The 203464-nt window shown below is 49.7% G+C and overlaps 53 protein-coding genes and 3 non-coding genes across 56 annotated transcripts; 31 read left to right on the forward strand and 25 right to left on the reverse strand.

Moving 5' to 3' along the window:
- The first annotated feature begins 485 nt into the window (after window positions 1-485).
- BCR38DRAFT_386935 (aconitase family-domain-containing protein) lies at window positions 486-3146 on the forward strand. Its single transcript, XM_040857492.1, has 2 exons — window positions 486-587; window positions 640-3146. Exons 1-2 carry the CDS (start codon window positions 543-545, stop codon window positions 2977-2979), a joined length of 2385 nt encoding a protein of 794 aa, XP_040719263.1. The 5' UTR covers window positions 486-542; the 3' UTR covers window positions 2980-3146.
- Window positions 3147-5916: 2770 nt separating this feature from the next.
- BCR38DRAFT_406853 (uncharacterized protein) lies at window positions 5917-8451 on the reverse strand (the record flags this gene model as incomplete). The annotated part of the gene is made up of 1 exon (XM_040858100.1): window positions 5917-8451. The coding sequence occupies one exon, from the start codon at window positions 8449-8451 to the stop codon at window positions 5917-5919; it is 2535 nt and encodes an 844-aa protein (XP_040719264.1).
- Window positions 8452-10922: 2471 nt separating this feature from the next.
- On the forward strand, window positions 10923-11025 carry BCR38DRAFT_t89. Its single transcript has one exon. It is a non-coding gene; the product is annotated as a tRNA-Thr (tRNA).
- A 9879-nt stretch (window positions 11026-20904) lies between these two features.
- On the forward strand, window positions 20905-22022 carry BCR38DRAFT_424932 (uncharacterized protein). The gene is made up of 4 exons (XM_040859690.1): window positions 20905-21068; window positions 21132-21213; window positions 21272-21478; window positions 21533-22022. The coding sequence occupies exons 1-4, from the start codon at window positions 21066-21068 to the stop codon at window positions 21802-21804; spliced, it is 564 nt and encodes a 187-aa protein (XP_040719265.1). The 5' UTR covers window positions 20905-21065; the 3' UTR covers window positions 21805-22022.
- A 541-nt stretch (window positions 22023-22563) lies between these two features.
- BCR38DRAFT_335478 (uncharacterized protein) lies at window positions 22564-23782 on the forward strand (the record flags this gene model as incomplete). Its single annotated transcript, XM_040855388.1, has 4 exons — window positions 22564-22858; window positions 22918-23189; window positions 23248-23433; window positions 23489-23782. 4 exons carry the CDS (start codon window positions 22564-22566, stop codon window positions 23780-23782), a joined length of 1047 nt encoding a protein of 348 aa, XP_040719266.1.
- A 564-nt stretch (window positions 23783-24346) lies between these two features.
- Window positions 24347-26425, reverse strand: BCR38DRAFT_406856 (ferric reductase NAD binding domain-containing protein; the record flags this gene model as incomplete). Its single annotated transcript, XM_040858101.1, has 3 exons — window positions 24347-25737; window positions 25791-26241; window positions 26390-26425. The coding sequence occupies 3 exons, from the start codon at window positions 26423-26425 to the stop codon at window positions 24347-24349; spliced, it is 1878 nt and encodes a 625-aa protein (XP_040719267.1).
- Window positions 26426-28800: 2375 nt separating this feature from the next.
- On the reverse strand, window positions 28801-31449 carry BCR38DRAFT_472400 (uncharacterized protein; the record flags this gene model as incomplete). Its single annotated transcript, XM_040862909.1, has 9 exons — window positions 28801-28828; window positions 28906-29109; window positions 29159-29587; window positions 29754-29932; window positions 30113-30320; window positions 30421-30442; window positions 30502-31156; window positions 31246-31277; window positions 31374-31449. The coding sequence occupies 9 exons, from the start codon at window positions 31447-31449 to the stop codon at window positions 28801-28803; spliced, it is 1833 nt and encodes a 610-aa protein (XP_040719268.1).
- Window positions 31450-32829: 1380 nt separating this feature from the next.
- Window positions 32830-33892, reverse strand: BCR38DRAFT_142195 (uncharacterized protein). Its single transcript, XM_040853638.1, has 3 exons — window positions 33666-33892; window positions 33575-33591; window positions 32830-33469 (listed from the first exon to the last, which is right to left on the reverse strand). The coding sequence occupies exons 1-3, from the start codon at window positions 33782-33784 to the stop codon at window positions 32916-32918; spliced, it is 690 nt and encodes a 229-aa protein (XP_040719269.1). The 5' UTR covers window positions 33785-33892; the 3' UTR covers window positions 32830-32915.
- Window positions 33893-34001: 109 nt separating this feature from the next.
- Window positions 34002-34452, reverse strand: BCR38DRAFT_482459 (uncharacterized protein; the record flags this gene model as incomplete). Its single annotated transcript, XM_040863509.1, has 2 exons — window positions 34002-34358; window positions 34414-34452. 2 exons carry the CDS (start codon window positions 34450-34452, stop codon window positions 34002-34004), a joined length of 396 nt encoding a protein of 131 aa, XP_040719270.1.
- Window positions 34453-44781: 10329 nt separating this feature from the next.
- Window positions 44782-47444, reverse strand: BCR38DRAFT_142274 (snare docking complex subunit). The gene is made up of 3 exons (XM_040853639.1): window positions 47036-47444; window positions 45739-46971; window positions 44782-45551 (listed from the first exon to the last, which is right to left on the reverse strand). Exons 1-3 carry the CDS (start codon window positions 47287-47289, stop codon window positions 44918-44920), a joined length of 2121 nt encoding a protein of 706 aa, XP_040719271.1. The 5' UTR covers window positions 47290-47444; the 3' UTR covers window positions 44782-44917.
- A 2070-nt stretch (window positions 47445-49514) lies between these two features.
- On the forward strand, window positions 49515-55225 carry BCR38DRAFT_142302 (uncharacterized protein). The gene is made up of 4 exons (XM_040853640.1): window positions 49515-49741; window positions 49875-51238; window positions 51477-51601; window positions 51933-55225. Exons 2-4 carry the CDS (start codon window positions 49918-49920, stop codon window positions 55011-55013), a joined length of 4527 nt encoding a protein of 1508 aa, XP_040719272.1. The 5' UTR covers window positions 49515-49741; window positions 49875-49917; the 3' UTR covers window positions 55014-55225.
- A 4500-nt stretch (window positions 55226-59725) lies between these two features.
- Window positions 59726-60313, forward strand: BCR38DRAFT_482464 (uncharacterized protein; the record flags this gene model as incomplete). The annotated part of the gene is made up of 1 exon (XM_040863510.1): window positions 59726-60313. One exon carries the CDS (start codon window positions 59726-59728, stop codon window positions 60311-60313), a length of 588 nt encoding a protein of 195 aa, XP_040719273.1.
- A 2039-nt stretch (window positions 60314-62352) lies between these two features.
- Window positions 62353-63090, forward strand: BCR38DRAFT_335912 (PRELI-like family-domain-containing protein; the record flags this gene model as incomplete). Its single annotated transcript, XM_040855419.1, has 1 exon — window positions 62353-63090. The coding sequence occupies one exon, from the start codon at window positions 62353-62355 to the stop codon at window positions 63088-63090; it is 738 nt and encodes a 245-aa protein (XP_040719274.1).
- Window positions 63091-64480: 1390 nt separating this feature from the next.
- BCR38DRAFT_336011 (uncharacterized protein) lies at window positions 64481-65584 on the reverse strand (the record flags this gene model as incomplete). The annotated part of the gene is made up of 1 exon (XM_040855426.1): window positions 64481-65584. One exon carries the CDS (start codon window positions 65582-65584, stop codon window positions 64481-64483), a length of 1104 nt encoding a protein of 367 aa, XP_040719275.1.
- Window positions 65585-70364: 4780 nt separating this feature from the next.
- Window positions 70365-72145, forward strand: BCR38DRAFT_455779 (carboxypeptidase cpdS precursor; the record flags this gene model as incomplete). The annotated part of the gene is made up of 3 exons (XM_040861833.1): window positions 70365-70545; window positions 70603-70778; window positions 70829-72145. The coding sequence occupies 3 exons, from the start codon at window positions 70365-70367 to the stop codon at window positions 72143-72145; spliced, it is 1674 nt and encodes a 557-aa protein (XP_040719276.1).
- A 475-nt stretch (window positions 72146-72620) lies between these two features.
- On the reverse strand, window positions 72621-74174 carry BCR38DRAFT_455780 (uncharacterized protein; the record flags this gene model as incomplete). Its single annotated transcript, XM_040861834.1, has 3 exons — window positions 72621-72641; window positions 72807-73993; window positions 74087-74174. The coding sequence occupies 3 exons, from the start codon at window positions 74172-74174 to the stop codon at window positions 72621-72623; spliced, it is 1296 nt and encodes a 431-aa protein (XP_040719277.1).
- Window positions 74175-77766: 3592 nt separating this feature from the next.
- Window positions 77767-79371, forward strand: BCR38DRAFT_406866 (uncharacterized protein; the record flags this gene model as incomplete). Its single annotated transcript, XM_040858102.1, has 1 exon — window positions 77767-79371. One exon carries the CDS (start codon window positions 77767-77769, stop codon window positions 79369-79371), a length of 1605 nt encoding a protein of 534 aa, XP_040719278.1.
- Window positions 79372-85150: 5779 nt separating this feature from the next.
- Window positions 85151-86359, reverse strand: BCR38DRAFT_424984 (Alpha/Beta hydrolase protein). The gene has a single exon (XM_040859691.1). The coding sequence runs from the start codon at window positions 86280-86282 to the stop codon at window positions 85374-85376; it is 909 nt and encodes a 302-aa protein (XP_040719279.1). The 5' UTR covers window positions 86283-86359; the 3' UTR covers window positions 85151-85373.
- A 577-nt stretch (window positions 86360-86936) lies between these two features.
- On the reverse strand, window positions 86937-89333 carry BCR38DRAFT_335758 (glycoside hydrolase family 94 protein; the record flags this gene model as incomplete). Its single annotated transcript, XM_040855405.1, has 1 exon — window positions 86937-89333. The coding sequence occupies one exon, from the start codon at window positions 89331-89333 to the stop codon at window positions 86937-86939; it is 2397 nt and encodes a 798-aa protein (XP_040719280.1).
- Window positions 89334-91136: 1803 nt separating this feature from the next.
- On the reverse strand, window positions 91137-92476 carry BCR38DRAFT_424987 (uncharacterized protein; the record flags this gene model as incomplete). Its single annotated transcript, XM_040859692.1, has 1 exon — window positions 91137-92476. A coding segment is annotated over exon 1 (1184 nt), but the record flags the coding sequence as incomplete, so codon positions are not given.
- An 8441-nt stretch (window positions 92477-100917) lies between these two features.
- Window positions 100918-101848, reverse strand: BCR38DRAFT_482473 (P-loop containing nucleoside triphosphate hydrolase protein; the record flags this gene model as incomplete). Its single annotated transcript, XM_040863511.1, has 3 exons — window positions 100918-101534; window positions 101587-101616; window positions 101773-101848. 3 exons carry the CDS (start codon window positions 101846-101848, stop codon window positions 100918-100920), a joined length of 723 nt encoding a protein of 240 aa, XP_040719282.1.
- A 226-nt stretch (window positions 101849-102074) lies between these two features.
- BCR38DRAFT_425008 (uncharacterized protein) lies at window positions 102075-102764 on the forward strand. The gene is made up of 2 exons (XM_040859693.1): window positions 102075-102398; window positions 102481-102764. Exons 1-2 carry the CDS (start codon window positions 102216-102218, stop codon window positions 102754-102756), a joined length of 459 nt encoding a protein of 152 aa, XP_040719283.1. The 5' UTR covers window positions 102075-102215; the 3' UTR covers window positions 102757-102764.
- Window positions 102765-102767: 3 nt separating this feature from the next.
- Window positions 102768-103998, reverse strand: BCR38DRAFT_425010 (MSF1 protein). Its single transcript, XM_040859694.1, has one exon. It carries the CDS (start codon window positions 103646-103648, stop codon window positions 103091-103093), a length of 558 nt encoding a protein of 185 aa, XP_040719284.1. The 5' UTR covers window positions 103649-103998; the 3' UTR covers window positions 102768-103090.
- Window positions 103999-104248: 250 nt separating this feature from the next.
- Window positions 104249-105413, forward strand: BCR38DRAFT_425013 (uncharacterized protein). Its single transcript, XM_040859695.1, has 2 exons — window positions 104249-104366; window positions 104438-105413. The coding sequence occupies exon 2, from the start codon at window positions 104730-104732 to the stop codon at window positions 105132-105134; it is 405 nt and encodes a 134-aa protein (XP_040719285.1). The 5' UTR covers window positions 104249-104366; window positions 104438-104729; the 3' UTR covers window positions 105135-105413.
- Window positions 105414-108078: 2665 nt separating this feature from the next.
- Window positions 108079-109166, reverse strand: BCR38DRAFT_425015 (uncharacterized protein). The gene has a single exon (XM_040859696.1). The coding sequence runs from the start codon at window positions 108882-108884 to the stop codon at window positions 108387-108389; it is 498 nt and encodes a 165-aa protein (XP_040719286.1). The 5' UTR covers window positions 108885-109166; the 3' UTR covers window positions 108079-108386.
- Window positions 109167-111716: 2550 nt separating this feature from the next.
- On the reverse strand, window positions 111717-112631 carry BCR38DRAFT_455786 (endonuclease/Exonuclease/phosphatase; the record flags this gene model as incomplete). Its single annotated transcript, XM_040861835.1, has 1 exon — window positions 111717-112631. The coding sequence occupies one exon, from the start codon at window positions 112629-112631 to the stop codon at window positions 111717-111719; it is 915 nt and encodes a 304-aa protein (XP_040719287.1).
- Window positions 112632-115509: 2878 nt separating this feature from the next.
- Window positions 115510-116555, forward strand: BCR38DRAFT_336210 (glucose 1-dehydrogenase; the record flags this gene model as incomplete). Its single annotated transcript, XM_040855434.1, has 3 exons — window positions 115510-115565; window positions 115632-116185; window positions 116251-116555. The coding sequence occupies 3 exons, from the start codon at window positions 115510-115512 to the stop codon at window positions 116553-116555; spliced, it is 915 nt and encodes a 304-aa protein (XP_040719288.1).
- Window positions 116556-116733: 178 nt separating this feature from the next.
- On the reverse strand, window positions 116734-118566 carry BCR38DRAFT_455788 (putative gibberellin 20 oxidase; the record flags this gene model as incomplete). Its single annotated transcript, XM_040861836.1, has 2 exons — window positions 116734-117639; window positions 118564-118566. The coding sequence occupies 2 exons, from the start codon at window positions 118564-118566 to the stop codon at window positions 116734-116736; spliced, it is 909 nt and encodes a 302-aa protein (XP_040719289.1).
- Window positions 118430-120362, forward strand: BCR38DRAFT_363860 (uncharacterized protein). The gene is made up of 5 exons (XM_040857208.1): window positions 118430-118576; window positions 118639-118716; window positions 118771-119348; window positions 119510-119934; window positions 119987-120362. The coding sequence occupies exons 1-5, from the start codon at window positions 118488-118490 to the stop codon at window positions 120245-120247; spliced, it is 1431 nt and encodes a 476-aa protein (XP_040719290.1). The 5' UTR covers window positions 118430-118487; the 3' UTR covers window positions 120248-120362.
- An 86-nt stretch (window positions 120363-120448) lies between these two features.
- Window positions 120449-122198, forward strand: BCR38DRAFT_142466 (peptidase M24, structural domain-containing protein). The gene is made up of 4 exons (XM_040853641.1): window positions 120449-120627; window positions 120688-121838; window positions 121896-121982; window positions 122035-122198. Exons 1-4 carry the CDS (start codon window positions 120585-120587, stop codon window positions 122089-122091), a joined length of 1338 nt encoding a protein of 445 aa, XP_040719291.1. The 5' UTR covers window positions 120449-120584; the 3' UTR covers window positions 122092-122198.
- Window positions 122199-129227: 7029 nt separating this feature from the next.
- BCR38DRAFT_508452 (heterokaryon incompatibility protein-domain-containing protein) lies at window positions 129228-132044 on the forward strand. The gene is made up of 4 exons (XM_040864973.1): window positions 129228-129264; window positions 130128-130418; window positions 130475-131264; window positions 131316-132044. The coding sequence occupies exons 1-4, from the start codon at window positions 129252-129254 to the stop codon at window positions 132025-132027; spliced, it is 1806 nt and encodes a 601-aa protein (XP_040719292.1). The 5' UTR covers window positions 129228-129251; the 3' UTR covers window positions 132028-132044.
- On the forward strand, window positions 129440-129542 carry BCR38DRAFT_t90. The gene has a single exon. It is a non-coding gene; the product is annotated as a tRNA-Thr (tRNA).
- Window positions 132045-133589: 1545 nt separating the features above from the next.
- BCR38DRAFT_521927 (macro domain-containing protein) lies at window positions 133590-135064 on the reverse strand. The gene is made up of 2 exons (XM_040865208.1): window positions 134282-135064; window positions 133590-134134 (listed from the first exon to the last, which is right to left on the reverse strand). Exons 1-2 carry the CDS (start codon window positions 134890-134892, stop codon window positions 133966-133968), a joined length of 780 nt encoding a protein of 259 aa, XP_040719293.1. The 5' UTR covers window positions 134893-135064; the 3' UTR covers window positions 133590-133965.
- A 712-nt stretch (window positions 135065-135776) lies between these two features.
- BCR38DRAFT_t95 lies at window positions 135777-135879 on the reverse strand. The gene has a single exon. It is a non-coding gene; the product is annotated as a tRNA-Thr (tRNA).
- A 534-nt stretch (window positions 135880-136413) lies between these two features.
- On the forward strand, window positions 136414-137301 carry BCR38DRAFT_142559 (uncharacterized protein). The gene is made up of 2 exons (XM_040853643.1): window positions 136414-136979; window positions 137041-137301. Exons 1-2 carry the CDS (start codon window positions 136645-136647, stop codon window positions 137117-137119), a joined length of 414 nt encoding a protein of 137 aa, XP_040719294.1. The 5' UTR covers window positions 136414-136644; the 3' UTR covers window positions 137120-137301.
- BCR38DRAFT_142554 (uncharacterized protein) lies at window positions 136950-138999 on the forward strand. Its single transcript, XM_040853642.1, has 6 exons — window positions 136950-136979; window positions 137041-137422; window positions 137483-137500; window positions 137564-137623; window positions 137673-138045; window positions 138177-138999. Exons 2-6 carry the CDS (start codon window positions 137141-137143, stop codon window positions 138812-138814), a joined length of 1371 nt encoding a protein of 456 aa, XP_040719295.1. The 5' UTR covers window positions 136950-136979; window positions 137041-137140; the 3' UTR covers window positions 138815-138999.
- A 964-nt stretch (window positions 139000-139963) lies between these two features.
- On the reverse strand, window positions 139964-141409 carry BCR38DRAFT_335935 (uncharacterized protein; the record flags this gene model as incomplete). Its single annotated transcript, XM_040855422.1, has 3 exons — window positions 139964-141044; window positions 141105-141186; window positions 141241-141409. The coding sequence occupies 3 exons, from the start codon at window positions 141407-141409 to the stop codon at window positions 139964-139966; spliced, it is 1332 nt and encodes a 443-aa protein (XP_040719296.1).
- A 5956-nt stretch (window positions 141410-147365) lies between these two features.
- On the forward strand, window positions 147366-149232 carry BCR38DRAFT_406885 (uncharacterized protein; the record flags this gene model as incomplete). The annotated part of the gene is made up of 9 exons (XM_040858103.1): window positions 147366-147454; window positions 147515-147652; window positions 147709-147871; window positions 147933-148019; window positions 148084-148153; window positions 148321-148441; window positions 148549-148819; window positions 148950-148979; window positions 149029-149232. 9 exons carry the CDS (start codon window positions 147366-147368, stop codon window positions 149230-149232), a joined length of 1173 nt encoding a protein of 390 aa, XP_040719297.1.
- Window positions 149233-149484: 252 nt separating this feature from the next.
- BCR38DRAFT_425053 (permease of the major facilitator superfamily) lies at window positions 149485-151672 on the reverse strand. The gene is made up of 6 exons (XM_040859697.1): window positions 151314-151672; window positions 151094-151263; window positions 150182-151030; window positions 149977-150133; window positions 149832-149927; window positions 149485-149768 (listed from the first exon to the last, which is right to left on the reverse strand). The coding sequence occupies exons 1-6, from the start codon at window positions 151540-151542 to the stop codon at window positions 149737-149739; spliced, it is 1533 nt and encodes a 510-aa protein (XP_040719298.1). The 5' UTR covers window positions 151543-151672; the 3' UTR covers window positions 149485-149736.
- A 1221-nt stretch (window positions 151673-152893) lies between these two features.
- BCR38DRAFT_425061 (Tubulin/FtsZ, GTPase domain-containing protein) lies at window positions 152894-155068 on the reverse strand. Its single transcript, XM_040859698.1, has 5 exons — window positions 154858-155068; window positions 154764-154804; window positions 154317-154666; window positions 153507-154265; window positions 152894-153446 (listed from the first exon to the last, which is right to left on the reverse strand). Exons 1-5 carry the CDS (start codon window positions 154863-154865, stop codon window positions 153219-153221), a joined length of 1386 nt encoding a protein of 461 aa, XP_040719299.1. The 5' UTR covers window positions 154866-155068; the 3' UTR covers window positions 152894-153218.
- Window positions 155069-156481: 1413 nt separating this feature from the next.
- On the forward strand, window positions 156482-158567 carry BCR38DRAFT_455797 (uncharacterized protein; the record flags this gene model as incomplete). The annotated part of the gene is made up of 3 exons (XM_040861837.1): window positions 156482-156645; window positions 156724-157435; window positions 158496-158567. The coding sequence occupies 3 exons, from the start codon at window positions 156482-156484 to the stop codon at window positions 158565-158567; spliced, it is 948 nt and encodes a 315-aa protein (XP_040719300.1).
- Window positions 158568-158648: 81 nt separating this feature from the next.
- BCR38DRAFT_521932 (WD40-repeat-containing domain protein) lies at window positions 158649-160471 on the forward strand. Its single transcript, XM_040865209.1, has 2 exons — window positions 158649-159235; window positions 159296-160471. Exons 1-2 carry the CDS (start codon window positions 158975-158977, stop codon window positions 160109-160111), a joined length of 1077 nt encoding a protein of 358 aa, XP_040719301.1. The 5' UTR covers window positions 158649-158974; the 3' UTR covers window positions 160112-160471.
- A 636-nt stretch (window positions 160472-161107) lies between these two features.
- BCR38DRAFT_482491 (uncharacterized protein) lies at window positions 161108-162940 on the forward strand (the record flags this gene model as incomplete). Its single annotated transcript, XM_040863512.1, has 4 exons — window positions 161108-161839; window positions 161913-162028; window positions 162113-162822; window positions 162900-162940. The coding sequence occupies 4 exons, from the start codon at window positions 161108-161110 to the stop codon at window positions 162938-162940; spliced, it is 1599 nt and encodes a 532-aa protein (XP_040719302.1).
- Window positions 162941-164512: 1572 nt separating this feature from the next.
- Window positions 164513-165643, forward strand: BCR38DRAFT_482492 (alpha/beta hydrolase fold-3 domain-containing protein; the record flags this gene model as incomplete). Its single annotated transcript, XM_040863513.1, has 1 exon — window positions 164513-165643. One exon carries the CDS (start codon window positions 164513-164515, stop codon window positions 165641-165643), a length of 1131 nt encoding a protein of 376 aa, XP_040719303.1.
- A 644-nt stretch (window positions 165644-166287) lies between these two features.
- On the reverse strand, window positions 166288-167174 carry BCR38DRAFT_336007 (ribosomal protein S19e; the record flags this gene model as incomplete). The annotated part of the gene is made up of 5 exons (XM_040855425.1): window positions 166288-166340; window positions 166396-166587; window positions 166647-166760; window positions 166848-166911; window positions 167145-167174. The coding sequence occupies 5 exons, from the start codon at window positions 167172-167174 to the stop codon at window positions 166288-166290; spliced, it is 453 nt and encodes a 150-aa protein (XP_040719304.1).
- Window positions 167175-169628: 2454 nt separating this feature from the next.
- BCR38DRAFT_425087 (uncharacterized protein) lies at window positions 169629-170616 on the forward strand. The gene is made up of 2 exons (XM_040859699.1): window positions 169629-169927; window positions 170051-170616. Exon 2 carries the CDS (start codon window positions 170053-170055, stop codon window positions 170320-170322), a length of 270 nt encoding a protein of 89 aa, XP_040719305.1. The 5' UTR covers window positions 169629-169927; window positions 170051-170052; the 3' UTR covers window positions 170323-170616.
- A 4676-nt stretch (window positions 170617-175292) lies between these two features.
- BCR38DRAFT_482495 (uncharacterized protein) lies at window positions 175293-178974 on the forward strand (the record flags this gene model as incomplete). The annotated part of the gene is made up of 4 exons (XM_040863514.1): window positions 175293-175319; window positions 175371-175518; window positions 175567-175813; window positions 175869-178974. 4 exons carry the CDS (start codon window positions 175293-175295, stop codon window positions 178972-178974), a joined length of 3528 nt encoding a protein of 1175 aa, XP_040719306.1.
- A 3394-nt stretch (window positions 178975-182368) lies between these two features.
- On the forward strand, window positions 182369-183188 carry BCR38DRAFT_326381 (uncharacterized protein; the record flags this gene model as incomplete). The annotated part of the gene is made up of 2 exons (XM_040854813.1): window positions 182369-182815; window positions 182871-183188. Coding segments are annotated over 2 exons (765 nt in total), but the record flags the coding sequence as incomplete, so codon positions are not given.
- A 965-nt stretch (window positions 183189-184153) lies between these two features.
- BCR38DRAFT_334460 (EthD domain-containing protein) lies at window positions 184154-184731 on the forward strand (the record flags this gene model as incomplete). The annotated part of the gene is made up of 2 exons (XM_040855318.1): window positions 184154-184366; window positions 184459-184731. 2 exons carry the CDS (start codon window positions 184154-184156, stop codon window positions 184729-184731), a joined length of 486 nt encoding a protein of 161 aa, XP_040719308.1.
- Window positions 184732-184959: 228 nt separating this feature from the next.
- Window positions 184960-186350, reverse strand: BCR38DRAFT_142746 (uncharacterized protein). Its single transcript, XM_040853644.1, has 3 exons — window positions 185952-186350; window positions 185660-185841; window positions 184960-185554 (listed from the first exon to the last, which is right to left on the reverse strand). Exons 1-3 carry the CDS (start codon window positions 186269-186271, stop codon window positions 185127-185129), a joined length of 930 nt encoding a protein of 309 aa, XP_040719309.1. The 5' UTR covers window positions 186272-186350; the 3' UTR covers window positions 184960-185126.
- A 494-nt stretch (window positions 186351-186844) lies between these two features.
- On the reverse strand, window positions 186845-187942 carry BCR38DRAFT_482499 (uncharacterized protein; the record flags this gene model as incomplete). The annotated part of the gene is made up of 1 exon (XM_040863515.1): window positions 186845-187942. The coding sequence occupies one exon, from the start codon at window positions 187940-187942 to the stop codon at window positions 186845-186847; it is 1098 nt and encodes a 365-aa protein (XP_040719310.1).
- A 351-nt stretch (window positions 187943-188293) lies between these two features.
- BCR38DRAFT_425101 (general substrate transporter) lies at window positions 188294-190885 on the forward strand. The gene is made up of 9 exons (XM_040859700.1): window positions 188294-188743; window positions 188804-188881; window positions 188949-189155; window positions 189224-189238; window positions 189298-189459; window positions 189530-189848; window positions 189899-190227; window positions 190288-190470; window positions 190539-190885. Exons 1-9 carry the CDS (start codon window positions 188681-188683, stop codon window positions 190680-190682), a joined length of 1500 nt encoding a protein of 499 aa, XP_040719311.1. The 5' UTR covers window positions 188294-188680; the 3' UTR covers window positions 190683-190885.
- A 63-nt stretch (window positions 190886-190948) lies between these two features.
- Window positions 190949-193434, reverse strand: BCR38DRAFT_363903 (uncharacterized protein). The gene is made up of 5 exons (XM_040857209.1): window positions 193053-193434; window positions 192935-192993; window positions 192784-192878; window positions 191816-192731; window positions 190949-191758 (listed from the first exon to the last, which is right to left on the reverse strand). Exons 1-5 carry the CDS (start codon window positions 193146-193148, stop codon window positions 191284-191286), a joined length of 1641 nt encoding a protein of 546 aa, XP_040719312.1. The 5' UTR covers window positions 193149-193434; the 3' UTR covers window positions 190949-191283.
- A 1008-nt stretch (window positions 193435-194442) lies between these two features.
- On the forward strand, window positions 194443-197926 carry BCR38DRAFT_142836 (fungal-specific transcription factor domain-containing protein). The gene is made up of 6 exons (XM_040853646.1): window positions 194443-194935; window positions 194982-195880; window positions 195930-196129; window positions 196189-196321; window positions 196373-196759; window positions 196809-197926. Exons 1-6 carry the CDS (start codon window positions 194858-194860, stop codon window positions 197560-197562), a joined length of 2451 nt encoding a protein of 816 aa, XP_040719313.1. The 5' UTR covers window positions 194443-194857; the 3' UTR covers window positions 197563-197926.
- A 700-nt stretch (window positions 197927-198626) lies between these two features.
- Window positions 198627-199229, forward strand: BCR38DRAFT_455811 (HotDog domain-containing protein; the record flags this gene model as incomplete). Its single annotated transcript, XM_040861838.1, has 3 exons — window positions 198627-198700; window positions 198766-198816; window positions 198884-199229. The coding sequence occupies 3 exons, from the start codon at window positions 198627-198629 to the stop codon at window positions 199227-199229; spliced, it is 471 nt and encodes a 156-aa protein (XP_040719314.1).
- A 259-nt stretch (window positions 199230-199488) lies between these two features.
- Window positions 199489-202409, forward strand: BCR38DRAFT_472437 (uncharacterized protein; the record flags this gene model as incomplete). Its single annotated transcript, XM_040862910.1, has 6 exons — window positions 199489-199683; window positions 199745-199836; window positions 199888-200410; window positions 200538-200618; window positions 200679-201343; window positions 201404-202409. The coding sequence occupies exons 1-6, from the start codon at window positions 199510-199512 to the stop codon at window positions 202407-202409; spliced, it is 2541 nt and encodes an 846-aa protein (XP_040719315.1). The 5' UTR covers window positions 199489-199509.
- Between the last annotated feature and the right edge of the window lie 1055 nt (window positions 202410-203464).

The raw sequence follows: 203464 nt of genomic DNA on the forward strand, positions 1-203464 counted from the left end.
AGATGGATGGAAGGCAACGAATTCCAAAAAATACTAAAATTGCATATTTCGCAATCTCCACACTCCATTCAGAAACCCCATAATAAACATCATTAGTCAGTTTATTCATATTATTATAGTGAATAATTCCCACATTTGGCTGTACTTTGTCCACAATCATGAGTATGGATAACACTATAGAACAAAAGCTACTAGACGACACCCTATTGTGAGCTAAGTAAACAGTTAGCTGTTACAGGTATACTTAGACAACCAATGCTTGTTATTGAATCACGTATGATATGAGGGGCAAATGGTATGGTAAGGAGAGGTTGCGTTGAGGACTTGAAGTTGAGAAACATGGCATGACCTACTTAACCGGATTTGTGGGGATGCTGTGCACGAACCTTCCCCAGATTTTGGATTGGCACCGGCATCGGCCCCCCAGACACACAAGCCGCCAATCAGAGGGAAGGCTTTTCAAGCATTCTGAAATTTTTCGATCCAGCAAGTTTGCGCCTTCCATTGCTGCATTGTGAACGATCAAGGGTCAATTGGGCAAGATGAGAGCAGTCGAACTTGCGTGCCGTAGGGGACCGGCTTTCAGCGTAAGCATATGATGGATTGGTCTTGAGAGCAGGATTGATTGACCTTGAACAGCGCCTCTTGGCCAGAAAACGACTCACGACCCGATCATTCGCAACACCCTCCTTCGACAGCTCGAACCCGCGGATCCCGCCGTATATGAACACGCTTCAGAAGTATGAGAAGGTTCGAGAGATTCTGGGTCAGGCTAGAGCCCTCACCCTCGCCGAAAAGATCTTGTATAGCCACTTGGACAATCCCGAGGAGTCACTCATGACGAACACGGACGGCGGGCGCAACATTAGAGGCCAAGCGAATCTGAAGCTCAAGCCCGATCGGGTAGCTATGCAGGATGCTTCGGCGCAGATGGCACTGCTCCAATTCATGACTTGTAACCTGCCATCCACTGTCATTCCGGCAAGCATCCACTGCGACCACCTGATTGTGGGAGAGCGGGGTGCTCAGGCTGATCTGGAGGCCGGCATCCAGGTGAACCAGGAGGTTTTCGACTTCTTGGAGTCCGCGTCTAAGAAATATGGAATCGAGTTCTGGCCCCCCGGAGCTGGTATCATCCACCAGAGTGTCCTAGAGAACTACGCCGCTCCGGGTCTGATGATGCTGGGTACCGACAGTCACACGCCAAATGCAGGAGGATTGTCCACTATTGCTATTGGTGTCGGCGGTGCCGACGCTGTTGAGGCTCTGGTAGGCGCGCCATGGGAGCTCAAGGCGCCTCGCATACTTGGTGTCGAGTTGAAGGGCCAGCTTAGTGGCTGGGCTTCGCCCAAGGACGTTATCCTGAACCTGGCCGGTCAACTCACTGTCCGAGGCGGCACGGGCTTCATCATCGAGTACTTTGGATCCGGCGTCGAGACCCTCAGTTGCACGGGCATGGCAACTATGTGTAATATGGGAGCTGAAGTCGGTGCCACAACCTCCATTTTCCCATTCAGCCCAGCACACGTACGATACCTCGAGGCAACCCACCGCCACGATGTAGCAGCAGAGGCTAAGAAGTTTTCTGATATCGTCAAGCTGAGGGCTGATGATGGAGCCAAGTTTGACGAGGTGATCACTATTGACCTCTCGACGTTGGAACCCCACATTAACGGACCATTTACTCCCGACTTGTCGACACCATTGTCTCAATTTAAGGACACCATCAAGGAGCAGGAGTGGCCTGAGAAGCTGTCTGCCGGTCTCATTGGTAGCTGCACAAACAGTTCATATGAGGACATGACGCGAGTCGAGAGCATGGTCCGGGAAGCAATGGCAGCAGGTCTGAAGCCCGTATCAGATTTCTACATCACACCTGGAAGCGACCAGATCAGAGAGACCCTAGCTCGCGATGGACCTCTAGCAACTTTCAAGGAAGCCGGTGGCACAGTGCTCTCTAATGCGTGCGGTCCTTGCATTGGACAGTGGAAACGCCAGGACGGGGTCGAGAAGGGCACTCCTAATGCCATTCTGACCTCTTACAACCGAAACTTCCGCGGTCGCAACGACGGAAACCCTGATACCATGAACTTCCTCGCTTCTCCCGAAGTCGTCACCGCAATGGCCTTCGCAGGCACCACCACCTTCAACCCCATGACCGACGCCCTCACCACCTCTTCCGGCAAGGAATTCCGCTTCACACCTCCTTCCGGTCTCGAAATCCCGCCCCAACCCTTCGCTGCCGCCCGCGAACCATTCCGCGCCGTCATAGCAGCTCCCGACGCCTCGGCCAGCGTGGCCATCGCACCGACCTCCGAGCGCCTCGCCCTCCTCGAACCCTTCGATCCCTTCCCTGCTTCCGACCTCACAGGACTGCGTGTTTTGGTAAAGATTACAGGAAAATGCACAACGGATACCATCTCGGCTGCCGGCCCATGGTTGAAATACAAGGGCCATCTGCCCAACATCAGCGCTAATACGCTGAACACGGCATTCAATGCCGAGACGGGCGAGGTCAACGCAGCATACGATCTTGATGGCAGCAAGCACACCATCCCAGAATTAGGACAGAGGTGGAAGGAAGCCAAACAGCCTTGGCTGGTGGTAGCAGAGCACAACTACGGCGAAGGCAGCGCACGAGAGCATGCTGCCTTGCAACCGCGATATCTTGGGGCGCGCATCGTGCTAACCAAGAGTTTTGCACGCATCCACGAGACGAACCTGAAGAAGCAGGGTGTAGTTCCTTTGACCTTCGCCGACGAGACGGACTACGACCGGATAGGAGCCTGCGACGAAGTCGCCACAGAAGGGCTCTATGATATGCTCCACAATGGGGGCAAAGGTGAGGTGCGGCTGCGAGTTACCAAGCATAAGACTGGCGAGGTAGTCATCATCAAGACTAAGCACGCCATTAGCGTAGACCAAGCCGGGTTTATTCTGGCGGGGAGCGCGTTGAACTTGTTAAGCAAGGGCGCGTAAGGCGTTTTCGTTATACGATTGGGATAGAAGTGATCAAAAATCGGGTGTCAGGCGAAAATAAAGGTATATACCACACATGCACGGCAAGAGCACAGTTTCAAGGTCTGTCACAATTTGGAACGGATAAGGTAACATAAAAATAAATAAAAAATGAATCAATCGAGTGCCTGAGCATTCAAGCCTTGTATACAATAGTGACTGACTGCTACCTGCCTAGCTCAGCCTATGGTGTAAACTACTCGTCACATTTCTATAAACAAATTTCCTTCGAGCCCGGCTGTCTCGTGGTGTTATCTTTCATGAACATTGTATATATATATATATATATAGGTGGGTTGGGTTGCGTGTCTATCTGGTCTGCTCCACTTTCTTCCCATGTATGCATGCAGGCGCGCAGCACTGCCAAACCTGCAAGTCGTAAATGCACAAACTCCGACGCCCTTTCTGTTTTCAAAATACATCGCTCGGTATAGTGTATGGTGATGGATGGCGGGAACATATCGATTGTCCTGGAAGGCGTCGGCGGTTAACCAGGGTTTCTCCCCGAGATGTGATGTTGAGACTGGGAGATGCGAGTTTGGCGGGGTAGTGGACTGACTAAGTCGTGCTAGAGCCACTCCCGAACCTGGCGACAAAGATCCTGCTCAGCTCGCGAAAAGAACGGGATTGTCCTCGACCGCCGTCAGCTGGTGATTATTATCATCGTTCTATGCGTCTTCAGTGACGTCGTGCAGATGACGCGAGGTAGCCAGACTGAAGTGCAGCCAAAGTGCGAGTCTAATAACGTAATCCACCCATAAGCGGGCCACCATTTTTAGCAGAATAAGAGGATGATCAGTAACAGCATAACAAGCAAAGTTGAAGCTATTCACAACGCTATTTTCAACTAAATACATCAGAATCGAGCGGTAATTCCTTCCAAACGCGTTTAGCAAAGGTAACAACGCCCCTAAGGGCTTATCTGCGCTCATTTTTACTCATTGTGAAGGTCAACCCTCGCAGACTCACTACAACCAGGTGACTTACAGCTGGAACACCTGCCATGGCAGTGTCAGATGGGAAGCCAATCATAACCCTTGTAGGAGCCCCGCCAAGCGTGGACGACTTAGTCGCGCTCCCTCAAACCTAAGTTGTCATCTTCTTTCCTTCGCTCCTTAGAGTAGAATCTTCGTCGATAGCACCTAATCGAGGTCTCTACCAATGCGATGCAACCCAGGTCGTGACACTCATTACCTGAGCCTCTCTGTAACGAAACCTCTAATAGTCTACCTGCGTAAACCACTAAAGAGTCTGTAAGGGTTTGTGCTAGTAAGTAAGTCCTGCTGCGGAGTCCTCAAGCAATAATATCGGGGTTTGACGTATGGAGTAGAGTGCTTTGGGTAACTGAAGTATTCAAGTAGGGTAATCGGGAATAGAGTCGTCAAGGCAGTTTGCCTCACCAATGGGTTAGATTGATGCTTAGATTGATCACTGAAGTAGAGACTGTCTATCTATGAAATGCCTGGGAGTCCTGTCCCTTATATACCCATCTCTCCTTCACTGATCCCCACTTGGATATGTTGGTTGTCCAACATATCCAACATATCCACCCCTGTAGGTCACGTGACCTATCGGTCCTTTCCTTCCTCCGATGCGGGGTCCCGTGATCCTAGCGTCTGTATCCACCTGGCCTGCCGACGGGCCTGTAATGTTGGTTCAGGGCCAACGGTTCGTAACACTCTCGCTCCTCTCTCCGGCGCTATTAATCTCGAATCTCTTTAAAAGTTAACACACGTGCAGTACCACAGGCCTTCTTCGTCCTTCTATTTCTACTCTCCTATTGTTTCTTGACGAGGCCCTCGTTAATCTTTTGTAAGGCTAGATTATCTGCTAGAGCTGTTAGGCAAGTCTCTTTAATAAAAGAAACCTTACGCTGTAAGGGGCTATCACAAACAGTGACAAGTTTAGCTACAATCTTATTGATCTGCTGAGCTGTATCCCTATCAACTTGAATATCAACGCGTATACTATTCTCGTCGGGAAGGCTTACAAATGGAGGGGTCTTTGGCCGATACTTGGCGAGGATCTTCGACGGATCTAGTCTCTCCAAGCGCCTGGGATATTGTGGTAGATAGTAGATCTAGCTTGTTGATATAATAATAAGAACTGCGGGTTGTCGACTCGTACGGCACCGAAGATAGACCGTTCAGTGATTAGTGATTTGTACGCCTTTGCCAGAGGGCCGAAGATACCCTTGTCAAGGGGTTGAAGCTCGTAGGTCGAATGGGGGGGTAGGCAGAGAGGAATAATTTGATTTGCCTCGTAGTATTCGACGAATTCAAGGGATACGTGGCTTGTGTGGCCATCTAGAATAAGAAGGCGGTATTGACCACGACACTGCTAACGTGTATACGTATCAAAATGGCGTAGCCAGGTCAAGGCAATCTGTCGATCGGTCTAGCCATTTGGGCTGACGGTCTAGAAAGCTAGTGTACCAGTTGACCCCTAGAGGGTCTATATCTCCTTTAGCTTCTAGTAGGTTTACTGCTAGCCCTTCTACTGCTTTGATAGTTAAGGGCTATCCCCACGCAGCTAACTGAAGCAAGGCTCGTTCGATCGTAGCTTCTTCGGCAGGTAATAATCGCTGTCAGTGTTGGTGGGCGGTGGTCCGGCTCTGGCGGCCTTGAATTCGGGCTTGGAGGGTTGTTCTAGGGACCCTAAAGAGCTCGGCTGCTTTACGTATACTAGGGACTTCCCCAGAACGAATAGGATAGCTTTCTTGATCTGGTCTTCCTGATCCATTTGACGAAAGAATAAAGATGTGGCGATAAAAATCGACGTAGAAATTGATGATGTGGTTGTTCAGTTGAGCCAATTCGACAGAGCCGAAATGGGTGGCCCGCTAATGGGTGTAGCCCGCTTATAGGTGGATTACGTTAACCAAGATCCAGCTCAGCCTCAAGCATCCACCATTTCTACGTCACCCTGGTCATCATCACCGTTTGCATCGATCATCTCCTTCTCCTTGTCCTTGACCTTCTTACGCAGCTCGGCTTCCACGCGCAGCCTCTCCTTGTTCTGCTGCCGCTTTTCTCGGTGATAGTCGGCCGCCATCTCGTCCATCTCGGCCACCGCCGCCATCCACGCCGGGTTGCTACGTACGCGCTCCGGCAGTTCCGTCCTTGGTGGCCCGCCCCTCTCGGCCTCTTCGGCTTTGAGTCGTGCTCTTCGTTCAGCAGGTTTGGCAAAGTGTATCCGCGATTTCCTACTTCCACGGGCTGATATCTCATCCTGCTTGCGGTCGTACCAATCCTCAGTCCGCGCATTTGTCCAATGCACGCGCGGGTCAAAATGCGCGAAGTATCTTGAGGGGCGTACGTCATGCTGAGGTTGGAGGTGATGTGGGAGGTCATAGAGAGCTGTGCCAGAACGTCTCGCCTCGTTCAACGGACCGTAGATCGCCTTATCAAATAGTGCCTCGTCGTGCGTATCGATGAGAAGTTGCTGCCGCTGCTGGGGTGTGAGGGTCTTCCACCCAGGTTCCCGCAAGGCCTGCCGGCGCCTCTCTCGAAGCGGTATGAGAGGCGTGGCCAAGTCAGTGGAGACGCTACCTGCTTTTTTGTTGCCAATTCCCAATCCGCGCCTTGGTTGAGATGTCGAAGTTCGACGACGCACCTCCGAGATACTCTCCTGAGGTTGTAATGTGAGAGGACCACTGCGAGCCCGATTTGTCGTGTCTGAAGAACGGAACAGTTGTGCTAGAGTTGAACCTTTTGTGGCTTCTGGACCAGCTGGCTTCGAGGCATCTCTGGGCTGGTCACCAGCACCATGTTCCACTGATTTGGAATTGCTACCAGTAGTGCTTGCTTCCATTGTCGCCAAATACCACTTATTCATTACCGCCTTGGGAACACGCGGAATTATTCGCCGCGCCTGGGATCCTTGTCGCACATCCGGCAACGTGGCGGATGACTCTAGTGGCGCCATGTCTTTGGAACCTGAAGACCATGTTGAAGCAGGACGAGATGGTTCGGGTTCAACTAAAGTATCGGCTTGCACGCCATTTGCGACAGGACCCGGTTTCGAACGGGCCTGTCCCGGTTGGCCCTGCTCAGTAATTTCACCATTCAAGCTACCGGTCACTCCTACACCACTCCGGTTACCTTTCACTGAGCTCGATGGGGGCCTCGACGTCGGCGGAGGTGAGAGGTTAAACCGTTGGTAAACTTGAGCTGGGGCGCGGGCAGATTGTAGCGCTTTATTTGGCTGTGAAGGAGACCGAGTCCCGCGATGGCTGGTCATCGCTTTAGTGTTGGAATCTCGCTGGCTCTCAACCGGATGACTGCGACTGGAACTGCCCAGGGCTCCGTTCGCAATATTTCTGCCGTTTCCAGCTACGTCGCCATGCGTATGATTTTTCAGTCTGTCGACGGGGTCCCGACCCCTTTCGACCGACGGGCTACTGGTATAGGTTGGTCTTTCTCCATTCATCGATTTCTGACTGCTGTTGACTGGGCGGATGGGAGCATTGTTTTGCAATCCCACGCTGCCGGTATATCGATTACTTGCAGACTCAGGTGAATGGGATGGGGGCCGTCCTTCTGAGCCATTCTCGTCGTCTTCACGGCTCAGATCAATTAAAGTCGGCCCCCTCACATGACCTGCTGCCGCGCCAAGCATCTGCGTACTATCCCCTTGCCTAGCTGACTCGGTCTCCGCTGGTGTTGAATCTTGCTTTAAACTTGGGGTTTTAAGCTGCTTGTCTGGCTTCTGGCCTTGCCGCAGCGCGAACCCAGGCTCGGCACGCAAACCCGACCCATTAGTCACTGGCTGTCCGTTGATTGGCTTTGTCCGGCTCCCATGAGGATCAGCGGACAACCGTTGCTTCTTCATAGGAGGCTGTGTAGGTAGAGCGGCCGAGCCAGTAGCTTTGGTGCTGGAGCCATATGATGTACCTGGCTGTGCCACCGTGATGGACTCTAGTGGAACGAAGCTCGAGCTTGAAGGAAGAGCCTTGGCCGTCTTTCGGGCTGTGGCCTTAGCATTCAACACTTTTGTATTCTGGGGATTCAATGTTGCGTTCGCATGCGATGATGGCGCTTTGGCCGGCCATCCTATAGATGGCTCCTTGTCCGTTCTCTGATCACCATAGGTCACTGGGGCAGCTGTTGAGGCCGAGGTTGATCTTCGCGTGATATGATTTGTGGTCTTTGAGGCAAACTCATTCCGAACCGGGCTTGCTGTCACCGAGGTGATGAAACTAGCAGGAGACTTGACTGGAGAAGAACCATTACCCTTATCTCGGTCCGTGTGCTCTTTGTGACAGGTGCAGATACTGCAGAGAGAAGAGCCAGTGAGAGTAGTCTTTGCACATCCTCTGGAACTGCACTGCTGCCCCATATAGTTAATGCTATTTGTCGTGGACGACGAGCCAGGACGAGTGATGGGAGACTCCTGACCAGAGGCTTGAGAAGATGAAGCTCTACTGGACATTGTCGTGAGCGAAGGAGATGATGCCTTCGCAAACATTGAAGAAGCACTGCGATGAGATCCTTGTGAGGTGGCGAATGTAATGTCATGTTTTTTGTGCTTGTCAGGATAGACACATCTTGCACATACCCAGGTCCTTTTATATACTCGTCAGCAAGTTACAGATGATTGTTGTACATTATGAAATGCGGGGAAGGTGTGGCTTTCCTATTGCCAAGAAATCGTTATTTGGAAGCTCTGATGCAGTAACGAGAAAAAGGTTAGACGTGACTGCGGCGAGAGAACTTACGGGGAATTGTGAGGGGCCGGTGTGTGGCAAGCCGTGTGGTATGAGCATTTGCAACTTGCACAGCGAATAAGCGGTTGGCCTATACCTTCTGGTTTAGCGCACGTTCGACAGGTTCGCGGCATCTAGAAAATTGTTGTGAATCCCATATCATAAATATGAAACCTGCGTAAAACAGCTTAGTAAGAAAAGTCCAAAGCCAAGTGTCGTAGCTTCGAATAGAATGGTAAATGTATGTTCGTCTCAGATCTTTTCAGTTTCTGTTAATCGTCAACCTGCTCACCACAGCGGCTTCAAATCCTTACACCTCGCGGGTAAAAATGGGGATACTGTTCGCCGCAGCCTTTGGCCCAGCCCTATAGAGGTAATGTAGAGCCAGACTCCAAAATCGCGGTAATTGAGTCGATACGACCTAAGTTCTCTGAGTGCACATCGTTTTGAGCCTAGCTGTGCTATAGACGCTGTTGCGGGACAACCAGGTGAATGGAAGCACGAGGACGCGCTTTCCTTGCGGGGTGCGCAGTTGCCAGCGGATATAGAACTCGAAACCAGAAGCGGCCTAATAGCAGTCCGACCTTTTACCAAGATCTCATCATTGACGAAGGGCTAATAAATAGATGAAAATGCAGAGGGCACCCAAACGAGTGGACAAAATATGAAGAATCAGACTTACCAATGCTGTTCGAAGTGGGAATGATATATAAAGTATTGCAATTCGTTGCCCAAGAACTCGCTCGTCGCGCCTTCCTTCCTGATGCCAAACTCACCAGCCGGCGTGGGGTTCTTCGCCTCGCACGCTCATTCAGGCCACCCAGTGACCGTGTCCTGCGACGGCGAGACCGGAATCCAAAGAACGTTAAGGCAAGGTGATATCTCAACAAGTCATCAATTCGAGATCACCACCCATCGTCGGCCTTGCCTGAGGTCGCACGTCGCGCAAGTATTGACAGATATCGTCAACGAAAGCTGGTTGTGGGATTCAGCGCGTAAGGATACATTGATTCATTGATTCACTTGGGAAAGTAATTCGATACAGTGCCAGATTGGCCGATCACATGGCCCGTGCAGAGGACCGGAGCTTATTCGGGCCGTCCTGCCTCTCTTGGATTGATCGAATTAATTTCTTTAACCGAGCTAAACAGCCTGTCAAACCAAGATTTGAAATCTCTCAAGACAGTCCAGTTACCATCATGTTGGGTTATCGCAACTCTCACAATAAAGTGGGCATCGTGCTTCCTCACCATAGCTTCAGAGATGGATTTGGGTCCGTTCAAAGCAAATCTGCCCTATTGATTGGACAACGGTGAGCCTGCCAGAGAGGGACAAAATCCTATCGCTTACCCCGACCCTAGGCCTCTCCCATTCAGCTGAAACCGATAATAGCGAACGCACTTGAATCCGACAGGCTCCCATGTCGATCATGTCGGCGACCCTGTCGAGTAATCACGAGTCCTGGACACAAACGAAAAAGAAGCCGTGGTGCCGGCTTCTCACATATGACAGCTCCGGAGCCACCTGCCTGAGGTCCACCTAAGCTTGCCTAGCACCGGCTGCAATAATGGTCAACAATACGAAGGGGCGGGGCCGATTCCACTATCATCATAATATCATTGCGCTATATGCACACGATTGCTCTTAGTGAGATCACAGACCAAGGTTTCGACAAGGAGTTTCTAGGACGATCCACCTACTATTTCAAGTGCGATAATTGGCCGCTGACGACTTTCGCAATTTTTGTATCTTACTTCGCTATAATCCAGATCCCAGACTCGATGGCCCTCGGAACGTTTTTAATCCTGATGCGGTAAGTTGATATATCCTAACGTATAAAAGCTCGGCAAAGTCTATCCCTCTGGACCAATTTTGTTAGAGAACGCCTGCGGTAGAGAACATAACCTTTTTTCGGCTGTAGGTATATTTGTCACAGGTGGTGTGTGCGTAGCCACCATTTCGTTCTAGCCCACTAGCACTAGCCTAGATTTCCTAACACACAGATAGGTGTGCCCTAACAGGTTATATGCCCTGGCGCTAACGCACATTACGAAGAATCGTTATTCTGAAGCGATAATTTGTATTTATTATCTTTCCGATTAGGTACCGATCTTTTCGTCTTCTAATTCGGTCTTATTTTCGCGAATTTTAGCCTTCGAATGTCCGTTACGTAAGGTACATGAAATTACTATAACCCGTCGGCTGGTGTAGTTGGTCACTTCGCTGGTAGATAAGTCCCGATTTGAGCCTCGCCCACTTGGGTCGGTGACGAGTCGCGGGTTCGAATCCCGCAGCTGACACACAAGGGGGTTTAGTCAACCCTTACGGCGCGCTGCCCACCTTGTTGACTTCGCCTACCTAGCAATAATAGGGAGATTGGTGCAGTTTAGGATTACGAGCATCCTAGCCAGTCGACCGTCAAGCACTACGTCGGCGGAATATAACTCGACAGCCGGTCCAGAATTCGAATCGTTAATCCGACCCCTTATCGGACCTCGCCTTTCCGATAACGCTCGTCGGCGAACCCGTCCCCTCCCGATAGAAGGCGCGCAGCACGCCCTCTCGCCGCGATTCTTGCGAGCGTCTGACCACGTTACGGTCTATCCACTTGAGCGTATGGTTGAGATGTATACGCTCGACGAGAACCCCAATTAGCAGATACTACGACTTGTCGCGACAAAAAAATAGTCGAGCATCTTCTGCACATCAGCAGCATCCCACCCCTGAGGACGAATTTAAGTGTCACATTACCACACTTATCGGTAGTTCAGGCAAGGGTTGTAGCACAGACTTAGGGAGGGACAGGAGGTTTAGTAGTCGTTTGGCTACAAGTTTACCTGTATAACCGCCCGACGCGGCTTAAGGGCCCGCTATATCATCTATAGCCCCTTAAGGGAGTACTTGTAGAGGTACCGAGGGTTAACACCTACGGCGTATTTAATATTATTTATTTTACTATAACCTACAACGCGAACATTACTACACTTTTAGTAAATAGTGACGACGGGCAGTGAAGCCACCCGCAGGTTCAAGGTGTTGTGATGATGGCAACGGACAACAAGATCCTTAACAAGACCTTACTGTCCGGGAGGTGGAAAGAATAACAAGATCGAGAGCTTTCTTGCTCCGATCAGAACAACAAGTACCTCAACAGGTCCCTTGAACAATCACCTCAACAGGTGAAAGATGGGAACAATGGCCTCAGCAGGCACAATCAGATCTATAGGGGCAACAGAAGAAGTACCTCAACAGGTACGTCAGACAATAAATGCCTCCACAAGTGAAGAGAAATGGTTCAGATTACTGTGGAAAGGGCCGTGTAGCGGGGATACCACACGTCTCACAATATAATAGTCAGGTAGTGCAAAGGGTAGCTAGAAGTAGGCCAGTGTATGGGTGCGTGTATTGCAAGACTGATTCTTGAGTGTAAGGGTCAAGGGTAATGTCGATGCAATTAGCCTAGCCTACTCTACGAGTACTATCCATCTATGAAGAGAAAAACATTAGATACATTCAGTGTGGTGAACCCTTCTCCCTTTTATACTTCTGTCCTCCCGTCTCGTCATTTCAGGAATCTTCGAGAAGTGAAGCTATTCGGAGACTTCTGTGGGTCTTTCTGGCCGAAGGCGTCGCAGAGGCCACATACCGGTCATAGACCGTGACAATTATCCCCCTCCTTTTCCAGCATGAGCATCTAACAGTTGACGTAAGTCGTTGGTTTTCAAGAGGTATTCATCTAGGGCCGTTGTCTCGTCGAATTCCTCCAGCGGTTCCCAAGTTGGCTTGGTATACCCTTTCCATTTGACTAACACTGTGATCTTCTTCGTCCTGCGGTTCTGCTTGTGCTTTAACATATTCTCGACGTAATAGACCTCCTCGTTGTCTTCGTGTCGAATAGCCAGGGGCTGCGGTTCCAGGACTTGTTGAGATGTCAAGGGGTCGTTGCCAGCTCGTTTGATTTGCACAACGTGAAATACGTCATGGATGCCCCTGGGAGTGTTAAGTCGGACGGCATGCGACCCAACGAGTTCTGTTACCATATATTTGGCATTCTTCAAGTCCAGTTTCTTCGAAGGTCGATCTGTCTTGATGTTCTGAAGATTAAGCCAAACTTTGTCTCCGATCTTATATTGCTCCGAGGTTTGTCGATGATTGTTCGCATATTCCTCGTACTGATCCTGAGCACTGGCTATCATAGCTTGTGCCATCTCCGAGGCTTCTTGAAGCCTGGCTACGAAAGCTTCTCCCTTGGCGACGGGGGATTGTCCTGTCGTTCGTAGTTTCTCCTTGGTTTCGATGAGGTCGACATGATAGCCATGTGTTGCAAAGAAGGGACTCATTCCAGTTGACCGTGCCGTTCGGTTGTTAATGGCTAGCATAGCAACAGCTAGTATTTCTGCCCAGTCTTCTTGGAAATAAGATGTAAAACATCTTAGGTACGCTTCGAGCTCCTGGTTCATCCTCTCAGTAGCACCATCAGTCTCGGGATGATATGCTGTCGACAGCCGCCTTTTGATCTTTATAAGCTTGCAAATACGCCGCCACATGTAGGAGACGAATTGTGGCCCTCTATCAGACACAATAGCTTTAGGGAATCCATGATGCCGAATTAAGCAGTCCTTTAAGGCTCGGGCTACTGCTTCTGTTGTGATCTCATTCATTGGCTCAAAGATGACACTTTTGAACAGTCTATCTGTGATGACCATCACGAAGGTGTTATTGTCCGAATCCGGTAGGTCTGTGATGAAGTCGATAGAAATTTCGCTCCATTGTCGGTCTGGGATTGGTAAAGGTTTGAGAAGCCCTCGACGTTTCTCTCGCCATACTGCTCTTCTCCCACATACATCGCAATTCCGCACGAACTGACGCATGTCGTTCGATAATCCTGGCCAGGTGACCTGTCGACTAATGATTGCTTTGAGTAAATCCCGTCCAGGGTGCCCGGTAACTGCTGAGTCGTGTGACTGCTGGATAATTCGCGTGCGGAGGGGCTCAAAATAGGGAATCCATATCCTATCCCTCCAGCATAGTCGTCTGCCCTCATCGATAGAGCACTCCGAAATAGAGATAGGGGAGCCCCCATTGGCTAGGGAACTGTCGATCGCCCCTTATCACTGCACCTCGGATAAGCCAATACCGGTTGTTTCGTTCAAGGCCTTGGTCCCAGAGCCGTCGGATGTCGTCTTCCAGAAATGGGTTCTCAGGGGGGTCTGACTTGTCCGATTCTTCGTCGTTTTCTTGGTCTCTGTCACCTCCTAAAACCCACCCGGCTGCAACCCTGACATGGCGGAGTCCAGGTGTTGTAACTAGTGAGGGCACGTGGGCTTTGTTCAGGCGAACAGAGTCCCCCATACTTCCTTGTAGCATTTGCTGATGACGGGCTCGGAGTCTTTCATCGGTAATGTCCTTCGGTAAGTCCTGGTCACGTCGGGAGAGTGCGTCAGGGACAACAGCTTCGGCGCCTGGTCGACGAATTATCCGGAAGTTATACTTCGATAGCTCCAGTGCCCATCTCATCTGTCGTTCGGACAGTTGCTGTTTCTTCATGAAAAACTCCAGATTTTTATGGTCTGAGAGGATTCCAAATTCCTTCACACTGCGTAACATGCTTGACCACTCGTCGAGACACTTCACTATGGCTAGAAGCTCCTTGTCATGGATCGGGTAATTGACTTCTGCTGGGGTGCTCCTCCTTGAACAAAAGCAGACAGGGCGCCATTTCTTGTCCTCGCATCGCTGAGAGAGCTCCCCTCCAATAATATAGCCGGACGAGTCTGGTTGTACACAGGTTTCCCTTTCGGGGTCGAATTTTGTCAAAACAGGGGTACAAACTAGCATTTCCTTCAGTGTCTCGAATGCCTGCTGGCACTTGCTCGTCCAATTGAATACCACGTCCTTTTTTGTCAGATGAGTGAGAGGCATGGCAACCGTTGAGAAGTGAGGAATGAAGTCTCTGTAGTAGTTGGCAAACCCAATGAATCCTCGAACTCCTCGAACTGTGGTAGGGGGTTCCCATTCTCGAATTGCTTCAACTTTGTCGGGGTCGACACTGATCCCAGAGTTCACATCAACAATGTAACCTAGGTATTTGACTCTTGTCTGTTCGAATTCGCATTTGTCGATATCGAGCTGGAGTCCTGCGGCGTGAAGTCTTTTCATAACCTGCATCACCTTGTCTCTATGGTCGTCGAGGGTGCCGTCTGTAAAAATCAGGACATCGTCGATGTAGGCAGAGACGAAGTCATCCAACCACTCCCTCAGAACATGGTTGATATATCGTTGGAATGTTGCAGGCGCACCGGTGAGGCCAAAAGGAGTGACCAGCCATTCAAATAGTCCATATCTTGTGCGGAATGCTGTCTTCCATTCATCTCCCTCCTTGATCCTGATCTTCCAGAAGGCGGAAGAGACGTCTAGCTTCGTGAACCATCTCGCCTTGGCCAACTGGCGAAGGGTCTCCGAAATCAGGGGTAATGGGTAGCGGTCTTTTCGTGTGATCTCGGTGAGTTTCCGGTAGTCAACGCAGAACCTTAACCCTCCCCCTAGCTTCTTGACAAAAAGCACGGGTGCCGCTGCCGGAGAGTTGCTGACCTCGAATGAACCCTTTGTCTAAGAGGTCGGTGAGGGTCTAGCGTAGGACCAGTAGCTCCTCTTTTGACATGCTGTATAAGGGCCCCCATGGAACTTCTTTCTCGCGTCCTTGTTCGTCCTTTTCCAGTTCGATGGCATGATCAACTCCTGGTCGGTGTGGTGGTAGTCTGTCGCCAACTTCCTTCTTAAAAAGATCAATGATTTGGTGGTAACATTCTGGGAGTTTGATCGCAGAGTCTTCGGGTTTCTTCTGGAATTTGGCAAGGGCCTTCTCGATATCCTTCATGCTGACGGCGAATATTTGTACTGGTTGTTTGTTCTTTTGACCAGTTCGGATGATGGAGGTAAGGGAGTTGGCCGATACTTCCCAGTTGGTACGGTCAGGGTCCCAGCTTCTTGAATCGCGTATTCGAACACTCGTGCCACTCGTTCCGATGCGAAATTCGTTTCTTGCAGGTCTCAGGGTAACATCTTGTGACCTGGCCCATGGCAGGCCGAGGATAACTTCGTCCAGTTGTCTTGGTACCACGTACGCAAACACTCGTCGCTGCTTGTGTCTGTCAATGTCGATGTCGAAGTAGGTAGCTTGAGTGATAGCATTTTCCTGCACGTCCGCTACCTGGGCCAGATTTCTGGGCACGATGTCGATGCTTGGGAGTCGTAGCCTTTGAAACAGTTTCTGTGAAAACGTTGCATAGCAGTGACAGCCATCGTCGTATAGGGCTCTGGTATAATGTATCCTATTGATTCCTATGTTGACATAGATGCCGTCTTGATCCATTTGTCCCTGCTTTTGAAACTGTCTCCACGCGGCCACGGCTCCCGCGTATCCCTAATCAGAGTCCTCCTCAGTCTGAGTGTCGACTTCTTCAACCACCGCCTCGGTCACTCGGGGTCGTGGCTCGACTCGTGAGACGTTAGTTCGTTTCCGAACTTCGGGGGGTATTGCTGCTGCTAAGGGGCAACGCTCAATGCGGCAGTTGTCTCTCCCACACCGCAAGCATCTTCGTTCATTCATTCGGGCTCGCATCTCGGAATTGTCGACCCATTTGGCACGTTTGCCGAGTAGGGGTTGGTCTTCCGGCCGTTTTGATGGGAAGCCGTAGATGTTTTTTCTTAGCCGTGTGGAAGCAACCTGGACCTGGTCCGGCGGGGTTGGTTCCCACTCCATCATGTCTTCCCTCCGTGTCTCCTTGCTTTTTGTTGGGTTGCGACGGTCCTGACTTCCATCCTCTGGAGCTTTCTTGTTGTTCTTCCACTGTCCGAAGAGCTCCTTTGGTTGCTGACCGCCTCGCATTTGGTTGCGGAAGAGAGATAGCTTTTCAACTCTGCATCAGAACTTCCCGCCGGGTTGGACTTCAATTTCGGATTGAGCGCGTTCCGAAGGTACGAAGTTTTGGAGTCGTCATTCCAAGGCTCCGCTTCTGCGTTTGCGATTTCTTTTTCAAATCGCGGGTAAAATTCCGTAAAGGGCTTGTCGTCTCTTTGTCGGATTGTATGGAGCGACTGAATGGCTTTCGCCTTGCGGTTGCGCTCACCGTACAATATGTCCAGCCGGTCGATTAAGGCCTGGGGGTTCGGTTGATGCTTCTTCAGTTCCAGCTCATGGAAGGTGGTGACGTTCGTCTTCGCCACCCCCCTAGCCGGGAGTAAATGTACCGTAGTTGCGACTTGGTGTTGCTGATAGCCTCAGCGTCGTCCTCGATCTTGCCCTCCATTTCCAGTTTCCAGCCGCGCCATTCTGATTTGACTCCGATAAACATCGGTGGGTGGGGAAGACTGTGTCGCGGCTTGTTTGCTGGGGAGCTGGCGTTGTTCACTTGTGGCTTATCCTGGTCGTCCATGGTTGGTCGGTCTCCTGATTGATCTCCGGTTTGGTCTGCTGGTGGATGGTCTGCTGGATGTTCTGCTGGTTGTTCTGCTGGTTATTCTGCTGGTTGTTCTGCTGGTTGTTCTGCTGGTTGTTCTGCTGGTTGGTCTGCTGGTTGGTCTGCTGGTTGTTCTGCTGGTTGTTCTGCTGGTTGGTCTGCTGGTTGTTCTGCTGGTTGGTCTGCTGGTTGTTCTGCTAGTTGTTCTCCTGGTTGGTCTCCTGATTTGGAAAACAAATCATCAAATTTGATAGATGGATGGTAATGTAAGGGTCAAGGGTAATGTTGATGCAATTAGCCTAGCCTACTCTACGAGTACCATCCATCTATGAAGAAAAACATTAGATACATTCAGTGTGGTGAACCCTTCTCCCTTTTATCCTTCTGTCCTCCCGTCTCGTCATTTCAGGGATCTTCGAGAAGTGAAGCTATTCGGAGATTTCTGTGAGTCCAAGTGCTGTCGAGAATCTTCTGTGGGTCTTTCTGGCCGAAGGCGTCGCAGAGGCCACAATACCGGTCATAGACCGTGACAGTCCTGGGCTGTTCGGATCGCTGATAAGTTAACGAATACTTTATTCGGGTCTGGCTCGACGGGCTGGCGTATATCTGGAGCGTATTTATCGAGTTCTTTATATCGTTGCTCGTTTTCGATACGTAATTTGGCATTCTCGGCGGCCTGGAGTGTAAGGGCCTTGCCAGCCTTGCCTACTAGGGTACGAATCTTACGAGATACCCCGCCCTCGGCTTTCTCTATCGACTGCAGTTGGCTAGATAGTTGCTGCGCTTTCTGAGGAGTAAAAGCAACTAAAGGTGGTGATATATGAGGCGGAGGATCTGGTGTATGAGGCTCCGGAGGATCACAAGATACGTCGACTAGTCCTTCGGAGCCTAGGGGCCATATACCAGTCTTCCGCCAGCCAGAAAGTCTCGGATCTTGGTCGAATCGGACGCTCTAACTCGGCTAGCATCTACGACGCGCCCAATTTTGGTACGTATCTGTGGATGGCGGCTAACGAAGTGATCCACCCAGTGTTGGCCGAGTGTATTGTTATCCCCTTGAGCAAGGAGGATTTCGGCAGCGAAGTCGGCCACATAACGCTTGCTAGGAGCCCGTCCACACACTTCTTCGTGTAGGATCCAGTTCACGATAGCCTCCTCTTGCTCTGGAGTCAACTTTTGTTGCCTGGAGGCTGCGTCACGATGCGAATTACCGTGACGAATACGGTAGGACAGTGCAGTCCCCTTGATACCGTACCGATGAGCTGCTACGGCCTGGGAAGAGCCCTGACGGACAAGCTCTTTAGCGCGTTCGATTCGCTGCTCAAAATCGTCCAGACTATTCTCCACTGGATTAGCCATTTTGTACGTAGATAGGGAGCAATTGCGAGGTAAATTGAGAGACGTCGTGTTGTTGAGGCGTAGAAATTCCCTGCAAAATGGGGGTGCATGCAAAAAGGTGGTCAATGCGGTTAGTTTGTGGACACTTTCGGACCGGGTCCACTGGAATAGCCGGAGTGGAGTCGTGTGTCGGAGTGCCGGTTGGTATTCAATACACTTATCCTATTTGGTCCCAGCTCGCGACATACTCAACTTCATTGTCTATCTGGAATTTATGAAAACTCTCAAACTTCTAGATTTTCAACATCCATTGAAGTTGAGGCCGTGTGATTACAGTCTTCCAACATGAGCGAAGAAGCAAGGTCTCGAACGAGTCAGGAGTCTCTCCTTTCTTCTGACGTCGATGTTGATTTCAATGAGAAATTTAGCCTCCTGTCAGACCTTATAACTACCAAAAATACCTCATTCTACAGCGAGTGGGTCCCTCGTCTTTTGACGGTCAATTTGGTCCAACAGTATGCTTGTTTGCAACGAAGAAGGCCGCATTGCCAATGAACAGAATCAGATGCAATAAAAGCGGGAAAAAAGACCGACGGCGACGCGCAGGTGGAGGGAGGTGTTGGACCAAACCGACCGTCAAAAGGCGGGACCCACTCGTTGTAGAATGAGGTATTTTTGGTAGTTACAAGGTCTGACACACCCCCTCAGCTTGGAGAGATATCGTCAAGTTGTAGTAGCATCTGGCTTATGTCGTTGGTTGGCCTCATTGGCCGTCATACATCTTTTCATCTACGGTGTCTGCAGGGTCTTGAACATCTTTTTTATTGTCCGGCCCTCTACCTTGAGTATGAATTCGGTAATAAAACTCTTATTTTTTGACGCGGTTTGGCAACGTCTCGAACCATTGCCGATGATCTTATGCGGAATTGGAGGACTGATAATACCCGAGAAAATCTTGCAGTCTAAGACGCAAACCCGGGCTCATAACTGTTGGACCAAATTGACCGTCAAAAGACGAGGGACCCACTCGCTGTAGAATGAGGTATTTTTGGTAACGTAGTCCACGGTCCAATTGCACACTTTGGCAGACCTTATACGACAATGTATAAGTTAATTCAACCACAACGCCTATCATCAATTGAAACTACTCAGAATCGTTATCTTCAGACGTCTCTACATCATTTCCACAAGTGCGCGCATTATGTCCGGGCTCGCCGCAGACTCTACAGCGTCGTACACGCGCAATTCGCCGCCTCGTACGACCACCAATTTGACGAAATTCGTCATGTAACTGCCCATCAACCTCTCGTTGAGACTGTAGGTCCTGTCCAGCTTGTATACGAAGTGACCCTCCACTCTGTAGCTGTTTTTTCTTCGCACGGCGACGTCGACTTAAGGTCTCATTTGCCTTTCGAAGTGATTCGACCTCGCCTTCTAAAAGGGCAAGCCGATGCATAACCTTCGTTGTACCTCGCGCAATCTGATCTATTCCAGCAAAAATTGACGTTGGTGAGCTATTTTGATGTCGTACAATCCTATTTTTCACATAATCGGTCGAGTGATGGCTTTCGTGACCGTCGAGGATCAATAGGCGATGAGTACCTTTCGTATGAAACTTGGTGTGATGATCGAAGTGTTTTATTCAATCTTCGCCTCTCTCGTTCGTAGTCCAGCCATTTTTAGTAATTGCGATAACCCAATCAGGCGGTAATGGGCTGTTTTCGTACCATGACGAGAGGTGGGTTTTGCCGGCGAAAATGATGTACGGAGGGAGGGCATAACCGGACGACCCAACGCCTTGAATAACTGTAACCCATTCCCGATTTCCTTTCTGGGCTGCTCTAGGCCTTCCGCGCCGATCAGAGGTCGTCACGACCATTTCGGACGAGATTTGGCCTATTACAAAACCGGTCTCGTCGAAGTTGTAGATATCCTCCTCCTGGATCGCGTATTTCGCAATTGTATTCCGTACCAGGTCAAACCACGCACGATACGCGTCGGGGTCTTCGCAGAGGACTCTCTGATAGTCGATCCTTCGATTTAAACACGTCCGGAGGTCTGGTTATCGTCTTACGAAGCTCGAGGCCCAGTTGACGCCGACGCGTCCCGCGTCGCGACTTCGAAGTAATCGGTTGGCCATATCTTCAACACCACTCAATCGGGGAGGAAATGCTCGCGAATCTAGGTCGGTTATATGTCGTACGATTGCCTCTTCTTCGGAAGGAGTCAACTTTTGCGTTGGCGATCGCGTAATCGCTCGAGCGGTTTTACCGTCGCGTCGATACGCAAGGGTTCTAAAAGGTACGTTATAGATCTGACCAGCGCGACGTACACTTAATTTTGAATCAGATTGAAGCGGATGTAATGCTAGAATCATATCACTTTCATTCCAAGAACCAACCATAGTTATGTGGTGAAAAACCGCAGGTCAAAGTGGTAGCGTACGAAAATCTGCCGAAGTGTGCAATTGGACCGTGGACTACGTTAGTCATAAGGTCTGACACATACAGTTGCTTGTGAACTGACTATGACCCCGAGCCTTTATGGTATGACGCTCTATCAACTGCCCAAGTGAGAAACCATCTAATGCCGTCCGATGGAACCTCAAGCTGGGTTCGAAGTCGCCATTCACGAGCCTTGACCCCGAGATTGCAGATGCTGCATGGGACACTATTGAAGTCTCCGGAACCCGTATGTAGCTCTTCCGACGTAAACTGCTGAATTTTGAAACTTCTAACGCTTCGTTAAGTTGGGTGGCTGAAGATGCCCAATGAGGATATGGATGCCATGGGAGCCAAATCGGTGGAATTCAAAGATGGCTCGGGACAGCTTGTCGCCTTGGACGTTTTCCACCAGCTGCACTGTCTCAACTATTTGAGGAAGAAGACTAGTCTTTACTCCCCTCTCTACCATGACATGGCACACGAAGAGGAGATCCCGGCGCAGTACCACATCCGTGCGTTTGATCCCCCAGAACTTGTTTAGGCGCATATGACTAATTCTCTTCTAGCGCATTGCATCGATTCTATCAGAATGCCTCTTCAGTGTCATGCAGACCTGAGCGTCATCTCACAAAGGTGGGCAGATGGATGGATGGAACCTTGGGCGACCTGGGAGAACAATCATCGCTGCCGCAACTTTGACAAGATCAAGGAATGGGCCATTGAGAAGTATCCCGTACTAGCTTGGCAGATGGTGCACCCGCAGCTAGGCTACGTGATGAGTGGCCAGAACAATATCTCAGCTCTCCCTCTTCTGGACGAGCTGAAGGATGAAGAATAGAATAGCTGCTACCGGCAATACAAGACCTAAAAGTGCTTGAGTCTAGGAGAAGAAAACCGTGTATCGAGACCACAATGAAGGCAATACTTTCAATTAAACACTAACACGGGAAACCAGGCCTGATCATGGAAATGGCTGCTGTTGTTGGCATTGAAATCTAGATACTTGGATCGCGGCGCAAAAAGGCGGCCACCGCGAAGAGACCCACTAAGTCCTCACATCCCTGGGTGTAGGTTGATGTTCCGACTTCGGGGCGATTTACATGTTATGTAACGAGACGTGTCAAGCCAGATCCGAACGTGGAGTATTGTTGAGTAATTGTGGTAACCCAGGCGGTCAATTCCACGGTAAGCATATCTTAGTGGGGAAACACTTCAGCAGACATGGGGCCGTTCACTCTGTGACGTTAAGGGTCCTGCTTGCCAAGTAAAGTGAATCAAGTGGCCGTTCGCTCTGTGACGTTAAGGTCCTGCTTGCCAAGTACAGTGAATAAAGTGGCCGTTCACTCTGTGAAGTTAAGGGTTCTGCTTGCCAAGTAAAGTGAATAAAGTGACTGTTCACTCTGTGAAGTTAAGGGTCCTGCTTGCCAAGTAAAGCGAATCAAGTGGATGCTCCGCAACGGACCGGATGCCGACCCCGAGTCCATGGGCGGACCGACTATATGTACGTTCGAGTCATGAATCCGATATCTCTACGTAAGTTGCCCCAAACTAGATGTTGAATGTTGTTCTTTGGTTCATTTTCACCATGCTTGTGAAAATGGAAAAGCCGTCGAAACTGAGCATTTTCGCTCGGCATCGGTCTTCTCTGTTCGTCCTAGGTTCCCAAGTCGTGGCTGCTTTATTGCATGCACTCGCAAGACTTCTCGAAACGGGATCCGAGAGAGTGCATCCCTTCACCGTCCTCCAAATCCGGCTCTTCATAACTGTCATAGGAAGCAGCTTGTACCTATGGCGGACCCAATCGCCTGGTTTCCCTTTGGGGCCACCTGAACTGAGGCCCCTATTAGCCCTCCGAGCAGCCGGAGGTGTTCTCGGTGCTTGCGGGTTCTATGGTAGAAATACACCCGGCTACTAGCCGTAAGCTCGCCTCGCGACTGACAATTATTCCTAGTGTCGATATCCTATCTGTCCCTCGGCGAAGCAACTGCACTCAACTTCTTGGCACCGCTTGGTGCCTTGATCTTGACCAGGTTCGTGGACAATGGCACCTTTACCCTACCAGACCGAGCCGCATGCGGATTCGCTCTCGTCGGCGTCGTCTTCGTTCTACAGCCCGAGTCCATCTTTGGGACAACGGCGGCGGCCGCTAAGGACCCTACTATCAACCCTACCAATTATTTGACCGGCATAGCGTCTGGAATTATTGGAGTGACTGGCGGAATCGTAGGTTCAATTCAATTCAGGTCTCCATGTTCGCAGCTGATTGATCTGTTGTAAACAGGTTGCGCTGTCAGCAATCAGCCGGATAGGGCCCCGTGTGCACCCGCTTCTCAGCGTCAACTGGTTCGGCATCTGTGTTTGCATATTAACGACGGTGTGCTCCTTTTTCATACCCGAAATCGTCTTACCAACCAGTGCTCTGTCTTGGTGTTTGCTTGTGCTTTTGGGATTCCTTGGCCTTGCCATGGTAGGTAACCCTTGCCATATTTGTGTCGGTTCATCAGCGCTTATCAAGAACGCAGGAATACCTTCTTACGGCTGGATTATCAACCGATGCATCGTCGGGCGCGACTGTCATGATATACTCGCAGGTTCTATGGGCACTCTTGTTCGATTGGATCATCTGGCACGTGCATGTAAACTCTTTGACTTTACTGGGATGTGTGGGTGTTATCGTTAGCCTGTCAGTTGTAACCATGTCCAAGGAGTTCTGGCCGCCGAGCGCCCCTTCGGACACCCTGAACTCTTACGAAGAGGAATCAAGGCTCGACCCTGCGTTTGAAGAAGCATACTCTGCGCAGATCAGTCTTGGCTAGCACCATTTACGCTGTACACGAAGCAAGATAGCGAGCATATGTTATATCAACCAATTATAGAGTAGACACTAGCTGATACTAGACCAAAGAAAGCCACCGAGAGCAAATTTTCCCTCTGACTGAGATTCAGCTCGAAGAAACCAATCCTTTGCTACCTGTCTTTCTGATTCCGCCTCCCACAGTTAGGCAGTCATTTTGAAGCTGCGCCCCCCCTTCTCCCCTTAAATTCTCAACATTTTATCTACAAAAGACCTAACACCTTCCACTCATTCACAGCTGAGCAACCAGCAACCGATAAACCCCTGAGTCGAAATTTCATTCCGAAAACGGCATACCTAGAAAGCTGGGTCATCAGCAACCAATGAACCCCTGAGTCGAAATTTCATTCCGAAACCGGCGTACCTAGAATGCTGGGCCATTACGCCATTTAACATACGGTTGCCCGCCGGAAAGATCAGATGATGAGCGTGACATTTATCCGAAAAAACATGATGCATGTTGCGACTCTTAACATAACTATGTCAACTCATTTGCAGAATGCGTACTGATCGCTATGGTGAACGACTAGCTAAACCCTTCCTCGTACCATTCGATGTCCGCCCCTCGCCGTACCCAAGGGGCACAGGCACTGCGGACTGCCTCCTGCAACATTTCCGGGCCGCAGGATACAACGGCTGTCGTCGATCCTTGAATATCACCGCCATCGAAGAAGACATCCACGACTTCTTCCCAGTTAGGCCGACCAGTTGCTATGTTCTTGTATTCCCCAGGCGCCACTGTAATCAAGTCATCGGCATCCTCGTCTTGTACAAGATCCCCCAACTCGACATCTTCACCTCGAGTCGAATTTTGCGAAGGTTGGGTCAGGAAAATCTTCATGAAGTTGTGGAGAGAGGCCTCGAGCGTTGGGACTTCTCTAGTCAGCTTCTCGTCGCAAAAGAGCCGTAGTACGGTATCCAGCTCAGTACGAGTTTTAACTACTAGTATCAACTGGATTCGACATCTCGGCGTCTCTGCGGGTGCAGCTTCATATTCCGTCACGATTTTTGAGAAAATGGGCATGATGAATGAAGCTCCCGACCCGGCAGCGACCAGGAACAAGTTGTCATAGGAAGCACGGAGGTGAGATGGGAGGGAGGGAGCGGAATGGACCGCTGGGCCGTATGGTCCTTCTACCACAAGCTCGAATTCTTGTCCGACGTCACAAGTCTTAGCCATCGACCGAAGGACCGATGTTTGTCCTTTTTGCGGTCGAATGAGCAAGAGCATGTCCTTATCCGCGGGACCCCTGAATACGGTGAATGGATTCCTCCGCAGGTAGTTTTTGAAGAATGCAAGGAGGAAGTTGCCTCCAGAGGTCTTCCCGATATAGACGTGTGAAGCGTCCGGCAGATAGTGAGAGTCACCATCGAGCTGCAGAGTAACTACGACGTCCGACGAGGGAGTCATCTCTAGTTTGGCCGCCAAAGTCTTTGTGCACCTGATCCGTGCCACGATGCTGACAAGATATATGATGAGAGACTCGGAAGCGAATAATCGAGCATGGTTGGTGTGAAAGAAGATGAATATCAGCGCCAGAGTGACACCGGCAACGTGGTTCAGGAAGAAAAAGCGGTAGTTCCAGGACCGCACGAAGCGCGCGCTGGTGACAGCGATAACCGCCAATGAGAAGGTGCCTGCCAGCCCAAGGAGGACATCCGAATCGCGAATTCGTTTCGACACAAGGCCGGATTTGACGTAGAAGTTGAGATAGAGCATGACGTGGCACAATGCCAAGGCAATGGCGATTCGAGCCAGTATGCGATGATAGATGTTCAGATGTCTTTCCGAGATGCCTAGCAGCTTCTGGACTGGGGAATGACTGGACTTTACCGCCAGTAAAACGGTCATTGGGAGTTGCGAGCTTGCCACAGCGCCGATGCGTTTTGTCAGGTGAAGATAGTCTATGGATAGGGCTGGATGTCAGCCATTTACCCAGAAGCACGAACATTGATCATCTTTGACCTACCAGAACTTGTGTTACAGAGACAGATAATAGACAGCCAAACGGCCCAGGAGAGACCCATGAACCATTGAAACACCGTCCCATCCAGCCGACCAGCACGGCATCCAAGCCACCACAATACCGTGTGCATTATACGGCGTGGTAACGAGGAAGATGAATACCCATGTTTTGGCACTGTTTGATATTTGCATTTGGGACTCAAGTTGAACATGTCATGGAGATTGCGACGCCGAGACCATGCAGCCAGCAATATGAGAGGCACACAGCTGCTAACTTGTGCAATGAGTGCATATTGACTGATGACATCCGGGCTGGCGGGATTGGCGGGCTGGAAGTGAAATGGCCATTCCATCATTGCGACTGGCTTGAGAATGAAATGGGCTTGTGGTGTTGTCAAATCTTGGTATGGATAGGTAGAAGACCTGACTTGAGATTGGAGATTACACAACCATACCTAGGGTATGGTATTGCATCAGGAAGACTATTTCAACCGAAGCTGTCAATCAACTTTGGTCGCAAGAGGCGATGGCGATGTTGACATACTCGCATGGCAAAGGGTAAATAGCACCGAAGCAGCTCTGCTAGGCCCGAGGGTATCTTACCGTTGCAATTTCAGTGCATTGCTTGACTTGTAGCATTCCGGTCCGAGTCACTTCAAATGTTTTCCGGATAGTGGGTCGTCCGGACCGTGATGGAGACGAACGATACTGTGGCTGATCGAGTCCCGGATAACCGAGTCGGTGAAGAACAATAGATTTGAGTCATTTGGTAATATTTGACAATATCTGTGGCCCAAAAGTTGGTAGAACCACGATTTTTTTTTACAGGAGTGTCTCTCCTCATTGCAGTCAGCGCAAATTCGGTGGCATAACGTAAAACCCCACCTTTCCGGCCACCTAATCTGCCAACTACAACAACCTTCGGCACAACAGATTATCGTCGGTATTGGCTATTATTATACAATGCCTCGATATTCAGAAAATTCGATTCAAGGCGCTCTCAACGATATCAATCAAGGGATATCCCAGCGCCAGGCTTCCCTCCGATGGGGCGTTCCACGCTCTACCCTCCAATTACGACTCGGCGATGGCCTCGGCCATTCTGACGCGTCAATCGCGTCGATGAAGCTATCTAGAGATCAGGAAGACGCGCTGATTGGATGGAGCCTCGAAATGGATCGCGACGGTCGTAGCCCGTCGGCGCTATTCATCGCTAAGATGGCGTTGATTCTGTTACCTCAGGATCGTCGATCATCAGGCCTCGGTCGCCATTGGGTTCATCGCTTTATTCAACGCCATCCAGAGGTCGGAAGTATCCAATCTCGACGCCTCGACCGTCAGCGATTTGATGGCCTATCGACGCAGAGTATCGACGATTTCTTCGAGACGTACGAAGCCTTGATGTCAGCTCACGACTACTTTCCACATAACGTCTGGAATATGGACGAAACAGGCATCGCGATTGGCGAAGGGATCGAGGGTATAGTGTACGGATCGTCAGAGAAACATGCAACATTCGTTCGGAGTGACGAAAGCCGCGAATGGGTCACTATATTACATGCTATATCGGCGATGGGTAACTCGTTGACCCCAGCAGTAATATATACTAGCAAGAGCCTCCAAGCCCAATGGTTTAACGATTGCGACGATATACCTGATTGGCAATATACTTATTCGTCTAACGGTTAGATCAGTACAGATATCGCCGTTCGATGGCTTCGTGATATCTTTATACCTCGTACACAACCAGTTGATCCCGACGAGCAGCGGCTCTTGATATTAGATGGTCATATCGCTCACGACAACGTCGAGTTTATGTGGTTAGCCTATTGTAACAAGATGTCGTTACTATTTTTGCCAGCACACTGTTCTCACGGGCTCCAACCTCTCGACGTCGCCGTATTTGCTCCATTAAAGCGGTACTATCGCTCGTTAGCGACCTCTCTCTCGATCGAGTACTGTTCTATTCCATTTAAAAAGTCGACGTTCCTCTCCGCTATACATCGAGGCATGCGAAATCGTTCACGATCAGTAATATACAATCAGGCTTCTCTGCAACTGGAATATACCCATTAGATCCTTCGCGACCTCAGCCGACGATAGCCCCCCTATCAGAACGACCAACTACGCCACCAACAGCTGGTAATTGGCTTGATCCGACAATAATAGCGACGCCAGTGATTAGCTTAGTAGCTAGGGAGAGTCTGGCAGCGATTACGCCATTGCGATCGTCGCAACGGCTATTGTTTCGGAAGCTGACTCCTCGGCTAGATGTACAGAGCGTCGAGGTCGCTACTTTGACCCAACGTGTACACGCATTAGAAGCCGAGATAACTTCGTTACGCCCCAAACCACGTAATAAGGTACGATTAGGGCCTAATGAACGATTTGGTAACATTGTACAGATTAAGGAAGCGATGGATCGAGCCCTTGAAGTAGAACGGCAACGAGACCAGGTACAGCGTCGGAATTAGGTAATACTGGACCTAGCTAAGGCGTCATAATCTATCAGATCTATACCTCAGGAAGCCCTAGAGCACAGCTTTCTATTAGAGCTGGTTATACCTGAATAGCTATAATAGTACGTTGAATACACTGTTTCGAATACCTTCAATTGGATTGCAATGTGGCCAGAAAGGTGGGTGGCCGGAAAGGTGGGGTTATACGTTATGTACATGGTTGATGACGGATTGCTGGAGGCGCGAGGAAAGCTAAAGCGAAAATATGCAACAGCAAAAGCACCACGTAGCTTGTTGTACGTTCGATGCTAATGTTGAAGTGGAAGGCTTGAAGAACGAGGGAGGAAATTCGGCTGCCGGCATGATCCCGTAGGATTATAAGAAGGCCGCCTATAAAAGTTCTGCTATGACTCGCTATATAATCTTGGTGTCGACCAGTTCAACGGACTTACGATCCAATCCAATCAGGTCGGACTCTAGTTTGTATTCGTAAATATATGGGCACGGCGGTATGTTTGCTTTGCTTTGGTTTAATTTATTTTATATGGATCTGCTTTACGTTATTTGCTGGCCATATTGTATTCTGATTGGGTTAGTAACCAAGGCGGTTCTTCCAGTGCTTTTGGCAGGGAAATCTGGTTGGTAGGTTGAGGTACTTACGAAGATGTTGCCATCATGACCAAATCTGTCACAGATTCGAAAAATCCTTCCTTTGGCAGCGTATGGGACAGTCTCCCAAATGTACCGAATATCATAGCCAGGCTGGCCTGGTTGGCCTGCCTTTCTCTCAATCCCTGACGAGTCCCATTTTGGCACTCCAAGACGAGATTACAAAGTCCAAGGGTTGCGACGTGTAAATATGTGCTGATAACTCATCAGCTCAGTCTCTTTGCCTAAGGAGGATATTACGTACACTCTGTTGGAAAAGCTAGGAATACTATTGGTCGCCGCGATGATTTCGCGGACGGAAGTTGCGCGGTCTAGTCGATGGGCTGGGGCCTGCCAGCAGTCGACAGACTTCATTCCGTTATCAGAAACTTGTTCCAGGTTTCTGTCTGCAATATTACAAATTGCAAGAGCAGCCTCGTGGTATTTCAGAAACATTAACATGTTGTAATGATAATCGGGAGCATGCGTTGCTGCCGCTATTTCACTCGACTTCCGAACAATCGTTGGTGCCGAGCTGAACCAGGCCACAAGGTCATCTGCAAGTTTGGAAACCGTTGAAAAGCCCGCCTTATCGCCATCTCGTCCTCTAGGATGGGAATTTCGACATATCTGCGCACACACCTGCGCGTACTGCAGTTCCGACTTAAGACGACAAGCTGACATATGCCTCGCACTATCCGAGATATTTTTGTCATTACACCCCGCATCAGGGGGAGCATAGGTGATGACGTGTTCCGGGAAAGTCTTTACAGCTCAACGTCGTTAGTTCACCACTCCTTCAGGACGATATTGTTAGGATGGATATATTTACGGAAAATGATTGCCAACGCATTGCGTACATCTGATCGATGTGTTGAAGCACCCAGACGGCGCATTTGGTCATGACGACCTCATCTGGACCGGAGGCAATGGCTAAAATGCCTGATTCCGTATGGAGCGACAAGGAGTGGGCAACTCCAACACTGTAGCCCAAAAGCGTGGACACGCAGTCAAGACCAGTGTCAAATGCAAATTGCAGCTGTAAAATTATAGTTAGTGACCTGTTAACGTCTTGATGGGACGACCTGTGGGCTGCGATGGATAAAGAAAAAAGAGCTGCAAGGGCTCAAGGACTAACGAACCAGAGTCACGAACGCCTATATCCGCAACGTTAGCTAATTCCCGAACCTCCCATGGCGGCGTCAGGTGATGTACATACCAAGAACTTCGGTATGCTGTCCTCATCCACAGTAACTGAGGTGCTGAGCTTCAAGCAGTTACGAACCATCTGTTTTGAAAATGTCGTCCATTCGTTCGAGCTGACCAACTCACCCCGAGCCATCAGAACTTGAAGTAGGAGGAGTCTAGCATTGGAATGGGGACTGGAAATTGCTTTGATTTGTTCATCGATCGCCGTCTCAATGTAGCTAGTACTTAAAAAAAGTTCGGGACTGCAAACATAACGATTAGCTGAATTCGGCGAGAAAGTAGACCACCCGCGTGATATAGATTACGGAATGTGCTTACCCTCCTGGTTCATTCATACAATCTATCGACACAGTAATTAGAAGGGGGTTTCTATGATCTGCGATGCGTTCACTAACTCACCTCGAATAGATACCAGGTGCTGCTCCTCGACACAAAAGCCATGAGGTGTGAAGTCCAGTGCTTCGTCTGTCGCGCCCCACCTTCCCACACTGCGTAATTGGAACCTTCTTGACACCAAACGACTCGATATACTGGGATACCTAGTGGCAGGCGGCGTAGATGGTGAAGAAAACCTAAACTCTTGCATGGAGAAGTTGTTTTTTTCATCCATAGCATGAACGACGTCTTGTAGGCTGCGATCGCTACATCCTTCTTGCGGAAGTAAGAAAGGCTCCAGAGACGCTTGATCATAGAAATCCATGAAATTTATCATGTTATCGCCAACGCTCATAGGTTCCATATTGTTCCCTGCTTCGTCCAAAGACATGCGCAGAAAATTATCCATCGATTCATCGTGCTGTATTGCAACGGGCTGAGTACGAGGAGAGACCATGTTTTCCGTAGATCGTGCTCCATGGCTCTGGAACGCCGAAAAATCAATCCCGTCAAGATTAGGCAGAGATGCTGACACTCCATGGCTTTGCGGTTCTGGAGAGCGTTGCGGACAAGGCAATGAGCTCGAGTGTACGGGCGAGACCATGGACGAAAGAGGGGGACATATTGGCACGGATAACTGTCTTATTGGCGCAGAGTAGTCACACGCTACACCATGTTTCTACATGTTTGCCAGTCAGTATCAACTTGGATATTGTGAGAGGATTCCTTGTCGAGCTGAAGGCGCCGTCATGGAGGAGGATAACATACCTCACAGAGTTTGCACGGTTTCTGACCATTGCCTGTAGCATGATATACATGATTAGCAAATCAAAATCGGCGCCATTCCGAAGAAACGGTTGACATTCCGTCGAAATACTGAGATGACGGGCACGTACATCGAATCTTTTTTTGGCGGCACAGTTGGCACGCCCCACGGCGCCGGGTACATCTTCTTTGCTCCACGAACGTCATTTTTGAATACGGTTATACAACACTCAAAGTTTTGCATACTAATAGATCTATATATTTGCAAAAAGGATACCTGGTATATCACCGGATTCCAAGAAGTCGATCACGAATCGTTGCCAAGAAGTCTATGAGCGAATTGGTGCTTCTTTGAAAAATAAGGTTTCGTGCTACTATCTAGTGACATCAACGCATATCCCCGAACTATTATCAAGTGACTTCCTGACGTTGCAATCGCCTCCCCACACGGCGATAAGAGGGACCCTGAGTTTGTTGAGCAGTAGTTTCGATCCACAGTCTAAAACACTTCACTCTTTGTCGAACGACCTCCGTGGCAACGAGTGGGATGATCGGAGATAGTCATTGGACAGGACGTGCCTGTTGCATTCTGAAATCTCTAAAGTCGCAACACATGTTCCCTGGCAAACCGCCTTGAGACCGCGGGTATGCCAACACCATCCCCGTTATGGGGTTTATACAGGGTTTACGGACCCCTTATCCTCTTCATCTTTCCAATTCCGCGATCCATATCATTACAAGCACTAGAGTGCTAGAATACCACCTTGCTGGGTCCTTATCGACTCCGCCTGATGCGACTAATGTCGTAATCTCGAGGTTGGCGGCTTACCGCCATTGTTCAGCGCGGCCAAGGCTATAACCTGGTGAAGGCGGTGCATCGTGACCGAACTCGCTCTGTATGATTATGACTCGTGGTCTTGGTAGGGCGGGACCAATCGTTGCAGACAAGTACGGTTCAGATGAGTATCTGACTCGTGGCATTGTAACAGATTGGGCCATACCCCAGTAGAAGGAAAAGGTCCTGCTCTGGAACTTTCTGCGCTAATTAACAGTCTCAGATCAAATACGACATGTGTTAGAGACCTTGCGGTGATTCTACTCCATAGCCAGGGCTAGCTGGAGCGTAGGATCTGTGAAGCCAAATTAGAAAGAGTTGTAGCGAAAATTAGGGGTCCTATGCTCCGTGCTTAACCTTCTATAGCTAAGGAGTGGGTCCCCGCATACGACTATATTAAAGTTACCATGGCACAGGTTCTTGACGTAATGTGGAAATAGTGGCGTCTGACGTGCCTGACCGGAGTATCGGAGTTGGTTGGTGTGCGGTGCCCGGTCATCAACTCATGCAGGTGCATGGGGGCCCAAGACTGACCAAGTCGGGCCAGCGCGCGCTGTCTTGGCACGAGTCAGGGGCACGTATGTTCGTTATCGGTAATTCGGACAACGATCGTACCAATAATCGTAGCGGAATATGGTCCCCTGTTGACTACACCGCGGATCCTTGACTCGTGTGTTCCTTGCAAAACATCCGGCACGACCAGGGTAAGGTACATCTGTTCAAGTTGGTATGGTATTTGGAGGTATATGTTGCCACTCAACATACCACGATGGCAGCTAACAAAACGGGGATTCCGGGAAGGAATGACCACGCCACGCTACCGTCGGACCCTGCAGCTTCAAGTATTCGAAAAATGACAGCCCCAAAAATACCAGATTTTTTGCGGAGCCATGAGAGCGATGTTGTGAATCGCCAAGATTGTCCCGGTCTGCTCCCGTTCCTTCCCCGCGCTGTCACCAGGGGTTCTGCCCAGTTCCATGGACAAAACGTGTTCTACACGTATCGTGGAGATTTCCTGAGCGATCATGGTGTGGGGGATCCAAATGTTCATAGTGCTGACTACTCCGAAGCCGCAAGTCAATATCGAGGCAATGTCAAAGAAATCCTGCATCAAGAACGCGGAAAGAAGCAACAACGCTAGGACACCGAAAGACGCACGCCAAGGGCGTTTAAGCTCCGTGGTGTCCAGATGCAATTCACGTCGTAGCCGAGCCATTTTGGACCGAGTGTCGCCCGTGAGAGGCGTGCGTTCGGGTTGCCAAAGATGGCTGATCAGAACTACAATTAGCAGGCCGGCGCACTGCGAGACAAGCAAGACGCGAGCACTCAGGATGCGAGCTAGCCCCTGAGCTTCCGCCAGGTCTTTCCCAACGTGAGGATATGACTTCGTATCTGGATATCACCATGGTTAGTATTATTCCAAGCCGGCCGAGCTGTTGCAAGCGGTCGAGACGCCCTTGATAGGGACGGAAGGATCGGAAAGGATGAAAAACGCACAGCTTTGAGAAAGATATCTACGTCGCGGACGCAATCTGGTTAGCTTGTGTACACAGGATTGAGACTCTTCAGCGCTTGACGGGTAACCTACAGGTTCAGATAGTGGAACACAGAACATGCAAACCAATTGAACATCTGTGTCTTACAGACACGACGGGTGATTGGGGGCAAGTTGATTATGGAACGTCGCAGGTTACGTGTAAGGGACATAACCCCACTTCCACGTCGTACGTGTTTGGGGCGTACTCTCAAGTGCACAGCACATGTGACACAAACTGTTGCCGCCACGAGAAATGCAACGACACTGTAGAGCAGCTTGAATGGCGGATCGAACTAGGTTTCCACCAGCAAAATGAATACCGTGCCAATTCCCGTGAAACAGGAGGCCCAAGAATTGATGGTACCTTGCTGGTGACTCGCACATTCATCAATCGTCAGAGCACGCAGGCCCGCCATTGAGTGCTTGGAGGGCGAAGTTGGTGCCATAGACACAGATAGTGGCAACAACCTGGGCCAAGCGCAAGGCATGCCATCCATTCCCATCGACGTTGAAGACCGCCATTACGGCCCCGGCGAACTTTCTGGCGAAAGCCAGCGGAGGGAGAAGGCCAATAAGAACGAGAGCCCCTCCGACAATGAAGGGAACGCGTTTCCCAAAACGACTGACATGTTGATCGCGGAGAACGCCGAAGACAGGGAAAGCGACTAGTCCCGCCAGTGGCCCGGCGAGGAGAACCATGGAAACAAGCGACTCGGAGAATTCAAGTTCTTCGAGAAGATATTCCTTGTGATAATGTTAGCGGCTGTGGGTAAATGCGGAGATGTTATGCGTGGCTTACTGCTGTGAATGCCTGAATGAGGGTCGAGTAGGCGTGCATACTTGATCGTTCGATGCAATTAGCGGTCGGCTCATACCCCAGGGTGTGGGCGTATCAGACCCAAAGAACGATATCGTAAGTGTGAACGTTTTTAACCCATCGACATGTTTTGGGCAGCTCACCCCCTCGACCGATTCTACTTCAGTAGAGTCGTTAAAATCAGAGGGTGGGCGGTAGACTCAAGGCTTGGCTGCTTGCCATCGCTTCAAGCTGACTGTATACTCGTTGGTCATCTAGCATAGTTGCAGAATGAAAAAATAGAAACGTAGTATAATCAGAGCAGTGCCGCGGGAAAATTGGAAGACTTGTCCAGTATTCAATTGATGTCAAAGTAGAAGATTCGTCACCCGAAACGTCAACACCCTGCGGCAGCCTTGCTCACGGGGGATTTCCGAGTCCGACCTCGAACATGCGCAGTCACAATCAATCGTCACCGGACCGACGCGACTCGGACCATCTTGCATCCAGTCCGACAACGCCTATGACGTATAAATCCAGAGTAAATCCAGAGTACAGCCAGAAAATGCTAAGACCGTATCGAGCTAGCACGGCAAGCTAGCATTCATTTTCTGTTGTCTGTTTTCCATTTAATATGATTATATTTCATAGCGGTTTTGATCTATTAGGGATCCACGACTATGTGGTGCATGCGTATTGGTCATCGTCATACACCACCCAACCACTTTAATAACAAGGCCTCGTGCCATACGGACTAATATCCATACCGCTAATAGTACTAGCCTCTTAACATGATTCGTATTTTATGTCCACTTCCATGAATCGTGAAGCGGCGGATGGGACTCCACGGCGACCCAGTCATCTACTGGGCTAACGAGTATAGCGGGTATCAGTGCCGACATAGCGGTGAGCGGTCCGGCCTCTGTGGTGGAATAGCTTAAGTAGCCATTGTCTGAGTAATCACTGCACGTGTTTATACTATGTAACGTCCCACGCCCACATCCGGGACACCCCCACATGTGGGACAGCCAAAAATGCCTCATCAACACCGCTAGCCTCCAACTTCAATCTCTTTTATCTTTACTAATATCGATTCAATCGTTACGAAATTTTACGTACGTCTTCTTTACACTAATATGAGTCAATATACCGAAGATGATATTTATCGAGCTCTTCAAGCAATAGCTACCGGTCAAAGCCTCCGAAAAGCAGCATATGAGCATGGTGTCCCAAGGTCCTACTCTTTCACGACGGATTCAGGGAGCCCAGTCAAGAGATATAGCCTTCGCTGACTACCAGAGGCTCTCTCCAGCCCAGGAATCCCATCTGGCTGAATAGGTTCGAATCCAGGCTGCCCTAGGCCTCCCACCAACCCATCAACAGCTCAAAGACTTCGCCGAGCGTATCCTACAGATCCACGGAGACACCGAACCACTTGGAAAGAACTGGGTGTAACGAGGATACCACACGTCTCACAATATATTAGTCAGGTAGTGCAAAGGGTAGCTAGAAGTAGGCCAGTGTATGGGTGCGTATATTGCAAGACTGATTCTTGGAAGAATCTAAACTAGGTGTGAGCGTCTCGAGTTCTCCTCTTAAGCTGGGCGGTTCCGGGGTTCTACCGGATCGGGGGCGAATCCCTCCCGACTCAGCTTGTCAGCTGAGACCGGCCCGCCACAACGGCTCTTTCCTTACACTGGGTCCAGGCTTTTATCAAGAGGAACCCTTCAGTCAAGGTCCAGAGAATCAGAGCTATCGATTCCCAGCGTATTAATGGAGCCTCAGCTAATATAATCAGGCAATAGTTTAAATGCCTCGCTATCCCTGAGATCAAGGCTATTAAGGCCTCTAATCGATACAATATGGATGAGACAGGTATTCTAGAAGGTAGAGGATCAAATGGTCTTATTCTAGGATCATATGAGACTCGTTCTATACGGAAGAAACAGCCTGGATCTCGAGCTTGGACATCTCTTATAGAGTGTAACGTACAACCTCACCTTTATGGCCACATATTGCAATCCAATTGAAGGTATTCGAAACAGTGTATTCAACGTACTATTATAGCTATTCAGGTATAACCAGCTCTAATAGACGTTATGTGGAAAGTAGTCGTGAGCTGACATCAAGGCTTCGTACGTCTCGAAGAAATCGTCGATATTCTGCGTCGATAGGCCATCAAATCGCTGACGGTCGAGGCGTCGAGATTGGATACTTCCGACCTCTGGATGGCGTTGAATAAAGCGATGAACCCAATGGCGACCGAGGCCTGATGATCGACGATCCTGAGGTAACAGAATCAACGCCATCTTAGCGATGAATAGCGCCGACGGGCTACGACCGTCGCGATCCATTTCGAGGCTCCATCCAATCAGCGCGTCTTCCTGATCCCTAGATAGCTTCATCGACGCGATTGACGCGTCAGAATGGCTGAGGCCATCGCCGAGTCGTAATTGGAGGGTAGAGCGTGGAACGCCCTACCGGAGGGAAGCCTGGCGCTGGGATATCCCTTGATTGATATCGTTGAGAGCGCCTTGAATCTAATTTTCTGAATATCGAGGCATTGTATAATAATAGCCAATACCGACGATAATCTGTTGTGCCGAAGGTTGTTGTAGTTGGCAGATTAGGTGGCCGGAAAGGTGGGGTTGTACGTTAGCTCCTTCACGTCGTCGGCAGATTGGCCTATACCGAAGTCCCTTGAGAACTAGGATTATCATTGATCCGACCAACACTCAAGCATATATATATGTAACACAATGAATTATTTTCCAATATCCCAAACAGCTTGTGAAGCAATCGAGTCGGTGCGTTGACAACCAAGTCCGGCGGCTCGTAGTCTTGCATCCCCCGGTTAAATTAGCCCGGTGTTTACCGTAAGGCTGAGTGTGTGTTCCAACTTCGCTTTCATGATATTCATGGAGTATCTTTACTTTGCAAAAGGACCGCTTGCCAAACAACCATCTCGTTTTCCTCACAGTAGTGCACAAGATGACAAAGCTAGTCAAATATACCGTCACAGTTGCCAAGTCGTGATGATACTGATAAGAATGATAAGAATAAACCCTGCGTCGATGTGTTCAGCTGGTATATCTCCTTCCGGATTAAGTTTAATTCCTGAAGCTTTTTTTCTCCATGGTCAGCAGCTTCTGAGCCTTGACATAAAGCGCCGCGCCGAATGCAATTATGCAGCATATCTGTCCATATTCCTAAAATGATCGTCCATACGGGTAGTCCCACTCCGGATCGCATGGGTGATTTCTTCTGTTGTGCCATTGCCAAGATCCGCTAAAGAGGGTGGTACCGGTGTCTTGGGTCGAAGAGTTTTCGTCATCCCTAGAAGGGGATTTCGAGGTTAATGTGGTCCCAAAGACGATTTATGGAAATAAACGAGAAAGAGGATACGAACTACTGTGTTTGTTAACGAAACAGACAGTTCTACTCAAGTCTGCATCAGAGAGAAAATATATTGGGGACCACCTGAACACCGCCATGAAGATTGCCGCGTATCTATGCGTGGCGTTGAACTCCACTAAAGTTGACCGACTGAAAAATGATCTATATCCTTTCTGCTACTCCTGAGAAGGATCAGCTAGCTCTCAACTGCTTCCAGGCAACTGGGCCGTGCATGTTCCACCGGGTGCGGGGGAGAAGAGAGCTACGAGCTGAGGAATGGAACACCTAATGGAAATACGAGAAATCACAACTAATTTTCAACAGTACCCGTGATCAACACCAGCTTGGGTCTTATCACAATCTTGAATGGCCTGTCGACCGTCAAGTATCAGCAAGTAGCTGTTGTCAGAACGCCGGGGGCATTGCACCGGTGGGGAGCCGCAGTGGGGCCTGTGGGTCACGGGAAATTGTGGGAGGTTGTGGAAGATCGTAGAACCCGAGGAATCGGGACGTTGTACACGTAGCTCGGCATAGGGGTCTTGACTATCTAATAAGGAAAATGTCTTGGCGGAGGAAAGAGAGAAGGTAAGAGATCAACAACGTGTTCTGGGCATACCCACCTATGACCACCAATGACCACCCGGAGATCAACAGGGGGAACGTCTGCTTCTCCCCTTCACTCTGTGCTATTGCCTCGCGGCCTAGCCGTTTCTGACAGCTGTATCCGCCGGTCATAGCCGCATACTGAGAGCTAGAATAAGTTTTGGCGAAAAGTTCATGAGCAACTCGGTAGTTTCCAAATCCTGAAAGAACATGCTGAGCAAGTCTTGATAGGGATATATATATATATATCTCAGAAACCCAGTGACAGGTCATACTGCGAATGGACAAGCCGCTTGCGTAGGGAATCCGGCCATGACACCAGCCCCCTCTCCTACACCTACACTTAAGGGAAATATGCGAGAACTGCTGGCCACAATCGGACTTCAGATTCAGATGCAATGGTCGCATAACACGACGTTCCACATAGAAATGAAAACAACTTCGTATGGCTGCAGTGACTGTTGCCATCGCAGAAATAGTTCGGCATGGTGAGTTGGGATTTCTTTGACACGTTTAACACAACAAATCGGCATTATTCAGCTTCGCAAGATGGGCACAGCCAGTGACGCTCTGCACCGGTCGTTCTCGTTCATGTCTAACCTAGTATATTAATGGCAAGGTCGGCATCTGGTGTAGTGTGGATCCCTGGAAACGTTTTCTGGTTGGAAGCCTGAAGTTTACTGTCACTGTGGGTTATGAGGTGACGTGGATGTAAATGGTCCAGGGTGTTCGCGGAAGATTCTGACTGCATATATGGTTCTGATGCCTTTGCTAGAACGTACGAATTAGATACCTACGTAAATATGAGCCTTGGCTTGGGAAGGCTTAATGCGAGTCGGAGAATGATCCACCCAACGAATGATGACACTGAACGGAACTCGACGTCAGCCTAAAAGAGACTAATGAAGTTGGTACCGACGGGAGGAATACAGCACTTAAGTCAAGTCGTGAAGTGAAGCGGTACCGATGCCAGTAGAAGAGGACGATGGATTTGCATTGCGTCTCTTGGTGCATAATGAATTTATGCGCTGTGTGTCGACAGTTAAATCCTAGAGTTTACCCAACACAGTCTACCGAGCACACTTGCTGGTGGTACTGGATCAAACTCAAAACCCTGATGTCGTTCTTTTTTTTGGAGATATGGAAAATTATCTTATCAAAATAATCCCAAGTACTTCCCGATACCACACCTGGGGGTAGTCTGCCAGACTTCCAATGCCTCAGTTGGTAAGATTTTGCCAGAGGAGGCAGCGACAACAATGGCGTAAGACGAGTTTGAATCGAATCAAATGATCTGCTACCATTCATACCAACTAACTATTACTTCGAAGCAACCCAGCCATATCTATGACTGTTCGGAATGTTCAGTTCTACTCGTATCCTCGACGGGGCCACATAGGGCGACGGGTACCCGTCGCTCTTCCTAAATAGGTAAAGCCCTTCCGCTATCGGAAACGCATCAACTTCGAGACTTGGAGAGTCTTTATTTTATTTTTTCTTCAGGCGTAGATAGGATGAATTAGGGAATAACTAGCTACCTTACTAGGAGAATATAATACTATAAATTGTCACAAGAATTAGGCTCGGTGTGACAGGCTGTGCCTGATATTGTCGAATATCACGTGTGTCCAATCGAGTAGTCAGAAGTGCGTAAGATTGTATATGAATGAGGTGTATTGTTCCCTGTCCTCTCGAACTCCCGTTGCTCTGTCTTTTATAGATTCTTTTAGAAAATATCAGAGGTACATTGTTCAGGTATCTGACCCCTAAGTGGACAGTAACTTTGGTGTTACTTTTGACAAAAGGGGTTCCTTTCGCCTTCTGAACTTTAAGTGACAATAGTCTTCTCCAGTGCCATATCATTTCTGAACCTAGGAACCAGGTGCCCTATCTGACAGATATGGGATCCGGAGCTGCAAGGACTGTGCGTCCGGATCCACCAAAGGAACCATCGAGGGCATACAAAACATAGTCCGTGTTCCCGGGAGAGCTCGCATATTTTACTTTCCTCCTCAGTTAGATAATTAACAGTATTTGGCCATGTTGAGCTGCATAGTTTCGCAGTGAACCCGTCATACTCGGGGAGCTTGGCCACGCTCGGCGGGCAGCGAACGAATCTATGACGTATCATTGGTTTCAGATCTGTCCGCCCTACAAGGGGAGCTGAAGCTCAGAGGACAGGTGAGGGGCTAAGTTTCCTTCTCTGTACATATCTGCCCTAGCATTCGAATTACCTGACTATGCCTGGCCTCAACTGCTATCGTGATTATGTTGTTACATAAATCAACTACAGTATAATCCTCTTCTTATTTTGAATACAAAGTTTCCTGTTCTTCCATATCCTGCTCAATCCTTCTCCAAATTTCACCTGTACCTCTCCTGTTTGATAGACCATTTCCGAATTCTCGAGATACTTGAGCGTCAATACGATCATTTTCTGACTTATCCCAGTCCAAATAGGCCATCATTTCTTCTTTTGTCCAGTCTCTTGAGCCTGTTGAAGTAGTACAACGTTTGGTCATTCGGTTATAATTAAGACACCATTTGTAGCTTGTCTTGTCATATCGTAATGGTAAACCTATCGCTTTTCGGTATCGTTGATTGTTCACATAGGTTCCAAGAGGTTGGACTTTATATCAAGACTCTCTTGCTGTGATATATCTCTGGTATATCGCCCTTGGACTATCGTATTTTACAGGCTGAGATGAACCTGAATTTGGCAAAGGCGACGAAGGAATAGCTTCGGTAGGAGGCTGAATAGGTGGCTGGATTGATGGTTCTATGTCTGTGGCTGCTTGAGGGGCCGGATCTGAAGTGATAGCTGATGGTACCTGTAACTGTTCTAAAGCGGTACCTGGCCGTGCTCTAAGTTCCGAGTATCCCAAAGGACAGTCTTTCGAGCTCCTTGTATGACCTAGCATATGGCATTTGCTGCATGTTGGCGGTGCTCTTAATACTGTTGCCGCTTTAACTATTTTGAACCCGCTTGGCTCTCGCCTGATACTTGACCGTGGCAAAGATAAGGTCGTAACTATCGGATCGATACACTGATGAGGCTCTAGAAGTACCTGCGGAGTACCATTTCGGATTAGGTGCCAATGTGGGTGGACGTCTTTAAGTTGTAGAGCCTGGTCTTCTGCTAGTAAAACTTCGAGTTTGTGAACACACGGTAGCCCTTGGGACAAAGAAAAGGAGCCCGTGCAGTTTGGCGAATAAGGTAAACAAATTTTCGTTAATAGCTTCCGTTGTTCTTCGACCTTTCTTAAAGCTTCGTGCGATACCCAACCACGTACTATACTGTATAGTACTCCAGAGAGTTCGATGGGTATCCGGATTTGTTGTTTCGCTTGGTTAGATTTTAACTCTGTAAGTTGGTTTAATAGTGCTTGTTTGATAGCTTTCCAGGCTTCGAATAGATCTAACGTAGATCTTTTAAGGTGGCTTTTAAGTAGCCCGTGAATGCCTTCGACTCGTGAAGTCACAACGTTGTCGAAATGAGGATGTTGATCGACCCAAGCCTTTACAAGCTTCTCTTTATATAGATCGAGCCAAGTTGTCTTAACGTATCCGACTTCTTCGATATAGTATGGAAGATCTTTTTGTTCGAACTTGGAAACTCGCTCGTAGAAGACCTCCTCGCTTGGCGATTTCATAATCGAATGCCAATAGTCGTAGAACTCGTTCCAGGATTGAAGCCCTTGCCCTTTCTGTTGCCCTCGCTGTTCTTGCTGTTGCCCTTGCCGTTCTTGCCGTTCTTGCCGTTGATGTGTAAAAGTTGGCTGGCAGTGACGAAGGAATGCTTTATTCGCATGCCAAAAACATAAAAGCGATGTAGAAGATGGAAAGCAGGTAGCAACAGCGTTGATACAAGCAATACAGCGGTCTGTCAAGATAACCGATGGGAACCGAGTATTTCATACCTTGTATATCGACTTTAGGCGGTCTAAGGCCCAGAAGTAGTCCTGCTCTGTCTCGCCACTGAGAAATGCGAACGCAATACAGAAGGATCGCTGGCAGGCATCGACTCCGATTATATCAAGAAGAGGCATTCCGTACTTGTTCGTCTAATACGTACAGTCTAATATCAAGGTATCTGGGTAGGCCTGGAGGTATGCCAGTGATTCTGGATGAGCAAATAAGATAGCTTTTACCCGGTTATCTGGGCCTAGTTGCATTCGGTTCCAAAATCCTTCTCGATCTAGCTGGTTGGCAAGTGCGTTGATACTACTCTGCCCTTCGCAAATATCTCGCCTTGCATCTGCAATACGATTATAGATATCTTGCTGAGTTGCGATAGAAGTGGTGTTTTGCCGCATATACGTTCTGATATCCTTAGGAGCTATACCAGCATTTGTAAGGCTCGTAAGCTGGGACATATCTTGTTCAGAAAGCCCTCGATGAACTGGATGAGCAGATGGATGATCACTTGGCTCGTGATTATGTATAGAGAAATGTTGATCGAAACGATGTCGCAAGGTCCAAGTACTCTTATCTAAGGATTACTTAGCTAAGACAGAGAACTGACAGCCAGCCCCTCGAGTAGTTGTCTTCCGTTGTCGCTCCTTTGAGGTATCGGGAGGGTTAGCACGCCGATCACATAAGTACGTAATTGTTTGTTTGCCGGTTTTCTCTTTCGTTGACTTCCCATTTATAAACGCATAACCTCTTGAAGCTGCCCACGCATTAATCGCTTTAAATACAGCATCTCGAGATTCGTATTCGCCTTAAGGGGAGAGGCAGTCGTCAGGAAACCCGGTATTTCGATTTAGAGATAAATCCATGCTTATTTATAACAAGAAGTAGCTGCACCAAAAGAATAACTACTTAAAAAAGCAAAAGACGTTATTTACAAGTATAGAAACGCAGAGAATGTCTCGAAGTTGATGCGTTTCCGATAGCGGAAGGGCTTTACCTATTTAGGAAGAGCGACGGGTACCCGTCGCCCTATGTGGCCCCATCCTCGACGGCGTGTTGACTAAGTACAGTGAGGGAAAGCTATATCTACTGTGTATGAAACTAATCCAAGTCCTAAACAATCAAGAGCATAGCAACCTAGACATCTCACGACAAGACAGGCCTTACAGAAATAAGCCTTCCGCGTTGAGTTTGCCGAATTTAATCCTGCATCGTCTGTTTTTTCTGCCTTTCCTCCTTTCAATCCACAGCAGACGGCATATCTGGTGCAATATCAAAATTTTACCAAGCACCAGGGAAATAGGAGCACCTCATCTCTCGACGTCTTCACGGTCAAAGAGAACCCATATAGCTCTTCTTGGGTCGAGTACATTTATAACAAAATAATGGTTTGCTCTGGTGCCAATAGCACTGTAAGAAGTCCTCCACACCGGTGGCCGCGCAGTACTCACTCCTCGGGCAATGCTGTTGGAGTTCGCTAAGTCGGAAGACATGTTCGGGAAAAGCAGCATCTGAGTGTAAGAAAACACGGAAGCGCGTCGTTGTCTTTGGCGTCGTCTCGTATTCGACGCCGATGCAGGCACCGGGAAGTAAAAGTAGTTTTCCGGAGTCATTACTAGACAAGACGATTGCTCATGCGCGACGTGACGTAAAGCAACTATAGTACCCCATTTTTTTGATGACTTGAAAAGCGACAGCGTTAACTAGCCCTGCAGTGGCCTCTGGTGACACCCTTAGACGATGCATGAAGCATTCACCCAAAAACGCTGTAGGCTGTAGAAGATAGTCTGGTCGGTTCGGGCTGTTCCAAAAGATCGCATATGCCTAGGTGCTTGAATTGTTGCAGTAAAGCGTCGAGTCTTGCGTATAGGCCGTGGTGTTGGCGCCAATTTCCCGTACTCTGAACGCATTGTGGCTGTTTATGCTGTCGGATAGTTTTGATTTGGTAGTGGGAAATGCGAACCCATTGCGAGTATATTGTGCGTATGAGAAAATGGCGTATTTGGTGATGAATTTCAAACTGATAACGCGTAGCTTAAGAAGTCGGTTGTGGTATGCTGGGTAGAGAACCCGCGATCTTCAACAGGTGCATGCTCTTAGAAGTATGATAACAACTGTTGTTAGAATCTAGAATTAACTTAGAATACTAAAGCCGTGCATCTATAATGTTTATTACAGCCAGGAATGATTATCTTCTTATACTAACAAGCAACAGCTCCGAGCTAGCGCCAGAGTCACATGCCAGATACCTAGGACCCTGGCAAGGCCCTGGCGTGACTAGTGCTGGTGAAAAAGACAATGCCGTTGTTATAGAGGCGTAAATGGTGATCTTCGCCAATGCTGTGGCAATGGGGCATGTGTTTCTAGCACAGTGGCGGTGCAGCGCCTTGTAGCATCGATATCACCGACCACCGCGCAAAGGAGGTTGTTCGTACCACAAACAACCTTGTAACGGTCCCACTAGCCAAAACCCTATCGATTCCTACATTGGACGGTTAGGGTCCATCATGGGATGACCTGACTACACCGTTGAGTCAAACGGATCATATCACGGTGTAACACTCATGATGCCATTGGAATAACCCCTATTTACTTAACTACCCATCTCGCGCCCAAGACTTTCAAGGGGACCCTTGACGAATTCAGTTGCGTTCATAATTTCTGTAGCACCGTAGATGGCCCTTTTCTTGCTGGCTCTTTCCCCACTGGTCCGCGATATCCACTCTTGCAGATTGCCGTATTCATCCATGCTGCCACCCCCAACAACGAACACGATGGAATCGGTGTAGCCCTGCCTTCTCTGGCCAAAACTGGCCGCCCCAGGTCCCTGGGTGCCCGGCAGGCTGCCCGGTGTGGTACCTGTGCCTGCTCGGAGGGCGCTGGGAGGCGGCATCGTGCCCCTGGCATTGGCGCTGCGCGGGTCGAAGAACATATAGCCCTCCGTCTTGCCAAGGGCCGACTGCGACGCCGTCTGAGGGTCCATGATGGACTCAACGATTTGGGTTATTGTAAGGTCCTTGTTCTGCGGTATCAGATTCTTGAAAGCGCCGGTGACAGAGTCAAGGTTGAAGCCGCTGGGGATGGTGACGCCGGCATCTTTGACTCTGTCGGCAAAGCGGTTGGACAGGCTGGAAAAACGTCCGAAGAGATCACTGCCTTGCTGGGCTGTGGGCTGGGATGGATTGTTGGTTGCTGTGAGTTGAGACATCTTTGTCGTTGCGCGAACCCTAAGACTTGGTCAGCAATCATGCTCAAGGGAGCAAACTCGATTTTCCATGGGATAATCTGAAATAGCCACCAGGTTATCTCAAGTTACTTCACTGGAATAAAGACTCTCGGAGCTAGTCATACCAGTGGAATAATGTGGGATAAGTAACGCGATAATGCGGGGACGGCCAGAGCCGGAGGACTTACTGTCTGATATATGCTAAAGATGTGATGTCGATATCGGCAGCTTTGAGAGCCTCTTCGAATTGCGTCCATTCTGCCCGGCTGATTTCCTGTTCTGTGCTCAGGAACCAAATGATGAATAAACGCAACTTATCGAGAGGTTGGTTCCCCTTGGCCTCGTCCTTGATGACTTCGAGAATTTGTGCCTTGGTCTGCTTCATAACGTTTTCCTCCATCTGGTAGTAATTGTCGAGCTGGCGGTTCTTGATGCCCGTCAGCAGAGCGGCTAAGATGTTCATGTGCATGTCGAGAGTTGCCTTCCTCTCGCGTAACTCAGGAAGAAGAGTGATTGCTGCCTTCAGATGTTGCGCACTCGCACTTGTGTCGTTTTGCAGATCTTCAATAGATGAAGCCCCGGTCTTCTTGGTTATGTCAGCGGCATCTTGGGTATACCGCGTCAGCTCGGCATCGATAGCTTCGGCAGCCTGTGGGAAGCCCAGTCCAGCATTCTTCTCCCAGAAGAAGTCCGTCGCAGCCAAGTCATATGCCTTCTTCGTCACCCCCTTGGCGGGATTCTCCTCGTCTACCGGAGTTTCAATGGTGATACGGTTCAACTTCATGTTGAGGACGTCGTGCACGAGGGATTGGTATGTCCATGAATGAGAAAGCATGGGGTTAAGATCGACGTTGCGGTCGAGAATGATCAGCACTGGACGGGAGGCGGTCGACCCGGCGGAGGAAGCTGATTTCGTGCCCGAAGAGAAGAGGTTGTCCTTGGAGTTGAGGATGTGGTCGCGCAGCTTTCTGTCTAGCTTTCCGGCGATCATCTCGGCGGCAGCACCCTTCGGACAACGTATGATGGGAATGACACCCATGGTCACCACAACGCTGAAGAGACCGCTCACAATCTTGTCCACAACATGATCCAGTTCCTCGTCCTTGGTCTTGGCGCTGTTCAGGGCCCAGTATGTGTTCTCCTTCTGCATCCCCAAGCTGAACAAATCGGGCTCGGCGACGATGAAGTTCAGGTACTGATCAAAGAGCTGGGCGATGTGCTCAGACGTGCCAGCTGTAGCTGTTTGCGCCGCAAAGTCCTCGAGGAGAGGTCGGGGTATCGACGATGTGAAGTTGATATACGCTGGAGAGTAGAGACTCTTCTGGAGGTCGCTTGTAATACCCTCGAGGTTCTTTGGCGTGGGTTCGAGCAAGTATATGACTGGCACATCAGGTATGGGGTGCCTCGAGGCCGAGAGGTGCCTAGTCGAAGTGGTGTTAGCAAGCGTTGCGGCTTGACTGGGACGATGACAGGCTGGAAGCGTACATGTGCATGGTAACTCCCATGGATCGCAGGTCGCTCACTCGAAGGACACTGCTGATGACGTCGCGACCGAGATCGTCGAAAACGAGGACCTTCCATATTGGCTCGCCCTCTGCCGTCAAGATTGGGCCTGCCGGAGCAAGTCCATTGGCGACGGAATCCTCATCTTCTCGTTGTTCGACCGATTCGTTCAGGTTGAGGATCTTTTTCAGGGAGGAGATCTGGCGATCGCGAAGCGAATACCCTCTGACGGCCATGGCTGGCCTATGCTGTGACTTCAAGCTCGAGAGAGCTGCTTTGAGCGATTCGTCTATCGTCTTTTCGTGTGTAGTGGAATCGCGTGCAGTAGGTAGTCGTGGTGGGGCTGCAAAGGGAAGCTACAGCATTGGCGAATCGTGTTTGCGGAAAGGCTCCAAACATCAATGACATCCAGCCGCCGCAAGACAGTATGGAGTGCAGCAGGTTAAGCTGACAACACAGATTGATTCACTCTGGCTGACGTGATATTCCTAGTTACCTGGGATAGTTGAATGCGATATTGCTGGAGGCTTCGTGGAATAATTGGGAGTTACGAAGTAGAGGTACGTATGACGGTTTGATGTACTGCCTTCAAATTACAAAGTCCAAATACGTGGTCCAAATACGTGGTCAAGTCAGCAGGCAATGAAATTAAGGCTGGGACCGAATACAATTTACTTGTCAACATCGGACTGGATGTGCAAATTGAAGCCTCGTTGTTATCAAGAGGTCCGAGGTGCGTGTAAGCTGGCTTAAAGCTTCAATTGTACACCTGACAACAACCTGAATTGCGGGAAACACTGTCTGGACCGGGCAGAGTTGATCCCCACAATAGTCGGAATATCGGAGCCTGAATTGACCCAGAGCTGCCTAGAGCCGCCTTTGAATTCCAGTTGTGTCTCTACCGCTAGGACGCATCTGGCTAGCAGCCGTGACCGTCCGCCACACGCATTTTTCGCTTGCGACAAGTGCTGGGTCGGCTGGCACGGCTCATTTTGAAAGTGAGACAGGGAAAGTGTGATAAGTCTGGGCCAAGCCTGCTGCAAGTGCCTGGGACTTGACTGCTGGCTGCGCGCGCTTGAGTTTTCTCCTTCGCACCCACGAGTCCTTTAACTCCCATCTTTTCTCCCATTCCCCAACGCTTTTCAACCATCGTCTGCATCCATCGCCCACCACTCTCAAGGCTCACCATCATAGTTCGGATCCTGAATTATTGTCATCTAATTGAATCTCTGAATAACTGATTCCGCTGGACGTCTGAATTGCCTTGTCTTTCAATCTCTCAATCTCTCGCAGGTTCTCGGACAGGACGATTCTCAAATCCTCAATTACAATCATTGAGATAGACAGACCACACAACCTAAACATGTCGTAATTGTGCGCACCTCTCAACTAAAGAGAGCTTGGCGATGCCCCAATATCTTCTGAGTAGGAAGAAGATTCAACAGCAGCAGCAGTGGGCAGGAAGAACTTTGGAAATTGGATGATTGAAGGGTATGAAAATAACATCAATTCCCTTCCCTTTTTTTGCGAAACCCAAACACCGCAACGCACCCCAATCCCTCAACACCTGAAATGCGAGCATTTTTGCAGCTCTGCCTGTCATGATTCATCCCAGCTCCGCCTCTTGCAGCAGTGAATTGCAAGATGGCAGGGGGTGGACCAGACAGAAAGATGCCCGCCCAGACGCACACATTGGACCTGCAGAATGTGTTCCGAGTTGGGCCTTCAGCGCAAGACTTCAACTGTCAGAGCCTGCAAAGTAGCTCCTAAATTCCCACCGCAATGGAGGGAGAGTGAAAACAGGGCAAAAGATTCAGGCAAAGAGAATCAACTTGAATTGGAAGACTCGACCGACATCAATCTCGTGCACGGTATTGGTGTTGATGGCCCTGTCCGTCAACTTAATTGTTCAAAAGTGTCCAGAAGCAGAAATCCCAGCGCATCAGCAAAAGCACTTGCAGATGGCAGTGTTCAGATTCCGACTCGGCCAGACTGAATGGACTGATTGACAGCGCTGCTACTTGGCGCTTGCGTACAGCCTTGGCTGCACCAAACATTGCTATCTGTTGTCATTTAAGACTCACGAGAACTGATGCGCATTGGGACGGGTCCGTCTGGAGGCAACCAAAGCCGAATTGGTTCACTCGCATCGTCTCGGATTCCCTCCAGCAGCACGTCAACTCTAAGGACTTGAGACAGCCAGTACCAGAATCTCAATGCCGACAGTATAGCCGACGGTGTCTAGCCCAGACCAAGAAACACCAAGTCTGTGTTTTGAAAGACTCTCGCTACCCTGCGCAAAAGCCACAGGCTTGGTGCCTAGGTGCCTTTCAAGGACTTGGTAGCATGTCGCCGCGCATCAGCTCTCTCCAAACCACTGCCCCCCAGCCTACTCACCTACTGCACCATTTCGTGTTCTCATGTTCCTCGCAGCTGATTGACCTTTCTTCGGTTTAGATCTCCGGCCTAATCCCAATTCGGCCTGCCACTCTTTTGTCCATCCCCGTCGACTTTTGCTTTTCGACGCCACACCCCTCAACATTTCTTTCGCACACGCCCTTCCTTCACGTCCACCACCCACATTCAACTTCGAGAGGCAGTTTGCAGTCGGTTCTTTGAGTACTCTTTGCCTGATTCACAGGCCAGAAGCAACAGATTCGACTATCACTCTGCCAACAAGCCATTTTGGTAAGTGGTTCTATATTTTGATGGCAATCTGCCCATCGAGCATTCCTCTTGGCACCCCACAGGGCCCCACTCTCCAGATGCGCAAATGGATAAGCACACGCCCCCACCCCAACTTCACTGACATGTAGATCAGATCACGTGCTCTCACCCCCTTTTTGCCGTGGCCTTGTAGCACGATGGCCCAAGGAGGCCACAGTTGGCCTTCTGGGCACTACGATCCAAATATCGTCAATCATGCCGATGATGTAGCCGCATACGATACTTCAAACTTTGACTTTCAGCACTTTGCGCCCACGCAATCAAACAACGCATACGGAGGGTATTTGCCGGGCTTGTCAATATCCGCCTTTGGACAGGACAACAGCCATGGCTATCCAACCGGCAACTTTGCTGAAAACGATCACTCCAATGCTGAGATGGGACAGGAAAGAAGTGTTGGATTTATGCCAAACAGCTTCTCTGGCCATGAACATCCGATTTCTGAGTATACCACGACTGGACATAGCCAAGAGTATCCAAATGTCCCCGGAAGCATTGGCGAATCGTGGCATAACCAGGCAAGCCACCATCAGACCAACTTCGGCCAGCCGCAGATGCCCTATGATCACCAGAGTGCCCAGCAACAGTACCATCAGCAGCAATTCCAGGCACCATCTCATGTCCCCATCGCCACGCCACCTCCTGGTCAGAGAACCGGGGCTCACTTCGGGGTCGAGAATGGAAGCAAGCCCAGCTTCCAGCAAGTTCACTTGAACTCTCAGCCTTCTCAGATTGGAGAGCCACAGTATGCCTTCCAGGGACATCAAGGCCAGTTTATGGCTGCCCAATTCGCACAATCACAGCCACAGTCCCCCGTCGGCCTCCAAAATCAAAACCCAACTCGTGGACAGTCCTTTCGGATGCCTGGACCGGTGACAACCCCAACTGGGTCTCCCTACCCAGGTCCACAGCCGCCCGCACCTCAAGTCAAGCGGACGAAACCAACAACGTCGGTGGCCACAGCAAGGACGGATAGTCCAGCAGCAATGTCAAACGCATTATCTTCCGCTCCCCCCCCTGTTGCACCACATCACGCCAACTCCCAACCTCCGATTACACATGCCGGTGCTGTACAGCCATCGCTAGCTCACTATGCGTCTCAACCCTCGGGAAACTCTGGTGATGCCACTGCGACTGCTTGGGGCAGCACAGACATCAATGATGGGATGAAGCAGGTCAACGGCTGCAAAAATCTCTTCTTTTCGGATATACCGCTGAATGATAATATACCTGAAGTGCGAAGGACTGCCGAGAAGCCTTGGCTTGCCGGCTGGAATGCCAGCACGAAGCCTCTGTTACCGAAACTTGGCCGTCCGCTACCTGCCGAGATTGTTCGAGATTATGTTGGTCGCACTCAGCTGTTGCAGGACCCAAATCTAGGAGCGAAAGACCGGCAAACGACGATGGAGGAGGTTAAAAAGTTGGAACAGCAGTTCGTGGTTGTGACTGGTAAAGCAGGTACGTGGTTGTGCACTATGTCGCGTTGTTCCCCTCGGATTTCCTGGTATCGATTCCTTTGAGCTCGGTCATAGCGCTTTCCTAAGCTTGGTCGCGTCGGTCTCAAGTTCGGTATCATTGCTTCCCTTAAACTCGGTCATGCTGATTACCCTACACTTGATCTCGCCGACTCCCTCGGATTCAGTCACTTCTGGATTCTGGCGTTGTTTCTTCAATGACTCACTGACACTGCGTCTAGTTCAAGAATTGGCCAAAGAGGCGAATTCAAAAAAGCTGTCCACTGTGCGCAAAACCAAGGCATCCAACAATTCCGACAGTGACTCTGATGACCCGACAAAAGAGACTGACAGGAAGGCACGTCAGGTGAGTCTTCAACATCTTTCTCCGTTGTCCTGCAACTCCCCGAAGTTATCATCACTGCCGCCCACCATTGGTATTTTCGTCCCATTGCAGACCGACAGGAATGTCAGATTGTCAATTCCATTTGGGACTGGCTTATTCTGCCTTACATGCGGCTGGAGTGGTGGTGATTGGTGGCTTTATCATTCACTGTAGTTCAAGTGGACCCGGCGACTTCCTTGAATTCCTTCCTTGGATTCTTTCATAAACTCGCACTTGCCAAACCCATCCTTTATCATATTGCATATAAGTGCATTTAACAGAACCCTCTACTAAAAACCACATCTCACTCTAGATCAAGATGGCAGAGCGACCTAGCGACCCTGTTCGTGCTGTCGAGCAGGAAATTGTCAAGATACTATGGCATGATCCTGACGAGGCTCACAATTCCAAGAAAACTGCAATTGCTATTGATGCCTTCGGCAACCAAGTAGATAAACTCTGGCGTGAGGTCAAGAGGGTCAGAGAAGAGGCTAAAGTCGCCAAAGACAAGACGGCATTGCAGCAAGAGTTTCAGGTGAAGGCAAACTGTATGCATGCAGCTATCCAAACAGCGCTTGACTATGGTGACGCTTGGACGGTCAGGTACCTGGGTGACAACACCAAGATGCTTACCCAGCTGATCAATGCCCTGAAGTACTCTTACAAATTGGGTGACTTTGATGGAGTTTTGCCCAAGTCCATCCTGCATCTCATGTCGCAATTCACCACTGTGCGCAGCAGCTTACTTAACGACACTTTCAAGCTGAAGAAAACACGCGAGAAGTATGAAGATGACATCGACAAGGAGTGTCGTGACTACTTTGATCGCATCTTCTCCAACGCCGAAGAGGCAGACAGAAAGGCTCGCGATGAGGCAGCCAAAAAAGCTAAAGAAAGTGGTGGTGCTGATGAACCTAAAGGAGTTTCTAGCATTTCCAAGAGACCACCCTCTATTATGGCTAGGGACTTGCAATCGGCGTCCAAAATGAAGAACAAGGCCCAACCAACGGGATCTTCTTCCTCAGAGATCCGCCACACTAGCAATGACGATTCCAACACGGCATCACCATTGAAGAGAGCCAGGGAAAACGATGTTGACTCGAGAGTCTCGAAGAAACCGATGGTTGAGAGCTCTGCAAAGAGACCCAGAGATGAAGATGGGGAGTCTAGAGCAACGAAGAAAATGGCACTGGATAGTTCTAGTACTCAATCAACTGCAAAGACGACTTCGGCCATGCCTTCCAGTACAACGGCGACCATTGCTCAACCTCGTGTGAGACCACCTGGATCTATCCTTCCCGGGCGAGCTCGACCCACACCGAAGCCTACCCCGAAAAAACCGGAGGCTCAGCAGTCATCTATCTCGTCTACGATTAGCGGTCTATTGGCGGAGATTGCGAAGCCGACACCGGTAGCGAAAGCTCGTGAAGAGCCAGCCAGAGCTCCAGAGACACCCGAGGAAAAAGCAAAGCGACTTCGCAAAGAGGCCCGACGGGGACGCACAGTGACATGGAAGCCCGACCACGAATTAACCGAAGTTCGAATCTTTCAACATGACTCGGCCGAGGATGAGGGACGTGCCAGCAACATGATTCGCGACGCCAGAGATAACCGCTCTGAAGGTCAAATGCTGAAGCGGGGCATTCAAAACGAAGAGGAGGAGGACGGTGACGCTGATGGGCAGGGAGACGCGACAAAGGAAGTATCAATTCATCCTTGGGTGGAACCTTCCGCTATTGACATGAGTGTCATCGATCGTCAACAACGCGACAAAAGCTTTGTGACGCGTGGGGGTGCTCGTACGTTTCATACAGACCAGCAAACGTTCATGGGGGAGTACGAGAGGACTGAACTCATGGCCGTTTACACGTCGGGCTCGGATATCCCAGAAACCCCCAAGTCACCAACCCGCAAGACTACCGATTCCAAATCCGCGTCTCCCAAGATTGGCTACCTCCCATCCGACCAACCAAAATTGCAAGAGTTCCATCGCCGCGCACTTGAAAGCAGGCAATTCGGACGCGACGCTTCCCTCCAGCTTGTAACCCAACGCCTTCGTACCCCAGACACAACCGCTCCTTCCGAATTGGACAAGGTGTTGGGTTTGCTGAGGAATGCTTCAGGCGTGAATCAAGCACAACCCTCTGCTAGCTCTTACTCACTCTCCGCCAATATGTCGCATTCGAATTCGCCTTCTGCTTCCTATCCGTCGCAATCGCCGCAGTCTTGCGAGGCACGCGATGCTGAAGTCTACCGACTGTTGACTTTGGATGTCGTCAAGAACTGGAAGGATCCCAACCCTTACGATCCAGCCCATCCCAAGACGACTCGTCGATCCGATTATGCCGATCCCAAGGTTCAAGCCGACGCTGATGCTTTTGAGAATATCTGCGAAGCCTTCAAAGGCAAGCACTTCCCGGCTAACGAGCCTCCTGAGTACATGAGGGAAAACCCCACCCAGGTCAAAGAATGGCAAGATGGCTACGACAAGGACATGGCTGCCAATGCGTCTAAGGAAGCTACGCAGCGTGCCCAGAAGCTTCATGAGCAGAATCCCAACCGAAGTGCCACCATAGGCCAGCTGCCTGTCGCGTTGAGCACAACCCAATCACTTCAGGACCCCAATGCTGCTGCTACTGCTGCCGCCGCTGCGTGGTATGCTCAGTTTGCTCAAGCCCAGTCTCAGGCTCAAGCTCCTGCTCCTTCTTCAGCTTCGATTTCCGCCCCAGCGCAAGCTCAGCAGTCCGACTACAGCCAATATGCATTGATCCTCCAGCAGGTTCAAGCACTGCAGGCCGCCCAAGCTAATCAGGGCACCCAAGCCTATCAAGGTTACCAGGGCTACCCCGGGTACCAGGGTTACCTGGCTCAACCTTCCCAAACAACACAGGCGCCTGCTGCTCCCCAGGACAGCAATCCTCAACTGCAAGCAGTTCTGGCAGCCCTCAGCGGCCAGTCCACACAGCAGCAGGCACCGGCCATTCAACCCTCTCTGCAGGACAATGATCCGACCAATGCTTACTGGCGCTCCTGGCAGCAATCCACGCAGAACTACGGGCAATCTCAGTTCCAGCCTCCATCTTCCCAAAGCCAGCAGCATCGTGATCGAGATCGTGAGCGTGGCAATCGTAGCTCCACCTTTGGCAGCGGTGCTGACGCTTCGCTGGACTACGGACCTTCGGAGTACGAATCCCGAGACAAGGGCTCCCGAGGTCGCAAGGACAAGGAGAAGTCCAACTTCCACGGCCGGGGTGGGAAGGAGCACAACAAGGGCATCAATCGTGCTCTGATTGGCACCAAAGCTTGTTCCTTTTGGGCAGAGGGCAAATGCGCTAAGGGCGATCAATGCACCTTCCGACATGACCCGGACGATCTTAAGAAAGCTAAGCGCTGAAGACGGCTGGACATACCCACACTAAAAGGTGTACAATTTGCCATCCTCTCTGCTATCAACACTTGACATGCTACAAGCCAGCAAAGCTCCCAACATTTATGCACGACCGACCTCGACCACTCGCGCAAACTATAATACGACTTTTCTTTGTTTCGTCTGCTAGACAGCAGATCTTCCATTTCTCGCCAAGAGCCATTTTCACTTGGACGAGGTGTTGCTATCGCATACGACACCTCCTTCCCCCATCCAGTATACATTCTGTTTCTGCATCGACCGGAGTTTGAGTGAAGGGCACAAGATAGGCCCAAGCATGAGGTCTCGACGCTTTTCCCCATTTACATACTAATGCCATATGCCGGTATTCTGAGTTTTGTGGAGGAAATGCACGGCTGTGGCATCGAGGGACCGAGTTGGCACCTGTGATTTAATGTGGATAGAGTCCTTCTTTCGCCCTGCTTAACTGAAAGGACTGCAAGATGGAAGCTGTCATTGGAATCTGATGGCCACGGAATGAGCCGGCTTGGAAGGATGCCTGTCCATTGGCTTTCAGGAGAAAGTCAACTGCAAGCATGATGTAGATTATGTAAAGAGTACTAAAAGGGCAGAGATCCCATATTGCTATGACTCAATGACCTGAGCTTGTTTCCTCGTGATTTGGAGGTTAAGCGCGGACCAAACAGCAAAGATGTTCCACCCTCGATACCTGAGTCCGGTGCCTGAGTAGTTATTTCGCCATCACGGCGTTCAGTCTGTGGTGCATTCAAGGAGCACATCCATAAACAGAGAAACTTGGAAGAGAAAGCTAGACTTCAGGTGGAGATTGAGGCACGTAGTCTTTTAGAGAAGAGGAGGAAGAAGAATGTTTGGAGGTATCTGCCGGGAAGGAAGGAGGGACACACTTGAACGGGGAGCAAATTGATGGTGAGCGTATCAACATCTAAGAAATAAGATGACCAAATTAAACCTCATTGCAGAGGACTTAGCAAGTTAGGTAATCACATAATGGCAGGATAGCCTGGCTATTCTCAATGCTTATCCTCTGCTCAGAACCAGCCCCGTTTGATCACGCATGCGGGCTACTAGGTACAGCTGGGACTGTTTAAGCAATTCCCAGAATTTGCCGCATAAGTTAACAAACACCCTCATTTCACAATGGCTGTTCGGGTCCCTGTAAACTTGATTATGCCCCTCAAGAGCTAGCAACTAGTTCAGAGAACTCAATGTCAGCAGTCTCATCTTCAAATCCAACGATGACATCAGCGTAAAGGGTCTTTGTCTTGTGCGTCGTCTAACGTCTCGTTAAAACGAACATCTCGCACTCGCATAACACGGTGCTTCACTGGAACCCAGATCTTGTAGAGTTCTTGCGAGTAATCTCCTCCTTCATCTTCTTCTACGTCAGAATTCCTTCCTCAAATGATCTGCTTAGAAAGCCATGAACTAGTGGATAACGTCGTTGAAGTGCTTTGAGCGATCAGTGTGAGAGCTTTCTCAGGCGTACCACACTCTAGAGCTCTAAGGTGGTTGTTGAGTTAGTTGAGTCGAGAAGACCATTTTCGAGCTTCTGGCCTTTGGGAATCTTCATCGGGCCGACGAGCTTATACAACATTGCTGGTAGACTATGCTCGGACTCTTTAGGGATGGTTTTGAGGAGCAGACTGTAGATGGTAGGTGGATCTGTCTCAGTAAGCATGTCCTCCAGCTTTTCGTGAATTTTGATGACGCTTGAAGTTAAAACGACATAGCGTGAATCTGCATTTGCTTATATTTAAGCTTCTCTTCAGGGGTTGTAGTAGCCTGTAGATGTGCCATTAAGGAAAGGTTCCAGGCCAAAGTACTTAGTGTGCTGTTTTATCAGAATTTGCCAGATTCTGAGATTCCTCTCGCCCTCCAGCTGAGGGATTGGCTGCAGCCGTGCAGGCCCTTCAAACGCCATAATGTGATCGTGAAGTCTGTGATACTGGACTGCTGTCCAAGGTCAAGGCAGTGACAGACGGCAGAATTGCACACACATTTTCAATCCGTTAGTGTGTCAATCGGTCTGAATTTGACTTGACTGTGTGGTGTTCAATCCTAAGGCAGGTAGGAGGTTTTTCGTAGACCTACTTCAGAGTGATAACCTCGGATCCGCGCTCCTTCCAATAGAATGGAAAAACTTGCAGGAATCAACGGATCCGACGAGAAATTGGTGAAATCTTGAGCTGCTACTTGGCCAGAATAGACGATTCCAGGCTCAAAGCAGTCGTTTTGATATTGGCGATGAAGCTGTGAAATCGCGTCACGGGCTAGTGCTCGTAGGCTGGAACCAAGTAGTAGCGGTGGATAGGATATGCACGGATCACCTCTGAAAACCATGAAGATTGTGGAATTGGTGGCCTAAGGTCAGTGAAACACTTTGGTGCCCTTGTGCGACTTGGACACCCCCTTCCCCCTCCCTCCCCAACCTCCACCTGCACTTCCCTTCTTGACCTTCATACGTAGCTGGAATGCCAGTACCAGTGCGATCCCACAAAGACCGTGTAAACAAGACGTGACTTTGTCTATGGTTTTCTCAAGATCCTCTACAGTGGTGTACAAACCTATTCCCTTTGATCTCCAAATCAGGTGCCACCCTAATAGGAAGGATCATTGATGGTTTTATTTGCAAGAGTTTCGATTAAATACGCTAATCGTGAACAGGTGCGGCAATCTCTGGCTTACGATATATAGGAAATAAAGCAGTGTGGCAAACAAAACAATGAGAGAAGCTTGGTATCTCATTCCCACTCGCAATCACGGTAATAATTAAAGAAACTCAAGCCTTCCAATATCTAGGGTACCTCACTAAGAATAGAACTTTATACATTTGCTGTTATTCCAAGCACGCTGCATCGCTCTGTTGTAAACCGTAGACTGAGGTATATTCCCATCTCATCCATCATAACATGCTTGGGATATCTGAGGCAGCGTGGGCTTTTGGGGACGAACATGCAAATAACCTCACTACAAGCCACTGCCACATTACCGAGTTAAGTTTGTCTTATAATATGAGCTGGTGTTGGACCTTCAAGGCTACTACACCAAGACTGCCAGTCTTGGAAAGAACATATGGCCACGTACCATAATTTATGGGCCAACATGACCACCACCCATCAAACCATTTAAGTCCTGCCTGTGGGACAGGCATCGTTTATTCCTGTCTATGTAAGGCCCTTATGGCCGCTGCTGACTTCTCTCTGGACCCTCCAGAGATCATGACATCTTCAGTCCAAGACCATTTGCCCACAATCCAACAGCTGGCCTCTAGCATTTCAACTCCTAACATATACTTGGGCAGCTTCAGCATAGGCTTCTTCTATGAGACTAAATATGCGTCCATCCGTATACGGGCAATGATCCTTTGTTTCTACGAACCGACTACAAATAATATTGAAGTCTCTCCATTAATCAAAACTTTGATGTGCCAAATTTCCTCTTAAGATATGAAAACTTTTCCATTGATGACTATTGCATTCGTGAATACTGTGTCCAAATGTGAATACTATGACCCAATGTGAAAAATAAATTTTGATTACTCGTTTTTTTAGAACTGGTCTCACTTTTCTATTCACGGGGATAGGACACGTTATTGAATATTGACCCTGGTTTCCAGAAACTATTTATTCTACTAAATTCCGGCGACACACTTCCTCCCTTGTCCTCTTATCACCTAAAAAGCTAAATCACAAGGAAAAGAGTGAATCACTAACCATTGACTCCATCAATTACATATCACCACGATCAAGACCACCTCCTAAACCAACAAGTCGCCACCATGTCTACATCGTATGATTTCCTTAATTCACTATGTACCTGCAGGAGTCTTTCTAACAGTTAACAGGACCAACAGCAAGTTATTCTCGTTTGAGAGAGGTAGAATCCCATAACGTACCCCGTTCCAAAATATCATGACTAACCTATCGACGCCAGATTACTTGCGCTCTGAGTCCATTGCTGACCAGGTCTGCGAACTCGTCGGTGCAAAGACGAACTCGGGAACTACGCTTGAGAGCTGGAGGAGGCGAAGGCCAGCACAACTTCCACTGAGGCGTCCTCAGAGGAGTGGCTGTTTTACAATGCAGTCATCCGTGAGATTGAGGAGCGAATGTGAGTTGTTCCAAATTTCTAACGCTTTAGATTAGTACTGACACGATACTGTGTAGTGAGGCTAAGAATAAGGCAACCACGGGTTAACCACGTAGGACATTACAGATTAGGATGGGACTGGACATGACTATTGCATTAATCAGGCAGCCTAATAAGCCCTGAATAATGGAAAGGGGGACCTAGCCAAATTACAGGATTGAGACCTTGGTTCCAGTGACACAGATCACTGCAGATAAATCAAAGCAGCGTCACCACACACCAAATACCAATTGAATGCATCATTTTTCCTGTGTCAGAACAAAATAGTCTTGCTATGCCACTTTGTTAACAAGACTCTATGATCTTCAACTAGTGCAGCATCGCTGACGTCATCACTTTGAAATCGGTCTTGAAGCAATCCAAAATCTCAACCCAGCTGGTTCCATACATGGGAAGGGCCTGCATCTACCCACCTCAAAATGCCAGGTTATTGCCGGCGACTTCTACATCAACCAAGGAAGGCCGCCAAATCAAAAACTGTTCTATGGTCTCAACTCAACATTGCTGGAAGAATATTCGTCACTTCCATTATAACACAACCCTACTCAATGACTACTTATCAACGCCGCGATGACCACAAACCACGAACTGCCTACGAAGATGAAGATCATTACGTCTTGACCTTGAAAACGGACCCTGAGTTGCAAACCGCCATGTCTGCCCTGAGGACCAAATACTTCCCGCCTAAACTCCTCAAGGTCAATGCACACGTATCACTATTCCACGCACTGCCTGGATCTATGCTACCCAAGATGAAGTCAGATATCTCATCTCTGGCTTCGAGAACTACACTATTCCATATAAAAGCCGGCAAGCCGTTCCGGATGGCTCGCGGCGTGGGAATATCTGTGGACGGTCTAGAGCCAGCAGCGCATATACACAAAGACTTGCAGGAGCTGTGGCGCGAAACATTGAGTATACAAGATAGAGGGAAGTTTAGGGGTCATTATACAATTATGAACAAGGTCACTGAGGCGGAGGAGGTGGATGCGTGTCTAGCCGAGGTGAAGAATAATTTTCATGGCTGCTCAGGAACGGTGACAGGTTTGAGTCTTTGGAAGTATGATCGCGGGTGGTGGGTGTCGAAGGAGGATTTTGGCTTTGGAATCCAGCACGGCGGCCAAGCCGATAGATGAGGAAGTAGATGCAACCGATGGATGCCATTTGTTTGTTCCGTCACACTTTACCACACAACTTAGTATACAATGTTATGGATTTTATAGAGTTCTGACAACTAGAATTTTCAGATCTTCCAGGTCGTGACTGCGAGTGCACCTGTCAAGCCGGGCTGTGTTACGTTGTACTCGAGAAGCGATCAATTTGAAGAAACTTTGCACATCAACCCACTAGGCCAGATCCTGCGTAGGATATGTGAACGAGCAAATCTGGGATGTGAGGCACTGATCAAAAGAAAAACAAATAAGAAAACAGATTTATCTTGGATTCCACTCACAGTGGATTTCTAATCAATTAAGAGATACAGGTAGTAGTGTCTCTATTTATCTACGCTCCCAATGCTAGCTTTCCACCATACGTCTCAAGCAAGTTGCACACCACTTATATACCATCAATGCAGAAGGTGCAGCAACTGCCTCAATGGTCTATGTGCTCAGAGCAAGAACCTCGGGTCTTTGGGCCATTTTATGAGGTTAATTACACCATGCAACATCTAACATAACTATATTTACTGGACCAGGGAGGTAAGTTCTACGGGACATGATTCCCCATATCAATCTGCGCTTGAGGCAGTCGGATTCTGGGTGGAGGTCTTATTGACCGCTATGCCTGCTCTACGCATTGTGCTAGGTAGGTTGGTGTTGAAAGGCTCTGTTAAGTGCTCTCGCTGAGAAGTTCCTGACCCACTATCTACACTAGCAACCATACCGCTTTCGGCCTAGGGTATAACTGTGGCGCTCATTGCCACAGCGCTGATATACTATAATGTGTCGGATCCAGAGTATTGGGGGCTGTATTGGTACTATCAAGGTGCGCATGAGGTCAATCCAGAATTGGACCCGGGGATACCTAAATAAGACAATCTGCGCTTGCCTGCTTTGTATTTATCAGAGTTATTGCAAGCTACTTGAAACATTGCGCTGAATAAGTCTGTTTCTCCCAAGTCAAAAGAGTGACAGTAGCCACAAGAGCCTACTTAGTAACAGGCCGCATGCTTAATAAGAAGCGTCCGACCATCTTATCCGAATGTGTGACGTCAACTATGTCAGGATGCAGAGCTTTCTGGTTGGCCTCAGGATATACAGAGTGGCTTTGATTGACATATTAGACCATGAGAATGGAAGAGCAGTCAACTCTATATCGGACGAAGTGGCTGGCTGGCTTGATGGCATACCTGCCATAATGGGAGAGATTTGAGAGAGTGTTGCTTGAGCTGTCTGTACCTAGGTCAACACAGGTACGCAACTGTAGATGCCGAGTCGTTGATTATTCCGAGCTTGCTGTACTGGGCCGAGAAGACAACAATACTACTGTGCAGTCTCCTGTTGTCAACCTGAGACCGAGTCAGTTCCCTGGTGGCATCAATTGACGTTGGTGGTAGGCGGGGCGTTCACGAGTTGCACTTGTACCGGCTGGAGGCGATGTGTGAACTTGGGACTTTCATCGCAACCGGAAGCTCTCATCGTACTATAAATTCGATGCCTTGCAGTGAGCTGACGTCAAACTTTGTAGTCACGCCTTGAGGGTTAACTGCCATTCCACATACGACGTATTGCATCAGGGTGCTCGAATTACCTGGGGAAGTTGCCACCGTGCCAAGCTTCGAGCTTCCCCGCATTCGGATGGTATTATCAACCAATCAGCTTGCCTCGGATCGAGCCCAGCGCTTTCAGCCAATCGGAGACCACGGATTAAATGGCAAAATTGCGTTCCAGGTCGGGCGACAAGGAATGACAGCCACACTTTCAACTCGCACTCGTATGTTGTCTACCTGAGGAGTCGCCCGATATCATCCAACCGCTATAGCATTGACACGACGCACGACTTGACACGACGTCGTGCGTGTGAGTGGTGATACGCTCTTTCCCCCCTCTTCGACCTGACTGCATCAACTGTGATGTCTTGATCTCTATCAAACCGAACATTTCTTTGCGACAGCATCGAACATCAAGCTACATTCAACCCGCCACTCCGCCACTGCAACTGCCATAACGTCACCATGGTCCTCACTCACACTACCAACCACAGCTACGCTCATCCGTTCCCGACCGTCACCCTCGCCTTCTTCCTTCGATACTATTCTCCACAGCTCAACCCCTTCTCCAGCCATGTCCTCTCCACCGACACCATCTCGTCGCACGTCGACCCGGCCACAGGTCGACTCCACACCACCCGCATCCACCTCAAGAAGTCGCGAATGCCGTCCGCTGTCATAAAGCTGCTGCCGACGAGCGTGACCGGTGGAGCGGGAGACAAGTCAACCTACGTCGTCGAGACGAGCACCGTCGATATCCGAGAGGGCTGGATGAAGACGGAAAGTCGCAATCTGAACTTCACCGGAGTGCTGAGCGTCACCGAACAGCAGCACTACTCGGTTACGCCGCCTGACCAGAGCCCAGACACGAAACCAAGCCTCTCACCCGCTACATCGTCCAATACCTACGTCAGCACCACATTCAGCTACCGCTCCAGCCTTGGCAATCGCAAGGTTGACAAGGCTGTGGCCACCTCGGACGATCCCAACCGGAGCCGCTTCGGTGGCTGGATATCAGGCTGGGGCGCCAAGCGCATTCAGAGCAGCATCGAGTCAATCGCTTCCAACAAGACTGATGACCAAATGGTCAAATCTCGGGACGGCATGGGCATGGTACTGGAGAGATTACGCAGCAATGGTGTCGTTGCCGTTTTAAGGGAACTGAGGCGGCGGGAAGGCAACGTCTTCGAGCAGAGTGGGTAATGCACCCCTGCATATGACACTGGATTGACACACCACCATTCCCTGCATTCCATGGCATCCCATGGTATTGTTTTATTGGATTTCGTCACTCACTTGGGCGGGCGTGACATTGAAAGCGCCCGAGACTTCTACGAGTTGGGCGTCATTGCGACGGCAGCAACAATTGTTGTATCATCATTGTTATATTGTTATGTTATTATACCAGCAAGGCGTTGGGGAAGCCGGCAAGCGTCTTCGATGCACCGGAGGAAAACCAGAATCCTGGGAAACGGATGGAAGAAACCGGCAAGTTGAAAGTTTGTTGAGAGGGTGGAGTGGAGTGCCCATCGTTGAACTCTCCACTCATGTAACAACGTCACACCTTCTCCTGATCATGTACTCATTATATCACGTATCGTGGATGACAAAAAGTCTCCAATGGCAAACAAACCTTCCTCATCCCTACACCCATTGGGGCGTTCCCCAGCGGTCCCTGGGTGTACCTTCAGCTGCAGACTTTCCAATGTGCCGTGCTCGTTATTTTGCCTATTAACCTGGTCAAACTGCCTTCTCCTGAGACAGTATTCGTGGCCAGGACTTGTTTCCTCCACACACTAGTGATAGCTGCGCTTCTGACGAATTTCTCAGACTGGTCTCCGGGAGTGGAGTGTCGTTCCGCTCCTCAACACCATCAACGAGCTGGATTTGTTTGAGCTGTGCGGCGGGTTGAGGCCGAGAAACGGGAGGCAGAATTTCCTTGTGCGGAAAGAATGGAAGTCGATATATGGTATATGTGTGTAAAGGGATGACCAAAGGAAAAATTCAAATGCGGTAAACAGGGAGAGGGGGATGACAATGTAATGCCCTTGAGCCGGCGTATTGAAAATGATGAGGAACTGGGAGGAGCAGAAGGAGAGGCGGGAGTGGACCGCATGTTAGAGAATTACGCAGTCATGATGGTTGGCCAGGGGCTGGAAGTCTTCAAGTTAGACGGAAGGAATAGCTTGAAATTTCTGCACAGTGGTGTAATGAAACATTGATATTTGGTTCGATTTTCAGCTGGCTGGAGGAAAGATATTTTACCAACGAGCACTACGGTGCACTCAGGACGCTGATAAGATCTCTTTGATTGGGATGGCTGTCATTGAGCTTATCGTGTTAGAAAACAGTGAATATAAGACTGAGTGACACTGGAAAGATGTTTGCAGACTTTCTTACAGACAGTATGTCTGTGCTCTTACCGTTCAGATTGTGTCCGTAACAAGTAATAATGTTGGATATTTTTCCAACCACTATTCCAGCGACCGGAAGTGAAGATTCCATGATTGAATAGGGGGCAGGAGTGTTCGTCCATAAGCTGTGTTTTCCTCGTGGGTCTCCCTGGCAGCTAATAGTGAACAGAATCTTTTACCTACTGAACCTTACCCCTAGAATCCACCGGCCAAATCTCCTCAATGACCCCCTTTCGATGCGCATAATACACATCATGCAAATTAATCGTCGGATCAATATGACTCGGTACCATCTCGACCCTATCCCCAACCTGCAGCGCGGGCTCGTCATGCTCCCAGCTCAGCGACCCATGCTCATCCCCTAGAACCCCATACGTATACCGCGCATCCTTGCATTCAGCTAGTCCACTATCCGTCGTCAATGATTTAAGCCCACTGTCGATTGTCACAATCTTGGGCCCTTGCTTGCTGAGCACCGTCGATAGGATGGTCAGACTATTCGAGTAGAAGCTGCCGACGGCGTTGCGGTAGTCCGTGTCCATAAAGATGAAGGATCCTGGTTGGACCTCAGTGACACCTGGTACCGTGACACAGAACTCGGCTGTGCCGGTGCCGCCCGTTGTTACGACTTGGATGTCAAACCCTGCGTCGCGCAGTGAGGCTGCTGTATCTGTCAACGTCTTCATCGATGCAAGACATTGCTTCTCCCTGTCGGCCTTGTCGTGCAAGTGCTGCAGATGGCCTTCGTAGCCCTGCACGCCGATGAGCTTCAGGTGCCTCAGCTCTCCGATGTGCCGTGCCAAGGCGAGGGCTGGTTCGCCTGCAGCAACACCGGTGCGGTGCAGTCCAACGTCGAGGTCGATCAGTACGGCGATGGGCTCTTCAATCCCCGAGGCGGCCAGTGCAGAGTTGATGGTGGTGGCACCATGTTCACTGTCGATCACGATGCGGATGGTACGAAATTTGCGGTACAGCTCGACTAGTCGTTGAACCTTGACGGGGCCAATTATCTCACACGTGATTAGCAAGTCGTCGAAGCCCGCGGCGCAGATGACTTCGGCCTCGCTGAGTTTGGCAACACAGCCTCCTTTCGCACCCGCTGCGGCGAGCTTCTTGGCTAAGATAGCGCTTTTGGTGGTCTTGAGATGAGGGCGGATGTTGACGCCCGTTGGCAGCAGGCGGTCCATGAGCTTCTGTATGTTGGACTCCATGAGGTCGAGGTCGACAACCATGGAGGGCGTGTCGAGGGTGTCTAGCCTGTCGCCGACTTTGGGGGCGTACATATTGGGTGATTGGTGGCTCTACTTAGAGTAGCTAAGTGTCTTGGGTTGGTATTTATTGATTGCGATGGTGTTAGATATATCCTCGGAGGTTCAGTGGTACTTTATTTTTTGAAATGTTTTGTGAAAAATAAGTTCCAGACCTTGAAGATTGAAATGCCTGTATTCGTTCACCGTGGTGTTGACTAATAAATGGTGAGGGGTTGGATTAAGCACGCACTCCGAATCAGGCTCCGAGGTGCTCTTTCCGAAGCCGGAGCCGAGTGTTCGGAGTCGCGCCTTCCGTCCCCAGGTGACCCGAACTATTCCCAGAAATATGGGGAAGCCGGCATCGAGTTGTCTTGAAGATTCGGACTATAAGCATAACTACCTATACCAGAGCTCTTACGTCCTCAAACTCTCGTCTTCAAATGCATAGTTGAGGCATGAAACCCGGTTCTCGAGCATCTTCTGGAATAGCTCAGTCCCTTTATGAAAACACACCACTTGGCTTAACTAGGCTACAAAAGCCAATGGTCAAGGACTTTTGATGATGGTGATCCCCCGTGGTCAGAGTTGCCCCCATATGCTTGCATGCACTGTCTCGGCGAGTCCTCCTCAGGACATGCCGATGATAACCATGACCAAGCATCGGGCTCATGAAAGTGGATGTCATATTTGACGACGGCATGTTCCAGTCACCGTATTTTGTTAGACACGCCAACATTGGGCGCCTTGGAGACCCTTCATATCCATTGCTTGTACGGTGCATCGTGTTCATCTGCAGGCCCCTGCATTTTGTTTCGTGATCGGCGGCCACAAAATAAGGCCAGGCAATGATACTGATGTAGTCGCATGGCAAATTGGATGGTGTGACTCCGGCGCGCGATTTTCCGCTATTATCAATTGCGCGGACTTCGGTTCGGCTCTGGGTCATCGTAGGATTGTGTTACAGTGCCTTGAAAGCAGCGATGTTGATAAGAATACAAAGCAGACTAGAAAGAAGTTCTTGTGTTGACTTCACCTAGACAGAATGCGTTGCTCGTTGAGGCACGGGTTACGGTCACTAGAGGAGGTTTCGGTGGCCGTCCAGAGGTTCATCTTTCCGCTGTCTGATTTCGGCATCTTATTGGCCTAATTGTGAAAATTGGATTGCATTGAATGTTTGTTGATCTCTGTAGATCCTCTTCTTCCAAAAGTGTACTGTGGCCATAAGGGTGTTGTATAGGTAGAAATGAACGATGCCTGCCCCATAGACAAAAGTGATGTGGTACGATGGATGGCGGTCATATAGGCCCATAACGTACGGTAGATGACCATATGACCTCACAACCTGGCAATTCGGTGCAATGGCCTTGAAGGTCCAACATATCTGTACCTGTGGTCATGACCCCGTCGACTAAGTTACTTAGCACCTATCTTATGGTAGTCTCGACGTTGAAGGTGAATAGATAATTAGCAAACGGCCTGATTAGAAGCTATATGAGTTAATATATCTGATATACCACAGGATTCGGGATACAGGGTCCACCATCCTGTCCACCGGCTGTTGTAGCCGGAAGTGGAAAAACAGCCGTTAGGGTTTGAAAGCTGGTGCGGTCCGACACACCTCCTTAGGGAACTCCTAATTCGGGCTTCTATGCAGAAAGGAAGTGTAACAGCAGGTACTGATTTGGGGGAGGCCAGGCACAATCATTAATTCCTAACGCCAGTAGTAATTAGATACAAAGAGGGAAACTTACATCTCCAAGTTTACATGGTGCCTTGAGCACTATTTGAGGGGCCTAGAAGGTTTTCCTGAAACGCCATCGGACCGTCATGATTCCGCCCGCCTATACAGGGTGACTCGATCTCAATCTTCTAGTCCGTCCTACTTATAACTTTTGTGACATGAAGCGTAATATGCCTGCACTCTCGGTAACTATTTCTCCATTTCCCTATAAGTTAACTATACATGAAATATTAATAAGTAGTGTGGGCAGAAATGGCAGTGTTCGGCCCCGCACGGACCACCCAGTGTGGCCACTGTAGATTAGCCAGAGCTTACGGCAAGTAACGATAGTCATAAGAACAACAACAATGAACGGTGGGCTGCGATTGCCCACAAGTAGAAATAAGAGCAAAAGTCGTACGAATATGCATAAATAATACCCAGTGCCGGGGTCAAACCCGCGAACCCCCCGAGTCATCCTTTATATAGGTAGGACCTTATATATTATTACGTATCTAATCGCTGGTTTTTTCAGTGGTTGGAAACCGTAGGAGGATCCCAACTAAATGAGACGTCTCTCAATATGGCGTCTGTTATTGGGCTAATCTAGCTGTCATTAAGGAAATACACTAGTACCCAGGATTGTTACGGCGCCTCTAGTTAAATACAAGGTAAGCGCGGTAAGGAGCTAGTGGTTATAGATCTATATGTGACGTAGCTATATCTATAGCTTCGTAGTATCCTTAATGATTAGACTGCTCGTTTATTTGCTATTAACATACATAGTAAGCCCCTTATCTAAGTTGATAGAAAGTTAATAGAGTCTGCGCTAGAGCGCTATAGCTTCTGTAACGAGGCAGAGGCACATAGGTACGAATCAAGGTTGCATATCAGTGCATCTCTATTGTTGAATACTAAACTAGGGAAGAAAGAGAAGGAAAGGGTTACAAGTATGTCTGGCCGTTCTCCTATTATAAGGGGAACGCGCTCGTCCAGATCAGGGCAGGCCATGTCAGGATGTCCCTGCTTATCGTCCATGTGTCAGTCGTCACAGCTTCCCTTATAGTAAACAATATCCGCTTGGTCTCTACATTAGTGCCATACGTATCTTTCAAGCTCTTTGAGCACCTTCCTTAAGTTTGTCCTATGAAAATGACGGTGCTCAGGCTATGGTAGGCCCTCGGGATTATCCATAGTGGGGGACGCGTGAGAGCCCCGGCATAAATAGGTAGAGCGGGGTACCGTGACGATATGACGTCGACTTGGATACTCGGCTGCTGTGTCCCCTAATCTTCATATTAATTTCTACCTGCAGCACAGCATTTTGCAGTTTATAAGGGCGTTATAGCCACAGTAAAATCTTAAGACGTGAGTATAGATACATTCAATCCTATGCTTTGTTAACTATTCTAAAAATAATCAATAATATTCACCTCTTTACTATACAAGAGAGTAGTCTTTCAAGAAAACTACACAGATCACTATATAAATTAATAAACCGTCTAATCCTAAGTATATCAGCACACCGTGATACGCGGTAGGAATCTTTGGTTAATTGAGTATATGTTTTAGGAATAGTTGTGTCCTAGTAGTGGAAATATAGGCCGTACCCAGACTTATTGAAGGTCGCAGTAGCAAACAGCTGTGGCCTCAATAGCAGTGCAACTTACTTCTCAGTACAGGATATAGCTCTTAATTAGGGAGTTCTGGCTATACGATTCAATGCGCGGTAGTAGTTCCACTCCGAGCAGAGCTGAAACAGCCCTGGAGAATGTGCTCCACGTCGGGAGCAAACCAGGCCTGTCTTCGACTTCTCAACACCTCAAGCCAGATTGGTCGGCATTAATTCACCGGAGGTAACTAACGCAAGCAAACGAGGTTCAAACCATCCTTTCCTTTTTTGTTTCAAACACAGGACACGAAGTTGCACTAGATCACCGCCGGCCAGTCCCGACTTGGCAGGTGCGCCGACCCGGTCACGAAAGGATTTCCATTTTCGACGAGGGCTGCGATGCAGTTATCTTCGTTCCGACTTCGAGAACACATGTGTCGGCGGCTACATCAGGTAGATCTTCTGCAATGCTACGATAGAAGCATACCTACGCTACCGTTAGGTGTCTCGGAATGGGGTGCATGCCTGCCCAGCCTGCTCAAGCTTGTGTGTAGGTCAAGACGAGACAGGGCGAGCCAAGAAATGCGGGGACGAGCCAACGCGTCGGAGCCACAGGTTCCATGCGGGCGTTATGAAGATGGCACGCTCGTGCCCGCCACGTCTATTTGAAGTGTGCGCATCTTTACTATACGGCGAGGCTAATTCTCAGCCACCGACTTTACTTGCAATCCGAAAGAGTTGCTTTGGATGCTATGCTTCCGCGGCCCGAAGGTTGGGAGAGCAGCTCACAAGACGGGCAGTAGACGGGCAGTGGTCAAGCAACTTCTCCATGGCAATGGTTCAGAAGACATCACCAACCAGGCCTGTGGAAGCTTAATCATGATTCCTCGGCGCTTGAGAACGAGATCAGTGCTAATAATGCTTGACGGCCGCAGAACGCCCGATTCGAGCCTCAACCCCGCTCCCCACCCACTAGCGGCTTCTTGACTCGACCAGTAATCCACTGCAATCAAGACCAAATTGTCCTATCACAAAGACCCTTGGTGGAAGCAGCTGCCTAGATAGGTAGGTCGCGGTGCGCCCGTTATTCCCAGCCAGGTAGTTCCCCCGGGGCCAGCTATGGTGTCAATCAGCGCAATGCGCCTGTTTCCATGTGCATTGCGGCATCGACCCGCTAGTAATGCTGCAGATCAATACCGATATGGGGCACGCTGATACGACCTGCCGCCCTGCAGCTGGTTTGTCCCCAGATAGCCGGGATGTCCGTCCGGCTCACCTACTGCAGTCCAACATGCCGCTGCTTATCGGTAGTGCCACCGTCGTGTCACTATTTAATGTCATGGGCTTCCTGCTCTGGGAAGCTCATTTTCTGTCTTGAAAGATCTCTTGGAACAGCTTTCCGTGAGCTCGAGGAAGGTGAACCATCTGATATCTTCATTTGATATTCAGGGACCAATTGAGAGGGATCCAACTCTTGCAACATGCATTGGTCCACGGTCGTCGCCAGCCTGGTCACTGTGGCAGCTGTGACAGAGGCACGAAGCTGGCAGCATGTAGGGAGAAAGCCACCGGTTTCTTCCCCCAATGCAGGCGACTACCTCACACACTTCCTTGAGACGAGGGAAACGGCAGACTCCAAATTTGCCAACGCCAATACCACTGGTATGTATGTACTCCGCCGTTTTGGCCCCTGCTCAATCCACTCATACGCGTGTGCAGACTTTGCTGTGAATGGAACTGGCATCCCGGACGTGGACTTTGATATCGGAGAGTCGTACTCCGGACTCCTCTCCATCACCGATGACCCAGATGGCGACCAGAAGCTGTTCTTTTGGTTCTTCCCGTCGCCCAACGATGCGGCCGACAAGGAGATCTTGCTTTGGCTTAACGGCGGTGTAAGTTCCCTCCCACCCGCATTTTGAGTCAACACTCATCTTTTCTTCAGCCGGGGTGCTCTTCCTTTGAGGGACTTATCCAAGAAAACGGCCCATTCATCTGGCAGTACGGCACATACAAGCCAGTTCCCAACCCCTGGAGCTGGCATCGCCTAACGAACATCGTGTATGTAGAGCAGCCGGTAGGCACCGGTTTCTCCCAGGGAACAGTCACTGCCACCAGCGAAGAAGACGTCGCCGAGCAGTTCATGGGCTTCTGGAAGAACTTTGTCGATACCTTCTCAATGCAAGGCTACAAGGTCTACATCGCAGGCGAGTCCTACGCCGGCAAGTACTGCCCGTACATTGCCTCGGCCATGCTGGACGCCGATGATGCGACGTACTACAACGTCAGCGGCATGATGATCTACGATCCTGTCCTCATGGACGACACGCTGCAGACATCGTACAGCGTCGTCCCCTTCGTGGACTACAACAAGAATCTCATGCCGTTCAACGACTCCTTCAGCGCTTACCTCCAAGAGAAGCACGAATCCTGTGGCTTCGCCGAGTACAGCGCGACTTACCTCCAGTACCCACCCCCTGGTCCGCAGCCTGGCGTCAACGTCAGCGACGAGTGTGCCAACCTTTGGTACTCGGTCTATAGCGAGGTCTTTTCCCTCAACCCTTGCTTCGACGTATACCAAGTCGCAACAACTTGCCCCTTGCTGTGGGACGTCCTCGGGTTCCCCGGGTCGTTGTACTACATCCCCGAAGGCGCCAATGTCTATTTTGATCGCGAGGACGTTAAGCAGGCCATCCACGCCCCTAACATAACATGGGAGGAGTGCGCATCCAACGACGTATTCATCAATAACCACGACAAATCCGACCCGAGCGGCTATAAGGTCCTGCCGCACGTCATCGAAGCCACGCAGAACGTCATCATCGGCCACGGCATCCTCGACATGATCCTCCTGGCCAACGGCTCCCTCCTCTCCATCCAAAATATGACGTGGGGCGGCAAGCTCGGCTTCGAATCCGTCCCCATCGAGCCATTTTACGTGCCCTACCACGAGCTGTCGACCGGCGATGCTATTGGCGAGTCGGACGACATGCTGGCGTTGTCTACCCTGGCCGGCGCGGGCGTAATGGGTATCGCTCATACCGAGCGCGGATTGACGTATGTCACCGTTAACATCGCTGGGCACATGATCCCGCAATACGCCCCCTCCGCCGCGTTCAGACAGCTGGAATTCTTGCTGGGACGGGTGGAAGGGCTGAGCTCCACGCAGGCTTTCACCACCGATAAGGACACCCCACAACCATCGGCCGATTCGTTGGGCAATGGAACCGGGCCGTGGACATGGTCTTCTACGGGGCATTAATACTACGACGTCGAGTGGTGCCTAACGCTTAGGTGCCAGCGCTTGGGCCGTTGCTGGGTTGGGGGCATGGTTGGTATGGCCAACTTTGGGCTGTGAGCTTGCTAAGCTTTAAAGAGATCTAATAAGTGTATGCATATTATTTAACACTCATGTAATGAATAAATGGTAATGTCTTCCCATGATTATCATTGTGGCGTCACTTTAAACCTGGCTCGAGGGTATGACCCCCGGGTCTCTGTTGATTGCAGGCCGTGTCAAAGTCAAGTACTAGTCAACCATGTCCATCCACTACAGCCTGCCTACCTCTTTTCTCGTTTTTATCATCTACGCACTCATGTCGACCCGGCTTGAGGCAGGGTCTATACCCCTCCAGCGTGATATCTTCATTATGAATCATGAGCATCATAGAGTGTTGCGTTCCTACATGAAGCATGGCAACAGATGTCGTCAGTTGCTTCACAGCCGGGCGTCTCAATCATGGTCTATTCCACACGAACTGGATAATATCGTCTATGAGTTTCATAATACATCGTCATTGATACATGATACATCAGCAGAGATGTCTCCTCCATAACTCAGAAGCCCAGGTTTCTGCCTTGCATATAACACAGCTCTACTTCTTCCCCTTCTTCCCACCCCCACCCCCACCCCCACCATTCACCTCCCTCTCCCTCTCCGCAGCAGCCACCTCCTCCTCCTCAATGAGCGCCTTCACATCCCTTCCAACCAACCACTCTTTCGCACTCTGCATCAACCGATCGAGCGTCTCCCCCCCCTCAAGCACATTTGGCAGATTATGCACATCGCACCCGCTCCGATGGTCTGTACACCGATCCTGCTGATAATTATACGTGCGTATCTTATCCCCCCTCGTGATCCTCTCCCGACTGAGCACACTATTCCTCAACGCCCAAGCCTGCTCTTCTTTTTCCTCGCGCCGCTGCATCGCCACGCGCGACCTGAGAAGCTTCCACGCGTCCTCCCGATTGCGGTGCTGAGACCGCGAGTCCTGCATTGAAACGACAGTCCCGGTCGGTATATGCGTGAGGCGGATCGCCGACTCAGTCTTGTTCACGTGTTGTCCTCCCGCACCACCAGCGCGCATCTTCTCCGACCGCACTTCCTTGGGGTCGATGTAGAAGTCCGAAGTAGGATCATTGAAATCGGCCTCCTGCTCCGCCGTCGCGTTCTCGGGAAATGAAGGGAGCACCCATACTGCCACGGCGCTGGTGTGTGTACGTCCACTTCTCTCCGTAGACGGGATGCGTTGAACGCGGTGCATGCCCGCCTCGCTGCGGAACAGGTCGTACGCCCCTGGCTCGGTGACTTCGAAAACCGCTTCCGCTAAGGGCGACTCGTTGGCCGCGCCGCCGGAATCGCCCGCGTCTACGGTCTCGTACTTTACGGTATTAGAGCGCAGCCCCACGCGCGCACAGTACTGTCTATACATCTTGTATATCGTATCCGCGAAGTAGCGACCCTCCAGTCCTCCGGGGCCAGGCCGCACTTCGACGAGGCAGGGCATGTGGGCGAAGGGGTCGCGGGGAGTTAGGGAGGCGGAGAGCGCGGTCGAGAGGGACGTGAGTTGGTCCTGGGTGGAGGCCAGCTCGTCCGAGGCGAGTTGGCGGAGCTCGGCATCGGGGGAGGAGAGGAGGGATTTAAGTTCGGTGAGGGAGGATTGCGCAGATTCGAAGGCGTGGAGGGCGGTTGCGACGCGGGAGAGCTCGCCTAGGCGTTTGGCGGCTTTGGGGTCGAAGGAGGTGGCTAACGAGGCGGAGAGGGCGCTGTGCTCCTCTGCTATGCTGCGGGCGCGTTGGAGGAGAACGGGTGGGAGGGCGGAATGGGCGTCTGTTTGCGGTACGGGGGCGCTGTTAGTTGGTTGCTTCCATGTTGGTTGGTTCGTTGCTAGTTGGTGATGTTTGGAGCAGAGAGTTTGCTTACCGGTGCTAACTTGTCGGAGGAATTGGGGCCGCAGAGGCTGTGCCAGGGCATTTGCGCATCGCCGGCACACCCATTGAGATCTGAACATGATCGGACATGAAGTATTGGTTACTTCAATTCCAACTGCCTAGGTGGATGGACTTCGAAGGCGCCAAGAGTGGTTCCGAGTAGCTAAAGTGGCGCAAAGATTTCGAGATTCGCGATTGTGACGTCTTGACACATCCCTACAAGGTGGCGCCCGGGAGCTAGCTTAGCGTGCATGCAATCTTGGCATCCAACATTGCTTCTAGCTCGAAACTTGTGAGGTTCGTCCAGTCTTCATCTTGGGCTCAGCTTTATTCACAAAAAGATATCGAATCACTCGTCGGTTCAGCAAAATAGAGGTAAATCTTCCGTTTATTACCTCGTTGCTTACTACCGAAGCTGGGGGCACTGGCCGTTCCTCGATATAGAATTAGTATGCGAGGTATTCCGCCACCCATGTGCTGAAATCCCTATCTGAACTTACTAACGGAGTTTGTGATGTTTTACTTCTAGTTCCTATATGTGTGGTTTGTCCCATCAAACCAGTCGGGAGTATCACTATCTATACTGGAGCGAGGCGGACTTGGGTTAAAGGGGTCAAATGGGTAGTACCAAAAACAGAACCAATGCGAGAAATGTAATCGAGGTCGATCATACAGACCATTTAGGCTCATATATAAGCGGAACCCTACGCTATTAGTTGGATATGTCGGATATTGACATGTCAGAATGAAGAACTGGACTTGGAATTCACCCATATGATGTTACATACACAGTGTTCACACGGTAATAATACCCCTCCGCAAGTTTACTTAGGCCATCTTCCACCCCTTTCACAGTTTGGAAGTCGCATTAAACTTCGTAACGAGTTGACAGAATAAGGAACATAATGATGCGCAGGACTCGAAGGTCAACAATGGTTAACAAAGGATAGAAAACAGGGCATCACAATGTTCAATGACATCGTTTACGAAAGCCTAGAATATTGTTAATTAGTACACTGTTCTATGACTACTTTTGCTCTTATATAGTGTCAAATGGATGCCCTTATCACAAGTAATATATCCAGAAAACATTTGGTGTCTATTTGTCCGGACGGAAACTTGAAGTCTCACAATATAGCGGGGCCTAGATATTCACCACAAGTCCATATGGTTGATATGTTAGTAGGTTAGGAAAAGGCAAAACAAAGAAAAGGTCGGCGCATGATCACAAAAAAAAATACAAGAGCTCTCAAGATGACCCTTTCAATGGGGTGTGGGAGATCTTCAAAAAGGGTTTTAGGTCACGAGTTAGTCAAGAAACCAAGGCTGGGATCCTGTAGGGGTTGTGACTCGAGATAAAATGAGCATGATCGCCACAATACCGCATCAATGGAGATATTTTTATTCGATCGCATTGTCATCAAGACTCGAGCTTTCTCTAGTGTGATAAATTAGCTAACAAGATGGCCTCCGAAGAATCTTATACGCCACTCCAATCACATGATGCCCCTTGCTTTGGGTTCTGGGGTTGGGATCATCTCTAACAAACACCCTGGTCATCATACATTTGCCATCGCTGCTTTGTAACTTACGCCCGTGAAGACCCGGCGAAATGTACAGATCGAACAGTTGTCCACATAAAAGATCGCCCATAATGAGCTCGTGAACGAGGAAAGCACACCTCGGACTGAACTAGGCGCTTCACAAGACCAATAGTGGTCATCTGATGGTCCTATATTCTGCCTTATCGATTCTAGTGCTTGATAGAAGCCGCATGAGGTTGGATTAAGTGTGCCGATTCCTTCAAAAGCTGGGACCCTAATAAGCAGGTAGAGGACATACGACCCAGGTACTCCAGGCATATGAGAAAAATGGCCAGGAACATCTGCGAGTTGCTTGAAGAACTACCTCGCATCGTCCGGTCGACTTAATCCCGCGACAAAGGAATTTCTAGATGCTGAAATTGAGCAAGATCTAGTAAGGGATAAATTTTGGAGTGTTCGTGTGCATGAGCATGGATAAGACCGACACAAACGAACTAGGTGTGCATATAGTGCATGGGGTTCAGTAGGAAGAGGAATATCGCTGCAGCCAGATGGAAGAACTAGTCCAGGTTGACAAAGACATGAAAATAACGGGCTTGCTGGACGTTGAAGAGAAGAGGTTGTTCAGGGCTGTATTTAATTTCAGGGTTCCCTGGCCACTGTCGGAAGTCATAGCATCCCAAGGATCAGTGTTAAGTGAGGAAAATTCCTCGAGAAAACAGAAGTACCCCCAGTGGGTAATAAGCAGGACCAATTATAGAAGCCATGCGTGTTTGTCTGTCTGATGGAAGGCCTATCCATTTGTTGATTGTAATCCGTGACCTTGAGAAACTGATCCGCGCCCAGATTATAGAACCTCTCTTGTTGTGATTGACTGTTAAATGTGCCCGGATATTGCAATGCATGGAATTTAGCTGTGGGGGCGAGCAGTTGGCAGCGGTTTATTAGGGGAATCGCCGGAAACGGAAATACTGGGATTCGAGACGCATGTTGGTTGATCAGGGGTGTACCGTGCCCGGTTCTCTTGCGTCTCGTATGGTACGCACCATATCCAAGCACTCACTAAATCTTCTTCCAGTTCTCCATGCCACATAAAACGATAGCTTACCCGCATGCCAACTCCTAGGCGTCAGCTCTTTTCGTCTATAATGACACGCCTACGTTGTGCTATAACAAGCTGCGATTAAAATATCGTCAAGATTATGATTTAAGAGCCAAACCTGAGGTCTTAATTGAAGTCTGATTGTAATACATTGAAAATTATCATTGCTGAAGATCTAATTGGGGCTAATATATCAAAGGCTTCGAGAGTCGACCCTCAAGATCACTCTGACCGTCCATATAAGGTTGGTTTTCTCCCTTCAATAGTATTAATAGTATTAACAGTATTAATATATCAAGCATATATTCCTTATTTCAAACATACATGTGACCACGGATATTTATATGGTGAAACGGGGTCAGGCGGTCAGTAGGATATACCTACCACCTAACACACTGAACAGACGGCTCCAGTACCAACAGATCCCATCTGTTGGTCTTATCAGACGAAGATCGTGGTACTGGTTATAAAAGCGAAGCTCTTATACGTCTGGTGCGCGAGTTGGTCGGATGTGCCTCTGATACTCGTATCGTGATAATAGGATCTCGAACGTAAAGATAAGCTGAATAACTAAAATAACTAAATAACTGACTGAAAAGCGAAGGTGAAGATATAGATAAGAAGGAGATGATGATATGAAGATGAGGATGATGATGCGTGAAGATGGGGGACTCGTGTCCTACTCTGCCTCTGTGCCTCTTAAAGAAGAGAAAATAAACTTTCTCCTAGCCCCGTAACCTATTTCCCTGATGTCCGGCCTTACCCCGTTACAATGGCCGATTTGTTGGTTGGTTGGTTCGTGCAGTACGCCTCGACTGTGACAAAGAAAAAGCCAATACTTACTATCGGGCTTCTACCAACATCAATCACACGATCAAGAATTCATCATGAGTGACAGTTGATTGTAAAACATGGCGCTTTTACAAAGGTAGCACTCGTCGTCTGCAGACGGGCATCCTTATATGGTCTCCCAGTCTAAGACTACATCGGATTCGAAGACTCACGACTGCAATACCATAGAGAAACATGGGGTGCTTTTGCTCTCGTCCGACCATTTACAAGTCTATTCGAGGATTCGAACCGGGCTTTGAAATGAAACATTCCGATTCTTTATGTTTGACACCGGAAAAAAGCCCACCGTCGATCTGCTCGTCAACAAGTTGGTTAGGGTCCTACACAAGCACGAAACACGATCTCAAAGATGGCCATAACAAAAAGATCGATGTCGCCTGTTTGAACACTGGTTATAAAGCGAAATCTTCGCTGGACGGACCTGCACAAAATAAAGGTCGGCGAAATAAAACCGAGATAACAAGAAGGCCTCTCCCAGTTGGTGCCATACTAACGAGTTATGCTACACAAATGGTTTCCCTGAACGAACATATCGCAACGAACGCCGCTCCAAAGAGCGACCTCCTAAAGAACGATTGTCCTGAGACCGCCACCCCAGAGACCATTAGCGCAAAGAACATCATTCCAAGTGGTGCTATCCGAGAGAGTATCACTACAGATAGCGCCGTCCACGGGAAAGTTATACCAACGAATGCTACTTCAGAGAATGCGATCCTAGCAACGGTCACTTCAAAATGCGCCAGACCAGAGAATGATATCGCGGGGAGACATATCACTAAAAGCGCAACCTCCGAGAGTAATTCCGAACCTCCACGTATTCCAACTATAACGTTAACCAAAGAAATATCATCGTCGTTTATCCCGTCATCTCCCACACAATCATTTCACACTCCATTGTCGTCTCCTTCGTCGTCTATTTATTTTTCTCCAGTGAACTCTACTCTTGCCTACTCTTCGCCTGTCAAAATTTGTCCTACCTACTCGTCTTCTGGCCCCTTATCGCGCACCAGTTCAGCGCCAGCTCTTTTCTCTAACTCTTTGCCTTTAGCCGCCGCAACTTTTCCCGCAAAATTCAAATTCTGGGGCCCTCTCGGGGACCCGATGCTCTACGAACCCATGGAAACAGGACGACGTAAAGACACTGTCACAGAATTTCCAAGTCCGGATGAGGCTATTTGGACCCCAGCCCATGGCGACAAAGTCGAGCAGTATCGAAAATTCTACAGGTTGAACAATAATGTTTACAAAGACTTGGCCGCCTACTATAGGGCGTTTTTGGAGAACTACAGGAAACTGAAGGAAGTTCCAACGAGAATGGGAGGGTGTATAGCTTTCTTCAAGGACCACATTCTGATAATCTGTCTATGGATTCGCGTGGCCGAAATAGAAGGAGTGCTGAACGGGAGAAAATGCGTTGATAATGCATGGAAAACGAAAACTACCTTGCGAAGTATAACTGAGAAATCCGAGGTTGACGGATTAAACGAACTGGTCGATCAACTGATCGAGTGTGTGCGGTCAGGCCTACTCATACAAGAGACACTGCTTTGGGTTAACATCGCGGTGAAATCTCTTCAACGCCTGGGGATGGATGAAAAGGCAGATGGGTTATCCAGAGCAATCCGGTGTATACCAGGGTTTCAGCTAAAATACTACTACTCCTGTTGGCAAAACCAGCGCGCAATCGAAACGGTGGGGGAAGTGGCGTCAGAGTGGAAAAGGGGAAGTTCTTGCACTCTTGGAAAAAGAAGGTCGGTGGCAGTTTCAATTCTCGAATAGGAATAGATAATCAATAATTGACGTTGACTGAATAAATAAACAAGTTCCCAGCTGAAATTATGCCTTATTATGAGAAAGCACTGTCTATATTCATTTTTCATTTGAACGAAGAGTATGCCTGCAACCTAGTTTCATGGCCCAATTAGTCGCAGAGAAGTGAGATTATCCGTTTCCGATGACGATATGTCTTATTAGCCAGTATTTTGCGTAGTACGTACATGAAAAACTACAATAACGTTTAAAAAGCTGGCTCATTGCCATCGTCAAGTCAAATAATACATATAGATACTCCCCCGAGCACCATGTAAAAAGATTGTATTATCAAAATATCGGTTCCAGGACTATACATGTCAGACCCTTATGCCACAATCACCAATCTATCGAAGGAATGGAGGACACGTGAATTCCATAAATGATGGCTGAATGTCGTTTTAGGAAAGGGTGGTGACATAGAGAAGCTTGTGCTTGACACCTTGTACCGGACAAGCACCCCTTAACACTAACCTGGGTACCGGGTATATTAGGCTGTGTGCTAGAAGAAAACGCGAGTATTAATCTATTCACTGTATGTATTTTAAATAGATTATGCCTTTGAAAGAGATTTCTGACTTTCATCGATAACTTCTTCGAACAGCGTCAAATCATCAAACCGATTGCGGCATTCGATTCCTAACGACCGTTTACGTCGGACAGTGACCTCGCATCGCACGCGAAGCGAGGACGCAAGCGATGGCGGCGCCGATGGTGATCGACGGGGGACGGGCGGGACTCGAACAGAGTTTTCACCACCCCCACGCCAACGAAAGTGCCCACGCACCGAACGTGGAGCGCACCAGCAGAAAGAACGCAGAGAGGGAAGGGATCGGAAGAGAACTACAAAAGGTAGAACAAGAGATTGCCGACTTGGTCCCACGTGAGAAGATTGAGGTCATGGGGGGTTTGATGGAGCGTTGGCTGGGGTTGAAACTAGCCGGCAGGACGCTGGAGGAGGGGGGCGACAGACCCGCCACACATGCCGACGTACTGGCAGTGACTCTGGCCCTTGCCGAAATTCCTGCGGCGATCCAGACGATGGTTGAGAAGACCATGCAGGATACGGTGAAGAACGTGGCCTTGCCTACAACTCGATCCTGGGCCTCAATCGCCTCAGGATCGGCCCAGGGACGGGGACCCGGTGAAGCCCCAGTGTGGCAGCAGCGGGTTGTAGTGCCCCAGCGAAGGGAGAGAGAGGTAGTGATCCGGGGGACAGAGGACCCTAATATGAAGAACAGATCGGCGGCTGAGGTCGTAAAAGCGGTGAACAGTGCACGCGGCAGCACCGATGCAGTGGCGGCCCGCAGGCTGCGCAGTGGCGATACCGTAGTGACGTTTAAGCAGTCGGCCTCAGCGGCGACCACGGACAGCAGGTGGGTGCGTAGTGCCTTCGGCGATAAGGCACTTCTCAACCGCAGAGAAGTTGCAGTGATCGCGAAGGGGCTGCCTGCGAAACGGCTGCGAGAGGTCCACGACGAGAGCCAGCTACTTAAAGACCTGAAGCGGGACAATACAAAGCACCTCTCTAAGGCTAAAAGAAACCTCCCCCGGGCGCCGCAAGCACCGTATGCGGCCCTGATACTACACGTGGATAGCGTGGAGGCGGCGATGGAACTATGCTCCGAAGGGCTTATTTGGGAGGCCCAGATATTCGATTGCGAGCCGTACGACGGCAATCTTCGGGTTCGGCAGTGCTACCAGTGCTACGAATACGGCCATATCGCGAAACACTGCAAGAAGACGGCGCGTTGCGGCGTCTGCGCTGCAACGGCACACCCAGGGGGTGAAAAAGACTGCCCCGAGAAGGCACCTAGCGGCAAAAAACGTTGTGTGAACTGCAAAGGGAAGCACACGGCGTGGGACAGGGACTGCCCTACGGCAGAACAGCAGCGGCTACGCGTACGCGAGGCGTACGCTCACCGCCCCCGACAATTTGAGGTCCGCAGCTACTCGGACGGGTTATCTAGTGAGGGCAGGCTCACACCACCTAGCTCGTTGACCAGCGACGGGTTTACAGTTGTACGACCCCGGGGCCGCCCCCTGGGCGGATCGCGAGTGGAGCAGGAGCGAACCGAACGGTCTGCGTCAGCAATGCGTAGCTTCCTCACTAAGGGACGTACGAACGAAGATATACCATCGACAGCTTAATGGTAGTCTCTATTCTCTACTGGAATATCGCAGATTCAAAGGCGAACGCAACGCTAGCGCTGGATAAGGGGGGTGACTATGATATAATAGCGGTTCAAGAGCCATGGATCAACCGGCGGACGAAGGCGATTTATTGCCCGAAGTCGTCCAGGTACGAAGTAGTGTACAGCAGCGGCAGAGCTGCGCTATACGTCCATAAACGATACGACGTGGCTACGTTGCGACCCCGTACCGGGATGGACTGGAGCAGTATTACGTTCGGGGCAGGCCCGGACGCCCTTACAATCTGGTCTATCTATTCACCAAACCAGACCGGGAGCCGCTGGGTCAGCCCGCTCCAAGACCTCCCTAATGGGGCGCCGGAGGGGACACAGGTCCTCGTAGGGGACTTCAATACACATCACCCGCTGTGGGACGTCCACGGACGGTCGTCACGGGGCAGCGACAACGTAGTGGAGTTTGCGCGACGCTGGCGATTAGAGCTCGTTACGCCGTTCGGGGAAATCACACGGCAAAGGCACAAACAACGAGACTCAACTATCGACCTAGCCTGGGTGACGAAAGGGGCTAGGATTGATTACGATGGGGACCCGGGCCTAGAGGGCTCAGACCACAGAGCGCAAGTGATTAGGGTAATATCCAACGGGGAAGCAGTCAAGGAGGGCCGCCGCAGTGTCGAAGGGTGGAACTGGGCGATGGCGGATAAGTGGCTCATCGTAGCCGAATCAAGCCAGAGATTTATGAATTATTTGCCGGTTGAGACGATAACGGAGTTGGACCAGGCTGTTGACTGGGTTATCCGGAACCTCCAAGAGATCGCCGACGTGGCGGTCCCGAGACGCACCGTTGGCCGAGGCGCTGGGGTCCCGTGGTGGTGCCCGCAGGTTAGCAAGGCTTGCGCTGAGACGAAGAGACGACGGCGGGACTACCTCCAGGCAAGGTCGCAGACCAACTGGGACGAATATACAAGAGCCGGCCAAAAACAACGGCTCGAAATCAGCGAAGCGCAGACGCGTAGCTGGCACGAGAAGCTCGAGGGGACGGCGAAGGATCACAAAAGCCTGTGGGCACTGCAGAGGTGGGCTAGGCTACGGAGCTGGGCCCCCCCTGAGGCCCACGGCTTGCCAGATCTCCGGAGGGACGCCGGCGACACGCTTACAGCACGTACACATGATGAGAAGGCAAAATTACTAGCTGAGAGGTTCTTCCCAGACCCGTATATAGATCTATCGGACCTCGATCGCGGCCTATTACAGACGAGACCAGAGCTGAACGTCCCTAGGGAGGTGACCACAATGGATATCGAGTCTATCATCAAAGGAACGGCTGCTCGGAAGGCTCCCGGCGACGACCTGATCCCCACTGGCCTGCTAAAGGCCTGCGGTGAACCCCTATGGGAGATCCTAGCGGATCTGGCAACAGCTAGCTTTAGGCTGGGGTACTACCCGGAGCGCTTCCGCTCAGCGAGGGTGGTTATTATCCCTAAGCCTAATAAAACGACAGCTCAGAAGCAGACCCCTGGCGGCTGGCGCCCCATTGCCCTGCTTAGCACGGTAGGGAAGGTAATAGAGACGGCGATGAGCCAGCGTATCACCAAAGTAGCTGAGGCGGCCGGCCTACTACCAAACGGCCAAATGGGTAACCGCGCTGGGAGGTCCACCGAACTGGCAATACGTATAGTTGAGGACGTGGTCTATACGGCGTGGAGACGCGGGGGCATCGCCTCGCTGCTACAGCTAGACATCAAGGGGGCATTCGATACGGTCAATTACAGACGGCTGATTTCCATATTAGCCCGGAAAGGCTACCCGGAGTGGGTTCAGGAGTGGGTACGCAGCTTCGTGGAGGATAGAACGGTACGCCTCCGGTTCGATGGCAAGGAGTCAGAGCCAATCCCCCTACGAGCTGGCGTCCCCCAGGGGTCACCGCTATCCCCGATACTGTTTATATTATACATTTCAACGCTGTACGAGGAGCTAGCGGAGCAGCATCCACTACTTTTAGTAGTCGGGTTCGCGGACGACACGAACCTGCTAAGCGTCGGCACCGATCCAGACACGACCTGCCGCCGGTTGGAGAGCGCATGGGCTACGTGTCAGCGGTGGGCAGTGAGGCACGGGATGGAGTTCGCTCCTGACAAGAGTGAGCTAATGCACTTTACTAGGGCCCGAGAGCCCTTGCCGCAAAGTATTCGCCTTGGGGACGCCACAGTGTCGCCGGTAGTCTCAGCCAGGTTCCTAGGAGTCTGGTTCGACCGCAAACTGACGTGGCACGCCCATGTTGAGCGTGTTAAAACAAAAATGGCAACTCAAAAGCTAGCCCTGACAAAGCTAGTCAATATGTCGTGGGGCTGCGATCTTATACGGGCGAGGCTGTTATATACGGTGGTTATCCGTAGCGCGATTGCCTTCGGGGCGACTGCGTGGCATACTATAAGTGAGGAACCGGCAGGGCCAGCTAAGAGCCTGATGGGGATACAGAACGAGTGCCTCCGGGTAGTCTGTGGTGCCCACAAAGCGACGCCGGTTCGCCACCTGGAAGCAGAAGCAGCAATCCCGCCACTAGACCTCTATCTTAGTGCCCGGGCTGCTAAGTTTGAAGAACGGCTACGGCTTAGCGGGAAGAGAAATCTGCTTCGCAGCGCGAGCGCTAAAGCGTCACATATACTCCGGCAGGATAGGCCGGCGAAGAGGAAGCAGGCGTCGCAGCTACTCCGACCGGCAGGGTACACTATGGAGAAGGAGGCCCGGGGCTCCGAGTGGATGAGTGAGGAAAAGGAGGTCCCGGCTGCCCTCCTCGACCACTGGAGGAAGAGATGGCTCACCGGAGCAGAGCATCACGATCGCCAGCGACGCGCTATCGCTGAGGAACCGGAGGGCCCTTCGATGCAGATACCGAAAGGGGGCAAGTATTTCGGCCTGAACCGACTGGAGGCGTCTACGCTGTGCCAGATCAGGACGGAAAAAATAGGACTAGCAGCCTTCTTATTCAAGACAGGGGCTTTTGGCGTGTACTCGCCGCTATGCCGCTGTGGCGATGCCCCTGAGACGGCAGAGCACGTAATCCTCTTTTGCGGGCTGTTGGAAGGACCGAGGGAACGATTACGGGCCGCCATCGCACCACGGCCACTATACTCTCGCAGAGACCTCGCAACGGCAACAGGAGAACCAGTAGTTAGTGGGACTATTGTAAGATGGCTGCTAGGGACGGGTCGGACAGCTTCAAGGCCCAGATAGCATCGATCTTCTCAGGGGGGACTTTGTTGGTAGGTTGAGAACCAACGTAGTATGGTAGTGAACGCAACGCAGTCGCCAATAGGGCGAACCGACGACGCAGCGTATGTATTTAGTCCAGCCATTAGGGCACGGTTTGACATACGGGAGTACTAGTAGAGGTACCGGGGGCTTCGAGCCTACGGCGTATTTAATAATAATAATAAATAGATTATTTGCTCTTTATACTTATTCTGCGTGGCATCATTGTAGTGTAACAGGCCTAAGAAAGCTGTTACGTATTGCTGGGAGATATAGAAAAGTAGAACCCAAAATTTACGCAGGACACTATATAAGCAGTAGATGTTGATGATATTTCTAGTACACTAAAGTTAGGAGTGGTTGCAGGCAACTCAGTTGAGTTAGTAGACTTATTCCCACTCCGAGCCTCATTCTCAACCCTCAAACAGGAATTATTACAGCTATTCTAAATAAAGAGACCTTCGCAAAAGAGCAAAGGGATATTTATACCCGAGCTGAAGACAATCTTTTGAATTCGTGCTCGACCCTATGCGTCACTGCTTGTGTACTGGTTATCGTGCCTGTAACTCATTGATGACATGCCCACTGGTGGATCTTCAACACCGCCTCAGCGAATACTCCTGGCGCTTCCATTGGAAATGCATGTCCTACATCTCTTTCCCACCTCTCATACCGCCCCGTAAACATACTATTGTGCGAAGCCGTTCCACCCGGCTTCAGCGGATCTTTCGTCCCATCCAGCGTTATACATGGTACCCGAATCTTCGGTCTTTTCGCCAGCCTCTCCTCTAGCTCCTGCAATTTCGGATCTCCCTCTTCTGACCCGAGAACATGACGATAGCAATGTATCACCACATCGACAAAATCCGGATTATCAAACGAAGCAGCAGTTTTCTCGAACACCTCATCACTAAACTCCCATGTCGGCGACCACTGCTCCCACAATATCCGACACAACTCCTTCCGATTCCCCTGGAGACATTCCCTCCCTCTCTCGCTTTGAAACAGATGCTGGTACCACATCACGCACTCCAACCCCGGCCCAGCAGCCCTCCGCTGCGCAGGCCGATCAATGATATCATACCCGGCATAAGACACTAACCCTTCCACTCTGTCCGGCCATAGCGCAGCCACAACGCAGGACGCTAGACCACCCCAGTCGAATCCCGCGATGATGGCTTTCTCGATACCTAGTGCATGGATAAGCGCAAGCAAATCCGTACCTAGTGCTGCTTGTTGACCTGATCGCATGGTTGAAGGAGAGAGAAAACGCGTCGGGCCATAGCCGCGTAGGTAAGGGATGACGACGCGGGCGCCTTGGGCGAAGAGGAGGGGGGCCACTTCTTCGTAGGCGTGGATGGAGTAGGGGAAGCCGTGGGAGAGTATCACGGGCCAGCCGGTTGAGGCACCGTGGTCGTGATAGGCTATTTCCAGGGTCGGGGTGCGGATAGTTTTGAGTTCGGGCATGGTGTTCATTTTTGGGAAATCTGCGGGGTTGAGTAGTTGAGGTTATCTACCTTACCCAGAGTAGTTATAATCGAAATCGAGGGATCAGAAACCTGAATAACATGGAAGTATTCGAATTAGATGACCAGCGCTAGTATTTTTTAGTGCTATACACTACGGCTTGGCGGATCCACACCACCAGCACGATTTGGGGCATGGTTGGGTGATCAGCTGGGGCGACGGTTATGTTATTCGACCCTTCCTCTAGTGCTGACAGAAGGAGCAAGGAATCATTTAATGGGAGGCGAGATCAAACTGTCAACCTTGATACCTTGTAGGAAACGTACTAGCTAGCTACATTTTATGAGGTTAAATCTACGACTAACGTCTTTTTTTGTCTCAGTTACAAGGGCATACAGCATAGATGGACGGTAGAGATGTTCTGTAGACTTATCCCCCAGCAACTGCCCCCTAGCGCAGAGACCTATGAGGATTTTCCGCAGGGCAAGGTGATCAGAGGCTGTAGATAATTATATTGGCATGACTTGTTCCGGAAATCTTCACCATGTCCTTTCATCCGCAAGGAAAATAAGATATGCGATAAATGCTGGAGTTTGTACTTCTTCGAATCCATGCATCCAACTCACACACATACTAAAATGAGCTTTTTACATAAGAATCTACCTACCCTCTCCTTGGCACGACTACTTCCACCTTATACGTCTCCCCTTTTTGTACTCCCTTCACAAGCCCTTCTGGCACAATCTTCCCATCAACTTTCACCTCGACCCTCTCGACATCCCCCCTCTTCACATCGACCTCAAACCTCGCCCCCCTAAATAACCTAGTAACCCTCATCCCCTCCCAATCCCCCGGCAACTGTGGCCACACTCTCAAACCCTCCTTCACACCCCTCAACCCACACAATCCCTCCACCAAACACCTATACGCCCACCCCACCGTCCCCGTATTAAACAACTGACTAGATCTCCCCGCCGTCCTCGGAAACTCCTTCCAACCCCCACGATAGTAATTCGGTATATACACTGGCAACTGCCCCCTCTGCACATAATCCTCCTCCTGCGGGCCAGGCACCATCTGTCTCAACAACCCATACGCCCTATCCGCTTCTGCTTCCCCGCCAACGCTGTACAGCGCCCAGATGTAAAATACGACCGCGTGGTTATACACACTCCCGTTCTCGCCTTGACCAGGGAACTTCTGCGTTACCCGACCGATATCCTCGCGCATCCCTGAGAAAGGAGGCGCGAACATAAGCACGCCGTAGGGGGTGCTCAGGTGTTCGTCAACTTGCTTCATCACCTTTTTCCTCTGCTCCGGACTAACCGCTCCACCGAGGATAGACCACGCTTGTGGATTCAACCAAATGCGTCCCTCGGGATCATCTTTAATCCCGAATTTCACCCCGTCGTCCGTGATGCCGCGCGCGAACCAGTCGCCGTCCCAGAGATGTCTGTTAGCCGCTTCGTTGACCTGCTTCGCGCCATCGCGGTAATTTGTTGCTAGGTCGAACTTGCTGCTTTGTTCGCAGATGGAGGACCAGACATTGAGGGCGTACCCCGTTGCGACGGTCAACCAACCTGATATACCGCGCCCTTTTGGGCCGACCATGTTCATGGGGTCGCACCAGTCGCCTGAGGCAATGTAGCTTAGCCCCCTTTCGTCACGGGAATTAGAAGAGAGAAGCCAATCCATTGCGCGGCTGAAGCGCTCCAGCACCGTGTACTCATCTCCATTTTTACTGGGGACTTTCTCCTCCAGGAGCGCGTAGTCGGCCGTTTCGGAAAGGTAGATATCCAACGCTACAGGCAACCAAACACAATGATCCGTGTGCGGAATCTGATTAATATATTTCAGCTCCGCGCCCTCGATGAGCAGGATCCCGTCTGGCATGGCGCCGGTGGGTTCCTGTTGGGAGAGGGCGCGGACGAGCGCTTGCCGAGTTACGGAGGGTTTGATGTAGCTCATACCCATGTTGTCCTGCATGTAGTTGCGCGTTTGAGGGTCGGTTGTCAGGCGGTTCACGTCGCCGTGGTAGTAGACTTGGCGTGGGAGCCAGCTGTTGACCAAATTATTTAGTTCTTTGTCCGGGGATTCGATCTGGAGACAACCGCGGCCTTGGGACATGTACTCTGCGTACTCAGAGGCGGTTTTTGCGAAGGCTTCCTTGCTTAGGTATTTACTTCGCATCGTGAGAATTTCTGCGTCATCGAAAGCTGGGCCGAAGAGGAAGCGGTATTCCCGTTCTTCATTCGCTTTCAAAGAGACGCGATATTGCACTACAGCCGTGGGTGTCTCGTACCGTGCGTCGCCCCTTTTCAGCTCTAGCTCCAGTATTGCAGACGGTGCATGCAACCCACCCTCTCCTTCAAATGCGTCCTGATTTGTCTCCCATGAATCCGGCAGTGTTTCGCAGAGGAGGTACGTCTTGTCCTTTAGATACTTGTTCTTGTAATAATCGTCAGCTTTCTGGTAGGGAGTTATGCTGCTCCCAACCACACCACCCAGGTCTTCCCTGTAGTCTGCACCCTGATTCATCCACGACATGTAGCCAATAGTGAAATAGGGATACATGCTGATCTTCCTCGGCTCTCCCGACACATTCGTAACTTTGACCGTCCACAACTCCGACACATCATCCGTAGGCAACCCCAAAATCATCTCCACTCTAATTCCTAGATGCTCCGCCGTCCAAGAAATATTGCTCTTGCCCACCGAGAAGACGAACTTCTCCAACGGTGCGCGAACCGGTTCATACGGCGCCGAGAAAAACTCTCCGGTCTCCTCATCCTTGACATAGACGAATCGCCCCGGATGGTGTGCATAATAGTTCTGCTCAGGCTGCATGAAAGTCCTAGCCTCGATGTTGGGCGCGTGCGAGTACTTGGCCGGCTCAGGCTGCATGAACTGCGCTGTCGCGTAACCCCGACACGTCGCCTGGATCATCATCTTCTGATTCCAGAGGAAGCCACCTGCTTTCGGCAAAGCCGTGGGGCTGGTGAGTTCGTAGCGTTCGCCATTTTGCGTTGGGCCTAGGATTTTTCCGTCCTCGTATGACATTTCTGGCTCAATCAGCATGTGAGGTTGCTCAGTACACTTCAATGAAGAAAGGTTGAGATCGGATTGTGGTAGGACGTGAGTCTGGTCACGTCACAGCATCGGAACCCCCGCCGGTGCGGCGTTGTCCATTAAAAAGGGGTGCCAAGCTGCGAAATCGCAAAATCTGCCTGTACTACCCCGTGGGGGTAATGCAACGGAGAAGTTGAGGCTAAAGTCTTCAAAAGGCTCGGCTGACCGGCCCGGCTAACTAGGCAGATGAGGACCGCTGCGGCACTGTATATTACCGCCCTTGTTCGGCGCCGGTCGTTTCCTTTCTTGGCCCGAGGTGCCTTAGCCGGCAGTCTTGACATGGGGGTAAGCACGTAAGACTCGTGTGATTATTTGAGCAGGTTTAACATTCGAGTATTGAGGGAAGTTGACCACATGATTGGCCCTTACGTCAATGTCTCCCGCGGCCTCATCCCTTCCCCCCAAGGCATAAAGGCCTGCCAGAGAGAAGTGAAAGAATCCCGCAGTTTCTGTGGTGTAGATGATTGCATTAGATGGGATGATCTGTAGGGAATGACATTCTGGATAAGAGCCCTGCATGAAAATATCATCCATTTCAGGGATGAACTGAGGCATGGCATGGGGTTGTGTCTTCTCGCGCTATTCTCTACTAAGAGGTGTCTTTGGTATGTAGATGGCTCAGATAATGGACCGTTAGGCCAGTAAGGATCCAATAACTCTGCTGTCGACCAACGATTCGTCTTCAGGGCTCCTCAGAGAAATAATGTCAGTGACTCGAGAGGTAATGTATACGCAGGGCTCGGCCTCGCATGTGAATACTCCAATATGAGCACAATAGGTGTCCAAGGTCTTTCAAGACCCAATAGACTCTTCCAGAGGACCACAGTCGATATAGGCCTGCAACTTCATGAATTTAAATGAGGGCTGTCTTCTATGGGGAGCTAAGGAGGACGATCCCTTTTGAAGGACCAAAGGATACGACAATGCGAGGATTCATGTTGAGCCGCTCCCCAGATTGTTTAAGAATTTTTGCAGCCAAAGAATACCTTCGAAGACGTCCTCAGAGCTGCTACGGCGATGCGAAAGATTGTGAAACTCTCTCCGACTCCAAATATGCTGATACTAGCCACGCAACAGATCTAGCCTTTAGCAAAACTGGGAGATGTTGCGTGTCGAGAAGCGGCTGCAGTGTCATCAGGTAAAGAGTTTCCAACGAGGTTGCTTGCTAGTACGATACAAAGAAACATTATTGGCCGAGCAATGACCGCGTCATCACGAGGACTGTTGGGGCTGGTACCGCAGACTTATCAACTAGGCGATTCCAGCGGCGTACTTTCTGGGACCGAGACGATTATTCTTCTCCGTTCTCGACACAGACGTTGTGAAAATGATAGCAACCAAACTAAAAACAGTCAGGCGTTGCAACAAATCAACTGAATCCCACCACGCAGCTTGCATAGGCGGATTGGCCATTGATCGCACTTGTCATTGGATAACTTCGACACCCTCATGCTCTCATCATCGTACGTATAAAGCATTAGCCGATTTGAAAACAAGTAGGAGAAAAATGATTCAGGGCAATTCCCATGCCCCATTGGCTAAAAGGCTTACTCCTAGGTTGTTGCACCACTACTTGTGATATAGTTGGATAATTTCCACTACTGTTCACAGTACCCTGATTCTTTCGCTTGAAGAGATTTAAGAAAGACAGGATGAGCAGAGACGAGAGCTATGTATCTCACCTCTTCCAAGCTGGAGTCAAATACCAATGTCGACAAATAAACGTTAGTTACCAGCAAATTAAGTAAGATCATGAATCCTCATTTCTAGTATTAGACTATGCAGGGCATAGGTTCAGCCACGGACAAGTCACGCTAATCAAAAGTGACCTTCTTGCCCTCCGGCTTAACCAGACCACCCGTGAGATACGACTTGACGCCTTCATCACCATACCCCTTCGGCTTCGGTGGCGGCGCCGCTCTCCGAGGAGGCGCAGCTCGTGGTGTCGTATTCTCTTTCCCCTCAGCACCATTCTCGGTCTGTTCCCTCGGCGGCCGGTCCTTTCCAAACCGTTTCTTGTACCGCGTCTGGTCGTCTTCCGCATACTCAATCTTCAGCTCTCTGCCTCTAAGCCGGTTAACCCACCACTTCCTCGTTGTGAACTTCTTTCCCTGCGGCTCTTTCGTCTCGGCAGCTTCAGCTTCGCTATCCTTGAAATCATCCTCCGTCTCCACGGCTTCCTTAATCCTCACGAACCCCTTCTTCGCCCACTCCGCCGCTTCCGCCTCCCGGAACTTAACCCAACCGTATCCCTTGCACTTCCCCGTATCTTCAAACGTAGCTACTTTCACCCAGTAAATCTCGCCACACTTATCAAACAGCGTCCACAGATCATCCTCCGTAGTCTGGAAAGAGAGATTCCCCACGTAGATCTTCCTACACTCATTCTTCTTCTCTGTCGACACCGCGGCAACAGCATCTGCCACCCCCTCCGCCTGCGGCGCCGGCCGACCCTCAAACGAACTCGAGTTTTTAATGAGCACCTTCCTCCCGTTGAGCTCCGTTTCCGTGAGCGCCATGGCGGCAACCGCTACGGCCTCGGTGTCGAAATCAACGTACGCGAAGCCCTTGTTCTGGAACCTGGGCCTGTCCTCGCCGGGTATTACTTCCCGCTTCAGCTTGCTCGGCGGTAGGTTGACGCGTGTAATGTTCTCTTCTGTTATGGCGCCGCCGGAGCTTTCGACGAACCATTTGAATAGCTCTGTCCGCGTCATGGTCCACGGCAGGTTGCCGATCCAGACGCCGAATTCGGAGCGCTTCGACTTGGCCTTGCCGCCTTTGCCGGATTTGGTCGGGTCATCGTCGTCGGCGTCATCATCGCTGGTGGGCTTGATGGGCAGCGCCTTGCCTTTCTTGAGGAGACGCTTCGCTTTTTTGGAAGGAGGCTCGGGAAGGTTGAGGTCGACTTCGATTTCGTCGACTTGGGTCTTGCGCTTCTTGGATGTGAAAGTCGCGGCCGCAGGATCCGGGGATGCGGAGCGTGACTCGTCTGAGGACGACATGTTACAGGATTCAATCGCTAGGCAATTGAACGTATTTCCTCGTGGAATTGCACACTTAAGTTCAATAAGACGGATGGGTTCATTGCCAAAATTTTTCTGGGGCTGATAAGATAAGATATTATCACGTATGCATTTACCGGTGCATAGCTTCAGCAGATACAACTTAGTAGCCCAGCTTCAATTATGTTTGAAGTTAACGTTATCCACAAGCAGTTTTCGCACCTAAGCAGCTTATCGTAACTGTTACAACCTTAAATTTTATATGTCATAGTTGTTTTGCTACTATTGAACTCGATTTAATCAGAATCTTCTTTATCAGAGAAGGAAGTCCCGGCCGCCCTCCTAGATCACTGGGAGAAGAGATGGCTCTCCGGGGCAGCACAACACGACCGCCAGCGACGCGCTATCGCCGAGGAGCAGGAGGGCCCCTCGATGCGAATGCCGAAACAGGGCAAGTACTCAGACCTAAACCGACCGGAGGCGTCTACCCTATGCCAGATCAGGACCGGAAAAATAGGACTATCAGCTTTCTTATTTAAGATAGGAGCCTTCGGTGTGTACTCGCCGTTATGCCGCTGTGGAGAGGCCCCCGAGACGGCAGAGCACGTAATCCTCTTTTGCGGCCTGCTGGAAGAATCGAGAGAGCGCCTACGGGCCACTATCGCACCATGGCCGCTGCATACACGTAGAGACCTGGCAACGGCGACGGGGAAACCAGTAGTCAGCGGGACTATCACAAGGTGGCTACTCAGGACTGGCTGGATAGCGCTTAGGCCCGGATAATATCGATCTTCTCAGGGGGACTTTGTTAGTAGGGTGAGAACTCACATAGTATTGTGGTGGACGTAACGCAGTCGCTAATAGAGCGAACCTACGTAGCAGCGTATGTATTTAGTCCAGCCATTAGGGCACGGTTTGACATACGGGAGCACTTGTAGAGGTACCGGGGGCTTCGAGCCTACGGCGTATTTAATAATAATAATCTTTATCAGATATCTCTACTTCAGCTTGAAAGGTTCGTGCATTATTTATACGAAAAGGTAGGGGGACCCACTGGTTAGGTGAATCCCATTCAATTAGATACTATAACGTTGCGCACTGCTGCATTATAGCATCCTCCCCCCTAGGTGCACGCATCAATTATATCCTGTCTCGCTGTAAATACTGTCAGATAGGGCACCTGGTTCCTAGGTTCAGAAATGATATGGCACTGGAGAAGACTATTGTCACTTAAAGTTCAGAAGGCGAAGGGACCCCCTTTTCTCAAAAGTAACACCAAAGTTACTGTCCACTTAGGGGTCAGATACCTGAACAATGTACCTCCGATATGTTCTAAAGAATCTATAAAAGACAGAGCAACGGGAGTTCGAGAGGACAGAGAACAAATACACCTCATTCATATACAATCTTACGCACTTCTGACTATTCGATTGGACACACGTGATATTCGACAAATACCATAACGTATTAGATACAAGGGGTCACGTGCCAGACCAAGAGTCGCGTGCTTACCAGCCACTGGGACTCGTAGCTTGGTGGCTTAAATCGGTTCGTACCTTCAAGTGCCGGTTTACATAACTAGTTCTCCATTGAGGTTTTATTCCAGACTTTATGCACAATATAATATATGACTGTCGGCTGGTGTAGTTGGTCACTTCGCTGGTAGATAAGTCCCGATTTCAGCCTCGCCCACTTGGGTCGGTGACGAGTCGCGGGTTCGAATCCTGCAGCTGACACACAAGGGGGTTTAGTCAACCCTTATGGCGCGCTGCCCACCTTGTTGACTTCGCCTACCTAGCGATAATAGGGAGATTGGTGCAGTTTAGGATTACGAGCATCCTAGCCAGTCGACCGTCAAGCACTACGTCGGCGGAATATAACTCGACAGCCGGTCCAGAATTCGAATCGTTAATCCGGCCCCTTATCGGACCTCGCCTATCCGATAACGCTCGTCGGCGAACCCGTCCCCTCACGATAGAAGGCGCGCAGCACGCCCTCTCGCCGCGATTCTTGCGAGCGTCTAGACCACGTTACGGTCTATCCACTTGAGCGTATGGTTGAGATGTATACGCTCGACGAGAACCCCAATTAGCAGATACTACGACTTGTCGCGACAAAAAAAATAGTCGAGCATCTTCTGCACATCAGCAGCATCCCACCCCTGAGGACGAATTTAAGTGCCACATTACCACACTTATCGGTAGTTCAGGCAGGGGTTGTAGCACAGACTTAGGGAGGGACAGGAGGTTTAGTAGTCGTTTGGCTACAAGTTTACCTGTATAACCGCCCGACGCGGCTTAAGGGCCCGCTATATCATCTATAGCCCCTTAAGGGAGTACTTGTAGAGGTACCGAGGGTTAACACCTACGGCGTATTTAATATTATTTAATATATGACTCTTTGGTGTTGTTGATGACTGCCAAGTGGTACATCACATGAAGTAAGCAATTTTCTACGTACTGCACTACATAAAATCAGGCTTCCAGCGAATATCTTTGACGCTGACAGTACTATGCTGTACGGTTCCAAATTATTACTGTAATGCTTTTGTAGCCGTCCGCTCAAAAACGCGTTCTGGATGACGAACTCATATGTCTCTTTCGCATCTTGGCCTTGATCTTTCCACCTCAAGACCAGATCATGTATAATAAATGTCGCGCGTGTTAGGATGATCTGTTACGAGTTTGTTCCTATGAATCTCTGTCACTTGCAGCTCCAACTCTTCTGCGTTCAATTGTCTTTGATTCCTCTGAACATACTGTACGCTCAATCAAGCTTCATTATTCTGTCTACAAATGATGTATCATCCAATACCGCGTTATTTCAGAAATCCCCCTGACGTCGCAATCTTGTTAAAGAGCTTGGCTGCATAAACGAGAGTTCCTCCTTAACAAAGAACTGATTTGACATCTGAATATGGACATGTACCATCATTCTAATATGTCAAAGATATCCCTTTGCACTTAATTCGCTCAAACGCGCCTCTCTCTCTCGCGGTTTTTTTAACTTAAGCCATTAACTATAGTCATGGGCTAACCCCTGATCAAGTCCTTTTTCCCCGTGTGTGGAGAACTGCATAGTACGTTCCATTCTTTTCGCTGCCGGTATAGAGCCTTGTTCGACATCTATTTGCTTCTCTCCACCAACAAGCCAGGCCAACCGACGTTCGAGTACTCCTTCAAGCTAATCCACATCAGCGAAGGCCTGACAGGTATGCCATATCGTAAATATGACTTACCGTGTTGAATCGCTTGAAAATCCACCAAACAGTCAGAGTCGAGATAACGTCCCACACCTACATCCGGGACACCCCCACATGTGGGACGCCCTAAAAATGATGCTGTATATTATAACCATTAACTTCAACCTTTTTTTACACTTATTCTAATGCGACTACAATACAGCTTTGACCGTCACTAGGGTTTTCAGACTCGCTAGACTCATCTGTACTATCCTCAATTTCACCAGCCTCGATTTGAGCCTTCCGAATAGCCTTGATATTAGTAAACTTCGAATTTGGGCTCATCTTGACCTTCCTCCGCTTTCTAGCCCTACTAGCCTCAAGCTCTGCCTCTATTACCTCAATCTTTCGCTGTGCGACAGCTAATTGGTAGTCCTTCTCATCAAAGCCCTTTTGAACTTTCCGAAAGAGTAGCCGCTGGGTATTTGGATCACTATCAAGCTTGCTGAATAAGCTGAGTTGATCTTGGAGCTCATCTCTCCTCTTAGGCGTTGACCAGGCTACTGCTGATGTCTCTAACGCCCAGTCCTGCCTACCCTTACTATCAGAGTACCCTTTGAAATTCTGACTAGGCTGTCTGATTGGTGCTGACGTGTTCTCAAGGAGCAGGGGCTCATAAGGGGTCTAGCTATGCTCGAAGGCCAGAGACAAGTATATTTCCATCCACTGATAATGTTCTTAGCGGTCAATGCTGCTAGACGTGCCTTTCTATAGCAGAGGAGAAAGTTTCCCTTCCCTACGACAGTAGTAGTATCCCATCGGTCAAGGTAACCAAGCTCCTTCTTATAGGCTGCCTTGAGGGGTCCAAAGACTGACTGATCAAGAGGCTGGAGAACGTGGGATGTGTATGGCGGCAAGAAAAGCAAGTGTATCTTGTTTATGAAGCAGAGGTACATAAACTCTGTCGTTTCGTGGCTACTATGCCCATCTATGATAAGTAACCTAGTCTCTTCAGGGTCCTCTGGTTGAGTCAAAGGAATAAAGATCTTTTGTAGCCACTCAATAGCCGTAGAGTCTGACGTCCACCCATTCTCTGTTGCTGTAAACCTCCAGGCTTCGTATGGAGTCAAGTTCAGAGGAAACCACTGCTGCTGGACAGACTTCCCCTTGTATATCACAAGTGGGGGTAGTGCAGTACCAGTCGTAGAGATACACTCTATAAGAGATGTCCAAGCTCGAGATCCAGGCTGTTTCTTCCGTATAGAACGAGTCTCAGATGATCCTAGAACAAGACCATTTGATCCTCTACCTTATAGAATACCTGTCTCATCCATATTGTATCGATTCGAGGCCTTAATAGCTTTGATCTCAGGGATAGCGAGGTATTTGAACCATTGCCTGATCACATTAGCTGAGTGATACGAAAAGGTAGGGGGACCCACTGGTTAGGTGAATCCCATTCAATTAGATACTATAACGTTGCGCACTACTGCATTATAGCATCCTCCCCCCTAGGTGCACGCATCACTGAGGCTCCATTAATACGCTGGGAATCGATAGCTCTGCTTCTCTGGACCTTGACTGAAGAGTTCCTCTTGATAAAAGCCTGGACCCAGTTCTTTCCAAGTGGTTCGGTGTCTCTGTGGATCTGTAGGATACGCTCGGCGAAGTCTTTGAGCTGTTGATGGGTTGGTGGGAGGCCTAGGGCAGCCTGGATTCGAACCCATTCAGCCAGATGAGATTCCTGCGCTGGAGAGAGCCTCTGGTAGTCAGCGAAGGCTATATCTCTTGACTGGGCTCCCTGAATCCGTCGTGAAAGAGTAGACCTTGGGACACCATGCTCATATGCTGCTTTTCGGAGGCTTTGACCGGTAGCTATTGCTTGAAGAGCTCGATAAATATCATCTTCGGTAACGTACCCCACAAGCAAGTTGGCCACTTTTTCTTGGCACCGTATGAATAACTTCAATAACTTAACTAAACTAAAAAATAATAATTCGAACTAATCTGAATCCTCTTCCTCGTACGTATCTTTATCATTCCTACAAGTACGAGCATTATGCCAGGGCTCTCCGCAGATCCTACAGCGCCATCGGCGTGGTTCGGTGTAACAATAAGTGAGGTGTGAGTAGAGGCCAGGCACAATCGTCAATTCCTAACGCCAGTATCAATTAGGTACAAAGAAGGAAACTTGCCCCTCCAAGAGTCCTTGGTGCTTCGAGCACTATTTGAATGTCCTAGAAGGTTTTGTTGAAACGCCATCGGATCGTCATGATCTCGCCCGCTTCTCCAGGCGGGCCCGATCGCGACCTTCTAGCCCATTCGAATTCTAGCTTGTGACATTCGGCCGGTCTCGTACGACGACGACTTACACGTATATTATCCTGTAGCTGCTGTTCAATATCCCATTGAGACTGTAAGTCCTGAGCGTCTCGTAAACTAAGAGATCCTCCATCTTGTAGCTGTCGATTTTTAGTCCTTCGACGACGGCTTAGCTCTTGATTGGCCTTCCGAAGTGTAGTAACCTCATCCTCAAGTAAAACTAACCGATGTATAACAGCCGTCGCACCACGTGAAAATTGGTCAATAGCCGTAAGTATTGTCGTCGGGGAACTACTCTGATGCTGTACGATTCTGTTTTCAACGTATTCAGACTGGGATTACGCCTCGGTTGGGTTATTTGGAGTCTTTGATTCCCAGATTAAGGGGGCGCCAGACGAGCTCCCAGGAGGTGTAGGCGTATGTAGCTTAATATCCAGCTGTGAAATCACATATTCCGGGTCGTACGGAATAAGTCCTGTCCCCCTGAAACCTGCCTGGATATTCGACTTAGTTATAGTCGTACAATACGCCCTATAGAATGCCGAAAAGAAATCCTCCTTCGAGATATGGGTTATATGCGCCCGTATTAGGTCTTCAATTTCTTTGCCGTACGACCTTTTCAAAGCCCTAAAACAGCCTACATCGAGAGGCTGGAGCTTATGTGACGAATGAGCAGGCATACTAAGTGTAATAATAGTATGCTCTTTGCAATATAGCTCGAAGTCAGTCGAGTGGTGGCTCTTATGCCCGTCGAGGATAAGAAGACGATAAACACCCTTCGTACGATCCTTCGTATAGCGATCAAAGTGCTGAATCCAGTCTACGCCTCGCTCATTTGTTGTCCAACCGTTTTTGGTTACAGCGATTACCCAATCGGACGGGAATGGGCTATTCTCGTACCAGGATAAGAGGTGGTTTTGACCCGCGACAATAATATACGGCGGGATAGCCCAGCCGGACGAATTAATACCCTGGATTACTGTAGCCCATTCTCGATTGCCTTGTTGGACTGTACGAGGCCTTCCGCGTCGTTCGGCACTTGTAACTACCATCTCGGATGAGATTAAGCCCATCGCGAACCCTGTCTCGTCGAAGTTATAGATATCCGCCTCTTGGATACCATATTTCGCAATTGTATTTCGTACGAGCGTAAACCACGCGCGATATGCGTCAGGATCTTCGCAATAGGCTCGTTGGTAGTCGATTCTTCGATTAAAACGCGTCCGAAGGTCTGGTTGTCGTCGTACGAAGTTCGAGGCCCAGTTGACGCCGACGCGTCCAGCGCCACGGTCACGGAGCAGTCGGTTAGCCATAGCTTCAACACCATGGAGCCAGGGAGGAAATGATCGCGAATCTAGGTCAAGTATATATTGTACGACCGCTAACTCTTCTGATTCCGTAAGCTTATGACTAGATTGTCGAGTATCGCGTCGAGATAGTAGTCCGCGTTTTCGGTTAGCTAGAGTTGTACGAGGGACATTGTAGAGTTGGGCAGCGCGTCGGATGCTTAATTCGGGTTTCGATTGAAGCGCCTGACACGCTAGAATCATGTCGCTTTCTTTCCAATTCGATCCCATCTTGGTATGTGTAAAGATGTTAATTAAAAGGTTGTTCGTACGGTGCCAAGAAAAAGTGGCCAACTTGCTTGTGGGGTACGTTAGTCATTCATTCACATTCTTGAGTCATTACGAAGCCATCTGTCGGAAAGCCCTACTATGAATGTGTGCACCCCGCATGTCCATCCCATTTTCCCCCTTGCCTTCCCTTTCATGCATCTAAGCTAGATGCTTTACCCCGGCCACCAATACCATCATGGCGCCATTCTGCCATACTGGAAGTTGCAAAAAATGAATTGGTAAAAAACCATAGCGCTGTGCTCCAGCGCTGAAAGCATAACGTTACGGCCCCACTGGGCAGCCCACTCGCCCACTGACCCATTGCTACAGTGGTTACGCCGTCCATCTATCGCAAAACAGAGCGAGGTATCTTGGTCGTTCTCGATCACGCAACGTCAAATTATGGCACACATTAGGAACATTGTCACTGTAATTGATTCAATCAGAGTAGAATGTCACGAGAAGCGCGCAGTGGAATGGTCCTTTTCTTGTAGCTTGCTGCCGTAGTCGCCGCCTTGAATGTCGACGTCTGCTCCTCGCTCGATCAGGAGTTCGACTATTCTGAGGTTGTCTTCGAGTGATGCTGTTACAAGATCTCGATTACCACCTATCTGTGGTATACAATCAAACTTGGTCCGTCCTACCACATCCAGAAGTAAATATACAGAACCTGGGTTTCTTTGGTGCCAGAGCATTATATAGAGTTGATGGATTCTGGCCGCCGCGTTGAGGTATCGCCTTTGAGTTGTACCCAAACGGATAGAAATGCTTACATACCACCGCCAGGCATTTGTGGCTCGTGCATAAGTGAGCCTCATTTTGGGAACCAGTTATGCAAGGTGATACTTGAAGGTACGAGGCGGTGGAACCGCTGGATCTTAGAGTTATCTAACCAAATTAGCGACACTCAATTCGCCTTCCACTGAATTGCAAAACTGCTTCTTAAGGAGTATAAATTAGATGAGAGCGTTCGAGATCAAGGCGGGTGAATGGATCGGGCTCTTTGGCTAGGGCGCTCGACACAGCCTTCTAACTGAGACCGACCCCCTATGACGGCTCTTCCTTACACCTTAAAATGGCGTTTGTTATACCGTTGTTTATTGTATAATATATTTGATAATCAATGTACCTTATTATCCGACATTCAGGTGTACCTTTATAGTGTTCAACTACCTAGCTAATCTACCTTATAAAATATGTTATCCACTCCTGCTATTAGAAGACGAGACTGTCACGATATGAAACCGATCCGCCACACGTCCGCCATCCCATATCGATCTGTCAAATGAAGCTTGTGCAAGCATTCGGATTATCATCCTCGTTCCAGTTTTCTCATGCATAAAGATACTGTCGTAAATATCCGATGCCATGTGCAGTTCCCTCATAAATCCCCATTACAGCTCCCCCCACTCCCCATCCTCCCGACTAATAACCACCTCATCAACCTCCATCATCTCGTCCACAATCTGCTGCCCGTTAATCAAATCGTTTTCATCTGCCCTCTTCCCCGCCTCCTCCTCATCCTTCGCAATGCCCGCCAACACATGCCTCCTTACCAACCTCCGCTTCGCCACATCAAAACCGACCTGGACAAACCACATCTCATCCATCAGCCCCGCCGCCGTACTCCACGGCTTCCGATCCAACGTCAGGTAATTCCCCTCAAACACCACGATCCTGTGCCCTGGCAAGATCGGGATATCGTTATCCTTGGGGTCCTTGACGGCATGGTCGAAGGAGGGCGCGTACATGGGCTTTGTGGAGGATGAGAGGGGTACACGGAGAGATTCGATGAGTGCCAGGTATGAGGCCCCATCAAAGGTAAATTCGGCGCCGCGGCGGGCGTGGGCATTTACCGGGTCTTCCATGGCGGAGAGTTGGGCCCGGGTTAGATGGTAGCCGTCCATAGGGACAAAGACGGCTACGGGCACTGACTCAAGGAGCTCGGGGTGCAGGGTGGCGTGGCGTGCGTTGAGGGCGGACGTTACTTTTTGGGAGAGGGTTGTTTTGCCTATGGAAATTGAGTTAGTAAGAGAATCTGACATAGGAGTAGGAGAATGTACCTGAGCCTGGGATGCCTGCGATTGCGATCACTGCTACATGTTAGTTATGCCTCTCATGGAAACCTAACACGTATGTCCGTTATGATCAGGGGAGACCTCATGACGGGGACGCCCCTTTATGTTTGATAAAACGCCCATGAAAGTATGGGCTCTGAGCCCTTGCAAACTGATGTAAAATTGACTTACTAAAACGACGATCCTCCGGTATCTGCTGGAATCGCTCCCAGACTTTGTCGGCGAGTCTGGACACCTGCGCTTCCATATTGAATGAGTTTTCCAGGGATAAGCCAATGTCTATCAGGCGGCTGTGCAAGAAAGACGGAACTTGATTTGCAGTCAGATCTCAAATATGATACTGCAAATTAAACAATCATAAATGTTGTTGCTTGGTTGGTTGGCTCGACCTTGAGGATCTCGAGCCGAAGCTCAAGTGCCAGTGAATGATGCCCCTCAATTGCCCCACAAACAGCATAAATGCACACTGATGTCAATCTTCGCTAATCTGCCAACCCCATTATCTACGAGAAACTGCATACCCTCGATCGTTTAAGGTCATTCACAGCCCACCCTACAAACTCAAGCTGCCTGACTAATCCATACTCCCTGTAAATTCATCCCTCTTGTATAGAATGGACGCTTCAGATCTCGACTCGGGCCTCTTCGGCATCTCCCTGTCTGACTCATCCGACGGGGAGGAAACCCTGAACAGCCAAAAGCCCAATGGGAGGAACAAAGCAGACCGAACGGGGCAGTCGGAAGCCGAATTCCAGGCCGTGAGGAAAGCCTATGCGGTCAAAGTCGAGAACGGAGAGGTGAGTTGTTCGCATGAATTCTTGTTGTTCACCTTGGCAGCCGTAAATCGTCGCGAGGCATTACTCACTGGAATTTTTGCAGATATGGAAAACCGTTGAGTTGCCCTTAGATGGTGATGGCGCTAAGATCGCGAAGCCGCAGGCTCAGGCGCTACTGCATGCTGTCGAGGAGTTGTATTTCTTCAGACGGTATGAGGAAGCGGCGAAGTTCGTAGGCAGAGTCCTGGGCGGGGATGGGAAGAGTGGTAGCGATGATGGGCTTGATGAAGATACCAGGAAGCTGTTAAGACACTACGAGACCAAGTGTGCTGAAAAGGTTCGAATCGTGACGGCCATAGAAAATAAAAATAGTCAATGACGCAGCATGTTGTACAGTGAAGTGTGTATTCAATTGTCTTCATCGGAGAAGGGTGGATTGATCTATATCGTATTCTATCCATCTATCAAGTCTAATGCCAACTTCTAAATGATCCTTCAGGACCCAACCAACAATCCCCACCCTCGTTCGAAGGTCATGTATAGGTGGGTATCACCGGAACTCCATACGTATTGTGTTAAATCAAAAATACCCTACCATTGTCGAACGCCAATGGAATTGCCTCGGTCGTCTAATTGCGCTCTCTCGTACAATCAATCCGTGAGATCGATCGAAATAATTTGATGCGATGCGATGCGATGCGGTTAGTCCGTGCTCACACAGCCATCTGGACTTTCAGTCGTTCCTCCGCGAATGCTCTCCGGCTCATATGCAGCACGCTTTCAAATCCCTCGCGGCCCTTGTGGGCATTCTCCTTGAATCGCGTGACCAACGAGTCCTCGATGCTGTTCTTTATCCGTTGCCAGCCACCGCACAGGGCAGTTATCCGCGCATCTTGGACGAATTGTGTTTGGTGGGCATTGAGGGGCTTGTAGACGACAGTTTCTTGGACGTTGACAAGATTCGCCAGCGTGAGGTTTTGGGAGACCATGGTGACGGTCTTTGCGGCGGGATTGACATAGCTAACCTCGTACACTTGACTTGTGTCCATGTGGCCCAGAAGCGATTTGAGCCACTCGGGTGCTGATTGTTTGCAGGTGATGAGACGTTCTGTTCGCAGAATGCCGGTGGTGGGATCGATGCGGCGGTTCAGAGTGTCGACGGCGATGACGTGCGATGCCTTATCATTCCAGGGACCGTATTTTTGCCAGTTCGCCGTTGATACCTCCTCCCAGGAGTAGTCAAAGGTTATTGCTGTGGAAAAGACCTTCATTGTGATTTCGAGGAGTTGGTAATTAAGAGTCGGGTCGAGGACGATGTCCTGAGCACTTTTGTGGCTGCCAAATTTTGAAGTTTTTTTTGTCGAGTTTGCTGAGGGATGATGAGTCCGGAAGTTAAAATCTCTCGTCTATGGCCAAAGGCGACGTGGGAGAGGGGGAGTCTATCGTAATGTACAAGACAGCCAGTTCGTGGTCTATCGTCAATAGTAAAAAAGGTTCGTCGCCGTCGTTGGTATAATGAAGGAATTATTGGCGGTTCGTCGTAAATGCAAAAGAAGACGCAAAGACAGAACTGGGATACGGCGCTCTTTTAGGGGACTTGGTGCTTGTGCAGAAAAATTTCGCGGCCAACGGGGAATCAGAAGCCATCCAAACAGTCAAAGCTTATCGGCATTGGGGGGGAGGTGCGAGCACGGCCCGGCGATAAATCGGATTGCCACCCGACCTCGCTTATGATACCGGTTAAGGAAGTGACGAAGAAAATGCACCGGAACCGCTCTTTTTGAGGCGTCCGATTGGCCGGAATGACTTCCCCAAGCTTTGTCTAGACGCGCCTATGACGGACACCTGGAGAACATTCGGGGCCGGAAGAATGGAGAACTTTGAACACAGAGAAATTGATCCTCTTTTGCGGGCATCATAAATCCAAGGCCTCGATAACGGCTCTCGACCATTCGTTTTATTAGGGAAGCAATTGGCCAATCCGAGCGTGTAGGTTATTTTGCATTTGTTTTGATCTAATCCGCTCTTTGACATCTGTCGATTTGCTGATTTATTTGCAGTTAAGCAGTGTCACCCTGATAAGAAAGCCTCGCTTCCAGTTGGTTCTCAGCTCGTCATCGAATGCCGACATCACGTAGATCAAATTCGATAGATTATTACCAAGGCCTTTGAGCATTCCCCCACACATGGTCTATGTATGTCGTTGAATTGGAATTTTCAACAGCGAACTAGGTCCTGACCAGTCATGCTAGATCGGACCAACAACCGCTCTCGCCGTTGACGTTAGCCTGTGGTTGTCGATCTCACCCTTGGGCTGAACCTACTCGACACGCTAAGAGCGGCTTCACCTGAATGAGATTCCGCATAATGAACCGCCCACCAAGTTTGGGATCGGCACAACACCGGTCCAAACTCGTCGGCTTCATGGCGAGTTTTGGCTTGTTTGGTCTCATGGCACCTGCATGCTGTACATTGGCCCTTTGGCGAAGTGGCCAGGTTCTTCCCCTGTTTACCTACGGCTTCTTCAGTGCTCTATCGTTTTTCCTCTATGCCTATGATAAATATCGAGCAACGACCCGTGGCTGGAGAGTCCGAGAAGTGCTTCTTCATACACTCGATTCCCTTGGTGGCTGGCCTGGGGGCATGCTCGCTCAAAGTCTCTTCTATCATAAGACGAGAAAGTCGTCTTTCCAACTCGTGTTTTGGGCTACCGTTGTCGTGCATGAGGCGTTTTGGCTCCGTTGGCTGCTGTCTTAACCGACATACCTCAGAATCCCCTGAGCAATGCACAACACTCTAGTTAAGGCTTGCTCAATCATGACATGTCACTTTCATGTGTCAACAAATGACACATGAAGCCGCCACATTATCCAATGCGATAATCGAAGCATTGCTCGGGACAAGTCCCCAGTTGATGCCCAGAAATGCAAGCAGAAAACCTGTATACTTTGACCAAGTCCGTGACGTTTCTGTCTCAATTAAGGATAGTGTTGCTGGTGGTTGAAAACTAGACCCTTTGATATTCGCAATCGAACTATTGCTGTATCTACATGACTTGGCCCTACTACCGTGAGTGGATTGAAGGCCAATGCAACATGTGGTGAGGGTATTGCGCGAGCTCATTTCGTACACGAAGTAAATCTTTCGTAACTACAACTAACGTTGCGGGTGCGCCATTCCAGAGTTTCGAGTTGATCCAGTGCTGCCAGCAAGTGGAGCCTACTCTGTTTTAGGCTTCTCAATGTTAGAATCTTGAACTCCCCTGTCTGGCCACCATACTCAAGACTGTTTCTTGCCGCATCTGTAGCAGCTATTTCCATAGCTTCCGCTGTTGTCTCTGCGTCACCTGGTACTTCGTTAGCCTCGAATCTAACTTATTAAGTCTGGCCCTGCCGACCTATAAGGATTGGCAGCACAATGCCAAGAGCCAATGCTCTACGTAGCGCGTCTCTGGTCCAGGTTCTGCAGGTTAACTTCAGCTGGTCGATTGGAACGTCCTTGAGGGCTGTATCTTTTAAAAACACGGCAGTATCCTGGGGCCCGAGATCACAAAGAACGAGAGTTTGATGGAGGTTGGCTGCATTCTCGGCCCTGCCCCGATACTCCCATACGTTTGCGGTTTCGTTGGAAACTTGATGGAACATGAAATCGTCTTTGTTACCATAGAAGAAAAAGCCCCAATGCTAGACCGACTTAGCCTCAATATTTCTATGCTAGTCAAATGAGAATATATGTACAAATGACGTGTTCGTGATCTTGAAAGTAATCAAGTAAAGGTGACGTTTCCACTTGAGGCGTGGCCCTGGTAAGCGTTAGCTACATAGAACAGCTGAACTTATTCATGGAAACTAACCTGATATCGAAGCATCATCAGCTTTCTGGTTAGACATAGTACGATGTGGAAAACTCGCACGAGATCGGTGAGCTCGAAACGATGACCGACGTGTCAAAGAGCTTTCAACTTACTGGGAAGTAGCCAGATAGATATTCTTGAAGACAGTAAAATTCGAATTCATAAAGGAATAGAAGCGTAGATATTTTCATGCCCTCGATGAAGATATACGTGTAAACACATTGGAGGTAGGAGTTAGGGAAGAGGACAAAGAAAATAATTAGTCCGCTAACAATTCCTGCGTTTAACGAGAAAACCGAAAACGGACGGTTCTCGCCTACTTCAAATAGTTGTTGGGTCTGTATAGTTCTCGTGTGACGGAAAGTTTTACCGACTTGTCTTGCACCGATGTGATCATCCGGGTACAGCTACATAGTGTCCGTCTCAACATGCCTCGCTTACCAAGGAGCAATGTCATCTCCTAGTATTTCCGTTTTTCGACCATGTTTTCCTTTGTTATTCAAGATTTATTAGTTGCAAAAGATGATGTGGTGTTGGTTATGGCGGTACTTGCTAGAGTGGAAAGGAGTTCCCTGTCTATGCGTTCTAGAGTTGTGAGTACATCACTTGCAACTAACAACCAACCCAGAATTTCACGTCAAGGCAAGCAAGAGTTGCACAATGCATTAATCAAATGAGTTCGTCAGCCCAGGTGAGCTGTTTCCGGCTTTGGGGTGGTCACACAAATATGAGCGTTGCAGTCGCCAATAGTGCTTTCGAGTGGACACGAGGCAGGGTATTCCAAATTGAGATCGTTCATTGGATAATGGCTCAACCCATGCAATATTATTCCCACACAGGCAAAGAATGTCGAATACCGCGTGGCTCTATCATCTGTCACTGGATAGTTTCACACGTACGACGGAGGCCCGCATCTGGGACAGATGGAACAGCTCAGAAGTACAGGCACAAATGGCAGCTGCTGAGGTCCAACAAAAGCGACAATATAAACTGCCACCCGAGGAGAAGCTCGGGGAAGACCGAGAAAGCAGATTGCGACGATATCATAAAGCAACTGCACATTGCTTCTGGTACAGCCTGCCCCTAGCATATCCACGGGCAAAGCTTCAAGACCCAACGGAGGGCTCTGGATTGCATTGCTTACCAGTGACGGAGATCTCCGCCGTAGAGGGATCAGAGGTGACTACCGTATCAGCAACGACAGTAATTAGATTACAGTCAATACGACTCAGTACCACATCCCAGGTATGAAGTGGATGGTTGACCTGGGGCAGTTGCTAGACACTGGAAAGTACAGAATGAACTTGTATGCGCATACGTGGAACAACGGCCGGGAATAGCATTGGAGCCTCATTTTCGGAAAGTGTTTTGAACGTAAGGGCTGTTTTGAACTGGAAAAGATCATGTTATTCGTGGATGAGTACGAGAAGTAGGAGGATCAGGTCAGTGAGCCAGAAGAGATTGCCCTGGTGACTCTACGAAAAATGTGGCCATGGTCCAGGGCTGGTAGGACGTCGCTCAAGGACTTTATAGCTAGTAATAGGGAAAGCTGCAGTATTTCGGATAGCATAGGGAACAGGTACCGGGAGAAGCTGTGCGATTTCTTTGGTGGTGTTAACCCAGAGCTGGAAGCCGAAGACGATGAACATATGATATGCACACGTAGTCAGGGGACGCATGCAAACTTCCAAATGTATCTACACAAGGAGGGTCATTTGAAGTATAATCCATGGCGTTGATTGGTCAAATCTCGACTTGTCTGTTGCACATACTTGAGCATTTCTTTGAACCTGGGCCGAATGAACTCGGATGACACGCACACCAGGCTCAACATGTAATAGTTTAGAGTGGTTATGATGGAGTGAGATTGTTTCAAGTGTTCTGATACCACCGTATTCAAACTCAAACATGTGCATGTGCATATCCGGAACTCCTACAGCTCCAGCCGTATGTATATCCAGGCCTAGCGGCCGAGCCGCCTAAAGTTTCCCTTTCACCTAACGCCATCACAACTTCAAAGTAAACCACTCGTAGGATGCAACACTACTCACATCCTCTTCTCACCACTCATAATTCATTCATAGTGCTCATTCCCATGCTTCCGAGTACACTCGATAACCCCTTCCAACAACAAAAACCCCTCCCCCCGATGTTCCCTATTTTCCCCCAATCTGCACATTCTGCCCGTTCAGCAGTTGCGTCCGAATGGTCCCCAAATTGGGCGCCGAAACCGCCGGACACCCGTCCCCCGTCCTCCCCGTCTTATCAAAATTAAAGTTCTGCAGTGTATTAATCATGGCATTCACACGCGCCAAATTCGTGACGGCGGACTGGTCGGTGAAATTGGTCGAGAATTCGATGGCCGAGGCGCCCGCCACGCCACGCGAGACGAAGGTGCTTAGGGTCTGGGCGAACGCTTCTTTGCTGGGGGGGCATTCACAGGGGATGTTCTTGTTATCGACGCCGACGCAGCTGCCCGACTGGTCGGCGCTTTGGATGCCGGCGGTGACACCAAAGTCAGGGATGATAGAGGCCGTTATGGCACCGTTTGAGCCGTTATTTGAGCCGCCGCTTGTGCCGTTGTTGGAATTTGAGGGAGCGGGGAGTGCGAGTGCAGTGGCTGCTAGGCAGGTGAGGAATATGGCGAACTTCATCTTGGTGATGGTATGTTCGTGTTGATATGTTAAATTACACGAGTCAAGTGAAGTCAAAATTGAATAGAAAAGGGATCAACCCTAAGTAACTGCACTGCAGTGAAATGGTCGCACAGCGTGAAGGTGGAATGAGGAGAGACGGACGTTCCTAAATAACGAACATGAATCAGAATGCACCACTCCATCTGAGGGATACCGTCTTTTATCATGACCTCGCTTACGCTTACCTCCACACTCAGTCCATGCATTGCCTTAGTAACGACCCTTCCCTTACTAAATCCCCTTTCCCGTTTCGCAAACAAAGTAAAGCTGATTGGAAGCGCCCAGCGGCTTAAGCGTTTGAGATGTTTATGGAACCCGGCCGAACGAGGCAGCGGGCACCCACGCAGATCGGGTCTTGGGGGATCCTCTCGCGGAGGAGCATTTGGGAACAGACACGATAGCGATGTCTTGGGACGACACACATGGCAAACGCTCTGACACGCTTTGTTCCCCACTGCAAGATTTGGGGCCAAGCATCTTCGCTGCGCAAGGCATGGATGCAGACTGGCGAGACCGTCTTAATTCGTCATGATGACTCGCATCTTGTAACGGGCGCTTGTTTGGTTTCGCGCCTGCAGCGGCCAATCAGGGGTCGTGGGGACGTTGAAACAGTCCCGATTGAGACGTGAGGAATCCCCCCACCCAAGCGTTTAGTGGGAGAGAACGGAAACAAATCAAGTCAGTGCGGAACGCTGAAACTATTCATAGCATTTTCATGTGGAGTCAAATGTGAACACCCGCTGCCCCGTTCATAACTAGTTAACTCTGTCTTATGCGGCTTAATAAGCGACTGATTATAGAGAGTTTGGAGAGTTCGGAATAGAAAAGGCTCATCCTGTAAGACTCGTGAACTTATCTTAAGTATTCATTAGCGGTTGTTAGGTCTCGGATAGCTGAAACTGTATCAGGCAGTAGCGGTTTTACCAACTTCGAGGTCTGCTCAGGATCTATGTACGTTAATCCTACAGACCTGCGGCTTTCGGCCCTTGAGAGCGCAACCAGCATCCTGAATCCTAGCACAATAGACGCGTGAATCTGGTTCGGTTAGTTGTGTTTTTCAGACAAAACAGAGTCAATGTCAGAATGGGGTTCAAATTTATTTAGGCATCAATCATTATTGTGAAGGACTTTATTCGTGCTTATGCCTTTTTCAGTTGTCTCTTTATTGTCACCAGCCCCGTTACGTTGGGCTCATAATTTTGTTTTCTCAGTTGTGTGCACGATTTGACTTCATAAAGGTAACGAAGGTACTTCATGACATGGCATTTTCCGATAGAAGCTCGTTGAATGTGGCGTACTCTTGTGCCATGGTGCTGTGTAGAAATTTCAAAGGGTGTATATATTGCGTGCTTCTTGTGGTTTAGAACTTGATCTTGATCTATTGTCTGGCGAATGCTGGTCCTAGCGTGGTAATATCACAGAAAAGGGTCTTATAAGCCAACAGCAGGCAGGAACCAATGATTGCTGATTGGAAGTCCGGAACCTTAGAGAAGGATTTGCAGCGACGTACAAAGTTCTTGGAACACATTGCGCAACTGGCCATGGCTGATGGTCCCGAATTGGCTTTGTGTCATGGAAACAGTCGTAGTCATGGAAGATTACGAAGGCAAGCTGACCGTGTCTTTGTCATTCTCTATAGTAGCCCATCCAATGGTTACGGATATTCTTGTTCACCGCTGGCGACTAACCTCAATGTCTCCGGAGATACTGATTCACGTGATCTCCAGAAGTTTGTTTATCATGCTTTCCGCCAACCAGATGTATGGGCCCGCGAAAGACAGGAGATAGATGCTGCCCCGAAGGAAGGCCACCGCCGAGGTCAAGTTATTACGTATGAGGATGCAGCCCAGCTACACTACCTTGAGGCTTGCGTCAAGGAATCTCTTCGAATATTCACGCCTATTCCTACCAAAACTTCCGTAGTCTATTTTAGGGGTATGGGATGTGCTGACAACTCTGTTCAATGGGTCTCCGCGGATTGCACCGAAAGGCGGTATCACTATTGGAGAAACAACATTTCCAGAGGGCACGACGTGACTGCCATAGTGATTCAACATTAATCCAAAGAGCTCTGGGGTCCTGATGCTCGGGGTTTCACACCCAATCACTGCTTTCATCCGATATCGCGAGCTGAGAGAAGCATTTCATGCCAGTAAGCTCATACCATCACCCTCCTCCAGCAACTCCATTTACTGACAATTCGTAGTTGTGGGGAACGGGATGGGCATCCTATTCAGGACAGCACCTCGTCAGGATCGACATCTTTAAGATTCTTGCTACACTAGCATCAATTAACTCTGTCCTCGAGCTTTCGAGACCAGCCAATGGTATTTGGTAGAATTAAATTTATCCACAGAATAGGCGCGACTATGACATGTCGATGCAATGAAGCAGTGGAATAGGCTGCATATTTCATGTTGGTTCCGTATGATTGGCCAGTCTATGACACGAAACGTGTTGGACCAAATTGACCGTCAAAAGACGAGGGGCCCACTCGCTATAGAATGAGGTATTTTTGGTAGTTATAAGGTCTGACAAAACGCACTGCCGCTTGATAGCGACTACCGCCCACTCTTATCTGTTGTGTTGTTGTTTCCTAAGAAGAAACGTTCTTCCGTATAAAATAATTCGAGCTTGTTGATGACATCAGGGGTTATACAATCCAATATCATCTGGTAATCAACCCGTGCGGCTGGGCGGGATATATGCTCCGTTGCAGTTTGATTAGGTAGGGTTTTGGCGGTCATAGCCATGAGATTAGATCCACACTGTCAATAGCTAATCCGATAGTTAAAGAAGAGTTATATCTCCCACCACAGGCCTGTGGTCACTGATAAACATCTCATCCACATTATTGTTCAAAATCTCCACCTGTTGCGTCGAGTATAGATTGCTGCCTTTCGGGCCGAGCCAGATGAAATCAATGCGACTAATCCCTGTAGCTGTAAACCCCGTATACGTCAACTGGTTCGCGCCGACATGCGTGGCAATATTCCACAGGTCCTCCACGTACGCAAGGCCGGTCAGGGTGCTATAAGCATCTCCGTTGGGGTCCGAGTTGAAGTCGCCCGTTAACGTGACACCTAGGGGACCCCAGCTAGACTGCACGGCCTGGATCCTCGCCACCACGACCTTGATTCCCTCGCTGCGAGCTTCTGAACTGACGTTGTCGAGATGGGTATTCGCATGGATGAACCGTTTTCCAGTGGCGATATGCTCAAAGACGCCAATCGTGACAATCCTCCGGCTACCAGCACCCCAACCGTATGAGACAGTGTCTGGCGTCGGAGAAAGCCACTTTGTTTCAGAGTACAGCAACTTCAGGACGTCGGTGCGGTACAGAATAGGGCTGTACTCTCCGCTGTCTTCCCCATCATCCCGAGCTACGCCGATGTGCGCCCATGAAGACCCTAATCCGCTCTTGATGTCGCTCAGTTGGTTGTCCAAGACCTCCTGCATGGCAATGATCGTGGCAGCGCCGGTGGGAGCGTTCGCTGCTGTTTCGCTCAGGAGGTCGATAACATGGGGTTGGCGACATTGGTCATCCCAAATGAAGCAGAAGAGCGTCCACCATGGCTTCTCGTTTGTTTCGAGCGAAGTTGCCGCGTAGCGGATGTTGAAGGTGATTATGCGGATTGGAAGACTTGCAGAGAGGACGGCATTTGTGGCGAGCGCCAACAGCGCTGTCCAGTGGCTCAGCTGCATTTTGAGGGTATAATTGATTTGATGTTCACGAACGAGGACCCTGATGAAGCATGCGGACCCAAAGTCGTCTTGGCATTTAGCTGACATGAACCGCTTTATAGTGCGCAGGAGAGGGCGACAGTCAATATCCAGCAGTATTTTCAGGTGACTATTGGTGGGATCTGAGCTCTTCCGTGGTGTCGCAATTTGCCGGACCAGAGGAAGTTGGGCGAGTCAGTATCCTTGTGAGTCTATAAACCAACACGTGGGTAGCGTCAACCTCCTGAAAGCGGGTGTAGATCCGTGCCAAGACACGGCTTGCAACACCTGAACTGGTCCCTAGTCCGGTATATATCGGCATCCAGGTAATAATGCACGCAATGCGATAACAATGTCCCATTTCGAAATGATTTCCAAGGTGGAGTATCTACGGAAGGAGAGTGACTCGCTTATATTAATTCGGATTCAGTCTTAATTCTAGTATGAGATTGGGTCCAAGCGAAGAGATCCGAACTACTCAGCAAGGCTGTCATATCCCAGTGTTATAAGCTTAGCTTTATCATAATGTCGTAGAAGCGGATATCCGTCTTATCTGCTTGTCTCCCGGTGAAACTGTTCGCATCCTGTAAGACCGTAGTCGCAAGGTAGGGCTCGATATTTTATCTTCGTCTTCGTATAATACCGCCTTGAATACTGCGGGACTTGCTTGATATTTTGTTGGACGAATGTTTTCAGGGTAGCTAAATCATGCTTTCCGTGGCTTATCCCATTGTTCATCCAATAGGAAGACACCTTATGGTTGATCCAAATCTTCCTAACCTTTGCATTGCCTTCTATGGCTATGTTTTATGGCAGAAGCTTCGAATATTCAACTTGGGCTGTTCTGTCCTTCGGCTACTGCGCGTAACTTATATGGTAGACTTCAGGTCAAAGTCTTGGGTGAAGTGCTTTGTAGATCATAATCTCGATATCTCTTGAGGATGGAGTTGATAGTTCATGATAAGACGAATTTTCCACAGGGCGTATTATCCCCGACGGCAACTGTACGGATCCTTGCTTTATCTGGGAGCTGTTTACTGCTGGTGATACTATCGAGTTTTCTTGATGCTGTGATTTCTCTAGACATATTCTCTTACATGTAACGTGAATGTACACCGAGCTGGCCGCCCTTACATAACCTCGCATAGAAATTTTACGATAGTAAAACCACAACGCCGTAAATCAATTGAAACTACTCTGAATCTTCCTCTCCAGAAGATGGCAATGCGATGTTACAAGTTCGCGCATTATGCCCAGTCCCGTTGCAAATACCACAGCGCCTCGGGCGCGTTTCAACACGCTTTGCGCGACCACCATTTCGGCGCTCTTCTTGCTGTATCTGCGTCGCCAACTCCCTAGAGTCCCGTAGGTCCTGTCCTTCTTGGAAAATAAGTGATTCTCCTTCCCGTAATTGCATTTTTTTAGTCCTCCGGCGCCGGCTTAGCATCTTATTTGCCTCTCGAAGCTCAGCGCACTCGGCCCGTACGAGGGCGAGCCGCCGTTTTTACGCGTTTGGAGGGTGCTTCGGGGGACTTGGTACGTTTTTGCCGCTTGTCGGAGACTAAGTTTTTGGTCATTTTTGAGAGCTTGAAGGGCTAGCATTAAGTCTGCTTCGTTGTATGACTTTGCCATAATTGGTTGTTGAGAAAATCAAACATTAAGTTGGCCGGTCGCGTTGGCGCATGAAAGTGGCCAGCTCGGTGTCATGGCCAGCTCGGTGTACATTCACGTTATGTATATATCCGGGCGGCAAACCTTATAACATCACTACAAGGCCTTTTTCATATGTAATTAATGGCAGTGATAGGTTGTATAATATCTCTTTTGCTAAGTGTCTAAGCATGGCTACTTTAACTCCCTGAGTTTTGTAATAGCAACGATTGAATATTCCAAGTCTACAAGTCATCATCCCGGTGGAAACCAAAAGCTTCGAACGGGAAACACGCTGTGGGGGTTGAGGAGTCACGCAAACAGACATTGTATGAAATACCAAAGTATGGTTTTCGCTTGGTAGATCTAGTGGCAAAGGTTTCTACATTCTGCCAGTGTTAGTGACATCGTGAAGTTTGCTATTTCTTTTGATTATCTAAGTGGGACGTGAGTTATGCTTTGACCCAAATTAACATAGTACTCGCAGTATATATTTACTTTGAGTAGCAACCCATTGCTTCTACCCACCTCCAGCTGAACGTATCGTGATATATATGCATCGCATCACACCGGAAGTTGTCTAAATGCTTTTGCTTATTCTAACCAATAGCCCACAACTTCACAACAATTTGGATAAACTTTCGGTTCTTACGTTACCAAACAGATCATTTTGTTGCCAAAAGAATATCATCACTGGAACAAACTCAACATTAATCGTGCCAAGACTCTTGGAGAGCATTAAGTATAACTTCGCATGGTTGGCCGACGACGGAACCTACCCCACAACGGCGAAAGAAGATAGTCGACCCCCCTCCCCACGTATGATACCTTTCCAAGATGTGCCACATCGCCCTCCTGATCAGCTGAGTTCGTGTTGATCTTTCGACGCAGCCTGATGGAACACAGTCCGGATCCTGTTATCTGACGACAGAAGCTTGAGCTGACAAATATAGCTTTGGCACAACGCGGGGTCCGCCAATAATCATGCATCAGATCCGATGATGCCATCCAAATTGAAAACCACTTTTTCTGGCTGCTTGCAGCTTTCAGGACAGTTCCATAAGATATATATACCAACCTGCTGGTATGCGTTACGGGTAATGGTCGCAGTTGATCGATAAGTTTGAATCTCCAGGAGTACTTTTTAACACTAAGTAATACTCATTACCCGTTGCCCGGGTACCCAATAGTCCCTAACGGCAACTTCAACATGCCTAAACGCGTTCTCGTCGGCTACGGTGTCGACGTCGATGCCGTAAGCGGCTGGTAAGCTTCCAACTCTTATCACCATCCTAACCCTCGTCGTCTGCATTGCCCCTAACTGTCTCCCAGGATCAACACTGAAGATGGTACCCCCGCAAACCCAACCGACATCTCCCGCGGCATCTTCGGCGCCACAGTAGGGATCGATCGCCTTTTGACTCTCTTTGCCAAATCCCACATCAAAGCAACCTTCTTCGTGCCCGCGCACACCCTAGAGTCGTTTCCCTCCCAACTCGCCAAAGTCCGCGACAGCGGACATGAACTTGGTCTGCACGGATACACACACGAATATGTGTCTTCCCTCTCCATCACACAACAAGCCGCCGTACTGGACAAGTCGATCCAGGTGCTAAGTGAGTTCTGCGGGGGAAAAAAGCCCCGGGGCTGGACGGCGCCGGCATGGATGCCATCTAGGGAGGCTGTGAGGTTGTTAGAGGAGACGGGGATTGAGTATGATCATTCGTTTATGCACCATGATTGTCAGATGTTTAGGCTGCCGGACCCGGCGGGGACGGAGGTCAAGGTGACGGATTTGAAAGGGGAGGCGAGGGAGTGGATGAGGCCTATGGGCGAGTTGAAGAGGTCCGAGGTGGTGGAAGTGCCAGCGAACTGGCATTTGGATGGTATGGATTCAGTGGCACTGTCAGACAAACAAGAACTTGTTTCTTCTAACTGACGAGACGTGCAGATTGGCCGCCTTTTCAATTTCGGCTCCAGGGCTCTAGCCACGGCTACGTTGATACGCAAGTCATTGAACGTCTGTGGAAAGAGCAATTTGATTTCTTTTATCGCGAGTACGACACTTTCGTCTTCCCAATTTCGATTCACCCACAGGTCAGTGGAAAGCCACAGGTCATCCTGATGCACGAGCGCATCATCCAGTACATCAATAGTTATGAGGGAGTGGAATGGGTTACGATGGAGCAGATGGTGGATGAATTCAAGGCGGGTAGGATGCCTGGTGTTGAGGTGACAGGGGGTGTCGATTTGTAACCCGGCATATTTCTATAGAAGTTATGACGTTAGGGTACTCACTTTCAGCATTGTATTCTCCATGCTTATGATGAGGAATGTTCGGTGCTTAAGAAACAGTAATGGAAACATCGCTGTGTTCTGCCATCAATCTCGGAGCTTCAATCACCGTCCCACCAGCGGCATAGCTCTGCTGGTATCACTTGATCTGATGATCCTCAACTCTAATCGGACCATGCTTCGGCTTCTCGCCGTATGGCACACAGCCCGGCAAGGCCTCGACAACCTTATCCCGCATACCTTCATTGAAGAACGCGCACGAGTACCTGTCCTTGCTCGACAGCGGCGATATGACACGGTGCATAGTGCTGCGATATCGATCATTCGTCCACCGCTGCATCAGGTCGCCAATATTGCACACATAGGAACCTTCGAGAGGGGGTACCGAATGCCAAGTGCCCGTTGGCTTGTGTAGTACCTCAAGCCCGCCCACATTGTCCTGTAGAAGCAGCGTCAAGGCCCCGAAGTCCGTATGCGCGCCGATACCGCGGGTGCGGTCTGTGGAATCAGGCGGTGTAGGAGGATAGTGATGCGAGCGGCAGAGACAGATGCCGTCCGGATCCGCAGCGAATTCGTCGAAGTAACCCTCGTCAAGGTTGAGACTGAGCGCGATGAGTCGGAACATGTCCTTACTGAGAGCATGCACGGCATCGAAGTACTCCATGTAAGTCGATTTGAACGAGTTCATGCCGGGTAAATTTGGGCCTGGCCATTGATTCGGGCCTGCCAAAAAGCGGCCCAGAGGACGTTCGGGTCGGATGGAGAAACCTTCCTTTTGATCTACCGAGGCATCGTTGTCGAGTTCATCAAGCTTCTGTCCACCGACGCGTTCGTAGCCGCGATAGCAGGGCGAGAGTTCTTGGGAGATCTTCTGCTTCTCTTCTAGTGGAAGAGCAAAGAAACTCGCGATGGCTTCAAGAAAGCGTGCTTGGAGATCCTTTGACACGCTATGCCCAACAATCTGAAGAAAGCCTTGGTTCTCATACGCATCGCAGACTTCTAGAGCACATGCCTTCTTAGCATTCGTGTCTCCAGCTGAAAGCCGCTGATGTCGACGATGGGTATCTTAACCAGTGGTGGATCCATTGTCATGATGGGAGTTGTGCATTAGATATCAGCATGAAGTAATACGATCCAACGTCGTGTTGGCTAAGGTCTCTGTCCGTCCGATATCAAACTACTTATTACCAATAAGAGCACTCGACGAGGAGGGGCGCGCATATCCGTCACAGATCGGCAACTTGATATCATAGGGAGTGATGCGCAATATGCTAGCTTCGTATGAGCCTTAGCGCTGCATCTGATGTCCCTTGGTATTGGTAAGTCGGAAAATGTCCACCCCCTCTATACCACCACGCTCAATGGCTTTGCCATTGGATGCATGAAGCAGACCGCTCTTGTAGGATGAGGCTGGCATTCTGAAAGTATACGAGAGCAGTCGTCCAATGGGGGATCCAACTTGACGCGGAGTAGTAATGGATTTAACAGTAAGAGCTGAGAAACATCCCGCAGCAAAGCATAATTGATAGCTGCAATGATTAACCCTTTCGGCATAGAAGACTTCGACCGCATCTCGAGTGGTCAGGTGTGTTACATTGCAGAGTAGCACTAGGAGCAGTGAATACTTGCCAATGCCGGCCCACATACTGAGTGTTGCAACCGATAAGTAATGATAGGCATGTAGGCCACCTGGGCTTACAATGTCATCACTGCTGCGCCCATAGAGTGGATAGCAGGGACGTGCAAGCGAGACTTGCATACACTATACCGGCCGGGAGTTGAACATGTCGACTTATTCATAAATACTACCTCCGCCCTATGAGATTGCAAAACCGCCCATTTTCAAGGTAGAGGCAAACCTCACTTGAGTAAAGCGATCCTCATGTTGTCATCATGTCGGAACTTTCGGAGCAGAAAAAGAAGAAACACATCAAGATCTGGGGCATCCCAATGCTCAGGTTGCATTCACCATTTTGGCAAAAGTAGGTTGAAAGACCCAAGAAGGGCAAAGCAACGTCGAAATTAACTAATCGCGTACCTACAGTGTGATAATTGGTATTCTCATCGGCTTGACAGCTGGCTTGTACGTGGCACTGAACTTGCTTGGTGCAGGCGGTGGAAAGTGAGTTGCGGCCCGAATTTCCATCCGCCGTCCACGTCGCACTGACAGTGGAAGACCCAATTCAGCGCAAACAGTCCAGGTTGTGAACGCGCTGCTGTGCGCGGTCTGGTTCTTCAGCGCTTGCTTTGGTGGGACTATGCTCAACCTCGTTGGTCCTGCGATCACGGCATGCCTCGGCGTCATTGGATACATCATCTATGTCGGTTCGCTGTGGTACTTCGACGCGACAGGCAAACAAGGGTTTCCAATCTTTGCCGGAGTGTGTATCGGCATCTCGGCAGGCCTGATCTTCGTCACAATGGGCTACATCGCCATGTCGTACTCAGAGGAGCAAGATCGCGGGGCCTTCATCACCATGTCCACTAATCTGCAAGCCGTGGGCTCCGTAGTTGGCGGTATCATTCCTTTGATAATCAATAGGAATGCAACGACAACGGCGGGTGTTCCAGCTGCTGTGTACATTGTGTTCATTGTGATGATGTGCATCGGCGCTGTCATGGCATTTCTGTTAATGCCACCTTCTAAGATCATCCGAGCTGATGGGACCAAGGTCGGCAGGGTAGTGGCGCGCTCTTTCATCGAGGAGCTCAAGGCCAATTTGGAGATATTCCGTGACTGGAAGCTCCTCATCAGTGAGTGGCCACAACTAGAACTACCTGTCCCAGCGGAGTCAGCTGTCGTATGAGTCGACCTTGCCTGGCCCTACCCCCAAAATTTCGACTGAAAAGCCTACCCGCGCCTCTCCTTCGCCGATGATGCATATGAAGGCAGTTGCTAACGCCAAATGCTACAGTGATCCCTGCCTTCCTGCCGGCGGAGTGTTTCCTTGTTTATGGCGGCTCCGTCAATGCCCATCACAACAACCTGCGCGCCCGTTCACTCTTTTCCTTCATGTCGGTCGTGCTTCAGATTCCGTGTGGCTACGGGCTGCAGAGGATCCTGGACCACAAGGCGTGGAAGCGTCGCACGAGGGCATTGCTCGGGTTGGCCATTGTGGGCACTCCCCTGATGGCCGCGTGGGTTTGGGAGATGGTTCGAGTACGCGACTACGATCGCTTAAATCCGCCCAACACGCCTTTGGATTGGAGCGATCCGGACTTTGGACCGATTTTCGTGCTTTTCATGTTGAATTGGATCTCAGGCTCGCTGTGGCAGTACATCATCCTGTACTATCTCGGATGCCTTACGAATTCACCGCGAAAGAGCGCAAACTATGCAGTAAGTTGCTTCCCATTGGCCGGGAAATAGGATCAAGCTTACTCCAACGCAGGGTGTCTTCCGTGGCATCCTTGGTGCGGGTGAGGCCATCTGCTTCGGACTTGACTCAATCCAAGTCCCCTACATCAAGGAAGCTGCCGTCATCTTCGCGTTTTATGCCACTGGCGTTCTCGTTTTCTTGTACTTGGGTCTATATCACATCCGAGAGACGGAATACTTTGCTGGCGAAGAGGATGTTGTCATTCCGAAACATGTGCTAGAGGAACGCGACATGAAGGTGGAAACAGGGAGTGACGAGGGAAAGGCTGCTTAAAGTATCTCAATCAAATTTTGAATATGAAGGGTCCTCAGCGCCCTGTTCATGTCAATAGAAAATACAGAGAGCCGGCCTAAAACTTAGAGATTGACATACTTGTAGCGAATTCAGGAACAAGCCGAAGTTGTTTGGCAGTTTGACGAAGACATAGTGGCCCAGTAATGGCTTTCCTTCGCTAAGTGATTACCCCGCGCCCGCGCCCTCCGCTCGACATCTCATAATTGCATATAAAATTATTGGTGGGGTGACACCATCACAAATTCCAATTGTTGCCGTGGACTGCGATTCTTTATTGCGAGGCTACGACAACAGCCTCGCCAGTATCAGAGATAAAATGGCCATCGAAGCGCCAGCAGACGAGCTCCAGAAGCTCAGCGGTGAGTTTGTGACCTTTTCAATTCATCCTACCAGCCGTGAAGCTAAGTCAGGGCTGCAAGTCAAGGACAGTGGCGCTTCCAACGGAAAGTCCGCCACAAATGGAACAACCGACGCCAATGTAGCCGAGCAATCGGGCGAAGACTCAGACGACGACGCCGATGTCCAAGCCCCTGAGGCTGCAGGCGCTGCAAAAAAGAAGAAGAACAAGAAGAGAAAGCCAAAGAAGAAGAAGAAGGCGCCCACCGAGCAGACTGATCCGCCCAGCGTCTTGATATCCCAGCTCTTTCCCAACAACACTTACCCCAAGGGCGAGGAAGTTGAGTACAAGGACGAGAACCGCTACCGTACCACCAGCGAAGAGAAGCGTCACCTGGACAATATCAACAATGAGTTCCTCGCCGACTACCGCCACGCCGCCGAGACGCACCGTCAAGTCCGCCAGTGGGCCCAGAAGAACATAAAGCCCGGCCAGAGCCTGACCGAGATCGCGAACGGAATCGAGGACAGCGTGCGTCGTCTGGTCGGCCATGATGGCCTTGCAGAGGGAGATGCACTCAAAGCTGGCATGGGATTCCCCACTGGTCTCAACCTTGACAACATTGCGGCCCACTACAGCCCGAACTTGGGCAACAAGACTATTCTGCAACAAAGCAACGTCATGAAGGTCGACATCGGTGTCCATGTAAACGGCAACATCGTCGACAGTGCCTTCACCTTAGCATTCGATCCCATGTACGATAACCTGCTAGCTGCCGTCAAGGATGCCACCAACACTGGCGTCAAGGAAGCTGGCATCGATGTCCGTCTTGGTGAGCTGGGAGGTCTGATCCAGGAGACCATGGAGAGCTACGAGTGCGAGATAAATGGTACCACCTACCCGATCAAATCCATTAGGAATCTGACGGGCCATACCATTTTGCCTTACAGCATCCACGGCACCAAGAGTGTGCCCATTGTGAAGTCGCCAGATACGACGAAGATGGAGGAGGGCGATGTATTCGCCATCGAAACCTTCGGCAGTACCGGAAACGGATACGTGCATGAGCAGGGCGAGGTTTCGCATTACGCCATCAACAAGGAGGCCCCGAAGGTGGACTTGCGTTTGTCCTCCGCCAAGTCGCTGTTGAGTGTCATTAAGAAGAACTTCGGCACCATTCCGTTCTGTCGACGGTACATTGACAGACTCGGCCAGGAGAAGTACTTGTTGGGCGTAAGTTCTCCCTAGTCACAATCGACTTAAACATCCCGAAGACTTATGATCGGATAGTTGAACAACCTCGTCCAAAACAATATTGTCGAAGATTACCCACCTCTGGTGGACAAGAAGGGCTCCTACACAGCCCAATTTGAGCATGTGAGTACATCGAATGACTTAACCAGAGCATTACACTGACTTTGCGATGTAGACTATCTTGCTCCGACCTACCGTAAAGGAGGTCATCAGCCGCGGTGACGACTACTAGACTGTCGGGGATGAAACCCATCGGCGGCTTGTGGATAGAAAGGCTACCAATCATGCTGATACCTGAACTTGTTGTGTTTCGGGACACCCAACACCACACTCTATAGCACAGAACGGGTATTGACTTACGATTACGAACCAGAAATTCATTTACATGAGCACCAATAATGCCCTAATGATATAGTAACATTTCTCTAGGACATGAACTATTCAGATGGCCTCACTGATTCCTGGGTGGCAAGATTTCATCGTTGGCCGAATTGCCCCACCATATAGGCATTGCCTGGTCGTCGTTACAGCTCGATGCATCTCTCTAAGATATCATAGGATCACTTTCTTCTCACAATCTTCCGCCTTTATCGTAAATCCCGCCTTCTTGGTTGGCCCACCCTCGTCCTGGCGTTCTGAGTCTTCATCGTCTCCATCATCGTCGTCGTAGTCATCGTAGACATAATCATCGCCCGCATATCATCTTTCTCGAGCTGATTCTGCCACGCCTCGAGCTTGGTCTTGTCATGGGCCAATAGCATGGCCCATTCAGCAAATTGAACCGAATATTGGCGTAATACACGTTTGCGTCGGGCAACGAGTTCACCCTCAGAATCATCTATCTCACATCGCTTTCGCCCCACTAATCAGAGACGCCGGGGCATCGGATCATGTAGACTCCACTCAGGAAGCCGTGGCTCCGACCTTTGTTTCCGAACCTCTCCACGCATACCTAGTGCTTGCCATCTGGTTGACGTATCCCGGTCTCTTCTTCCGCGAAGGCTTACAAATGTTCCCAAGACCTCAGATCCTAGACATCGCTGTATGACCACAGCAAGCACATGACCCTGTTACTCCGGCCGCTGTCAAAGTCGTGGCTCTTTATATGGAACCCAAGAATGCTCCCTGCTCCTCCACGGACGGTGGCAGGCACAGCCATGGCTTTGGGAACTATGAATGGATCCGATCTCAACTATGCAAGAATTCAAAATGTTGGGAAGTTGAGAGTAGTATAACAAGGTGTGGTCTGTGGGACCAATGAACGGCCTTAGTTGCCGTTACAGCTGTTATTCGTTGAGTTATCAACGGAGAAAAACATTGTCCCATTACCATAACATTCAGTTGATCTAATAGCACGTTATGAAGACTACTAAAAGCCGGGCGTCAGACTCCATTTGAAACTTGTAGGATCATATACAGTAGTAAAACCTGTAGCTTTTATACTCCCGAATCGGCAGTTCAGGTTGGTGTCTTCGCGATTTCTAATAGATCTGGATATTCGGCACTCGTGAACGTTCAAGTGGCCAGTTTCTATAGTTAACTTGAATGAAGACATAAAAACCTAGAATGTGATCGAGTATGCACTCTGGCGCATTATCATGTCTAAAATAGTCACTTTTACATGATAATCCATACTTACAACTCATAGACAACAGTGTAGTCTCAAAGCTTACATTCAGCATACTAGCGTCTGCTTAGTGTTTACGTCATCTAAAAGTCATAGAGTAACAGCCAATATCTCATCGAAATATATATTTATATTATTAAATACGCCGTAGGCTCGAAGCCCCCGGTACCTCTACTAGTACTCCCGTATGTCAAACCGTGCCCTAATGGCTGGACTAAATACATACGCTGCGTCGTCGGTTCGCCCTATGGGCTACTGCGTTGCGTTCACTACCATACTACGTTGGTTCTCAACCTACCAACTAAGTCCCCCCTGAGAAGATCGATGCTATCTGGGCCTTGAAGCTGTCCGACCCGTCCCTAGCAGCCACCTTACAATAGTCCCACTAACTACTGGTTCTCCTGTTGCCGTTGCGAGGTCTCTGCGAGAGTATAGTGGCCGTGGTGCGATAGCGGCCCGTAATCGTTCCCTCGGTCCTTCCAACAGCCCGCAAAAGAGGATTACGTGCTCTGCCGTCTCAGGGGCGTCGCCACAGCGGCATAGCGGCGAGTACACGCCAAAAGCCCCTGTCTTGAATAAGAAGGCTGCTAGTCCTATTTTTTCCGTCCTGATCTGGCACAGCGTAGACGCCTCCAGTCGGTTCAGGCCGAAATACTTGCCCCCTTTCGGTATCTGCATCGAAGGGCCCTCCGGTTCCTCAGCGATAGCGCGTCGCTGGCGATCGTGATGCTCTGCTCCGGTGAGACATCTCTTCCTCCAGTGGCCGAGGAGGGCAGTGGAACTGGTAAAGAGTATGTTTTTGGCTAAAATAACTGTAATGTAACTGAGGATCGACAGCGAAAATGATGCTTGTGTGCAAGTATTACCCTAATTTAGGACACGATGCAGTTTCCATCTTCAATACGACCGCTACGTTGTTGGAAATTTTGCTGACTTACTTCTTTGTAAACAGTAATTTGGGTGCGAGTGGATGAGACGAGACGAGACCACACGAGTTGAGCGTTTGACGACTGAGCCGGCCAGGCTCCAAAGCTCTTTGGGTAGACAGAGGTGTACACTCGAGAATGTGGTGAGAAAGTACATGGATCAAAATAATAACGAAGTAGCAAGTGGTTGTTCAAACAATAGAATTTGCCCTCCCTGTCGGCACAATTCCATTCTTGCTGTAAACAATTGCCCAGCAATGACAGCCGGTCCAATATCTCGTTTCATGCAGAGAGAAATATCTGCTTTGCATCCATATCAATAATTTAAACGCCCACAATAATCATCAATCTTCTCACAATATCACTCACATCTCATCTCACCTTATTTCACACAATGGCATCTTTCCTCCTCAGTCTTCCTCAATCTTAAATCACTCATGACCACATCCTCCCCGCCCCAATGAGTCTCCTTCTTCACAGACCCCAGAAACCGCCCCCTCATCACTTCATCCAGCATAACCGCCTCAAAATGCGGCACCTTCCTCATAAAACACACCCAGGCCACCGTCTCATTTAATGCCAAGGCACTGTTGCGGACTTGCAAGTGGCCCATGGAAGCGCAACACTCCTTATCCTTAATTATAGTCTTAACCAGGGTTAGCCATCGATCGAGCGCTCGCCGAGGGGATCGGCGAGCCTTGGCGCCAAGAACGAGCGTATCGCCGAGTGGGTCTGGCATACTCAAGATCTCGACGAGTGATAAGGGCTTTGCAAATTCTCGCGGCGAGAGGTCTTGACCTGGATCGCTCGCTAAGTCTCGGCGAGAGTAGGGTGCCCCTGGAAGTTACTAGGGGTCGGGCCCTGTTGATAGGGGTTGAAGCTAAGAAAGTGGAGCTAGAGTGGTATCGTGACCCTATTTTGGTGTTTAGGACCGTTAGAGTCCCCTAACTAATTGCCAATAAAGCCAATGCCTCGCAATCTCCAATTCCGACCGATTTACAGGATGACGTTGACCTGTTCTTCGATGACAATGTTAGCCTGATTAGATCCTCAAGTATGGCCTTACTACCAATGATTGGCGCGTGATCCGGGCTATTCAGCTCGTATTAAGGGACTTCGCAGTTATCTCAAAAAGCCTGCAATCGCGCGCTGTTGTCAACGATGACGAGGAGGGCAAGGCCGGCGGCATATGGGATTACTTCCCTTCATTCGAGATCTTGCTTGACCATCTCAAGCGCTCTGCCAATGAGGGCGTTGTCTATATAGAAAAGAGGTCTCACAATGGTCAGCTAAATGGTGAAGATATCCCAATCTTTGAATGTATGGCGCTTAAATTTTCCCTTAGCTAGTACTAATACGCGATTTCTTTACAGGACTTGACCTTAAAACGCGCCGCACACTCCAGGTTTTTTTGCGTCTTGGTTGGAAAAAGCTCGACGAGTTCTATACCAAGATGACGGGGCTCGCGTACTATGCTGCCGTAATCTTCCATCCTTGCCGAAAGATGAAGCATCTCGACGACGCCTGGTCGTCGATACCTTGTCGGCAGCAAGATACGTGGAGGGCTGACGTAATGGGCAAGCTAAGGATGGAGTGGGTTAATAACTATAGTACCAAGTAAGTTAGCGTGCTCTTGTGCGATAATGACTAATTAGAGATGTGCCATAGGGACGTAATTACCAGCGAGCGTCCAACTGAGCAGAGCGTGGCCTCGATGAGCTTTGCTCAAAGACGTCTATTCTTTAGGCAACGTAGTAACAACTCCACGATACCCGACCCCGGTACGCAAAGCATACAGAATACCCAGGCGACAAGAAGGACGAAGATATACAAGTCTAGGGCGAAGCGTCCGGCCCAAGTTACCCAACCGCTGCCGCCAATCGAAGATGAGCTCGATCTATACCTCGCCGAGCCAGTCTGCGACATCGCAGTATACAAGGATAACCCAATACGATGGTGGAGGGATGTTGGTCAGCGACGTTTTCCTCGGCTTAGCTATATGGCTATAGATTACCTTACTATACCTCCGTCAACATGCGAGACTGAGCGTCAATTCAACAGCGCAGGGCGTATGTTGAGTCCGTTGAGGAATCGCCTAAGCCGATGGATCGTATCACAGGCCCAGAGCATACGGTCTTGGAGTCTGAATGGCGTGTACACACCACAAATTCCCCTCCATTTGGTGGATACAATGATTGGCGGCTTGTTGTAAGAGCAGCTGGCCTCTCAGGGCTGGACGACGAGGTTATGTAGTAATACCAAAACACCAAAAACTATCACCATTCTCGCCGAGCGACCCACCTAGCGATACGTCAACGCTCGACGAGCGTCCTTAAGGCCGCTCGCTGGTCAGCGAGCGAGAGTGGGTCAAAATGCCAGCAATACGATCGATGGCTAACCCTGGTCTTAACCTTAGGCTTTACAGCCCCGAAAAAGAGAAGGACATACTTCCGGGAAAGCGAAAGTACGGAGGGTTTTTTTTTGTGGGGGGGAATAATCTCAATCGGGGCTCCGGTGAGGAAGTCTCGGCCGACGGCGAAGTTGGCGAAGTTGAATACAGAGACGGTTGAGGAAACGGCGGGCTCCCAGGAGGTTATATGGAGGGTGTTTGTCGCTTCTGAATAGGAGACGAGCTAGCAAGATGCGACGATCTCCAGAGACTCTCATGCTGCCCGAAAATGCCTAACCATGCTTGGTATCCGCAACGTACATTACCGTCATATCCGCCTTGGCCGACCACCAAGGATGCCGCGCTCGCCAGGGCTCAGGGTTATGCACTGCCATCCTCACACACTGGTGGAGAGCAGCAGATCAAGCCGAAAAGCCGTGATACAACCCCTCGACTAGCCCGTCAGCCCCTGCAAGCACCGGCTCCCTCTGCGTGTTCCCCAACGGCGTACGAAGGAGACTCGACAGAGCCTGGCTCTTATCCTTGGATATTTCCCGCTTCCACCCTTTATAGAAGAAGGAACTTTGTGCAGTACAACACATACGTAAGCTAGTGCGAGATCGACTGATTCGCCCCTCCTGCATCTGCCTGGCAATCTAGGTGTTGGATTGTGGGTAAATGGTCTTGTATTCAAAGTGTCATGATGTCTGGAGAGTCCTGAACGAATTGAACGGCGGCCATAAGGGCCTTATATAGACAGGAATGACTGATGCCTGTCCCACAGGCAGGACTTGTGTCGTTCGATGGGTGGTGGTCATATTGGCCCATAAAGTACGGTGCGTGGCCATATGTCCTTCGAAGACTGGTAGTCTTGGTGTAGTAGCCTTGACGGTCCAACACTAGGATGTCCACCCATTATAACATTACCTACATTTCCAAGCAGGGCCGATTGTGTATCCATGAGATAGCCAGTCGCAAACTTACAGTTTCTACGTGTAGGCGCTAAATTTTTATAAGGATATCTTCTTCTCCTCTCAAGAAAAGGGTATATTATGAGAAATATGTGGTTATATATCCCGATCCATCCGGTAACCCCACCCCAGCTTATGAAGCCACATCAATTCTTTTCTTTATTAATTTTCAGTCACCTTCGGCGCTGAAAGATGACATAACTCAAGTTCTTGGCCTTGCATCGCATTTGGTCGAGGCGTGACGTATTCGGCAATTATTTTGTTCTTTCACAATCCGATCCACCTGATGATACATAAGTGTGGGTTCTGATTTCAACTCTTGTATTCTTCCATTATTTACGGCTCGAGGTATAGTGACTTGCAAAATCGGCTTCCTGTTTCAAACGAAAACGGTTCAAAGCAGAAACCCTCTTGGCCATTTACAGAACTTACATCGTGCGCGTTGCTGTCACATATATCCCATCAAGTTTCAACCTGAAAGGCACGAGCGCCCCTTCCTAGTAGGGGCGCGGCCCGGCCAAACAGCAGTAACGTTGCAGTGATAGACGAATATATTATTCAATCTACTACACACATAGGCAGTTACGTTACTCCAATGGTCCGTCCCCTGCCTCGTGTAGCACATACAGCTGTTCCTGAACGGATCGTATGACGATGTCTACGTAGTCGTGGTCGATATCTTACGCTAACATTAGCCTGCTTTTCCATACCATGCAGTGGAATAATTAAATTATTGAGGAGGCTTCCACATTGCTGTAATAGTAGGAGCATTTACAGTCATTATATACTACTCGAGATAATCTTATATAACTCTTAATAGAACACTTGGGGATGAACATCAGCTCCACCAGACCATCCCTGTGTCAGGTAATGAAATGTAATTGCACTCTGCATAGGTGCCTCAGGTAGTTGAAGGCTCGTCCAATGATAATAGTTATGGTTGGATATGACGTGATATGTCTTGGCGTGATTTACCCCGCTTCTCTTCATCCTTAATAGAAAATATCTCGATAGTTTTACATTATTCCGTAGTTAACTTGTAAGATCAAAATATCTGGGCTCTCGACAGAACATATCTTTGAAAATTTACACAATTTTGCGGTTAACTTGTAGGATCAAAAAACCTGAGGACTCGATAACATGGCACTAAACCAGGTCGGAGCCTATATAGTATGTTCTCTAATTTAATAGGATATATAATATCTAAGCTGACAAGAGTATCCTAGAATGTATAATATACGTAACTACAATGAAATAGCTCTTTAACTAAATCTAGTAATCAGGAAGTTAGTTATCCGATGCTCGTTAAGTGGTTTATACTAATATACTCCTGTCTGATGGAAATAGCTCGTAAGTAACTGCCTGGACGTCGCGAGCTGTGGGATATGGACTGACGCCCGCCTGTCTGATGGGAATAGCCCGTAAGTAACTGCCTGGACGTCGCGAGGTGTGGGATATGGACTGACGCCCGCCTGTCTGATGGGAATAGCGCGTAAGTAACTGCCTGGACATCGCGAGCTGTGGGATATGGGATATGGACTGACGCCCGCCTGTCTGATGGGAATAGAACGTAAGTAACTGCCTGGACGTCGCGAGCTGTGGGATATGGACTGACTTATGCCTGTCTAATAGGAGGTGGACAATTTATGGGTTTATTATTTTGATGAGTCGGCTGGTGTAGTTGGTCACTTCGCTGGTAGATAAGTCCCGATTTGAGCCTCGCCCACTTGGGTCGGTGACGAGTCGCGGGTTCGAATCCCGCAGCTGACACACAAGGGGGTTTAGTCAACCCTTACGGCGCGCTGCCCACCTTGTTGACTTCGCCTACCTAGCGATAATAGGGAGATTGGTGCAGTTTAGGATTACGAGCATCCTAGCCAGTCGACCGTCAAGCACTACGTCGGCGGAATATAACTCGACAGCCGGTCCAGAATTCGAATCGTTAATCCGACCCCTTATCGGACCCCCTCTCGCCGCGATTCTTGCGAGCGTCTAGACCACGTTACGGTCTATCCACTTGAGCGTATGGTTGAGATGTATACGCTCGACGAGAACCCCAATTAGCAGATACTACGACTTGTCGCGACAAAAAATAGTCGAGCATCTTCTGCACATCAGCAGCATCCCACCCCTGAGGACGAATTTAAGTGCCACATTACCACACTTATCGGTAGTTCAGGCAAGGGTTGTAGCACAGACTTAGGGAGGGACAGGAGGTTTAGTAGTCGTTTGGCTACAAGTTTACCTGTATAACCGCCCGCCGCGGCTTAAGGGCCCGCTATATCATCTATAGCCCCTTAAGGGAGTACTTGTAGAGGTACCGAGGGTTAACACCTACGGCGTATTTAATATTATTTTTTTATTTTGATGATAAATTCTGTCGCAGGTCTTTGGAGCAAAGTCATTCTCCGACGATTAGGCCATGCGGTGATTGCAGTCCAATTCTAATCTCTAATGGACTGGTCAAACTTTCGAACCTAGGCAATAACACATATGCCTGTCCTTTCTGCGCTTTTATACTCGAACAAGTTAGAAATATTAGCGAATCCCACGCGTCGGACACGTTCGTTAAGAACACAGATTCGTTAATAGAATTACATATTACTGGAGCGTCAGGGACTATACCTGTCTTCCGATTATATCCTGGTAGAGCCTTCTCCCCTGCCTTTTATATATTCACTTGAACTTACTGGCTAATTTAGGTTCCGCGTCAGGCTCGGAAAGACCTCGAACCCCCCCCACCCGTATCCTAAATACCTCCTCCGTTCAACCACTGCACAATTGGCTTGTCCAATGCGATCAGAACCATCAATGTAGGAAGCCCGAGATTATGAATCAGCACGCCGAATACGTACCGACCCGCCTTCTCAACGTTACTGCATATAGTAACCCGGATGACCTACGTCTTGACAATTTTACCGCACGATCTGCCAACGAAATACCACAATACGTTGCTTTGTCTCATTGCTGGGGTCAATCGAATCCCAATTTGCATCTGCCCTATCTCACAAAGAAAGATAACCTTGAAACTCGTCAAAAGGGATTCAAATTAAGCGAACTTCCAAAGACCTTCCAAGACGCTATTACGGTCACACGCCAGCTTGGTGTACGATACCTTTGGATTGACTCATTATGTATTATCCAAGGTCCAGATGGCGACTGGACAGAACAGTCCCAACTAATGGAAAAGGTTTTCGCCTCAGCATACTGCACGATAGCTGCAACATCGGCCAAAAACTCTGACGCTGGGTTTTCAATTAAATCTGTGGATAACCAAAGCATATTTATTCAACAAGGATCAGGACAGCACATCTGCGTCTCGACAAATATAGCAGACTTTGAGACGGAAGTTAATAAGGCTAATCTGAACAAACGGGCCTGGGTTATGCAAGAGAGACTCCTTTCATCACGAACAATCCACTTTTGTGAAAATCAAGTATATGGGGAATGTGGGGAAGGGATCTATGCGGGACACAACCTCTTCTTAAAATGGTAAGAAGCATAATATACCGATAAAGTGTAACCACGTTAACTATTCTACAGCGACCGATTCACTACGAATTACTACAGGCTTGACCCGAAGTTTCCCGATCGACTTAATAGCTCGGGTTTCGCTGAGACCTTAAGATTCCTTCAGTCCTTGTTAGAGGATTACACGCAGCGTGGTATTTCCAAACCAACCGATAGAGCTATTGCTATTTCGGGGTTACTAAATCGTATCGGACGCGCGTTGCCATGCCCAATACATTATGGCATTATTGAGTGGTACTTTCACAGAACCCTTCTTTGGAAACGATCGTCGGGGCCGAAAACGAAGCGGATTGATTACAAGGCCTTCATGCCGTCATGGTCTTGGATGGCTTATGAAGGGGCTATTGAATTTGTGCCCGATAAATTTGGTGATCTGGATCTGGATCTGGATCTTACGCTCAACGAGGGAGCTGTGACCGCCACTATTTGGGAGTTCACAGACAATGGTATGAAGATAGAGAAAGATAGGGATGATGTGCGATACCAGCTTGTAGATTTGCAGGGGATGAAGAAAGGATGGATAAGTTTTGACGAGACTGACCTTCCCAAGGTACAGTACATGGTTGTCGTTGCGAAGCGTCGGTGGGTCCAAATGGATAACTGCCTGTATTTTGTTTTGTTTGTCAGGCCTTTGGAAAATCAGGATGGATATGAACGACTCGGGATGGGGATGCTTCAAGAAGACTGTGGTTTAAGGATGAAGGCGAAAGGCCGCGTACTCTGATAGTTTCAGTTTGTTTGCACTGCTGTCATCTTCACACAATACTGTCATTATCACTATGCTATAGGTGCCATCGCTGCCTGGACAGTACATACGTTTAAGGTCCAATCCGTAATAATTGCATATAACAGCAACTCGCATAGTGTAGGCACCGTAAATGGCTTAAAGGATCTGTGCTTTGAAACTCAATATTACTTGAAATGAAAAGCCGATTATGCAAATCATTGTAATCAAGAAGGAGAGCCTAGACTATCTTGTTTACTATCTCTCACACCCTAATATGGACGAGGAGGGAATGCCAGTTTAGGAAGTCTGACAGGATGAACTGGCGGTTGTTAAACTGGCAGATAAATTTCCAATTAGATGGCCATTTGAAAAGGAGATACCGATGCGACCTTACCTGGTTACTGGATATATTTCCGTAAAATATCCCAAAGTATGGTCTACCCCGGCAAAGTATATAGATTATTTTTGGTCACAATATCCAAGCTTGGCTGAAGATCTAATGCCTGCTTGCAGACCAATGAATCTACTTTTATCCCGGATACAAAATTTGTCCTCGCGAGAGACAGAGCCGAGAGGCTGACGGCGACGAGAGAGGGGTGGAACCAGTGGAAGGACATTATGGAATAGGTGCTGCTTACAGAGGGGGTTCATCATACGGTACCGCATATGGCATTCACGGCCTTGCGACGTGGACCACGGCCCAAGAAGCCTTGTTTGATTTCGGATGGATGTCACACCCGACATGATAAGAACTTCATATTTTGATGGCAGCACCGCAAGACTTCACCGAGGCGCGATGGAGATACATAATCCTCCGATTTTGGCAAACCGTCTTTTTCAACTCTGGAACCATCCACTTCGTCTTACGTCCCGCCAACCAGAAAAACCTTGCACCGGGTGGACATATCACCTTACTCTGCGAGAAAAGCCGGTAGGAGGTGGATGCTGGACGCCTGGCGAAGGAGAAAGACGCGCGACTTGAGCAAGCGGGTAGGAAGCGTTTTTGTGGGCACCGATCTGAGACTGGACAGTCGATCAGTGAGTCCGGCCCGTGATAGTGGGATGCTGGTTCGTATTCTGGGCAGCTGAGCTTACATCACCGTGGGACGAACACAGCTATGATGACCACTGTATGCTAAGGCAGGGCCAGAGAGACTGTACCCTTGGGCTGTCGCGAAGGGGATCGTTCGATTATTGTTGCTTCGGCATGAATGCAGCATGTCCTTCGACATTGACTTTCGTTTGCGCTTGTATGTTCATGTTGTTGATGTTCGCTTCAAGCTGGCAGCGAGTCTCATGGTGATGTCAGCTCAGCTGCCCAGAATACGAACCAGCTATTTAACTGGCAATGTTTTGAGTTGAAGTGCTCCAATCGACGAGTCTCTTTTTGAATTTGATTCTGAGGATTTGCAACTGGAGTTTGGAAGGGCCAATTTCCATGTTTGACGAGGGAGATTGGGTGTAGTTGTGGATGAGTCCTGTAGTCGAATCGATGTTATAAGTTGGTTGGTGTTGTGATTGACCAGAAGACCACTCATCGAAGGAAGGACCAAATACAAAATGCATATGTATTTCAATGCCCGATCTCCGCGTACTCATTCAAACTAGCTCAATTGAATTCTCGGAAGAGGGTAGAAGCTTTGGCCTCGTTGAGAGCGCTCAAGGAAATCAAGCCCCCTTTGCCACCTGTACCCACTGTACCTGTTCATTAGTAGTACGAAAATATTAATGACCTTTCGCAAGGCAAAACCAGTTGCATCCCCAGTATCAAAAGTATCTCATTAGTTTACTATCTCCCTTCTTTTCCCTGATAGCCTAGTGGGTGTATCCTTTACCAGAACTCCAAGATCCGTGGGAACGGTGTGTCGTTCATTGCCATTCCTCGTGTTATCATGTTTTCATGTCTTCATAAGTCCTCGATCAAGAGGTTATCCATCATTTGTTATTTTCATGCTTTTGCTTCTTTTGGGCGTAGTCGGCATCCGCAGGATCCGTCGTCGGTACGTCGGGAAGTTGGCCGACTTTGGCCTCTGCTTCAGCCTTCTGCTCCTCTGCTGCTTTCTCTTGCTCGGTCGAAGTTTTTGTATTGGGCGGGAAGAAGCGACTGAAAAGCATTCTGTTAATAACAATCCACATCAAGATATGTACATGAATATCCCAAAGCAACCAATGACAATCCAAATTATTCTAGTCTCACTCTGCGCGCGTCTTAAGAACGCCTTAGTCTCTGAAGGGGGAAATAGGCACTTACGGCAAGACTTGATTATAGGCTCGAACATCCTTCTCCTCAAACGTCACAAAGACAACCTTGTCGATAGTCTTGTCTCTATCCAAGAAATTCTTGACTGTCTCGCAAGCTACCATCGCGGCGTCCAAGCTGGGATAGCCATAGATGCCAGTGCTGATTCCACTGAAAGCAATGGTCTTGAGGCCATTCTTCACAGCTAAGTTCAAGCTCGAAGTGTAGCACCCCTTCAGGGCGCGTTCGCTGTTGTCGGGGCGGATGTCGTCGTAAATGGGGCCAACGGTATGGATGACCTTCTTGCAAGGCAAACTGTAAGCGCTAGTGATTTTAGACGAGCCCGTTTGACAGCCATTGAGGGTGCGACACTCGGCTAGCAGGCTGGGGCCAGCGGCACGGTGGATGGCGCCGTCCACGCCCCCTCCTCCCAGCAGGCTGTTGTTGGCAGCATTGACGATGGCGCCTACTTGGAGGGATGTGATGTCGCCACGGATGAGGCCGATTCGGTCGTTGTGGGTGGGCGTGGCCCCTTGGACGGGCGCTAGGCGCGACGCGTTGAGCTTCTTGAGCTTGTATAGCAAGCTGAGGGTGGGAATGTCAGCGGCGGATATGGGAGCCATTCTCGCGACAGTGCGGAACACACGACAGGTTCAGAGGGTGGTGGTGTAATTGCTTAAGAAAGAAAATGGGCGACGCGATTGCGTACAACAACTGAATTGCAGTTATGAGTTGAAGAGTCGCAACCTCAGAACCTGAGATTCGGTTTCCATGTAGTGTAGTGCGAGGGTGACGTATTTGGGAGCTTTATCGATTAGACCACCTCAGCTTGTGTGGGGCATTCTTTTACTAGGAACTTCTCAGTAGGTGATGACCTGCAGAAGTCACGACAATTTCATCCTGAGGTCGAGTCAATTTAAAAATAATATTAAATACGCCGTAGGTGTTAACCCTCGGTACCTCTACAAGTACTCCCTTAAGGGGCTATAGATGATATAGCGGGCCCTTAAGCCGCGGCGGGCGGTTATACAGGTAAACTTGTAGCCAAACGACTACTAAACCTCCTGTCCCTCCCTAAGTCTGTGCTACAACCCTTGCCTGAACTACCGATAAGTGTGGTAATGTGGCACTTAAATTCGTCCTCAGGGGTGGGATGCTGCTGATGTGCAGAAGATGCTCGACTATTTTTTGTCGCGACAAGTCGTAGTATCTGCTAATTGGGGTTCTCGTCGAGCGTATACATCTCAACCATACGCTCAAGTGGATAGACCGTAACGTGGTCTAGACGCTCGCAAGAATCGCGGCGAGAGGGGGTCCGATAAGGGGTCGGATTAACGATTCGAATTCTGGACCGGCTGTCGAGTTATATTCCGCCGACGTAGTGCTTGACGGTCGACTGGCTAGGATGCTCGTAATCCTAAACTGCACCAATCTCCCTATTATCGCTAGGTAGGCGAAGTCAACAAGGTGGGCAGCGCGCCGTAAGGGTTGACTAAACCCCCTTGTGTGTCAGCTGCGGGATTCGAACCCGCGACTCGTCACCGACCCAAGTGGGCGAGGCTCAAATCGGGACTTATCTACCAGCGAAGTGACCAACTACACCAGCCGACAGTCAATTTATCGCTATAGTTACAAGTTCTTTGGGAAAAATTTTCTTACTTCCCTGAAAATGCCAAAGTTTTGGAGTAATAACTGGGAAGATGACGAACGCAGTGCTTGTGACCTAACGGCCTTCCTCCAGTTTTCCATTGCCGTGCCCAAGCATCACCAGATGACGGCAATGAATAAAGCACACTTTGCATCAAGCCTCCAAGCCCTGAATATTGTGACCGACTTGGTCTGAATTTGGAATCGCGTATCATACACTCGAGCACGAACGGGAGGCAGTGTCTTCGAAAACATGCCGCAAACATCACATTCCAGGGTCAAGTGGCCCGAGACTGCATTCTTAATCCGATGGCCGCCATTGTTTACATCCCAGGGCCAGGGACGTGACCTTTGTCTTCTTCCTGTCCCGCGTGTCTAGGCGGGAATAGGTACTGTTCGTCCTCCTTATTTTCTTCGTGCAAACTTGTTCGGCCTTGTGCGCATCTCCTGTCTGTGTCCTGTCTGTGTCCTGTTTGGAGAAGAGTGATGCCGCATCTTTTTCAACATGGCGGTATCAACACCTGCTGCATTGTTCAGCCCACCATCACATCCACCACAACCACATGCAGCGTCAAAATCCGACGCCAATCCTCATCCTTCAGACTATTATCGCCCGTGGTCCCCATGGGCAGAACACTTTTACGTGTCGACTCATCCATTCTGGCATCGCCTCGATGGTCAATATCATTCCGCTCTTGCACCAGAGTTCCCACCACTAGATATTGAATATGAGTCTTTTGGCCCTGAACCTCCCCCAACCGAAATGGCAGGGAGTTCCTCAGTGGGGAGGAGATAAGCGGTGGCATGACTTTATCCAAGGGAGAATCACCGTCAACGAAAATTCCTGGCTCAATCTTTTTGCAAAGCCCAGGTGGTATGATCTGAGGCCTGCAAAGGCGCATGCTCGTGCCACTGATACTATTCGATACCCTTTTCCACAAATGGAGGAGCACGACACGCCATGGTGGACCGTTGACAACCCAATCATATGGGAGCAGGTCAGCATATCTATTGAATTGGCCAACAGGATCCTCCTGCGCCTCTGCCAAGAAAGAAATCCTTGGTGCGGAAGACTACCTCCTAATAAGATGAGCATGAAATATGAGGTGCTGATTTAATGACAGGATCAATACGCTTCTATTCGCAAAAAGTCTCACCTGGGCGGGGTTTGACATGGACGTCTGTAATATATGGTCAACATAACCAGATTACAATCCAAGGCTAATGGACGCCGCCCAAACACCTCTTCGCTCAGCGGAGGAGATCGTCGAGCGGCTGGTTGACCTTAACATTCCGACTGTTTGGGGCTTCTGTGACGAAGCTGGAACTTTTACCCCATTCCAAACTTTGGGTGTGACAGGCTCGATGAGAGCGCCTAATACGAGAGGTGATCCGACTATGTCCTGGATCACCTCGATGATCCATGTTGGCCATCTTCGGGCGTTATGCGACGAGCAGACACCACTGGCGGAAAGATGCAATATACAAGCCTCCCTCGCGGTAGTGGTATGACTGTTCAAGCGCAGGTTGACCTGTTCCAGCCGACTGACACACTCTTGGCAACAGATGCTACACGAAATCATGGTACGCACCCACTCCCCGTACAGCAGAAGACATAACGAATGGATGGCTTAACACGACGAATAGCATGCGACATATCGTTCAAGGGTTTCACGGGAACCAGATATTCCCGGGGGAGAAGAGCCTGTAAGTCGAATGTTCACGATGTGGACGAAGTTTTAATCATCATGACTAGTACATGTACCCTGAAGTGAACAACGAGATTGGCGATTCATTTGAAACGGCTATTTTTGGCGGGTTGATCCGCCCAAACCCAACCGCCCGTGGGGAGGAGATCTTTCGAGGGGTCAATACTCACCTGTCAGTTCTCGAATGGCCACACTTTTTAGATTTGGGGAACTTATCCGCTGCCACGATCGCCCATGTCGCATCAACTCAGGTATCTATGGACTACTTGATTCCTGTGGCATGGGCATCGGCCCTCCAGACGCAGCACTTTTGGGACGCGGTAGTACCGGTCCACGGAAGTGCGGCCTTCAAGGCCTCCAGAATCCTCCGTAACGAGTTGGTAAAACGAGACTGGTACATTGGGTATAGAATACACTCAAGTAGGCGCATGCAAATAGAAAACACCCCCCCCCCCCCCCCCCCCCCGAGATGCAAGAGTACTACAAACAGGCCTTGATCAATTGGCAGAACAGGAAACAGTACTGGGAACTGATACGGCCGTGGCACGCAGCCGAGTACAGGCTTTGGTCGTTGAGCCCGTGGAGCTGGGTTGAAGCGCGGAGGCTCATCGCTCAATTCAAGGACGCGCATGCAAACAAGAGGCTTAGCGACTGCCTAGATACCGCAAGGGAGTTGTCATCGTACTCCCCAGACAGAAGCCAGCCCACCACCTGCGCCTTACACCATACCACTTGGCTATTTCTTTCCATCAGCAGCTTGATGTTTGCATCCATCCCGCTTCTGACACAAGATGTGTGGCATTATGGACCACACAAGTTTCAAGACTTGTATCCAAGTCAAATGCGGAGTCAAGCAATGCAATACATCGAAATAACATACAAGAGCAACAGCGATTCTTTACTAATCATCAACCCATCCCCTTCCCCGTCCACTGTCTCACTCCTCCTCATCATCCCCAACAAGTCGATCGACTTTATACGCCAACGTCCGATGCGGCATCGGCGTCCACCCCCAAGCCAACATCTCCAAATGCTCTACCGTCGGCCTCCCCTCGGCATCCCACAAATCGCCCACATCATACCCGTCCATCGTCTCTTTGCCCTCCGGTACAATCTCATAAAGCGCCTCGTACCGTTCCTGCTCCCAATCAAGTCCTTTGGGATCATTATCTACAAGCTGGTTTCCTAATCTAGCATTCTTCTGCAATTCGACGTAGAAATCCGCGAAGCGCATCTCGTGAGGCTCCAAACCGGCATCGAGCATCTCGTCTCGCAGCTTGGAGACAATGTCTTTACTTACGATAGGTCGGAAGCCCCGGTTGCCGCGTAGCGATTCCACAGCCGCTGGGTAGGTCACTTCGAGCCATTCATGGAAGAGAGCCGCAGCGGCTTTGATACCCGGGGTGGGGTGTAGGTGTGAGTTGGCGCGGTTGTGCAACGTGTTGACCAGGCTCGCCTGGTAGCTCAGGCTGCGGTGCTTGATTACTTCGAGGGTGTAAAGGGCTGTCTTGGAGTCCTTGAATCCGGTGCCTTTGAGGGGCGTGGGGAATGTATCCTCGTCAACGGAGGGTTGGGGAAATGCTTTGGGCTTCTTGGGAAAATTGGACAAGCCGGCGGCGTCCTTGGTTCTGGTTGTCCTCGTTGCTCTGGTGGAGGCGGCAGCTCTCTGTGCTTTCGGCATGGTGGTCGATAGGGAATTGGTGTTGAGAATGTTGACTGATTGATTTGGCACGATAACGCTCTGGGTCTGCATCCAGTAATACTTCATAAGGGAGCATTATATATGTTGCGGAAGCTGGGCAGGAATATTATATGATGACTCCATAAGTGAATGAGGGCTAATTATGGTTACTGCCCCTTTGTTGTGGTTGGAATGGTGGTGTCCTTACAATCTGGCTTGTCTGAACCCCGAGTTCGTCGATAGGGGCATAATTATGACGCATGCGGAAATCTTGACACAAGGAGACATCCCACAACACCCTAAAAGGATCGTCTGAAATTTCTGAAACTCATGTGGCGTCAAAGTATATGAGCGTTATACAGTTGGCGACTGCATGTCATCTGAAACATGTCTTGCCAGTCAACGCCCGATCAGCGCCTGCGGGAAATGTCGCCACAATTCGTTTCTAAATACGATCAATTTATCTAATTGATTTATTGATGGCATATCAGTTGTTTTGGAGTGATGTGTACCTCGGAGTATTTGACTCAAGAGTATACAAACTCTGAAAATGGAGTCACAAGTACTACTGCCTATAAGCTAGAACTATACAACATACCTATACTGCACTCCACCGAACCAGAATAACAATCGATCGATTTCACCCTTCATGTCCAATCACCTCCCCACAGTCTGTTTCCAAACCGGCAAGAACACAAACAATAAAACCCCCAAACTTGCAAACACGGCGCCCCCAACCAAACTCTGCACTACAATATTGGTCTGCAACCTCCTCAAATGCACATCCTTAACCCTGATCTTACGATCCAAAATCATCAATCTCGACACCGCCCTCCTGAGTCCCGATGTTTTCGAAACGACACTGGCCCCATCATCGAACCTCTCCCATGGCAACGGCTGCCGTCGCGAAAACAACAAAAGGAAAAAACAACTCCCTCTCGCCCCCGACAGAATCAAACTCATTCCCAACCACCACATCGGCCAGGCCGCGAAAGACTCCCAGCGGCTGTGTGCGCCCCGAGAGGGGACGAAACACCGTAGGAACATGAGTAAGAACCCTGCGAGCACGAGAACTATGCCCAGGCCGGTCGCCATGCAAATTGTTTCCATGGTGCCGTTGCATATACCGAGGCGCACGAAATTCCGGTGCGAGCAATTGCACAGAAGCTGGTAGACATGTTCGGCGATGGGCTGTAAATGCGCCGGGTCGGAGGAGTTTGCGAGGCCGGCGAGGGCTTGGGATCGGAGTGAGGGCGGGATGTTGAGTTCCTTCGGGGCGGAGGGGACGAGGTAGGTCTGCACTATGGCCTTGAGCTCGGCGCGTTGGCCTAAGGCGGGTTTGGGGAGGGTAGATTGAGTTGCGGTTGGACGGGTCGTCGTGGTCAGGTGTGTATTCTTCTCGGCGTTGGGGGTGTTGGTTATGGCGGTGGTGGGATCGAAGACCACTTTGTTGGCGGTGCAGCTTGGGTTGCAGAAGCCATCTGGGACGCAGATGGCCTGTGGACTAAGGAGTTCGGCTATGTGGTCGAGGGTTTCTCTGGCTGTTTGCATTGGTGAGTACAATGTTACTAGCTGATTGAAGGGGCAAATACCGATTTCGGGGTCTGGAATGAAGTCCATAGATGAGTTGGACTCCTCTAGCTTCGATTCCGAGATCTGTAATGAACCATCATCGTCTGTGTCTCCGAAGTCTCTGACGCTACCTGTCTTCGAGTATGTTTTCTCATAGTTCTTGAGCCTGAAAAACATTTCAAGAGTCAGTAATAAGCATAAGTCTCATGTGCAAGCCATTGCGCACCAAATATAGAACTCCAAGTTTTCCGACGAGAACTCAATGTACTTCAGGTACATATAGAAGTCATAGAGTGACATGGGACTGCCTGCGCACTTGTCAGTAACTCTTCCTGACGAATGAACGAAGGTGCTTTGTATACAAGTCTTGTTATCCAAAATCCGCTTCAACTGCAGCCGTCTAGGAATAGCACTCTTATTCTTTCTATCCGAGCTCGTGGGTCGCTTGCCACTCTTGGCCTCAGCCGAGTACTGCTTGATGTCGCGATACTCCGGCTTCTTGTACCAGACGAGCCATGGTGGCAACTGCATGATTGCGACTGTATGATAATTTCACCAAGACAACACCTAACTCCCCCGAAAGAAAAAGAAAATTAATATATAGTGTATAGAAAAATTTCCGTGTTCCAAATGAAGATTGAGGTCAGAAGAGCTGAAACAAAATCGAACGGGGTGTTGTGTAAACGATCGCCCTTGGTTGGGGGGTCAGCCATACATAAAAGACGGTGTCTGCATGGTTCGGTCGGTACGTTGGTCGTGCGCGATGCCCCAACAACGCCACGACCGAGTAGCGCCGACAGGAACGGATGATTGGTGTTTGGTGTTTCCCCTTGCGTGCTCACAAACATATATCGTTTGTACCGTAATTCCCCAGGTGGCTGACCGTGACGAGAACATATACAATAGAACATCTCATCTCGGGAGCCCATGGCGATCCATGAAAGACGTGTGTCAATTTGTGAGTAGAGAGAAGATTGAAAATGCCGTCCGCAGTGCGGAAAGTAGTGCGCCATGGTGAGATCCAAACCCGCAAAACGCCATGAAAAAAAAGCCACAGGATCACCATCCGAGCTGAACCCACCAGAACTATTCCACGTGGCGAAGTTCCGAGTTTAATGATTAATATTGCTTCTTTCCCGTCCGGATCTAAGCTGCGCTTTTCGGTGCTAAGCTGTTAAATATCTTCCAGAATATTTGGAGAATGAGTGCCTCTGTGTGGTTGGACAAATTTCAGGTTTTTATACTGAAGACCGTGATGGATTGGGGATACAGCCAACCAGCCAGCCATAAAATTTATTATTATTATTATTATTATTAAATATGCCGTAGGCTCGAAGCCCCCGGTACCTCTACTAGTACTCCCGTATGTCAAACCGTGCCCTAATGGCTGGACTAAATACATACGCTGCGTCGTCGGTTCGCCCTATTGGCGACTGCGTTGCGTTCACTACCATACTACGTTGGTTCTCAACCTACCAACAAAGTCCCCCCTGAGAAGATCGATGCTATCTGGGCCTTGAAGCTGTCCGACCCGTCCCTAGCAGCCACCTTACAATAGTCCCACTAACTACTGGTTCTCCTGTTGCCGTTGCGAGGTCTCTGCGAGAGTATAGTGGCCGTGGTGCGATAGCGGCCCGTAATCGTTCCCTCGGTCCTTCCAACAGCCCGCAAAAGAGGATTACGTGCTCTGCCGTCTCGGGGGCGTCGCCACAGCGGCATAGCGGCGAGTACACGCCAAAATCCCCTGTCTTGAATAAGAAGGCTGCTAGTCCTATTTTTTCCGTCCTGATCTGGCACAGAGTTGGACAATATGGGCCCTGTGGGCCATGTGGGTCCTATACTTGCCACTATCGCCACCTAGAACGGCGACCATCCCCACATACCTCTATTACGAGAAATGTGGCGAGGATAGAACATTCCCTACTTATCTATATGCTTCTACAACTTGTCTGAATTAATCAGCAAGTCTACCATTCATTGACTATATAAGAACCCTTTTGTTTCCATACATAGACCCTCGAAGAGAGGACCAGAGTTAGCTACAATACATACAGGTTAGGCATATGTGCCCTCCTTTTGCTCCTTCAACGGGAACATAAAATCCAAGTGGATGTTACGCGGCAAAGCGATTTCTTAGTTGGCCATCTTGTTGATGTAGTCGAATGAGGTATGTACCAGGCTTTCATGTTCTCAAGTGCAACCAATATGACGACTTGACCGACCTCTAACTGTTCATACTCCCACCTGGTCACTTTCGATAGTAAGTTATTGGTATTTATGTAGGATTCGCTGGATAGCTTATCCCCGAGTGCCGTGAAAGCTCTTGGCTTGACCCAGCCCAGCAAGGGTCGGATAAACCAAACCAGGTCAGTTGGGATGTCGTGCACGAACAATCCGATCCCAAAAATTCTCCGGATTTTGGTTGCCAAGGCTAACCATTCTGGAGGCCTGGTTGGATGAATTGGTTGTCTTGGACTGTACCTCTGTAGGACTTATTACTAGCTTGAAAAATCTCTGAAATATATTGATGTTCTTCTAGCGCTCCAATCGCTGCCTTTATACTATAGAGCGTCTATCACCCCTACAACGCCGACCCCGGTGGCATCGATATCTCGCTAGACCTTGCCTATAGCTACCCTAGTGCCCCGGAGCGCTAATAGTACCTTTTTCAGTACTTCTGAAGCTACACCTTCTCTACCCGCTGTAGGCTTGTGGACGTGGACCTGTAGCTATAATATCCAGAATAACGATAAACGGCGATGGGTATGTAAACGCTGTATTAATTGACAGGATTCCTAGCTTAGTAACTATAAGATGAATACGGATATACGTGACCCTACTAGCTACTATTATGACCGCCAGCTAAATTTCCTACGGCTTTCGTTAAGAGCGCTAGATGTCCTTACAATGCAGGCCATGTTAGCTGAACGTGAGCGGTTATTTTGATCTACCGGTAGAATAGTCATTTCACAGCGGCCATGTCTTAATGCCAGCATCAAGACACTACGAATTTGGTACAGAGTCGCCTTACAGGATAGTTATATACTCTGCCTAGGACTCTAATTTATGTTCCGGCTACAGAGGAAGCTATAGCTATCTCCGCTAAGAGGTTTCTCGGGGATAGCGGCGGCGAGATTAGCGATAGCTTCATTTCTTAGCACAAATAATCAAACCCAAAAGAATTAACCACAACTAACCCAAATTAGTTGACTGCTTGTCCAACCACACGGCAATCTTTTTTACTAATTGGACAACCAACCGATTAGGGGGGGATGGGTGATTGGTTGGGTTTCTCCGACCTTGCAGCCCATGGTGCAATGGCGCCATGGCAATATTCAATCGAGTTTTCGTCGCATATCCAACGAGACAAAAACACATCGCTGCCTTTTTTCCATGGCTTAATGTGTGATCCATATCATCGTCACACATATCGCTACTCTAGCTCCTCTAGCTCAGTTGGCAGAGCTGAATATGAGTATCAGGCTAGGTCCTTAGGATACAGGAGGTCTATTGGTCATCTACTTCATTGCCTCAATGGGTGCGTGTGACATGGTGCGTTCTTGCGGCAATTAATTTCAGTTGCAGCTTGGAAACCCTGCTCTCGAACTTTCACGACGGCCATAGCGTCACCGTCAGGAAGCCATTCATCGCATTGTCAGGTGCCCCCTTTCTACCACTCAACGATAACAGGTCATCCAAAATTAATAACAATGAGGACTATTATCATCATTAATTTTCTTTTCAGTTTGGTGAGCACGAGTGATCATATGAGTCAACACAACTGGAAAGCTAAAAAAGAAAAGATACACAATTTGCAACAATCAAGGTCTACTCGGACCAGCAAAGCGATGGACCCTCTCTATTAGTCCAAGAAGGCCTAAGTGTGTCTGAAGCCTTGATATGTTGGAATCAAAATCATCAATCAACCGATACCAAATTGCAGTAGAAGTACCTGTAGTTACCCCTATTACATACGGAACCCCTGTGTCCTCGGTGCCTAACACTGTACGGTATTCGATACAATATTCACACAACACGCGGTTCTCAGAGATAAATACATCGTCACTATGATGATAGTATTCATTCCAGGACATGAGTAGTAAAAGTAACTTCATAAAACCATTGAAATTTCATTTTGATCATTTATTCCCCCTCGGACATCTATGCGTCCATCTCTTTTGACCCAATTCCTTTTCACTCTCGCATCGACGATCGAACCTCAAGTTTCTGTCATGTCTCTTATCTTTGACAGGAACAGGAATACCCGCCTCCTCCGTCTTCACCAACTTGGTCTCACTCTGGGCCCAACCAACCCGCCACCACAAGTTGAATAGCTGGTCCATAGTCTGCATACTACGATCCTTGCGCTCGGGGAAACGCGAGGAAGGCTTAGATAAAACCGACGGCCATGTACCCTGAAAGCAGGCAAAGGTACTAGAAGCGCCCATGCAGGGAAGCCCTGCGTGATGCCGAAGCTGAGCAAATTTGGATAGGTGAAAGCGATGATGACAATAGCGTCGCAAGTACGAGTGGGGTATATTTCCGACGTGCCCAGACTGGAGGAGGAACATCCAATGCCATATCCCACGGCGAAGATATAGACGAAGACAAGAACGAGCCAGACGGTAGCTCCAGGGTCGTTACCCAAGTTGAGTTCCATTGTGTTCAGGAATTAGGCGAGGTAGAGAAGTGGCACAAGTTTTATGACGGTGCCAATGAGCAACAAGGTGCGGCGGCAAAAGCGGTCCTTCATGAAGAAGGTGCACACCGCGAAGGTGGCTACCTTGACCGTGCCATAGATGGCGGTGAAGAGGAGCTCCTGCTACTTTTTGAGCCCCATGGTCTCGATTATGGTGCGCGCGAAGTAGGTTATTCTGTTGCCGCCGCTCGTGATGAAGCATTTTTAGATTAAATAACAAAATAAAAAAATCAAAGCACTTGCGGGTCGACTCGTCCGTCATGTAGTAGTGGATCAGCGTCTTGGGCGCCTTGAACCCCTTTTCTGCTTCGGCCTCAGCGTAGATCTTACCTTGCAGTTCCTTTCACTCATAGTAGACCACTTCAGCTCGTTCCATGCCGCCATTCAGGATAAGGTAGTGGGGCGACTCTGGGCAGAAGGGGAGGCGGATGAAAAGCGCAATAGCAGCGATCAGCTGCAGGATCAAGGGAACAATCCACTGCCGGCTCGACGTGCTAGTACTTTCTTTTAATTGAGGAGATGACACGCGTTCTTCTAATCATACCCATGCATGACCAGATTTGACCCGGCAAAGATCTACTTTCATCCAGCCATTGGGTAAAAGACAAAATCTTGGCACTGGGGCCATTTCGAGGGGTCCTTCAGGTCTCTTAGAGTGGCATTTGGGACTAGTAAAGTGGCAGATAACGGACTAAGAAAACGGCTGTAACTTTTAGGATCTGTGGGGGTCCCCTTGTTGCAGTTTTGTCGACGCACCCACGTATCGTGCTAATTCGGTGTCGTATACAGATATCAGCTTTTTCAAGAACACCCCTAACTTCAACAAGCTCTAATAAGAATATTTCCGCCATCAAGTCAGTCAAAATCGGCTCTTCGTGCCGCTTGACCCCTTGGCCCTGTGTTCCTAGTACGTGAATCTTTTACTACACATCAAATATTAGGATATTGCCATGCCATCCGATGATAGGGTTTTCTACCGTCTCGACATAATGACGATGACATCGCCATTTATCAACCACTTTACAATATCATGTATACGGAGACAGGAATGCAGTCTCAGACATCTGTTTGAAGTCCCTTGATTAATTATTTCCTTCACGATATAGCACATTTACAATATTGCAATATGTGTATTACTCTATAATTATGTCCCGAGTGACCGCTCGCCTCACCGAGAAGATATTTGAGTCGTCAAGGCATATTCAGCATTGAGACTGCGTATTCATAGTAACTTGTACAATGCGGGCTAAAATCATATCTCTTAGCGGACATATGAATGATATTTGATGTTCGGCATCAGTCACGCAGACAATATCTACTGCCGCATTTCAGGTGTAGTACATCAAGCAGATCGTAAATAACCGTGGCATGCGTTGCTGGATGGATATGAAATCTGGGGTACATTTATCTTCTCGTCTATTGGCCTAGATGACGTGAGCCTATGACTGTCACTTCAAAGTTTATAAAGGCCATCTGCCGTTCTGAAGTACCCCGCGTTCTGGAAAACTTCCATACCAATATGGCAATACAGTATTGCTCTTCATTGGATAACCGGTCTACATCCACCCAAAATGATTCATTTCTAGCTGTTTTCCCAGATTGGTGATCGACAACGCCTATAGCGATGGCGGCAGTTTTCGATCTTGGTACTCACCGCGATGATATGCATGGCTTTCTTGCTACATATAAGGTAGACACTCAAGATTCCATGCGTTAAAAATCCGAATCTGGCTGAGAGTGCGCATTTTTTCATTGCAGCGTTCTTGGGCTATTCTTGACACTGCCAAGATGTTTTTCCCCTTGTGGTTTCTTGCGGCTTCTTCCGCGCTCAGTGTGGTGGAGGCAGGTCCAGTCGGGAAGAAATCCAATATCAGAGAGTAAGGCCCATCTTCCTGGTCTCATGAGATGCTGTTCATTTGGCTAACTGGGCTACCCAGGAGGATAAACGGCTTTTACGCTCTCGATGAGGTCGACTTGCTGCAGGAGGACAAACTGAAGAACTTTGATGCCTATCTCGCTGCCAACCCAGCCAAGTCAGGATGCACACTCGAGAACGCCGCAAGGCGTCTCGAATGGTACGTCTCATCATCTCAATATTATAAGGCGCTGTCCACTGACTTCCGTGATTCAGGGGCGACCTCACGGTTTCACAAAGGGAAGAATACATCGCCGCCGTCCTTTGCCTACAATCCAAACCGCCAATTTCGCCAAGGGACAAGTACCCCGGTGCGCTCAGTCGCTATGATGACTTCGTGGCGAACCACATGACATTTGCGATGCAGCTGCATTCAACAGTAAGTCACATTTCCTTCCCGATAACATCAGTTGAACCCAAGCTTACATCTATTCTCGTAGCCACACTTGCTCCCAGCGCATCGTTTGTTTATCCATCAATATGAAAAGGCTCTTCGCGAGGAATGTGGATACACAGGATACCAACCAGTATGTTTCAGATCTTTGGAGGCATACACATAACGAACACCAGCATTGACAACGGATATTTTAGTACTGGAACTGGGCGCGCTACGCAGACGACCCGGTGAACTCGGCCATCTTCAACGGCAATATGTCCAGCAGTACGCAACTTCAAGAGTTATTCTTTCCCCGTTCTCGTCTGTCTCAGGAGTAAAAATTGCCCAATCATATTGTGTTGGGAATTATTGCTGCTGAGATACGACTTAGAACTCCTACATTATTCGCTTACATCCCCGTGACGAGTATATATTAACTCACGTTGTTGTAGTGGGCGGCCAAGGTCTCCCTATTGAGTACGACGGCGTTCCCTCCATGGGTTTCGAGCCACCCTACGACATGATCCCACCCGGCGGTGGGGGAGGCTGCGTAACTGAAGGTCCATTCAAAAAGTAATTATACCTCCCATTGTCTCTGTCTCTTTTTCTCTTTCCTCATCTGCCCTAAATCACCCCAACCACCTTAAACCCCAAACTCAAGCTAACCCCCACACCTAAAGAATGAACGTCAGCCTCGGCCCCATCGGTACCGTCCTCCCTGACGTCCCGCCCAACCCACAAGCCGACGGTTTCGGCTCCAACCCACGGTGTCTCCGCCGCGACGTGAACAAGTATTCTGCCGCGGTCACCAAAGCCAACTACACGTATGCTCTCATCACCGAGAATGATGACCCAGACAAGTTCGAGCGGGTCATGCTGGGTACGCCTGAGAATAACGATTGGGGTGTCCATATGGGGGGTCATTACACCATTGGTGGGGATCCCGGAGGTGTGAGTAAACCCGTTCTCTTTGCTCTTTTTCCCGGTTTTCCTTTTTTGCCCTATCTCTCCCGCAATTTGAATAATTGTTGAAGGTGTGACAAGAGTAGAATTTATGCTGACATGACTAATTTTTTGATAGGACTTTTTCGCCTCCCCAGGCGACCCCATGGTAAGTTCACTTGTTTTGTATGCAGCAGAGTTATAAGCTAATCAAGTAGTTCTGGTTTCACCACGGCATGATAGACCGCATTTGGTGGATTTGGCAGATGCAGGATCCGGAGAACCGTATGCATGTCGTCCCTGGAAGCCCGCCTGCCGACGACATTGTGGATCTGGCTTGGGTGGCACCACCAACGCTTCTTTCGGATCTTCTGACTAATATTGGCGGTAACGATGGGGACTTCTGTTATATCTATGACTAGGGTGTGCGTGGTTGTCATATTGCATTTATCGAGATGTACGGTGTTAAATACCATCATTTCAATCTGTAATACTCTACCTTCTATAGCATGCTTTCATATAAATACTCCGTCTTACCTGTTAATTCTTACCTGTTAACATGGTCTACTGTATTTACTTATCGGCATAAAAGTTTACAAATTTCTATGTAGTATGTCTTCCCCATGATACTCAAGTTCATGATATTGATCAGTTGCGGTATTCGAAGACCAGGAGATTTATACGAAGGCCAAAAAAAAGATGTTTTGTTTTTCTTTTCTTTCTGATGTCTACTTCTGGCTTGATGCGGGGTTTTGTAGGCATTCGGCCCTGCGCTTGGCCGTACCTTACCATCTCCAGGCTACTTCAGATGCAACGACGTCTTCTGGAACTCTTCATAGTAAAGAAGTGCCTCCCTTGCAGTACTGCATGAAGAGATATAATATCTAAATCCTCGGGCACCTCCCAGATTTCAGGCGTCAATGGAATTATTCGTGCTCGGCATTTGGTTGAAGCAATGCTACAGGGCACGAGTACTTAGTACTTTCCTAAAAGCTCTAGATTGCGTGGGGTGCGGACTCACGTTGCCTCTCCGAATCTCCCTTGTTTTGCTCTTTTCCGGTTTTGTCAATGCCGAAGAGCTCTACCATTTCCTCCAGTGAACGACCCCTCGTTTCGACTGTTTCTGGTCAGGAAATACTCAGGAGTAAAATTACGGGGTAACTTACCGAGGGCATAACGAACAAAGACGAAAGCCACGATGCAGAACATGATGAAGATTACGTAAAGCCCGTAACCAGTTGCACGTTCGATAGGGGGAGACACTTGAGCCACCGCAAAGTTTGAAATCCACAGGGAGGCGGTACACAATGCATTTCCTTTCGCCTGGAGGAGAGTTAGCGAAGACACATATTCAGAGTGATGGCGACTTACGCGTAATGAAATAGGAAATATCTCAGCTGCATATGTCCAAGAGCCCGAGCTCCAACTCATGTTGAAGAAGGTAAAGAAAAGGTAGGGAAATGCGACAATGGCATAATTTGCTGGATCATGGGGATAATCCGCTGCATGCTGCTGGAGTGCACAAATTCCAACAAGGGCACCCACCATGCCGACAAGGCCTATCTGAAGCCAGGTTTTGCGTCCCAGCCGATCAAAATAGAAGATAGGTATCCAGGCACTGAAAAAAAGGACGACACCGATGCCTCCAGTGGCAAGATTGGCCATGTCGGGGTTCGTGATGCCGCCCTTTTTGAACAAAGTAGGTGCGTAGTAGAATATGCCATTCGTGCCCGTGACTTGTTGTAGGATCTGAATACCGGTGCCAAGCAGCGTAATTCTCAGGACTGGCCCCTTGAACATGTCAGCCCAGGACGACTTCGCCACGGCTTCCTGTTCAGACAAAGTCTCGCGTATCTCGCTCATCTCGAGGTCGGCAGCTTCCGAGCCATGTAATCTCGAGAGCACTTCAAGTGCGCAGTCATATCGTTCTTCAGCCACGAGCCAGCGAGGGCTTGGTGGTACCCAGATCCAGCAGCCGACTGCGAGAACCAAGGCTGGCACGACCTGAATTGCGAGCGGCATCCGCCACCAATGGTCCGAGTTGAGGAAGTAGAAGCCGTAGACGATCCAGAAAACGACCATTTCTCCAAAACAGAGGATCATCAAGTTGATGCCGACGATGCGGCCGCGGAGATTGGCGGGGGATATCTCGGAGATGTAGAGCGGGACACCAGCAGAGTAGGCACCCACGCCGAGTCCCAATATGAGGCGACCAATGCTCTACTTCCGTGTTTAGCACGTAATCACACAGCAAAACGACACATTATTCATGGGAAAACTTACGATCTGTGGGATGCTATAAGATGCGGACTGAATCAAGGCACCGGTGATGAACACGGAGCTTGCCAACGAAATGGTTCGCTCCCGACCGCACGAGTCTGCGATGAGGCCGATGGTCAGGGCTCCCACGACACAGCCGATGTTGTAGATGCTCACAACGAAGCCAACGCTCCCTATTAAACAAGTGAGCATTTGGAACACGGTGGATACACAGGGTACTTGCAGTCATTGGCCGGTTGCATGAGCCTTAACCACCGCTCGTCAGCAATTATCATGGCCATGACCCCTTGATCCCAGCCAAAAAGAAAGCCACCAAGAGAAACAAAGGTGGTGAGCTTATAGACATATCGAAGGTTCGGCGGCCGTTTATGACCGGGTTGGGAATCTATCGGTGGCTCAATGGGGGCAGTTTGCTTGATGAGGTTGATCACGTATACTTTAGTGGCCCCCATTATGCATCTATAAATCTAGTCGACAAGAAATAGAAAGATTCAGAGCAGGTGGTATCGCGGTCCTGTGGGCAATTAGAAAGATGCAATTGGTGACGAGTCACCTTGTTTCTGGAAGCGCTGCGACGATGGATGCAGGATGACGTTGAATTACAAGCAACTTTGAAATGCGGGCTATTCTAATGTCGCGTTAACGTAGTCCACAAGCGAACGGGTCACCCAACCGAACGGGTCACGCCAACTAGCAAAACATGGAATTCAACACGATTTCGCAACCACAACGCCGTAAATCAATTAAAACTACTCAGAATACTCTTGCCCAGATGATTCTATCTCTACCTGACAGGTTCGCGCATTATGCCCGGTCTTCCCGCATACGCCACAGCGCCGTTGCCGTGGCTGGCCACGATTTGATCCAGCGCTATTTCCACGTATTTCCTGCTGTACTTGCTGCGCAACGTCCTTTTGATCTTGAAGATCTTGTACGTCTTGTGAATTAAGTGATCCTCTAAGCCGTACTCATGTTTTTTTGGCCCTGCGCCGCGTGCTAATTAGAGCATTTGCCTCTCGAAGTTCGGCGACCTCAGCTTGGAGTAAAGCCATCTTATGCATAATACTCCGCGCTCCTTTCGAAAACTGATCGATAGCATCGTAAATTGACGTCGGGGAGCTATTTTGATGCCTAGCAATTCGAGATTTAATAAATTCGGATTGCGAAGTAGCCTCGGTTGGGTTGTTTGGCGTCCGAGAAGCCTAAGGAAGGGTTTCCCGCGTAGGGGGCCGGGAGGACGTTGGAGTCTGTAATTTCACATCCAGCTTCTCAATAACAATATCTGGACTTAAAGGCACAAGCCCAGCCCCTTGAAAGCCTGCACGAATATTGCTTTCGGTCAGGCTCTTCTTGAACGCGTCGCAAAATGCCGGAAGAAAGTCCTCCTTTGTGATATGCGAGTCGCGTAGCAGTCGGTTTGCCATATCTTCAACACCACTTAGCCGGGGAGGAAATGCTTGCGAATCTAGCTCAATTCTCCTTTGAATAATCGTATTTTCTTCTAGTTTTGTTGAATTCCAACCGTTGGCTTCGCTATTGCGACGTGATTGACGTTTTTAAGACGCGCCTGGAGAGTAGTATTCGAGACTTTGTAGATTGTTGCAGCACGTCGGATACTGAGTGTTGAGTCATGTCTGATAGCCTGAGTTGCAAGGAGTAATTGAGATTCTTTTTGAGCAGAATCCATCGAGAATTAGTTGCGTGGTAAAGTTAGGAAGTTTAGTTCTATTTTTTGCTATGGGCGTGACCCGTTCGGTTGGGTGACCCGTTCGCTTGTGGGCTACGTTATATAAATAATATGGACGAAGTATTTAGGTTGATTCAGTTAGACCCTGCAAAATGGGGGCGCATGCAAAAAGGTGGTCAATGCGGTTAGGTATTTCTGGGCAGAGTGAGAGGGGCGGAAATAGAAGTTTACATCCAGCAACCAGGCTGGCCTGCAACGTTGGTTTCGTCAAAGTCGGGTGACCTATACCGTACTATGTGGTACATGCCGGCGTAACCTCACTAACCTAGCTGATATCGCGCCCTCCTTGACGCCAGAAACGCCCTATGTAGCCTCAAAAATGTAACTTTGCAGCTCAGCCCATCGCCTTGTAATAGTATCACTATCAAACAACCAAAGCTATTATCCCATTCTCTTGTCTGTCTCTGCAGATGTGGGCTTGTCCTCATCGGGGTTCAAGTAGTTTGCATCCTCCGCAGCCTCATACTCGGCAATCAGATCCGTGACCACTTCCCTCGCCTCGTCAAACTCGTTGAGATTCTCTGAAAATGGCGCCGTTTTCTTATAACCTTCCATGAAAGCATTGCGTTTTCGCATGCCGTCGTACTGCCGCACAATGCGCTTGAACAACTGTGAAACCCAAAGTCAGCGTGGCTCCTCGGCTTTGCAGATGGAAGAAGATATACTTACAGTCCCAATACTTGTGTGATTTGCGAGCATAAGACCACTGACCCGATGGCTCATGGGTACGTATGGGCTGCGCTTCGTCAGAGCAACTTGGATACTGGCTGGACCCCATGGGATGAAGGTGGCCAGTCTCCTTTCACGGATACGCAAGAGACTCTTGTGAACATCCGTGGGGTCTACCTCGCCTTGGATGACATTTAGGATGGAAATGTAGCAGCTCTTCTTGCCGGGTACCGTAGACACCATGCGATTCTTGGGCTGCAGCAGTCTTCTCATAACATCCAATACCGTAGTTTTCCGCACCGTCTTTGCCTGCTCGACCTGGTCTCCAGTAAAGGGGGTATAGGCCGTCATCAAGAAGTGACATCTTGGAGTTGGGATCAGCGAAGCCAGAATGCTGACGAGATCGTTGTGCATGTAGCCTGGGTATCGCAACGTTGTTGTGCTTGCCGACATGACGGTTGAAACAAGCTGGTTCGTCTGCTGGAATGAAGGTTCTTGGACGTGCAGCCGGTCCGCAGCAATGGATGACAATGCGCCGTTGTCGAGCACCACTACCGCATCGGCATTCTGAGTTAATCGTCGCATAGATAGCAAACTGTTGTATGGGTGGACCACGACGTCGCCGGAGTTTGTTGTGTCAGGGAATACCGAGTACGTTTGTATGATCTTCTTGGGGAATCTGTCGTTCATCCTTTCAAGCAGAAAGGAACCAAGACCCGAACCGGTTCCTCCTGCTATCGAATGCAGCAACATGAACCCCTGTCAAGACCGTCAGCCGCAAGGAGCAATAGTCGAGATAAGTCAACATACCTCTAGAGAGTCACTTCCATCTGCCTCTCGGTCAATCATCTCCATGATCTCCTCATGGACAGACTCGCCCGTCTGGTACCCATCACCCCAGTTGTTGCCGGCTCCTATGCCGCTCTTCCCTATGAAAAAATTCTCCGGGTTGTAGATATTTTTGTACGGGCCCGTCTGTATGCCATTGATGACTCTTGGCTCGAGATCTATCAGGACTGCTCTCGGGATATACCTCGTGTCGTCACTCTGGTAGTAGAAGACGTCCTTGCGATCACCGCCTTCTGTGGCAAGGTCCTCGAGGTTGCCATCTTGGTTGATGCCGTGCTCCTGGCACAGCTGCTGCCAGAACTGACTGCCAACTTCAACCTGTCAGCTTTTTCCCGGCCCATGAGACAGCCTCCTCAATTACGCATCGACGTTCGAAGTTGGTGTGTAGAGGTGGGGCGGAAGACTAACTGCTGTTGCCGCATTGGCCGGCTTGAATCGTGATGATTTCCCTATACGTCTGTCAGGGAAGTCTTTCGCCATATCTCTCTATTCTGCAGCCTACCTTGGCATTATGACGGCGGCTGTCGGGCCTTTGGGGGGTTCTAAGATCAACTCGAGGCCCGTCGGATACTCGATTCTCGAACGCGAATGTTTAATATTGATGCCTTTACGCGTAACGCGTTTGATTGAAACTGCCTGGCGGGGTCGACCCGTTTAATGCAATAATGTGTGCGAACCCTGCAAGAACTGTAGAAAGCAAGGATCAAACCGTGGAATGTTTGGCACACAATCAGCCGAGCCTCAACTCGTCTTTTAGTTTCCCTTGGAAATTCAATCCGTGAGGTTGACTCATGAAGTTGTGAAGCAAGTGGTTGGAGAAGTTGTAATAATCGGCCCTCTCATTAGGAGCTTATTCCCACATCTTCAACTGCCGACCAGACTCTGCCCAGCTCATTGGACCTCCAAGAGGACGAAATCAAGAACACAACTGAAAGCTTTCCATTAGACTGTTTTCAGGAAGTACAAGGTCCGCACCGCAGTTCCAAAATGTCGGGTCAACATCTAGAACAGTGTCAAAGCCTTTGATTTGACTCGTGGTACTCGTGTGTTTGTCAAGGGTATCCCACTGAGCTGGGCGTCGGAACTGCTGTCACATTGTGAACTGAAGTGTGGTTTCATTGGCCACAATCTGGTCTAGTTGCATACTTGCTAAACGCAGCACAAAAAAGACCCCATGGCTGTATGCGACAGCGAGCCTCAGCTGTCACATTAAACGCCATGATAATGTCTCATCACAGTGACGAGATGTGGACATGCGTCGGGAATCAGGAGCGGATTGATTAAATGGAACATGCCGAACTCGACGACATAGGCAGCCTGCCCGTCCACCCGTGCCCACCCCGTCGCTTCTCCCGATTGCTAATCTTGGAAAGACGGCGTCCATCAGGACCCTCGTTGCTCAACTAGCTTATTAGCCATCACCCACCCGTCTCACCGCAACCGATGTAAGTAATGTTTTCTTCGTCTCGTCAAAGTCTGTTCCGGGATCATGAACTTCAATACGATCTGATATGCGTATTCTTCCCGTCTCTCCTACGCGATAAACGCAAAGCTTCACACCTGCAAACTTGCCGTCCTCCACACCCACGCCAATCAAACTTTCGCCAGGATAGGGAATGCGCTAGCACTGCATCGGGTGCAAGTGCCTGTAATAACCAGTTCAGCTCGGAGCCAAGGTCATGCGCAAATCCGGGGCGCCGTCGTCCCAAAATGCGGCACCTTTCTTCAAGACCAATATCTGGGGAAGCAGCAGTACCAACGTCAGTACCTACGACGGCAGCAGTTCGAACATCGCATCAGGAAGGCGATCACGACCAGGAACTAGTTCAGGCGATCGCATCGACGAGGAGCCATTCCAGCCGCCGCAGTACCAACAGCCACCACTACAAGCGCACAATCAGCCGAGCATCCTGTTGAAAGAGCGCAAGGTCTCCCTCAGCCGCAAGCCGTCCTTCTCATCGCCCATTAAGAGCCGACGGCGAACCAGCTCGTCAAATGGAGGCGGGACCCAGTTCATGACTGACGCCACCGCTCCTCCTGCGCTTCCGGAATTTGCGCTCGCCGCCGCTGCGAAGCTGTCGAGGGAATCCGAAGGGTCGCCCGCATCCGTCGATTCGTTCTCCAAGATGCTCGGGCGCGTGGCGACGTCGAATGGCAAGGATGGCATCACACCACCCCTGCCCCAGGGTATTGGTCCGACGAGCCAGCCCAACGAGTTTTTGATCGTGTATCAGCACATTCAGGAGATTGCGAACAAGAGGATTTCGACGTTGGATTATCTGCGCAGGGCGTAAGTACATGTGGTCGCATTGCCGAACCAATATATCCGTAGGTGGATATGAAGTCGTTAACATGGATTCATTATCAGCCACGAAGGGCGTGTCTACTGGTTCAGCACGCTTCTTTTCGATAAGCCAGACGTGACGAAGATGCCATACTTTGATCCTCGAAAACTCGCTCGACGCGCAACGAATTATCTTCTGCTCGGCCTTTCCCTCCCCGCCGTGATCGATCTCAATTCATCCACACCTCTCGAGTTCCTCCGATCCCTGAACATCCTGCTCGGCGAGTTCGACTCCTTTCAACAAATCCATACCGAGAATGGCACGAATTCCAGCTCCCTATCCCGAGCCCGATTGCCCCAAATGTTTCGTCGAGCGCCCGGGGGCAAGGCACGGAGGACGTCGGGGGCAGACTTAGGATATCAGGACGGTGCCAGTGGGGCGATGGCCAGCAACTCGGTTGTTAACCAGACGCCAACAAACGTCATGACGTTTGGACTGGGGGGCGAGGGCAACGATCTACTGCCCGGTGAAGAGTACACACATCTCTTGACACCGAGTCTGCCGTTCGATCCGGATTTCTTCGAGACTTTCGCGACGCTCTGTGACGTCTTAATTGACTGCTACACAAGGCTACTGAGCCTGCTATCCAACCCGAAGGATTGCACGTCACCTGTGGCCGAGCTGTTCTCCAAGGCCGATTCGAAGGTGCGGAAGATCATTATCCAAGGGGTTGTGAAAGAGTTCGAGGACGCAAGCAGGGCAGGCTTGAAACAGGAAGTTGGCAGTGTTGGCAAGGTGGTTCTTGGCGGATTGATGTAAGAACGACCAAACTTGGGCATGATGGATGATATAGACTTTGGAGATACCTCGTGTTCTAGGCGACCAGTGATATTCGGGGTCGGCAATGCATTTTTGCGAAAGCTTCATATATATTCAAGAGCATTCGCACCAGGTCACATGGCCAAAAGAGTTGACTTATGCAATCATGATATAACGCTATAGAAGGACAAGGTCTAGTGTTTGGAATACCACGAACGCGTGCCGGGTGCTTACCCGATTTCGTAGTTGTAGAAATCAGTGCAGAAGCTTTAATGTTCATCAGATACCATAACGCATTTTGGTCATCATCGGGCTTACCCGTAGGTTCGCCTCAGTGCTTGACTCTATTGTTATATCATCACCTGAACTGCTCCCGCAAGGTCCCTCAGAGACCCCACCTCACAAACCTCCAGGCCAGACGAAGACAAGGGGAGGGGAACTTCCAGCGAAGTCCAGAGTGTGAAAGTGTCTTGTCTGACCTTTTGGGTCATGGACAAACCTCCCTCGCACCAAGAATAAGCCCCATCGAGTAAACCGAGCCACCAAAGCAGCGTCAGGTAATCGCATAACTATCCATCTCGACTAAGAAACTCCAACCCAGCCCTTCCCATCAAAGAGAGCCAAGCCACCATCCGCACTCCGCGGCCAACAGCCATCAACGAGCCACCACACCGTCACGGATCCCAGAACCGGAAAAGCAGCGCGGACTCATATCTTCGTCCGTGGGGTCTGCTGATTCAGCGCCAGGGCGGATAACTGTGGGTGGCTTGGAGATGTAACGACTGGAGGGGCAGAATGGAAGGAGATGACGGGCTGGGAGGAACGCAGTGCTTCTATGGCGGCGCGTTTCCGCGTGTTGCTTCGGAACGAAGCGTGTCCGGGGACTTTCTCCCAAAGCAAGAAGATCTGGAGACGACGGAAAATACGTTGTCTCTGTATGTAGCTTCGATAGCGATTTGTTGGGCGAGGGGGGTCTGTGAAGGGAAAAGCAAGGGAGAAGCGTGCGGATAAAATTTCTCGACGAGAATTTAAAGAGCTTGCAAGCTTGAGAGTGGATACCACTAGCGCAGGTCGGTGGCAGGGGTGGACCCAGATTTCCCAGCACTGAGGATTCATTGGCAGGCTGCACTGACTGCTCGCATCAGCCGAATTAATTCCGAACTTGTTTGAAAGCTGCCCAGTGACAAACATCCAAGGCTCCAGATTCAAAGAAAGTTCCATCGCGAAAAGGGAGCAGCAGGCCAGACACCCGACCGCGCTCAATCGGCCACTGTGATCGTGTTTCGACTCCAAACGTCAGGCGGAAAGTGCGCGACCGTGTACGGAAGGGCAGGCAGATCGTCTGCCATTTACGAGACTCGAAGTGCCATCCGAACCGCCATGTTGAGCTCGTGATTCGAGAGCAAAGCAGCAACTCCGTCGTTTGCATTCCCTCTACATATCGCATCGCCGAATTGTACCCCTCGCATCACGACCGAATCCTCCTTCCTTCCTCAACACCAGAATACCTTCATCATGTCTCTATTCGGGAGCGCAGCTTCCTCGGCAGCGACCAACTCAGCAAACACGGCAGGCGACCTCTCCAAGGATGTCACCGTCTCTGATCCACCCGAGGATACCGTCTCTGATCTAGCCTTCTCACCCACACAGGACTTTCTGGCTGTGTCAAGTTGGGACAAGAAGGTTCGGGTGTACGAAATCAACAGCCAAGGCCAGAGCCAAGGAAAGCTCCTCTACGAGCATGCTGCTCCGGTATTCAGCGTCGATTTCTCTGCAGTAAGTGACGGTCATATTGGTTGAACCTCGGTTCTTAGTTCAAAGCTAACGGGCTTTCAGGATGGCACGAAGTTGGTCTCAGCCGGTGCCGACAAGATGGCAAAACTGTGCGATCTCGCGACTGGCCAACAGCAACAAGTCGCGGCCCACGATAACGCGATTAAGTGCGCCAAGTTCTTCACTCCCCCCAATTCTAACGAAGCACTGCTGGTGACGGGATCATGGGACAAGACTGTCAAGTACTGGGACTTGAGACAAAGCACGCCTGTTGGAAGTGTCACCGTCCAGGAGCGGGTGTACTCGATGGACGTTTGCAAGAATCTCTTGGTCGTGGGCACGGCAGACAGATACATCAACGTCATCGGCCTCAACGAACCCTCCAAATTTTATAAGACGTTGCAGAGCCCGCTTAAGTGGCAGACACGAGTCGTAAGCTGCTTCACTGACGCTTCGGGCTTTGCCGTAGGAAGTATCGAGGGTCGCTGCGCCATCCAGTATGTCGAGGAGAAGGACGCCTCTCTGAATTTCTCGTTCAAGTGCCACCGAGATCCTCCCCAGGGCAACGTCACAAACGTCTACGCTGTGAATGACATAAGCTTCCACCCGCAGCACGGCACTTTCAGCACAGCCGGCTCGGACGGCACCTTCCACTTCTGGGACAAGGACGCCAAGCACCGTCTCAAGGGCTATCCGACAGTGGGCGGCAGCATCACGGCCACGACCTTCAACGCATCGGGCAACATCTTCGCCTATGCCGTTGGGTACGACTGGAGCAAGGGCCACCAGGGTAACAATCAGCAATATCCCAATAAAGTCATGCTGCACCCCATCCAGGGCGACGAATGCAAGCCTCGACCCAATGTCAAGAAGCGATAGGTGAAGCCTACACTGGGCGTCAAAGATGGCTTTAGCCAGGACAAAGGTGATGACAAGGGGAAGGATAATACGGCTCTGCCCACTAAAAGTAATGGCATGAAGTACTGAGACAGGATCATCACAATCAGTAGACGGTTGCTTCGGAAAGAAAAGTTCATGTCCCGAGGGGCAGGCAGTAATATTCTGTCAATTGGCTTAGGCATTTCGGGTTTCAGGGACGAGGCGTTTTGTGTGTGCTGAATGGGACTTGCGATGCGCGACGCAGACCGACAGAGAAGGGGGCTGATACCAATCAAGCTGATGCCATAAATACTTACATAGTTTAGAGTTCAAAAAATGAGAACCCAATGTTAGTGCTCCTTTCCGAGTGATATGTCAGGGTGCTTCTGGCTGTGTCGACTTAATACACCTGGGACTCCGCGAGCCATTCCGTTGATATACTCGTCGCCCACCCGGGGTTTTCCTTCTCTGGAAAACGCTCTCGAAGATTGAAAGGAGTTTCAAAATAATTTCAAGATCATCGTGTTATTTCAAACAGATGAGAACTGTGCTAATGCCACAGGGGGACGTCTAGTTTCCAGTGAGATGTTCTTGTATTTGATGTCATTTTCGATCTATTTATTAAAGATCTGGAATAATTCCGTGTGCGGAGTGCCTCCATAACGCATCATTTCATTAGATCCAGACTATCTGCCATTGGGGTATGATGTCTTTCCCCTGGAATAGCGGGCCGTCTTAGCGTGAACTCAACTGCTCGAAGTTAGTTGCGCTAGGATGGAGGCAATCTTCGAAGTGCCGCCAGGTCTATTACTAGATTAGTATAGTAAGTTTCAGGCTTGCTATGATAAGTGTACTAGCAGACCGAACTAGCTGGTGGCGGCGAACCTCAGCGTATTCATCTACATAAATACATCCAGCCTTCTACTGCTCCAACTCCTGTTTTGCTCACAACTTCAATACACAATCACAAAACTAGGGTGACCCATACCAGTCACAATGGAGCCTTTCAATATAACGGTTATGACGGTCGAGGACGGTGCCTTGGTATCAACCAGGAAAGGTATCCGGGTTAAGAAAGAAAAACACGGCAAACTCGCCTTTATTAACACTTCGACCAACAATATCTGCCCGCCCAGGACACCAATTGCCAAGTCCAAGATCACACAATCTTCCGATCTTATCGTTATGCCAATATCAGGTCCAAGACGGACAAGGCCCAAATCGCCGCGTGCGAAAGCAAACAAGACCAAGGACAACAGTTCCGGACCAGAGAAGGAACCAGAGGTGGATCGAATCTCTCGCATCATCAAACAACTTGCCCTGCCCCCAAGATTACTCCAACGACTCGAAACCCTACCCGCCTCGTCAAAATACCAGGTACCCGCTCACCTCTCCCCAGTGGGCCAGCGACATCTCCTCTGGTCCATGGTCATGTGTCCCGAGCTTAGCTACCCCCTGGACAAATATGGCATCATGACCCATAATCCCATGTTGGCCTCGGATCGGTCTGAGTGGATGACGGCATCTCATTTCATTCTGACCACGAATTTACTCCTGGGAGCTGCGTTTGAAGCCCGTCGGGAGGGGAAAAGAGAGTCGAGGGCGTTGAGGGAGTTGCATGCCAAGACGTATCGGTATGTTAGCCATCAGCTGAAGGAGCCGGGGGAAAGGAGCGATATTGAGTATGGTTTTCTGGTCATGTCTGTGGCTGGCTTGGCATTTACAGCAGTGAGAAATTCTAAGCCCCTCTTGTGTTCTTTTCGAAAGATCTGGTTGACAGCAGCTGATTGACGCGCTATAGAGCCTAGTCGGCAACGATGCTCAGTGGAAGATCCACGCCAAAGGCATGCAGGTTCTTATCAGTGCTAGCGGAGGATTGGGCAAGCTGGATCCCATCACACTCAACTGCGTGCGTGGGTAGGTCATAGTCCTACTCGCTGAATCATCTTCTTATGGTCCGTCGTTAAAATGTTTTGCGGCAAGTATCTGACCAATGTGCAGTGTCGACATTGATTGCGCAATTCCGGCAGGGGCACAGCCGCATATTCCCTTCTTCAGGAGGCATTACCCTTTCACCCACGTGCTACCTGCCGCTGAAATCGACGCGATGTTTTCGCGGCTCAGGACCCGACTTTCTGTTTGTAGCGTTGATCCAAACGTCATTGAAACTCTGATCTCGGTCTTCACCCTTAAGCAGAGTACCTACTACGCACGTACAGCAACTCCCGCCATCAAATTCGGCCCCGAGGAGTTGATGGAAGAAATCTGGTTCTTGAAGTTTCAACTCCAGTCATCCCCCAAACCACTGTTTAAGCAACCAAAAGACCAAAGCACGTCAGTTACAGAATCACTGGAGTCGGCGTTACGCATTGCAGCGCTGATGTACTTCGACAAAAGACTCCTAGACTCTCCGATTGGTTGGAGATATTACTCAAAGCTGCTTTATCTAATTGTCAAGCCTATGGAAACACTTCTGGATGCGGTCCACGCAGGAAATATGCGTAGGTTGCCCATAGACCAGGTCATTGCGTCTGCGCGGCCGTTTCTGCTGTGGATTTGCATGTTGGGACATCTATTTTCGGTACGGACTGGTGTGTATCCTTCTGGGGCGAGCTACCGGGATTTTGGAAGTTCTATTTATCGTCGGATGGTAAGGAAGTTGGTGGGGACCCAGCTGGAGAGTGCTGATGCGGGGGATTTAGCGTTGGCGGGTGAGCTGAGTTATATTGGCGGCCAGCGGATGGATATAAGGCGTGTTCTTCTGAGCATACTGCAAAATAAGTAATAGCAATGACTGCCGACACATGTCCCGGTGGCAAGGCGCGGTAATGTATGGGGCTAACTTGGTCCCTGGATACAGGCCTGGTATGTCTGACGGGCAATAAAATGGCAGAAAATATATCAGACAAACTAAGAAACGGCCTGTCAGATCTCATCAAACTCCAACGCCCGTATCAAGCATATCCGAATGTGTACCCTCCCGCCTGCAGTCCCAAAATCGAAGCCACCAGGCAAATTATGGTCAATTCACCGTCTGTCTTGGGCCATTCTTGACTGCGCAAACGACTGCACAAACGGTAAACGGTATATCGATCCTCACTCAATGTGGAAACTGAGTCCCGTGGCTGACGGGCTGACGTACGTGCAAGAGAGACGAGGCGGAGAGGCAATGCAGATGCGCATGATTCTGCTGAATTTTTGATTGGGGGACGAGATAGTGAGGATTGCGCTCGAGGTGGTGTACCCGAATTCACAGGAATCGGTTCCAGGGGTGGCCTCTACTGTGTTCTTAATCCCGGTTTGTTTGATCTAGGATACCTCTAGGTTAGCAATCTTAGAGCTGCCCATGCTATTAATGATAAAACATCCCAAGCGCGTCTTTTCCCCAAGACAGACTGCCGGAGGGGGCCCTTTTGGGATGTCCTTTACTCAAGGCCATACATATGAAACCATTAGATCTTGGTCCGGACGCTTCAGGATGGCCGAACTCGCCCCCAACCCCCAAACCCCCAGCCCGTTGAGCAACATTGCTTCAGATATGCCGGCTCAGGTAAGCTCATAGCGATCTTCCCGTCGTCCCTTCCTGGATGGGCACGGCGGGACAGCTCCATGACTACAAGGTCTCTGAGATAGACGGCATTTATACTCAGAACCTTTGGACGCCGCACCACCGGTGCCAGTTGCTCGATGGGTAGCGCTAATGATGCTGATCAGCAGACGGGTTTCTCTACTCACCGAGATAACCACTTGAACCTCGCCCATACTGAACGGGAACAATAAATAGCAAGGACTCGTGTGATGAATTAGCAACGTTGCATGTTCCTCATTCTGGGCACGACGTCAGCAGCTGTGAAGCCTCAGTGCATCCACTTCCCCTGGAAAGATCGTGCCCGGATATGAAACTCGTTACCATGCCGGATACTATGTACGAGACCGAGATATGATGTATTGGTCTCATGCCCCGGTCCCACGCGCATCGAGGAGTCAGCCATAGGGCCACTTCTGGTACAGAACGGTTCACTGCGAAGTGGTAAATAGATTGACCCAAGAGACAGTCTGCGATAGGCTGGGCCTGCTGATGGTGTGCACACTACTGGTTTTCATCAAATATGAACCCTTGGTATGGCTAAGGTATGTAATCATAAGTGCCGACCAGAAGCCCTTGGTAACCCGAGTCTGATCTGAGACTTGCAAGCGAACACTACCCCACTATCTTGACGATCTACCCCGCTTAACGACATAGCTGGGCTCAGCAAGATCCCGACATGCATCCTCCACCCGTCGGCACTATGATTGTAGCAGTAGAGCAATCATGTATCCGGGAGAAGCGTCTGCCAATATAGCTTCTCCGGGGCCTCTGGTCCAGTAGCCGAGCCACTCGAGGTACGCCTTCACATAACCATGGCTTCAACCTCCAGAAGACGACTGATCTCATACCAGCCATTGAGCTTCCTCTACAAGCTATTCCACATCTGCTCCGTCATTGCGAGAATTCCGTCATGGCTGCTGCAATATGCCCTTTTCCGGCCTCACCCAAAATGGACTCTCCGCCAGAGCCTCCTGGTCCGGATCCTTCACGAGCTGGTGTACATGGACAGTATGACGGAAACGGCACAACCGCTTTCTCTGCATCCCGGAAAAGAAAAGAACAGGTTCCTGGTGATAGAGCCAGCCTCGGCAGCCTTCTACAAAGGGCCACTGGAAGTTGAAGGCATACACCCCGCCGCTGTCGGCACAACCTGGTACCCACGCACCGACCTCCACCCGCGCGATCGCTACTCCATCACGTCCGTGATCCTCCACCTCCACGGCGGGGCTTTCATCCAAGGCGACGGGCGAACCTCGCAACTCTCTTTCCTGGCCTCCACGCTACTCGTTCATGCCGACGTGTCCTGCATCTTCGCCCCGCAGTACCGGCTTTCCTGCCGTCCGGGAAGCCACCCGTTTCCCGCTGCGCTCCAGGATGCGCTGACGAGCTACCTGTATTTGATCCACGACCTCGGCATTCCCGCGTCCCACATCACCCTGTCCGGCGACAGCGCAGGTGGTAACCTCGCCATCGCCCTCGTGCGCTATCTCACTTTCTTCGGCGCCGAACTGTCTATTCCTCTCCCCGACAACGTGGTCCTCCTCTCCCCCTGGGTCTCCCTCGTAAACAGCCTCGCTTCCGATGCCCGACAACAGCTCAACCCCCACTTCAAAACCGATATCCTGCCCCCTTCTTTCGTCCGCTGGGGCGCCGAGGCCTATTCCCGCCTCGTCCCGGCTTCGGATCCGTATATTTCCTCGCTAGGCCACCCCTTCGCTACTTCTGTGCCTATCTTCGTCAACTTCGGTTCTGCAGAATTGCTGCAGGTTGATGGCAAGCGCTGGGTCGAGGAGATGAGGGGCGTGCAGGGGGGTGAGGTAGTGATTGAGTATGAGGAGGCCGCGCCTCATGATACTTTGCTAGTGGGGGATATGATAGACTGGAAGCACAGCGCTGAAGGGGTGGCTGCCAAGATTGGGGTGTTTATTCGGGTTGCAAGATAGCTCCATCGTTAGTTAGCTTAAGTTCCGTATCTTATTCACCTGACGAAGCATTACGGGGGAAGTAAATCATGGGGAAAAGGTATCAGCATTAATTCAACATAAATCGCAGGCGGGCGTCTGTACAAATTTGGGGACTACAGGGCAACCATTTCGTTTCATGAATAATTGAGTGAGTTGGGAGGGAGGGGGGTGTGGTTGGTGGCTTCAGGAGGCTTTGATTAGAGAGAAGAGCGCGAACGCATAAACCAGCAACGAGAATACGGACAGCAATATCACACAATGTGCTTCAAGGACGGCAATATTTCTCAAAGGGTATCCAGGCTGCATGAGCCGTCATTTAATACAGTCAAGTTGTAGCTCTTGCCACCTCTCCGATCAAAATACTGCGTTTTTCGCTCATCCCGCGGCGGGGGAAGAGGTGATTGCGTCAGACAGCTTGGGGAGCTACCCATGACGGATAGCAAAGGAGGCTTACGTGCGTTGACCATAGCCCATCGAGCACCAAGAAAAACAGTCGTGATGTGTTGATGCAGCTGCCATTGATGCTATCGCAATCTCATTATCATGTCGGTGTTGTTCGTCATGCGGGGGATGCACATCTAGCTAGTGCAGTGCGTTTCAGTCCGGACCACGGGAGGACAAATTTATTCCTCGTCGGACTCCTCCTCGTCAGCCTCAGCGACAGTCTGAGCGATACCTATAACAGCAGAGTTAGCAATTAACAAACATGTGGTGTGAAGGGGAAAACATACGGTCAAGATCACGCTGTCCCTGCTGAGTAATGCGGCGTCCACCCTTCTCCTCATCCTGCTCGAGGATCTGCAGCTTCTCGAGAGCCTGCATGGCCTTGCGGTTCACGCTGCCGCTGGCATCGACGTGGTGCGAGGGGCGGACACCGCGGTTCTTGGCGGAACCGTACATCTTGGAGACGCGGCCAACACCGACTGCGAAGAATGTTAGAGCTCGCGGGGATTTCAAGGTCGTGAAACGGGATAGTATTTACCAGTCTTGCGGAGGTAGACCTGGCGGGCGACCGAGGCGCAGCGGGTGTAGAACCAGTCTGGGTCGGATGGGGGAAGCTCGTTGCCGTGGCCAGTCTTGACGGTATCGACCCAACCTAACCATCAAACGCCATGTCAGCCAACCTTTGCTGCAAATAATTTTGCACCGAGGCAAGGGTTTAGGGGAAGGAAATTTTATTTACCAGGGACAGGCAGCTTGCCCTGACGCTTCAAGAATGCGGCGTACGCATTAATGAAGAGACGCGCCTGCAATCATTTGACACCCCATTAGCATGGATTCCGTTATCAGAAGCCTTGCGGCCCCCTCACACTGCTGCCTCTCATGGTATCGTCGTCTCGAAGACTGAGGAATGCACAATCATTTCGAGCGAACTGTTGAACGGCCGTAGTTGCTGCTTGTTGCAGTTGCGATTCCAAATTGCGGATCGAGAGCTTTGCGCGCAGCAGGACCCTCAGAGGGCGGAGAAGTGTATACTCACGTCGACGTCACGAACTCCAACTCCAGTCATCTTGGCGGTTTTTGTCGGTAAGGCGGTAAGAGATGGGATTTGAAGTTGTTCGTGGGAAAGATGACCCTTTGATTAGTTGGTTGCTCGCAAGAAGATGGCTTAGATTGTCGAAAAGTTCGCAAAGTAGCGCTTGCCTTTTTCGAAATTGTTTTTTTGTGCGGCTGGCTTGTGCGTCTGATATGTCACATGATTCGTCCAGAAAACCCTGGTAGTAGGCCCCACACATGAAGTGGGGCCTGCCCGTGCTCTCGCTTGGAATCTCCGTACTAGTGAACTGCAACTGCAACTTCATGTGCTACAGCTACGGCATATCATGCATCCAATCCCATCCCCATTGGATGCCATCGCAAGCAACTTTTATTGCTACAAGCCTTTCGTCATCCGGGACTTTCCGATGCTGCTTGCCCTTCTGCGACAGTTTGTACCCCTCCGTGAATGACACGCACCACAAGCCAGCATGGACTACGCCGCATATTTCTCGGGCCGGCTTTCAAGTTATCGATATTCTGTGGGATCGCACTGGTACTGGCATGCCGGCTACATAAGAAGCTGAAGTAGGGAAGTACAGGTAGGGGTGTCCAAGCCGCACAAGGCTTGAAAGTATCTCAGGTGTACCTCACCATGACCTCAGGCCACCAATTCCACAAATACTATATAAAACTATTACAGTTGTCTATTATTCTTATATGACGTGTTAATTATACATTTTATAATTACTAAATATAATATATATTGACGACGAGCACTGTATGCTCGCAGCTTTTTAAGTGAAGATAGTGGAGACGGACAGCAAGGTCCTTAACAAGATCAGCTGTCCGGGAAGGTAACAGAAACAAAAATCAAGAGCCTTGTCCCCCTGATCAGATCAACAAAGGTACCTCAGCAGGTACTAACAATCGACTGGACCTCAACACGTTCTTGAGAACAGAACCACCTCAACAGGGAAAGAAAAAAAATAAGACCTCAGCAGGTCATCAAACAATTAGCGACTCAACAGACAAAAGGTATGCACATTCAATTCTTTTCTGCTTGTCGTCTCTTGCTCTTCTTGCAAGACTTCTAGATATCTACCTAAATTATCCAGGCCTTTTATATATCCATGAACAGTACACTTATTGCATAAATCATCCGAAAAACAAGGCCCGACAACCCTCTATATATGTATATCTTTAGGGAATAAACTAACCGCATTGACCACCTTTTTGCATGCACCCCCATTTTGCAGGGTCTAATTGAATCAGCCTAAATACTTCGTCCATATTATTTATATACAGAACATACTTAATTTAAGTGTCCGAAGACTTAGATATATTCTTTCGAGCCCTCTTTTCAGGAGGGACCCTTCCTTCGAGAAAAGTATCAATTTCTAACTGCTTATCCGGTAAAATAGGCCGTATTCGCTTATTTCTGTCACGGTCTATGACCGGTATTACCCTTGACCCTTACAATTTCGCTTGTCCTGGGCTGTTCGGATCGCTGATAAGTTAACGAATACTTTATTCGGGTCTGGCTCGACGGGCTGGCGTATATCTGGAGCGTATTTATCGAGTTCTTTATACCGTTGCTCGTTTTCGATACGTAATTTGGCATTCTCGGCGGCCTGGAGTGTAAGGGCCTTGCCCGCCTTGCCTACTCGGGTACGAATCTTACGAGATACCCCGCCCTCGGCTTTCTCTATCGACTGTAGTTGGCTAGATAGTTGCTGCGCTTTCTGAGGAGTAAAAGCAACTAAAGGTGGTGATATATGAGGCGGAGGATCTGGTGTATGAGGCTCCGGAGGATCACAAGATACGTCGACTGGTCCTTCGGAGCCTAGGGGCCATATACCAGTCTTCCGCCAGCCAGAAAGTCTCGGATCTTGGTCGAATCGGACGCTCTAACTCGGCTAGCATCTACGACGCGCCAAATTTTGGTACGTATCTGTGGATGGCGGCTAACGAAGTGATCCACCCAGTGTTGGCCGAGTGTATTGTTATCCCCTTGAGCAAGGAGGATTTCGGCAGCGAAGTCGGCCACATAACGCTTGCTAGGAGCCCGTCCACACATTTCTTCGTGTAGGATCCAGTTCACGATAACCTCCTCTTGCTCTGGAGTCAACTTTTGTTGCCTGGAGGCTGCGTCACGATGCGAATTACCGTGACGAATACGGTAGGACAGTGCAGTCCCCTTGATACCGTACCGATTCGCTGCTACGGCCTGGGAAGAGCTCTGACGGACAAGCTCTTTAGCGCGTTCGATTCGCTGCTCAAAATCGTCCAGACTATTCTCCACTGGATTAGCCATTTTGTACGTAGATAGGGAGCAATTGCGAGGTAAATTGAGAGACGTCGTGTTGTTGAGGCGTAGAAATTCCCTGCAAAATGGGGGTGCATGCAAAAAGGTGGTCAATGCGGTTAGTAGATATGTCGATGGATCGATGATCCTGCCCTGCGTCGCAGCTTAATCGACAGTTGTGCCTGAATGCGAGTCCAGCCGTGGAGTTGAATTTGGTAACAATCCCCTATGTTTGACGTCAGACCAGGCTGCCCCTCCAAGTGACGTCAATCCAAATGCAGTCCGGACAGAACGCTCCAGCAAGCCGCCCTCGACTTTCGGATTAAAGCATTTGAACACTTCGTGGCATCTTAAATGACCTTGTTGTAGGTTTTTCAGTCTCAAACTCACTTTTCACAACACGAAGGACAACAACTGGCATCTACGATAAAATCAAAATCACACACTCAAGTTCATTACCTCAACCTTCACACGGACCAGTAAGACACCCCTCCAACCTCGCCTTTTGCGCCTGTCTACGTTCTACTCTTCAAGGAACTTTTCGATAGCATTGTCCTTCCTCATGTTGTTGACTAGTTCACAAGCTAACATCCCTTCGCCAGAAATGACTCAATCCAAGGCCGACAAGATCGAGGAGGTCCGCTCCAACCTCCCCCTCCCCGAGCAACCCCCCGTTGCCTCGGACTGGCAATCCGCCGACGCCAGCAAGGTCAACGTTGGATCCGGCCGCGACGTCACAAGCGATGTCTCTACGGGCGCTGGTGCGTCTTCGGGTCTCCAGGAGCCCGCTTCTGTCAAGGATGCCGATCTGAGTGGTGTTGGTCGTCAGGGAAAGGATGACCTGGAGGGTCCGCCGAAGGATGCTGCGAAATAAGGGAACTTACGTTTCACGGCTGGGGAGACATTGATATGACAATGGCGTTGGATTAGAACCAAGGAATTGGTTGTAATCATCATAGGTCATATAAATTGCATTAAAAGCATGCCTGGCATGCGGCTCGCCAGTATAGCTAAATTCGAGGATGTGAGATAATCGGATGAACTGCCCAGACAACTCACCCATACACATTCAACCTTAATAAATGTTGCACTATTTTCCGCAGAGAAATTGTGTTCTCTCACAATCCGCCTGTATAAGTATTCATGCGTATCGAATGGATGACGTGCTGACCACTGATATTCCCAGAGGCGTGCGTGTCTGCAGTTTCAACGCAATAAACCACGAACGTCCCAAAGTAGTTTAAAATCAAGACGCATCCTATTCTTGATAGAATGCAAGATATCCAAAGCTCGTGACATCAAAATTTCGTCTAAGCATGCTGGGTCAACGGTCAAATATTTTCATTATGGACAGGTACAGCACATGTCTCGAATCGAAGACTGGATGCCGTCCGTTTTGCTGCTGATGTAACAGGTCAAACAATGGAAAATTTGGTCGTCATACCCTAGTGGAATTACTTCTTATCTATACATTACGAAATTCTTCTTGCAACTTGCAATGTACTTTGTGTCATCATGAACAGAGCGGGAGCCAGTTGGTTATTCTTCTATTCCACTCGGAACATTTTATTTTTGACAGAAACTATACCAAAGAGCTTTTGAGCCTCTCGCTACGAAGGCGTTATATATATTAAGGCTAAAACATGCCATGTTATTCACTTACACAGAGTCCTTCTTCTATTGTTCCAAGTTCCAACCTGCAATTCGCCTAATCATCAGGAATATACGATCCCGAAGGATCCTGGAATAATACTAGATTGTTCATAGTGGAAGACAGTATCCACAACGAAAGGACATACACGGAATGCATACTCTGGGTTGGGTAACATTGGCCTTGAGAATCTGGAGCAGGACATATTACATCAATCTTCAACAACGGTCGGATAAACCAACTAACCAACCATCCCCGCTAATACGCAAAATAACCGTATATTTAGATAAGTATTAAACTAATCTACGTTACTTATGATTAGTTCTTCTAGGGTTGATTATTTGTAACAGTAGATGCTGTATAAGGGGAGGCCAGGCACAATCGTCAATTCCCAACGCCAGTAGCAATTAGATACAAAGAAGAAAACTTGCCCCTCCAAGTTTTTTTGGTGCCTTGAGCACTATTTGAGGGTCCCAGAAGGTTTCGTTGAAACGCCGTCGGATCGTCATGATTTTGCCCGCTTATCCAGGCGGGCCCGATCGCGACCTTCCAGCCCATTCTAATTCTAGCTTGTGACATTATTACTGCTAAGAAATGAAGCGATCGTTAACCTCGGCGGCGCTAACCCCTAGAAACCTCTTAGCGGAGCTAAAGCTTCCTCTGTAGCCTCGTCCGGTTGATATAGCCACTTATTCTCTATAGACGGATCAACCGTCAGAGCCCTAAGCAGAGTATCTAACTAGCCTATGAAGCCGAATCTATACTAATTTCGTAGTATCTAGTATATGTCTATAATACTAACGTTAAGGCCTAGCCGCTATAAAGCAACTATTCTACCGGTAGATAAAATAACCGCTTGTTGGAAAAGACGGTAGTGACCTCCATGGTTAACAGGTCCGGCAGGAGGTTGTTGCTGCGGTTAAGATGGAAGGGCACGACGCAGTTAAAACGGGAAGACTCTGACTTCGCTTTAAAAAGGTAATTTTTCGTAGAACTCCTTCTAAGCTAACTAATTCACAATTTAGTGATGGCTTCTAGTTAATTGGACCTCAGTGCCCCAACCGGCACTATATCACTTCCACACTGCTTATGCTGCCTGTTACGAACCGTTGGTTCCTAACCCACTAAACTGTCAGAGAACAGAATGCCATAGGCACCAGTGGGTGTCAGGACACTGAACGCAGGACACCGGTGGGCCGCCGGAGGGGTGTTTCGGACAAAAGACTCCCGAGTCATGATTACAATCTATGTGAAGCTTTGGGATGACGAGAGTCAAGATCCTTGGCATCGCCGACCCTGCTGTTATGCCGGGTCCAAGCGGCGGCCTAGCTATCTATATAAGGACCATCTCGAAGTAGGATAGGGAAGGAGTTGTCAGGCCACAAGTGTCATCCGAGGCGGGCCGGCTTCCACCAGGTAGGAAGCCGTTTGTGGCGGCTAGAGAGCCGCTTGTGGCGAATGAGAGCCGTTGAAGCCGTTTGCAACGGATAGGGAATCGCTTGGTTGCAGATAAGGAGCCGCTGTCCAAGATATTGGCCGAAGTCGGAGGAACACAGACATACGGAAGCAAACATCCAGAATCCAAGAGAGAACCTCGGCTGGCTATAAGTAAGGAGTCGAGACGGAGGAAGATAGAGAGGGCAGAGATCAATGCATCACCGTGGGCACCCCTACCTGAGACCGCCAGTGACCACCCGGTATTACGTAGGAGGGACGCCCGTTACTCCCCATCACTCTGTACTATTGCCTTCGGCCTAGCTGTACCCTGACAACCCACTAAACCAACCAGGCCCGATGGCAGGCCGCAGGAACCCCGACACGGGAAGGAAGAACTATTACCAGAAAGACAGGAACGGTCACGTGACCTGGATCACCACCAGATCAGTGAGCCAGGCGTGAGCCGCGAGTGAGCCATAAGTTGGGCTCACCAAAGGATCACCAATGGATCACCTTCTGAGCTGTGAGCCGGAAGTGATCCAAGGAATCAGTGAAGGAGAGGTTGGCTATATAAGGGACAGGACTCCCAGGCATTTCATAGATAGACAGTCTCTACTTCAGTGATCAATCTAAGCATCAATCTAACCCATTGGTGAGGCAAACTGCCTTGACGACTCTATTCCCAGTTACCCTACTTGAATACTTCAGTTACCCCAAAGCACTATACTCCATACGTCAGACCCCGATATTATTGCTAAAGGACTCCGCAGCAGGACTTACTTACTAGCACAAACCCTTACAGACTCTTTAGTGGTTTACGCAGCTAGACTATTAGAGGTTTCGTTACACTGCCTTAGTTTCTGATATCGTTTATATTCAGCTAATATCGCCTATATTATAAGCAAATCCAGTGCTATTAACAAAAGCTAGGTAATTTAGCCGGCGATTATACTAAAAGCTAATAAGGTTACGTATATCCGTACTTATCTTGTAGTTACTAGGCTAGGGGTCCCGTCGATTAATGTAGCGTTTATATACTTACCGCATTTTATCGTTATTCTAGCTACAGGCCTAAGCCTACGATAAGATAAACCCATAAAGCTTAGAGGATGTGTAACCCCGGAAGCACTAAAAAGGTACTATTAGGGCTCCGGGGGTACTAGAGTAACCTTAGGCGAGTGCTAGTAAGGACATCCAACGCTGCTAAAATACTTAAAATAGCCGGTTGGGATCGGGTTGTTCGTGCATGACAACAACCCAACCTACCCGGTTGGCCTGGTTTGGTTTATCCGATTATTGATCTTCAAGGACTTGATTACTGGTACGAGTAGAGTGCTGACATTAAATCTTTCAACTCTACATCTCTGGCACTAGACTGCAAGAGCAGATGATATAAAGTAAGAGATCATGTCCTATAATATGGCACTCTTCCGCGCTTTCTTTTCTGGGGTAATTTGTTCCCGGTGCATCGAAGGTCAAGGGCACACCAGTTTACAATGAGATCTGCAAAGATGGGCCCTAGAGCCAACAACTGGAGCATATTGACCCATACAATGTATAAAGGGCTGTCACTTTATACCCGTAAGGAAACGAGGGCATCAAGGAGCAACAGCTAAATATATATAACTTCATGAAGTAAGGTCATAGGCTACTGGCTGCTGTCAGCCGGTTGTCTCAGAGCCCTATGGCTACGATGTTTTGACTTCTAGAAGGCCCAGGATGTCTTGTTATATCGGTCAAATAGAAGACTAGTGATATTCGATGCCACTGCAAAATCGACACATGTCTGAGTTAAATGAAAATGAACTGAATGTCTTCATCAATAGGCACATAGATGATTGTACATCAAAGAATATTCTCGATAGATCAGTATATTGCTCAAAGGTAACTGGACAGTATACGTGAGGCGCATATACCTCCCTGTACCTGTAGGCCTATCATTGCACGAAAGAAAACATCGTGGCTTGGACACTTTGACCGCCACCTGTTTATTCCGCTACCTGGGGCAGTCACGTTTCTCACCACTCAGTTGTTTATTCCGCCCCAAAATTTAGTTGTGCATCAGAGAGGAAGGCGCAGTTGAATTGCTACTGCCAAATTTGGTCCCTAAGGCATCGGACTAGGACTTCCTCGAGCGAAGCGCAACTGATACCTTGCAAAAGTTCCCCTCCTGCCCAAATGATTCTTCTCCTGCCTCATCCCCAAATTCCGAATTTCATAATACCCACCGGCAAGCACCAGCATTGAAGGCCTTCGCAGTCATCTGAATGGCTCTGATCCAGCTCTCTGCAGGGCTCTCTTTATTGGCATTCGATCTCGACGTCACCACGTTACTCCTAAGTAAGCTTGACTACGCTTTTCTCCCCAGCCATCCTGCAAAGGCTGACTTGATTCTTCAGCCAAGACGGCATTCTTCAGCTCTGGTTCACTAACTCGATTCGAGCACAGAAAAAACGAACTCGGGCAGATAGACCAGATAGCGTGATAACAGCCGCGTTAGAAGACGGAGCTTCGGCGGCCAATCTCAATCGCCGCCAGCACTATTCCTTTGTTCAGGTACAAAGGGACACACTCCAATCGCAACTCAATTTTGACTTCCGCCGAATACTCTGCCGAACACTTTGCCTAATACTTTCACCTAATACTTCCACCTAACTTCTGTGCTTTCTTCAATGAGAACTCATTCTCTCCCTCTCTTGCTTCTACCTTACCACAAATAAGGAATCAAGGAACACCAAGCGAAAGCTTTCGTCACCATGGCGACCATACTCGATGCCATGATGGTAATACACTTCCTGGCCAAATCCACCGACTTTGACTAACATCATTAACAGGATGATCTTGGCGATGGTCGGATGGAAGATCTTGCCAGAGATAACCGAAGAGACCGACATTTCGACCCGATCCTCAAGTCAACCACAAAGTCAGTCGCATCAAATGGCGGTCCCAAAACCGAGAACTTGGGGGCTCAAATGTGGCAAAGTAAGTTGCGACGCTCGTTGACCTTGGATGACACTAATCATGCTACAGATGCCGTGGCCGAGAATTTATTCCACGACGATGATGCCTTGGGCGTTCAAGGACTCGACAGCATCGCTGACGGTAATCTGCACCGTCTGAGACGTGAACAAAGTGGTCCAGCCCGAGGAGGGTTTGGAGCTGGTAGCAGCCGCGGCGGTTTCCACGGATCCGGCTCCCTGCCTGGATTTGGACGCGGAAGGGGCGAGTTACGGCACCAAATTGACCGTATGTTAAAGAATACAGTCTATGATCCGGCGTAAGTATCAAGTATAATTCAGTTCTATCTATGCCATCTCGCTAAATACGCTCAGTAATCCCAATGCCGGCCGCGGTCGTGCTCCTCGACTTTGCCCAAACTCAGAACGGAGCAATGAGCCGTCATTCGGAGTCACCAGCCTTGGCGGGCTACCGCCACCTGGGGCAATGGTAAAGCGATGGAAACCTGGCAGAGGCGTCTCAAATAATGCTGCTGGTCACTCAACTCCTACTGGAGTTGGACGCGGTCCGCCTTTTCCACTGCCGGCCCGGCCTACTACTCCCCGATTGTCCAGCATCGGTCGAGGAACACCAGGACTGCAAAAATCTCGTCACGCACCTCCGACTACAAATCCTGTCAGAACTGCACCTACCTCAAGACGTGAGACTTCTATGGCAAGCACGACCTCCATGCTATCGCAGAAACGTCAGAATGGTGCTTTTTCAGTGCGCCAGGCTGCGGTTACCGAGCCTGGCCGGGCAGCTGTGGTGTCACCTCGTCTACGAGAACCCTCAGAAGCTCCCACTGTTAGTCTATCTGACCTTCAATGTCCATCTACACCTGCTCCCATAACGCCTCCTATCTCTACAGCGACGGGTCAAAACACCAATGACCTGCCTCAGAGGCAGTCATCCCCAGCAGCTTCGTCCTCAAGTGAAATAGACAAGGTAGCGCAAAAGCTTTCTGCGTTATCTCACTCGCGAACTAGTTCCCTAGCTCCAGAATTTGCTGTTACAAATCAAGTAGCAGTAGAATTTCCACATGACTTGCGACCTACTTCGTGTATCCCCCAGCGGGCTCCAGCAAGTCGCGAAGTACCAGTCAAGTCGCCTGCAGCTTCAACTGTGCCCACTACTGCATCTTCGCCTCGACTGTGCATTGCTGCAACCATTGCTTCAACATCTATGGAAAGGCAGCAAAGCACCGACGCTGGAGCTATACTACAGAAGCCGCAAGTACTCTCCGCAGCCCCAACTCAAATCACTGCAACCCAGGGAGGCTGTACGGCCCCTTCGATTTCACCAAGCATACACATGTCTACCGAAGCTCGGTCGTCCTGCAATCAGAGCAAGGAGAACCCCACCAAAGCTTCCACGCCCGTGAAAGCTGAGTCACCTGCTGGGGCTTCTCCAGTCACCGAAAGTGCTAACGCGGCCCAACAACTCAGAATTCACTACGAAAGCGATGTTGGGATGGCTCGGATGACTGCTGATGGACCGGATTGGCCTATCTTTCACTTATCTCTATACGATCTTCCCGGCAAGGACGTCGTTATCATGAGGCTTAGGCGCGATGAAATGATCATGCAAGAAGATGTTCGCTCTATCATCCAACCAATGTGGTTGCAAGGAAGCTGCCTAGCTTTTCGCAGAAGTGACGGACCAGACACCTGTAACATGAGAATCTCTAATCTTCAATTCGATAGTATCTCCGCCGTCAATCGATTTAAGAACGAGGTACTTCGTCAGCAGGAACGCCTCAAGGAGTCAAAGGAGCCGTTATTCCAGGCAGTATCGTCTTCGCCAACCGCGGCGAAGAGTGTTCCCCTTCCCCTGCCTCAAACAAGTTCGACTGCTCCTGTATATTCTGCCAATAAAAAGGCGAAATCTCCAGTTGAAGTACCGCCGGCGTCGATAACTCTGTCTCTTGAGGATAAGACTCGGGTGGCTGCTGCTGGGTCAATCGCATCCGAGGTTGTTGAGAATGAGGCAATTGTTCCTGGGGTAACTTCTGCTGAACCCGCCGCGCCTAAGTCAAATAAGTATCAGGCAACAGAGACTAGCAAAGAATCACCAGATCAGGATCTCCTAGTTGAAACTGGAGAGCCATCGACCTCAACTAGTGAAACTATTTCCGTTATGTTTACTCCAGCTCCTCAGGCAGTCAATCTCTCGCAGTCGGCGCAAGGAGGTGGCGCAATATTCAATCACGCCAGGACGAAGCTTGCATACTCTCCGGACAATTTGATCAGCCTCGGTGCTTCGGATTCCGACACTGAGCCCGAAATTTTGGTACCAAGTCGCAGTCAATATGCCGATGATCTTTGGGACTTCGATAATTCAGTTACTCCTGTCAGCGAAGCTACACCGAAGGAAGACCCTGTTACTATCACAAACGCAGTAGGCAACGCTACCAAGCCTGATGACCTTATCCAGCTTGAAGACGAAGCCGACAACATAAAACCTACTGATGCGGTGAGAGCAACACCTACAAGCGCCAGTCGTGTCCTTGACCTGGACGTTATTGGATCTGTTCCCGTTGGCATCGACTTGTCGCAAAGTTCTATGATCATTCTGTCCAAGCTTTCTCCTGAAGACTACGCCCTCATGCTTATTGCAGTAAAGAACCTGATGGCTATATTCAAGGGCGCCGTTGTGCCGGTCAACACGAATAGGGACCGGGCACAGAGAGAAGTACTTCTACAGATCAGTGCATATCACTTCCTGCGGGATGATGCCTTCAAGATTCTCAGCGATGAAGACCAGGAAAGCATCGTTGCGGTTGTATATGCTAACTTGTGCCAACTGTGGACTCACGGGAATGTGAGCTACACTTGCGAGCAGCTCTTCCGTCTGAGAAAGTACACTGGCCCGCGCCCCAAGGAGATGGATGAGCTGGCAGAGCTCGTATCCCTAGCAAGACAAATCAATGGCCCAGCTTTGCCTGAACTAAAGCCTGCACTGACTCCCACGTTGAACCCTCGTATATCCAAAGAAGCTGACCAAAAGGCCACCTTTTGGTCAGCGTCGAAGGGCGGATGGGTGAACGGATCACCTATCACCCCCTCCTCCGACAGCATGCAGGGCTCGCCGCCGAAGATATCTGAGAAAAAGCCGCCCCTTTCAGAGGAGGTGAAGATGATCAGTGATTCTGCTGGTCATGTATCTGTTGGTTCTCCTGTCAGCCGCCAACTGAAAAGAGAGTTGCCAATGCTGATTCTACAGAAGCGAGATGCCGAGAAAGAACCAACCTCGGCACCATCTGAGAAGAAATACCAAAACAGGGCTACATTTGAGACCACCGAAGAAACGGAAGATGTCATCAAAACGGAGGGGCCAACCTTCATTCTTGAGGACCACACCAACCCAATTGCGTCGCACCTCCAAGGAATCTGCCACAGCCTTGGCGACAAAGGACTTCAAGGGTCGCGACATGCCTAGATCTTCCCCTGCCCGGCATCTTGCTATCATTGCCTCGGAACCATCTAGAGCGAAGTGAAGCGGAGTCAGGTTATGACTTCGTTACTTCGTCTTAGTCCCCTATATACAATCATACAAAACAGTTGCCGGTTGTATGTCGACTCAGCGATTACATTTTTTCTTTCATCCTTTCCCGCGTTGTGACGCAGCAAAATATCCAGAGGCCACAAAAGCACAACACCTTGTATGATTCATGATTTCCGAAACGTGAACTCTGGACGGAGATACTGTCTGGTAGCGACGTAAGTCCTTATCCTCACTATCACATTTTGCTGTCTAGTTCTCGCGCAGACAGCTTAGGAGTTAAAGCTAAGTCACTAACGGAATTAAAGGTACAGAAATCGCCCTACTACACGACGCATTGTCTTGTTTGGTTGTTTCCTCAATCCCAAAATTCCTCGGCCATCCACCCTTCTCCCACAAGCAACCTTTGGGAGCTCGCTCAGATCAGCTGTTCGACACCCAGGACTAAATTGTCTTGACAAATTTTCTCTTCTTCCCGGTAGATACTTCGCGCGAACTGAGAGGGCGATGTGGGTATCTCCTCAGACCTCCACTAATCATTCACACATCTATACTTCCAACAGGCAATTCGACGTGGAAATTGGACGAGTATCTCTAGCTGGAGAACCGATCACCGGAGGACCGAAAGCAACAAGAGGAAGATTTATTTTCGACTTGGAACTACTTCCTGGTTAGTTCAATGAGGCGATCAGTGGTTTAGTGTACGAGATTTCGATGACAGTTGGGAGGACTTGGTGACCTTTAACAGATGGAGGCACAAGAATGTAAGAGTACTTGTAATTACATAGCACAACATTAACAATTTTGCTTAGAGATGAGGCAATGATATCTTGTGACAAAATTCAACGCGAAACGTCTGAGAGAACATGTATTGATGCAAAGGATACATTGCAACAGGAGAGGAGTCGAGGCCTACAATGAGATGCATGAAGCCTCACCTACGACTACCCATGGGTCTTCAGGTACACAATTTGCTAGAGTATGATAGTGCTGGTTGGAGACTAATCGTCTTTGGTTGATCAACAAATAACTCACCACGTCAGTTTCGTGGCACAGACTTAGGTACTTGCCAGCTATGTCGGGGAAGTAGAGGATGAAGTTCTGGGAACTGCTGAAAGAAGACAAAGTAAGAGAAAACTACAAACAGGAGTAGAGGAGGAGACAGGGACATGCATTCACTCTTGATAGCTGGGGAATTAATTACATGCACTACTCGTTGAACCCAGCATGTCGTGTTTCCTTCTGCTGTCTCAAGTCGTAAGGTATCGTCCATTCTCCCGCCGATACATTCCAACAGTGAAGCAGGCGACCTGTTCCAACTAGCATTTATAGAAGTGAGACTGATTCATCCTTCTCGATCTGTTATATTTGCCCGCCAGGCTTCGATAATGCTCGTCCGCCTAGTCTTGATCAGCCTCTGTAAGTTGGTAAATACCTAATAACATATTTCTATAGGTTTCTATATAGACACAGACGGCAGTACTAAAAGTACCACCCAGGACGGCTTCGTTTACTCACGAGTTTTTATTTCATACGCGTCATTTAAATAGCTGCAAATATTACCTTTCAGTCTATTCGTAATTCGGGTGGGCAATACAGGCAAGAGAACGGTATTGTTGATGATATTTATGGAAGAACTCACTGGGATCTGCAGCTACGAAGAGCTATCTATGGGCAGTTTGCCTAAGCGCTGCACGCAGCAGTTGTTCATGAGCGAGATGTATTGTGAGGGCCAAGTCTCTTCTCCCTTATAAATAGCGATCATACGAAGCTTATTACCTAAGTCCCTGAGATACCAGAATGCCGATTGAACCAGCCTAATGGAGTTAAAGAGTTCATATCCCGACTTTAAGTAGCTTAGGAGTTTACTCAAGTATCCATAGCCTGGGTATAAAGGCTCTATCAATATAAAGTGGAAAGCAGCTGGAGAATTGAAAGTCCGTGATCTTAGACAGCTTCACTTCAATAATAGAAGGCTCCATAAACATAAATATAACTTAGCTAAGAAATTCACAATAAATTATAATTATAGCGTAGATCTAGGTATATGCTCAGACTTGAAATATCGCAGACAAACCTACGAGACCATTCGATAAGGCTGGGAACACTTTGTTAAGACGCTTCCTTTGTTTAGGAACATCACCAGACTAACCAAAGCTCTAACCACCAGCAGGGAGTACACGCAATCATAATGTCAGCCAGTACCGAAAATCGCTAGTATATCGCTGCAACAACTGTAGCATGCCTAAGCCAGTACTATTCGTATATACATATATATATATGTGTGTATATAGTTTACAGGGTCTGCAGATAGCTTAGATGGAACTGAGGCCATCTAATTAAAACTGAATCAGTATCATAGTCGTGCTTTGACTTCCCAAGCTTGTTCTTGTGAACCTGTTCACGTACGAACTTCCAGTAAATCAAAGATCAAGTTAGTAGAAAGGGAAGTAAAGGTGGAGATTGAGGCGGAGGCACAGGCACAGGAACAGGCAGAGATTGATATGGAGAACTTCATTACTTGCATTACCATTCAATTTCAGTGTAGAACGGGAACAAGAAACTGCCGCCATAAAAGTCTCGGTAACCCGAATGCGGGATCGAGTTCCCTCGAAACCTGCGTTCACTTTTTAGATTCTTCAACATTACGCTTGGATAATCTCTTTTAAGTTGGATACTACCTTCATATTACTTGAAATGTTCGCTGTATTCTGTCAGTAATGTCTACTTACACTAGTTCCGTTTTTGATAGCAAATAGACTACCACAATAATTATATCCAGCTTCGATATCAAGTGCCTTTTTTCTTTCCTGGTAATTTTGTCATGAATAGCTCCGAGAGAATGACTCTATCCTGCTCGAAAATCTGATTTGTTTTGTTAGCAAGGCGCTATTAGACACGCCAAGCTCGACGTCTTCGAGGTAGAATTGCTTCCTGTATTATCCTAGTGGGGTGACATGGTGTCCACTTAAGTCACAACGAATGGGCTCGGCATATTATTCATCGAGAATGGTATCAACTGGTCTTGTGTTTCAATGCAATAGCAGCAGATGGGCGGATTCTATTTCCGGGGCTAGCCACCCCAAGGCTGTGGCAGGAGACCATCCCCGCGGGGGGGCGGTTAACCCAAAATTGACCCGGGGAAATGTAGATAGCTCACTTGGGCTACACCAAGAAGGGGTCATGTGTGGAGATGAGTAAGATTAAAAACATAAGGTATCCCATTTCACCACAGGGTTATCTAGACAAAAGGCTCATATCATCTTCAGTGTATTGTTCGTGAAAAGAATCAAGGTTTCACAAAAGACTGGGTACTCTGAATCCTTGCACAATGTCTTCCCCAAAAGTAGCAATCATCACCGGCGGGGCATCAGGAATGGGGCTTGCTGTCGCAAAGGCTCTTTCTGCCAAGGGTTGGGAGGTGAACATCTTCGACCTGAACGCCGCAGCTGGAGAACTGGCGGTACGCGAGGAGAAGAACCTGAAGTTTACCCAGGTAGATGTCAGCTCCTGGGGGTCGTTGTCTGGCGCATTTGATGCCGTGTTCAGAACCCGTGGCAAGCTGGACTTTGTGTTTGCCAACGCCGGAATCCTCCAGTTGCAGAACTTTTACGAGCGGACGGACACACTGCCACCAAAGGAGCCACCGCAAACCAGCATCGACATCAATCTGAAGGCCGTCATCAACACGAGCTACCTGGCGCAGCATTACTTTCGAGCCAACAGGCATGCAAACCAGGACCCGGTTCTGATCATGACAGCAAGCATTGCAGGATTCGTACGTATCAACCCACGGGCAGCGCGCAGATTGGGTTTACTAACGACAGGCCCAGTATCCTCAAGAATTCAATCCTCTTTACTCAGCATCCAAAGCCGGTGTGGTCAATTTCCTGCGCTCCATCGGCAAGCCATTCTACAATGATGGTATTCGTACATACGCCATTTGCCCAGGAACCGCGCGAACCAACTTGCTCTCCAGTGCTGCTTGGGATAAGTTCCCAGAAGAGTACTTGACGCCAATTAGCACCATCGTCTCGACCGTGGAGACGCTTAATGCGGGTGGGCCCTTTACGGATGCTAACGGAAGGCACATAGCCAAGGGTTCAGACTATGGACTAGCCGTGGAGGTATTTGGCAATGCCTTCTATTTCAGAGATCATTTGGAGTACATCAATGACGGCATGAGGCAGATATGTGAAGCTGCAAGTTTGGAGAACCAGCAGTCAAACTTACAAACCGCCCGGGCCTAGAACTCAATCACTTGCACTGGCTAAATTTGATTTGTCATAATGTAGGCCTCCATACTCAGGATGCCGTTGATTGCCATGAATAGCTACAGAGAGCTGATACAAGGCGCTACGTACATGAATATCTCATTTGTCGAGAGACACCGTCACGCGATGCATGAGACCTCGAAGCATATACTATGGGCATGTACAATAGCCACCAGACATGAAATCTGATGTAAACGGGCCAGATGATTGTGTCTTGAATTTGTTCTGACTGACTAGAACATAGCAAAGAGCTTGATTGTACAAGCCACACACACTCGTGGACAAGGTAAAGGTGTGTTGAAGCAAGTGCATGTTTCACACTGTACCCGTTCCCACTTACCCTTGTAACTTCTAAATATCGTTGTGGGCTTTCCCCGAGGTTCGGTCCGGTCCCACTTGCACGAAGAGAGCAAGACTTGCTGCCTTGGATTGGCTAGAAAACTTACGTAGGAGTCCACTTGATGACATAGGAAAGGTGTGCCTCGTCTTCCCAACGAGCGCCAACGCGAGCTAGTGGCTTGCAGATCTATCCCGCGGGTTTTATTTCCGCGGGTTCGGACCCGGATTCTCGTGAATTTGTGTTATGCAGATCGAGTTGTGGACTAAGTGATCTATACGCCTAATGTGTCTCGCTCATCATGGGTACCGCGCCGAGCAATGCAGAAAATCCCTCAACGGATTCGCTCCTCAGGTTCCTATTGGTTGATTGTCGACGTATAGGTTTTGCGGGTGGATTGCTGAGGTGTTGAGAACAACCGGCCAAGTTGAGGTTCAATATATCCAAGAACATTGTATGCGTATTGTTGTTGCCAAAGTGCCAGTTCTGAATCCCAGTACAGAAGATGCCGTGGACAAAGGTCGAACATGAGTTCAAGCACCCCCAGCTGAACTACGATTCCCAGCCCAACTACCAACCATACATCAAAGTGTCTGTCTTCTTCAAGAAGATTGACTCCATCGACTACGACACCTTCTTCGGCCACTGGCGGACGGTTCACGCCGACCTGGCCGTCGCAACCCAGGCCTTCCGAAAGAACATTGTGCGATATGCTCAGGTAGGTCAACCATACATTGCCTGGGTCACGCTCGCCGGTCACTTTGGCGTGAATCTTCACCTTCCATTCAACGAATGCTGACTATTTCACAGCACCATCAAACACCTGAAATGAAGGAGCGGGCCCGAAGCCTGGGCGAGAATTTTCTCGACTATGACGGGTGCGCTCAGCTTTGGGTCAAGACGTGGGATGACTGGCTAGGATTCTACAACAGCGCCGAATACGCTGCGGCGTTGGGCGATGATTGCAATCGGTTCATGAAGTTGCCAATGACTTATATGGTTGGTTATGAAAATCTGGTCGTCGGTGATGCTTCCAAGGCTATGGGTGGAAGTGATGGCTTGGATATTAGCAAGCTAAATTAATTAGTTTTCAATGCAGCCCGACAACTCCCGGCATATTTCGCCCAGTTGATCGTATAGCTGTCCATCAAGATCGTTCTTACTTTGCAGGTTTCATTCATATGCATCATGTTAGTTTGGCCTGCGAACGTGGCCGTTGCGTTTTTTTTTTTGCATTGTAGGAATGAATGCGTGGGCCACTGTAGTTGGATTGAATGTGTGTACCATTTCAAGGTGTGAATTATATGTAGCCTTGTAGATTGTTTCAACGAGGATGCATTCTTACATTGTGGTCTTGTAACTTACGTGCACCATGAAGAAAGGCTTTGGAATGACCGCGCCGGTAGCCAATGTAGCCGAAGATTTCACTCGCATGATTTCCAGACTCGTGGGAAGACGCTGCCTCTAATATTATACTCCTATCTATAGTACCCAGGCACTGCTATCTTATCCGGATAGTCAGTGCTGGAAGCAAAATCGGCCCATTTGTCAAGGAGGGTTAGGGTATCCTGGCATTTGTTTCTCATAACGCTCACAGCATCAGACCCAATGGGTATCCGCAGAGGCAAATTATCAACGTGCTCGTGTGCGATGTTCTCCAGTACTCCAAGATCCACGATTCTTTCGACGGCTAGCGAGGGGTCTCCCGGCTGCGCACCTTGGGTGACGGCATGGATGTCAGCCATCTGTTTCTTGATGGCGGCGTACTCTACTATGCCCTCGTCGGCGTCCAGTTTCCCTTTCTTGTTCTTGGCATCGAGGATATTGGTGCGGAACTGGCCTATGACCAAAATGTGAACCCGGATGCCGATAGCCTTCACCTCCTTGGCCAGACACTCTACAGCACCTGGGGCGATGAAAACTATGAGTCAGCATAATGCTCAGGGACTAGCAGACAACGTGGAGACAGACACGAGCTACGACTCGACGGAGATCGGAGAAAGCAACGAACCTTCAAGTGCGAATTTCGAGGCGCTATATGCTCCACCTGCGGCCACCCCGTGCCATCCAGATATGCTCCCCATGAAAAGGATGACACCCGCTCCCTTGGAACGCATATGGGGGAGCACAACCCGAGTCAAATTCAGGGCACCGAAGAAGTTGGTCTCAAACTGCCACTTCGTATCTTCTGGTCTGTCAAATGTCAGTAACAGAAACACACGAGTGGTTGACTTGGGCACACGGGGCACTCATGCAGCAGCAGAGAGAGGCAAGGGAATTTCTTTCCCTCTCGACGCGCTCACCTCAATTCTTCCCACACACCCGACAAAACGTATCCCGCGTTGTTCACAAGGACGTCAATACCGCCAAATGCAGAGATGGCCGCTTCTACCTTCTCGCTGAGGACATGGTCCGGCGAGGTGACATCCAGTTGGAGGAGCTTGACGTTTTCAAAATGTTGCAAATAGTCTAAATCGGAGACTCGACGGGCTGTGGCGACCACTCTGTCGCCGCGCGCAAGTATGGCCGGCACAAGACTGCGACCAAACCCGCTCGAGCATCCCGTGACCAACCATACTTTGCTCTGCCGAGCGTCCTGTGGCTTGTGGTTGCTGTTTTGCATGGTTGCCGACGAGGACACGACTATAGACTTCCAAGATGCTAAATCTGCCAAAGGGGAAGGAAGGGCGGACTGGAATCGATTTGGAGTAGAAGCAACTACCTTGTCGAATGTACAATATAATACTAGATATGGTGCGGGGGAGAGGGAGGGGTAACTAATCAGTAGACCAGGCTACTTCCACACTCTCTTCCCCGCCAGATTCTTAGGCCACGTGATGCGGGGATGTCAAGGTATGTTAGGGCAAAGCAGCGGCTGCGAACTCGGCTCTGGCTCGAATTTTGCATCCTTGGCCGGATTTGGCAGGCCGCAAGATTACACCGCATGCCCCAAGTAACATACAAACTGGGGGGACCCTTGCAGCTGCAAGATACAATCAATTATGCGTGTTCATGTGGGAAGCCAGGAGAGGACGCGAGAAATCATATCGTTCTTTTTGCTCTATTAAAGTGTGCTAGACGCCACTCCTCGCTGGAAGACACAACCTCTGAACATGGCACATTGCCAGCCAGGTTTGTGGGCGAATGGAGCGGAGGGCATGAAGTGTTGCATTTTCTACATCGTTCGCCTGTATATTCATGGCTTTTGCTCGAGAAATTCTTTGCTAAAAGGGTAGTCTAGGTAGCCAACCACTTCCTTGGGCGTATAAAACGTGTCGCGGTTGTATGCGTTGAGGTCCAGGCCCTTCTGAACCCTGAATGGCAGGTCTGGCGTGGAGATAAAATAGCGTCCAAACATGACGATTATGTCCTTTTCGGGATGTTCTTCGTCTACGAGGCGCCGTGCGGAATCCGGTCTAAAGCCGCCGGCAACCAGCAGAGGCCCATTCCAAAGATCGAAGGCGAATGTCAGCTTATCCGAGGCTTCCACATCGGCGTTGCCGGCAATTCTGGATTCGACAAGGTGCAGATAGGCAAGGTTGAACTTGGCCAACTTCCGAATGACGTCCGAGAACTGCGGGATGGGATCGTCCATTCGCATGCCGTTATAGGTGCTCCATGGGCTGAAGCGAATACCTGTTCTCTCCGGCCCGACGGCTTCACTAACGGCCTTGACAACCTCGACGGCAAAGCGGGATCGGTTCTCGATGCTGCCGCCGTACTGATCGTCGCGCTGGTTGCAGCGGTCTTGAATAAACTGATCGATGAGATATCCGTTGGCGCCGTGGAGCTCAACGCCGTCAAATCCGGCCGCAATGGCGTTCTTGGCGGCGTTCACGTAGTTGGCAATCTTGGCCTGGATGTCGTCGAGGCTTAGTTGCTGGGGCTGCGCGGCGTGAGAGTCCACGGGAAACGTGCCAGAGCTGACAATGGTGATGCCCTCACGCTTGGCCACCTCTGCGTCGGCAGCGCGGCCAAGAGCCCACAGTTGGCAGAAGATGTAGCTGCCCTTGGCGTGGACTGCATCCGTGACTTTGCGCCACGCGTCAATCTGCTCCTGATTGTATATGCCGGGAACATTGGCATAGCCGCCGTCGGCTGGTGAGATGAAGACGCCCTCGCTAATAAGCAGAGTGCCGGGCACGGAACCACGCTGGCTGTAGTAATCCGTCACAATATCGAGGGGCACATGCTCGTCGGACGCGCGGAACCGTGTAAGAGGGCACAATCCCATGCGATGGCCGAGCTTGAGATTCCCAAGGGTGAAGGGCTGGAATAACCGAGAGTTGCTCATTGTGTCTGGTTTTGGGGTTGGTGCGGGGATTTTGGTGGGGGGTATAAAGACGGCACTGAGGGCGAGGGGTTGAGAATGACCAGTCAATTGCAAAATTTCAATTAGATAAGTGTAGGTAGATCATGTAGTCATGCTTCACAACCAGTTCGCGCACGTCATTTACCGAGGAATTTCCGACCGCACAAGAGAAGCTACCATGCTACGCAATAGGAGCGTATTCGGGGTATTCTTATGTAAGTTCCTGCTCGTGCTGATTACAAACCTTGGAAGCAACGAGAATGCCGAGAGAAATCCATGCGTGGATATAATCCACCAGGGCCCCATGCAAGTTGGGCGGTTAGCCCCTGCAGTATTTTATAGTCCCCACTCGAGGGATTTCCGTGAGCTCCACACACCCTGGTCCCAAACCGGTATCAGATAACGGAAGTAAAATCCGCGTGCTGGGGATGTCGTCAGGGATCGGCAACTTGGCATGGCCAGTCGAGCTAGGCCACCAGTTGGCTATACTTGATACCCCAGATTTAGCACTCTGTGGGGAAGAGTCTGGGGAAAAAGTCCATGCCTTGTTCTGGCACGCAGCATGACTCTTGTGACATGACTCTTGGAACATAAGACCAGAGGTCCCTTGGTGCTTGATTTTATTCTTCTGGATCATTCATCATTCTATTTCGTCGGGCTTGACTACTGCTCCTCTGCGTTCTGCCTTGCCTGCCCACCCGTTTTTTTCCAAACGCCATCATGTTCAAGACCAAGGTTAGGGGGAAGACCATTAAGCGGATATTGTCCGCGAGCTGCGCTATTGTGAGGCTCGATCCATGAACCCGCCGCAACACCACCGGCTGACTAATGGGCTCTTGCTAGTCCTTTTGCATGTACGGATACGATGCGGGAGTGCTGGGGGGCATCCAGGAGACAAAGCCGTTCCTGCATGCCATGGGCGTGAGTCCCGAGCCCCTGATGGAAGAGACCAGACACCAGAGCCGCAACTGATGATGGATCGATCCAGAACCCCACCGGTACCTACGTGGTCCCCATGATTGCATCCGCCTACACGCTCGCGGCCGCAGTCTGCTCGCTCGCCGTGACCGTCATCGGGTTGCCTCTGGGTCGACGGATGTGTATCCTCCTCGGCAATGGGTTCGTCATCATTGGGGGCAGTTTGCAAGCCTCCGCTTGGTCTGTGCCTCACATGATCATTGGTCGAATCATGTGTGTAAGTTGCCTCAACGCTCCAGTTGCTTCTCACGCTATAGACTTGCTAATTGCGGATGGTGTATGCAGGGCATTGGTATTGGCGTGCGCAAAACCTTCCTTCTTAGCCGTTGGCCGGCTGCCCGTTGCTGACCAGCGTCCAGTTCATCTCCTGCTCGATCCCGACTTACCAGGCCGAAATGGCAATGGACGATGCACAGCGAGGACCAGACGTGGCCGTCACCTGTGTATACCTTGCCTCCGGTGCCCCCCTTGCTTACTGGGTTGATTTTGGCTTCACGCGCATGGACAACCAGATCTCATGGGTACGTGTTTCTATCCAATCCTGAGAAGCCGTAATCGCTCCGGACTGACCAGGCCTCTCCTATCCTCCAGCGATTCCCTATTGCATTACAGGTGGTTTTTGCGGTGTGTGCTGGCGGCCTTACCCTGATGCTTCCCGACACGCCAAGATGGTACTATGCCAAGGGGTACGAGGCGGACGGGGACGAGACCCTCTGTCGCCTGTTCGATACCCACGTCGACGATCCCAGAGTCCAAAACGTGAAGCAGTCCATCCTGGCCAGCATTCGCCTCGAGTCGTCGGACGAACGTGGCTTCCAGCTTCTGGATCTCATCTGGGACCGGACCAGTCTCCGCGTGGGCCGCCGAATCCGCATCTCGTTCCTCATTCTCGCCATTCAGCAGATGATGGGTCAGTACTCTCTCGGAAAAGGGGTGATAGAAAACTAACGCTCTTCTCAGGCATCAACCTCTCCGTGTACTACAGCACTGTCATCTTCTCACAAGTCGGCTTGTCCCAATTCCTGTCCCAGCTCCTAGCCGCCGTCATGAACACCGTCTTCACTCTGGGAACCATCCCACTGGTCTACACCCTTGAGAGGGTAGGCCGTCGCAATGTCTTGATGTACTCGGCCGCAGCCCTTACCGTATGCCTGGCAGTTTTTGTAGCCATGATTGGCCAGCCGAATCCGACCATGGCCACCCAGTGGGTCGGCGTCGGCGCCATCTTTGTCTACAATTTCATCTTCGGCTACGGATGGATGGGGGTTACCTGGCTGTACGGCCCAGAGGTACCAACCCACCCGGCTTAACCCCTGGTCCTAAGGTTTTGCTGACGTTCGGCCTCTTAGATTGCTCCTCTTCGCCTTCGCCACGCAGGTGCTGCCGCTGGTGCGTTCGGGGAGTGGGTTTTCGCTTTCATCACCGTCTTCGCCGGCGGTATTGCCTTGCAGAACGTAGGATGGAAGATCTGGCTTTGGATGACCCTATCCTGCTTCTTCGCCGTCTTTTTCGTCTACTTCATGTGCCCCGAGGTGAGCCCGAGTTCCCACTTGATTGAGTCCTGTCGCTTTTAGTTGCATCCCACTGACACTTGGCCCAGACCACGGGGAAATCATTGGAGGAAATTGACTTGATCTTCGCCAAAGACGAGGTCAAGGATAGTATCCTGGCCGCCCGTGTCATCAGACACCGTGGGGATAGCGAGAAGTCGGGGGCCAGTTTAGAGTGCATTGAAAATGCTTAAGGACATAACCCTGGTCTTGATGAACTAGAGTTAGTGTGAATGTCCATCACGCTTCGGCATAGACTTGAGGTCCTGTCACGATACCCAGGATATTGCAAAAATGACCGCGTGTCATTCGACGCTTTCGGAGGAATTATAGTTATTTACGCTTGACGACATTTTCTTCAATGGCTTTTGCTTCGTGCGAATCAATTATATTTGACGTGGAACCATACACTATTTTGTTTATCTGCTACTTGAGTGCTATCCAAAGATAATTTCTATGGCGTCCTTGTTATCTGGTTTTCTCAAGCCCAGCCATCTGCAGCTGCCTGGTTCTGTCAACGCCTGTATATAGGAAGCTTGGCAACGAACGTTTTTGTCTTCTGAACATCGTCAAAGTACCAGGAGTTGAAGAATGCAGAGGTGCAATGAATCTAAGCTTCGCTTGGGACGCCCAGGGCTTCGTCAATCAACATCAACATTGGGCCAGGTAAAAAGTCAAAATGAGGTTTCGGGACAGAAATACAAGAGAGCTCAAATGTTCAGTGATAGGTATAAAGCCATGTATGTGATTTACACAGGTGCGTAAGCCTCGATCCAAAACTCCGATAAAAATACATCATGCTTTCAACCGACCAATAAACGCCGTCGCATACTGGGGAACTGACATGGGACCATTATGAGTCGCCCGGGCGGCCACGCCGAGAAGAAGGAGCCAGACCGCCGGGGGCGTGGTTGCGAGATTCCTCCAGGCTCTACGGAAGACCCAAAGGCTCGAACCGCCCGTCATGGTGAAATCCGCCCACTTGGGAAACATTGTGGCCCTCCAGAAGGTCCAAGCCAGCCCGGGCCATGCGGCCGAGTTGCGGCCGGCATTGTTGATGTACCAGTTGCTGCAGCCCGCAGAGAAGACCGTCTCCTCTAAGACCCCATCTAGATCCTGGACGAACTTCTCCTCTGCCTCCTCCTTGACCTCGATAACGTCCGCGTATCCATCCAGGACTGGTTTGATCAATGTGGACGCGACGTAAGCGACTTGGACTTCCACGGCGTAGATGACGGAGTTAAATGCTGGGAACGTATTTGGCCCAAATCTAGAAATGACAGCGTTAGTGGATGAAGTGGGCTTAGTATAAGGGTGTGATGCTCACAAGATGGCGAAGTTGGGAAGGTTGCGCACGAAGGTGCCCATGTACGCTTGGGCGCCTCGGCGCTTGTCCCACTGGTCTTGGAGGCTCTCGCCCGTCTTGCCGATGACTTTCATCGGAGCGAGGAACGATTGCACATCAAAGCCCGTGGCCAGGATTACAGCATCGAAATCTTCCTTCTTGCCTTTCTCGCTGATAAGACCCGTCTCCGTGAAGCCTTGGAGACCTTCTGGGAGCAGTTCGACGTTGTCGCGGTGCAGGGATGCGAGATAACCTGGGTCGTAGATTCTCCTCTTGCAACCCAGTGGAAAGTCTGGAACAATAAAACTATGGTACTTCTCAGGAGCCTCTCGGTAGATGTATTGCCTCGCTTCTTCTTCTGTGGCCAACCTCTGCTTTACCTGCTTTTCTTCTGGGCCATAGACGGCGGCAAGCTGGTCGGTCTTGAGGAAGGTATCGAGCCGGTAGTAGCGTTGCCACAGAGGTATGTAGCGGAAGCAAAACTTGTCGAAGGTCGAGTAGGGCTTGTTGGGCCGCTCGTGGTACCACTGCGCGCCTCGGGCGTACTGGGTCAATTTCTTGACGCCTGGCGCAATGGATGGCACGACCTGGGCCGCACTGCAGCCGTTGCCAATAACGGCGACTCTTTTATTAGTCCAGTCAAACGAGTGGTCCCAAGCGGCCGTATGAAATATTCTGCCCTTGAATCGGTCCATGCCGGGGAACTTGACATCTCTGGGTTGCGAGAAACCGCCCACGGCGGAGATCAATATCGTACATGTCTCGGTGAACTTTTCGCCGGTAATACGGTTGACGAATGCAACATGCCACTGGCCGTCGACCCATTTCGCGCCGAGACATTCCGAGTTGAAGTGGAAGTGTGATCGTAATTGGAACTTGTCCACGGTCGATTCGACATCTGCCGAGTTATTAGGCCCTAGATCACTCCTGGTTGAACACGCATCACTCACATTTAAGAATCTCCTCCTGATCAGCCAGTGCCTGTGTCCAGTCCGGGTTGAGGTTGAAGCTGAACGAATACAGGTGGATGGGCACGTCGGAGCCACTGTCTTGTGGTCAGCCGTTAAATTCGATGAAAGACATTGCAGAGTCAATACGTACCACCCTGGATATGTGTTGGCTCGCCAAGTACCCCCGAGTCCTTCCCGCTTGTCGTATATCTTTGGACACAAGTTCAGTTTTGTACCAAGTCATGTTGGCTCCTTTCTTATTGACCTACTTGAAAATCCGTGTAACCAAGCTTCCACTTTAGGGTATGGGCCATGGAAATTCCAGCCACTCCTCCGCCAATAATTATCGTCTTGGGCACAGCCATCTCGTCGTTTGCTTGCGCGTGGAAATAACTGAGTAGAGAATGACGATGGAGTGAATGCGGAGGGATATGCTTTCAGGACGCAACCACTGTGAAGACGGATTGTTGGAGCATCTGAGCGATACAAATCCCCGCACTCATAAACGTAGAACCGGGGTAGAATGCCGAGAACACAACAAAGGCGCGTTTGGATATCCACATGTTCATCCGTTGCCAGCTAGTTGTGATGCACTCATCTCGGAAACGAGCGTCCCCAACTTCCTGCAGACCCGGCGTCCCGACATGTTGGGGTGCATGTCAGGGATGCCACAATTCCGCGGGATTATAATTCCGTTATCTATCTATCGAAGGACTATCGAATAATAGGTCTGGTGTGATTCGCCAACCTGCCCCATTACATTTCTGGTCCCTGTAACGTTGGAGTACCGCCTTTCCCCCATTTCATTTCGGACCTTGATTCGTTGGCGTACCGCGTTTATCCCCGTGGGTCCCATCCCATGGCTCTGGGACTCTGAGAGCTGTAAATCCAAGAAACCTCTCCAGGCATGCAGGTTATTAGCATGCGAAATCCTCCAGATTGAATGACGGATGAAGAAATACAAAGTACATATCACGTGAGTGTTCAAGTTTCTCGTTGCACAAGAATATTGTAACCTTCAGAGCACTAAAAATCGAGTGAGAGACCACGTGTTATGGGAAAGGGAGCATCAACAATGACAACAGAAGGTTCGCAGAGCGTCATGCGGTGGCATTTCTCTTTTTGTTCTCGTTTATTATACTGTCCTATACAAGCCTACGTCCAAAACAGACCAAGCAACGCACACGATAACCTCTATAAGCGCTCTCAGCCACTTTGGCGACTGACTCGTATAAGTCGGTAATCGGTGAAAAAGCCACCCGGAACGCCGCGGGGAAATTAGGTGGAAACCCGCCGGGGTCGAAGAGTCTGTAACTGGTGAAAGACGGCAGAGTCTGACGTCATTAGGCTTAAGGATATGTGGCCTCTTTGACGGGAGGGAAGTCGGCGAAGCGACGGCGAGGTCGACGATAATTTTCGGTAAAGTAATTGCACAATCTGCTAATACTCGTTAGATCGAGCATAAGGGTCGGCAACGTCGATGAAGTCGATGACAAATAGACTGTTCGGTGCGAGATGCCTAACTTGCTAATGATGGTATTTAGTTCCGTGGCGACGTCGAGGACTTTAGCCTCATTACGCACGTCGTCGGAATTGTTGCTTTCAACACAAACACATGCAATCAGTTGTCTGTGGCGACGCTTTTCTCGTAAGCGCGGGCGAGAGGGCACATTGACTACTTATATGCAGTCATTGTCGGACAATGCAGCAATGCAGGTAATCAGACGAAAGCCAGGGTGGTGGACTTGACTACATTGACTTGCCTGCTTCAGGGGACGCTCCGCATGTATACGAGCATGCTGTGGCGCTGCTAGCCACCGAATGTCTGGTGCCACAACCGGAGTGTGGGAACTCGGTGGCGGGGGTGGTTTGAGCCGTTCCTGGATTGCGAAGAGCAACTTACTCATGGGCAAGGGGTGAATGCTAGACTGCGATAGCGACTCCAAGATGTGGGTTGCAGTTTGGGGAAGCGGGGTCGGACTCCACCAACTTTGGACGTCCTTCTAACGCGTTACAGTCCATTGTTCGTGTCTCGAATTGCCGTGACCATCGCCAACAGAGGCCTAAAGAGTCGATGACTTCACTGAATATCATGGGCGGCAACAAACACATCACGACAGCCTGTACAAACTGCAGGCGACGCAAGATCAAGGTACGTGCCATGTGCAATGCGGAAATGGTGCTAACATATTTCTCAGTGCGATGGGAAAGACACTTGCTCGAACTGTTCGATGTCGAGGCTTGGCTGCGTTTACAACGCCGAGGCCGATATGAGAAGGGCATCCACAAAGAAGGCCACAAACGGATTACGAGCCCGTCTTGCGCAGCTCGAGCAGCTTCTCCGGGAAAAGAACATCGAGGTGCCTCCTCCGTCCCCAGAAAATCCAGAGCAGCGTCCGCAAGTCGATGTTCCGAGATCATCGGTGTCGGAACAAGAATCAAGAAGTACCATGTTGGACAATCGGGATTCTGCAGACGGGCGTGACCGATATAATGTGCGTGGAGATGCCATTGCAGATGACAACTCCGGCAGGGAAGGCACCAACATGTACGGCCACCTGAACCCTTCAGAAACCACTGGGCCTTACTACTCAGAGTTTGGCTCTTTTGCCCCCAGCTGCAGCAATGTGGAGCATAATGACCAAGCGTTTATGCTTCCACAGATGCCCAGTCCTCTAAGTCCACCATTTGCAACGTCAACGCCCGGATCCGAGAGCCGAACGAACGACGTCCAATCTGAAGGTGACATCACCGATTTTCTATCAGCTCGCATGGGCTCGCTTCAGATTGCGGAAGACGGGCAGCTGCGGTATTACGGACCGACGTCGAACTTGCACGTTCATCACAGTGGTTTCCAGTCCCTATCGCGGTCGAAGATCCGCCACGTGGCCAGCGAAGGCAGCGATATTCTGAGGCGCTTAGGCCTTGACCGAGAAGTGCCATTTTCTCTAGAGATGCACCTCGCAAGACTGTACTTCGCCTGGGAAGACCCGGCAATCCACGTTGTCGATGAGAAAACCTTTTTTGCAGAGAAGAGGAGGTGGCTTTCTGGGGATAAAAGCAGTCCTTACTACTCAGAAACCCTCAACAACGCCATGTGAGCAACCAGCCGAGTACACCACTGAAGCTATCTAATCATGCAGCAGATGTGCAATCGGGGCGAATCTGGCTGCTGGTGAGTGCCTTGACGTGCCGGAACCCGCTCCCGAGTTCTTTTCGTCACGAGCCAAGGCCCTCCTCGACATCGAGATGGACAGCCCTAACGTCGCCACGGTCCAGGCCCTCGTCGTCATGAGTGCTTCAGAAGCCGCATTCACACGTGACGCTCGAGGCTGGCTATACAGCGGTGGGTTAACTTGTCAATCCTTCTCAAACAGGAACTCGTAACTGAGCCTATCTTGTCAGGAATGGCAGCAAGACTCAGTACAGATCTCGGACTTCATCTGGACGTCACCAAGCATAATCATCGCGGCCTTCTCAGCCAGCACGACCTAGATATCAGACGTACCACCTTCTGGGGTGTCTTCATTCACGATAAGTAAGTACAGATTTGGTAGTCTCCAAGCCTGTTGACGTTGACTTGAATCAGCATGTGGAGCCTCTATGTTGGCCGGCCGGGGGGCATTGGCATTCCGGACATCACGGTGCCGCGTCCACCGAGTCACCTTGACGAGCCTGGGAAGACAATGTGGAAGCCGTATCCCATGCCCAGCGGTCAGTCGGGGATTCCGGACGAGGGCATCTTCTTTCCACTCGAAACTTGCACCGATGCTAACATTACGCTCTGCGAATTCATGCGACACATCAACATGACGCTGTACTCTGGTCGCATGGTGAGCATCGAAGCCCTGGTTCGCTTTCTCATCAAGACCAAAAAAGAGCTGCTGGCCTGGCTAGAGAACTTACCACCAGCCTTACGGTTAGCTGATGCGTCAGGCATGGAAAGGCCGCACGCTCCTGTAGTTCTTCAACTCCAGTGAGCAGCCACCTCTTCGCACCCCGAGTTTGGCACTAATGCAGAATAGCATGCAGTTCTACGCAACGCTCATCTCACTATACCGCCCGTACTTGTCCAGCAACCTAGTTGCGTCCGGCGAGACGCTCAGCTCAGCCGAAGACCGGGCTGCGATTCGTCAAGCCGCTAGCGGATGCGTCTCGGCGGCACATCAGATGGCCGAGACGCTGCGCTGCTATCGGAGACAGCACTCTCTCCGACAAAGTAACATACAGATGGTGCACATCATCTTCACCGCATCCTTGGTCTACATCTACGACGTCTGTACTCGGACCAGTCTCGAGTCCCAATCCTCCCTCAACGATCTACAGCTCTGCTGCCACTCCCTGGGCGAGATTGGCCAGTGTTATGGCAACGCAACGAGGGCCTTGGAAGTAATCATCCTCGTCAAGAGCGAGTGGCAAAGACTGTCTACAGCGCGGCCGGCCCGCAGCGCCAGCGGGAAGAGAACCAGCGTAAGCATGACTGCCGACAGTCGCCACAGCCTCAACGATGGTGAGGATGACCGGCACAAACGACGCAATCGCTCGTTGAACCTGGGCCACATAGGCATGGACTCGCTGGAACTACCAATGTTTCTCATGCCTCCCTCGTCTAGCACCATTGAAATGCTGCGGAACGATCACATGGGGCAGCCACAGCCAATCATCAATACGGTCGTCCCAGGGGCAGGCATCGGAGACAACAATAACGCTGTTTACGATGCATGGCAATGGCTAGACCGGGCCGACCTGGGCATGGGCAATCTACACGCACCGATGTAGCCGTTTTCCGATATAACGTCGCAGAATATGACGACAAACACTGGAAACCCGACGACTATAGATACGCATGGGGGAGGAACAGCCGGATGAACGACCATGTCAGCATCACTACTGATTCATCAATGTTCCCGATATGTATGTTGTACTTAACATACTATTCGTGATACCCCACCATGCACCCAACCCGTCTCTACAAATCGTGCCGCGACGGAGGAAAAAGTGCGGGGAGGGGTGGACATGGGTGATGGCGAAAGGAACTTAGTCATGGCATCGTTTGCAGGGTTACTGCCTATACTTCCTTGGCAGAAGTCATGGGTTCTGACACCACATAGTTTGCAATTATCGGCACCCCAGGGCGTCTAGCACTACATGAGTCAATGAGAAGTTTCCAGACCGGAACGTGTGTGCAAAGCTTACATCTTGCAAGTCGTCGATCGAGCTGGGAACTGCTTTGTTCGCACATGCTTGTCCAACCAGCACCGCTTGAGCTTTGGTCGAGCAGATAAGTCCAACATACCATTATACGTGACCATTGGATGAATTCTGATTGTGCCAAAATTTCGGGCGGCCAGTCGAATCGGAGCTGGTGTTCTTGACGACGCTCGGGCGGTGTAGCAGACATATGCTTGGGGGACGGCTCTGCTCAGACCCTTTTTCCTGGCCTGTTCCCATCCTCGTCGTAGAACTTACAGAGGCAGCCGCGGCAGGCTATGGTCCATCACTGCATCTTATGTATAGTACTGTGATTCCACCTGCGGTGATTTAGAAGTAATCAAACTACAGTAAATCCGGGAAGGAATCTTTAACACGGGGTACTGCGTGGCCATCCCCACTCGGTTCACAACACCTGCATTCCGGGATAATTTCCCTTGTGGGCCACGATACTCTCCTGCCCCACAGCGCGGAACCGTTTCCCGCATGTTTCGTCCTGCCACGAGAGAATGATTTCGTGGTGATGATAATCCTACATTCAACAGACGTGATCCGACTAGTTTGATGTCGTTTCTGGACAGCTCTGGTGACATTTTGTATGGTCTCAGGTGCAAGTATTCCATGGTCCCATAATGTCTAAACTTGCGCAACTCAAGAATCGGACGCGGAGCAATTACGGCTTCATCTTGGAATATAGGACAAGATGGTATGTGTTTGCGTGCCACCTAAGACGGACAGGGAAACAGGAGCATGCACTAAGAATGGCAATAGGAGCGACAATGATATGTATGGTCATATGAACAACTCGATCTATAATTTTATGTTGGTGCTTCCTGCTCTGCCCCGAAAAGCTGCGTTTGGATCTGCCCTCTAAAAACAAACCTACCAGGATCGACTCCGTCGTCAACGCCTATCTCATCGAATTCGGCGGTCTCAGCCCGCCCACGTCACGACAACGTGGACTCGTTGTTCACTCGCATACGGACTACTTCGGATCCATCTCATATCCCGCCGTCGCCGAGTTGGGACTTCGGGTCAACGCCGTGGGCAAATCTAGCGTGAGATATGAGGTAGGCATCTTCACGAGGGGTGTGGACGAGGTCAAGGCCGTCGGAGAGGTGGTACATGTCTTTGTCGATAGCGAGACGGGAAAGCCATCTGCGCATGGTATGGACAAGTCTATTTCTGATGCACTGCGTCGAATCCTGGACACGGGGATCTCCAGCAAACTATAGCATCGCTGGCCGTTGTTTAAGCTTATGTCTCCTTCCCGCCTGGTGAGGCTAATATGTCAACGTTTCGCGCAAGATTTTGACGTCATAGTAGCAAAGCAGGTAAGCGAATTCAACTATGGTCCTATCAATCAGCAAAGATTGACACCTCATTCCGCCCCTGAGCAACCCTGCATGCATCACCGAGTATGGAGTACCGCGGGATTGGTATTCCCGACAGACCCGTTTCCGCAATGCTCCACTCCGAGCACATTGCCCAAAACTACACATCCATCCAACCCTCATGAGTCCTACCAACAGATGGGACGCTGGGCGGACCATTTTTTTCCAGGATCGACCAGGAGCCATGACGCCGAACGACGATAACATGGATGTATCCAAAGCCGAAGGACATACCAAAAGGCCTGTTTTCCGAAAGAGAGCACCGAAGGCTTGCCTCAAATGTCGAGAAAGAAAGGTGGCATTTTTCTTTACCTATGCATTGCGTAAGGTCTACCCAAGTTAACTCGGGACGATAGGTTAGATGCAACGTTGTACGAGAAGGACAGCCTTGCACAAATTGCCGGCTTGATGGCCACGGCTGCGCGGTGACTCCCCGGGCGAAGAAACCGTAAGAAAGGGATAACGCATGTAGAGTGGAATCGTACTGACGCTGAAGCAGCCGTAAATGTCCTGGGGGAGCGACAGCAGCCAGACAGACATTAGTCGGGTCGTGTATTGCAGATGACGACATCTCGGGCCGCATTCCAAGCACAGTGCCGAGCTTGGAGCATTTAGACAACGTATCCGTGGACATTGATTGCTGGGGAATGCCCATTCTTGATATATGCCACTTTGACAGTCCTTCTGGGATGCGTACAGGCGATCCAACGCCCAAGGGCGGCGGGGGGGTCGCACACTGCCATGTACACGGGGAAACGGGCCAGTCGGCTCGTGAAACACCATCTTCAGAACCAGTACACTTCGAGGCTGAAGTCCTCTTCTCTTCGCATTCTTTTTTGAACATGTGGAAGGTTCTTGACATTGGGCATGGCGACATCAGGTATCTAGAGTCACAGGGATGTTTGCGCGTCCCGACCAAGTCAATCCTCGACGAGTTCCTAAGAAACTACTTCTTGCATGTCCACCCAATGCTTCCCCTCCTCAACGAAAGGGACTTCTGGGACATGTACTGCGGAGAGGATGTTGGACGCAGTTCTGACTGTGGAGACAAACTGTCTTTGCTGCTGCTCCAGGCAATGCTGTTCGCCTCTTGTAATGCAAGTCAGCCTGACCTCCCCCAATATGACCACTGGCTAATCAATAATTCAGTTTCTACGCCAAGAGAGTGTTCGGATTTTGGGATTTTCGACCATACAGGCGGCAAGAGCCTCCTTTTACAGAAGAGCCAAGGTACAAGGAAGAAAAGTTGCTAGATTGCTTGAAACCATGGCTGACAACTTGTGCGGCCAGCTCCTGTACGATTTCGAAACCGAGACGGATCCCATAGCGATCGCCCAAGCTGCTCTGCTGTTGACTTACTGGTGTCCGGGTTCCAGCTCTGGTCTGAAGCAGCCGAACAGCGCCTGGCTCGGTGTTGCCATCCAGCAAGCCAAAGCTGCAGAAGCAGACAAGTACGCAACAATGGCTACGGTCCATACCAAGAGGCAAAACATCCTCAAGCGTGTTTGGTGGTGCTGCATTATCCGCGACCGCATCATGCCCCTCTGCGTCCGCCGGAACATCCAAATCACCCGAAACCACTTCGACTTCAATGCCAATGCTTCCCTTGACTATGAAGACTTATCAGACGAGATCGAGCACTCGAGGGTGTACCATGGTGACTCGAAACGCTCCCTTACCGCTATCATGGCTCTGATGACTGAGCTGTGCGTCTGCCTCACCGATATTCTGGAATTGGTGTACCCTTTCAGGGACACAGCCGTTTGCGGTGCCGAGGTATTTTTGCAAAAGGTGGCACTGATCAAAGAGTATAGAGAGGCTTTGCTGCGCTGGTCTAAAAGAGCCACGATGATCCTGGCGGTATTCCCAGACACCCATGATGTGTCTCGCTTTGAGGAGGGCTCCCACAATGACTCAGTTGTACTATACACCAATCTGATTTGGATATATTACCAGTAAGAATCCACTCTGAATATATGTCGTCTTGGTTCCTCGAACTGACTGTTGTACCATAGCTCTTCCAGAGCAGCTCTTTGTAATTATGAACTACATATCTCCGTCATGGTGCCATTGCCAAGACTCAGCGAGGGTCCTTGGGAGTACCCGGCTACAATTCAAAATAATCGCAAAGAGCTATGGGACGCCACAACGAGTATATCCGACTGTCTGAAAAAGCTCATCCGGCTTGGCCTGACGCGCTGGTTACCGAGCAGCGCAGTTGGGTGCACGGCACTTCCACTAGCACTGCACATGCTCGACATAAAACTGTCTTCTGCCTCTTCTACTCCCGCAGAGATTCTGAGTGCTAATCCTCGAGTAGTCGAGAAGCAGAGGCGGCTGAATATCCTTATCCAGGCCATGAAAGAGTATCGTCCACAGCACGATTGTGTGGGCTGGGTGTCTAGGATAATCAGGCACATCATGGACTTTACACATCTCGATATTGCGACACCGCCATCTTGGCATTGTTTTGATTCGAAGTATGTGCCCTGGGAACAACATTATGATGGCGACTGGACGGACATTCTTTCGAAAAACCCAGCCTGCTATCTCAGGATGGCATTGGCCATCGACCTGAGTCTGAGTAAAGATCGTCTGCCAGAGGAGGAGGACTTTCCACAAAAGCTAAGGGAGTCACGGAGGAATAATGGTCGTCTACTGTCCGCTTTAGGCCCGCAAGCTAGTGGAGGCACTGCCAAGGCGGAGGAACAGCCAAGCTCCGAGCTGGATGACTTGAGTCCAGGACTTCCAGCTGCAATACTTCAAACCATGGCTGCATGGATTCAAAATGACCGGTCGCTGCATTTTGCGCAGGAAATGGGTCTGGGACTAAAGAGCTGGACATCGGAGGAGGAGGTGCTTGATACCTTTGACGCAGCCGAAGACGATGACAGAAATAACTTTCCGACTGAAGGGCTATTATCGAACGTCCAATTGGAAATATCTGAGAAGGAGAAATCAGCCTTTGGGGAAATCAACGAACAGATGGAGACTGGTTTGACTCAAACCTTATCATTATAGGTGTTCAATCTCGGTTGAATTGTGGCTTTTCACCAAGGAGTTGAAACCAATAGTAGGGCGGTCATAATATATTCAGGGGCGTTTTATTACTAGAGGTATGTTACGTAGTGCGGCCATGAATGTCACCGGGGCAATGATAACACATTTAATTATCGGCATCCTCTATTTTACTCTTTATTTTTTAGTCTTGTTTATGATACGGTCCTGCGCAAACCTGCGGCTTATAAAGACAGAGGCCTGATAAGCCAAGCATGACAAAACAGACCAGCCCCTCCCACTCTTTTCCCTAGGACGATTGGTATGCCTGATGAAACAAAGAACAGTTTTCTTTTGGATTTTTCGACGCAAGGCAACGTTCATGTCCTTTCCTCCAAGGATAACAGCCTATCTCTCCTTCTCCTCAGCGGCTAACTCCTATAGGTTGGTAATTGATGAAAAAGCGACCCGGAACCCAATTTGGAACGAAGGCAGAAATAATGGCGTGGTCGAAGAGCCTGGAGACCCTAACAAGCAACGGTGAAGTCGCACATTGAATTTGAGACTACATAGCCTCTTTGACGGGAGAAAAATCGGGCGGGAGTGGATGTAGCGATCGCGAGGTCGATAATGCCGTTGAGGCCGTTAGGGACCGACGGGTTGACTAGCGAGAAGCTAGTACGCTAGGTAGGTATATGTCTTAATTAAAAGGCCGACGAGGTCTATGATTTTCTTTACCACCAAACTGGGATAATTTCATGTTGACACATCCTAGCCGGGCTCTTTATTTTAGGAATTGTCACGTCACATGTCAACATTGAGGGTTGAAGACAGCATTGTGTACATCCAACTTGGCAAACAACCGTAACCTTCACGTCAAGGAATTTATCTAGGCATGCTGATATACACAATAAACTCGTCTATAATCGATGGTTCTGAATCTGTATGAGTGGAAAGAACTGCCTTAAGCAAGTGTGGCTTCTTGTGCCGCAGACACATCACAGCCGTGAAATCGGTATGACGGAGCTACTTTGGGCTATTTTTTCACCGGCGCCTTAACGTAGTAATAAAATATTGCG

The sequence above is a fragment of the Pseudomassariella vexata genome (assembly GCF_002105095.1).
Source record: "Pseudomassariella vexata strain CBS 129021 chromosome Unknown BCR38scaffold_3, whole genome shotgun sequence".
Taxonomy (NCBI): Eukaryota; Fungi; Ascomycota; class Sordariomycetes; order Amphisphaeriales; family Pseudomassariaceae; genus Pseudomassariella; species Pseudomassariella vexata.

Excerpts from the sequence above, each read along its gene's own strand:
- BCR38DRAFT_508452 (XM_040864973.1), top strand. Across the intron at positions 130,419-130,474 it reads TGTCTTCCGATTATATCCTG|GTTCCGCGTCAGGCTCGGAA; the intron begins GTAGAGCCTTCT and ends TGGCTAATTTAG. Across the intron at positions 131,265-131,315 it reads CACAACCTCTTCTTAAAATG|CGACCGATTCACTACGAATT; the intron begins GTAAGAAGCATA and ends ACTATTCTACAG.
- BCR38DRAFT_142466 (XM_040853641.1), top strand. The coding sequence starts at position 120,585 with ATGGCCATCGAAGCGCCAGCAGACGAGCTCCAGAAGCTCAGCG. Across the intron at positions 121,839-121,895 it reads AGGAGAAGTACTTGTTGGGC|TTGAACAACCTCGTCCAAAA; the intron begins GTAAGTTCTCCC and ends ATGATCGGATAG. Across the intron at positions 121,983-122,034 it reads ACACAGCCCAATTTGAGCAT|ACTATCTTGCTCCGACCTAC; the intron begins GTGAGTACATCG and ends TTTGCGATGTAG.
- BCR38DRAFT_142559 (XM_040853643.1), top strand. The coding sequence starts at position 136,645 with ATGAGTCTTTTGGCCCTGAACCTCCCCCAACCGAAATGGCAGGGAGTT. Across the intron at positions 136,980-137,040 it reads TGCCAAGAAAGAAATCCTTG|GATCAATACGCTTCTATTCG; the intron begins GTGCGGAAGACT and ends ATTTAATGACAG.
- BCR38DRAFT_521927 (XM_040865208.1), bottom strand. The coding sequence starts at position 134,892 with ATGGCTCCCATATCCGCCGCTGACATTCCCACCCTCAGCTTGCTATAC. Across the intron at positions 134,135-134,281 it reads GCCTATAATCAAGTCTTGCC|TCGCTTCTTCCCGCCCAATA; the intron begins GTAAGTGCCTAT and ends AATGCTTTTCAG.
- BCR38DRAFT_425087 (XM_040859699.1), top strand. The coding sequence starts at position 170,053 with ATGACTCAATCCAAGGCCGACAAGATCGAGGAGGTCCGCTCCAACCTC.
- BCR38DRAFT_142195 (XM_040853638.1), bottom strand. The coding sequence starts at position 33,784 with ATGTCCCTTACACGTAACCTGCGACGTTCCATAATCAACTTGCCCCCA.
- BCR38DRAFT_425053 (XM_040859697.1), bottom strand. The coding sequence starts at position 151,542 with ATGGGGGCCACTAAAGTATACGTGATCAACCTCATCAAGCAAACTGCC. Across the intron at positions 151,264-151,313 it reads CATGCAACCGGCCAATGACT|GGAGCGTTGGCTTCGTTGTG; the intron begins GCAAGTACCCTG and ends CTTGTTTAATAG. Across the intron at positions 151,031-151,093 it reads CTTATAGCATCCCACAGATC|AGCATTGGTCGCCTCATATT; the intron begins GTAAGTTTTCCC and ends ACACGGAAGTAG.
- BCR38DRAFT_425061 (XM_040859698.1), bottom strand. Across the intron at positions 154,667-154,763 it reads CGGCCAATGCGGCAACAGCA|TTGGCAGTCAGTTCTGGCAG; the intron begins GTTAGTCTTCCG and ends GACAGGTTGAAG. Across the intron at positions 153,447-153,506 it reads ATCACACAAGTATTGGGACT|TTGTTCAAGCGCATTGTGCG; the intron begins GTAAGTATATCT and ends TGGGTTTCACAG.
- BCR38DRAFT_142274 (XM_040853639.1), bottom strand. The coding sequence starts at position 47,289 with ATGGCCGTCAGAGGGTATTCGCTTCGCGATCGCCAGATCTCCTCCCTG. Across the intron at positions 46,972-47,035 it reads ATGGGAGTTACCATGCACAT|GCACCTCTCGGCCTCGAGGC; the intron begins GTACGCTTCCAG and ends CACTTCGACTAG. Across the intron at positions 45,552-45,738 it reads TCTTTAGCATATATCAGACA|GGTTCGCGCAACGACAAAGA; the intron begins GTAAGTCCTCCG and ends ACCAAGTCTTAG.
- BCR38DRAFT_425015 (XM_040859696.1), bottom strand. The coding sequence starts at position 108,884 with ATGAAGTTCGCCATATTCCTCACCTGCCTAGCAGCCACTGCACTCGCA.
- BCR38DRAFT_142746 (XM_040853644.1), bottom strand. The coding sequence starts at position 186,271 with ATGCAAAACAGCAACCACAAGCCACAGGACGCTCGGCAGAGCAAAGTA. Across the intron at positions 185,842-185,951 it reads GGTGTGTGGGAAGAATTGAG|ACCAGAAGATACGAAGTGGC; the intron begins GTGAGCGCGTCG and ends GACATTTGACAG. Across the intron at positions 185,555-185,659 it reads CTCGAAATTCGCACTTGAAG|GTGCTGTAGAGTGTCTGGCC; the intron begins GTTCGTTGCTTT and ends TCATCGCCCCAG.
- BCR38DRAFT_142836 (XM_040853646.1), top strand. The coding sequence starts at position 194,858 with ATGACTTCACTGAATATCATGGGCGGCAACAAACACATCACGACAGCC. Across the intron at positions 194,936-194,981 it reads GCAGGCGACGCAAGATCAAG|TGCGATGGGAAAGACACTTG; the intron begins GTACGTGCCATG and ends CATATTTCTCAG. Across the intron at positions 195,881-195,929 it reads GAAACCCTCAACAACGCCAT|ATGTGCAATCGGGGCGAATC; the intron begins GTGAGCAACCAG and ends ATCATGCAGCAG.
- BCR38DRAFT_425013 (XM_040859695.1), top strand. The coding sequence starts at position 104,730 with ATGAGATTCCGCATAATGAACCGCCCACCAAGTTTGGGATCGGCACAA.
- BCR38DRAFT_425010 (XM_040859694.1), bottom strand. The coding sequence starts at position 103,648 with ATGAAGGTCTTTTCCACAGCAATAACCTTTGACTACTCCTGGGAGGAG.
- BCR38DRAFT_424932 (XM_040859690.1), top strand. Across the intron at positions 21,214-21,271 it reads TATTGAAGTCTCCGGAACCC|TTGGGTGGCTGAAGATGCCC; the intron begins GTATGTAGCTCT and ends CGCTTCGTTAAG. Across the intron at positions 21,479-21,532 it reads CCCGGCGCAGTACCACATCC|CGCATTGCATCGATTCTATC; the intron begins GTGCGTTTGATC and ends ATTCTCTTCTAG.
- BCR38DRAFT_142302 (XM_040853640.1), top strand. The coding sequence starts at position 49,918 with ATGGCCCAAGGAGGCCACAGTTGGCCTTCTGGGCACTACGATCCAAAT. Across the intron at positions 51,239-51,476 it reads GGTTGTGACTGGTAAAGCAG|TTCAAGAATTGGCCAAAGAG; the intron begins GTACGTGGTTGT and ends CACTGCGTCTAG. Across the intron at positions 51,602-51,932 it reads CTGACAGGAAGGCACGTCAG|ATCAAGATGGCAGAGCGACC; the intron begins GTGAGTCTTCAA and ends ATCTCACTCTAG.
- BCR38DRAFT_424984 (XM_040859691.1), bottom strand. The coding sequence starts at position 86,282 with ATGAACACCATGCCCGAACTCAAAACTATCCGCACCCCGACCCTGGAA.
- BCR38DRAFT_521932 (XM_040865209.1), top strand. The coding sequence starts at position 158,975 with ATGTCTCTATTCGGGAGCGCAGCTTCCTCGGCAGCGACCAACTCAGCA. Across the intron at positions 159,236-159,295 it reads TCAGCGTCGATTTCTCTGCA|GATGGCACGAAGTTGGTCTC; the intron begins GTAAGTGACGGT and ends ACGGGCTTTCAG.
- BCR38DRAFT_425101 (XM_040859700.1), top strand. The coding sequence starts at position 188,681 with ATGTTCAAGACCAAGGTTAGGGGGAAGACCATTAAGCGGATATTGTCC. Across the intron at positions 189,460-189,529 it reads TGGACAACCAGATCTCATGG|CGATTCCCTATTGCATTACA; the intron begins GTACGTGTTTCT and ends CCTATCCTCCAG. Across the intron at positions 190,228-190,287 it reads CCTGGCTGTACGGCCCAGAG|ATTGCTCCTCTTCGCCTTCG; the intron begins GTACCAACCCAC and ends TCGGCCTCTTAG.
- BCR38DRAFT_386935 (XM_040857492.1), top strand. The coding sequence starts at position 543 with ATGAGAGCAGTCGAACTTGCGTGCCGTAGGGGACCGGCTTTCAGC. Across the intron at positions 588-639 it reads GTAGGGGACCGGCTTTCAGC|CGCCTCTTGGCCAGAAAACG; the intron begins GTAAGCATATGA and ends GACCTTGAACAG.
- BCR38DRAFT_363903 (XM_040857209.1), bottom strand. The coding sequence starts at position 193,148 with ATGGCTGTGCCCAAGACGATAATTATTGGCGGAGGAGTGGCTGGAATT. Across the intron at positions 192,994-193,052 it reads TTGGTTACACGGATTTTCAA|ATATACGACAAGCGGGAAGG; the intron begins GTAGGTCAATAA and ends TTGTGTCCAAAG. Across the intron at positions 192,732-192,783 it reads TCAGGAGGAGATTCTTAAAT|ATGTCGAATCGACCGTGGAC; the intron begins GTGAGTGATGCG and ends ATAACTCGGCAG.
- BCR38DRAFT_425008 (XM_040859693.1), top strand. The coding sequence starts at position 102,216 with ATGGACGCTTCAGATCTCGACTCGGGCCTCTTCGGCATCTCCCTGTCT. Across the intron at positions 102,399-102,480 it reads TCAAAGTCGAGAACGGAGAG|ATATGGAAAACCGTTGAGTT; the intron begins GTGAGTTGTTCG and ends GAATTTTTGCAG.
- BCR38DRAFT_363860 (XM_040857208.1), top strand. The coding sequence starts at position 118,488 with ATGTCGGAACTTTCGGAGCAGAAAAAGAAGAAACACATCAAGATCTGG. Across the intron at positions 118,577-118,638 it reads CATTCACCATTTTGGCAAAA|TGTGATAATTGGTATTCTCA; the intron begins GTAGGTTGAAAG and ends GCGTACCTACAG. Across the intron at positions 119,935-119,986 it reads GAAAGAGCGCAAACTATGCA|GGTGTCTTCCGTGGCATCCT; the intron begins GTAAGTTGCTTC and ends ACTCCAACGCAG.
- BCR38DRAFT_142554 (XM_040853642.1), top strand. The coding sequence starts at position 137,141 with ATGGACGCCGCCCAAACACCTCTTCGCTCAGCGGAGGAGATCGTCGAG. Across the intron at positions 137,624-137,672 it reads TTCCCGGGGGAGAAGAGCCT|TACATGTACCCTGAAGTGAA; the intron begins GTAAGTCGAATG and ends CATCATGACTAG. Across the intron at positions 138,046-138,176 it reads TGGGTATAGAATACACTCAA|CCGAGTACAGGCTTTGGTCG; the intron begins GTAGGCGCATGC and ends CGTGGCACGCAG.